Source organism: Kogia breviceps, chromosome 3 (genome assembly GCF_026419965.1).
Source record: "Kogia breviceps isolate mKogBre1 chromosome 3, mKogBre1 haplotype 1, whole genome shotgun sequence".
Taxonomy (NCBI): Eukaryota; Metazoa; Chordata; class Mammalia; order Artiodactyla; family Physeteridae; genus Kogia; species Kogia breviceps.
The window spans coordinates 133,625,911-133,849,872 of NC_081312.1; the positions used below are offsets into that span (position 1 = coordinate 133,625,911).

Genomic DNA, 223,962 nt, shown 5'->3' on the forward strand with positions numbered 1-223,962 from the left:
GTCAATAGGCAGGTGAATACGTAGGCTAGAAAGTGAACAACAAAAAAGGGGTTTACATGCACAAGCGACCTTCTATGCTGAGTAATGGGAACTGTGTTGTCATCTTAATGCTGTTCAAGTTTACTTGGCTCCCGCCTGCAGTTTAGAAGACTTTCTCGTTGCAGCAAGTCTCCAGAGTGGAATTTGCTACAGGAGATCACCCAGTTCTTGAGTTGGGGGGCACATTTGCTAATGTCTGGCGGGGGGGGGAGATGAACAGCAGCCTCTGAAGCATTTTTAGCATTTGGTGGCAAGCTGTCCAAAACGCAACCACAAATCAACATGAAAATTCATATTATGGTTCATAGATGGGAGTTCTTAGCAATGCTCTCTGCCTGGTAGTTAAGTGTAATTATTTATGATGGAGCTAAGGAGTGAACTCGAGTGTTAACATGAAGCATCACCAACTTAAAAACGGTTTAGTCTTTTAGAAGCCTTATCGGCCCATCCTAGACACTACTTCAAAACAGCTGCGCTGATTTCCAGATGGCCTCGTGATACTAAAGCAATTCCACGGCACGTGAGCGCGGAGGAAAACGTGCCTGGTGCGAGGCCTGACTGCAAACCAAACTACCAGCAGAAGGCGATTTTAGAATCTGCTCCGTGGACTGTCAGGATTTTTTAAATTCTAGGCTCACTGTCTAGTGGAGGGAAAGGACCTCCAACAAGGAGTTGTGAACTGAGATGTGCAAGATGTTCCGGGGGGGTCTCATGTAGATTCTGACATGGTGAGAGCCCATGCGGGAGGGGCGCCGGCCCTCAGAGAAGATACAGGAGCTGAGGGGCAGACCTTGGGTAGCTTTGAGAGAGGCCTCAGGCCCTTGTGCCATCATCCGGTGTTCTGCAGAGAAGTGGACGTCAATTATGCTGTCCCTCAGTTCCGGCCAGCTAAGAGTTGAAAAGGAGAAATTCAGGTAAGAGTGCGGCTTCTTTCTGGTGTCAGATGGTGTGGGCATGTAAGCTCGGAGGGCAGGGTGTGCCTCTTAAAGCAGAGTATCTATCCAGAGCTGAGCTTCCCAAAGTGGGGTCCTGGGGCCACCTAAATCAGAACCACAGATGACGTTCTACCCCAGACCTCACAGATCCAGTTCCTGTGAGGTAATTTTAAGCACATTAAAATTATAGAACCAGAAATCTAGAGCCATAAGATTTTGTTATTCTCTAGACTTCAACGTCAGTTTCTTACAGCATGGCCTTTCTCTTTAGCCTATCTTGGTGGCAGCAGTCATCAGTAAAAACCCCCCAAGGGGTGTCCTTCCAGTGCGGACAGTGGAGTTTCTGGGTCTTCCGTTTGTTAAGAAAGGTGGTACTTCTTAACAAGATGGGTATCAGGTGAAGGGGGGCTAATACAAACACAACAGAGAGAGGGAGGAGAATAATTCTTTACCAGGAAATGTGGGAGAGCTTCGCTGAGACCTTTCCTAGAGGTCTATAAAAGACAAGTTGCTGTCTCCGTCAGTATTCAAGAGCTTTTAGCATCCATACTCTCCCAAAATAAGACACTAGACTCTTGGCTTTAAGCCCCAAGATGCCAGGCAGCCTGTAATCGAAGCAGCGGGCTTAATCATGCTTTTCTGGCATATGACTAACTGCAACCACACCTCACCCCAAACATGAAGTGGCCAGGTTTCTCCACCAGATACGCCTTGGGTGATTGACTTAATACAGCCATTAGTAGTGAATGGTCCTGTCTTCACCACATTGGCCTTTGTTTTTACCTTTAGCTAGTGTCACGTTGCCCTTTATTCTGCACTACTTCTTACCTTTAAAAAAAAATCCCCCCGAATTATCCTTATATTTACTATTAATGTCAACTAGATCCGTATCAAAGGACAGTCAAGCTTAATCGACCACATTAAATCTGCAGAGTGCTTTTGTGTCACTGTCTATTACATTAGCTTTGACATCACACTAAAGTAGGACAGCATGTTCCAAACAAAAACTGAAACCGGAACATAGGAGCTTTGCTGGTGTAGCTTGAAGGGAGGGTTACAAGCCTGGCACCTGGCCTCTGAAACTTTTCAATAAGATATAGGCTAAAATGTACCTAGCAAACTCACAAGGCTCAAAGTACGGTATGAAGGGCTTTCCTGGTTGGCGCAATGGTTGAGGGTCCACCTGCCCATGCAGGGGACACGGGTTCGTGCCCCGGTCCAGGGGGATCCCACATGCCGTGGAGCGGCTGGGACCGTGGGCCGTGGCCGCTGGGCCCGCGCGTCCGGAGCCTGTGCTCCGCAACGGGAGAGGCAACAACAGTGAGAGGCTCGTGTACCGCAAAAAAAAAAAAAGGGGGTATGAGCAGAAAAATATTTTTTTAAAGCAGATGGGGGCACCATTCCTTAAGGACTCATCCTTTCTAATCAGTTGTGCATGTTCTTTGTTCCTGTCTCCCTAGTACTATATTTTAAATGATGATGGTAAAGTTTTCTGAAATGCTTTCAGAAGATGGCCCAAGCCAGAGTTCAAAAGTAACATCTTAAACTTTCAAAATTAAAATTTGAGGAAAAATAGAAAATCAGATTTCAAGTAGAGACATCTAGCTGGACAACAAGCTTATCAAGGACAGGGACCATGATTCTTATTTTTTGTATTCACATCCCTGATATAGTGCCCAACACACAGTAGGTGCTCGATAAACAGGAATTTTCAACTGTTTCTTCCTACTGGTTGAGGCCAGAGTAAACCCCAGTTCTGTTCTCCAGATGAACTGAGCAAACCAAATTTACAAATCACAGGCAAATTAGAATATATAATTTTGTCTAAGCTTGCCAAAAAGCTAAGATTTTGTGAGCTCCCTGAAATTTGCATCTCATACTGAAATTTTCTAGATCAGGTATCTGATGAAATATATTACTGCCAGCATTTTCTTTTGTCTGGACATCTGTTACTTTAATACAGCAGACATTACTTGAAATACAGAAAAAAAAAAAAAAAGATGATTTAGAATTTGGATGATTTCTGCAGTCCAGTCAGATATTTTTGCCAGGCACAGATCTGGCAGAAATCCTAAGATGAGCTTCTCTGGTACTGGTGTGAGAGGCCTACAGTGAAAGAGCACTGTTCAGTGGGTCAGTAAACTCAGAGCCTAACTCAGGCTCTGACACTTGGTCCTTGTGTGACCTTGGATGGACAAGTCACTTCTTTGTGAGCCTGTATCCTCAACTATGAAGTGACAGAGTTTCCCTAAATGATTTTTTCAGATCTCTACAAAGGGACTCCCTAAATCTAAATTTGAATGCAAACATGTGCAGAGGATGTGCTCCAGTACCACCACCCTTTAATACCCTTCTGGTAATCTTAACTATCGTAATTAGGTAAAAGAAAGAAATATGAGGTATGAATACTGGAAATGAGAAGGCAATATCATCATTACCTGTAAATGATGATTAGTGTATCTGGGACATCCAAATGAAGCAACTGAAAAAAACTTTTTTTTAAAAAAGGGAAATCCATTAAAATGCCTATATCAAAACATTAACATTCAGAAGTATATACAGTGGAAGAAAGGCTCCTATCTACAATATAAACAAACCAACTAATGATAAAAAAAGGAAGATATTTGCAAGACCTTCATTAAAAATAAACTTTCTGGTTAGAGAAAAAAGACAAATGAAACATCAGCCCCACTTATATTAATACTTAACATTTAGCAGGCACTTCACTGTTTTAAGCACTACATTAAGCATTTTAATTCTCTCACTTGCTCATCACAACTTAGATAATATTATTGTCCCAATGTACAGAAACTGAGACTTGGATGGAGGTCACAGAGCTAGTAAGTGATGGGAAGAACCCAGACAGTATTCCTCAGGGTTCCCCCACACTGCCAGGTCAACAGAATAGAAGAGAGAACCCAGAAACAGATCCAATTACTTTATGGGAATTTAGTTTATGATTCATATCAGTGGAAAATAAGAGAGTTCTTGGCTAGCTGGATCCTTAATCAAAGTAAATTCTAGGTAGATAAAAGATTTAAACCAAAGAAGATGAGAAGGAAAGGATGTGGAGGAGAAGGAAGAGAAAAACAAGGAGGGGGAGGGGAGAGAGAAGTGGGAGGGAAAAACCATAAAAGCACTAGAAGAGAACATGGATAAAAAAGATATATGGGGCTTCCCTGGTGGCGCAGTGGTTGAGAGTCCGCCTGCCGATGCAGGGGACACAGGTTCGTGCCCCGGTCCGGGAAGATCCCACGTGCCGCGGAGCGGCTGGGCCCGTGAGCCATGGCCGCTGAGCCTGCGCGTCCGGAGCCTGTGCTCCGCAACGGGAGAGGCCACAACAGTGAGAGGCCCGCTTACCGCAAAAAAAAAAAAAAAAAAAAAGATATATGAACTTGGAATGGAGACAACTTTACAAGCAAGATACAAAATTCAGTAGATATAAAAACTACTAAAAGTCAAAAAAACAAACTACAAACTATGGCACATGACAGAAAATTTCCTTAAATTTCCAAGGAATTTAACATGTAGCGAGAAAAAGACCACAACCCAAAAGCAAACAAAAGAAATAAAAAAGGTCAGTAAATATATGTCAACCTCATTCATAATAAAGGAACACAAATCAGAACCATGAAATAATATTTTCCATTTCCATCATCTTGGCAAAAACTAAATGCTTACATAATATTTGATGTCAATAATGATGTAGGAAGATGGAAGGCAACTGGATCACCTCTGTCAAGATTTTAAACACTCAGTCACTAAACCAGAAGTTCCAGAGCTAGAAATGAATTTGTTCTCTGAATACACTATATAAGGATGTTCACTGAAGCAGTATTTGGAATATCAATAAACTGAAAACCTAAAAATCCAACAGTAAGGCCTGGTTAAATAAATTTTAAGTCCATCCATAGAATTAAATGCTATAAAATTGTTTTTTAAAACATCTATACATACCAAAATGAAAAAATGTCTAAGATATATTAAATGAAAACAAGATGCAGAATAGCACAGGAAAGTTTAAAGTCCATTTGCATTAAAGAAAAAAAAACAAAAAGGAGAAAATACACATATATACACATAAAATTCTGGGAAGCTACTCAAAAAACTAGTGAGTACCCTCCGAAGAGTCCAAATGACAGAGAGAGATGAAAGAGTAACTTTTTTTTTTTTTTAACTATTTGAATTTTTCTTAACTATCTGAATATTTTCCCCCATGCACATGTATGTAACTTTCACAATTTTTAAAAAATGAATTCAACAAAAGATCATCTCAACACTGAACAATAAAGACACACACTTCAAGGCAGTTTTTTTTCAAACATTTACTGAACACAAACACCATTTTTTCCTATTACACAGCAATATTGTTAGTTTCAAATTAGCTGGGCTATTAGGACTGTCAGTTACCACGAAATTAAAAATGATTCTACATGTCAAACTCAAATAGAAAATGTCATGCAATATATAAGTCACTAACAGGCCTCTGGTGCAGTCAGCAAGTTCACTGTGTTTATTAAAGTCATGTAAATGGTTTGACAAAAGTGCACAATAGAATGACATCACTGGTTTGTTATAAATCACAGTGAATTACTAGAATACAACAACGTAATTCCTCTACATGGAAGATTGCAGGATGGGGTGAATATTATAAAGGATAGGATCTTTCAACACGTTAAGCCAGTCAGAGTTTACTCCCCAGCTAGATACTTGATTGGTTAGCAAAGCTGAGGTTATTTTCCCTCATCTTTTCTCCTCTATCAATTACTAAGCAACAACAACAAAAAAAGGCCATGCACAAATTTTACAACACCTGATAAAAAAAAGTTACAAAACCTTGTGCATTGCTTGGATGAAGCTTACATCTTTGCTCCTTCATTTTTCTGATTAGGCCACTCACCACATGACTCACCCCTAAATGAAAAGCTGTTAACAATTTAGCACTTCTCACCCCTGCACACACATCAAGATACACTCCCCATAACCATCAAGTCAGTGTCCCTTTCCTATATATTAACACAAATGATCACACCACAAACCTAGGACTAGAGACCACATTTACTTTACAGTTTTAAAAATTAATATATCACCACTATCCATGTAGTATTTATTTCAGATCCCATATTTGGAGAAGGTACTGTACAACCCAGCCCATCTGAAGATTTGGGCAAGTCTGCCAGGAATGTATGAGAAAGCTCGGCAATGTGCCATACACATTAGGAGCTCTCTACTTTCCAGAGAAGGTATCCAGAGCAGGGCTGTGCATTTTCAGAGTCGGAGTCAACACACAGCTTAAAATCTTATGGACTTTTCATAGAGCAAAAGGCAGAGGTTTGTTTTCTTTAACCCACTTTAATGTTGTAGTATAGTCAGTGAGGAAAATGGAATAGTCATCTGTACACTGTTACATCTGGCTAGCCTGAAAAGGAACATTTAAGGTTTTTACAGAAAATGTACCATAAAAGCAAGTCCTTTATACTTTTATCCATCTACTCTCTAGTTCCATCACTGGCTGCTTCTAAAACCAGCAAGCTAATCCAAGGTCCAGCAACTCATTCCTCACCCTGCCCCAGTTCCCCAGAAAGAAATGCTTCTGCTTGAATAATCTAAAGTGGCCTTATTCCTCAAGTAGCTGCCTCAACTGAGATGGAGACTAGTGACAGGGTACTGTTCCCTTGGGATTCTGGTTTTCAAAACCACTTGCCAGATGCAGAGCTGACACTCACGGAGTTGCTGCCCCCACATCACATTTTACTTCAAACAGTGCTTTCATGCCTAAGTTTCTCATGATTACAGTTATTAATCAATGATAAGGGTAATGCAATAAAACCCTTCCCAGAAACAAGCAAGACCAAAGTTTGCTTTTTGGTTTGTTTGTTTGAAGTGCCCACAGCAAAGAACCTTAAGGTAGCTGGACTGTGGCCTACTAGAGAGCAATCCAGGGTAGACTGAAACCAATGTTGTGTCAGAGTTCTTATGTCAAAAATTTCCTTTCTGATCAGTTGAAGGATGGATTTGCTGCCCATTCCTTGACTTTAATAGTTACCTAAACTCAAGAGTTCAATTTTACCAACTCTTAAGTGCAAAGCCCACCCAAGGTTTCACATGGTTTGCCCAGGCATTCATCCACTTGGGCCTCTAGTTAACTAAATTTATATGACAATTACTGAGCAAGACCAAGAAGTTTTGATTGAATTTGTCATGTTATCAAGGAAGACGTACAATCTAAAGCATAATTCTACCAATAATAAACACAAAATGACAAAAGTGGCTAAAAAATGGCAACAGCCCAGAGATCTCAGAGAGCTGAGATACAGAACTATAACCTTTCTTACTCATTTATTTTCTTAAAAAAACAAAACAAAACTTAAGTTTGGGAAGGGTTCGGCTAAACAGATTTTAAAATAATTCTACAAAAAAAAAAAAAAAAAAACCAGGCATGTAATCACTTGTTTCAAGAATGGTTTTATACAGGTGTTTCACAATATGTATTTGGACTCGTTTTACAAGACAGAATTAGATCCTTAGCAATATAGTGCACAATGTACCGCTATACTATAGTTTAAAAAAAAAAATCTCGGTTACCATTAGCAAAGTTCATAGTCCATTCTGCTGTCTTCAAATTCTTTCTCCGGCTTTGTCAGCATTTCAATCAGCAGTTTTACTCTTTCCAGCATTCAGTCCTCCCTTCTCAAAAACACTGAGTGTCATTAAATTTTGATGTCTGAATATGTACAGATAATCATTATCCTCGTTTTATAAGTAAGTAATATCTAAAATAGTTCTCGTCCTGGGTAGCCAAAGGGGTGAAATGGTTTTTAAAACATGCAACATTATCTGATATTTTAAGTTTTGATGTTTAACAATCATATGCATTAATAATGGAACCAAGTAAATACCAAGTATCATAGCTATTCCTCAGACTGTCAAATAAGCAGGCCTTGAAGTCTGAAAAATACAGGGTCTGATCTGAGCTGTGAAAAATACAGGGTCTGATCTGAGCTGTGAAAAAGGCGTGATTCACTCACCTGGAGGATGAGCATTTTCTCCTTCAGGCCATGAGAGTTGCCAAGAGCAAGGTATAGTAGTTCCCTGATTCACACCAGGAAGATCAAGGCCAGTAACTTTCAAATTAGGGCTCATTCAAAAAACCTTCCTTGTAAAAATCTCAGGTTAGGAAAACAGAAATATATTACTATGACAGAATTTACCATCAAAACATTCCTAACTGAAGCAAGAAGACATGTGAAGTATAACTACAGCACAGTAAAATTATCTTGCGTTCTTGGGGGAAGAAGTTTTTAAAGTACCCCCATCCATTCCCTCCTATCCTTCAGAGTGTTTCATTTCATGGGGTATCTATTTTATTTAAGGCCCTAGGTGCTGATTTTGGCTTAGTCATTATGTTTTATACTGATCCGGCTGCAACCTTTTTCTTACACTTCACAAAGCAATTTCCATACATAAAGTGTTAACTGAAACCTTACCAGTGGTTTTTGTTGTTGTTTTGTTTAGTTTATGTCTGATGTTGCTGCATCATTATAATGCTTTTCATTAAAGAAGAAAAGCTGCAGGCCTTCACTTACAGTACCATGCACTATGAGTAGCTAAGGCATTCATTTGGCACTAGAGAGAAAAATACAGATATAGCTAATTTCATCTTCTTTATCATTTTTAACATTGAAAGAAATAGGTGTGTACCCTTTACTTGAATTTCTGTGATGCTTAAAAGATAATCACAGGATATTCTTTTAATTTGACAGTTTACAATGTTGCCATTAAAACAAAACAAACAAACAAAAAAACCCCATAAAGACCTCTGTACAGCCTGTCGGAATAAGTGACATTTTGTGGTTCCAAAATTTGCTGCCCTCAGGCAGAAATATCTTTCCAAATGGCATTGAGAATTATTTTTATTATCAAAAACACTGAATTTCCTATACCACACTAGTGATTTTTCTACTTGTCACAGACTGAATAAAGTGAAAAAATTAAAAATATCCCAGTTCCTTTTCATCTGTCATAAAAACCTTCTTAGGGAGGCACAAATAATGCCCTCTGGAAAAGTAGTTTCCAATTTTAAAAGATACCGCACAAGAGGAAAGGGAGAAGGGGACAAAAGAAGAACATATAACTATATTGTGACAATTTGTTTCCTAAGAGAGAACACAGCATTCATAATTTTTACATGTCTGTGAGCTAAGTCAAATGCAGACTTCTGCAATTTAGATTAATTACATTAAAACAGAGACTTCCACACATTTTAGAATCCAAGCCCAAAGGCAAATAGTCCATCAATATTCTCTGAAAAGTTGCTTTAAGATTACTGCTGTGTATGTACCACCTAGCATAATTTAACAATTTCAATGGATTTAACTTTATAAATTTGTAACTATTATTAAGTTAGCACATTTTTCAGATTAATCTGCAGTTATATGTTTAAAAATCCTCCTGATGTTATAATGCGTTGATCTCTTCACATAAATAATGGAAGAGTGAAAACTACCTCTAGCAGTTTGGCATGTACAGAACATCTAGATATTCCATTACTTTTAATGTTCCTTTTCATTGTTTTTCTTCATGAAATCCTCAAAACTGCTGCAGAGAATAACATGCTGACACAGGCTTAACAGAAATACTTTTCTAGGCAGTTTTTTTTTTAAACATTATCAACTTCAAATCATAAGGGCCCTTGTTACATAAACAAAATATTTTATATTCATTCCTTTAAAAAAAATGAAAAATAGTTAAGTGATCAATATCCAAACACCTTATAGTTACACCTAAACAATGTGGTTTTGTTTAAGTGTATTTGAAATCAGTAACCATATGAGGCAAGAAGACCAAATACAAAACTAAGGAAGGATAAGTAGGGAGGAAGGGTAGTGGAAAGAAAAGCAGATTTTATGAACACATAATTCTATTGTCTGTGATTAAAGTCCTTTACTTTTTAGCACCACATTAAATGATTTTACATATCCAGTCACTTAATGAAATCCAACAAACTCTTCAAGAGTTCTGGGGATCTGGTCTTGGTAGTTAATGTCATTAGCCCGAACTGCCCGGGCGGCCAGGCACTTGAGACTCATCTTCATTTGAGTTTTAAGTAGTATTTCTGATACCCCAGTTGTACTTTTGTCTAGCGGAGTCTTATTCTGTTTATTTGTCATGTCGGTGTGAGCGCCAGCTTCAACTAGGCTAATGATGATAGAGTGCAAGGTCAAAAAATCACTGATGGGCCTGTTGTACTGAACGATAATGTGAAGGGCACTGTTCCCTTCATTGTCCACAGCATTCACCTCAGCACCACAGTCCAGCAGGAGCTTTGTGACAAGTGCGTTTGGAAAGCTGCAGACATCATTGGTGTGGAAATCATCAACTGGGGTATTCGAGTTGACAGCTAGATGCAGCAAGGTGAAACCTTCACGAGTTCTGGGATCAAGGTGAATCAGGTTGTAGATCTGCTTGTTAATTTTGCACTGATCTTCTTCACTGCACTGTGTTTTGGTGGAAATGCACACTAAATACAGAAAAGTATAGAGATTACATTCATAATTGTCCATAGCACTGTGGACGTCAGCATCTGGAATATTTTTTACTCTGTTCATACTTTGTTCTATTTCCAAAACACTGCATCTCAAAACACATTCTATGTCTGGGGCCTTCACAGTTTCATTCAAATGTATCATCTGTGAAAAAACTTGGGCAAATCGAAGAAGATCCTTATGGGTATTCCTGTTACCTTTCTGTCTGAGGTGCAGGGCATGAAGCCACAACTTGATACACTGTTCGAATTCCATGTTATCTGCATAAACAGCTCCCCTGTAAATGATGGGATGGGAAACATCAATGTTGTCGGCACCTAAAATCCGTTCCCGAACTATAAGGCCTTCCATATGAAGAGCATCTCTGTCTTGCCGAATGGATTCCAGTTCCTGAGGATTTCTACATTCAGTTCTATTCCCATAGGCATGGATTGGTGGGAGAACCTCTTTCTCAAGAATGTTATCACCATCTTGAAACCTCTCCAACATAGCTAAATATAAATAGTGGTATGTCTTCATGATGTCATAGTTCTCACGGTCATTTGCAAAGGAGGCACCCAAGAGCTCCAAAGCTTCAATCCGACTTCTTCGGTCACAATCAGCATGAGAGAGCAACAGTTCGACAACATCAGCTTTACAGCTTTCAGCAGCTACTTTTAATGGCGTCATCCCATGGCCGTTCACTACAATAGCAGCACGCCATTTTATCAGTTCCTTCACAATATCTATGTGCCCAGCTTCAGCTGCAAAGTGCAATGCTGTGGCTCCACAATGTGCTTTAGCATTTGGATCAGCACGTTGTTCTAAAAGGTATCTGACTACATCAGTGTGTCCTTTATATGCTGCAATCATTAGGCAGGTGTTGTCATACTTGTTGGCAATGCTGATGTTGGCATTATTTTCAACCAAGTATTTCACAATGTCCAATCTGCCATCAAAGCATGCTGCCCGTAGGGGGGTTGAGTTAGTTACTGTGGTATGGTTCACGTTGGCTCCATGACTGACTAGAAGCTTAACAACTTCAAAATGTCCTGCCCCTGCTGCACACCAAAGAGCGGTGGCACCATCAATGACATACCTATTCATGAAAAGAATGAACAGTTAGAAAATGGAGGTTACCTGCCCTAACGTAAATTTAAAGGATGTATTCATTTACACTGACCCAAAACCTCAATCTACAGAGCGTTAGTAAAACATTAGTTTGGCTGAAAATAAAATCAGGTAATTTAAGTAAAGCACTTTGCATAGTACCTGTACCTAGTATGAGCTCAATAAATGTTAGTGACTGTTGTTATTACCAAAGTATAAAAACCTAAGAAAAGAAAAAAAAAAAACAAAACGAATCACTGACTTACTACTAGCATAAGTAAATAAATTTCAGAAAACAAAGAGGAAAGTATGGAGTTTTGTAACTTCTTGACCACCGAGCTGATTCACTGGCTCTTGGGAGCACAGCATGTTCCTCCCTCCCAGCACCCCTAGGTACCACAGTTTCATTCAGTACATCAGTGAGAAAGCCACCCCAATCTCTGCATTAACACTGTGTTAGAAACTGCTTTAGGAAGAAAAGTATTTAAGCAGATAATTTTTCCCTAAGATTATCTAAGCTAATAAGTATTATACACTACTACAGCAATGAGAAAGAAACAATTACTGCCCCAACATGAATGGTACAACCTTATAACACAGGTCAAATTCTATCTCCCTTGAAGTGAAAAAGAGTACAATCTGCCTGGTATAACATAAATATCATAGTTTAACTGCAATTATCAACACCATCTATCACTTCTGCTGAAAATAAAAGATACACTTTATAAACATGCAAGCAATTACTTCTTCAGTTTCAAATAATGACGCAAAATGTTTATAAGCAAAAGCATTCCCAGTAACAGTTACCTATGGGGTTACCTATGGAGGAGGGTGTAGGATTGACTCAGATGAGGCTTAAAGCTACTAGAAATGACACATATATATATATATATATATATATATTTTTTTTTTTTTAGCAGTACGGGGGCCTCCCACTGCTGTGGCCTCTCCCGCTGTGGAGCACAGGCTCTGGACGTGCAGGCCCAGCGGCCATGGCTCACGGGCCCAGCCGCTCTGCGACATGTGGGATCTTCCAGGACCGGGGCACAAACCCGCGTCCCCCGCATCGGCAGGCAGACTCTCAACCACTGCACCACCAGGGAAGACCTAAATGTCCTATATTTTGATCTGGGTAGTGGCTACATGGGTGGACATTTAGGGGAAAAAACTCATCAAACTGTATATGAAAGATCTGTACATTTTACTGTATGAAATTACTGTATGAAAGACATACCTCAAAATAAATTTGAAGACTTCTGAAGTTTCTTTTTAAAATTTCATTTAATGTCATTTAATTGTTAATTGATTTTTTAAACTAAAGAATGAATCAAGAAAATAAGACATTACATCAGTTGAAATGTTTTAGTGGTTGCCAACTGTACCTTTTGCAAACAATTCAGTTTAATTAAAATTCACTTATTACATTTTTATTGTCATGATTATAAACACAACGTTCAAAAAAAGTTTTTTCACTGTCAAAAAAATACAATTTACAACAGCATCAGAAAATACCAATATCTGATAGTAAATCTAATGAAAAATGTACAAGACTTCTACATTGAAAATTACAAAACATTCCTGAGATACAGACCTAAAGAAATGGAGAAATATTCCATGTTTATTGTTTAGGAGATTCAATAATGTTAAGATGTCAATTCTCCCCCAAAATAATCTACAGATTCAATGCAATCCAAATCAAAATCCCAGCAGGGATGTGTGTGTGTGCACATGCACAAATGTGTGCATGCATCCACATGTGTGTAGATATTGACAAGCCAATTCTAAAATGTATATAGAAATGCAAAGGGGGATTTCCCTGGTGGCTCAGTGGTTAAGAATCTGCCCGCCAATGCAGGGGACACGGGTTTGAGCCCTGGTCTGGGAAGATCCCACATGTCGCGGAGCAACTAAGCCCGTGTACCATAACTACTGAGCCTGCACTCTAGAGCCTGTGAGCCACAACTGCTGAGCCCACGCGCCACAACTACTGAAGCCTGTGTGCCTAGAGCCTGTGCTCCGCAACAAGAGAAGCCACCGCAATAAGAAGCCCGCGTGCTGCAACCAAGAATAGCCCCTGCTCGCCGCAACTAGAGAAAGCCCACATGCAGCAACGAAGACCCAACACAGCCAAAAATAAATAAATTAATTTTTTAAAAATGCAAAGGACCTAGAACAACCACGATAACCTTGAAAGAAAAAGCTGGAGGACAAAATATAGTAATTAAGATAGTGTGTCAGTGGCACAAAGATAGATAAATATATCGATAGAAAACAACAAGAACCCAAAAAGAAAAAAAAAAACTGTCCAGAAATAGATTCACACATACAGGATCAGAGATTAATGACAAAAGCTCCAATGAAATTCAGGTAGAAAGTACATTCTTTTTAATAAATAGTGAAGAAGCAGTTACTAGATATCTGTTTGGAAAAAAATTAACCTTGACTGTACACACAAAAATTTGAGAAGTGGTGTAGACCTATAATATGCAAAGCAAAACAATAAACGCTTGTAAAAAAAAAAATAGACTATCTTCATGACCTTGGAGTTGATGATGATTTCTTAAACATAATTCAAAAAAAGCACTGGGCTTCCCTGGTGGCGCAGTGGTTGAGAGTCTGCCTGCCGATGCAGGGGACATGGGTTCGTGCCCGGGTCCAGGAAGATCCCACATGCCACAGAGTGGCTAGGCCCGTGAGCCATGGCCGCTGAGCCTGCGCGTCCGGAGCCTGTGCTCCGCAATGGGAGAGGCCACAACAGTGAGAGGCTCCTGTACCGCAAAAAAAATAATAATAATAAATAAAATAAAAATAGATATAATGAAAAACAAAAATTAAAAAGAGGCACTACATTAATACTATAATTTAACTTCTAAATCAATTTAAAGAAAAAGCTTAAATAAACACAAATAGCTAATAAATAATTTCCATGTGCCAAGCACTATATTAAGTGCTTAATATACAGTATATCTTATTTAATTCTCATAATAACCTTCTCCCAATAATCCTATAAGGTAGATACTATTGTTATGCCCATTTTAAAGACACATAACTAAAAGGCTTACATGAGATTAAAAATACAAAAGTACTTTGGAAACTATGTAATGCATCAAATGTAAGGAAACATAATACATGTCATTGTTCAAACATGTTTCAATTTAAAAAGCTTTTTTAAAAAAAACTTCTTAATATAATCTATCCAAAAAATCAATACATAGTTAACATATATTTACATAGTTACAAAGTTTCCTTGCACACCTTAAAAATATTAAATTGTTATATGCCAGGAACATGAACATAAACTAAGTAAAAACTCAAGAAATGTTACATTAAAATAGGCATTCACATACATTATCTTTAACTCTTGCAATAACATATAAGATAAATAGGACCCCCATTTTAAAGATGGGAAAAAAAGAGACAAAAGTGATTAAAATTCTTTTCTGGCCTCAAATTTCCCAGAACTAATGACATGAGTAAAAATTAAATTAAAAGTATATACTTCACTTGGTTTTTTGGGGGATTTGGGGGGGTTTTTTGGTGGTCTTTTTGCGTTACGCAGGCCTCTCACTGTTGTGGCCTCTCCCGTTGTGGAGCACAGGCTCCGGACGCGCAGGCTCAGCAGCCATGGCTCACGGGCCCAGCCGCTCCACGGCATGTGGGATCTTCCCAGACCGGGGCACAAACCCGTGTCCCCTGCATCGTCAGGCGGACTCTCAACCACTGCGCCACCAGGGAAGCCCTCACTTGGTTTTTATAATCGTTTAATACTTTTCCTGGTGTAATCTAATAATTTCCATTTTCCCTAGGGTGATGTGACAGGAGCCTTAAAAAAGTTTCAATTATCTATTTTTATTGAGACAATTAAAATTTTTTAAATAGTTTATGACAAAACATATTCACTGTAGAATGTGTTAAAGAATGACTAATCCTTCAGAAACATTAGCCTTAGTGATTTTAAAATTTCTACATCTAAATAAAAACTTTAAACATTAAATAGATTAAAGGGAATTATAATCCTAACATCTATGACATTTTTTGTCCATAAAATACAGCTAAAATTATAGCCATATACTGCCTCAAAACAAACTTCTAAACACATTTGTAACAAAATGAACAGAAAATAAATAAAAATATAATCAGATTAATGCAATATTTACTTAATGCCTATGGGAGAAGCACAATGATCTTTCTAGATTGAGTCTAAAATTGCAATGCAAACTATCTATTATGTATTTCAAATTAAAAATCAAGAAACTTGGGACTTCCCTGGTGGCACAGTGGGTAAGAATCCTCCCGCCAATGCAGGGGGCACCGGTTCGATCCCTGGTCCAGGGAAGATCCCACATGCCACGGAGCAACTAAGCCCGTGCGCCACAACTACTGAGCCTGCGCTCTAGAGCCTGCAAGCCACAACTATGGAGCCCATGTGCTGCAACTACTGAAGCCTGCACACCTAGAGCCCACACTCTGCAACAAGAAGCCACCACAATGAGAAGCAAACGCACAGCAACAAAGAGTAGCCCGAGCCCGCGCACAGCAACAAAAACTCAACGCAGCCAAAAAAAAAAAAAAAAAAATCAAGAAATTTTAATCTGATATTCACCTTTTAAACAAAATGTATGCACCAGATGATGGAAACATTTCACAATAAAAGATAACATTTCTGATCACAAAACTAAACTCATGTATTTCCTGGTTCAATCTGAAATAAAAATGTCTGGTTCAAGCATTTGAAATAGAAATTAAAATTCATTAAATGTAAATGATGAGCACTTTATTTTAACCAAAGTCCTTAAAATCACTTATTAGATCATATGTAGTTCCTTGAAATATACACTGGAATGACTTTCTAAATGAAGCCAAATGATGCTGTGCCCCTTACACCTTTCCTCTACCTGGACATTTATTAGAAGTATTAGTACTAGCACTGACTTTAAAAGAGCACTCAACAAAAAGCCTCAGAATTCCCAGAGGTCCTGTTCTCCTTCCCATCCATGTCAGCAAACTTCTTCTAGGACAAGAGTTCCCCACAAACTCTGACACGCAGCAATCAGGCCCTCAGAACTCAAACCAGCATGGTACTCCAAGGTCACATGACACCTCCCCTTTGTTCTGTTCCATTTCTATAACATTCTTAACAGCTTCCCATACTTCAACTAAAGGTTCTTTCATTCCCATTCATGTAATTTTTCTTTTTCAAAAAAACATTTATTATTATTTTTGGCTGCGTTGGGTCTTCGCTGCTGCGCACAGGCTTTCTCTAGTCGTGGTGAGCAGGGGCTATTCTTGTTGTGGTGCGTGGGCTTCTCATTGCGGTGGCTTCTCTTGTTGCGGAGCACGGGCTCTAGGTGCGCGGGCTTCAGTAACTGTGGCTCGAGGGCTCTAGAGCGCAGGCTCACTAGCTGTGGCGCACGGTCTTAGTTGCTGCGCGGCATGTGGGATCTTCCCAGACCAGGGATCGAACCTGTGTCCCCCTGCATTGGCAGATGGTTTCTTAACCCCTGCGCCACCAGGGAAGTCCCAATTTTTCTTCTTATTCACTCATCTATGTCAATTTTGGTCGTTACATACTAAGCCATAAATAAAATAATCTCAAATGTTACTCCTAAAAATATGTACAAGGACTCAAATATCAGAATCAGGCTTAATCTAGGTGGGTGGCACCGTCCCCCTTTTGAGGCTCTATTATGAATCTACTTTAGTTTTCTAAGGTATTATAAATGTTTTTAGGCAGAGTATAGCCTTTTTAAAATAAGTTATTTTAATGTCTGTGTCTCTCTATCCCTCTCTCTCTCTCTCTCTCTCTCTCTCTCTCTCTCTCTCACACACACACACACACACACACACACACACACACACATGCAGAGTACCATATCAAACCCCATAATTACACAGATACTGTTGCTTAGGATGAAGCTAAGAAGTGAGACTTTTTTTTAATATTAGGCAAATAACAGGATAGGTGGTGAACGATTTGGCAAAAAATTGTGAAGATGGTACATAAATTACTGAAAATTAGGAAACACTAATCTACTTCAGCCCACAAAGAACCTGTTTGTCCCTATCTGGCCATGGGTCTCAAGTACCAGTGGAATCTAAAGAAGGGGGGTTGGCTAAGTACCTCTCAAAAGCCAGTCCCTGAGGGGTGAGTTAGCTTCATATTATTAACACCTCACTCAGACTAACATTTTCACACTGTCTGGAATGAATGTAAAGTGAAATCATGACATTTGCAAGTAACACTCTCTTCATCTATTTCTGAAATGCCTAAATGACTGGAACAAACTGCAAAATAATCTCACAGAGTGGTGTGAGTGGGCAGAAAGGTGGCCATGAATTTCAATTCTTCTCTTTTGTTAATCTGTAAGCTCCTCGAAAGTAGAAACTTTACATTTTCTTCTACATCTTCCACATTATCTGTGTGGCACAGGGCTAGGCCCATCATAGGCATTTAATAAGTTAAAAAACAAAACTAAACTAAACTACTTTGACAGAGCGGCTAATAAATCCATAACTGTAATAATCCATAAACAAAAAAAGACAGATTGAAGAAGGCTCACACAAAATCTCAAATGATAGAAATCTTTGCAATTCCAGTCTCACCAGTCTGACTCTTGATATTTTACACAAGGATCATCAAAATCTGGCCTCCACCTCACTCTAGTCTCCCACAATCTCTTTCTTAATTTCCCAGGCTTGAACCCCTTCCTGAAACTGCACTGAAACACTGTCATTGCAAGAGCACCATGCTGCCATCCCTCTTCTTCACTTTCTACTATCCTTTAAGACTGAGCTCAAATATCACCTCGGCTGTGAAGTCTTCCCCGATTCTCCCAGGCAAAGCTGAGCACTTCCTCTCCCTGTGTTCCCTCAGTAGTCCAAAAGATTTCTATAACCCTAAATGGCATGGCATCTACACTTACTCATTTTCATCTATTTCTCACCTCTGCCTTACACCACACCCCACCTCCAGCCCCTGCCCAGGGCACCAGACTGTCTTCCTCTGCAGTGGGAACAGTATGTCATTCATCTCTGCAAACCCAATCCCTACTACAGAGCCTGGCACACAGTAGGTGGTCAAAATATGTTTGCTTATTGAACCCCTTAATTTCACTGGCCAGTGCAAAATACTGGGCAAGGTAAGCCACTACACAGGCTCAATGCTACATTCCTAGCCATTTCAGGTTCTCTTAATTGCCACCTCAAAACACCTTTCTCTTTGATGGTTAAGAAAGATAAGGAAAGCCTTTCCAAATGCTTTAGAAAACTATATTTTCTCACCACTATTCTCTCCTAATCAAAACAGGCCTCAGCAAGCTCCTTAGCAGCAGTGTAACCAGTAGCTGTTACTGCAGAGATTCATATCTCAATGGATGCTTGTGCCTATACAACTGGAATGGTGCTGGAAGTTCAGGGGTCATCCTACTTCACTCCTCTGCGTATAGGAAAGGCTGTGGGAATGCAGGGAGTTACAGAAAGGACACAGAAGCTAGTAAAAGAAAACGAACAAGAATCAGGTTGCTATCTTTGGTTAATATGAAAAAGACCATCTCCTTAATGTCTAGAGAAGTGGTACCAGAGGTTAACCACCACTCGTGGGCTATCATTTCAGTAAAATGTAATACCCTGAAATATTTTCCTCTTATCTAAAACAGAAGAAAAAGCTCTTATTATTTCAATCTACAAAAAGAACCAAAATTCAACAATGCCCTAGTCATCTTCAAGAGGAATTGTTTTTTCCATCAGGTTTTAACCAAGCAGTTTTCAATCACCAAAACTAAAGATACGTATCTTTATGCTAGGACCACATCTTGAAAGAAGAAAATGCTAGAATAGCTTATGTAATGGCACAAGTCAACAAAAACAAAAACAATTAATGCATCTTCATGCAGTTGTAATCTGTAAAACAGGTTATAACCATCCAGCACAGAAAAGATAACGTCAAACCTGACAATTCTGCATTCAACTCTATCATACCCCAAAATATGTACAATTAAACCTAAAGGGCAAGTTTTAATTCTGACAATATGAATTTTTGAACTCCCCATCTGGAGTAACAGTATATCATCAAGCTTCCCCACAACATCACAGAATAACATGTAATTTAACAATGGCATCATCTCGTCCTACACCAGGTCCGGTGCCATTTTCGCAGCCAACATATCTTCCCCCAGCAATGTCTAAGAGTCAGTATCATGTCTTGGGAAGCCTGGCTGCGTGACAACCCCTCAAGAGGCTGCAACTGCTGCTGGTTCTACGGGCTTATTTTGACATTAAGGTCCCACAACCCACTAAGGGGCTTTATCGGACACTCACGTGAAGGGGTAAAAATTGGGTGGCCAAATAACTCATCAAACAGAGGTCTTCAACGTTAATTGCTGACCTCGTTAATTTCTGATCTCGGTTACAACCCCAGTACTGATAAAGGGAAAACCTGAAAAGGCGGCTACCTCCTCCATACTGCTTCTTCACAAACTATCTACTAAAGAATACAGAATACTTATTAGGTATCAAGACAGAGAGTGTGGCTATTTACCTATAGAGGGAATAAGGGGTAGGGGCCAATGAGCAGCAAAATATGGGATGGAGTATAAGATGAAGGTGAAGTGGGCATTAATGAGACAGGTCAGGAGGTACAAAATGGGAGAAGTGATACCTCCATGAAGCGAGAGAGGGAGGGGAAGACCCATAAAGTGGTGGGTCCGCGCGCGTTAGAGAGGAGGCTGGAGTTGGGATGTACCTACCCGTCGAAGCGGACAGTGCCGGTCTGCTGAGTCTGCACCCGGTAATGTTCTAACAGCAAGCGCACCACCTTGGCGTGCCCGTTGCGGGCTGCGATGATGAGGGGCGTGGAGCGCTGCCCTCCCTGCTGGCTGACATAGCCAAGCAGATAGCGGATGTCGCTTTCAGACCGGTTGAGAAGCAAGGCGGCCAGAGTCAGCACCTTGCCCTCGCTGGCCGCCTTGTATACATAGCCAGCCAGGCCCTCCATGGCCGCTGCCAACTCCAACACCCGTTTGGTCGCCACCGCTGCTGCTGCCTTGCGCCCCTGGAGGCCGCGTTCGCCAGCGCTTCAAACCTGGGCCCTCACAGCCCATTCAACAGGGCGCCGCCGCCGCCGCCGCGCCCAGGCAGCAGCGCGGCCAGGGGAGGGCGGAGACGCAGAGGTGGCCGAATGCCGCGGAGGGCAGGTCAGCGATCCAGGCCGGGCAGGGAGGAGGGCGGTCAGGGCCGCCCCCAGGGCCCCAGACGCCAGACCTGGGCCGAGGAGAGCTCCATGGTGGCCGGGCCTCAGGCTGGACCCCTCCTTCCTGCGGGCTGCGACAGGCGCGTGCCCGAGCTACGGGTCGCCGGCGAGGTCCCAAGAGGGCCGCGCGCGCCCTTGATGGCGAATGATGGCCGCGCTTCACCCGACCCAGCCCGCGGGGCCTAGGGCCTGAAACTGCTGCTGCCTCCGCCTCTGCTCTGCGTCCTCCCTAGCTGGAGGAAACCTGCAGGCCCTCGCCCACGAGCCAGACGCTGTCGATAGCTTCAGAGGTCCACGCCTGGGGAGGCCCCCAGGGAGAGGCGGAAAGCTGCAGCCACAGCAACCCCTGGGCTCTGGACGGGGAGGAAGGCGGGCCTCTGCAGACAGGGCTGAGACGGGGAGGGTGCGAGCGGGGGACTGTTAAGTGGGGTGTCTCTTCCAAAGCAGACCGGCCGGCGAACGAGGCCCGATGAAGAAAGGTTCTGCTGCGCGAAGGCGGCACATCCCCAATTCGGTCCGGGATGTCCTCATTGCCCTTGATGCCTGGAGCTTCCAACTCGCCCCCACTAGGCCCTGGGGGTCCCTAGCCAGGGAGTGGGACAGAGTGAAGGCGCTGAACCGTTACTGCCGGTGGGTTTTGGGGCCCGCCCCGTTTTACCATAGATATTGCGGGGCTCTTCTCAGCCCTTGTTTGGGGGGCCGGGGAGGGGAGTGCGCGCACCCGGCGGGGTCCGTTTTGAGAATAGGGCGGCGTCTCTGAGCCCCCGAAATGTGGGAGGACTTTGAGGGTCTGCACGAGGCTCTGAGAAGGAGCTGGAAGTCCGGCCTGCCCTCCCTGGAGAGGAGGATTAAGTGTGTGAGAAAGGTCGGGAGAGATGGGGAACTGTGGAAAGGGGCGAGGTACCCTGGGAAGGAAGACGAAGTCTGTGTTCGGACAGACCAGGACTCTAATCCTGAATCTGACGGGACCTTCGGTTTTCTCACTGACCTCACCAGATTGTTAAGATTTGAAAAGATCATTCATCCAACGAATATTAGAGATTTCCTATGTGCCAGGCTCTGCTTGGCCCTAGGGATTCAGTGATAGACCAGATAGACACAGTGCCCCTTCAGGGACTGTGCTGTTGTGGGGAAAACAGACAATAAACAAGTAAACAAATAATAGATAAGACTGGCTGAGTTAGTATCATTACCATTTGCTATGAAGCAAATGAAATAGAGTGATGGGGGGTGGGAGGCGGAGATAATTTAGTTTGGGCCATCAGACAAGACCTCCATGACAGGTAAGGAGAACAGGTGGTATTCTAGGCACAGAGGGAATAGCTAGCTCGAAAGCCCTGAGGAGGGAACAGTCTTGGTGAGTTCAGAAACAAAGGTCAGGGTGGCTGCAGCAAAGCGGGCCATAGGAAGAGTGATAGGAGATGAAATCAGCAGGGTGCAGGTCATGTTAGGGCCCAGTTACCCATGGTAAAGTGTTTAAATTCTACTCAAGTGTAGTGGGGGCATTTGAAGAGTTTTAAACAGAAAAGTGACAAGATATAATTTATATTTTTTGAAAGATCACCCTTGCTACTATGTAAAGAATAAACTGTAGTAGGCAGGAGTCAAAGCAGGAAGGCCATTTAGGAGGAAAGGTTTGGGACTAGGATGGTAGGAGTGGAGGTGATGAATCTCATGGGGCAGTCACAGAAATTATAAGTTCAATATGGAGGTCACTCCCTCCATACACACACAAAAGACAATATCTACCATAGAGAAAGAACAAATACATTTATCTGGTCCCAAGGGACCAGGCTGGGCTCAATGAGTTCACATAAATTATTTCATTTGAACCCCACCATTCCAATCCTAGTTGGTAAAGGCCTCGTCTTAGTTGCAGAGCTATTGGTGAGGGTTTGGGCCACTTCTCAGATTTTTCTCTTCCACTCTACAGTACAACTTTACCTATTTTCAGATCTCTACACTTTTTCACCCATGTTAAACAAAAACAACATTGGAAATCAGAGCCGAAGGTGGGGTTCTACCAGTAGAGTCTCTGAAATAACTGGTGGAAAAGAAGGGGAAGCTGGTTGTTCTCATTCTGGGGCTTCAGGATTGGAAAAAATTCCAGTTCTTGACAGACTGAGCCAGGCTTTTTGGCCTCTGGGCACTTGGCAGTAACACATTCGGATGTGGGACCTGGGGGCTCCCTTCCAACTGATTTCATTCCTAGGCTCTACAGAGCAACTAGGCTCCTCCTGTTCTCTCCCGCTCTCTCCCTCTCTCTCTCCCTCTCCCTCCCTTCCTCCCTCTCCTTGCAGCCCTTTGCCCTGCATCATTCTTTTCACACCCAACTTTTCAAAGGTGATCCAGACACAGGCCCCTTTCACACCCAGCTTTTGAAGGTGATCCAGACACAGGCCCCTTTGGTCTCTTCCCTTTGGTTTCATTTTCTGAAAGAGACCTGATTCATTCAGCTATTCATTGCTGAGTAAGAAACTTTCTTCTGGGACTTTCCTGGTGGTCCAGTGGTTAAGACTTCACCTTCCAATGCAGAGGGTGCAGGTTTGATCCCTGGTAGGGGAGCTTAGATCCCACGTGCCTCTGGGCCAAAAAACCAAAACATAAAACAGAAGCAATATTATAACAAATTCAATAAAGACTTTAAAAACGGTCCACATCAAAAAAAGAAAAAAGAAACTTTCTTCTGCCTCCTCTTGCCCTTTTGAGATGAGCTAGGGATCATCCTGGTGCTGACACCTCAATTTGGTTGTGTAACTGGATGAGTGCTAGAAAGGGTGACTAAACCAAGAGTCATGCCAGAGAGGGGCTCAGAACTTGCACTTCGGGGCCTCCTCCCCGACATGGGAATATACTTCTGCTCCAGCAGCCCAAGGTCAGGAACCTTCTTTATTTATCAGAGTTGCCTAGTATAGGGTTCTGGGGTCCTTGGGTTGCTCAATAGCCATTGACTGGAGAGTATTTGGTAGCCTGTATTTACCTGGGCTTGGAGGATGTTTCTGTGGTCAGGCTGGGCAAATTAAAGACAGGATGTATAAACAGAACAAGGCTGCTTTTGCAAAGACCAGAGCCCAGAAATAGCTCCTTGTGCTTTTGACCTATTCCCTTCCCCTTTGACAGAAAGCCACTGAGCAAATATCAGTAGTAAAATGTAACTGAAAATAGTTGTATCCAGATGGAGATTGATTTGCTGCTGACAGCAAGCTGCAACCTTCTACCTGGACAAAAGACAGGACCAACATCCAGCACTTTGTTTTCTGGGGATTGGAGGTGACCTATGAGCAGAATTAGCTGTACCTTCCATAGAATATTCCTTTTTCCAAACCAGGTCAGCCCAGCCTACAGCTCTGAATCATTGGAGTTTCTCAGATTTTGTATAAAATGTATTCAAAATGTCATTTTTCAAGCACCAGTAAAGATACTTGTTTTAGTCCTGTAAGCCTCCCACATACTCTAATGGAAGAGGATGACTTCTGGTGTTGAATAGATCTGGGTTGGACTCCCTTCTCTGGGGGTTAGCTGTGGCCTTGGGCAAGTTTCTTCATCTGTACAATGGAAGTAATAAATACCTTCCTTGCAGGGCTGGTGTGATGGTGACAGGCAAGCTCCTTCACCCAGCCTCCGTCCTGCGAAGGAGTACCTGTCAGTACACATTAGTTTCCCTTCTCCCTAGCTCCCACCCCAGTCATACTTCTATTGTGCCATTAACCTGTTCAAGAAAGGACTTCCCACCCCATCTGCATTCTCCCTGCAGGATGTGTCTGCCTCTGGACACATATGGAAAGTAAATCCATAGTATGCAAGGGGCTGGGGAGGTTAATTGACAAGAGCTGGGAAATTCCAACAGAACCTCTGAAGGAAGATGTCAAACATCAGACTGATTCAGTTTCAGAGGACTGGCAGCCCACTAGCCTTTGTCTCCTCCTCCTCTCTGTCCTAGACTTCCCCTGAAAAGCAGATGTAATAACTGTCAAAGACAAAACCTAAGGTGGAGGAGAGGGGGCAGCTGGTCTGTGTTATTTCCCGAGCCAGTTCACCCCTGCCAGATTTAAGTTTACCGGGAAAGTAGACCGAAGTCGACATGTGTCTTCTTTCTTCTGACCCCATTTCTCCATGAATCATGGTACCAGTCAGGTACCCTGAGATTACAATAACAGAAATAACAATAGCGAGCTCATGTTGAGTGCTTACCATGTGCCAGGCATCATAGTAAACACTGTATACAGATTAGCATGTTAAATTCACACAAGCCTCTGAGGGACATGCCATTATTATCATTCCTATTCTTCAGATGAAGAAACTGAGATAGAAATGTTGTGTAACCAGATGTAGAGAACAAACGTATGGACACCAAGGGGGGAAAGCAGCGGTGGGTGGGGGTGGGGGTGTGATGAATTGGGACATTGGAATTGACATGTATTCACTGATGTGTATTAAATTGATGACTAATAAGAAAAAAAAATAACACAAAGAACATACCAAAAAAAAAAAAAGAAGAAAGAAAGAAAGAAAATGCACTGGAGAGCAGGGAAAGATTTTTTAAAAAAAGAAAAAGAAAGAAATGTGAAACTTGCTCATGGCCTCATAACCAGAGTGTGCTAGAATGTCAGGATTTGGATGCTGGCTGTCTGACCCCCATGCCCTGACCCTGCTACCAGCTTTCGGTTCCCTCTTTACCCCCCTCTGAGTGGCCCCCACCCAGCCTGCTCTCTGCAGCTAGGATCTCAGCTGGAGGTCCCCAAGGCTTTCTATGGTCCTGATCACTTCTCCTGGGCTTAGGTGCTAGTTAGCTAATCTGATCATCCACCCTTTGTTAATGGGAGAGGGCTAGAAGAAACTCTTCCCCACCTGGCAATCCCACACACACCCTGGACATTCCTCATTCCTACCCCGGAACACAGGTCCAAATCCAAAGCAAATGCTGTCTCATCCTCGAGACCTTCCTTGTTTTGCCCTGAGCTCTGTACCACTTTATATCTCTCTTGGAACCCTTACCTCTATCTTTTTTAAAAAAATATGTGTTTGGGCTTCCCTGGTGGCGCAGTGGTTGAGAATCCGCCTGCGGATGCAGGGGACACGGGTTCGTGCCCCGGTCTGGGAAGATCCCACATGCCGCAGAGCGGCTGGGCCCGTGAGCCATGGCCGCTGAGTCTGCACGTCCGGAGCCTGTGCTCCGCAATGGGAGAGGCCACAGCAGTGAGAGGCCCGCGTACCACCAAAAAAATATATATATATATGTGTTTATTTATTTGGCTGCGCTGGGTCTTAGTTACAGCACATGGGATCTTTGTTGCCATGTGTGGAATCTTCGTTGCAGCACGCTGGATCTTTAGTTGCAGCATGCGAACTCTTAGTTGTAGCATGTGGGATCTAGTTCCCTGACCAGAGATCAAACCCGGGCCCCCTGCGTTGGGAGCACAGAGTCTTAGCCATTGGACCACCAGGGGAGTCCCTTACTTCTTTCTAATAATAACTCATGTCTGTATAGCACTTTATGGTCTACAACACTTTCCCATCCACCCAATCCAGCCCCCGCTTCCTAGGCTTCTTAACCACCTTCTGTAACTGGGGTGACAGAGAGCATGGTGGTTCAGCACCCAAGGTCTGGAATCTACTCTGCCAGTATCCCAGCTCCACCATTTGCTAACTGTGTGACACTGGACAAGTTGCTTATTTAGCTTCTTCACTCAGTTTTCTTATCTGTGAAATGGGATAATAACAGTGCTTCTATCTGGTCATTGTGAGGGTTAAATGAGATAAACACAGACACACAAAAACACACACACAACAATACACGTACACACACAGCAAGCAACTCATTAAGTGTTGGCTATTGTTATCATTATATCATTGAATCCCCAAACCCTGTGGGGAAAAACAAAGCAAGTCAGTTCTTGTCATCAGTAAACACAAGTTTAAACCAGATAATCTCTAAGCTCTCTGCCAGCTCCATCAAGCTCTGATTCTACTATGAATCATGGTTATTTATGGACACATCTTAGTTCTTCTATGCTGTAGCAACCCCTGAAGGCCCAGCCCTTAATAGAGGGGCTTGTATATAGCAGACTGTCCTGCCAGGTCAGGGTTAGCATGTAGCAATAGTCCCTCCCTCATCCAGGCAGTGGGAGGAACTAACGAGAATTTCCTATATAGCCTTTAGCACAGTGCCTGGCACTAAGTAAGCTCCTAATAAATCAGAGTTACTATTGTTCCATCTTACAGTGAGCCTCCCAAACATGGTCCTTAAAAACATAGACTCTAGGGCTTCCCTGGTGGCGCAGTGGTTGAGAATCCGCCTGCGGATGCAGGGGACACGGGTTCGTGCCCCGGTCCGGGAAGATCCCACATGCCGCGGAGCGGCTGGGCCCGTGAGCCATGGCCGCTGATCCTGCGCGTCTGGAGCCTGTGCTCCACAACGGGAGAGGCCACAACAGTGAGAGGCCTGCGTACTGCAAAAACAAACAAACAAACAAATAAAACCAAACATAGACTCTAGAACCATACTGCCAGGGTTCATCTTAGTGCCGATCCTGTGAGACTTTGAGTAAGTTAATTAACCTCCCTGGGCCTCAGTGCCCTCATCTGTAAGATGAACATGATGATAACAGCCTGTGCCTAAATAAGGCTGTTGCATAGATCAGATGAGATAATATAAGAAAGGCACATAGATTTGTGCTTGGCATATGCTTGGTGTATGTAAGTGCTTTTTGTCATCGTTTACAAATGAGGAGACCCAGGCTCAGAGACATCAAGTGACGTCCCTAAGCAGTAGTGGAGCTGGGATCCAAATCTAACTGAGTCTGTCTGATTCCAGAGCCTCAGTCTTTTTTTTTTTTTTTGATCAATTAATTTAGTTTTGGCTGCGTTGGGTCTTTGCTGCTGCATGCAGGCTTTCTCTAGTTGCGGTGAGCAGGGGCTACTCTTCATTGTGGTGCACGGGCTTCTCATTGTGGTGGCTTCTCTTGTTGCAGAGCACAGGCTTCTAGGCGACCGGGCTCCAGTAGTTGTGGCACGCAGGCTCAGTAGTTGTGGCTCTCAGGCTCTAGAGTGCAGGCTCAGTAGTTGCGGTGCATGGGCTTAGTTGCTCCACAGCATGTGGGATCTTCCCGGACAAGGGCTTGAACCTGTGTCCCCTGCATTGGCAGGCAGATTCTTAACCACTGTGCCACCAGGGAAGCCCCAGCGCCTGTCTTAGTATTAGGATATGTTGCTGCCCCAGGCGATCCATGTATATTTTAACAGGAGCCTTCTCCTATGGTGGAGATCTCAAGAGTGGAGGAGAGTGAGTTAGCACCAGAGACCTCTGGGGTAAGGATGCCCTCAAATCATGCCACAGAAGTGGCTTTTTCCTCACCTTTGTCTGGCCATATGGTTTTAGCATTCCATCAGGGCTCGGGCCCAAATGCCCAGAAACATGGCACCACCCACACAGGCCTCTAACCCGGAATCTGCAGCAAAACTCTCATTATGCACATTGATGGCACACTCAAAGCTGGGCCCCAGCTGTTTAACACAGACAGGCCCTGGCCTTGAGGCTTTTTCCATTTCTGAGGCATGATTCAGCCCAGGAGACAAGACCAGACCGACTTGTACCGGGAGAAAGGAGGGCTTGGTGGTGGATGGAGGGGGAGAAGAAAAACAAACAGAGGTTAGAGCAGGGCGAGTCTCTCAGCTGCTGGGCTGCAGGGGGAGGGGGCAGGAGGGAGCAGAGGAAGCCCGCCTGCTGGAGGAGCTGCACAAAACTGGGCCGCCCATTGACCAATGTATCTTCCTTGACATCAAATTTATTGATTTAAACATGAATCCAACCATGCTTCTAAAGCCCCAGAAAAACACTAATAACATTTCACAATTGTGTAGCACAGTATGATCTCCATAGCATTGCACATAAATAAGCTCAATTTTGAGCTGCTTTTGAAAATAATTGGCTTCTCTTATTACAAAGCATCACATGCTTATTGAGGAATACTGGGAAATGTTTTTAAATGTAAATTTTAAAATGTCAAATATGTATATATTATACCCCTCGCAATAACGTTTTCAGTAAATTTCTAACTAGGCTTTTTTTCTGAGCCTATATACATATATAGGTCACTTAAACAAAATTGGAGGCATACTATATAAAGAGTTTTAGATTTTTTTTTTCCACTTAACATAAAATCATAGGCATTTTCTAATGGTGCCAAACATTCAGCTATAAAAATCCATAATGACTGCATTTATCAGTATAGAAGTGCCACAATTTCTGTAGCTATGCCCTAATTGTTGGACATTCCAGATATTTACACAAGTGTTTACCTATAAATAATACTGCCGTGAACATCTTTTTACTTACATTTCTCTATATATAATCTGATTATGTCCTAATAGTAAATTTCTAGTAATGGAACTACTAGCTCGAAGGATTTGAATATTTTTGAGTACATATAGCCGAATTACTCTCCAGAAAAGGTACTCAATTTACATTCCCACCAGCAACGTGTGACAATGTACCTCTCTACGTTTTGAGCCAGTGAGTTAGGTAACAAGCATCTCATGTTACAGATAAGGAAAATTGGGGTTCATACAACTAAAAGTCAAACTCTAGTGCCCTGGATTTGGTGCCAGGGCCCTTCCCACTCTGCCTTCTAGACAAGAAGAGCTCTGAAAAGGTTTTCCTGAGTAATGGAGTTGTATAAAATTTTATTTTTATATCCACACTTATTGGTGAAAATATTTTTGAAAATCTTCAGTTTCTTGGCCTTATTTGTACCATGGGCCCCTTTGGCAGCCTGGTTAAGCTTACCAACCCCATCTCAGAGTAATGTATTTGTATGCATACAGTAAAATACATAGGATTATAAAGGAAATGATTTATATTAAAATATAAAAACAAAATGATGATAGAGTAATACATCTTCTCCTTTATAAATGCATTAATGACAAGATATAGTACTACATGTAGGAGAGGCAGTCCACCAGGGGTCCTGGACATCCTTGCTGAGTTTACCCTTGTGATATTGAGCAGTTTCAGTAGGTAGTCACTTAGGCAACAGACTAGCTTATTTGCTGCTTACTCAAACAAGTGCTGAGCCCTCGGCTCTAAATTCTTCTTATGTAACATAATCTACTACATGTGCTCGAGTCACCTGGCCCTCCACATTGCCCGGTGGGAATTAGAGCTCCAGCAAACAGCGCAAATACGCTGACACTCTAGCTACCCCCCCCCTTTAAAAAAAAATATTTATTTACTTATTTATTTGGTTGCACCAGGTCTTGGCTGCAGAAGGCAGGGTCCTTAGTTGTGACATTCGAACTCTTAGTTGCGGCATGCATGTGGGATCTAGTTCCCTGACCAGGGAGTGAACCCGGGCCCCCTGCATTGGGAGCACAGAGTCTTAACCACTGCGCCACCAGGGAAGTCCCTAGCTACCCCTTTTGCTGTGAGTAATAAAGTCTTACATTTGGGATCGAGGAGTTTTGTGTCTTCTGTCCTTATCCAGGAAACTGTGGCAAGCTGACTTGTTAGCTTGCAGGGAGGGTAAAATCTCAGCGCCTTCACAATTCTTACCCTATCATTCATTTCAAAGCAGTGTTAAGCGTAAATGATATTTTGAGATGTATGCAACAGCTATAATGCAGACTGAAAATACCTGTAATTTTTACTTGTGCAAAAGTCACTGCGGTTTGTTGTGCACATTCATAGTTGAAGGAAATGCTCACTTTCAGTTAAAGGTTTCTGAAAATAAATGGCAGGTTTTTTTCTCATTCAAGTTCACAGATTTTAGGAGAACTCTTGGCTACTGCCAACTCCTCAAAAGAAGACCAGAAAAACCTGTTGATCAAGCAAAGTAAGTCTAAGTTAATTCAGTATTTACTGCAGAAAGGGAGAATAACACCTTTAAAGAGACTTGGTGTAGTTTCTAAGAAGGAGGATTTCAAGAAAGGGTGTTTATAGTATTTGGAGGCCTGGGCTCCAGTGGTTTAAGGTGGTTTTTCAAAGCAAGAAATTGGTGGGGAGTGGGCACAGTTTGTGACATTTAACACAGTTTAAGATCCATAGACACAGAAAAGCAGGGGTCTTGAAGCAAGTCTCGTTAAATAAACTTGGTCATATATGTGCGCTCTTTGCCTATGTGAGCGGTCTGTGGTCCTGAGAGTCATCTGTCCTGTCCCAGATGAGCAAACTATTTGCCCAGATAAATTAATTTCTTGAAGCAAACAATTTATCTATTTACCCTCCTGGACTAGAATTTCCTAGAGCAGTTGTGTCATGTTGACATGGGTGGTCTCAGTTCTTATTTAACAAGATCAACTTCTTAGCTTGAAATCCCCTTTCTCACAAAAGTGGAAGCCTGCCTATTTTTGCCTGTTTTTGCTCTGTCCTTTCCATACTGTGAGTTCACCATGTGTGGGGGCTAAATGTTATACTCCTAGATGTGGGGTTCATTTGTTTTCTATATATGTTTACCCAAAAGACCCAGTAAAATACCTTTTTTAATATATGGGGGTATTTATTTGGTGAGGATTCCTTGTGCAGTACACTTTTCCATACATATGTAATACTTCAATAATTAAGGTGGTTTTTTTTTTTGTAATACCCTTCTGTTGACCCTGATAGCTGTTGCTTTTTTTTCCTTTTTGCATCAAAATTCCAAAAAGGAACCATCTGTACTCATTGTTTCTGATTACCTTTTCATTGTCTTTTTTTTTTAAATGAACCTCTTTATTTGGAAAATCACAAACATAAACAAAAGTAGAGAGAATTGTAGAGTACGAATCACCTGGATTCAATAATCATAAGCTCATAGTCAGTCATGGTTCATCCATACCCCATCCCACACACATTCCCATTGTATTATTTTGAAGCAAATCTCAGATACTTTTTCATTTCATCAATAATTATTTTAGTATATATCTTTAAAAGATAAGATTTTTTAAACTAACCATATCATAAATCTGAAAAATAGTACCATATTATCTAAAATATAATATTATAAAATAGCATACCATAATATCTTAAAATCAACAATTAATTCCTTAATATCATTAAATATCCAGTCAGGATTCATATTCCTAAATGTCTCAAAAATGATAGCACATGTTTTTTCATTTGAATCAGGATCTAAATAAGACCCATATATTGCATTTGGATGCTATGTACCTTAAATTTAATTTAGAGATTCCCTATCCCTCCCCCCCTCTTTTTTTTTCCTTCTTTTTAAATTTATTTATTGAAGAAACTAGGTCACTTGTCCTGTAGAGTTTCCTACAGTCTGAATTTTGCTGATTGCATCCCCTTGATTTGTTGTTTAACATGTTCTTCTCATCCCTATATTTTCTGTAACTTGTTGGCAGTTAGACCTGGTGACAGTCAAATTCAGGTTTGAATGTTTAGGCAAGAACAGTTGAGAGGTAGCACTGTGGTCTCCTATTACGAAGCATAGGATGGATGTCTACTCATCTCTTTCTCGCTTTATCTCAGTCTCTCTTTGCAACCATTGGTGATCATTGCCTACATCCATCATTTCCTTACTGGCTGCATTATTTCTTCTTTATTTAATAATGAGAATACTTTTATAAAGAGAAACTTCCTCTTGTTAACTATTTAGCTATCCTGACATACAGTTTACATAGAAAAGGCAGGTCATACTTGATTCTTTCCTTTTGTTTTTGTTTGTTTGTTTCAAAATAATGAATTGTTTCCCTAGCATCCTCCAAAAATGAACATTACAGATTGCTGGGGAAGTTTACTGTATTACTACAAACTCATGGACTTAAACGTATTTCACATGTTTCTGTTCATTCTTATTGACAGAAATACCATTTTTAATCTAGCATATTGTCAAAGATCAAAAAGTTTGAAAACACACAGAGCTGGGGTGGCTGTGTAAAATGGTTCAACATCTATGGACAGCAATTTGGCAATATTTAACAAATTATAAAATGCACATTTCCTTTGACCCAACAATTTTACTTTTAGGAATTTATCCTAGAAATGGACTTACAAGCACTCAAAGTGATGTATGTACAAAGGTATTAATTGCAGTCTTGTTTATTTTAGCAAAAAAAATGGAAAGAGATATTTATACACACACATTTATAGCAGCATTATGCACAATAGCCAAAAAGTGGAAGCAAACCAAATGCCCATGGCTGGATGAATGGATAAAATGTGGTATATACATACAGTGGAATATTATTCAGTCTTAACAAGGAAAGAAATTCTGACATGTACTGCAACATGGAGGTGTTGGTTGCACAACAATGTAAATACTTGATGGTACTGAGCTGTACAATTAAAATGATTAATTAAGATGGTAAATTTTATCTTGTGTATTTTGCCACAATTTTTAAAATTAAAATATATAAAGTAAATTAAAATTAAAACTGTAATTACTAACATTAATTTTACCATTCATCTTTCTATTGTGCAATGCCAATTTTAAATGCAACTATCATAGTATTTCACTCACACACGGAATCACGCAATACAGAAATTACACAATTTGTGAGTTACGGTTTGTCCCCAGGGGTGCCTTGAGCTGTCCATAAGAGACAAACACAAGAAAGACGGAGGAGGGTCCTAAGGAGGAAAAGAGCCCTCCCAATCCTCCGCCAAGCTCGGAGCCAGAGTAGGGCGCGCTTCCAGAACGCGCGGACACTCTCTAGCGAGAGCGGTCCCCCAGGGTGCATCCCTCCTGCAGGGTTGCAGCGAGCACAGGCCTGCATGCTGCTGGGTCCGGCTCCTGCCAGCAGATGACCACCCTAGTCTGGCGGAGACTGGAGAGGTCAGGCCAGATGTCTCTCCTGCCCCAGGGCCCCCTGCCCAAACCGGGGCAGACAGGCGATTCCCAACGGTACTGAGACCTCGGCGCTGGTGAAATTCTCGCCCCTGGACTGGGGTGGGCGAGAGACCCTGCGCAGCCAGCCCGGGGAAGGGATGGGCACCATCACACCCCTGACCCTTCCCGTGGCCGCGCCCACAACCCTGCCGGGGACGGAAGGGGGCAGCAGTCTCCGGGCAGGGCCAGGGACACCGGGAGGCGGAGGGAGGCGGGATGGCGCATGAACCTAGCCCCTGGCGCATGCTCCATTGTTCTAGGAGACTTCCTTCTGAAATGCAAATTCAAAGATACAATTAAGGATTTCGAGGCAGTAACAGCACTTCAGAACATGGGACCCCCTGCACGACTGCACCGGCCACACACCATGCAGCCGGCCCTGGTAGGTAGGGATCGCAAGTCTTGGTGATAACATCTAGAGCTGTGCTGTCCAATAGAAATAAAATGTGAGCCCCACAGGCGAGCCACGTATGTAATTTTAAATGTTCTAGTGGCTAATTTAAAAGGTGAGATTAATTTTAATATATTTTATTTACCCTAACATATTCAAAACTATTATCCTCTCAACATGTAATCAATATTAAAATTAATGAGACATTTTACTTTTTTTTTTTTTCATACTAAGTCCTCAAAATCCAGTGTGTATTTTACACTTTGGTCACATCTCGTTCCAAGACCTCAATTGCCACATGGGGCTAGTGGCTGATCAAGTGGACAGGGCAGGTCTAGAGCATGAAAAAGGAAGTGGGTGGCTGGAGGACCGTTTGTGCTGTTGCCACTTGGTGGCATAACATTGGCTGCTAAAACAGAAATACCTACCAACTTTTATCAGTCACTTCCTGTGACTGGTGCAATTTGGCACCAGAGTTCCTGTGAGTAATTTTGATGACGATTGTGAATATTGTGCTACTATTTTAACACTGTTACTGATTTTTTTTTTTTTTTTTTTTTTTTTTGGCGGTACGCGGGCCTCTCACTGCTGTGGCCTCTCCCCTTGCGGAGCACAGGCTCCGGACGCGCAGGCTCAGCGGCCATGGCTCACGGGCCTAGCTGCTCCGCGGCATGTGGGATCTTCCCAGACCGGGGCACGAACCCTCGTCCGCTGCATCGGCAGGCGGATTCTCAACCACTGCGCCACCAGGGAAGCCCTGTTACTGATTTTTAGATATTCCTGTATGTAACAGTGTCATCCAGACATTCATTAAAGCAGTGGTCCTAATGCTAATGCTACAAAACTGCCCCTAATCAATAAACGTTAGAAGGGGAAGCTAGATGTGTCAATTGCCAAGAGGGAAACCAAGTAACCAACGTTATGCTCCATGTTGTTAATTTAGAAATGAAACCTTGGGAAATACTGGAAAGTTCTGAAAAATAAAAATCAACATTTAAGCAGATACACTTTTAAGTTTTCAAAAATGGTTACATAAGGCAAAAAGAAAGGAAAAAACAAAACTTGACAACAGAGCTGAAAGATCCAGGTCAGAGTAATGTGCACCTGAGCTGCCCTGGTTGTGCATGTAAACACTCAGAACAGAAAGCCCTGTTTTACATTTTGCATGTGTTCCTACAGGGGAAATTGAGTGCTTACTAGAACCCTGTTATTAGGTACAGTCTCATTTTCAATAGCCTTTCCCATTCAGGAGTCACTTTACTGGTGGACTAGCCTGCCATGTAGTGGTGAAAATGGGAAACTACAGGCCACTTTTTAAACATTTTATGCATAGTATTTGAAACATCAAAATAATAAATGCAATATAAAATAAACACCTGGAAGTGCACTATCCGTCTTAAGAACTAGAACATTACCTATTAATGCATCCATCTGTATGCCTTTTTCCTATCTTATCCTGCCTCCTCATTAGAGATATTACTGGCTTGAATTTTATGTTGACCATTTTCTGGATTTCTAAAAATAGGTTGTTTTATCATTTGTATATGCATCCCTAAATGAAATATTGTTTAATTTACTCATTTGAGCTTTATAAAAGTGCTGTCAATATTTTATGTAGTTTTCTGCAACTTGCCTTTTTCATACATTATATTTGACCATGTTATGTGTGTAGCTGGAGTTGATTCCCTGTGGGAATAGATAGCTATTTATTTATCCATTCTCCTATCAATGGACATTTGGTAGCCTCCAATGTTTTGCCATTTTTTAACAGTATGGCAATGAATATTCTTATGCATGTGCAAGAACTTCTTTATAACATATCTAGTTCAATTTTACAAAATACATATAGCCAAAGTGTCTTTCAAAGTTGTACCAATTTACACTCCATTTGTGGTATATAAAAAGTCCCAGTGATCTTCATCTCCATCAGCACTCGGTGTTACTAAATTTCTTAGTTGTTGCCAGTGGAGTTGGAAAACCGGATCTTATTGTGGCATTGACTTGTATAATATTTCCCTGGCCATCAATGAGGTCGAGCGTATTTTAATTTTTATTGGAGATTTGTTTCCTTTTTTGTAAATATTTTTTGTGACTATTGTGAATATTGTGCTGCTATTTTAACACTGTTACTGATTTTTAATTATTCCTGTATGTAACAGTGTCATCCAGACATTCATTAAAGCAGTGGTCCTGATGCTAATGCTACAAAACTGCCCCTAATCAATAAACGTTAGAAGGGGAAGCTAGATGTGTCAATTGCCAAGAGGGAAACCAAGTAACCAACGTTATGCTCCATGTTGTTAATTTAGAAATGAAACCTTGGGAAATACTGGAAAGTTCTGAAAAATAAAAATCAACATTTAAGCAGATACACTTTTAAGTTTTCAAAAATGGTTACATAAGGCAAAAAGAAAGGAAAAAACAAAACTTGACAACAGAGCTGCAAGATCCAGGTCTTGCAGCTGGGTCTTGCCCATTTTTAACTGGTTTATCTCTTTGTAATTTTAAGATTAAGATCTTAATCTAGGGAGATATATATCAGTTTCTGTATTTAGCAACCTTGGTGAATTGTTTTGTATTTAGCAACCTTGGTAAACTCTCTCATTAATTCTAATAATTTGTAGATTCTTTTGGGGTTTTCTACGTAAACAATTATATTAGCTACAAATAATGACAGTATTGTTTCCTTCTCTCTCCTTATATGTCTTATCCTTGCCTTGTGGAGCAGAAGAGGTGATGGCAGACTCCTTTGCCTCGGTCTGCTCTTAAAGGAACAATGCTTTCAATGATTCATCATTAAGAATGATGACTACCGTAGGCTTTTTAAAAAAGATTACCTTTCTTTTTTTTTTGGCGGTACGCGGGCCTCTCACTGCTGTGGCCTCTCCCCTCCGGACGCGCAGGCTCAGCGGCCACGGCTCACGGGCCCAGCCGCTCTGCGGCATGTGGGATCCTCCCAGACCAGGGCACAAACCCGCGTCCCCTGCATCGGCAGGCGGATTCTCAACCACTGCGCCACCAGGGAAGCCCAGATTACCTCTTAATGTTAGGAAGGTTTTTTTATTCCTGCTTTACTAAGAGTTTTTACCAAGAATGAATGTTGACTTTTACTGACTGCCTTTACTAGATCTATTTAGATAATCATACAACTTATCCTTTAACCCATTAATGTGATGAATTAAAGTCATGGGCTTTTATGTTAAATGATCCAAATATTCTAGGGATAAATCCAGCTTAGTCATGATGAATTGCCTTTAATATATGCCGTTGGATTTGATTTGCTAGTATTTTGTTTATAGTATTTCCATCTAATATGTTCATGAGGGATTCTGGTCTGTTATTTTCTTTCTCATACTTGACTGATTTTATTTCAAGGTTATACTAGCCTAATATGAGTTGAGGAGAGTTGCTTCTTTGGATAGTCTTTGTTTGTGTGAAATTAGAAGCATTTGTTCCATGAAAATCTGCTAGGAATTGCCTGAAAACCAGCAAGGCTTGATTTTTTTTTAAGCCACTGATTCAATTTCTTTAATACTGTTGGGAACTCAAGCTTTCTTGTTACAGCTTTGATAAGTTATATGTTTCCAGAACTGTTTCCCTTTCTAATAAGTTTTTTAATTCATTGATGTAATATTCTTTATGGCACGCTCATCTTATCTTTTTAATCTCTTCTGTATTTTCAGCTTTCTTCTGTTCTCCATTCCTATTATTGCTTGTTTATGCATGCTAACTACTACCCTCTTATTTAATGAATCTTACCAAAAGTTTGTCTGTTTTATCTGGCCTTGGCTTGTTGATCATCTCTAGTGTATATTCATTTCTTTTCATTAATTTTTGCTCTTATCTTTATATCTTTTCTTAAACTTTCTTTGTGTTTGTTCTACTGGGGTTATTTTTCCTCTTAGAGTGAAAGCTAGCTCATTAATTTTCAGCCTTTTTTCTTTTTTAATGTAAGTATCTAAAGCTATAAATTTCCCTGTAATTACCATTTTTGCTGCATCCACCAGTTTTGATATGTACAATTTTCATCACATATCATATAGTTGTTTCTATACAACTTTCAATTTCTATTATGATATCTTACTTGACTCCTAAATTATATAGACATGTACTTTCTGGGACTTCCCTGGTGGCGCAGTGGTTAAGAATCCGCCTGCCAATGCAGGGCCCACGGGTTTGATCCCTGGTCCAGGCAGATCCCACATGCTGCGGAGCAACTAAGCCTGGGTGCCACAACTCCTGAAGCTTGCGGGCTCTAGGGCTGGCATGCCACAACTACTGAAGCCCGCGCGCCTAGAGTCCATGCTCTGCAACAAGAGAAGCCACTGCAATGAGAAGCCCACACACTGCAATGAAGAGTAGCCCCCCCCTTGCCGCAACTAGAGAAAGTCCGCGCATAGCAACGAAGACCCAGTGCAGCCAAAAATTAATTAATTAATTTTTTTTTTTTCTTTTTTTTGCGGTATGCGGGCCTCTCACTGTTGTGGCCTCTCCCGTTGCGGAGCACAGGCTCCGGACGCACAGGCCCAGCGTCCATGGCTCACGGGCCTAGCTGCTCCACGGCATGTGGGATCTTCCCGGACCAGGGCACGAACCCGTGTCTCCTGCATCGGCAGGCCGATTCTCAACCACTGCGCCACCAGGGAAGCCCGTTTAATTAATTTTTGAAAAAGAAATGTACTTTCTAATTTTCAAAACTCAAGAGGGGGTGTCATTTATCTTTCTGTTAAAGACTTTATTGCATAAGTTATAACTATGATCATAGGTCATAAAATGTGATTTATGTGAATCAGATTCTTTGAAATTTGTTGAAACTGGCTATAAGGCCTTTTATATGTTCAATTTTTGGAAGTGTTCCATGTGCAGTTGGAAAGAATATCTATTCCTTGATTGTTGGATATAGAGTGATTTATAAATATCCACTAAATCAAGCTGGTTAATTGTGTTATTCAAATCTTTTTTGACCCATTAATAATTGAGATCATTGTATTGAAATCTCCCACTATGTTAGTGGGTTATCAATTTCTTTTTAAAAAAAAATATTTATTTAGTTAGTTAGTTTTGGCTGCGTTGGGTCTTTTCTTTTTTTTTTGGTTGCACCAGCTCTTAGTTGTGGCCAGTGGGCTCCTTAGTTGCAGCACATGGGCTCCGTAGTTGTGGCATGCAAACTCTTAGTTGTGGCATGCATGTGGGATCTAGTTCCCTGAGCAGGGATCAAACCCGGGCCCCCTACATTGGGAGTGCAGAGTCTTAACTGCACTTAACCACTGCACCACCAGGGAAGTCCTTGCATTGGGTCTTAGTCACAGCACACGGGATCTTTTCTTTTCATTGCAGCACATGGGCTCTTCATGGCAGTGTGTGGGCTTCTCTCTAGTTGTGGGCGCAGGCTCCAGGGTGTGTGGGCTCAGTAGTTGCAGCACGCAGGCTTAGTTAACCCACGGCATGTGGGATCTTAGTTCCCCAATCAGGGATCGAACCTGCATCCCATGCATTGGAAGGTGGATTCTTAACCACTGGACCACCAGGAAAGTCCCGGATTAGTCAATTTCTATCCATAGTTCTATACATTTCATTTTATGTATTTGGATACTATTTTAGTAGGTACCCACAACTTTTGGACTATTATATCTGGTGGATCAAATCTTTTATCATGAAAATGATGAAAGACCCTAATAATAGATTTTGCCTTATAGTCTATTTTGTCTAATACCAATATATTGCACCAGCTTTCTTTTAATTAGCATTTTACTTTTGTTCATCATTTTACTTTAATCTTTTCTGTGTCCTTTTATTTTAGGTTTGTCTAGTTTTTAGGGGTTTTTTTAAATCTAGGTCTGAGAATCTGTCTTTTGTTTATCCCATTTATACTTATTGTGATTACTGGTAATATTTCTACATCTTAATTTTTATTTTCTATTTGTTCTCTTTTCTGAACTTCTTTCAACTTTTTTTTTTCTAAATTGACTTTTTGTTTTTGTTTTCTTACTCTATTTTCTGCTCTACTGGTGTGGAAGTTATACTTTCTGTGTTTTTAGTAATTACCCTTGAAATTTTACCAGGCACATTTAACAAAGTCTAAAGTCAACAGTACTTGAACCTTCTCAAGAAGAACTCAGAACACTCTACCTCCTCTCACCACCCTCACTCGCCTTCCCCCACCTATAAATTATTACTGTCCAGTATTTGTGCCTGTCGTTTTTCAACCCCACAAATTACATGCCATCACCATCTTTCATTAGTTGTTTTTTGCAGACAGTGTGTTTGGAATTATCTACATATTTACTGATCTCTTTGCTCACCATTTCTTCTTGCAGTCCAGACCTTCCTTCTGGGCTCATTTTCCTTCTTCCTGAAGTGCATCTTCTAGAAGTTGTTTTAGTGAAGGTCTGTTAATGGTAAAATCTCTGTTTTTTTTCTAAAAATGCCCCTATTTCACCTTCATGTTTCTATCTTACACTTATTCTTGAAAAATAGTTTTTCTGGGTACACAATTCTGGGTTAACAGTTATTTTCTCTCAGTACTTTGAAGATATTTTTCTATCTTTTAGATTCACTGTTGTGGGGACTATATTCAATATCCTGTGATAAACCATAATGGAGAAGAATATATAAAAAAAGAATGTATAGATTCACTGTTGCTGTCACTGTCCAATTGTTTCTCTGTAGACAATCTTTTCTCTCTAGCTGCTTTTAACATTTTTGCCTTTAGTGCTTTGTGGTTTCCCTACAATATGTCCAGGTGTATGTCTTTTTTAACCTGCTTGATGCATGTCCTGTTTCTCTTATCCATGGGTTGAGGTCTTTTATCAGATCTGGAAATTTTTAGCTGTTAGCTTTTCAAATATTGCTTCTCCTTTATTCTTTCTATTCTCTGCTTCTGGGATTCTGACTGGATATTTTTTAGACCTCATTCCATCTTCCCTTCTCTTAACCTCTCAGTCATATTTCTCATCTCCTTGACTCCCTGTGCCTCATTCTGGGTAGTTTTCTCAGATCTATCTCCTGTTCACTAATTCCCTATCCAGATGTGTTTAATCTGTTGTTTAGCCTGGCCATTGAGGTTTTTTTTTTTAGTAAATTTATTTTTTTAATTTATTTATTTTTCTGTGTTGGGTCTTCATTGCTGCCTCTGGGCTTTCTCTAGTTGAAGCAAGTAGGGCCTACTCTTTTTTTTTTTTTTTGGCTGTGTTGAGTCTTCGTTGCTGCATGCGGCCTTTCTCTAATTGCGGCAAACGTGGGCTACTCTTCGTTGTGGTGCGCGGGCTTCTCATTGCAGAGGCTTCTCTTTGTTTTGGAGCACGGCCTGTAGGCGTGTGGGCTTCAGTAGTTGTGGCATGTGGGCTCAGTAGTTGTGGCACACAGGCTCTAGAGTGCAGGCTCAGTAGTTGTGGTGCACAGGCTTAGTTGCTCTGCAGCGTGTGGAATCTTCCCAGACCAGGGCTCGAACCTGTGTCCCCTGCGTTGGCAGGCAGATTCTTAACCACTGCACCACCAGGGAAGTCCCCATTGAGTTTTTAATCTCAAGAGTTAAATTGTTAAGTTCTATTTGTTTCCTTTTCAGATGTGTCTGATCATTTGCAGTTGTCTCTTTGTCTTGCTTATTTAAAAAAAATAACCGCTCTATTGAGATATAATTTGCAAATAATAAGATTCACCCTTTGAAAGTGTACAATTCATTGGTTTTCAGCATATTCACCGAAGTTGTGAAACAATTATCATGAATTCTAGAACAATTCTGTCACCCTCAAAAGAAACTCTATACTTGTTAGCAGTAACTACAAATTCCTTTCTACCTCTGTCTCCCAAAAACCACTAATCTATTTTCTGTCTCTATGGATTTGCCTGTTCCGGAGAATTCAGGTGAATGGAGTCATACAATATATGGCCTTCTGTAACTGGCTTCTTTCATCTAGCAAAATATTTCCAAGATTCATCCATATTGTAGGAAATATCAGTACTTTGTTCCTTCTTATGGCTGAATAAAATTCCATTGTATGGGTCTACCATATTTTATTTATTTATTTACCAGTTGATGGACATTTGGGTTGTTCTTACTTTGGGGCTATTATGAATAATGCTGCCACGAACATTCATGTACTAGTTGTTTTTTAAATTAAATTAAATTTATTTTTTATACAGCAGGTTCTTATTCGTTATCTGTTTTGTACATATTAGTGTATACATGTCAATCCCAATCTCCCAATTCATCACACCACCACCCCACCCCACCGCCACTTTCCCCCCTTGGTGTCCATATGTTTGTCCTCTACACCTGTGTCTCTATTTCTGCCTTGCAAACCAGTTCATCTGTACCATTTTTCTAGATTCCACATATATGCATTAATATATGATATTTGTTTTTCTCTTTCTGACTTACTTCACTCTGTATGACAGTCTCTAGGTCCATCCACGTCTCTACAAATGACCCAATTTCGTTCCTTTTTATGGCTGAGTAATATTCCATTGTACATATGTGCCACATCTTCTTTATCCATTCATCTGTAGATGGATACTTTGGTTGCTCCCATGACCTGGCTACTGTAAATAGTCATGTACTTTTTTGTGTGTGGATGTATATTTTCTCTTCTCTTGATCATATACCTGCATATTTAGGTTATGTGATAACTCAGTATTTAACAGTTTGAGGAATTGCCAGGTTTTCCAAAGGGGATGCACCATTTTACAATCCCACTAGCAATGTATAAGGGTTCCAATCTCTCCACATCTTCCCCAACACTTGTTATTGTCTTTTTGATCCCTTGCTTATTCCTGTGATCCCATCTTTTATTTCTTTAAACATTTCCTAGCTAGTTATTTTACATCTTCTATCTGATAATTGCAATAACTACAAACCATAGGGATCTAAATGTGTTACATTTTGTCTTCTCTTCGTGGTAGCTCATTTCCTTCTGTATTTGATGATATATTTCTGTGAAAATATAAGGTAGAGTTTTTCCTGTGTTCATTGCTATATCCCATCATCTAGAACAGTGACTGATATGTAACAGTTGCTCAACAAATTGTTGTTGAATGAACAAATGAGTCCTAAGGACCTAAGCAGGAAAGGAAACCCCAGAGAAGATGTGCATCTGCTTCTGCTTAGTGCCAAGATGCCTATAGACCTACAGCTATGTTAGCCTCTATCAGTCACAGTCTCCTTGGGGAAAACAGAAGCCGTACACTCTGTGTATTCCAAGTGTATCCACCTGTGTCCAATCAGGAAACAAACCACACAGTGATTTAAACAGGGGATGTTTAATATACAATTATTAAGCTATAATAAAAGAATAACTATAAGATATAAAAAGAGCTATAGTGCTGAGAGAAAGTACCCAAGGAAGGACAAACTTTGAAGGGGGGGTGTCTCCCTCCCCTAAGATGGGGTTCACACCTCACTGGAGAAAATGTGGTTGCAGACCACTGTATGGCAGAGAAGTTCACAAGGTGGCCTGGGCCAGAGCCTGTCCTCAGTTTCTGGAAAGACAAGAAGGAACCCACTGGAGCACAGGTGAGCTGTGCCCAGGAGGCAGGTGGTCAGGCGTGCAGGTGCACAGAGGGAATCTGGCTCCACTGCAAGAGGGAGGCCTGGAATCCACCGTCTGTGAGCCCCATGGGAGGTGATCACCAGGCTAATCAGGGGCTGTGTGTGGGTGTGTGGGTCTGGGTATGTGGCTGGGACAGAGCACCACCGGAATTGCTCCTGCCCATACCACTCTCCAAAGGTACAGTGCCAGGACCAGCAGGAGAAACGCTTCCTCCCCCAGTGTCTTTCCAGTGCCGTCTACCGAAAAAGCTTACCATCAGGCTCATAGTAAGAAGGTATGTTGAAAGGAATTTTGCCCATAATCACAGAACAGGTATTGAAAAGTGAATTTGGAACAAGAGGCAATAAATTGATAGTTGGCATGCCAAGCATCTCAGTTTTGTCTCCAGGGAAATAGAGGTCTATACAACCTTTGGAAGTGTTGGGGGAGCAAAGGTAAGGGAACCTTCAACTGCAGCTTCAGTCTGTAGCACCCACGCGGGTGAGTCTCAGGTTTGCCCCGAGGCCACTCTATCTCAGGAGCCTCTGGGAAGGGCCCTCTCAGGCAGCAGCCCGTTGTAGGTGATCCTCAAAAAGCATATCCAGAAGCTACTGTGAACTCCTGTCTGCCTGTGAGTCTGCAACCCCTCTGGAGACCCGTGCCTTCTCCCTTTCACCCCTTTCACCCGCCTTCCGAATCTCTCCCAACGGCCTCTCGTTTGCTGCCTCTACTGGAACCCCACGGGGCAGAGGATTCTGGGAAATGTAGTTTCTGCTGCTCCTCAGCGATGCAGGATGCAGCGGAGACCTCAGAAGGGGAGCCAGTGACAATACACAATCCCTTAGAGACCTGAGCTAAGGTGGAGTCCTGAGGCAGATCCCCTACGTTGCCACTGGCCCAAGGGCAGGCAACCCCGGAGTACCTAAAATGGGCATTTGCTCTCAGGGCCGCCCAACCTTTCCTTTGCTTTCCAGTCAGTTCTTCTTCATCCAGTCTCAGGTCCGTGATTTTTGTTTGTTTGCTTAATTTTAGTGGTGAGGAACCTTGGTGATTTCCCCTACTATCTGCATACACAGCAATGCATTAAAATTATTTTTTTCCAGGATCCAGTTGTTTTACAGGGAGGGAGCCCTTCTGGGAATCTAGTCCATCACACCACCAAGTGCAGAAGATCCAGGCTACTTTTTAAAAGAATGATTCCAGCTCAGCAAGCCTCTAAAGTCAGTGGAATAATTTTAATGCCACTGCTCACAACAGAAAAAAACGTAAGAAATAAGTGATTCAAATCTGTAGCTGTTATCACAGAGGCCTGTGAGGATCTGCTGAGAGCTAGAGGTTCCACAAAATATATATATATATCCTCAAAACATGTTGCATACAATTTCAGGTGGTCCAAAGTCCCCTGACGCCCATCTGTGGACCCTGTCCATGGAAAGTAAGAGCTTGACAAAAGAGAAATCGGGTCACGTACAAAATGTTAGGCCAGCTTTTATAAAGAGCCCAAAGCAGTTGGTATTTTTCTCACAATGCTTTTCTAAACATTAATAAAAGCATTTCTAATTAAGTGTTCACTGTTTACTGTTTCTAGCATATTAGTTTTAAATCATATTAAAAACATAGTAAAGTTTTTCGTGTTTCATTAAAAAATTTGCAGTGGAAGAGGGCCCCTTTTATCTACAATGACTCCATGCCTGTTTCATAAGGACTGAGCATGGCTTTACTAACAAGTTATTATAAGGGTTTGTTTATAATAACTTTACTTGTAAGACATTTTCATCATTTAATTTATGTCAAATCAGGAACAGACTCCCAACTCAAACAATGTTCTTATGGGGAAGACAGAGTTTTATGCAATGGTCAATTCAAGAATGCCCTGGGGAAAAAACTAGATTGTCTTGTTTCAGGTATTTTAGCCTTGTCCTCCACCCCACCCCAAACCTGGCTACCTCACATGTTTCCCCAGGGAAGGCACTGCAGAATAGGAAGACCTGGGAGTCCATCCTGGCTTCTGCTGGGTAACCTTGGCCTCACATCTCCAAGTTTCCATTTAATCATCTGTCAAGGAGCAATGACAATACAACGGAGTGGGTGGGCAAGGACAGTAAGGTTACAAGAAATATTGGTTCCATGTGTGCTATCCTGGTGCAGCTCAACAAATGCTTATTGACTGACTAGGTAACTGGGAACTGGCTCTAGCTAGTTGTCCAACTAGGAAAAGGGATCCCGTTTTGCCTGCTGGGTTTATTCAGAGTTATGACTTGCCCATGGTTCGATGGGGGATCCTGTAGCCAAACAAATGAATAGTTAATTTAAAGTCAGGCAACGAGGGCTTTTGGCTTTGGGTGGAAACTTAATTCCCAGATAATACATACATTATGTATAGACTGCCTATACCTGCCTCTGCGCTTGGCACTCAGGCCAGAGCCCCGCACAGGAAGATCATGGAAAGGCAGGGGAGGATGAGACATAGGATGGTGGTGAATGACCCAGTTTAGAGCTCCCCTCTCACATCGCAGGGGTGAGGAATCTCCAGGCCATGGGAGTGAAATGTACAACTTGATTTGTCATCAGGGTGATACTGCCATGGTTACCTCTGCTGTCGTCCAGAAGGTAATCTTTTTTGCAAGGCAGAGCATCTGAAGTTTTTAAGATTAAAGATCACTTGAAATGGTATTGCTACTTTGGAAAATAGTTTGCAGTTTCTTATAAAGTTAAATGTATAGTTAGCATAGAAGCCAACAATCCCATTCCTAGGTGTTTACCTAAGAGAAATAAGACATCTGTCCACGCAAAGACTTGTACATGAATCTTCCTAGCAACTTTATCAAACTGGAAACAACTCAGATATCCTTCAAATGGATTAACAAACTGTGGTACATCCAGACAATAGAATTCTACTCAGTAATAAAAATAACTGAACTCTTGAAATGTACAAAAATACGAATGAATCTCAAAAGCATCATACTGAGTGGAAAAATCCAGATGGAAAAAGCTAGGTGATTCCATTTATATGAAATTTAAGAAAAGACAAAACTATAATGACATAAAGAAAATCAGTGGTTGTCAAGGGCTGGCGATGGTAGAAGGGAGGGACTGCAAAGGGACATGAGGGAATTTTGGAAGTGATGGAATTATTCTGTATCATGACTGTGGTGGTAGTTACATGAGAAAATACATTTGTCAAAATTCATTGACTTATACTTGAAATTAAAGAATTTTATTGTGTGTAAGTTATACCGCAATATAGCTAATTTTTTTAAAACTGTGACTTAAAGCTATCATGTTTATCTCTCAATTAAACCTGAAACTAGCAAAGTTTTCTTAAGTTTGATCTTAAACTCATTTTCCAGGCAGGTCAGTGGGCCTCAGAAAAATTCCTAAGGACTCACTTCTGAGCTGGTGGTGGGAAAAACTGATACAGGCTTCTAAAGCCAGAAGTTACGTGATGTTTTCTGCTTTGGGAGCCCATGGGTTCAAAGCCCAGAAAGGAACTCAGGGGCACCCTTAAAATGTGGAGCAGGATACAGACTACCTGGTGGGATTCAAGGGGATCCAGAAAGTTCTCCTTCAGATGGCCCCCGCATTGGTGCTGAACTTCTGGTGCTTCCTCTGGATTGAGCATTGCCTTCCCTGAGCTTCCTACCCAGGAAAACACATTCTTGCCACCGGGACAGTGACCATGAGTTTTCAGGCTTCTACCACCTTCTTAGAGCTTCCCAATAACTTTGGAAGGGGGCTGTTATGATCATCCTGATCTTCGGTGGCTGTGTGGTGGCTGCAGTGTGTGGCAGCTTGGGGCGAGATCTCAGTTCCCTGGCCAGGGATTGAACTCAGGCTGTAGCGGTGAAAGCATTGAATCCTAACCATTAGACCACCAGGCGTTAGTGGCTAGGAGCAGGACCCTGGCTCTTGTCTGCTTTGAAGAAAGAATTCATCAAAGAGATGAAAAGTAGCGAGGCAAGTAAAGGGTTTATTAGGAGAGAAGATATGTTCAGAGAAAGCATGGGTGGGCTGAGATAGAGAGAGAGAACCACGCTTTTGGGGTGGTTTAAATCACTTATATGGGGGCAGTTCTTCCAGGTTTCCTCTGGCCAATCCTCTTGCTTTGTCTGTCTTTGAGTCCATGTTTGGTCTGGCTCAGGGCCCTTCCCTCTGTGCGAGCGCATCTTTTACCCAAGATGGATTCCAGCACGAGGGTCTCTAGGAGGTTAGCAGAACATATTATATTCCAGTGCCCCCTCCCCTGAGGATCTTTTCTGTCCATGTGTAGCTTGAGGAGGTCTCCTTGACCTCAAGAATGAGAAATATGTGGCCTCCTATCTTTTATCTAAGCAGGGCTTAGCCCCTATTTGTTTCTGTCATTCCCATTATCTTGAAGTGTCCACAGGAGACAAAGTCCAGATGCTTATCATGTTCCTGTTATTATCTTTATTTTCAAAGTATAAACAGGAGGCTAGTTGTAAATGTCTAACCTGGGGCCCATCTATCTCCTACCTCAATCCCATTTTACAGGTAAAGAAACCAAGAGCAGAGAGCTTGGGTGGCTTTTCCCAGAGCACACAACCCTGAGTCAACCTCAGTGGGGCAAGATCTTATTTAAGGCTTATCTTTTCAAAGCCCTTGCTTTCTGCAGCATGGCTGTCCACTCACATGAATGACCTTTCTACTTTTTAAAGATCAGATCTATGATGCCTCTGGGAAAAGCCTAGATTTTCTAACACTAATAGCTCTGGGTCTCTTGAATAGATTATTAATTTCAAAGTCCAGTCACACAGAGTTCAGGCTTAACAATTCTTAAATAGTTTTTAAAAGCAGATATTACTCCTTGCTTGTCATGGCCATGGAGAAACCTCCCTCAACTCTGCATGGCCTGTCTGGTCAGGCAGCTTGTGTGGTGGTTTCTGAAGAGTACGGCCCCAGAGACAGGCTGCCCAGTTCGTTGACGGCCACACCACTGACAGGAGAGGCTGTGGGATATTGGGCGGGTGACTCAGCCTCTCTGTGCCTGAGTTTCCTCATCTGTAAGCAAGGCAAAATTTATTCCTACCCCTAAGGGCTATTGTGAGAATTAAATGAGGGCAGACACATAGAGCACTGAGACCAGGGACAGACTTCCAGACAAGGTTTATAACACATGTAGAAAAGAGTGATCTCTTCCATTAAGGCATGGGGAAAGAGCACAGAGTCTCCTATCTTAGGGCTTTTGTTGAAGCCCAAGGTAGTGAACCGTCCCCTCCTTCCCTGGCCTATTTGGCCAGAGAGGGAGCAGCTGTGACTGTACAGCATTTGGCCTCACTGACTGGCCCAGGGTGGGCACCTGCCTCAAGCTGAGCCAATCATAATCCCTCCACGAGAACTTATAATTGGGCCCAGAAGAGCCCAGGCTCATTCTGCTTAACTCCTGGATGGAAGCGAGGTAAACTTGGAAGCTGCCAGCTGAGGCCATTTGCTGCCAATGCTCCCAAGGACACAGGGCAAGCCAGTTTCAGAGAGAGAGAGAGAAGGATGGAACAGAAGCAGAGTTGGAGGGAGGTGGCTTTTGGGTTTCTCTAAGTCCAGGCCCTGGTTCTCATCTGTTCCCCAAGGGCCAGCTGCATCCTCGTACTTAGATTCCTTTAAAATTGCTTTTTGCCATTAACCTGGCCCCAGCTGTTTCTAGCAGTCACAACAAGACTCACAAAAAAGACTCTTTTTAAAAAAAAATTTTCTTATTTATTTATTTTTGGCTGCATCGCGTTTTCGTTGCTGCACACGGGCTTTCTCTAGTTGCGGTGAGCGGGGGCTACTCTTCGTTGCGGTGCGTGGGCTTCTCATTGCGCTGGCTTCTCTTGTTGCAGAGCACGGGCTCTAAAGCCCATGTAGTTGTGGCATGTGGGCTCTAGAGTGCAGGCTCAATAGTTGTGACGCACTGGCTCAGTAGTTGTGGCGCATGGGCTTAGTTGCTCCACAGCATGTGGGATCTTCCCGGACCAGGGCTCGAACCCGTGTCCCCTGCATTGGCAGGCAAATTCTTAACCACTGCGCCACCAGGGAAGCCCGCACAAGACTCTTAATGAAAGCAATTTGAGGCAAACGCCTCCTCTGTCTCTTTCCCCCATAGGGTGGTCACCCTCCAAGCTTCCTTAAGGATGACCTCAGCCCGGAGGAGGGTGTCCTACAGGCAACACCAGCTGATAGGGGAAGCCATTCTCCATCTCCTTCTATGGTCCCTCCCTCTTCCTCCAGGCCTATCCTTTCTTCCCTGAGGTCTGACCATGTGTAACCCCTGTTTCCCACAAGCAGAGGTCCCTAAATAAGGCCTTTCCTGACTGCCTTTCTCACAGCATAACTGCCCCTTCTCTGTCCCATTTATTCTTTGTCTGCCCGCCTTAGTTCCAGCTTCTGAGTTCAGAGGGCTGTGTGTCATGCCTCCCAGGTGGTGGCTACAGCCTAACAGGGACTTCAAAGCCTTCCAGAGAGATGATGGATATTAGCTGAACCTATTGTAATCATTTCATAATATACATAAATCAAACCATGATGCCGTATGCCTTAAACTTGTGCAGTGATGTATGTCGGTTATTTCTCAACAAAACTACGGGCAGGGGGAAAGCCTTCCCAGGGCAGACCAGCGTGGGAAGATGTTTTGGGAAAAGAAAAATTTTCAGAAGTTCTTATGTAGGGCTTCCCTAGTGGTGCAGTGGTTAAGAATCTGCCTGCCAATGCAGGGGACACGGGTTTGAACCCTGGTCTGGGAAGATCCCACATGCCGCGGAGCAACTAAGCCCGTGCGCCACAACTACTGAGCCTGCGCTCTAGAGCCCGCAAGCCACAACTACTGAGCCCACGTGCCACAACTACTGAAGCCCGCGCCCCTAGAGCCCGTGCTCCACAACAAGAGAAGCCACCGCCATGAGAAGCCCGCGCACCGCAATGAAGAATAGCCCCTGCTCGCCGCAGCTAGAGAAAGCCCGCGCACAGCAACGAAGACCCAACGCAGCCAAAAATAAACAAATAAAAGAAATAAATTTTTTTTAAAAAGTTCTTATGTAAACTTGATAGAAAGATGAGGATTCTTCTCACCAGATTAGGAGTGAGGAGATTGGAGTCTAGCCCTGGCTTTGCTTCTAACTCACTGTGTGATTTCAGGCTTCAGTTTCCTCAGCAGCAGAATGGCAGAGTTGAATGAGATCAAAGGTTTCTGGGAGCCTTATAAGGAGGCCTTGGTCATCGCCTTGGAAACAGTAGGGGGGAAAGAGAGATGGTACCTGGGCCCCTGTTTCTCTTCACTCAGAGTAGCCCCACTTGTATCTGTTTTATACACTGATCCTCTTTCTCAGATGTTATCTTATCCCAGGTTTCCGAAGAAGCAGATCTTGAGGCAGAAGTGTATGTGCTAACACTTTATGATGGAGTGCAATGCTGGGGAAGCTGAGGTGGGGAAAAACAGAGTGGGAGAGAGAAAAGAAGGGAGAGGGCATAGAGGACTTTGCTGAGCTGGCTGCAATACACCTCCCCTGAAGTTAAATCTTGTGGGACCTTCTTTAATGAGGCTGTATGAAGCTTAGGACAGTCCACCCAGAAAGAGGAAGAGAAAGGAATTTATCTGCCAACCCCTGTCTCTTACTGGTCAAAGGTTCACCCCATGGAGTGTCTGATACTCCTGTACTCTCAGGCCAGAAATCTGGGGGATCGGGGGGTGCCATTGGCTTGTGCTGGTGAAACGAGTGGCAAGACCGGGAAGACAGGTGTAGCTGAGAGGATCTTAGGTGGGCACTAAAAAGGAGCTCATACAGCTCTAGTTGGAAAAGAGTGAGAACTTCTGCTAAAATAAAAGTTGAAACCACTGGTCTGTGTAATCCCAAAGGACCTTCCCAGCTGCAAAAAAAATTTCATTGACGCTGTTCAGTGAAATTGCAGCTGAGACCATTTGCCTTTCTGGTGGGCAGGAACCATGTCCCCAGAGAGTTGGAAGCAAGATTCCTGGAAATGTGTATCCCTCAGTGCCCAAGAGTTGGTGCCAACTTTGCTCTATCCCCCACCCCTGGCCCTGCTCCCCTCAATTTCCATGCAATTTGAGAGCTAACACAGATCGTATTTTTAAAGAGTCCTGATCAGACAGGAAAGAGGGGGGGCTGATAATCCCACCAGGCTGGGGGAGTTTTCATCTTATTCATTCCGAAAGTCCCACCCTCCCTGCCAGCCTGGACTCCCCTCCACTCAGGAGCAGCTGTCGGCTCCAGACAGGAGGCAGATTTGAAGGTATTTAAGGGATTGGAGGATTAAGTGAACCAGAGAGGCCCCCACTGCACAGCCTCATCCTCTAATGGCTGGAAGCCCACTCCTGGGTATTATTAAATTGATGATTGCATCACAGGTACTGCATACCCCTACCTTTGGAGCCCAGCAGGCTTGCAAAGCCAGCAGAGAATGAGAGATTAGGGTCAGAGTGGGGAGCCTCAATCCTTCTTCTCTGGTGTATGCATAGATCAATCTGTAGATGGAAGATCAGACTCACCAAAATTAAATCTGGGATCCAGTCTGAGCGTTGTCATTGGCAGACCTTGGGTACACTACTTCGGCTCATGACATTGGCTTTCCCTGATGCAAAACAGGGACATCCCCTGCTTGCTTATGACATGGTGAGGAACCAATGAGAGAAAGCAAGCTATAAAGCCAACGTGCCCTTTAGTGGGGCTGGGGTGGGCACTGGGGGTGTGACCTGTGGGCTGCTGGAGCCCAGGATGGGACTGATGGAAAATGGTCCTGGTGCAGGCACCAGCCACAGTCAAGATGGGACATATGGGCTCTGATCAAAAGGAGAAGGAATAAACCCAATAAAAGTCTCTCAAGAGAAAAGACAAGAAAGAAAACAGAATGGAAGTAGGCATAGCTCAAACCCCTCACATCATGGAGGGAAATCTCAGGTCCAAGGACAGACTGTTGTAAATAACAAACCCACCAGTGCCAGGCTCTGTGCTAAGCGCTTTACGTGCATTATTTCACTGAATCATCACAACCCCAATGCAGGAGATGCAACAAGCTTCTCCTTGTTACAGATGAGTAAACTGAGGCTGAGAGGGGTTGAGCAATTTACCCAAGTGTCACAGCTAGTTAGCAATGGTATCAGGATTGAAATCCAGGCAGTCTGCCTTGCAGATTGTTCTCCAGCTTCTTTTTTTTTTTTTAATTGAAGTATAGATGATTTACAATGTTGTGTTAGTTTCTGGTTTACAGCACAGTGATTCAGATATATATATATATAGGTATATATATATTCTTTTCCATTATGGTTTATTACAGGTTGCTTATTCTTTTTTTTTTTTTTTTTTTTTTTGTGGTACACGGCCCTCTCACTGCTGTGGCCTCTCCTGTTGCGGAGCACAGGCTCCATGGCCATGGCTCACGGGCCCAGCCGCTCCGCAGCATGTGGGATCTTCCCAGATCGGGTCACGAACCCGAGTCCCCTGCATTGGCAGGCGGATTCTCAACCACTGCGCCACCAGGGAATCCCATTATTCTTTTATATTTTATATTCTTTTCCATTATGGTTAATATAGTTCCCTGTGCTATACAGTAGGACTGTGTTGTTTGTTCTCATGCTTTGCCCATTGTTCTCTTTTCTCACAGGGAAGCTGTCTCCCCAGGTAGCCTCTAAGGTCCTAATTGTCATCTATATTCCTGTGACTCACAAGTCTGTCTGCCCAATTCCCAAGTCTGGCCTAAGTTTCAGATCCATGGGTCCATCAGCCTTCCTGACCCACCTCAAGCTTAATGTGTCCAAGGATGAATTCTCATTTAGCTCCAACCCACTTCCCAAGGGGTACCTCCACCATCCACCCAGCTGCAGAAACTGGCCACTGCCTGAACTCTTCTCTCCTCACCCCTGACATCCAAGTCACAGCCTTGGTACCTCCCACACAACTCTTGATGTCATCAATTCTCTCCTTCCCACTGTCACTGTAACCAGTCCAGGACCCTCACTAGAAGAACTGGGCCCCAGTCTCTAGTCCTGCCTCCTCTCATGCACCTCCCGACCCCCCCATGCTGTGGAGGGAAGGGTCTAAAATGCGAATATGTTGGTGCCACTCCCCTGCCCAACAGCCTTGAACTGCTTCCCATTGTTCTCTGGATAAAGGCTCTCCTCCTTTGCGCTGGCTCCTTCCCCAGGTCAACTCCTGTTGCCCTTCCTCCCCTGCCCTCAGCTGCTCTCAACTGAACTTCTTTCTGTTCCTCCAAACATCAGGGTCTCTCTGGATGCCAAGCCCCCTGGCTGGCTGTCCCCTCTGACTGGAACACTCTTCCCCACTCCTCATGTGTTTGGTGGACTTCTGCTCAGACTTCATTGTCCGCTCAGAAGTCCAAAGTCACAGCTAGGATGTCCATCTGAAGCCAAGTCCCCCTAAAGTGAGTTCATGATTAATCTCTCTATCCAAAATTTTATTCCCTTTCTCATCCCCTCTGACCTCAATCCTTTGCTAACTGAACACTAATCAGCCAGAGTCAGATGACTAAAACTGTTGTTGTTAACATCATTAATGTACTAAAATGGCTACTATAGATATCATCATTAACATACAAACCCAGGTTGTTTCTCCAGGGCAAGATGAGCTAACAGACCCCCCAGCCATAGACCATCTGGTTGGAGAATCATAACTCCTGAAACAACAATTAACAAATGTCACGAGACGATGATTAATTCCAGCCTCTTTGTTCTTCCCCTTAAAAAAAAACCCTAACTCTAAGACTAAGTTGGAGTGGATCTGAGGCTTGTCTCCCACTCCCTTGCTTGGCATCTGCAATAAATGCTGTACTTTCCTTCACCGAGTGGACAAAAAAAAAAAAAGTTGTCCACCATCAAGACATCAGCCACTGCAGCTGCCCCCCACGGCACACCCTGAGGGGAATTCAGGATGGAGAAAAACAGGATTCTGGCCCAAGATAGTTAAGATGCAGATCAAAGGTCAGTAAGCCCAGACTCTTGCATCTTCTCATACACTAAAATCATTAACTTGAGATGTCTGTTTTTTGTGATTTGCGGTAATCTTCTGAGGTTCGACTACATTTTTTTCTCAGCAAAAACTCCTGTGTATCCTGGCCTCCTCCCTTACCTCTTTGGAACAGTTCCTCAGAGCTATCTGAGCTATCTAGCCTACAGTTCTCAGTAATGTCCCCGAATAAAACATAATTCTCAACTTTTAGGTTGTGCATTTTTTTTCAGCCGACAACCACAACTCATTGTCAGTAAATTGGCTTTGCTCCACGTTTGCAAATGGAGTTCAGTTCCCTAAGGCCTCCTCCAGAAGCCTTGTCTGACCCCACCCCCTCCAAGTCTCCACCCTCACAATACTCAGTACCTTCGCCAGCACACCATTTACCATCCGCACCGCACCCCGAACACCCCATGTAAGCCTACTAGGGTAGGGCTCATCCACTCTCGTATGGGATGGGGCGCTGCTCAGGAGTTAATACATGTTTGAATGGAAGAGAGGGGAAGTAACTTTTACAAAGCCACAGAGTCCAAGAAAGTGACAAAGCCAGAAATGGATTCTGCAACACCCAACCTGGAAAGAATTCGTTCGCTCTTCTTTGCGTCCTACCCTCCTATCCCACCGATTTTTGATTCCCAGTGTCAAGGGCCATAGAGTTGACATTTTAAGGAGTGCTATCGTCCATCTGAGGAAGGAAAGTGCATAACACAGTGGGGAAGGACATTGAACCAGTCCCCCCAAGCCTTCCCGTCCCCAAGGACAAGTGAAATCCAGTCTCGTCTCCTCCCCAGGGGAGCATTCGCGTCCAATTAGTCTTTCCCCACGTCCCTAGCCCACCCTAGACTAATATCTAATATGAGGGTCTCGGGCAGCCTAGGCAAAGCTTCCCGCCCCCGGCCACGCAGGGGACCCCAGCAGATCCCAACCCCATTAGGCTTCACGTCGTGCCCTCCTGCCTCGGTCCCCACCCACTGCCTGGGACTCCACAGTCATCGGAACCCTCCTTCCCCGCGCTGAGCCGGCCCCGCCTCCCGCGCTCCCGCGCTCCCGCGGCGCGTCTCTGGTCCCGCCCCCCGCCGGCCCCTTCTCTGGCCCGCGCCTCTGGGGCCGAGCGCTCTCCCGCCTTCCCGCACCCGTGCTTGGGTATTTGTTTTCGCGGCAGTCAGGCCAGCCGAGCCCGTCTCCAGTTCGGGGCAGCGGGGCGGAGGGCCCGGCCGGCGGGGCAGCCATGGAGGCGGCGGCGGCGCGGAGGCGGCAGCACCCGGGAGCGGCGGGTGGCTCAGGCGCGCAGTCGGGCGCCTCCTTCCTGCAGGCCAGGTGGGCGCGCGCCGGCGGGCGGAGCGGAACCGCAGCCCCGCCACGTGACTGGGAGGGCGGGGGACCGGGGCCACGGAGCCCGGGGGGGTCGTTCACGCGCTATCCCTGCAGCTGCTTCTCGCCCACTCGCCTGAGCCCCGCCTCCGCGCTCCTTTCTCTTCCTAGGGGAGCCCCTTTCCCAGGGAGGCTCAGCGGCGGGGTTCAACGGCCCAGCGGCCCGGCCGGCTCTAGGACAGTCGCTCAGCTGGGGTCCAGGAAACTCGGGGTGGGGACGGCGGCGGCGGGCCCAGAGGACATCTTTGCTCACTAGGGCCCCCAACGCGCCTGCAAGCCCCGGGCGCCAAACCGAGTTCTCGGGGTGCCTCTAAACTTGACTTGGGTTCTGATGTTAACAGGAGGCTCACTCCTTGCCCCGAGGAACCAAAGAATGTGGGAATGTAAATGGAACAGACAGCGAAATGTGGAAGCTCCCCTCCAGAGAAAGAATTAGGAAGGGCTTTTCCCACACGGTTGCTGTTCCCTTCTCTCAGTAAGGGAAAGTTATTGGTTTATGTAGCTGAGACCAGGTGCTTGGGGCAGAGGAAAAGGTACAGAAGCCACCTTTTAATCTTTTCCTCCACTCTACTTTCATACCAGTTTACAAATTATAGACATTCATTGAAGAGTAGGCATTCATTAAGCACCTCTGTTGTGTCCAGCGCTGTGCCAGGCACTAAAGCGGTGGGTAAGGTGAAGCTGGGAGGGTCCCACAGTCCGGTAGGGCGGGCCTGGGAGGAACAATCCGGGGGCTGAGAGGTCGTCTTGGAGGGCTGCCTGGAGGAAGTGGAGCTTGAGCTGCATCTCAAAGAACTCAGTAGGTGACGGGAAGAAAGGCTGTTCCAGCCAGGGGAAAGCTTGGGAAAGGCAAGGAGTGCAGTGGTGCTGGAGCTTTCTTTGTGTACAGAGGCAGGAGCATGCAGACTGATTGTGAAGGGCCTTGAATGGCAGCAGAGCTGGGACCAGAGTGAGAGCCTTGAGTGCAAAAATTAAGGAGACGCTCTCGTGGCACTAGTGTTCAAAAACCTTCCATGGCTCCCTTATGCCTACTTAAATGTTGGGCCCTGTGTGCCTCACTTGCCTCACCCTAGTTCCTGCCCTAAATGTCAGGTTAAAGATGCAGCTTTTGTTCTGTAGGGCACGGGGGAGCCATGGAAGGTTTTTGAGCACTAGTGTGCTCAGTTTTAGGAAGTTTGTGGTATGATTTGGGATGAGGGAAGAAGTCTGAGAGACTTGGGTGAGAGTAGCTCTTTTTCATGCTACTAAGGACATCTCTGTTCCGGATCACCTGTAAGTTGGGAGTCTTTGACTGCCTTGAACTATGGTAGTCCAATTAGAACAGCGTGTGAGTAGCAGATATGGTCACCACTTTATCTCATATATGGGGTTTCCACATGCAGCATCTTACTCAGTCTTTTTGTATTTTGTATATGTGGAAACTGAGGTCTAAGGAGGTTTACATCATTTGCCGGCAAGAACCAGGGCCTAAACCCAGGGCTTCTGATTTCTGTTTTCTGTTCTTACTACTCCACTCTGGCTGTTCCTCTTTACTCCTACATGAGCTCTCCACCATCCAGGTTGCTCTTGGGGATGGCATGAGAGGCTGGCTCTCTTCCAGGGTGTCTCTGCCCCCCTCATCGGGTGCCTGTAGGCCAGTTCTCAATATCATTGCTGCACAAGACAGTAGGCAGAATCATCCTGTCTAACTCCTAGGATGCTTGGATTTCCTCTGCTACGTTCATACTTTGCTTACATACCTCTAATGACAAGGTGCTCACTATCTTTCAAGGTACACTATTCCAGCTTCTACCTGCTCTGTTGACAGTTTTTTGTATTGTAATCAAAGTAATACATGCCCATGATTAAATACAATTGTGCAGACAGGCTTAGAGTAAAAAGCAATGGCCCTTTTTCCACCACTCCCTAGTACCAAAGACAACCATGTTAGCTTCTTTTAATTGTTTCTACCAGAATTAAATTCATATTTCTAAATAATAATAACAAATACTACGTACATACCACTTTCTGTAGGCCAGGCCCTGCTCTTAAGTTTTTGCATAATTTAATTCAGCCACAACTCTTGACATAAGATCTAGTATTATCCCCCATTTTACAGATGAGAACATTGAGGCCCAGGAGGTAACTTGCTCAAGATTTGGTTAGTGGTAGAGCTGGGATATGAACCCAGGCAGTCTCCAAAGTCCACACTCAAAAGCTATGCTCAGGGCTTCCCTGGTGGCGCAGTGGTTAAGAATCTGCCTGCCAATGCAAGGGACACGGGTTCAAGCCCTGGTCTGAGAAGATCCCACATGCCACAGAGCAACTAAGCCTGTGCACCACAACTACTGAGCCTGCACTATACAGCTCGTGAGCCACAACTACTGAAGCCCTCATGCCTAGAGCTCGTGCTCTGCAACAAGAGAAGCCACTGCAATGAGAAGCCCACACACCACAACGAAGAGTAGCCCCCGCTCACCACAACTAGAGAAAGCCCACAAGCAGCAACAAAGACCCAACACAGCCAAAAATAATTAAATTTATTTTTTTAAAAAAAGCTATGCTCAACTGCTATTTCTTGGGTTATCAGTTGCTATTAGCCTCTAAGCTAATGTTTACCTACTAATTTTCTGTTATGATTTGATTCACTTATGCCGCTCCTGTCTTCACAAGATAGTTTTGTATCACCATTTTTATTTTTGCTCTTTTACCTTTGTAGCCTTAAGGAATATGTATATACCATTATTTCTTTCTCGGTCAACTGTAAAGCAATATCTTTTTTTCCCCAAAGTTTACTTATTCATTTATTTATTGAAGTATAGTTGATTTACAATAAGGACAGTATCTCTTGATTCCTTTTTAAAAGAATATTAGTCTCCTACTCTAATCTTTAGCTTTCTTTACCCTTTCCCCAACTCCTGTCATCTATAGTTTTACTTTCAAGTTGTCAAGGTTAACAATAGTATTTACTTGCTGTTTTTTAACCATAATTGCCTTCCATGTTTTGTTTGTGGATTGATTCTGAACTTTGAAAATCAGTATACAATGTTTTTATTAGTTAAGCCATATAAGTATTGTTCCCTATAGAGTCCAGTAAGTTTAACAGTTACATTTGCTTTCTTATATTGCTTTTGTTTTTCCTGGAGTTTCTAATTGCCTTTCCTTTTTTTCCTTCATTTTCTCATTTTTTGTTCAAACTTGTCATCATGTCAGGTATTTCACTATTGTGTGTAGAGAACCAAAATCAGTCCCTCTATAGTCCCCATTCATAGGTCCCTGCTTGACTCCACCATGGCTGAGACTGCTGAGCACTTTGAATATTTCATCTATGTGTTATGTGCTTTATGGCAGGGGTCCCCAATCCCCGGTACCGGTCCACAGCCTGTTAGGAACCGGGCTGCACAGCAGGAGGTGAGCAAGTGAGCAAACCTTCATTTGCCACTCCCCATCACTCCCCATCACCACCTGAACCATCCCCCCCATTACTTGCATTACTGCCTGAACCATCCCCCATCTCCGTCCCCCCCACTGCCCTCCGTCCATAGAAAAATTCTCTTCCACAAAACTGGTCCCTGGTGCCAGATAGGTTGGGGACCGCTGCTGTATGGTATGCGCTCCCCAACTGTCATGGTATCAGTTTTCCCAGATGGTAGACTTGTAAAGCCGTGGAGGAGATTAAAGGCCATCCTTGTCTTGGGTTACCTGCTATTGTGCTTTCACTGTTGTTCTCAGCAGGAGTTTCTGATGATTGAGGCCTAGAGCTGGCATGGCTGGAGGCTAGGTGTGTGAAGTCAGAAAGTTGGGTTAGGTTTGAGGATGCTCGTCCCCAGGAGAGGGGCTGGGGGACAGGATGCCTTCACCCTTCATGATCTGCCTCCTGTGCTCAGATTCCCAACAGGAGAAAACCAGTCAGATGCTCACCAATCTTGATTCCCAAGGTAGGTGTCTGCCCTGCACCTGCCCATTTTCTTCCTGCTCTGCTCAGCCAGGCTGGACTCATGACGGGGATCCCCGCTGACTGAGTGCCTCCTGAGGTGGAAGAGGAAATAGTCACTGAGCCCCTAGTGTGTGCTTGGTATCCACAGCTTCCAGAGACCCACACTTAAGTGCCTCCCAGGCTTTCAAAACGCCCTTATTTCCTGTACCAAACATCCTGCTCTTTGCCCAGTTTGAAGGTTTCCAGAATAAAACACTGAGGACTGTCATTCTCCTTCCCCATCAAAGTTCTTCAGGCCAGGAGGTTGCCACCATCTGCTTTTTGAGGCCTTGCCCTGACGGTCACAAAGGGGAAGGGGCATGGTGGAGCCTCTATACCAGTCACTTGTCTCGGACAGTGACTGAATGTCTGCACGCCCCCCCCCCCCCCCCCCCCCCCCCCCCCCCCCCCCCCGTCGGAAGGCCCAGCAGCCCCTCCTCTTCCTTCCACCCATAAGCCAGGCATCTGAGCTCCCTTCGGCACTTTTCTCACTTCCACCTCACCTCCAGGCCTTTGATCCTGCTCTCCTGCTGCTTTTCTGCCTACTTGAATCCACCCATCCATGCTTCCAGGCTCCCTTTCTTCCTGCAGGTTTTGCATAGTGCTTCAGGCTACACCCATCCCTCTCTATCTTGGTCTCCTGATATGCCACAAAGCTTATAATAATCAGCAACAAAATAGCAAGCTACTTAGAGCACAGGTCTTGAATCCATATAGACCCAGGTTTGAATTCTCTGCCTTTCAGGACTCTTGGATTGCGAGTGACAGAAAGCCAGTGTGAACTACAGCACCCTTAGCAAAAGGGAATGTATTGGCTCTTGTGGCCAAACCATTGCCTTGGGGACGCCTGGAACTGGGAATGTGAACCCTCTCAGGCCTCTTCTCCTCTTTTTCCCCTGCTCCTCTCTTCAGGGCTGCTTCATTCTCACCTGGCTGTCCCTTAAGGCTGGAACCTTGGCCACAGGCAGCCCCACGTTCTCATCTTTAGCGTCCCAGCACCAGAAAGGAAGATGCTCTTTTCAACTCTAGTTAGAAAAGTCCCACTGCTCCAGCCTGGGTCACTGGCCCTCCCTGTGGCTCAGGATACATCATCTCTCACCAGAAGGAGGGAGTAGGAAGGCTGACAAAAGGAATAGTTGATGCAGCGGGGGTAACATTGGTTAAGCCTCAGTATCCTTATCTGTAAAATGGGAGGGTAACAGCCTCCTGGTATGCCTGTGGGGATTAGATGAGATGGTGCTGGTGAAACTCCTAGCACAGCACACAGTTGGTACTCAGTAAGCGGTGGGCACTGAGTAGAGGGACAGGAAGACTTAGTTGACCTAGGAAAGGCCCACTCCACCCGCCTTGCCTGCCGCTGGAGGATGATGAGATCCTCCAAGAGCTTGCCTCTCTGTGTCTGGGTTGCTCTAGCAGCCCAGTGTGGACCATACTTGGAATTGGCTAAAAAGGATCCCAGAAAGTTATGGAAGCAATAGCAGTGTTGACAGAGGAAAATCTTCGTGGTGCCTCTAAGCTATTGTTTTCCACTGAAACGAATGAGTAACTGGTAACTGAGATTGTTTTATATCAGCCAGTAATCACTGAGCATAAATCAGGTACTGAGCTGAAAACTCTGAAGAATATGGACTCACATCACATAGCTCCTGGTCTTGGCACTAGTGGGGCAGTACAACTTACACCTCAGTCTTAGGAGGAGTGGGCTGCTTGTCACTGGAGGTATGCAAGTAGTGGCAGGGACACTGTAAAGAGGATTTGTACTCTGATGGGGAGGTTGGTGAGTTGAGAGAACCTTAAAATCACCCTTCTTCTTGAGGGTCTAGATACGAGCAAAACTCCAGCCCTCCCTGTGATGTCATGGCCTGAGTGGGAGTTAGGGATGATGCACTCCCTGTAGTGGGCTTTGGGAAAAGCTTCATCAGGGAAGCCTTCTTGGAGGAGGTGGCACATGCACTGGCCCTTTAGCTTCAGCTCATTTGTGAAGAGCAGATGGCTGACTGCTTTGCAGGAGAGACAGGCATCCAAAGTTGTGCTGTCAGATGGTTCTCCTCTTCTTGCCACATCTCTCACATCACCTTGTCCCTGCTGCCTTCCTTCTTAGGTTTCACTGTGGATTGCTGAGAAAAGGACACCTGCAGCCCCATTCCTACCTCCTCATGGTTCAGAAACCAGGGGAAAGGGAGATCCCCAGTTCATCCCAGTCTATAGTCTGTAAGGCACATCTCACCAGAGGGCTCTGATTGATCCAGCTGAGGTCACATGCCCATCCCGTGGACCAATCACTGTGGATACAATGATGGGTTAGAGGTTAAACATATAAGCTCTGGAACCTAATCATTTAGGTTCAAATATTTAGCTGTGTAACTTTGGGCAGGTTGCTTAACATCTTGGGCCTCAGTTTTTTCACTTGTGTAATGGGGGTAATATTCTAACCTCAGATGGTTTCTGTGAGAATTAAGAGAGTTAAATGAGATGGTACATGCAACAGCTATAGTAGTGCCTGGAATATAGAAAGTGTTCAGTAAAGGTTAGCTATCATCATCCTTCACCACGTTTCATGCTTTTCAGCTACATTCGCATCCTTTGCCCCATCTGATTTCCCCATCATACTATAGGTAAAAAAAAAAAAAAAAAACCCAACAGTTATTATACCCTTTGGGCATTTTCCTGCCTGAATCATAGAGAAGCAAAGGTCAGGGCAGATGGAGTCCACACCCAGGATACCTTCCCATGGACCACAGTATTTCCAGCAAAAGCTTTTCCTAGAACTTAATCATGTGTGTTTCCTCCTGCTCCCAAATCTCTGTGGCTCATCTTCGTGGGGAAGCTTCCCATGGGAGGAGAGAAGAGCTGACCCTTTTTGTCTGCCCCTTTCCCAGGCACAGCTCCGTCAAGGCTGATGAGGCTGCCAGTACGGCTCCCTTCCACCTTGATCTCTGGTTCTACTTCACCCTGCAGAACTGGGTTCTAGACTTTGGCCGCCCCATTGCCATGGTGAGTGTGAAGCTGTGGACAGAGCCCTGACCAGCAGTGAGGAGACAGGGTGACTTGAATTGTCAGAGTGACCTCAGACAAGTCATTGCCTCTACCAGTACACTGTGAGAATAGGTCTGGATGCTTTCACGTCCTTTAGTTCTATGACTGTGACCAGTGCGGCAGCTGCCAGCGAGTGGGGGACCCGGGAGGGCCTGACTAGTCATACTGCGCCCCCCCCCGCCCCATATCTCACACCCAGATTTAACCAAAGCACGAATTCAGACAGTGGGGTATGAGAAAGGATCCCACCAGCTTTCCCCACAGCCTTGGGATAGTACTGTTTCTGGAGGTGAAGAGTATAGGCTGAATTTGCATATCATGTATGACTTGAGCCTTGGGTAATTTTTAGTGTCATCTGGTGAAACTGTCCCCTTCCCTCCAAGGCTGCCTCACGCATCAGTGTACAGTGGGAGCCTCTATGGAGATTAATACTGGAAGAGCACCAAATCCCCTCACTGGTCACCAATAAGATAGATAGATAGATAGACAGACAGACAGGTAACAGAAGGTGAAAAAAATTGAGTGAGTTCCCACCAAGAACTAAGGTGTTAATTTTTGCATGTGGGTGGTAAAAGTAACAATATCCACCACTGAAACTGACACCTCATACATGCTAGTGCTAATGCAAATTAGCAAAGCCCTTTGGGAAAGCAGTTTGTCAAGGCGATAACTAGTACCTAGAATAGTGCCTAGCAAGATATGTGCTCAGTGTACTTGTACTGAATGAATAATAACAGTAAGCTAGAAATAGCGGTTAACATACATTGAGCGCTTACTCTGTTCTAAGCTCTTTATGTGTTTAAACTTATTTAGTTCTCCCATCAATGCTGTTATTAATCTCAATTTTATAGATGAGAAGACTCGAGGATAGAGAGGGTAAATAACTGGCTCCAGGTCACCCAGCCAGCAAGTGGAGGAGCCAGCACCTGCCCCCAGAGCCCACCCCCTTCCATCATGATTTTATCCAGAACCCTAATATGTTCATCCCTCCTGACTCAGTACGACCCCCTCCAAGAATCTGCCCTGAAGATGTAATCAGCAAGAAGACAGCCTCTGTACCAAAGGTGTTCATTGCAGTGTTGTTATAATAGCCAAAACTTGGAAGGGACTTGAGTGTCCAGCAGTAGGGACTGGGTAAATCCGCTTTGCTGTACGCAGTCTAGAGGATGCTACCTGGGCATTAAACAGGACTTATGAATACTCTAGAGCAACCTGGAATGTTTAAGGAGAAAAAACATGCCTAAGTGGCATGCATATTGACTGCCTGCCAATTAGTAACGGCCCTAACAGTCTTGTATACCTGGGATCAAAGACTTGAAGGGGATGGAGAAAAGCTTCCTGGCAATGGTGTCAGGGAGGAGGTATGGTGGCTGCTGATTCTTCTTTCTGCAGGCTTGCCATAAGGTTTACATGTTTTTTTAATGTAGGTGAAAGTAAAGGGACTGAGCCAGGAGTCAGGGCACCCAGTCAGGTTTATAAGTGACTTTGGGCAACAAGTCAGTGTCATCTGGGCTTTGGTTCTCTCATCTGTAAGAAGACTGGTTGGACTAGCTGCTCTGAGCCCCCGTGCAGCATGAAGGTTCCACATACTGGGGGACAAAGGAGCTGCCCATCAAACTGGTGTTACAGGGAGAGGGGAGATGAGGCCAGGGGCAGGCTCATGGCTCTTCTCATTCACTAGGACTCAGCCTCATCAGGTCTCACAGGGGTCTCCTGCAGGGCAAATCACTTCCCCCATCCTGCTCAGAGTTGCTGTGGCCACTATAACCCTAAGTGGGCTCATCAGGAATATACATTTGAAAAACTCACGTATACACTGGAGCTTTTCAAATGTACCCATGATAGTCCCAAATTCGTAATAACTACAAAATAAAACCTTTTACAAGTTATAAAAGTAATATATCATAGTTATAACAAGTCAGTTCATACCCAGGGGTATAAAGAAGTGTGAGACTCTCCCTTTCCAGTTCCACCCCTGACAGTTTGAGGCTCATCCTTCCACTGCTTTCTCTACTCATGCAAACATATGTATACATCCTTTTTTTTTTTCTCTAACCAAAATGAGATTTTACTTTATACTTTATTTTACAGCTTGCTTGTTTTACTTTAGAATATATCATGGATATCTCTCCATGTCAGTACATATGAGGTGTCATTTCTATTAATGGCTACTGAACCTTCTGTAGAAAAGATGTACTGTAGTGTATTCAAGTAGTCAGCCTATTTCTGGTATTTTGCTATCAAAGAGTGTGTCAGCCAACATATATATCTTGGCTATAGATAAAGATACAGAGATACACGCACACAGCAAGTAAGAAAGAGAAAGAGATTGAGATTCTTGTATCCTGAGAGTTTTATTTCTGCAGGGTGAATTTTTGATCGAAATTCATGGTCATTACACGTGTTCTCAATCAACAGATAGTGGGTGTACGTACGGTGTGGCAGGGCGGAGGGTGTGAAGGGTTTTGACCTCGAATAGGGGTTTTCCTACTGACACTGACAAGGCTGGGGCTCACTTCCCTCTACCAGGGAAGGTAGAAAAGGAAGAACTGAATCTTTGTAGAACTCACTTATTTTCTCCTTTGTTTCATAAGGTGTAGTTTTCGACCTGCTCAGTGGACAGAATGTTTTTCCATACCTGGGTGGCCAGGAGATCTTGTCATCATCCTAGGACCTGGAGTGCCAGATCCTTAAGGGTCCATGTAGATCACCTGGGCCACATTTCGTGTTACAGATGGGGGAACTGAGGCCTAAAGAGGGGAAGAACTTGCCCAGGGTCACCCAGAAAGTTGGTGCACAACTGAGCCCCAAAGGAGCCTCCAACTCTCAGGCCGGTACCCAGGGACCTTTATTTAGTACCCACAGGGGGAGAGGGATGCAGGGTCAGGCCCTGGATTTGTGTCTACGGTGTGGTTACCTTCTCTGGGACTCAGTTTGTCTGTCTGAAAACACCTTCACTTCAGTGCTGCTGAGAGGATCCCAAGAGATCACAGAAAGAATGAAGCGTGTGCAGAAGAGGTTCTGAGGGTCTCATGGGGCTGTGCCTAGTAAATATCATTCCTCCCCTTGCTCCCCAGCTGGTGTTTCCTCTCGAGTGGTTTCCGCTTAACAAGCCCAGCGTGGGGGACTACTTCCACATGGCCTACAACATCATCACGCCCTTTCTCCTGCTCAAGGTACAGCCCAAGGCTCCCTGCCCTCCCTTCCCACCCTCATTTCTTCCTCCACCTGGCAGGGAGCTGGCGCCGAGCCCCTGAATCAGACTGTCCCCTGCCTGACTCTGGGGAACGAAGGCTGTGATAGAGGGACATGTCAAGCCCCAGGAGAGGTGGGACTGCCTCTGGCCGGGAGGGATGGAGAAGGCCTCCCCAAGGAGGGGGGTTTGATTTGGGCCTCCGCCTGGTGTGCTTGGAGTTGAACTGGGAGAGACCTTCAGGCAGGAGCACCTGAAGACAAGGCCGTGCTGGAGGAGCCATAATACATCTGGGGAGGCTGAGGTGGAAGGAGTGGCTGGATCGCCCAGGGCGAGGTCAGGGACCAGTTGGGAAGGCAGGTGGGGGCCAGGTGGCAGGAAGGGCAGCAAAGGAGGGTGAACTCTCTCCTCTGGCCTGGAGATCCCTGACTTTGAGATACCACTGGGAACACAGAGCTACCTCCTAGATAGCCGCGGGAGATAGATATCTGGGTGATGGCTATCTCCAAGGTAGCTCTCGGCAATGCTGGCTTTGCATTTTGCCACATAAGGGCTCTTAAACCTATCGCTGTTTACTGTCCCCATCACTTTGTTTTTAGAGAGACATTTCAGATCTCCAAAAAATAGGGAAGGTGTAATCTCAGAATTCAGAGGGTCTTTAGTAAAAGAATTTAGTTTCAGAAGCACCTGCCACATCTCTGTCGTTTTCATTTTTGTTTGCTTGGATTGCTCAGTTACTCAGAAATGGGAGGGTCTCCTCAACAGGCCAGCCCAGTGACCCAGCAGCAGAACTGGGGGTGGTGGGAGGGCAGGGCCTGGAGCCTGGATGCCTGTGTCACCTCCAGCACAGCCCGTGGGTGTGTGTGACCTTGGGCAGAGCTGGCCCTGCTGAGTGTGTTTCCTCTCCAGCACAAGAGGGTGCTGATCCCCGGCCCCTGCTGGGTTCACAGGTATCTTGTGAGACTCTGGAGGCTGGGCTGGACCCACTAAAGGGACCCACCAGTTTGAGAGTGACGTTCCAGCTGGTGGCATCCATCCCACTCTGGGTGTGAGGGAGGGAAGCAGAGGGCATCTCCTGTCATGGTGGCGGCGGGGGTCATGCTGTCGCACCTCCCTCTGACCTCAGCTCATCGAGCGGTCCCCACGCACCCTGCCGCGCTCCATGATCTATGTCAGCATCATCACCTTCATCATGGGCGCCAGCATCCACCTGGTGGGTGACTCTGTAAACCACCGCCTGATCTTCAGCGGCTACCAGAACCACCTGTCAGTCCGCGACAACCCCATCATCAAGAATCTCAAGCCAGAGACGCTGGTGAGCCTCCACCCCGGCACTGCGGTCCGTCCTGGGGCCCAAAAAGGCTGCCCGACCTATCACGGTGGAGGGCACGCCGCCCCGCCAAGCTAGGATGCTCCTGTGTTACTAGAAGTGGCACGTAGGCTCCCACCAGGGCTCTCTCCTCCGGGTAGGGAGGGACTGAGGGCAGCTGGGGGAGGCCTGTGCATTGTGGGGAGGGGGGCCGCCGGGTTGCGTGGGTCCCGCACCGTCCGTGAAGCCCCTCCCCGAAGTCCCTCCTCCTCTGCCCCTGCCTCGCCTCTGCCACCCCCAGATCGACTCCTTTGAGCTGCTCTACTACTACGACGAGTACCTGGGCCACTCCATGTGGTGAGTATTGGGGACCGTGGCCCCAGCCAGCTCTGCCGCCGGCCTTGGTGACACTGAACAAGGGCCTGGGGTCTCCAGGTGTCGAGCGCAGCGGCTGGAATGGCGTGCTCTTCCCCAGGCGGCGGGAGCGCTGTCACTCAGCTCTGGATCCCGCCAGCCCGCGGTGCCCGCGGCGGCCACTAGAGGGCAGCGAGTGGCTGTCCTCCCTGGGCCGAGGCTGCAGCGCTGATAAACATCTCCCCCACCCTGGGGATGGGGATGGGGACCCCGCCGTGTGGGGCTGCGGTCTCGGGCATGGAGGCGGGGAGGAAGATGAGCAGGTCCGGCTGGACTAGGTCGGGGGTGGGGCGGGGGCAGGGTGCTGTCTGTGCCCCCGCTCCTCCGAACTCCCAGGGGAACGCCTCCCTCCCACCCCTTCACCCACAGTGGAGGAAACCTCACGAATGCAGGCTCAGCCACAGGAGATGCAGGGCCCAAGCTGGGGGCAGTCATCTGTTCCAGGCCCACATCTTACACAGGATAAGCGGGGGACATGGCGGGGGGGCGGGGGGTTGGCCATGGGTTGACAGCAAGTGACAGAGCCAGCCCTGGGCCTGGGTGGCTCCACTCCCGAGCGAGGTGGGCTTACTCTTGCCGCACTTGCCCTACGCTGTGTTTCTAGGCTCTGTTCGGGGTCCTGGAAGGTCAGGGGCTTCCTGGACAGGCAGGCCTCTTGCCGGCTCTCCCTGGCCTGTGCCAGAAGACCCTTCCCATGGAAGGCTGGGGATGGGAGGAGGAGAGAGGAAGAGAGGCCTGGAGAAATGAAGGAGCGTACACGAGGCACGCACACACGCACGCACACACACACACACACACACACACACACACACGGAGTGAGTGGGGTGGCCAGCGCTGCGTGGGAGGGAGCTGCCCCTCCCTGCACCCCCCAGCCTGCGGGGCTCTGATCGGCATGTGCTCAGGGAGCAGACATCATCTTCCTGCTTCCCTCCTGGACCCCCTGCTCGGGAAGGGCTGCCAGGGAAGAGTTCCACCCGAACCAGGCATTTTTGTAAACCATGAAGTGAGACTGCATAGGATGGTGCAGGGAACCAGTACAAGGATGGGCAGGGAAGAGGCCCTGGGTGGGGGCAGCTGGGTGGGGCAGCTGGGTGGCTCAGCACTGGCTTCTCTGCTGCAGGTACATCCCCTTCTTCCTCATCCTCTTCATGTACTTCAGCGGCTGCTTCACTCCCACCAAAGCTGAGAGCTCAATGCCAGGGGCAGCCCTGCTCCTGGTGGTGCCCAGTGGCCTGTACTACTGGTGAGTGGACGCTGGACCTGGGGCGCGGGGAGGGTGGGAGCCCTTAGTGAGCCAGGTAGTGAAAATGTGCTCTTGACCACAGGGCTGCTGTGCGACCCCAGGTGAGACTCCCCCTGTTGAGGTCCCTGCTTCCTCCTCTTTCAGTGGGGACTGTGACTGCCTTATGGTGGCCGCTCTGTGACCAGGAAGCCAGGCCTGAGTGTGACCTCTTCACATTCAGAGTGCAACCTTGGGGCCAATAGAAGCCGTCTCTGACATCAGGCCCTGTAAAGGCCTTGGGACCTCAATTTACTCCTCTGTGAAATGGGGATAATACCCACCTGTCTCCCTTTTAGGACATGGTGAGAATCCAGGGGGAGAGAAAGGGGCTTTGTAAACTATGAAGCATCATGGAGATGACAAGGACAGATACGTGGGGAATTCCATGGCCTCAGGGGCTCCCTGCCTGGTTTCCTTTTCCCTCCAGCTCTCTTCCCATTCCAGAGGATCCAGGCCTCAGCCAGGCTCCTACCCCTCCTCTGTCACTTCCGCTCTGGAGAAAGGCTCCCCTGGGGATTGTGGGTTTCCTGGAAACAACTAGCCCTTCTCTGGTGGGAAGCCTCCAGCCAAATGAAAAGGGCCTCCTCTCCTGGGGCCAGCTCCGGCCCACCTCCAGGGGCTGCCCCTGGCCAGCAGTGGGGGTCCACCAGGGCAAATCCGCATGCCCGCTGAGGGCAGGATTAACAGGAAAGGGTGGCAGCTACAGCTGGAGGGAAAGAGGTGAGACATGGGAAGGAGCTTCGGCCCATTCTTACCCATAGCACTACCAGAGTGATAGCTACAGGAGGCCGTTTATTGAACAATATGCTTTTCCAAGTACGTAGTTCTTGAGAGATAGGGCCATTTATGCCCCCTTTATGAGCAAGAAAACAGAGGCTCCAAGATGTCATGTAAATTCTGCAAAGTGACACAACCACTAAGTTGCAGAGCTATGTAGTTCCTTGAGTGGGATGGGTCAGCATTTCGGTTCTCTCTATAGGCAGGGGAGTGGACGAGATAACCTCTCAGAAGCCCTCTAGCCAGTGTTACCGAGTTCCTGGCCACATGCTAGGTACTGCCTTAAGAGCTGGAGAGAACCCTGGGAGATGAGACTGTCCCAGCCTTCAAGGAGACAGTAATGACAACTCCCATCAGCTGAAACTGCATTCCCAAACTCAGACGCCTTTAGGAACCAAGCTGGTAACAGAAATGCATGAAGCAGGCATGAAGTGAGGCAGTAGGGAGTGGTGGGGACTGTGGCAAGCTGCAGACCAATGCTCTCTCTAAAGGCAGCAGCTGCTTTCTCCTCATCAGTTATTGTTATGTGGGAATACAAGCCTAACGTGAGCAGGGAAACCAGAACTCCACGTTGGCAGGTAATCTTATTTACATACTGGCAACAAACTCAACGCTTTAAGAAATAGTAACTCTATAAGCCAAATCAATATGCTGCATATGGGCCATGGCTCAGAGTGAAGTGGTTGCCTGAGCCCCTCGCTTGATGCGCTATTCTGACCGACTGGGTGGGCAGCCTGGTATTTGGGTAGAGGGAGGGATGCCGGGCAGGATGGGCTGTCACGGCACCCACCTCCACTCACCCACGGGCCTCCTTAGGTACCTGGTCACCGAGGGCCAGATCTTCATCCTCTTCATCTTCACCTTCTTCGCCATGCTGGCCCTTGTCCTGCACCAGAAGCGCAAGCGCCTCTTCCTGGACAGCAACGGCCTCTTCCTCTTCTCCTCCTTTGCCCTCACCCTCCTGCTCGTGGCGCTCTGGGTCGCCTGGCTATGGAATGACCCCGTACTCAGGAAAAAGTACCCAGGCGTCATCTACGTCCCTGAGCCCTGGGCCTTCTACACCCTCCACGTCAGCAGCCGACACTGAGTCTGGGGCACTGGCCACTGGTGCTCTGCTGGATGGGAGATGGGCCATCGAGGGCATCTGAGCATGGGGAGTGTGTGTGTGTGTGTGTGTGTGTGTGTGTGTGTCCACCCACTTGTGTGCAACCCATGGCTTAGAGCATGGGTGAGAGTATCGTGCATGTGGTTGTGTGTATGTTTGCGTGCACACGCACACATGTGCAGAGTGCATCACTGTGAGACTGAATTGTTTTGGTCAAGTTTCCATTGGGTTTGCCTCTTCAGGATGGGATGTAGTTTGAGGCAGTGTGTCCAGGCCAAGAGCTGGGACCTGCCTTCCTGTGCATCTGATGGAATCGTGCCCTCTCACTTCCACTGCTCGGGGCTATCTCTTCTTCCTGGGCTGTCTTCTGGTAGCCGTGCCGGAGTGGCCTGGGTGGGGCAGAGGTTGGGAGGGGACTTGGTCTTTCACCTACTACCTGGTTCACTCCTCAGGCCCGCCCTGACCCTGGAGGCCAGATTACACGGGTTACATGAACTGGCCATGTATTAATGAGCAAAGCACATCCCTTCCCTGGGCCCACGGTCCCAAAGTGGGTTTGGGGGCTGGTTGCAGTCTCCTCTTGGGGCGCCTTTAGGAGGGGTGAGCGGTTCTACCCTGTCCCTGCCCTCTCTGACCCTGGGAGGGATATGTGCACCCCAGATCCTCACCCAACCTCAGGCTGCACAGGGTGTCAAGCCACCCGACCGTGGGCAGCCAGAGGCCAGCCCTTCCCGCCACCCACCAGCCTGATCTCAGGGTCTGGCAGTAGTCTGATCTTCTGCCAGAAGCTCTCTCTCCCTCCCGCTCCAGGATCGTGGCACCCCTTCGTGTGAGGCTGATTGCAGGTTTCTGAGTGGCCGCCGAAGGCAGAGTTCTCACGCACTTGCAGTGTTCCCTGAGCCGCTCACTAGGGGTGGGGATGTCGCGAGGCTCCTCAGTCAGCCTTGTCTCAACCTCAGTCTGCCTGCTGCCAGCAGGCCTGCTCCCAGGAAAGGGGCCCTCGTTCCCCATGGGACGCCCCCTCCCCCGCCTTCCCCGCGGCACTGGGGCCCGGTCTCCTCCCTGGGCTGCGGGCCCACGGCCTCATTTCCCAGCAGTGCCGGCCTGCGTGTGTGCAGGGGTCTCGGGGCCCTGCCTCGCCTCCCCCGGCCCCGCCTCCTCTCCTGTGCTCTCAGGGAGCCCTGTGCCTCCTTTCGCCAGGGGTCCCCCAGCTCCCATCAGTCCCTGTCTGCTGGCAGCATCAGGGGTGAGAAGTGTGACTGAAGGCGGTGTGGAGCCCAGCCTGGCTGGCTGCTGCTGCTTCTTATTTAGGAGTGAATTTGGGAGGCAGGAGGAGGGCGGTCCCTGGAGCAGGGGAGGGAGTGGCTGGTCTGGGGCCCAGGCAGGAGCCCTGGGCTGACCCCAAGGGCCCACTCAGCCCCGTGTGGCTGAGAGCAGGTGCTGCCACTGTCGGCTGGCCCTCCACGGCACTTAGTAGGATCCTGCGGTTGGGGGTCACCTCAGGAGCAGGAAGGGCCTCCTCTAGGTCCCAGCTCTCTTCAGAGGAGTCTGGGGGCGGGGGGTCACAGGGGTGGCGACCAGCATAGGGCATTTCCAAACCTGCTCCTCAGAGATGTCCCACTGAGCCTCCCAGCTGTGCTGCCAGCCCGTTCCAGGGGCTGAAGCAGAGAGGGTGCCCTTTGGGGGAAGGTGGTGAGCCTGGTTTGTGGGAGGTTGGCACTTAGCCTTGGGCAAGTTGTTTAATCCCTCGGAGCCTCAGCTCTTGATCTTTGAGGGTCTCAGCCTCACCACACAGCCACCAGGGGTTTTGTGGGCTACTGTTACTAGAAAACACAGGGGAGGGCCAAGCTGAGCAGGAGACGCATCATTGTAGGCCATGTTGTGATGAGAGAAACACCTTTTGAGGAGAGCAGCTTTGTTTTTCAGGCTTTGCTGCTGCGCCATGTTACAGCGCGGTAACCCTCCTCACACCCAGAGTGTGGACATAAAGACTGGAGTTCAGGATTCCCACTTTGCTTTTCCCAGGCACCTTTTAAAATAACCACTCAGCGTTTAAACCCATAAAAAGCTGGTGACCTCCGCCCCTACCGCTTTATGATAGGTGCTTGGTACCCTGCCCTCTTCTCCCTCAGGACCTGGGAGGGAGGATGGTCCTTCCCCTGGCTCATTGCGCCCCCTGGTGTCTGGGATCTGAAATAATAAATCTTGTGGCTCTACTTCCTTCGTGTGGATGTATTGAAACTGCCTTCAGTCAAAAGGACCCCGTGGGTTTCATTTCCCCAGAGTGGGAGCTGGATGCCGAGACAGCTGCCTGCCACCCCCGCGTGGGTGGCTTGTGCCCCTTGACTCGGCAGGGCACAAGTCTGCACATTCTTAATTCATAGGCCAGCTGCGGCCTTTCAGCACACAAGGGCCCCCACCTGCCCAGCAACCTTGTTTGACTCCTTCCCTACCTCAAGGCCACTGTTAACTCCAAAGCCTGCTCCAGGCCTGTTCTCCATAGGACTTACTGGATATCGTCTGAGCAGGCATAGGCCTGGTTATGTGGGTTCTGAAGCTTATACAATTTGGGGGGTGCTTGATAAGAAAACAGTTTTAAAAAATGAATAAAAAATTAGGTCTGAAAACGAGTATTTAGAATGGAAAAGAAATCACAGCAAGTTATTGAAGCCTTGGAGAGTCATGTCCTTCTTGACCAAGATCTCTTTGGGCAGTTTACTGAAAATGTTGCCCTAGAAATACTTCTTAATTGCAACCTGGCTTCCCTCCACCTAGAAAACTCTAGGCCAATGGTTTTCAAAGTATGGCCCTGACTGGCAGCATCTGGATGGCAGAAGGAAATGCGGATTCTTTCCCCCTTTCACCTGCTGAATCAGAAATCCTGCTGATGGGGTGCTTCAGGTGAACAAAATCTCAGCCCCCAAGTGGCATTGGAGGGGTTTTCTGTTTTGCATCCTGAGTTAAGTGTAGCCTACACACAACAAGGTAAAGCGTACACCTTGAGAATTTTTGTATAGTGAACCCTCAGGTAGCCACCACCCTGTGCAAGTGTTTTCAGTCATGAGAAACACCCCTTAGAGACACCTAAAAACACGTAAAAAAGGAGTTGGCCAGGGTGTCTCAGTTGGTGTGCCTTTGGGGACATATAGGCCCAAACTCTAGCACACACTGACCTAAACTCAAGGAAATGTCACGTATGTGGTCAGGCCATTCAAGACGGCTGTTCTCTTGCTCTCTGTACGATGCGGGGGGACGCGGCCAGCTCGACCAGGCCCTGCTTCACTCCCATGACTATCTAATCCTCTTAATTGTAGGGCTTAACTAGTCCCTGGTAACTGATGAACCCACCTGAAGTCAATTCCCCCTATAACTGGTAACCTCCTTCCCCCGCAGAGCGGCAAAGATGGCTGCCGAGTCCTGTCTGCCGCACACGGCGGGGTGTTGCTCCAGGATGTTGCTTCAAACGTGTAAGATCCCCTATCCAACAAATCACTGATGTCTCTGTCACTGTCTCTGGGCTTTTCCTTTGGTTTCAAGGCTGGGCCACTACAAGGCTTGCAGGCCTGTGGGAGTGCGGCCCAATTGGCGAGCCAGCCGAGAAGCCAGGGAAACTCCCGGGCGCACCGAGATGTCGGGGAACAAGGACGGGAAGTGGAAAGTTGTGAGGAATCTGGGGGTGGCCATCTGCTCGTGTGCGGGGCCCTGCGGCGTCTGTCCTTGATAAATGGGGGCCGCCAAGAGACTGGCGAATCCATAGAGCACCCCGAGGGTGTTGCAGAGACGTCGCTGCCATTACTGTGGGGGAAAAAGAAGCTAGACGGTGGAAGGGGTGGCCGTGGCTGTGGGCTGGCTGCTGCTTTGGAGGCTGAGAAAGGCCACAGACACTGAGCAAGTGCCCGAGGCTCAGGTTAGGGGCCTACAGGTGGGATGCCAGGCTGGCCCAAACCAAAACTGCCGGAACGTTAATGGCCAGACTGAGGGCACAAGATGGGAAGCAGGCACTTAGCCCGCCACGCCGCGTGACTGAAGGGAAGGCAGCTTCCCCGACAGGGAGTCCAGATGGTTGGGGCCCGTCCAAATGGGAACTCCAAGGCGTGGGACCCTACAGAGAGCACTGATGAAGAGGAAGAAGATTGGGACAAGGTCATCGAGCTCCCTGTCCCCTAGGCACAGATGAAGAGCTCTTTTCTCCCCCAGAGCGGAGGCGGCTGACCATCAGGAGGGATGCCTCTCTCTCCCATCATGATGATATTCTGTTAACCTCAGGATCTGTTTCCCGTTTCAAAGTAGCAGCCCCCACGCTTGGAGCTCATTTGACAGCAGAAGGATGGCTGGAGAATGCAGACAGAAGGCAAAGACCTGGATGACCTGTCAAATAGTTGGGTGTTATCTGGTCAGGTAAGCCAAAAGTGGTACTCTCAGCAGTTACTGGCAAAATGCAAGCACACCTGTGACCCATCACCCCGAAACAATTACAGACCTGGCTAGGGCTGTTGGGCTATTGGAGGCCTTTCATCCCGCATCTGGCCCCATTTTTTTTTTTTTTTTTTTTTTTCACGGGCCCAGCCGCTCCGCGGCATGTGGGATCTTCCCGGACTGGGACACGAACCCGTGTTCCCTGCATCGGCAGGCGGACTCTCAACCACTGTGCCACCAGGGAAGCCCTTGGCCCAAACTTTTTGACCCTTGTTCAAGCCTGTAAAGAAGGGAGCTCAGTGGGAGAGGACCGTGGGGGAGGAAGATGCCTTCACCCAAGCCAAGGTGGCTATTAAACAGATCCAGGGATTTAGGGATATGAACTCAGGGACAGGCTTGTGAGTTGGACGTGGCCAGTTACCTGAAATGGTTTGGTTGGGGCCTGTGGTAACAGCGTAATCACAAGAGTACCCTTGGGCTTCTGGTCCCACCCATGGAAGGGGGTGGAATAACGATGCCATGTGATGGAACAACAGCTCTGTGCAATCTACAATGTTTCACAACAGGTGAAAGACATCCCAGAAGACACCTCAGTGACTGTACGTACTCAGAATCCCACAGCTGAGTGGCTAAAGGATAGCTTCCAGAAGCCCAAGTCCAGGCATGCACAAGTCCAAACCATAACTGAGTGGCATGTCTGTTGAAGTCAACATAGCCATTGACCTACTGGCCCACTGAGTGCAGAGTTACATGCTGAGGCCTGGTTACCTACACCACGGAGGACCCCACCGGCTTGACGGAGACAGCTGATCCTCCTGAGATACCACCTTTAGTGGAAGAAGGCACAGGCTCCATCCCTTGGGAGGTTTCATACACTGATGGGTTGGCCTGGGGTAATCGGTGCAGGTGGGCAGCAGTGGCCAGCCGGCCTGCAACGGACAGCATCTGGATGGATACAGTGGATAGCCCAGGAGTGGATGGTGGTGGGGCAACCCTATGGGGAAAGGACCCTGATAGCGACCAAGGAACCCACTTTATGGGCCACGAAATTCAGGCATGGGCCGATAAAAATGACAGACACTGGCATTTCCCCCTGCGCTACAACGCCCCGGCTGCCGGGCTAAGCGGAGGGATGAATGGACCACTTAACCAGCTAGTGAGACTGGAAACCCGCTCTCTTGACATGTGGACCAGGACGCTAACTCAGCCCCTCCGAGCTATAACTGAACATACCAGGAGCAGTCGACCCAGTGCCTGCAGCACGTTAAGCCAGAAGCAACTAGTCAACACCATCCAAGTTCAACTGTTGACCACCGAAGGACCAGTACTGATCAGGACAATAACTTGTTTTCACCCTGGCCACTGGACCTATTCCTAGGGGAACCCAGTACAAAATGGCTTGGGACTGGCAGGTAGGTCCCCGGTGGTTTGGGTTTGCGCTTCATGGGGAATAGGATTAGAAAGGGACTTACAGGCTTCACCTGTCCTCCACTTGGCCCTACCTAACACCACTAAGGTAATTAATCCAGGCCCCTATTGGAGAAAGCACCATTATATGAACCCTATGGTCTGTTATACGCCCTCTCCAGTATTTGTGGGGACTGAGGGTGGACAGGCGGTGTGGGACTGCAGGCTGGGACGCAGACCACAGGTAGGGGTAGTGTGATCTCAGAATGCTGTTACTGCTTGTATTTGGCTTCAGGGTCATGATTTTCACCCCAGTCTTGTGCCTGTAAAACATCTATTTCGTCCCTAACCTGAGCAGAGCGAATCTGTTTGTGGACTGGACAGCAATGGTGGCCTCGCCATCGGTGAGTCTGACTGCTGGGTCTACAGTGAGATGCTGTTGTCATCCTCCTCTGGACTGCCATGAAAAGTTGACCCAATAAGCACCTGGCTCCAAAGTCTGCCCACCTCTTGGACTCTTGATACTCCTTAGCAGCTGTTGGCTCTGTTGCATTTGTGGTATTTGGTTGCAGTGCCCTCTGCATACCTGACCCCAGGGATATGGCAGAAGAGGGTCAGACCAAGATTGTAAGGGTCATATAGGGTGTGTAGGGGTGGAGTGTATGGTCAGGCCACTCAAGATGGGTATTCTCTTGCTCTTTGTACGTCCCCAGCTCTACCAGGCCCTGCTTCACTCTCATAACCATCTAATCTTCTTAATCATAGGCCTTAATCAGTAACTACTAACTACCTATGTGCTTGCCCCTGCCCCAGCTGCTGGTTTGCCTGGTAACTGAGGAGCCCACCTGAAGTCAATTCCCCCTGTAACTGGTAGCCTCCTCCCCTGGAGTAGAGAAAACTGCTGCCGTGTCCTGCCTATCGTCTTCCATCCACAGTGGGGAGTCGCTCCAGGATGTTGTTTTGGACACGTAAGATCCCCTATCCAACAAATTGTTGTCATCTCTGTCGCTGCCTCTGGGCTCTTCGGTCTCAAGGCTGGGCTACTATAAGGCCCAACAGTCATTGTCTCCTCCAAGAGACCCTTGCCAAACACAGGGTGATTCCAAGTAAGCACTTGGCCCAGCCCTGCCGGCCTTCCCCCCAGGCCTCTGCTCTGTGCTCCCCACCCTTCCAAGCCCCCACCTGACATCCCGTCTCCTCTTCTCCCGTAAGGCTGTTAGTGAGAAGTTCCCCTCCTCTCCTGCCTTCCTCTAGTCTCTCCTCTACTCAGCCCAACTGGGAAGAGTGAGAATCCTCCAGCTGAAATTCTCTGGGTCTAGAAACAGGTGTGAACAGGTGACTCGGGAGACACGAAGTGGAGAAAAAGAGAACCTTCCACATGGAGGTGGTCAAGGGACAAAGGAGGGTGGGCCCCAGCTGTCCATGTGCCAATTACCAACGCATCCCTCTGTGCACGTGCAGCCCCTTTCTAGGACCCACTTGTCCCTGGTCCGGGAGCTCTGGTACAGTGCACAACATGTGCAGCCGTACGTGGTGGTCCTGACAAAGTGGGTGGACCCTGGAGTCGGAGCCCACAGGCAGGATAGCCGCCAGCCATGGACAAGGGATATAATAGGTGTCTGGGAGAAGAACGGGGAGCTCAGCTGTGCCCAGCGCTGTAGCTCCAGGGAACTGCCCCCCTCACTTCCTCGGTGGGGGTGGGAGGCAGCACAAACCACTGAGAAATGGGGAGAGTCAGCAGCTTCTGCCGGAAGGGGTGGGGGCCGTGGTGGGGAGAGGAGGGAAAAGAAGAAAAGGCGGGAGACTTCCTGGCCGGGAAAGTCACTTAAGAGGCCTCCCTCTGAGCCCCCGGGCAGCCTGTGGTGGGGCCAGAGACCGCAACGCAGGCATGTACTGCATCCCCACTCCAAACCGCGCCCCCCCCCCACCAGAAGGAGGGGAGAGAACTGACACACATGCTGAGAACTGATGGTGTACCGGCCATTTGACCATCAACAGCCCAGCTGTGACGAGGCCCGGCCAGGACACTGAGGCACAGAGCAGTGAAGTGACACGCCAGAGTCACTCAGCAGAGGGGCCTTAGAGCAACAGTGGCTGTGTCCCTTCTGCATAAGGCATCCCGAGGCTCTGGCAGTGGAGGCGGCTGTGCGTCTCACTGGGGTTTCCTTCCACCTACAAGGTGGTGTGCGAAGCGCCGGACACCTAGGAGGAGCCTGTCAGCCCACAGCTTAGTTCCCGGAGAGAGAGAGGAAAGACCCCTGGAGGCAGGGCCAGGGACCCCCTTTCTGTGTGTCACTGACCCCTTCTTAGTGTCTACAGAGGGCTCCCAGGAAGGAACAGCAGCGTTTGTCCTCTGGCTACAGAGCATCAGCCTCCTGATGCAGGATCGAGTGCTGGGGAAGCCCTCGTGCAGCCCGTCTCTCAAAATCCAACCTGCCACTAGCCCAGGCAGGCCGGCATCAGCAGTGAACGGGAAGCTGGAATCTGACCCCTGGCGTTGGGCCTGGTCTCCATGGCAGCCGTGGATTTATAACCAGGGCCTCCACCCAGCTTGGCGGACTTTCGACTTGAAGCCGGGAGGAAGGGGAGCAGGAAGGCGGTTCTGAGAGCAGCGAGCGCACGGGTGGCAGCCGGAGGCCCCGCGATGGTGAGTGAGGGTCTGCGTGTCCCTGTCAGGCTGTCCTGGGCTGGGGTGGCCGGGGGGGCTTTTGTGGAGTCCCTCCCTGACTGTTCTCCTCTCTCTGTTGCAGGCCAAGTTTCTTTCCCAGGACCAAATTAATGGTAGGTTTGGTTTATTCTTTCATTAGCAACTCACGGCAAAATATGGGTCTCGTTAGGCAATTTGCTCTGCTCGTTTTTTGTTAGTGGGAGGGAAGGAGGTTGGTGGGAGAGCTGGGCCCACCCGCAGGCAAGGGGCCGGCTGCTGCAGGGAAGGGCTGGGCTGGAGGTGCAGGTGGGGGGCAAAGCTCGGAGGTAAGAGATGTTGGTGTTACGCTGGGAGTGATAGGAGAGGGAGCTCACTGGGTTTTCCTCCAGAACTTGATGGATTTGGGGAAAGAGAGGGAAAGGGGATGGACAGAGAGACACCAATAAGTGGCTGTGGCTGAGGACCCAACCAAAGGGGGTGCTTTGTAACTGGCTGAGAAAGAGAAAGGAGCCCAGGTTTGTACTCTCAGGCAGGATGCTTCTACGCTCTGGGCCTCAGTCTCCTCATCTGTAAAGGGGGGAAGGTCAGCTTAGGTGCTCTCTGAGGTCCCTTCTGTCCTGACAGCAAGCCTAGTTTTGGTGTTTGGAGCACTTTGTTCCCGGAGTCCCCTGACCTGCTGGTCCCCAAGCAGGCTTCAGTTTCCCGCAGTGCATGGTTCTGTTTCCACAAGGCCAAGCCAACAGAGTTGGGTTACACAGAACTCAGGGGCCCAGACCTGGCTGGGGAGGCCCATCGGAGCTCAAGTAGGGAGATGAACTCTGAGGGTTACCTGGGCAGGGATTCCAGAGTTCTGGGTACCAGGAGCTTGTTCTATAAGGGAGAGTAGGTGGGTGGGTTGTAGGCACCTCCCCACCAGACCCCTTGATATCCTTACCCCACGAGGGGGAACAGAGCAGGGACTCTTAAAACACAAGGCCCAGGGCAGGGGACCCTCTTGCCCAGGTCTCGAGGCAAGACTTGAGGAGTCTCGGGACTGGAGTCCAGCTGTCAGCCTCAGCCTCCCCCCACCAACACCTGGCTCCGGGGCTCACTGACCCTCCCTTTGGGGCCTCTGAACCTCCCAGAAGGGAAGAAGGTAAGTTCCCCTTTGTATCTTAATGTCTGACACAAAGCAAGTGACCACAAATGTTAATGAATGAAAGACTGGAGTGGGAAGACCAGGGACCTTGGAGGCAGTGGACCTGGGGTCCAGTCACCTCTGAGCCTCAGTTGTCTCATCTGTGAAGTGAGGCTAATGACACTGCCTCGCCAGGCTGCTGTGAGTGAGAGAGACAGCAGATGTCAGCCACGTGCCTGACACTGGGCCTGGGTGTCACCCAGACGTACGCTTGGGCCAGCTTGCTCTTGCTAGCGTGAGCCACATGGTACGGTTTTAAGAAATTTGTGAGCTGGTTGTTAAAATCAGCCATTATTAAATAATGGAAGATGAAAGAATGCTCCAATCCCTCCATCTGTATAAACATTTTTAAAAGATATCTCTTGGGGATTCCCTGGTGGCGCAGTGGTTAAGAATCTGCCTGCCATTGCAGGGGACACGGGTTCGTGCCCCGGTCCGGGAAGATCCCACGTGCCGCAGAGCGGCTGGACCCGTGAGCCATGGCCACTGAGCCTGTGTGCCACAACTACTGAAGCACGCGTGCCTAGTGCCCGTGCTCCACAGCAAGAGAAGCCACCTTAATGAGAGGCCTGTGCACCACAACAAACGGTAGCCCCTGCTCGCCGCAACTAGAGAAAGCCTGCGCGCAGCAACGAAGACCCAGTGCAGCCCCAAATAAATTTATATATATATAAAAGAAATCTCTTGCAGTCAATAGTGCTGAAGATTTGAAAGAGATTTCAGCTTAATGAATATAATTTGCACAAAGGCCGAGAAGTAGTTTAATAGTAGATCACTTATCAGATGTAATAATAGTATAGTCATTGGGAAAAGAGTGGCATTCATTGGCATGCAGCCTACCTCACTTATGGTTAAATCAAAACTGTAGGTTGGCAATGGCTATGAGAGCTGTCAAAACTCACTGATAATCAATTGGCTAGATGGAATTTATAATCAAGAGTATATTTTATGATTTGTAAATTTGTGCTATACATCCTTAAGTCTATAAAACTTAAACTACGTACATATATCATCAGAGCTGGTTGTTACATTCCAAGCCTACAACTGGTGTTATCCTAGGCCCTGGGGAGGATTCTTTCTTGCCTTGGGGTATTTGTATTTGCAAAGGGAAAACCTAAAGGGGATTTAAAATTCAATTTATTTAACCCAATTTGTTCTTTCATTCAACAGTTATGAGTCCTTTCTTTGTGCCAGCCCAGTTCTAGGCATTAAAAATATAGCAGTGCACATAATAGCCCCAAATTCCTGTGCTCACAGGGTTCACCTTGTAGGGATGGGGGCGGGGGGGGGGCAACAAAGGAAAGTAGTAAAATAAACAGGATGTTGGATGGCCGGCTGGCCTATCAGAAGGAGAGCCAGGCAGGGAAAGGAAGGAGGTGTGGAGGTCTGGGGGTGGGCGGGGCAGGGGGTGGAAGGAGAAGAGCCCTGTTGTTCCAGCACAGGACTCCAAGTTCAGAGCCAGACTCCCAGATATCTAAAGGCAGGAAGGCAGAACACATCTAATGTAACTGAGGAGATGGGTCCCCATTTGACCCTAGCCCTGCTGATATCAGGGACCACGGGCCCCTGTGGTGCAGGGCATGGGGGCAGGGGGCAATGTGCCCCCCTGTAGAGTCTGGTGATTCCAGGCCCCAAGAATGTGATGTCCCCACCTGGCCACTGTCGGAAGATGGTCAACTGTCATAGGATGAGGTCTCAGGAAGGCAGCGGGGCCACCCCTCGTGCAGAGGCAAACCAGACAGAAGACAAGGTGGGGTGGCCAACAGTGGTCCCTGGGAGGGGGAGAGCTGAGTTTAAGCCCTGCACACATGGTGGCCCTCTCTCTCTGCCCCCATCCCCTCTGGCACTGGGCCTTCTTGGAGGGAATTAGGTTTTGCAGGAACCAAAGGTGGGGTTAGGCCAGGCTCTGGCCCTTCTTCCCCTGGGCCACTCCAGCCCCTGCCACCAGGTCCTGTTGGTGGTCTGCCCCTCCGAAGCTCAGGCTCTGGAAAGTTCTGAAAGGGTAGAAGGTTCCCATTCAACCTCTCCACGGGCACAAAAGCAGCTAATTGTCTCTGAACCCCACTGCCTGGCCTGCCTTTGATTAGCAACCTCCCTGAAATCCTCCGCTGCCAAGAGAGGCCTTAAGCAGGAACCATGAAAGGGCCCTAGGTCTGGGCTAACTTTTGCTGTCTCTCCGGCTCTGCTGCCCTCTGGTGGCTTCTGCCCGGGAGTGGAGATCCAGCGTGGCCTCCGGGCAGAGCCGGCTGCCCATGCGCGTCTTCTGTTGCTCCAGCCTTCCTTGCCCCATCCGCGCCACGGGGATAACGAAGGTACCACCCCCACAGGGCCACAGTGAGGATTCCACAAGGGCCTGGGGGGCAAGTGCCAGTAGCGGGAGCTGCGGTTGCTGGTTTTGTTATTATCAGCTCAGGAACCACTGGCCTAGGCCTCTGAGGAACCAGCTGGGTGTGGGAAGCGGGAGAGAGCAGGGTGCTTAGTACAGCGCAGGGCCCTGCACATTCCCAAGCGGGGCTCAAGCAGGAGCTCTACCCCGTGGGCCCCAGGGACTGGACGAGAAGGGAGACTTGACCAATTCTGATGAGGTCCTTACCCACAGCCCCTGGTCAGAACCTCTGTGAGGGGCCCCTCATCTTCCCAAGCTCACAGCTGGCCTCACTGTGCCTCCAGGGCTGGGGGTCGGGGGAGATGCAGGTGGGGGTCGGTTCTGCCGGGCCCGGGGGGCTGTGGATCTGGAGGCTACTTCACCCCGAGCAGCCAAGAGAGGGTTTGGGGAGAGCAGCAAGCAGGATCTCAGGAGAGCCTGGGATGACTTCCTGGCAGTAGCTCTTGAAGTCTTGAAGAGGGCCAGGGCCTGTGTCAGAGCAGCTTGAGAGTTCAGCAGCCTGGAGGCCGGCGGCTGGCGCAGTAGACTCAGAAGTGCCCACAGCTGTGATTATTGTCACCACACATGAGAGCCTCTCTGCCAGGCCTGCCCAGAGGGGATTTCTGGTCCTTCCCAGAAAGGAGGACCAGTAGCCCTGAGGCATTATTGTCCCTGTTTCCCACATAAGCTGTCTTTGCCAAGGTCCCCTGGGAGTCTGGTGCCCTGCTGTGGGCTCCTGTCTCCCTGGGCTGGCCCTGGAGGGTGAGAGAGAGCTTTCCTCTGGTTGTAGTCGACTGAGGAAGGGAGCAGGGAGGGCGAGAGGGAGGAGGCAGAAGGGAAGTCAGAAGAGGGAGGGGAGAGGGCTGGCAGAAGAAACAGGACACTTAGTTAAATGTAAATTTCAGATAAACAACACATACCTTTATAAGTATATCCCATGCAAAACTTGGGATCGACTTAAACAATGAATACATTTTTTAGAATATCTGAAATTCGGTTTTCCCTGGCAGCCCTGGATTTTTCTTTGCTGTCTGGCCACTCTAGGAGGGGAAGAGGAGAGAGGAGCAGGCAAAAGGAAGGGGAGGGGCAGAAAGAAGGGGAGAGGACAGAGAAGCGGGGTGGAGGGTGAAAGAAGGCTCCTGATTCTCCCTTCTGGGCTTTGGTAGAGTACAAGGAATGCTTCTCCCTGTACGACAAGCAGCAGCGGGGGAAGATGAAAGCCACTGACCTCCTGATGGTGATGAGGTGCCTGGGGGCCAGCCCGACGCCGGGGGAGGTGCAGCGGCACCTGCAGACTCACGGGATAGGTGAGTGGGCTGGGCCGGGTCAGTTGCCAGGGAAGGAGTCTGGGCTGAGGGTGGGCTCTGAGCCCCACAGCTGTGGTCCTGGGGAGGGCCCGGCAGGCAAGTGCAGATGATCGGGATGTAAACAGCTCAGAAGTTTGAGGGCTAGGTTGTAGCTGGAGCTCACCGGCTGGGTGCTGTGGAGGCACCTGGCCAGGTGTGCTGTGTATCACTCGGGCTTCCTTGAATCCTCACAGCAACCGGTGACACCCCCAATCCCAGAGGACCAGGGGGTCTAGGCCTTCCAGCAAGGTTATCACCCACCTGAAGTCCAGATAGTGCTGAGTGATCCCAAAGTTGTTTTGATAGAACAATGTCCCTTTACTATTTGTCAGGTGCTTAGCTCAACAACCCAATGAAGGAGGCACTATCCTAATCCGGGTTTTACAGACAAAGATCAAGATTCAGAGCCCGTTAGGTAACTTGCCCAAGTGCTTACGCCAATGGTGGAATCAGGCTTGGAACCCAATTCTGATCTCCAAGTGGTTCTCTGGTGATGCGATTATGGGGTTTTCATTCCCCCTTGTTTCCTCTGTTTTGAAAGTAGAAACATACAGGACTTTTCATAACCAAAAACAAGTTTTTTTTTTGTTGCTGGTGGGTTTTTATTTTTTAAAGAAAAAGAGGGAGGGATGTCAGAGGCCAGGATGGCTGTTTGCATTGGTGGCTGGACACTCAGGAAGGAAAGAGGGGTGGCTTGGAAAGAACACCTGATCAAGAGCCCATCGGGACCTCAGTTTTCTCATCTCTCAGATGGGTTCCCACCATCTGCTAGCATTATCCTGAGGTCCCATCCAAGGGTGCTTGAAGTAGTACTGGGAGCCTGTCCTGAGGCCAGCCTGGGCCTGGGGGTGGGGCCTCTGAAGGCCTCAAGCCCGGTGATGGGGCGCTCAGCAACTGAGATCCGCTGCTTCCATCTCTGAAGTGGTGGTGGTTTCCTCTGGTTTCTGTCTCCTGCAAATAGGAAGCTGTGGTCAGGGGCAGTTCTGACTTCCTGCAGTTGTAGCCCAGCCCGAGCCTGGGCTGAGGTCCCCAGGCATGCCTGGAGGAGGGGTGTGGGCTGGGGGTACTGGGGTGGAGGCCGCAGTGAGGGAAGTAGTGAGGCTGAGTGAGGTGAACAGCCTGGGTGGGACAGAGGCTTGAGGCCCCAGGTGGGGGTCATCTGTCCATCTTTGTAGATGTGTTACAGTGGCTGCCAAAAGGGGGAATAGACATGTTGGTGTACTTCCCTCCAGTTCAGGGCAGGAGAGAAGCATCCAGAAGTGGGTAGAGGAGGCGGTGCTTCATCCTGGTCCTGCCACTGCTCTGAGGTGACTCTAGGTTCTGAACTTCTGTCTCCTTAGTGGGCAAAATGCGATGATAACCAGTCACTACGGGGTTGCTGGGAGGATTAACTGAGGCGTATCCATGGTGGGAACTCAGCAGGACAGGCTGCATCCTCTTCCCCATGACCACTGCCTCCCTCATGGTGCTTCCTGAGTTAGGTGGCCCTCGAGCTGGCCATGCAGGCAGGAACCCAGCTGCCTTCCTCAAGAGAAGCCTTTTCCTCCCTGCTCACTCTGCTGTGTTTGGGGGTTTCCTAGACAGAAATGGAGAGCTGGATTTCTCTACTTTCCTGACCATTATGCACATGCAAATAAAACAAGAGGACCCAGAGAAGGAAATTCTTTTGGCCATGTTGATGGCGGACAAGGAGAAGAAAGGCTACATCATGGCGTCTGAACTGCGGTCAAAACTCATGAAACTGGGAGAGAAGCTCACCCACAAAGAAGGTAATGGCCTGGGTCCCTCTTTCCCAACAGCAGGAGGTGATTAAGGGGTTGGGGAAAGGACACCAAAGCCCAATCCACGCCACCTGGGTTATGTAGGCACTGCATTTGATGGATGCCCCGAAGGTTGTTGACTAGATGTTGGGCTTGGTGAACTCTGGATTGGATCCCAGAAAAGAACTAGGGACCCTGTGGGTGGCAGGAGAAATTAGCCAGGGCGAAGGGACGGCTTGGGGAAACCCAGTTATGATCTACTTGGGCATCACACTGTGTTCTAAACTTTCACTGGGGGCCTTCATTTAGTGATTATGACATCTCTGGGAGCACTAGCGTCCCCCTCATACTGATTAAACAGGTGCAGTGAGTGGCTTGTGAGTAACAGAGCTGGGAGCTACATGCAGGTCTATTAGACACTCGGCCCCCGGCCCCCCAGCCCCTCTCAGGCTCTTTCCTCTCACCACAGCTGTCTCCTGAAGCTGCTACTGCTGCCCAGTTTCTAAATTGAGATGTTACTTTGCTCTCTTTCCTCACGACTCAGCCAGCTCTAAGAGCTTTTCCAGAAAGGGTGTCCGTGGTGGTCTTTGACTCTTACCTTCCCTGCCTTCCTACCTCAGAGAGGATGAGGGGCTTGGGTCTTCTAGGAAAGCCCAATGTCCATGGTAAGGGCAACCCCAATGTTGGGCCCTTTGTAGGTGTTCTCCCAGCCTGCCTGGTGGGCCCCTCGGTCCAGCCACGGCAGCCATGCCAGGTCGCTGCCAGAGTCCACACCCACCAACCCCAGAGGCTGGGATTTCTAGTTAGGCCGCTGGCCCACTGCCTATGATTGAGGCAGGAGGAAAACGGCTTCAATAGTGATGGGCCTTTAGCCTTTGGTTAAATCACAACAAACAGACTTGAATCCTGGCTCCCCCTCATTCTGGGGGACCTCAGGTGAGTTTCTTAACCTCTCTCACCCTCCTCAGTTTCCTCGTTGGGAAATGAGGTTACAATAGACAATCCCTCAGGTCCCTCCAAGAGCTAACATTCTATAAAGCAGTCTGCTGAGATTTTATCTGCAGGCACAAAGGCACAGCGCAAAGCATGAGAAGGCAGATGGAGCTTCCCCCGCTTTTTCAGGCCGGCAGCTATCACGATCTCATCTTTCATTGTGGCTGTTTTAATGTGAACAGGGAAACACGGGCTCTCCTTCCCTCCCCGGCTCTGAGGACACTGCTTGGCCTTTTATGTATATACCAAGTGGAGTGTTTGTTAGCAGAGGGCCAGCAGGGGCCTTAATTCTTAGTTAATGATCTCTGTCTAAGGCAGTACCATGGCCCCCAAACTCAAACATCTCTCTCATTTGTTTAACAAGTAAAGAAACATTACAAAGAAACTGACAATGTCTTCCAGACAGAGACTGATGTCCCTTCCTCTGGCTGTGGGAGAAGGAAAGATGATACTAGAAGTAAGACTCCTTTACCCTCAGTGATTGAAAGAAAAGCTTCAGTTTTACTACAGAAGCATCCTTGGAGCTGCTGAGATGGCTGGGAGGGAGGCCTCCTTTGCGACCTGGTTCTTTGTGGGTTCACAGGGAACCACCGTTCTACCCAGAAGGCATCATCAGACTCCAGTTGCCCCTCTTCTGGACAGTTGGAGGCTGCAGTGGTTGGTGTTAGACCTGTCCATTGGGACGGTTTTAACCAAGTGGTTGATGGGTAGAAGCATCTCTATGAAATAAGATAAATTACAGTCTCAACATTCTGAAAATACTCAGAAGTACTATCAGCTTAAGCACAGAGCACAGTAATTACATTTTTGGAAGAGGATGGTTAAGCAGGAAGTCACAGGATATTTTCTAACAACTACTCAGGATTATGTTAGGGATGCCCGGGGCCAGAGAAGTTAACACAGAGCAGTGAGAGTTTTGTAAGAGGGTGAGGATGGTCCTGAGAAGCCACCGTGGAAAAGTGTAAGCTGAAATGGCTCTTCTCGATAACTCCCGGGACAAGCTAGTATTTTGTCCCAGGGATCCAGAACCTGTAAATGGAGGGGTTTTGCTTTTTTTTTTTTTGAGCAACATTAGAGAACAATGGCAGTTTTTTGTAGGCTTTGAACTTAGACACAGTTGAATATATTTTCTCTTACACTACCCCACCCCCAAAATGCACACTTTTTAAAAGAGGTGATGGTGGCAGGTACCACTTGTCACCAAGCCCCCTCGGGGTGGGTGGGAGTGTCAAGTTGGAAGGCAGACTGGCAGATCAGGGGCAGGCCAAAGACTGGGCTGTGGGGCCCGGGATGTTGCTGCAGAGGGTGTCTGTTCTGCAGGGGGCTGAGAGGGTGGGCTGTAGAAGGTAAAATTCATGCCAAAGCTTTCTGGAAATACTGGCACAGGGGCCAGACATTTTCTGAAGGGGAAAAAAAAAAAAGCACAGGGTGGTTTCAGTGACTGGATCCTTACCAGTACACCCACCCCTACCCTGGCCCCTGCAGAAAGCCTGATGAACTCAAAATTGGATACATGGTCTCCAAAGGGTAGGGGGTGGGTTGTCCCGTTCCCTCCACTGGTTTATTTCCTCATCTACGGGAACAGTCAATTAGACGCTCAGGGAAGACCTCCAGGGAGTCCCAACCCCCAACTGGATGTCCTTTAACATAACGCTATAGCTAAACTGAAAAATTAATGTGATTTATTGCAGTGAATGATCTTTTCAGGGAAGCAGATATTGAACCTAATGGCAAAGTGAAGTATGACGAATTTGTCCACAAGATCACCATTCCTGTGCGGGACTACTGAATGAGGAGAAGGCAAGAGAGCCTCCCCTGGGCCAGAAAACTCAGACTGATGAATCTTTAAAAAGAAAAGCATTCCTTTCACTTGCGGGAGATGGCAAACACAGCGAGATGACATACCTGACCACAGCAGAGGGTAACTTAAGGAAACGAAATGATTTCAGCTACAGTTTTAGTATGTCTTTAATAAAAGATTTTTACTGATTTTAATAACTAACTACCATCAGTCTAGCCCTTTATATCATGGAAAGAGCCTGTGGTTTAGAGTTGGGCCAGGGTTCCAGTCCTGACTCTGCCACTTCCAAGTCAGGTGATTTTGGGCAAATCATTTCACCCCTCAAAGCCTTAGGATCCTCAATGAGGTTGGATTCCTACTTCTTACCTCATGGAGCCTGTTGAGAATGGGCTTCAAAAGGCCTTTGCAAATTGTAGAGCACTGTGTAATCCTGGTTTGCCATGGTCGTGCTTCTCCTAAAAAGGGCAATTTACCAAAAGACTAATATTCTGTATTTGGGTGCTAGAATCATCTTCCGCATTTCCAAGATAAAGCTAGCTGAGAAACAGCAACAAGCAGAGAGCTCAAACTATGGCAACAGTTCTTGCAGCACCACAGGGTCACATACAAATTCTCATTCCCAGTGCATACTAATGTAGTTCAGGATATTCATTCATAAACAGGATAAAAAACAGGTTTAAAACAAGGCAGCATCAGCTAAACCCTGGGAAGAGTGATCTGATTACACCCCAAACCAAAGGAAACCAGATGTGACGAATTGCATTCACTGAGGCCTTGCAGAGCTTGAGAAGACCTGTTATGATGCTTCTGTCAGAATTTTGAGCTGCTCCCTGACCCATTATCAGAGAGGTTCATGGGACTAGGATGGTCTGGCTCAAGTGGGCCAAACTGATAATGGCTTCAAGCCATTTCCTCAGGACTAATGGAAAGTAATAAGGGGATGGAACAGGCCACAGCCATGACCCAGCGAGAGCCCTGGAAAACAATAGTAGGGGTACTGGTCCTGCCAGGAGCTTTTCCAGCTCAAGTGGCTTTTAAAGTTAGTTATGTAGCCAGGGGGTTCCAGGCTGGTGCTGCCTGTGCACTCATCAAAGCTGTGGATCCATTGCTAGCGCCAGCACAGCCCTAAAACGGGCTGGAGTCACACACCAGCAAGCATGCTGAGGGGGGAGCAGGGCAGAACTCTAAGTACAGAGATTTTCATCCTTATATGATTCAAACTGGGCTCTCTGGGCTGTGGCTTTTTCTAATTGTGCCTTAGTGGCTAAAGCAAAAGAAAACCAAATTAAGAGGGAAGTGTGTCTCTGGGGAGGTTTACACAGAACACAAATCTAAGGGCCAGGAACAAGGGAAACTTCAGGGCACAAAACAGTCACCGTCTTAGTGAAGCTATCTCACGATGCTGCACGGCCTCAGACCAAATGGAGGTCCTGAGAAAGGAGTGCCGCTTTCATTTCCCCAACAGTGTAACTGCCAATGGAGTGAGTAGGAATTCCTAGGAGCTGTAGAGGAGGCTCCTGTGGGGGCAGGCAGTATATGGGCCCCAAAACACCAAGTAGGTGACCTTGTGATCGTCAGGCTGAGGATCTTAGGCTCACACGGTACAGGGGCAGACCCAGGTTTTGTGGGGGTCTGAGGGTTATACAATTCGGCAGCCTTCTTTAAGACTATTACAGTAGAAATATAGAATTACTAGGGCTGCTCCTGGGACCCTGGAAGAGACCAGAGCAAGTGAGGGGCCCTGGTGCTTAAACTTCATTACCTTCATGGTAAATCCATCTGAGGGCTGGGCAGATGTTGGCACCGCATGTTGAACTGCTACATTTCACTTTCAGGCAAGGCTCAAGGGTCCTAGTGCGCCACATTTCTTTTTAACTCATCATGGACTTGAGGAAGTTAGTCCTGCACAGCCACTCTGGAATACCAAGGATTAGACAGTAGATACCTGTGATTTAGATGGGACAGGAAAAGGAAGTTCTGGGCTATAACAATAAACGAGGGTACGTTCCCTCAAAGCTTTGTCTTTATATGCCACTGAATGGTCCCCGTATGGTTTCAAAGCAAGTTTTATGAATCTCATTTGCCTAACAGGAATCTGAAGTAGACCTTGCCAAAAAAACATAAGTGGTGTGTAATGGCCTTGAGAACCTAGGGCTCGTGTCCACTGACTCAGTGTTCCTTATTAAGGGTGTTCAGTGGGTAGGATTCCAAGATCCTGGGATGTGCTCTGATTTAAACCTGTACCCCAGGAAAGACTGACACTACCCCATGTCTGGGTTTCATGCTCATTCCTGAAATTCCTGTTGGTTTACCTAGCACCAAGTATTGTTTGCAAAAAAAGGCCACAGTGCTCTTAACAATCAAATTGCAGATTAAACAGATTTAAGACTAAACGGATGCTGTGGTTCATTACAAAGCTATAGCCATATTTCAGTAAGAAGGGAATGATAGCTGTATATTCATTACTTACCTCAAAGCATGTTGCAAGAGAATGAGTTACTTGTCATGCTTTGAAATCTCTGGATCAAAGGGGCTCTGGAAGCACAAAGCATTGTCACTTTTTCTCATAGGGATCGTCCCCTTGTATACGCAGCAGTGTATTTTACAGAAGACAAATTAACTGAAGGCTTTTCTTTTATTACATCTAAAGAGCTCTACATAAACAGGTAACATTCAATAGGTAAACAATTTTTTTTCCAATGCATGTAATAAATATTTTCACTTGGTACTTTTATACAAACTGACATTGGTCTACTATACATTTTTAAAAGCCATTTTACTGGTTTGGCATGCGGTATGGAAATTCTAAGAGAGAAAGTTTTAAGGCAATGAATCACAGATTTAAGTTCATGGAATTTATGGTAACTTTTATATCTGTTTATATACATTTTTCCCCTTTGTTAATTAAACAATTAACAGCAGCACACTCTGGGACCACCAGCTATTCTCCCTCTCTCTCTCTGAAATCTAAGCTTTGTATTTTCTTTTAATTAAAAAACAGAATTCAACATGTATTGATAAAACAAAACTCTTACTAAAATAATTTCAAATGTGCTTTAAAATCCTAAAGATCTTAAGTGTTTTATGTGTTTAAAAATGGAGCTGTTTAAAAACAATATTCTTTCCACAATTAGTAATTTAAAATTGGGATGTATTTTCATTCAGTTTCAGACATTTGACTCAAAGGAAATCTGCCAAGAAATCACATTTCTCAGAAGCTTAAGTGTATCTTTTCTAAGTCAGTAATAATAGAGAATTGTGATAATGTCTACATTAATAGAAGTAGAAAATTTTTAATGCTCAAAATAAATTAGTCAACCAAGCGTGGCATGGTTAAGGTCCAGATACTTATAAAAACATGTGTTCAATAATGCCCACAAAATAATTAAAAGCCACTTCAACCCTGCTAATCAAACAGCTATTATACTAAAGATGTGTGTGTGTGCACATACACACACACCCCCACCCACAGTACTGTACAGACACACAAACATATGCGCACCTATTATGAGTGACCAAGGCAAGGGGATGGTGGTAACTTGACTAAAGATTCTGAGAGTCATTATTTGTCCACAGACAGCATGTCAATATTAGCATGGGTGGGGGAGTGACAGTGGGCTAGGGAAAAAGGAAATAACTGTGCTTTAAAAACAAACAAACAAAAACTTAGAAGATAAAGATGCAGTGCATGACTCCAATAATAATTACTATGGACCATAAAAAGTCTGATTGACTAATAGCGGCCATGAGACCAACAGAGTAATAGCTACTACTACTGCAACATTTTAGAAAGTTAACAACTGAAGGGAACAAACTCCTTAAGAGTGGAATGAACTAAAATAAAAAGACAAACTGAATGGTTAGTTTCTCCCGTGGAGACACGACCAAAGCTACTAGACAGACATTTATTTCTCCCTGTTACCTGTTCTTCCCTTCGGTTGGTATAACGCAAGACCCTGAGGGAAAATTACCCTCTCCAAAACTGGGCTGAAGAAAGTAGAGGGACGGTTTTTCAACTGGATCATTCAAAGAGTTTGTTATTCAGCATCATACACAAAGTTATTGATCAGAATTCTGAGACCACTAACAACAACAAATAAAGAAAAACAAAACTATTAATTTTATCTTAGGTAGCTGAATTAACAGAAACGTTTCCTATTACAATGTGAAATAAGAAGCAACTCCCTACAATTTAAGTAATTTCTATCCCAATCTGAATTTAGACACAAATTATAATACTATTAGATATTAGCCTAAGTTAACATGGCAATGAGAGTTCTAAAGTGTGTACTCACATAACACCAGATTCATTTAAAAACTTAACTATTTCCTGTTTTAACTGACAATGAATTTTTTTTTATTGCAAATTGTTTAGTGACTATAACTCAGCCATGTATGTGTGGAATACACATGCGTAGGGAAGACTATATAACTCAGTTGTCACTCGCACACACTTGTCTATAAATACATATATACACACACACATATACATATCAATACCAACTTGTTTTTCAAAATTCAAGTCAACAATTTGGTGGCAGAGAGATACTGTAAAAACAGGTATGTTTAGATGCCACACAGTCATGTGAACCATTAATTTCATCAGACAACTGAAGATACAGCCATCTTGAACTCTAACTGGATTAAAGTAGGTCAATTTGCTACCACTGCAAGGTTTAAAATGACAATTTTATACACAAAGGTGGTCCTTCATCAACTCTGAGAACATTAACAGTTGTGATATAAAAATCCAGTCTGGAAAATTGGTAATCGTTATGCCTCTTCTTTATCTTTTCTGTTAAACCTGCTAAACCTTTCAATCAGATAAACAATATTTTCAACACCTTCAGATATTACCTGAAAAACGGACCTTCTCTGACGAGGATTTTGGAACACAAGTAGAACCACTTTTTCCTTCCCTCCAACCCTCACTCATTTCCTGAAAAACAGTTTTCAATATATTTACATTTCCATTATTAATAAGAGTAGATCAGACTGATCCATGAATTCTTAAAAAGATTTGACTTTCCTATGTCATGCTTGTCTTTAAAAGGTGAAGAAAAATATAAAACAAACAAGATAACTATGCTAAAAAAATAAGTACACTAAGAACCAGAGAGTGAAAATGACTAAGGATCAAGCCCATTTTGAATTTCAACTGTTTATCAGATGATAGATTTCTACAGACTGACGTGTGGTGCACTGTATTTTCCGAAGAGAATTTACTTTTAAGGATAATTGACTGTCTTTCTTTTTTGAGGTGATGTAGCCTTACCTCTGTCAGCTGCACAAGACATCCAACAGGGCTTTCTAAGGTATTTTTACTTCCTACTTTGGTATGAAGATCTTACATGAAAACTTGTTACCCTGTGGCCAAAAAAGCAGGTGTTCACAGACTTGGTTTAAATACATAATACTGGCAACCCAAATTTAAAATAAAGAACTAGACTAAAGTGTATTATTCACAGGTCGGCTAAGCCTACTCCTTACCCAGATAGCTCTACTCCAATCTCTGAAACATATTCTCAAGGGGTATCTAGCAAATAAGAGACAATATGTGATGGAGAACATGCAATTGGGACAGTCGATAAAGATGCTCATATGAGAGTTCAAGACCTTCAAAGCACTTTGAAAGAAGCAGGCAACTGATTTATCAACTGAATGCAAACTCGGGAGAAGGAACAGTAACAACACAAAAATACACACAGACACACACACACCCACAAGCTATGTCCTGAAAATACATAGGGAATGCAGAGGGACAGATGAGATTTATAACTTAAGGCTGGATAAAATATGCACACACACAAACAGAATCCAAGTCTGTCATTTTTAGAAAATGGAAATTAAAACTATCCCCCCCAGCCCCTCCCCACAACAAAGAAAAGCCCACAATTTAAAACTTCATACATGCAATTCCTTTTCTGTTATTGCAAATAAAATAATGCCATTGAAGTAAAATAAAACCAAATAGGACAAATGATGAAAAAAAAAATCTTCAGAATCCAGAAAGAATGAACTGAAGGTGGTTTGTGGGTACTTGTTTTTTTTCTTTTTTTTTTTCTTTTCTTTCCTTTTTTTTGTTTTTTACAAGTGTTTTTTTCAGACAGGCAGTCTTAGATTTATATACAAAAGTAAAACTGAAAATATAGTTTTGTTCTCTGTACATTTCTTTTAATTTTTTCCCTAAAAAAAAGGAAAAAAAACACGCTTGTGTACTTTCTAAACAGAATAAGGTAAAACATAGCACAAAGTTCTCTTCTTTCTACCAAGTTCATTTAATCTGGGGTAGGGATGGGAGTAGCAGGGGCAAGGGAATCAGTCCAATGAAATAATGTCTGGTATGATGCCGAAGATGGATGCTGTGTCCGTGCTGCTCCTATTTGCGACGGTGTGGCTATGGCTCTCCCTTAGGCTGTTGGAGGATACGAGGCTGCTGTTACTGCCACTGCTGCTTCCATTGGTGGTTGGCAGAGAAGTACTGCCTCCTGCACTTAACTGATCAAGAAACATCTGTGAGGAGGTATATGGGAAAAACCGAGACGAGTGTAAGAGGTCTTGATCATCTGAAACCGCTGCTGCTGCGGCGGCAAGCAGGGAGGTGTTATAATGCTAGGGAGGGGAAACAAAAGACAGAAAATAAAGTTAATTATACTTATAAATTAATAAACTTTCTTCTCTGCAGAACAAAGTCCTAAATTTAATATATTCTGAGTACCTGGTGTTTCTGAAATATTTAGTAAAACATTTTGCAAAATCAAATGGTCTTATGTAATGATCCCATCATTGAATTTTTTTTCTTTTTTTTTTTGTGGTACACGGTCCTCTCACCGCTGCGGCCTCTCCCGCTGCGAAGCACAGGCTCCGGACGCACAGGCCCAGCAGCCATAGCTCACGGGCCCAGCCGCTCCGCGGCACGTGGGATCCTCCCGGACCAGGTCACAAACCTGTGTCCCCTGCATTGGCAGGCGGATTCTCAACCACTGTGCCACCAGGGAAGCCCACACCATTGACTTTTTAAATTTTTACTGGCACATCACTGATATTGAGACATTTTTGTAGCTGAAACTGGGGGGGACTGTGGGAGGGAATAAAAATATTATTTTTTTGTTTTAATTTGTATTGCAAGCAATTTTCATAATGCTATTTCCAAAGAGTCATATACTCTTTGTAGTATATGTAGTAAGTATATATATGTAGTAAGCAGCAGGAAACAGGAGAGTCCACTTTCTTTCTCTTCTGGAGATATATGGCCAAGAAATTTATCAGTCAATATGACTCACTGCCCTGTTTTTTATAAAACAGTACTGGGAACCAACAAATAGACACTGTAGTTACTATATATTCAGGCACAGCTGAAACAAAGGGACTTTTATTTAAATGTTTAAAACCTTAACAATAATGGGTATAACTACTCTGAATTTCCTAAGGAAATTTATTTTCTTTCTCTTGACTACGTATTATACTTTTAAGTATTTTAACTTAGAATTAAAATAACAGTATTTTTTTCATATAACATACCTGATTGTCTCCTGATAAGAAAGGAAAGAAATCTAATCCTGTGGGAGAAAAAATTATTTTAGTTTAAAAAAAAGAAAGAAAAGAAAGAAAAAGCCTTCCAAATGCCCCAATACTACAAAAACAAATACAATATCTTAAAAAGCTAATTCTAAATTCATTCAGAGTTTTATTTAAACATGAAGAGTTGAGCTGAATGTTTTACATCTCTCCCATCTCTAGATTACAAAGCCTAGAATTCAAGCTTTAGCAATGATTTGCACTCCCGGTGATTCCACTTGTGGGACTTGGGCCACCGCTGCCCTGTTAAGTCCAACACTGATCCCTTAAATTGACAGAGCACTTTTCACCAGATGCTCTCATCGACTCCCCTAAAGTCACCTTTCAATCTACTCGAATTTACTCCTCACAAGCACCTCATGAGGTATGTAATTACTTTGGTCTCATTTTGTGGATAAGAACGTTTTTACATTAAGCAAGTTGTAAGACAGATTTTCTTTCTCAAATTCCTTCATTTCCCACTATCTGTTCCAGATTCTAACTCAGAGACTCTTGAGTGACATGAGAGGGGAAGAGATCTGAGGGGGAGTCTGACTGCTGGCGTAGAGGCTATTACAGAAGGATCAGCTCTCATCCCTGGCTGCCAGGAAGTCATTGTAATCTGGCCCCTTCCAAGTCACATTCTTGTCCATATTGCCCAATATGTAATGCGACGAAGAACAAGTAAACCAACATGAATAAAATACCTCATTATGATATCTAAACTTGGAGAAAAGTACAACAAGCAGGTATAGATAACAATATGACAACAACACGAACACTTTGGGGATCCACCCACTGTCTACACTAGAACAGATTATAACATAAGGATCCTGCAAAATGTATAGTACTCTGTTTTTTGTTTGTTTGTTTTGGCCATTCCGCAAGGCATGTGGGATCTTAGGTCCCCAAACTGGGGATCGAACCTGCATCCCCTGCACTGGAAGCGTGGAGTCTTAACCACTAGACCGCCAGGGAAGTCCCAGTACTGTGGTTCTTAATAGTGAGTTTGGCAGTGGGCTAACAGGCAGTGAGAAACGGGGCTACACCGTCTAACAGAGTAGCTGCTAACCACCTGATGTGGCTATTTAAATTTACCAAGATTAAATAAAATGAAAAATTCAGTTCTTTAGTCATACTAGCCAAATTTTAAATGCTCCATAACCACATGTGGCTAGTGGCTACTGTACTGGTCAGATTACATTTCCCTAATTGCAGAAATTTCTATTGGACAGAGCTGAAATAGGGTTTTCATAACAATCACTAAGAATCCACTCAACTATCTCAGCTCCCAAGATCCTTGCCAGTGACCCTGAATTTTACTGTAGGAAATGGGTGGAAGGCACTTTGTGCTTTTGTATTATATTTTCTACAATGAGCATACATGGCTTTTTGTAATTTAAAAAATGTTCTCAGATTATATGGCTAATATACAAATTATTAAATTACAAAGATAATGAGAACTAGCAATTCTTTTTGATAATGTAAATGATTATTATGAACTCAAAATACATCATAGAAATGAGTATACTGACATTTCAAATTACTTTCAAAAAGAAGAATCAGGTTCACCGGAATAAAAATTAAAGTTTTCCAATGTTTCAGTTCTGCATTATCTAAAATACAATATGACATAGCTACCCACAATGCCTGCTGCATTATAACTGTATTCAGGGAACAAAAAATAATTGTCATAAATATCAAAATTTAAAGCAACATATTGGAAGTCATTAAAAAACAACCTGCAGACTACTTTGAAGCGCACAAAACCTGAAGATCATTGCACTGTTTTTACCACTGGTAGTAAAACACTGGCTACTGATGAAGGTACTAACAAGGAACTGAGTCTGTATTTATTTATGACCACAGTGTATATTTCTCCCAGTTTCCTAGATCCAACCCCCTCTTTTCCTAATCTTTTGACCTTTCTTAGACTTGCCCAGAAGAAGACTATATAGATCAAAGGCATTCACAATGCTATGTGACGACACAGAAGAACCGGTGACTCACCTTGCAAGTCATAAGGCATGGGTGTCATGTGGAAAGGATGTCTGTAGTCTTGGATGAGGGATGTGTTAATATAGCTTGTGTCTACAGCAGGGAGGCTTGGGGTGCGGGACACTGGAGATGCTTGATGTGGAAGACTTAATATGCTAGAAGAAGAAAAGGTTTGCAAAATTTTCATGAGTCTGTTGAACTTTTAAAAAGGGTTGCATCTCACAATGAGTCCTAGTTTTTGTGCTGGAAATAAAAAAAGATAAGTAAAGCAATATATAATTTAGACTACCATAATTATTAGGAAATAATTTGTATACTTAATAGCATCTTTCAGAGGCTATAGGGAAAAAGAGATGGACGCAATGGTATCCAACATTCATAAATCACATGTTGTCTTTGGAACAACGTCATCTACACTTTCAGAATGCAGGGGGAAGGCATGGCTGAGCCACTTCAATGGAATACGAGTGAAAAGTATCTACAGCAGACAAAACTCTGAAACCTTTAAAAAATAAGCACTAGAGTGCTGGCTAGTAAAAAGTTTAGGTAAATCCTTGCAAATAAAACACATATAACAAGACCAGGGGAATGCAGCAATCTGAGCAGTGAGGAGTTAACAGTGGCCCTCAGACTTGTAAGATTTATGAGAATAAAAGCTAGGTACCGTTTATCTTGGTATATTCAATGCCCGGCACAGTCATTATCACTATTTACATAAAAGGCCTGCTGAATGAACGAAGGCAGCAAGACAGGAGTAAAGATGCTCCATAATGAACAGGTGGTACAGCGTTTTTAAAGGGAGAATAGTATAAATGGAAAAAGAAAAAAATAACAAAGAGAGGGATTCTGGAAGAACAGAGTGAAATGTTTAAGTAGCTGAGTAGTTAAATATTTTTTTCTTTACCAAAAATCAAGGAAAAGCAAAAAGGAGGGAGAAATAAAGGAAAAAGAAAAGGAAGAATTAAAATGATTTTGAAAAGAAAATGAAAGAATTCTAATAGTCCTGAGTGAAAACATAAGGGCCATATGCTATCCCAACCATACAAGAGGCTAACAGACATATAAGTTATAGAAAATAAAGAGAAAAGAAGGTAAAACAGGCTGTCTTTTGTTTTTAAAACTTCACATAAAGTCCTCAGGGTATGGAGATGAAATTTCAATGGTAAAGAATATTTCAAAAGATGCCAAGATTGGATTTCCAGGAACAGAGTTTTAGTTATGACCTTCTACTATATTTTTATGAATGGGATATGAAGCATAAAATATACTCCCATCCACTTCATAAAAATGTTCTGTCTAATGGAAACATAACTAAACCTCTTACATCTATAGAAAGTACCATTTTCCATTAGCTATCTCCTCTGACAATACCTAAGGGATTACAAGAGAGACAAAAGGAGTTGAAATGCTAGTCTCTGAAAACATCTTGGTATATCAAACAGCAAAGGTAATTTCTGGATTAACACTCAGCAGCTGAAGACAGCAAAATGTTTTACATTTACTAATCTTTGCCTCTTTCTAATTCCTGGCTGGCTCCTTCTCTTTCAATTTTATGATAATATTCTAAAATGCATTTCTACCTTCACACTGCACAATAACAAATACAATATGCTGGGTTTAGGTTTCTATTTATTGGCTAGTCGTTACTGAAAAATGGTCACTGGTACTGAATATGGTGCTATTCTTCTAAAAATGTCATAAACTTTCAGGTTGCTTGTTTTTATCTGAAAATCAAGAGAGAAAGGTCTGGCATTAGCAAATACTCTATCTGGGTTCAATTAGTCACTGGGCAGCTCAGGAAGTAGTTAATGCATCTAATGTAATTTCCCAAACATAATAAACAAACTATTTCTGGAGAAACAGCAAAGCAAATATTCAAAGAAGAAAAATTAGATTTCTAAACACTCAGAAAGTTTCCTTTAAGGAAAAGTGTTTACATATGTATGACTACTATCAATATACTAAAGAGCAGAACTAACATATATATAATGATGCATTTAATCCATAAAGTATTTATATACTCAGATTTATGAAATATATTTTAAGGTGCTGTTTTATGGCATTTAAAGTAATAAAATGATGATATGTTTGGTCATGCTATGTTAAATATACCATTTAAAAATATATATAAAACATAAAATATCTTAGAATCAAAATTCTACAGATATTTGCTCTAACTACGCCAGCTTTTGCTAATTTGACTCTTCTTCCCTCCCTGCCCCCCACCCACAACTCAGATTTAAAAAAGAAGCTGGTATAATAATACGGTCGGGCTTGTTGGATTAACAGCCATCAACGTAGGCCTTCATCAGAGGTGAATGTTCATAAAGGAGGATGTAAAGCAGAATTAGTGTTTAAATATTCATTTTGTTTAGAATAATGATACTGCTTTTAATGTCTTTTATTTCTGTCTCTATGATAAAATAAGCTACTCTAGAGTGAAAATATCAACCTGCGTCATATGTCTGGTTGTACTATAAAGATTCCTGAAATAGCCAAAGTCCTCTAATGAGAGAGGAGCCACATTTATCACAATTGTGCTCTTTTACTGTTGCAACTTCATCTTTCAAGTAACTACAAATATACTCAAATAGAAGATCTTTTTATCTCATCAAACAATATCAAGCCTGAAAATAACTTGACTCCAAGCACAGAAGTGCCTGCTCTTGGTCTGGTGTTTACTTTCCCTCTTTAACCTTGAAATCTGTAACAATGCTTTCTGCAGGCTTTCCCTTCCTCACTTACATTCTTCCTTCAGGCACTACAGTTTGCTGGAAGATTTTCTGAATAGCTCCTATTCAATTACATCAGGCCACATAACTCTCCTAATATATACCTAAAAGGGGTCACACATGGATTTCTAGATTTACTTTTGATGTGCTACAACTGTGCCTTAGCAAAACATGAAGTCTTTTGCTGAGAATCCCTGAAGTGTCTCATAAGACTAACAGTCTGTTTAAGAGTTCAGCTAGAGTCAGCTACTTGTTTTACCATCCTCTACAAAATGTTAAACTCTTTAAGGTTGGGACTGTACTTACTTAATTATCACCCATGTTTAGCACAGCGTGTTTTACATAAAGTAGGTAACAGTGTTTCATGAAGTGACGTGACGCATAACCAAGGTACATTATTACCGATATGAGACTAATGGGAAGTATGGGAAATGAGTCTGCAAAACATAAAGCATTGTGTACTGCAACTTAAGTCCTACACTTCTTTCATTGCCAGTCTTATACATTCTGAGGCAGGTTTAAAGCATTCATCTGGACTTCCTCTGCTTTCTGCTTGAAACACTCAACTTAGGGTTAATTTTACAGCACACATTTTCCAGTCTGAGTAAATATTTTAAATCCTACGACCAGCATTAGGATCACCTGGGAACTTATTAGAAATACACATTTTCTCAGTTCCTATTCCTGAATCAGACATGGGGGCTAGGGAAGCAATGTGTTTTCATAAGCCCTCCAGGTGATACTAATGTATTCCCAAGTTTGAGAACCACTGTACTAGAATCATCTTTTGGTACGATGAAGACCATATCCAAGTGACCCCTTTAATGCATTATCCCAACCCCTTAGGAAACACACCTGAGAAAAATTCAACCTATTCTGATTACTAAATTTTACAATCATTACTAAGTTAAGTTTTACAATCATTTTATTTAGCAGATCTTTTAACCCTATTTGCAAAATTAACTTTCACAATGAGATTTTTTTTTTTTTTAAGACCTCAGCACTTACCCTTTATTACTTAGTGGTGATGTGGGAGAGAGAGAAGGGCAGGTTCTCTTGGCAGATGGCTCTTCCTCCTCTTCATCAGATGAACTGTCTATGGTTAGGTCAATCACCTCTACTTTCTTACTTTTATTTGAGGACTGGTGATGAGAAGCCACTTGGTGCTCTAATGTGGAGCTCAAGCATCCTGTGGGAATGATTGAAACACAAGGCAAAAAAGACCTGTAACATCTCTCTTTTTCTCAGGCTATGGATTAGATTATCAGTTGTAGTTTAGACTTTATCAGTTACAGTATATTGCTAGGGTCCAAGAACACAAAAGCAACAGTGGCTCCGTTCCCCTAAGCTTAAAACTATTATTTATTATCGGTTGTTAAAGAATTTTTTTGAAAAACAATTCTGAATTAGGGCAAACAATCAAAATATATGTCCACCTCAGAATAAAAGTAGTCTGAGGGCAAACACTATATATTACACATGTTTACCTGTACAATACCTGATATACTGAGAGATGTTATAGTAACATTTTTAAAAAGTCATAGTTTCCTTCCAGCAAAAACATACTAAAAAAGCCAGGAAAAAAATGTAAGCGAAAGGGCTTCCCTGGTGGCGCAGTGGTTGAGAGTCTGCCTGCCCACGCAGGGGACACAGGTTCGTACCCCGGTCCGGGAAGATCCCACATGCCGCGGAGCAGCTAGGCCCGTGAGCCATGGCCGCTGAGCCTGTGCTCCACAATGGGAGAGGCCACAACAGTGAGAGGCCCACGTACCGCAAAAAAAAAAAAAAAAAAAAAGTAAGTGAAAAAAGAACATTCACTAACCTGTACTGAGTCTGTAAAAAATTTAAAAGGATACCATTTCAAAAGCATGACTTTACAAATAACTTATTAGATTATGTTATTCTGAAATCTTATACCACAAAATTTTAAAAGCTGGCAGAAAGTGAATTTAAAGTTTCACTACTTCTGAACATTTAATCAATAATTTAATAAGAGTTATTGAGCTATCCATAAACTGCTGAGTATTCTTAAAAATTTTTTGTGTTTTAATATTGAAAACCAAGGCTTTTCAACAACAAGGAGACTGCCCCACTCTTGGAAAACTAACACTCACCATCAACTCCATTGTAAGAGGCAGAAACTTCCTGTACTTCCTTTTTTGATCTCATAGGTGCCCAAGAGCCATCCTCCTTAAACTGTATTTCATCACAATCTGTACAGTACTTTAGGATTTCCATAAACAAGCTATAAAAGACAATTTGTCCTTTGAATATCACATTCTAAAGAAAGACCAATTAGAATTATTACTATTCAAAAAACATTCAGACCTTCTATATTTTGTACAAGTATAAATGAGAAATAAAGTGTAACAGACAAGGTATATTTGTTCTCAAAATCTAGGGCTAAATAGGAGAATAGTTACTTAAATTATGGTACCTGCATGCAAGAAAATATTATGTAACCATGAAAAATGAGGTTTCCAAAGATTTTAAAAATAATATGGGGGGAAATATATGTTCACAGAAAGTGTGAAGAGGCCAAGAAAACTATATTTTAAAAATAAAATTCTGTGTGTGAGTGGTATATAAATAGTGCTTATCTCTCAGTGGTGACACTGTGGATATTTATTCTTTTTCTTTATACTTTTCAACATAATCCAAATTGCCTACAATAAGCTCATCTTATATGATAACTGAAGAAATACATGCAAAAATATGTATTGAAAGTTAAAGCTCCTTGATAATTACCATGTAGATATTTTAAAAATGAGATTTTCAAAAATGTGTAAAATTAATGATCAAATTCTCAGGTTGTAATGTTAAATGAAACCAAAGGATAAAAAATACTAATACTGTATAATCACAAATATGGAGAAAAAAAATCAGAGAATAACATAACAGCTTTTTATTTTTGTATGTTTCCAATTTTTCTTTAGGGGTGTGTGTGGCTTTTCCAGTAAGAAAGAATAATCCCAAGTGATGCAGGCATCTAAAGTTACATAATATACAGAGTTGGTAAAATATTATTCAATTCTGATTTATTAGTGATCACTGACATCTCTGAAAAATCAAACATAAAATATTTAAGTTACATGTTTACTTCTCCCCGTATGACTGGTCTGACATTTTTCAAGCTCTGGATTACACTTCTATTGCTAAATGTATTCCATTCCTTATGTTATATCTTCAGGCTTCTATGTTTTCTCAAATATTATAGGTAAGTTGTATTAAGCATTTTTCTAAAGAGTACAGGAAATCTCAAGAAGATCCTTCTTTTCACAATTTACCCTGTTCAGCGGCAAAAAGGAAAAAAAGGAGGCTAGAGAATAGGAGAAAACTGAAAGGGATATTCGAAGATGTTTGGAAGGACAGATAAAACACCAGAGTGTTAAAAAAAATAATCAACTGTTGTGATGCTATAGGTGGAGAAGAAAGACAAAGACAAGTATTTTACAGAAACAGAAAAACAAAGAGAGCTTCTATTCAGTGTGTTGATCAGTTTTAGGAGCCTGTATGGTAGGGAGTAGGTATGCTGGCCCACAACTGAAGCACCAGGAAATCTCCAAAAACAGACCAATTTCTGGTCAGTTAGGTTAACCAGAGTTTCACAATTCTTTCATTCTCTCTCCAAAATGGTCTGCATGTCTAGGGATAGATGGATTCATGTTAGGAAAAGGTGTAAGTACACCCTACTTAGAACCACTGGTGCTTTAAAATGGTAAATGTCAGGAGGCACTGACAGTAAGGCACACATTTTCAAAACAAGGGGACATAAAGTTAGAAAGGAAAATGTTCACAATATTAATTACTTAGAAAACTACTGAATTCTACAGACATGAAAATCTTAAAAATACATAACTCAGAAAACACTACCTATAGAATTTTAATCCCAAACATGATGGATAACAAAACCAATAATAGATGGTTACTTTGAAGTACAAGGAAAAACTTTAAATTGACATACCCATCAATAATAAGGTGTTCATACGGAGCCTTCTTATCACAGACAGGACAAACCCAAGTTGGTTTTTTCTCATTCATCTGAATATAAAGAGTTGCATCAAAACACTGCAGATGAGAACATGTAAGGGCCCGACATGGAATTGTCAGCCGCATTTTACCAAGCTTTGAAAAAGGGAGACCAAAGTAAATATTAGACAACTGTTATACAAAATTTTTCCTGAAACACAAAGTGTATGTATTCCAATTTAAAGCGTATTCTATTTACTTTTAACACATTTTCTGTGAAACATCTACCAGTTAAAAATTACAATATTTCTTTGGATATTATATGGAAAGTTACAGCAGAGGTTATTTACCCTCAATCCACAGCTTACAGATCTGTTTTTAGGGGGAAGAACTATGAACCCCTTGAAATTACATGCAAAATCTTGTTAAGTGTGTGCATTTTTCCAGAGAAAGTGCTTTCACCAAATTCTTAGAGTAGTCCCTAATCCAAAAAAGTTAAGAACCACTTTACTAGGTATTGGGAAAAGAAAAAGGAATGCCTTATTAAATGCTCAAGATACAGATACTCTCATTAAGATATCAGGTTGATTGTAATTCAGAGGTCAGAACAGAATAAGCATTCTCCACAATGCTTGGCAAGATTGCCAAACAGCAGCTCTGAGAAGAAACCCAGGTGTGTGCACTCTCTTCACTCACTGGGCACCATCACAGGCAATTCAGCAAACACCTCTGGACCTCTAGCACCTCTAGCATGTTATGAGACTTGCTCTTCTTGCCCTGCAAATAGTGCTTATGCTGACATAGGTTGAGTCTGTCCTACCAACAATGAAATCTGCTTCATCTGGTCCCTGAACTGCCAGCTTTGGACCAAAGCAGAGAAGCTGTCCAGAGATCTGTCCAGGGAGCTACCATATCATGACCTCCTTGCATGGAAGACACTTCATACAGTACAGCTGAATAACCACTGTGGGGTCCCCGTAGGTCACAATGGCCATATAGTATAGAAGTCACCTACTTTCAGTAACCACACTTTTTGCTAAATATCAGGAAAAGATCTTCCACACATTTGTGAGCTTGAAAAACATAAGGCCTTGGAAAGGATATGAGTTAAATGAGGAAAAAAAGAGGAAAAGATTCTTGGCTTAGGAGAATTTCACGGAAATGTGCAATTTCCTAGTCTACCAAGGAAATTAACTGTCATTTGGGGCCCTAAATTATTGTTCTCACACCAGTGATTTACTGTGCCTCTAGGAAAGGCACTTAACCTTGCTGGGTCTCTTTTTCTATCTCTGAAGTAACATCGTTTCCTCCTTACTTCAACAGGATGTAGTGATGAAGAATAAAAAAGGACCCAGAATGTGTCATCAACTTGAGAAGGGAGTAATGCCAGTTTACAGTATCAGAAGTATGGACAGGAGGGATGCAGAGAAAACTGAAAGCTTCCTTCTCTGTGCTCCCAACTCTACACTGCATATGATTATACTATTTATTTATGTGTTTCTCCTCCTACTAGAAACACATTGGGCTCATCTCCTTATCCTTGGCACTGGGAAAGGTACTTGCTATACATACAGCAAGAAGATGGTCCTGTGTACTGATTTATATTTATTGCACAGGGCCTGACACAGAGCAAGTACTCAATATATGTCCCCCATTATTAATTAAAGTACAGAACCATATTTGCTTCAAATCACTCTGTAAGCTAGTAGGAGACCCACTCAAACCTCAGCCCAGTCAGTCTTCTCTTCTATGCTCACACAGTATTAAACAACTCCATTTCTCCCTTTCTACACTTCTATTCAGGTTTTATGATTTGATTTACCTAAGTACCTGATGAAAAAGGCACATACACAAAAAGAACAAACTAACCCTTATAACAGAAATATCATCTATTTACCATTAGCCAAGACATGCTGCATTAGTCTAGAAACATCTTCCAAATAACGATCTAGGTGGTGGTGCTAAATTACATTTTTATGTCTTAAGTCACACCTTAACTTATCTGTGAAGTGCAAATTCCTACTGAGTAGGTATATTTGCTACTGCCTTAATACTAAGTAGAGAAATCCTAGATAAATACAGTCATCGTAGACAAGGTTCATGTAACTGCAGAACTTGTAGGCTACTTCTGATAGTTTATGAAGACAATGGATAAGAAGATAAGAAACAGATTGTTTCAGAATCCAAGCCATAGGCTGTAGAACTTATACTATGAAAAGCAGTTATTCTCCAAAGACGGTCACCTCACATAACTTAAGCCCTATAATTCCCAGCTGTAAGTTCATCTTTTCGTTGGGAGAGCAACTCTCAAGCCCTTATATGATCAGCCACACTGACAAGTTTACCTACAGAATTTTTAAGGAACACTGCTACATGAATGGCACAGGAAGGACGTTTACAAATAGGTATAGGAAAGGAGAAGTTCAATTTCAAATGCAGTTTATTAGCCATCACACAAATGTCTTGCTTCAAAGAATTACAAAGTAATTGTTATATGACCCTCATACTTCTGATTTTTAAAAACAATCACTAAATTCTAAATACTTATCTATGAATGGACACTGAATTCTCTAACTTCAGAAAAGAAGCTGAGCTTTGAACATCTTCATCCTGCAATTACAAATTCCCCTTTCCCTTTATAGGATGGGGTGGATATTTGCAAACACTTTGAAAACAACTCCCAAATAAATTTTCTAATGCCATTAACATTACTATAACATAATAGTAACTGATGATACTTCAAGACAAAATACCCTACTTAGATATAAGTTCAAATCAGCTTATACAAAAGGACCCCCAAAACATCAATATATGTACTTTTTCCTTATAAAAAGAAAGTAGTGTGATATTGAGAATTTTATAACTTTTTCATCATCATCATTATGATATGTATTTCATGAATAAATTTCCAAGTTTATTTTTTTTTCTTCTATCAACTCCAAGTGATTTGCATTTGAGTTTACAGGTCTAGGGAGTATCTCACAAAGCAGGGTTCACAAACATTCTTCCAGCTCTATTTTTAATGAATTAGAACTGAAAAATTCCCAAAGAGCAAAAACATCTTTAATTATTTTCATTGCCTTTAGCTAAACAGCACACAAAAACAGAAACTCATTTATTTTGATCTGTGTGTATCACAACAAGGGTAATTCAAATGCACAGTCAGACATCATATTTACATATTTCAAAGGGAACAAATCTCTTTTATTATTCTATAAATTTGATATATAGATGAGTTGCCATTACAAAGTTTTACTTTTTAGAGTAAAAACATACCTAAAATATATTGCCTTACCGTTCCAGAATAATTGTAAAGGGATTGTCCCTTTGGCCAAATAGAAATCCATAAAAGTATTATAATTATGGGTTATATATATAGTTGTTTTTCCTATAATCTGAATTTTGAAAGCATAAGTCAATTTAAAATGAACTGCTGAAACTAAAAAGGGAGGAGCAGGGGGATATGGAAAGAAAAATTTAAAGCTCACCAATTAAATTCAGAGGTGCAACAAGCAAAACATGATTAACGTTTTCTAATAATATAAAGATCACCTGAACTATGAAGTTCAAAACTAGTTATATAAGTAAGAACATCAAGATTTATATTGTAGTCCTTATTTATAAGAATAAATGCTTCATATAAATGTTAAATAATATAAACATCATATATATTAGTACAACTGTAAACACTTTTAAAATGAGACTGCAGAAAAACAAGACTCCTTCCAGTGATTTGAATGGAAAATGAAGCTTACGCATGTTTCTAAATTTCTCATGTTCTCTGAACTGGTATTTTATAATGGAATGGGGAGGCAAGGAATCATGTCAAGGGGGAGGGTGGATAAATAGGTGTTTGGAGGAAAGAGGGTACGATAGGTATATACCTTAAAAAAACCCTGTCTTCTTCCCACCCTCTACTTAGCTGGTCTGTGAACCATTTTTCTAAATGTTAAAAAATAGCACATTCCTTTACACCATAGTCTGTTATAACATTTGATTACTTAAGAATCCACCCCATGTCCCCTGGCCAATATTTTTTATTGTGGTAAAAACATTAAGCATTAACATTAAACCTACCACCTTAACCATCTTAAAGTGTACAGTTCAGTAATGCTAAGTATATTCACACTGTTGTACAACAGATCTCTAGAACTTTTTCATCTAGCAACACTGAAACTCTACACCCACTAATTTGCCCTTCCTCAGCCCTTGGATCCATCTTTCTACTTTCTGCTTCCATGATTTTGACTACTTTATATACTTCATGAGTAGAATCATACGGTATTTATGCTTTTGTGACTCGCTTATTTTGCTTATTGTAATGTTCTCAAGGTTTATCCACATGGCATATGACAGGATTTCCTTCTTTTTTCATGTTCCATATATTATATTCTATTGTATGTATATATACCATATTTGTTCATCTCTTGATGGACATTTGGGCTGCTTCCACCCTTTGGCTATTGTGAATAATGTGATGAATGTGGGTATGCAAATTATTTCTTCAAGATCTTGCTCTGAATTCTTTTAGATATATACCCAGAAGAATTGACAGATCATATGTTAATTCTATTTTTAACTTTTTGAGGAACCTCCATACTGTTTTTCCATAATGGCTGCAGCATTTTACATTCCCACCAACAGTCCACAAGGGTTCCAGTGTCTGTGGCATCCTCACTGAAACTTGTTATCTTCTGATATTTCTGATAGGCTCCATCCTGACGGGTGTGAAGTGATATCTCATGTGATTATGATACGCATTTCCTTAATGATTAGCGATGTTAATCTTTTCATGTGCTTGTCAGCCATCTGTATACCTTCTTTGGAGAAATGTCTATTCAAGTCCTTTACCTATGTCTAATCAGGTTGTTTGTTTTGTTGTTGGTTTGTAGAAGTTCCTTATATATTCTGGATATTAACCCCTTATCAGGTATAAAATTCTCAATTATTTTCTCCCATGCCATAGGTTGTCTTTTCACTCTGTTAACTGTTTCCTTTGGCAAGAAAAGGTTTTAAGTTTTTAAGTTTAAGTTTTTAAGACCAATGGGTGTATTCCCATTGGTCTGTCTTTGCTTTTGTTGCCTCTGCTTTTGGTGATATATCCAAGAAGTCACTGCCAGATTCAACTGAAGCCTTTACCCCATGTTTCTTCTGAAGCATAACAGTTTAAGGTCTTACAGTTTTGATCTTTAATCCATTTTGAGTTAATTTTTACATATGGTGTAAAGTAAGGGTCCAACTTCATTATTTTGCATGTGAATATTCAGTTTTCCCAATGCCATTTGTTTAAAGAGACCATCTTTTTCCCATTATGTAGTCTTGGCACTCCTGTAGAAAGGCATTTGACCATATTATTTCTGGGCTCTCTATTTTGTTCCATTCGTCTATATTATCTACTTTTCTGTCAGTACCACACCATCCTAATTACTACTGCTTTGTAGGATGTTTTGAAATCAGGAAGTGTGAGGGCTTGAACTTTGCTCTCACGATTGTTTTGGCTACTCAAGAGTCCCTTGAGGTTCCACAGAAATTTAAGGATTTTTTTTGTATTTCTGCAAAAAATGCCATTGGAATTTGATAGGAACTACACTGAATCTGCAGATCACTTTGAGTAGTATGCACATTTTAACAATATTAAGTCTTCCAATCCATAATTATGGGATATCTCTCCATTTATTTCTATCTTCTCTGAAGTCTTTTTTATGTTTTATAGTTTTCAATCTCCTTGGATGAGCTTATTCCTAAATATTTTATCCTTTTTTTTTTTTTTTGCAGTACGCAGGCCTCTCACTGTTGTGGCCTCTCCCATTGCGGAGCACAGGCTCCAGACGCGCAGGCCCAGTGGCCATGGCTCACAGGCCTAGCTGCTCCGCGGAATGTGAGATCTTCCTGGACCGGGGCACGAACCTGTGTCCCCTGCATGGGCAGGCAGACTCTCAACCACTGTGCCACCAGGGAAGCCCTATTTTATCTTTTCTCATGCTATAGTAAATGGGACTGTTTTCATAGTTTCCTTTTCAGTTTGGTCACTGTTAGTGTATAGAAATGCAACTAATTTTTGACTGTTGATTTTGTATCCTGCAACTTTGTTGAATTCAGTTCAAACAGGTTTATTTTGGTTTTTTTTTGTGGAATCTTTGATGTTTTCTACATAAAAGATCATGTCACCCGCAAACAGAGATTATTTTACTTCTTCCTTTCCAACCTTTTTTTTCCTCCTTGTCTAACTGCTCTGGCTAGAACTTCCAGTACTATGCTGAACAGCAGTGGTGACAGTGGGCATCCTTGCCCTGTTCTTGACCTTAGAGGAAGAGCTTTCAAGTCTTTCCACATTGAGTATGATGTTCATTGTGGGCTTTTCATATATGGCTTTTATTATGTTGAGGAAGCTTCCTTCTATTCCTAGTTTGCTGAGTGTTTTTATCATGAAATGGTGTTGAATTTTGTCAAATGTTTTTGTCAAGTTTTTTCTGCATCGATTGAGATGATTATGTGGTTTTTGTCCTTCATTTTGTTAATGTGGTATATTACAATGATTTATTTTTGTATGCTGAACCAGCCTTACATTCCAGCTATGAATCCCACTTGGTCTGGTGTATGATCATTCTAACGTGCTGGTGAATTCAGTTTGCTAGTATTTTGTTTAGGATTTTTGCATCAATATTCATCAGGAATACTGGTATGCAGTTTTCTGGGGTTTTTTTTGTTTCATTTTGTCTTGTCTTGTTGTGTCCTTGTGTGGTTTTGGGATCAGTAATGCTAGCCTTACAGAATGAGTTTAGAAGTATTCTTTCTTCAATTCTTTGTAAGAGTTTGAAAAGGATTGGTATTAATTCTTCTTTAAATGTTTGGTAGGATTCTCCAGTGAAGCCATAGGGTCCTAGGCTTTTCTTTGTTGGGACATTTTTCATTGCTGCTTCAATCTCCTCACTAGTTGTAAGTCTGTTCAGATTTCTTATTTCTCCATGATTCAGTCTTGGTAGGTTATGTGTTTCTAAGAATTTATCCACTTCTACGTTATCCAATTTGTTGGCACAGTAGTGTCTTATAATTGTTTTAATTTCTGTGACATCAGTTATAATGTGTCCTCTTTCATTTCTAATTTTAGCTATTTGAGTCTTCCCTCTTTTTTTCTTAGTCTAGCTAAGGATTTGTCAATTTTGTTGATCTTTTCAAAAAACCAACTCTTGGTCTCGTGATTTTATCTCTGCTCTAATCTTTATTTCCTTCCTTCTGCTGACTTTGGGTTCAGTATGTTTTTCTCTTTTTAGTTTCTTGAGGTATAAGATTAGGTTGTTGATCTGAGATCTTTCTTCTTCTTCTTCTTTTTTTTTTTTTTGCAGTACACGGGCCTCTCACTGTTGTGGCCTCTCCCGTTGCGGAGCACAGGCTCCAGACGCGCAGGCTCAGTGGCCATGGCTCATGGGCCAAGCCGCTCCATGGCACGTGGGATCTTCCCAGACCGGGGCACGAACCCGTGTCCCCTGCATCGGAAGGCGGACTCTCAACCACTGCGCCACCAGGGAAGCCCTTTCTTCTTTTTTTAATGTAAGCATTTACTCCTATAAACTTCCCTCTTCTGCTGCATCCTGTAAATTCTGGTATATTGTGTTTTTATTTTCATTTGTCTTCAGATATTTTCTAAATTCCCTTGTGATTTCTTCTTTGACTCATTGGTTGTTTAAGAATGTATTGTTTAATTTCCACATGTTTGTGGATTTTCCTGTTTTCCTCCTGTTACTGAATTCTAGTTTCATCACATTGTGATCAGAGAAAATACTTTATAATGATTTTAATCTTAAATTTATTAAGACTTGTTTTGTAGCCTAACATGTGCTCTGTCTTGGAGAATGTTCTGTGTGTTCTGAGAAGAATGTGTATTCTGCTTTGTTGGGTGCAGTATTCTGTATATATATGTATGTCCAATTGGTATACAGTGTTCTTTAAGTCCTTTGCTTCCTTATTGACTATCTGGCTGTTCTATCCATAAACAAAAGTGGGGTATGGAAGTCTACTACTATTATTATGTTGTTGTCTATTTCTCCCTTTAGTTCTGTCAATGAGTGCATTATATGTATTTGGGAAAGAATTAAAAAATTTAAAGTAATAATATAAAAAGCCTGGAGTCAAAATACTTTCCCTATAAAAATGACTGACTATAGTAAGCAATAAAAAGATAGAAGGATATATACAAAATTATACATTTGGTGGTTTTTATTAACTTCACTGTATTTTTTTCTGTACTTTATAGATGTTTAATAGTGAACAGGAGTTCTCTTAGCAATTATAAAACAAAAAAGTTTTTTTTAAAAAGAGCTATGCAAAGTACTCTATTATAAACTAATTCATGAGCTAATGACTTTTTCATATTGTTTGAGGTTTTATAAATTATAAAAGACTAAGATATAAGACAAATAACACTTAATTTTTGTTTAAATTTTTTGTTTAAGAATAAATAACTTCATCTCAGATTAGTAGGATTTCAATATTAAAAGCTTTCAGTATCAGGCTTGCCTGAACAAACCTGGCAAATCAGGAAAGAGCTGAGTCCTCTTATTTTCCATACTTTCTCCCCAAATTTAAATATGATTAATTTGATTAATTACAGAACAAAAGGCAATCAAAATATCAAAGTAATTTACTCTCAGTTTTTCACATATTTTTGTATGAGTGCATCATTCAACTACCATTCCTACTGTTGGTGGACCTGACATCAAACTAGTTAAGAAATAAACCTTAACACATTTTTGGAAACTTTTTCACCACCAGTTTAATCATTTGTTATGTCTTGAGCCTTGTATTTATTTTGTAGAAATGACTGAAATTGATCTCATTTTCTGGTTTAAAAATATTTCTAGTTGATTTTTATATGCATAACCAATTCAATTATTCAGGCTAAATAGAATAGTTTTTAAATGTTATAGTCATTGTTGGCAAAATGGTTAAATTGAATGTGTGAATAATCATGGCCAGATTTTTATTCAGAAGTATACTATTTTAAAAAATGAAATTTTAATAAATATACTAAGATAATAAAATGCATTATGTGGAGATCTTAAACTTAAGTCTGAGAGAAAGTCATTTAATAACCACAAGCAATATTTAAATATAACTTACTAAGAGCAGAAAATTTTTATAGACATAAATTTGTTTAGATTTCAAATCCTAAGACTACACGATGTCTTTTACTTTTCATAAACTCTAACAAACAAGTGGGCATGTTTCAGTTTAACAGAACTTGTTAAATACTGGAAATACTTAACCGAAGAAAATGTATATTAAGCCTCCTGGAGAGCAAATATTAGTTAACACTTACTGGACATAGTAGAGAAACCCTCAGGCTGGTTGTAGCTATTTCACTGTCTGGATCCGCAGTCAATTTCTCTTTAACTGACATTCATCAAAGAGAAAACAAACAAACAGTAGAAGTTTATTAAAGAACATCACTGATGCAACATAAGAAAAAGAATGAGGAACTTAAAAAAAAGAACTCAAAAATAATCTGCTCAATTATTTTCCAATCATTTGAATGAAAAGATAAAAACAATTATAAGGTTCATAATCTCTACAATAAGCAAAGGAAGGAAAACAATTGTATACCTATAGACTGACTACATTTCCTCTAAGTCTCCTATTTCTCACCCACAAAACAAAAACTGCATTGCACTAACATAAAGGAAATTTATATAGCAGGTTAATATATTCAGCTGATGGCAGACCATCTTCCTTTTATAACTCTAAGATACTGGATAAAGATTTTCTTTCTTTTAAACTATGACAATATTATTTTAAAAGAAACTAACAAAAAACAACTATAAAACTAACATGTATAAGTTTTTACAATGCTCATATAATACAAATATTTATTGTAAACACATTAATTAATTCTAATTTCAAATTATAAAAAGAAAAAAGTTCAATTGATTTTTTTACCATATGATTATTTGAGTTTTATATTTATTTATCCATAACCTAATTAATTATGCTACCTTGGGCAAGTCAGTCCTTCTCTCTGAGCTTAATTTTATTTCTTGGAAAATAACAGCCTACACTAGATAATCTCTATGTCTTCTCAGTTCAAATTTCCTATGGTTCTTAAGAGAGGAGGAACTGGTAATTTTACTTTTAAAGCTGTTCTGTTACTCTCAGTCAGTCTAACATAACAAGGACCTTTTAAAAAATATTTATTTATTTATTTTTGGCTGTGTTGGGTCTTCATTTCTGTGCGAGGGCTTTCTCTAGTTGTGGCAAGCGGGGGCCACTCTTCATCGCAGTGCGCGGGCCTCTCACTGTCGCGGCCTCTCATTGCGGAGCACAGGCTCCAAATGTGCAAGCTGAGTAGTTGTGGCTCATGGGCCTAGTTGCTCCATGGCATGTGGGATCTTCCCAGACCAGGGCTCGAACCCGTGTCCCCTACATTGGCAGGCAGATTCTCAACCACTGTGCCACCAGGGAAGCCCAACAAGGACCTTTATACTTCTCATCTGAAAACCTGAGACATGTTACTTCTGAAAACCTCAGAACTTTAATTAAACTTTCAGCACAGAAGTGAGACTGGAAATGACTAAACGTAATATTTCGATAATTTTAGAAGCTGTTCCACAATAACTTTAAAGTCTATATGTGTAAGGGGGCATAAGTAGAGTAGTTGTGGAGTCAATCATAGAATTTCAGAGCTGTTGCACAACTGAATGTGACAGGAAGGGAGGGAGGGAGGAAAGAAAGATACAAGAAAATGGAAAGGGGAAAAGTACTTGGGTAAGGAAGAATAATTTCAGATGTCTGTTGAACTGGTAACTATTTATAAGAACTAAGAATTCTGGGCTTCCGTGGTGGCGCAGTGGTTAAGAATCCGCCTACCAATGCAGGAGACACAGGTTCAAGCCTTGGCCCGGGAAGATCCCACATGCCGCGGAGCAACTAAGCCCGTGTGCCACATCTACTAAGCCTGCGCACCACAACTACTGAGCCCGTGTGCCACAACTACTGAAGCCCATGCGCCTAGAGCCCGTGCTCCGCAACAAGAGAAGCCACCACAATGAGAAGCCTGTGCACCACAACTAAGAGTAGCCCCCGCACGCTGCAACTAGAGAAAGCCCGCGCGCAGCAACGAAGACCCAACACAGCCAAAAATAAATAAAAGAAAAAAAAAACATTGAAAAAAAAATCCCTGCATTCAAAAAAAAAAGAATTAAGAATTCTGCCTTTATTAAATTTGATGATCACAGAGTCTGGATTTTTTTGAGATGATCCAAATCTTAGATATTCTATTCAACTGCCTCCATAAACTAGTGGATCTCAACTAAGATGCACATCAGAACTACCTATAGAGCTTTCTAACTTATAACTGCCCACTGAACCAAAACGGGAAAGAGGGAAACTAATAATTTTTTTTTTTTTTTTGGTGGTACGCGGGCTTCTCACCGCTGTGGACTCTCCCATCGTGGAGCACAGGCTCCGGACGCACAGGCCCAGCGGCCATGGCCCATGGGCCCAGCCGCTCTGCGGCACGTGGGATTCTTCCAAACCGGGGCATGAACCCGCATCCCCTGCATCTGCAGGCGGATTCCCAACCACTGCGCCACCAGGGAAGCCCTAAGTAGTTTTTTTAAAGTTCCAGATGTGATTCTGATGACAGACTAAAAAGTCATTTTATGGCCTGGAAATTCAAAAATTTTACAGTCTATATAACTCATAGGCTGTCTATCACATCTAAAAAGGCACACAATCCGTGGGTTTTAGTTTGGAAAATATAGTTATCATATCACTTATGCTAATTAATATTATATGTAAATTATGAAAAGTATGCTTTTGCCATTATAGACCCAATCTTACTCCAACCTTTCTTATAAAGATACATTTAACAAACAGTATCTTTTTAAAAGTGACCAACAATTGCCATACGAAACAAACATGTAAATAGAATTCTAATGTGATTACTAACCATTCTGCATGTCTTCACCAACCATTCCCTAACACCCACCATGCACACAGCAATGGGAACAGTAACTGACTTTACATTTTATCTATTTAAACTTTGAGTTAAATGAAGCAATATCATAGATCATAATATCAGCCTTATGCAAAACAAAGTTCAGTGTTAGTACTTTGAAAAAAAATGAAAAAGGAAGGGCAACAGAGCCAGCCTAAGCTGTAATTCAGCCTTAGTCATTTAACTTTTCCGTGCCTCAATTTCCTCATCTTGTAAATGGGAATAATAACAGTACCTCATAGCATTGTTGTAAGGATTAAATGAGTTAATACAAATAAAATGCTTTAAAAGAACCTAACATTATACTAAATAAATATTAGTTATCGCAACTTAAAATGTGACTTGTATGTTTATTTTCTCTCAGAGGTGAAAGAATTTTCTGAAATTATTTTAGAATTAGCTTATCAATTTCTATTAAAAAAAAACTTTGCTTTTCACCTTTGCCATTATAGACTCAATCAATTATTCCCTGTAAAGATACTTTTTAATACTTTAGGATCTTGATTGGATTGAATTTAACCTACAGATCAACTTGGAGAGAACTGACATTTCTCCAATAACAATACTGAGTGTTCTGATCCATTAACATGATGTATCTCTTCATTATTCAGGTCTTATTTTAATTACTCTCACCAATGTTTTGTAGTTTTCAGCATACAAATTGTGCATATATTTTGTGTAACATATTCCTAAGTACTTCATATTTTTAAAATTCTTATTATTTTAATTTCAATTTCCAGTTGTTTACAGCTAGTAGAAATACAATTTTCATAAATTGACCATGTATTCTGCAACCGTGCTAAATTCACACATTGGCTTTAGTAGCTTTTTTGTAGATTTTGGGGGATGTTTTCTATACAATGAAGTCATTTTCAAATAAAGACAATAATTATTGTTCATTTCTAATCTGTATGCTTCTTTTTTCTTGCCTTATTGTGCTGACTAGGATCTTAAGGGCAATGCTGAATAGAGGCATTAAGAAAGATATTCTTGCCTTATTCTCAGTCTTAGGGGTGAAGTTTTTTACCATCAAATATGATGTTAGCTAAAGGCTTTTTGTAAATACCCTTTATTACATTGAAGCAGACCCCTTCTCTCTATTTTGCTGAGTTTTATCATGGATGGATATTGAATGTGACCAACTGTTTTTTCTGAGTCTATGGAGATGATCACATGATTTTTTCTTTTTTAGTTTGCTGAGATGAGAAGGTGAATTATATTGATAGATTTTTGAATGTTGTATAAACCTAATATTCCTAGAACAAACTCTATTTGATCCCTATGTATTACCTTTTAATATACTGTATTTGTCAAAACAATTTTGAAAAAGAAAAATAAAGTTGGAGGACTACCTGATTTCAAGAATTACTACCAAGCTTTAGTAATGAAGACTCTGTTATTGGTATAAGGATAGAAAAATAGGTCAATGGAAGATAATGGAGTCCAGAAATAAATTCATACATCTATGGTCAATTGGTTTTTGACAAAGGTGTCAAGGTAATTAAATGAAGGAAAAATTAGTATTTTTGAGAAATGTTATGGAACAACTGGGTATCTGTACAGGGAGAAAATGAACCTCTAAAGCTTACTTTGCATCATACACAAAAATTTATTTAAGATAAATTGTAGACCTAAATCGAAGAATAAAACAATAAAACTTCTAGAAGTAAAATGTTTGTGACCTTGGGTTGGACAAAGATTTCATAGTATGCAAAAAGCACAAACTATAAAAGAAATGGAGGGAAAAGTTGAATAGACATTTCATCAAAGAAGCTATAAGGATAGCAAATAAGCACATGAAAAGATGCCCAACATCATTAGTAATTAGAAAAGTTCATATTAAAACCACAACGACATATCACCTACACAGTGACCAGAATAGCTAAAATCAAAGCAGCCTGACAATATCAACTGCTAGAGAGAATGGGGAAAAAACTCTAAATCTCAAATCTTGTTGGTAGGAATGCAAAAATGGAATATGCACTTCATAAGAAACTGCCAACCTCTTTTCTATACATTTATCGTGTGACCCAGCAATCCTAATCCTGAGTATTTACCCAAGAAAAATGAAAACCTATGTCCACAAAACTGATATTCATATGCAAACTGCAAATGTTTTAGCAGCTTTATTCATGATAACAAAAAACTGGAAGCAATCTAAACATCCATCAACTGATAAATGGATAACCAAATTACAGTACAGATAAATGGAACACTACTCAATAATAAAGAAGAGCAAACTACATGAATGAACCTAAAAGCATTATACTATGTGAAAGAAGCCAGAAACAAAAGGCTACATGCTGTGGGATTTCAAGTTCTGGAAAAGAAAAAACCACTGAGACAGAAATCACATCAATGGTTGTAAGAACTGGAGGTAAGGAGATGAGACAGAATGTAACGGGGCCACAGGGGAACTTTCTGGGGTGAAGAATGTTACATATTTTCATTGTGGCATTTAGTTCATGATTGCATACACCTGTCAAACTCATCAAACTGTACACTTAAAACAGGTGAATTTTTACTACTTGAATAAACACAAAATTAAAAAAAGAAGAAAGGTGGGGGGGGAATCATTATGTTAAATTTCATAAGAAAGTGAAAAATAAAAATAAGACATCAATATTCATCCTGCTGCATCAACCAACACCAGGTAAGTCTTTCAGGAGTTCAGGTTTTCTTGTGTCACTGTGAGCTGCAGCCGTGACAATATTTTACTATATGATCTATAATACAGTTACAGCTAGCCACACTTAAAAATTCATCTTTGAAAATCCCTGTTGTCATGTGCTATGAGAGTTAGCCACTACTCACATGTGGCTATATTTAAATTTAATTAAATTTAAAATTCAGTTCCTCAGTTGCACTACCACATTTCAAGTACTCAACAGACACATAGTACTAGTGGCTATCACACGGGACAATGCAGATATAGAACATTTCCATCACCACAGTGTTCTATTAGTGCTGTTCTAGGTTTTCAAAAAAAATTTCTATCCTTTTTAGAATTTTTTTTATTTCCCAGTATGCGGGCCTCTCACTGTCGTGGCCTCTCCCGTTGCGGAGCACAGCCTCCGGACACGCAGGCTCATTGGCCATGGCTCACTGGCCCAGCCGCTCCGTGGCACGTGGGATCTTCCCGGACCGGGGCACGAACCCGCATCCCCTGTATCGGCAGGCAGATTCTCAACCACTGCGCCACCAGGGAAGCCCTCCTTTTTAGAATTTTAAGGCTGGAAACAAATGAACATATTAAGTCCAGTACTTCATTTTATAAGCAAGAAAACAGAGGCACAGAGATGTGATCTTTTACTCAAGATTTCTTTTCATCAGTTTACTTAACAAAAGTCTGAGGATCTACTATGTGCCAGGCCCTGAGCTAAGCATTAGGAATTCAAAGAAAGATAAGATTAAGGTCTGGCCCAAAGGAACTCATAGTCTAGTAGAGAGCAAAGATACTTCTCTAATGTGCTGTAATGGAAACTAGCTGAAAGTCAATGCATCAACTCGGGGGTTCTGAGATGCCTCCTGGAAAAAGTGAAACTATGAAATATAACTAGAATTTAGGCAAAGTAGGTAACAGGGAAGTTTGAGGCACAGAGAACAATACTGGCAAAGCACTGAAGAAAAGAAAAGAATTCATTATTTTTGGAGTAAAAAGAATGAGAAGAAGAATGAATACAGATGACACCGGAAAGTAATAAGCAGGTGCCACACCATGGAAAGCTATATGTTTAAGTCATGCTAACAAGTTGGAGTTTTTATCCCACTGGTGTTAGGAAGCCATGGATTGCAAAGAAATGGTAAGATTAGATCTGTATTAATCACTTAGATTGCTACCAGAAGAGGGGCCAAGAAAGGAGAGGAATATATAATTCAAGAATAGGTTTTTAAAATAAAGCCAGGATATGAGAGCTTAAATGAGGTCAGTGATGGTAGGGAGAGAGAGAGCTCGACAGAGTTGAGAAATATTTAGGGTTTATGTCTGATAGAACTTGGTGAGTTCAGTTTTCACTACTTGAATCTGAGGAACCAGTGGTATATTTCGGTGAAGACAGTTAGTTAGCTATGTGTATCTACATTTGAAATTCAGGAGAAGGTCTGGAATGAAAATATGTATTTGGGAGTTGGTGCTAATTTAAACCACAAGAGTAAATGTGATTATCTCTAGGGAAAGTATGTATGTCCTTGTAGAGACCAAGGACAAAAACCCAGGGAAAACAAATATTTAGGATACTACCCTTAAGAGAATCCATTGAAGGCAAGTGATTGAGAAGAAATAAGAGATGAGAATTTCAAGGAGAAAGTTGTTGGTATGAAATGCAGCAAAAATATCTAAGACATAAACTGAAAAGATAAACTAAATCTGGCAATCAGATTGTCACTTGTGACATCTGCAAGAGCAGTTTCAGTGGAATGATGGGAGTTAAAAGTTCAAAATGGGTTGCAGTGAGGAGGTAGAAAGGTAAGTGTAGATGACTCTTTGAAGAAACTAGGATGAGAACAGGAGGAACACAGATCTCTATCTAGAGAGTAGCTTGCTTTTGTATTTTCTAAAGGATGAAAAAGACTCGACAGTGAAGGTTGACAGAAAGAGCCTATAGAGTGGAGGAAGGAACTAAAAATACAGGACAGACAGCAGATAAGTGAGCAGAGAGGCCTCGTAATACTATTTCTGAGCATCTCCATCTGGATGCCTCAGAGACATCTCAAATACCAAAAGTCCAAGAGTGCACTCTGATCTTGCACCTGCAACCAGATCTTTTCAACACTTTTCCATTTCAATAAATGGTACTACCATGTAAGCTGGTGCCTAGTAAGTAAGGAACCTAGAACTCCTCCTTCACTTCTTTTTCTTCACTCCCCACACGTAGTCACCACTTCTCCCCTTTAACACCTCTCAAACCATCAACTTCTCTCTATTTCCATCACTACTTTATTTATTTATTTATTTATTTATTTAATTTTTTTTTTGTGGTACGCAGGCCTCTCACTGTTGTAGCCTCTCCCATTGCGGAGCACAGGCTCCAGACGCGCAGGCTCAGCGGCCATGGTTCACGGGCCCAGCCACTCCGCAGCATGTGGGATCCTCCCAGACCGGGGCACAAACCCGTGTCCCCCGCATCGGCAGGTGGACTCTCAACCACTGCACCACCAGGGAAGCCCCATCATCACTACTTTAGTTCAAGACATCATCATCTCTTATCTGTACAAGAGGTTCCTAACTGGCCTCACTACATCAGCCTAGCTCCCCTTCAATTCAGTCTTCTAAGTGAACTTTTTATTGCCCATATCTGATCGTACCATTCTGCTTAAAAATGCTTTAAGGGTTTTTTTTATCATCTCTCTTTGTATTATCTATATGAACTCACCCCATGGCTATCTCTCTGGCCACTTTCCTCCCTTGTTCTCTCCACTCCAACTCTACTGGCCTTGTCTCTTGGCATATTATCCTCCCATCTTGGGGCTTAACTCCTCCTCATCCTTATAATCTTGTCTTAAACATCACAGCACCAGAGGACTATGTTCTCTTGCTTTACCTCCAGAGTTCCCTGTCTTTCTTCTTTGAGACACATGTCACAACTGTAATTCACTAATGACTTGTACAATCATTTAATTCTGTCTTTCCCACTGGACTGCAAACTTCTGACGGATGCAGAGACAGTACGTGTTGTTTTTTGTTTAAAGGTACAGTCTCCTGTGCCTGGAACACAGTAGACTCTTAATACAATTTCTTGAATGAGAAGAATAAATGAATAAAAAATTAACTTTGGGCAGGAAACGGGACATTTCCTCCTGAGATTGAAGAGAATAAATAAGGATGGGTACAAATGAAGATAAGTTGAAAAGTAGTTATGTGACATTAAGGAAGAAATGGGCAATTTAGAGAAGTCACATCTTATAGCACCAATATTCTTGTGCTGACAGTGTTGAAAGAGGGAGAATATTGTTTAAGTATGGCCAAGGTTTAAAGTGATTGCTAAAGGGAAAAAGAAGAGGAGACAGGAACTTGACCAAGAATTAGTAAAGGACTGTTTTGTGATAGTGGTGAGGGGACAACTCTACACAAAGATGGAAACTGCAATACAAAAATCTACTAAATCAAATGAATCAAGTGTGGATTTCTCTGTGAAAAGTCTAAATACCATTGACTTTATTTCAAGAATAATGTCTGATTTGACTAATAAAATTTTGCCAGTAGAATTCATTGATAAGATTAAGAATGACTTACAATGAACATATTTGTGGGTAATTTGATTCTACAAAAATATCTGAGAAACCCAACATTTTCTTCTGTCAAGTTGTTTCACATAATCTTTTAATTACATAATTAATTTGTTGGGTAAGTTATTTCTTTAGAGATAGCATAAAGGCAAACAATCTGTTCTTTAGTCAATTATGACAAATATTTTATTGGTAGGATCCAAATTAAAGTTTTGTTGGTTCCTCAAGCCAACAAGATAAGATACAAAGTGCCACAAAAATCCAACCCAATCTGCAACTATTCTCCACCTCCAGGATGTATTAGAGATGAAATAAACAGCTTTTGAATTAAGTAGCTTTTGCTGCTTAACTGTGGCTAACAGTGGTTTGTTCTAGTAAATAAAATAACTCTAGGCTCACCTTCCCACTCTCCCTCCAGATGGTGCCACAGCTGCAAGTGGAGAAGAGTTTACAGCTTGAGCAAAGACAGCTTGCCTTATTATTATTATGCAACATAACAGCTTCATCAGCTTTCAGCTTTATTTCTTGGTATGACCTTTTCTACACAGGCTCACACAATTCCACAATACTTTCTGACTAAATGAAATTCTAACACTATGTGGCAAATACGAAGATTCTCAGGAGAATGACCAGGAATGGAGTGTGAAAAAAGAAAAATTCTTCTCTTTGTGTTCCTTCAAAGAAGGTATCTGTCCCTCCTCTTCTTTCAAGATCCCCCACTCATCTCCTTGTCCTTGCCAAAAGGTGCTTCCACTCCCCTAGACCTCAAACCAGACCTCTAGCTCTCCACTGTCTATCAAGGAATGCCTACAGAGCCATTAGCCACTAGTGTGCTCCTCTTGACTCAGAATATTTTCAATTTTAAAAGGACCCTTTTAATACAGAAAAATCCTTCAATGAACTCTTAAGTGTATACTCATATTTAGAGGTAATGGGATCTTTTAATCCAACATAGAAACAGGTTAGAAAAAGAGATAAAAGCTATGTCGCAAAGGGAAACAAGAGGAAAGGTGGTCTTACTACCTTAGTTTCTTTCTACCAGAATGTTCCTAACTACAAATCTGATAGTGGGCTTCATTAATCAACTCACATCAAGAATCCTTAAAGGGTAGCTATCGAACCCCCATGTGTAAAAGCTTTGTTCTCCAAGTGCCCATCCCCATCCCCCAATCCATCTATCTCTCACAGAGAAGAGAATAAAGGAAGAACTTGGTTCACCTCTTTGGAAAGGCCACCAACCTCTGGCCTTAACCCTCAAACACTGAGGCCAGAGGAGTCAACGTGCCCCTTACTACCTCTCCAGTTCAACTGGACAAGAGGAACCATCTAGTTATTCCTACCTAAGAACGTAGATTTTGAAGGAGCTTTAGATATGTAGTATAAACTTCTTGTTACAGATGAAGAATAAGAGATTCAGAGTACGAGTAGACTGACTTTCCAAGGCCACATAACTGGTTAAAAGCAGAACCTACTTCATTATTATATCTACCACCCCACTGACTCTCTTTTTACTTTGTTAATGCAGGGATGTTGTCATCACATATCCTTGGACATTTTTCCTGGATAAACCTTAAATATAAAACAATTCTTGTAAAACATATGCCAAGATTTCCTTTCCATCTCCTAGAATTCCTGAACATTTATTTATTTTTATGAAGCTTTGGTAAAATATTCTTCTGTATTCATGTACTGACTTTACAAAGTTGATTTTAAGATCAGTAATATAGGGCTTCCCTGGTGGCGCAGTGGTTGAGAATCCGCCTGCCGATGCAGGGGTCACGGGTTCATGCCCCGGTCCGGGAAGATCCCACATGCCGCAGAGCGGCTGGGCCCGTGAGCCATGGCCGCTGAGCCTGCGCGTCCGGAGCCTGTGCTCCTCAACGGGAGAGGCCACGACAGTGAGAGGCCCGCGTATCACAAAAAAAAAAAAAAAAAAAAAAAAAAAAAGATCAGTAATATATAAATTATAAAATATACATCATGACAAGATATTAAAACTACTCTTTTTTTTTTTTTTTTTGGCCCCGCCACACAATGTGTGGCATCTTATTTCCCCAATGAGGGATCGAACCCATGCCCCCCACAGTGGAAGCGCAGAGTCTTAACCGCTGGACTGCCAGGGAAGTCCCCAAAACTACTCTTAAGCCTTGAATTACTCTAGGTCACAAAACAAAGTTTTCAGTGTTTTAATCCACTGTGGCAAGCTCTAGTAAAAAAATAAATAAATAAACCCTAAAGTTTCTTGAGTTGAAAAAACACTATTCTAACCTTTACCAAAATAGTTCAGCTGCATAAATAAAATAAGGTTATCATACGTACTTAAAGCTCTAGAATGATCCGGATTCCTTATTCCCTTTGCTCGTAACCTCTGAAGAAGAACTGTTGAGGACAACTGTTTTACAAGATATACTGCCATGGAATAGTTCTGGAAAAAAAAAAAAAAAAGATGTAGAAAGCAAACAACATACGTAAGTAAATAGGTACATCTATTTTAATCCCAAAATGATAGGGAAAGAAAATTAACACCTGTTTAAAACACCTACTGTGTGCCAAGCACTATCTTAGGTGTTTTCATGAATGGTAATTCATTTAATCTTAACCAAAAAGCTGCTGAGGTAATCCTATTTTTATGGATGAGGAAAGTGAAGTGTAGAAAAGTAAAAGAACTTGTTCTAATTTTGCAACTTTCAAGAGATAATGCCAGGTCTGTCATGCTTCTGTATTACCTGACTACCTATGCTTGAAGTTAATCAATTTAGGCACTTATGTAAGGAACACTGTTAAAAATAAATATAAACCAAGGCCAATACGATGTCAAAGTCATCATAAAACATATTTAGCAGGTAACAGTAGCTATTTTAAAAATTAGACTGGCATCCTAATTTACACCATTTAATCTCTCTCTATGCCTTTAACTAGTTTTGAAAAGACCCTACTTGGGCTATTATTACAACAAGCAGAGGGAATATTAAATATTTTCAAAGAGAAGCTGATGGTTTGGCAAAAGAACAGATGAATATCTATTACCAGCAGAGGGACTACCAGAGATGGTACTAGGAGAAGGGGGACAAAGAAAATAGTTTATCAACAAGCAAAGGCAAAGTAAAGGGTACATGACTGGATAAGAGGAAGAAAAGAGGGCTGAGGCTTATGAAGGGTAAGAGAAATATCTAAAAGAGAAGGCCCACTTTCCACTTGGTGTTGGAATCAAGAGGAAGATCAAGAGATTTGGAAAGAAGCAAAAGGAAAAATAATTATTGCCATCTTCCATTTATTAGCTACATACAGTTTTACACGCACTCTTAATAAATACTATCGACTTCATTTAAACCTCAAAGAAGGCCTGTAAGAGATAGGTAGGGCAAGTATCTTTCTAAGTAAAGGATTGATAAAATGGAGGCACACAAAAATGCTTTTAATTTTAAATTTTAAAAAATATATGTAATCTGCTCATGATCATGCACCTGCTTGGTGACAAAGGCGGCACTAGAAATCAAGAGGAAAGTGTAGGGATGTCAGGACAATGGACTAATGGCCAAGGCCAGTGTAGTTCTCAATAGTTCTTGATTTCACATACCATTTGCTTTGACCCTCCTAACCTAGTCCAACATACATTCCAACTTTCAGGTACTTTCGCACTTTGGAAAATGCATCCCCCTCTTTTGGCAAGAAGAGAATATATTGTACCATACCCTCTGGAAGGTCAAATTTTCATTTAGAGTTCAGAAACCTATCCATGTTCACATGCTACATTTTCCAGGAAAAAAATGAAGTATCAAAAAAGCTAATTTGGGATGGACAAATTAGGAGTCTGGGATTAACATACGCATACTACTATATATAAAATATATAATCAACAAGGACCTACTGTATAGCACAGGGAACTCTGCTCAATACTCTGCAATAACCTAAATGGGAAAAGAAGCTGAAAAAGAATGGATATATGTACATATATAACTTGAATCACTTTGCTGTATACCTGAAACTAACATTGTAAATCAACTATACTCCTATATACAATAAAAATTAAACATTTTTAAAAGCTAATTTACTTTCATTAATAAATCCCATAATTTATTAATGAGGAACAAATAACCTTAAAACTTGCTAAAATTTTAGACATACAACATACCAATCTAATATAAAACTAAAAATCTCCTTTTGAAAAAAAATCTTTATTAACCTTTATTATCTGATTAATGGTTCAAGTATGATAGAAACTGGAGAAATGCTAATTAACACTGTGAAATTATTATATATACTTACAGCCTGAATCTTCAGAACTAGTAATCACCCTAAGGCTTTATATAAATTTTTAAGGAGAGGTCAAGTAGAAACTACAAGTTCAGTGAAAATATATGTTCACTCTAGTTGAAGCACGTAACCAGATAAGAAATAAAAAAAAAAAAAAGGAAGCAAAAAGAAGGTCAGGTATTAACAAACACCACTTGTACCGATAATATGGAATTAAATTTTATATCACATGAAAGAGATTCAGCAGCAACCCCCGCCAAAACTTCACAGTGGTATAATATCTCTCCTAGGTAGATGATGTATTGTTCCTGCTAACCCTTCAAAGTACTACTTAACTCCAATTGCTGAAATATATTGCATTACACTGATGTTTTTGTCAAATGCTTTTTCAAAGTCTTCAAAATTGTCAATCAAGTTTATAGGACATTTTCTTCATTATTAAGATATGATCTACTCATTAAGTGCCCTTTACATCAGTATCTAAATAACTTCTCTACAAACAATGACAGTTTAATAAATGCTAGATGTAGTGATTACTTTGAGGTGGGATAAGAAGTTACAACATAGTTCACTTATTTCCTTCAAGCACTGTACTAGCTCTTCTTTTTCTCTTATATTACAATTTTTTAAATTGAGCTATAATTGACATATAATATTGTGTAAGTTTAAGGTGTACATGTTGACTGCATAGTTATAATATATTGTAAGACGATTACCACCATAGCATTAGCTCTTCCATTTATTTCTTTTAAAGACATAATGCTAACATTTCTCAATGGCAACTAATAATACAGAAATTAATCCCCAAAACAGTAAGAGATCCTACATGAACTATTCAGAGTATCTTCACAAGCTGAATAAAACTAGGAGCAAAAACCAATCTAATAAGTTATCTTTTGGGCTTTAGAAAAGAATAATTTTCTTTCAATGTTTTATTTCAAAAAGAAGGTCTCCAACTTGTGGATCATGGTCTACACAAATCTTACCTGGGAGACCTTCAAATCACTGAAGATTACTGTTTTCTTTCTGAGGTGTGGAAGGCTTCCCATGGAAGAATATTTTCCCCTCTCCTCTAGTGCTATATATCAGCAACCACATTTCCCTCCTCTCCCACAGTTTGACTTCTTTCATAGTTCACTGTAAACACCCTGGTGTGTATACACTTTTCACACACAGACAAAACCCAAAACATCTGCAACACCCTCTTCAAAAAGGGGGACAAAAACAGGGAGCCCAAGGTACACTAGAAAAAAACATTTATAAGGATTTTAAAAACCTAATAGTGACATACTGATTAGGTAAAGAAAAAATATATAACCTTGATAGATGCAAAAAAAGGATTTTGATAAAATTCAAAATCCGTTTATCTCAAAGATATACAGTAAAAAAGAGGACCATAGGATTACGTTATTGCTATAATTAAGTTCTATCAAAAATTACTAGCCATTATAATAATGTTGTGACACTAGTATACTCATTAACATAAGGAACAAGCCAAGTATGTCCACTAGCACTCACATTACTTAACATTGCTCTGAAGGTTCTAGATAGCACAAGACAACAATAATAAGAAATTATGGCATAAGTATTAGATTATCATTATTCATATAACGATACATCTCAGACTCAAAACTGCCCATTTTGAAATACCAAGAAACCTACTAAAAAGCTATCAGAACTAATACGTGAATTTATGTACTAAGTAAATATTCAACAATAACTAGCTTTTAAATAAATCAACAATAAATACATTTTTTAGAAAATATAAAAGAAAAAAGATCTATTTACAATAGCAGTAATAATAATAAACAACACAAGAATCAATTAAAAAATATGGAAAATTTGTAAGAAGAAACCTATTTAAATTACTGAGGAACATGAAAGAGGATTTGAATAAATGGAGAAACATACAGTTCCTGAAATAAGGACATTAAATACTGTAAATAAGTTAATCCTCTCTAAGTTAATATACAAATTTTAAAGCAAGCTCATTTATTCCCAGAAAGATTTGGGGGAATAATGCAGGGGAATATGTCTTACTCCATGCAATTACTTTTTCAACATTTTCACTCTCCTCAAGGCCCTGATTTCTTCTCTCACTCTCAGCAGACTTCTCTCACTTCCTATCTCACAGACTTAAGAGAATTCATCAGATCAGAACTTACCACCTCTCCAGTACCAGTCATATACATGCATCCAATCCTTTTATTCCACTAAATAAAGAAGTTGTCCCCCCTAGGTACAATGAGTTACTTAATGAAATTCACTATTGATTATTTTTCTCGTGTATATTTAATCTCTTCCTCCCAAGAAGATACCTGCCACCATCCTTTATACATGTTTAACACTCTCCCATTAGAGCAAACAAATAACTCTCATCTCAAATTTCCCTCCAGCTCAGCTGTATCTATTTCCAAAGCTACCCTTCTATAACTCACTATCTCCACTGCCTTACCTCTGCCTGGTCACAATCAGGCTTCTCCTCCCACCATCCACCAAAACAGCTCATGCTAAAGTCAACTTTATGTTTCTAATACAAAAAGTATTTTTTTAGATTTCAACACACTTGACTTCTCAAGATCTGTTCAATACGCTTACCATTTCCTTTTTTTAAAAATAAATTTTATTTTATTTTATCTACTTATTATTTTTGGCTGCATTGGGTCTTCGTTGCTGCGTGCAGGCTTTCTCTAGTTGAGTGGGGGCTACTCTTTGTTGCGGTGCGTGCGCTTCTCATTGCAGTGGCTTCTCTTGTTGCGGAGCACGGGCTCTAGGCGTGAGGGCCTCAGCAGTTGTGGCTTGCGGGCTCTAGAGCACAGGCTCCGGAATTGTGGCGCACGGGCCCAGTTGCCCCGCGGCATGTGGGATCTTCCTGGACCAGGGCTCGATCCCGTGTTCCCTGCATTGGCAGGTAAATTCTTAACCACTGCGCCACCAGGGAAGTCCCTGTCCTTCTTTTTTGAAACACTTCCCTTGGCTTCTCATACCTACCCCCAGTTCTGCCCCACATCTCTGGTACTATTTCCCCATGTCCTCTGCAGGTTCATTCTCTTCTATCCAGTATTAAAAGTTATAGTTCCTCAAGAATGGTAAGTCTTCAACACTCTCTTCTTTTTACTTGTTACATTTCCCCTAAACAATGTCAGCCTGCTTTTATGGCTCCAGTAACCACCAATATGCAGATGACTCATTTTCTTCCCTAGCCCAAACGTATCCTCTGAGCCTATATGCCCAATTGCCTCTTCAGAACGTCTCAAAGGCATCTTGAACTCAAAAGCTTCAAAACTGAACTCATGATTGTCTCCATGTAGTCCTCCAATACGCCTTCCTTCAAAGCAAAGCACAGCAAAACAAAACGCACCTATATTCAGTCCTTTTTCAGTGTTTCCTCTATCTCAGTAATATTACCATTTACCTTGTCACTCAAGCCAGAAACCAAGGAGTCATCCTTGACCTCTCCCTTTCTCTTAGCCCCTATTTCTAATCTATCACTTAGTCCTACAGATCCACCTATTTATCTCCATCCCCAGTGCTACCACTCTAGACTAATATACTATTTCTCTCACTAACACTTCAGCAATAGTAAGAGGTATCCTCTATGCATGACTATGGTCTCCATTCAAGCTGTTCACCACTCTGAAGAGTGGCCTTTTCTAAACAGAAATATGGCCCTGTAAACTTTCTGCTTAAAAAGAGAATATCATTAACATTAACATTACCTCAAAGGCCCCACGTGCTTTGGTCCTTTTTTACCTCTCTAGCTTCATCTTGTATCCTGTTCTTCCCCATTCTATGTAATCTAGCAATTCCTGCTCCCTTTCAGTTTCTTAAGAAGAACTAGGCTCACACCTGCCAGTGGACTACTCTGAATGTTGTTTTCTCTGAACCTTTCACCTGATTCCTTCTACCCTTCTCTCAGCTCTTAGCTCAGTCATTACTTCCTCAGGGAAGCCCTGCCCGATCTCTCTCTAGTGCAAAGTGGACTTTAATATACTTTAAAATCACCACACACCTCTTCTTTATATTACTTATAATACAGTTCACATTTTCGTGTGTGACTACCTGTCCCCTAGATCCTAGGCTCCAAAAGAATCAGGACTTTATTTTCTCACTATGGTACTGCCAATTTTCAGCAGAGTGCATGGGATATAGTACACATTCTATAAATTTCAAATGAATTAGTGAATAGACATGAGCTCATATCATAAAACTGTAATAATCAAAAATATTCTGAAATTGTGCCGGAAAAAGAATGCTAGGCTAAGAAACAATACAGAAAAGTTCAGAACACACAGAGGATAAATCAAAGCAAATATATAATAATGGTGGCTTCAGAATTAGCATTTATTTAGTTAATGGTATTAGAACTGGCTATTTAAAAAATTACATTTTTATTTCACACTACACATAAATTCACAATGGATTAAATATTTAAAGGTAAAACTAGAAACCTCAAAAGTCAAGAAAAAAATATAAACAAATATTTATATAAGATTGGGAAGGGCAGACAGACTAAACTTGATGGATGCTGACTGGAAAGACTATAAAGAAACAAAACTGTGCAACTAGAGATTACCATACTAAGTGAAGTATGTCAGAAAGAGAAAGACAAATGCCATATGACATCACTTATATGTAGAATCTAATATACGACACAAATGAACCTATCTATGAAATAGAAACAGAATCAGGTACGTAGAGAACAGACTGGTGGTTGCCAAGGGGGAGGGCAATGGAAGAGGGTAGGAGTGGGAATTTGGAATTAGCAAAATGTAAACTGGTATATATAGGATGAATAAACAACAAGGTCCTACTGTATCGTACAGGGAACTATATTCAATATCCTGTGATAAACCATAATGGAAAAGAATATGAAAAACAATGTATATATATATGTATATATATATATGTATAACTGAGTCACTTTGGTGTATCGCAGTAATTAACACAACACTGTGATTCAACTATACTCAATAAAAAATAAATTTAAAAAGAAAAAAAGAAAAACAAAACTGGTTAAGATTTGGCCCCGTAATAATTTAAATCTTCTACACATTAAATAAAAATAAAGGGCAATAAACTAGAAACAAACATTTGCCACATGTAAAAGAGGGTTAAATCAATATATAAAGAACTCATAAACAATAAAAACAGCAATACAGAAATAGATATTGATATGACTTTTAAATGTGCATAATCACAAACAAAATATGTCCAACCTCAATAATAATAAGAGAAGTACTAACTAAAACAATGTGGTACCACTATTTACCTATTAAAATTAGTAGAAATCTTAAAGAAAATAAAACTCAATGTTGTCCGTCGACAGGCACATGAATAAACACAAAGTCAGAGAATAAATCTGTACAACATCTTTTGGTAAGGCAATCTGTCAATGTACACAAAATTTCTTTAAATTCTGATGCTCTTTGACTCAGCAATTCCACTTCTGGGAATTTACTCTAAGGAAATTACCATGTATGTATGCAAAGTTAGAGCTACTAGGATGGTCTTCAAAATGTTCTTTGAAATAGTAATGAATCAACCAAATAAATGTTCAACAACGGGAACATCATATTGGAATATGATGTAGCCATTTAAAATCATGCAGATGAACATGAAATGACATAGGAAGATGTTTATGAAAATTACTCAGTGAAAGTTATCAGGTTATAAAACACTGGGTATGGCAAGATCCCATTTTTTTTAATGGGAACATGTTGAAAATTCCTTGAGACAAAAATAAATCCTTCTGCAACTCATTTTATTTACATATAAGCTCAGGTAGCCATGGAGATTAACCATTCCTTATAATACAAAAATCTGGTAGAAACAAAAATTTACTTACTCTTCCAATTTCTGCAGTCCATGAAACAACAATGGTGTTTGGTACAGTTGTGGACAATCGGACAAGTGAGGTGATATTAATTGGTCGGCTGGGTCGCTTTGGTTCCACACCATTTTTAGTAGGTGGAAGATAACCCTAAGGATGAAATTTAATTTATTTCTACTTACTACTTCCACAATCATTTTAACTTCCATTCCTTAAAAAAAAAAAAAACCCTACAAACTACATATGAGAAAATATGAGTATTTTCATTTAAAAGTAGAGAAGCAAATGTTTGTAAGAGTTTCCTGTATGTTTCTCTAAACAACCATACAGTCTCAGAGTAAGCCTGAGAAAAATATTGCTCGCAGAACTTAAAAATCTCTAAAATTTAAGAATCAGGTTGAATTCATAAAGAGCTTGGATAAGTATATAAGGACTATTTTAAAGGTGAACAATAGCAGCCCCCACTCCTCTGTTAAAGGCACAGCATTCTTCAAATCTCTATTCAACCACAAGCTTCTAGACTCACACGAATACATCTGAGGTTTTGTTGAAACAATCTCGTCTTCCCCAAATTCAGTAAAACACTAAAGCTACCACACCCAACTCCTAGACTATGTCTCCATAGCTAATGTCACAGCTGTTAATTGTACATAGTTGGTACAAGTGCTTCACTCAGTCACATGAATATATATCCAAAATAAAGATGTTTTCTTAATGAAAAAATATGATTAACAACAGCTGTGATGACTTATTTGCTAGCTATGTTGGCAATGCACTTTTTAAAAAATAGCTTTCGGGACTTACTGGAAGGCTGCAAGGTTTTGTATTCACTTTCACACAAAGATTGGGTGGGAAGTGATCTTCTTGTGGACAACTGGTTTCTGATAAACAAAACCTAAACAATAAAGGACAAGTTTAATTACCTTTATTAAAGGATGACACCACATTAATATTTTTGTTCCATAGTTAATCTAAAAGATGGTCAAATTTAATAACAACAGCAAAAAACTACTAAACCTGAATACATGAATAAATGTATTGAAATAGGTTCAAAATAAATAATTCTGTCAATGTAGAGTTTCAGTGGTCACAACTACCAACCTGCAGTTGTCTTCATAATATTTCCAGTCATTTGTTCAAGCATGTTTTTTGGGGGAGGAGGTGGGGAAGTGCTCTGTGGTTGAATAAATTTAAGATATTTTGAATCAAAAAATTAAATTAAGTTTCCTCCATATAGAATTTCTCAGAGCTAGGCTAACAATAACTGTAACTTTTTAAGAGGGAAATATAAATATATAGTAGTTCCCAAATTTATCTGTCTGTGAAACATTTTTTTGGTTCTCAGCAGACTTTACTGAGAATGCTAGAAGTCCATCCCTGGGATCAAGTTCTGTCCACCAAGCCCAGGTACTCCATTATTCCCTGAAAAGTGAAGATGCTGAATAATAACATTAATTGTATTATACCCACATGTGTTTAGAATACTATTTTAGAAACTCATGAAAACATTTATTTCTAAGTTAAATGCGTTATCTTTTGGGAAAACCAAGGACAACTACATAATTTGTACATTCTCACTCCATTCTTACATAGATCAAGAAATAAATTATCAATATGCTATTTAAGACAACTATTCTTGATTATTATACTTCCTTATTCCCAGTATAGAGCTGAGGCTCATTCCACTTTACAGAATGTTCACAGCACCTTTGAGTTACATGTTAAGAAGAATGCTATCTCTGAATTCTGTGAAATATTCATCATGCACAAACATCTTCTCTCAACATCTTGATCTGCCTGCCATGCAATCTGTGTGAGGGAGTGTCCACAAAATGGGACAATTTTCTATGTAAAATTTTATGGGTACATATAAATATATGGTCATCTTTAAGCAGGGACAATCTATTGCTTCCATTAGATTCTCAAAGGGGTTAGAGATCCATATAAAGGTTGAGAATTACTAATCTACAAAGATTTTCTCAAAATATACTTAGCAAACAGATGTCAAAGCCCACAAGATCATCTCTAACCCCAGCAGAAGCTTCTATTACAGACCAGTTCTTTACTTTGCAACAGTAAGAGGATGCCATAAAGTTTTAAATCAATTACTCCAAGGCAGAGATAAATTAGAAACATGAACCTGGCTGCCTGAAGCTACAGAAAAGCAATAATTTATATGACAAGTTGACTCCTATTCAATTAAGTAAAAAGTGAAAATCTAAATCACCCTTACAAACCAAAGAGAAAAAAAGATTTTAAAAATGGGGAGCAAGAGCAGAAAGTTTCTATATAGGAGTTCATGGCGGTGGGGAGGGGAAACAGATAAAGGAAAACAGATTAGGAATCTAATAGAGAAAATATTGATCCTAATTCTGACCAAATTGTTTTCATGTTTTAGCTGAAGACTTATAATTAGGATAGTGGAAGGTATACGCTCCCAACTTAACTGGGATTGCTGTACAGAGTGAGGAGGATGGGGATGAAAACAGTTTAGTAAAATATAAAGAACCACCTAAAAATTACCAAATATAATACAAAATGGTTCTTTTTTCATCAAATTCTGGAGATAAATTTGATGGCTATGCCATTTTTAACCGTCAAGATCCCCTTAGAATCTCTGAATTGATCTTAGAAAGAAAACCTTCTTTTGGAATGTGAACCATACCTCTTGCTGCTTTAAAAAATGCATGCGTACTTTAATACTAAGGATAGTAACTACATCTTTTGTTTTAGAGCTATGGTTTTCAAACTTTATTTTAGTCTTGGGATACTCTCTTCAAATGAAAACTAACCCAGAAGTCAAACATGTAGAACGGATCAAAGCCACATTACTTTGGTTCAGAGTGTGTGTATATGTGTGTGTCAGGTGGGGAAATTGTGGGAGAGAAGGTGGAATGGTAGCCAGAGGGTAGCCCCCAAACAGTGGCTCCAAGCAACAGTCTGAAAACCACTGTTTTAAAGGACAAAGTCACATATCAGTATGAACAAAATGTAAACTACTGAGGCAGGGAAGTAAAAAATATTACAGCAATATATAATTAATTATGAAGGCACCATATTTTAGTCCTTTAATTTATTCAGTCATTATCATAGTCTGTCCCTGACAGAGGAAAAAGTACTTTTTACACAGAAACACCTTTGTCAGTGCCTTCCAAAACCAAGACCTCAACCTCTCCTCTGCTTTCTCAGTTTTCATCACACTATTTTTAAACCTAGATCAGAGTTTTTCACATTATTCCATGAAGCACTGAGCTGGTGCTTTCATCTCTTTTCTGATCTCCTAGTGTATTTATAATCTGTACATACAACTTAGTATCTGATTATTGAGACTGGGCTATCTGTTTGACTTATCCTTCCCACTTTATAGGGAAAACAGCTTGTTGAGGAAAACAACTGTCTTGTATTTCCTGTTCTATCTTTATTGCAACAAGAACAATGTGGAGCACTTAGGTTTACACAAGGATAGTCACTGAGTAAAAAGAACAGCATAAGATGGTTTATGTAAGCAACAAGAGAGAGACATATTAACATAAAAGATGTCTTAGATATTCTTAGAAGAAATGGTCTAAGAAAAGAAACTGAATATGGGCAGTAGCATGTTGGAAAATTTTCGTTTTCCAAATTGTAAAATTTCATCTTTACAAATCTATCAAGAGATGTCTCACATGGAATCTAAATTAGAGAGTATTTAAACTAGTGGTTTAAAAATACAGGACAAAACAAATTAGACTATTTTGGTTCTTGTTAGTCCATGAGACACTGTAGACTTAACCTAAGTATTAGTTCTTTATCTACAATAGTTTGCCACTCATGAAGATAAGGTCTTTGCTTTCATAAAACTTGGTACTTCTAAAGAGCTAACCACCATATTTAAACATATCATTAGCTGGAGCTTCTCAACCAACCAAGGGCAACCAAAATAGAGAAATATGGTTAAATATATGGCACATGACTTGCTACATTAAAATCTAACTTTGACAGTAATTAGGATGTATCATAACAGGAAAAGGTTTTCCCTCACCCAAACATCTAAACCCAATACTTTCAATATACTTACTGAAAATCAGGTAGATTTTTAAAATCTTTAAGAAATACTAACTTTTAAACTTTGGATATATACTGTAGCAACACTGTACCTTAACTGGACCTGCACTGTGAAGTCACATTTGGTCCCAGAAATATCCCTAGAAAAGACAGAGTAAGAACTACAATTACTTTAAAGATATACAGAGGAAAGCTGATTCAAAGACACTGTTATTCCAGAAAGTATTTCAAATTTATCAGAAATATTAACAATTAGGGTAACTAACACTATAATAGTATTTTCAATATTAATATTTGCATGACAATAATACTCATCCAATACACTGTTTTAAAAAGTCACTTATTATAGACAAAACTGGAGGTCAAGCTCCAAGTTACACTCAAAGACAACTTACATGGAACTACTGATTTGCTGCACTTGTTGTGGTGTCAATGCAAATGCAAAACAGGTTTCTCGAAAGCGCTGACTGTTGTCTGATGCTAAAGAAGAAAAGAATTATATTTTTAATTACCTTCAAATTCATCAATATAGAACACAACAGCAAACAAAACAAAACAAAACAAAAAAACCCAACCATTCGGGCTTCCTTGGTGGCGCAGTGGTTTAGAGTCCGCCTGCCGATGCAGGGGACACGGGTTCATGCCCTGGTCCGGGAAGATCCCACATGCCGCGGAGCGGCTGGGCCCGTGAGCCATGGCCGCTGAGCCTGCGCGTCCAGAGCCTGTGCTCCACAACGGGAGAGGCCACAGCAGTGAGAGGCCCGCGTACAGGAAACAAAAAAAACCAAAAAAACCAACCATTCACACACCTTTAATTAACTAGGACGGATTCTAGAGTTTAGATAACTCAGTTAATACACTGAAAAATAAGGTATGTGCCAAATATCTAATCATATAGATGTCTGCATCTAAAAAGCACAGTTGTATAAAAACATGCTGATATTAATTTTATTTAAAATAATATAAACCCATTTAAAGATACATGGCTTCTGAGCTAAGTAACAAACATATACATACACTTTGAGATCTGCACAGGTGAGATGACAGTTGGACTTGAAGGCAAATTAAGAATTTTATCATCTCCCATCTAACTATACCATCCCAAGTTTTATACAATAAATATCATATATAGTTTCTCCTATGCTTAGACGAACTGACATCAAAATGTGCCTGTGGTCACTATCTCAAAGGAGGTAAGGAGTTACAAAAAGGGAAGGAAGGGAATAGAGAGAAGGAAGAGAGGGAAGTGGAGGTTGGGAGAGAGAAAAGAGCAAGAGAACAGGCAGGAAAGCACAGGTCAGTGAAGACCAGGGATTCCTACAGGGCACTGCCGTAAGCAACAATATTTCTATTGGCTTTTAATACACGTTATGTCTATTTTTAAAATCAGTGGTCAATATCCCTCTTGTTCACTAATATTTCCTCAGAGCTTGGCACAAAGAAGCACTGAATGACTGTTTGCTGAATGAACAAAAGACTAAAAAATAAGAAATACCAAACTTAATTATTTAAACTGTCCTTTTCTTTCTCCCCCCCCCCCCACCCCGGTACGCGGGCCTCTCACTGCCGTGGCCTCTCCTGTTGCGGAGCACGCTGCGGCCTCGCAGGCTCAGCGGCCATGGCTCACGGGCCTAGCCGCTCCGCGGCATGTGGGATCCTTCCGGACCGGGGCACGAACCCCTGTCCCCTGCATCGGCAGGCGGACTCTCAACCACTGTGCCACCAGGGAAGCTCTAAACTGTCCTTTTCCAGGATAATTTTCTAGAACAAATGGATCACTGAAAGTTATTACCAAGGAACTCCTGGCCTGTGGGCTACTTAAACTGGTGCAGAAAAAGGAGCTGAACCCATCTCTAAAAGGGTTCAAACGAAGTATAAATGGAAGAAGTGAAAGGAAGGTTGAACTCTATCTAGATCAATGGTCTGCAAGCTCATTTGATTATTGTACCTTTCAGCAAAATAATTTAGCATATACCATGTATATATTATGTATGTTAAACTATTATATTGATATTGTATGTGCTATAAAACACCAAAAATAGAAGTTAAAAAAGTTAACATTTGACATAAAATTTTAGATATTTTTGTGAATTAGATTTTATGGAAAATCTCAACTTTAGAAACTTCTGTTTTACAGGTAGATATTTTTTCCTTTATCCCTATGGATTGTCTTGTGTACCCACTGAGATGCATACCCCCAACATCGGAGGTCATTGTTTTGGATGATTTGCCTGCAAGCAACACTTCCTCCAAAATTACCACCAAACACAAATGTCAAAAAGCTGTAAAAATGTATCACTATGAGAAAGAAATGCAAAAGAATACTGTTGATCTACAATTTCATGTCAACATAGGAGTATCTTTTAAAGTCTACATTTGCTTTTCTGCTTTCTGTGATCTGGGAAGGTTTTTTCTTAAAAACTCTATCCCCAAGAAACAGTTACTAACCAGAAATTTATCTTAATCATGAAATATCAACGTGGCAAAAGGCAGATAGATAACCAAGGACCAGAATGTAGAAAAGCAAACAGTTTCCTCTGTCAGGCAATGAAAGTAACTTCTTTTGCTTCTTAGAGAATATGTCTCTATGAAGATTTTAGTCCAGTAGGCTTATCCTGATTTAGATCTCTGGCTCCATTCTAAAACAGTGCTATTAAATAATTTCCCAAGTACCAAAATTAATATTATTCTCTGGGCAAAATTTCACATTTGTTTTAGAATACATGAGTACAGTAAGTTTTGGGCACACACACACGCAGATTCAGATAGAGAAGATACGACTAAAATAACAAGGCTGTTTCTTGAGCCACACATAGAAATCAGGTTTATTTCTTAATAGTAACCCCTTTTTACATCCTCATATATATAAATGCTCATGGGGTTATTACTGTTTACCTGGAAAAGCATCTTTTGTACTATTTGATTTTCAGGTTTAATTTTGCTATGAATGCCAGTGAATTTATAGTTTTGGTCTTAGATAAGACTATTTTAAAACTTTTCTAAAAGTTAATTAAGCTATCATTATCCCTTTCAGGAAAGTTCAGACCAAACAGAATCATGAAATCTTCATACTGAAAAATGAGTCTTACAAATCATCCAAAACAATGACCTCCAATGTTAGGGGTATGCATCTCAGTGGGTACACAAGACAATCCATAGGGTTAAAGGAAAAAATATCTACTTGTTAAATAGAAGTTTCTAAAGTTGAGATTTTCCATAAAATCTAATTCACAGGGACTTCCCTGGTGGCACAGTGGTTAAGAATCCGCCTGCCAATGCAGCGGACACGGGTTCAAGCCCTGGTCCCAAAAGATACCACATGCCGCGGAGCAACTAAGCCCGTGCGCCAAAACTAGTGAGCCTGCACTCTGGAGCCCGCGAGCCACAACTACTGAGCCTGCATGCCACAACTTCTGAAGCCCGCACACCTAGAGCCTGTGCTCTGCAACAAGAGAAGCCACTGCAATGAGAAGCCCGCGCACCGCAACGAAGAGTAGCCCCTGGCTCACCGCAACTAGAGAAAGCCCATGCGCAGCAATGAAGACCCAATGCAGCCAAACATTAAATAATTTATTTAAAAAAAAATCTAATTCACGAAAATATCTAAAATTTTATGTCAAATGTTAACTTTTTTAACTTCTATTTTTGGTGTGTTTTATAGCATACACAATATCAATATAATTGTTTAACATATATAACATATACATGGTATATGCTAGATTATTTGCTGAAAGGTACAAATAATCAAATGAGCTTGCAGACCACTGATCTAGAGTTCAACCTTCCTTTCAATTCTTCCATTTATACTTTGTTTGAACCCTTTTAGAGATGGGGGAAGAGAAGCCATCACCTTGTCAAGCAGATGATGACTGGTGATAAACAGTGTAATTGTAAGAAAGCTTGCAGCCCAACAGAGTAGCAAAGTTTAGTGGAAAGAGATGAGATCACATACACCTGGATTCCAAACTGGTTTTACCACTTATTTGCCATGTGACCTTAGGTACTTATCCACTCTGAATCTGTTTTCTTCAATATTTAAACATAAACATACACGAACACAAAAACCCTCATAGGATTATTTTAAATTTAAATGAGGTAAGGTATTTAAAACAAGCACCAATTTCCTTTTCTGTCTCCCTTCCTCCTTATGCCCTTACACTGAATCAAAATATATAATGCTGTAACTCCCACCCACTGATGTCATATAGCAGCATATCCAGTCATAGCCATTCTTCAAATATTTTAGACAGTATTAATGTGCCCCCTCTCTCTCCATCGACTCTTGCCACTGTACTTCAGGTAAGACTTCAGAATTACTCACCATTCTGATCTTTCTCCTCTGGACATATCCCAGTCTATCACACTTTTCAAGTGACAGCCAGAATTGAACACACTCTGTCATAGCATACTATTTCTCCAAAATATTTGCTGCCCCTCTGTATTGGCCCATTCCCCACAGGAGGAATATGACCCAGTGCCACCGATGCCTTGGTCAATGAAATATGAGTAGAAGTGTACCACTGTGGAGGAGACCTTTAAGAACTATCCTTGGGTTTCAACATCTTTTTCTTTCCAATCTGCCTTGATTCTAGAGTGGAGAGAACATAGAGCAGAGCCACAACCAATCCACAGATAATAAGTAATTTAAGTGAAAAATAAATCTTAGTTGTTTGCCATTGAAATTTATGATTGCTTGTAAGCTGACTTATTATTCCGATGTGATAATGACAAGAACAATATTTTTATCAACAACTACCATCTACTACTGTTAATCCATACAACAATCATAAAGAAATCTACTCTCTTTTCAGATTTAGAAATTGAGGTTCAAAGTAGCTATGCAACTGTCAAGGCCTCATACTAGGTAAGTAGAACCCGAACCGGAAGTCAGATCTACACATTTCCAAAGCTCATGCTCAAAACATAATAGGTCTATTAGCTCCCCTGATCTAAGTATGCTGTACTTTTATTAATGCAGCCTAGCATTATACTGAATCATAGAAAACAGGAAAAGAATTACCCAATATACCCTCATCATAACTGCTTGTCATTTTTACATATTTCTTTCCAATCAAATTACACATACAATTTAAAAACTCGCTTTAAAAAAATTACTCTTATCACATTTTCAATTACAATCTCTATTACCATATTTTAATTATTGCATTGTATTCTATCTGTGGGGTATATGAAAATTTTAATTGCTCCCTTGATAAACCATTTAGGTTTCTCTAATTTTTCATTATTTGAAATGACTGTATACAGGGCTTATATGTTTGTTTTTTGGAACGGGGGCGGGGGGGGTAGCTATTATTTTCTTTGGATCAATTCCCAGATGTGGGTTTTCTGGGTCAAAAAGTATGGAGATTTTTTTAAATGAATCTTGACATATCACAACAGTGGTTTGCAAATGCTTGTAACACTATAAGACCGTTAGCAATTTGTGCATCTATTAAATGCATCCTACTCTGGCCTGCAGAGTTGCAGCTACTTTAATGGGTGGATCTGGTAGTAGTTTAATTTGTATTAAGAATTTTTTTCTTGTTTTTAACTTCCTATTTAGTTGTCTAATCTCGTCTATGCCCATTTTTATATCTGCATAAGAGTTTCATATATAAAAAGTATTAACCCTTTGGAAATCTCCTGCAAATATTTCCCCCAGTCTGTTATGTTTTTTCATTTTGGCTACATTTTGGGATGATACAAAAGTTAAGTTTTATGTAGTCTAATCTGTCAACCACCTCCTTGTAAATTCGTGTTGTTCCCCTTCTTAGGTTCAATCAGTACACAATTCAATTCTTTGGCTTGTTGTTTCTATGTAATTATCAATCCATCTGGAACTTTAGTATGTGATATTTTTAAAAAATATAAATTTTTGTTTCTCCAAATTGCTTAGTTATACTAACACCATTTGTTAAATAATCCTTCTTCCCTATGGATATGTGTGCTTCCTTTATCATATATTAAATCCTTATATGCAACATGTTCCATTCCCTGGCTATTTTCTCATTGGTCTTTTTTATGCTGGTGCTGGCACTCTGTTTTTTAATTGTTATAGTTTCACTATGTTTTAGTCTATCAGGTTTCTCTCCATCCATTCTTCTTTTTTCAGAACTTTAACATCAACTCAAATGTTTTATCATCTAGATAAACTTCTGAATCCTTTTGCCACGATTCTCAAAGCTCAATGGTATTTTGAGTAGAATTACAATAAACCCATGAATTATTTTGAGAGCTGACATCTTTATATATCTTTACATCTTTAATCTTCCCATCCTGGAGTACTGTATCTGTGTCCATTTATTAATATCCTTAAGGTTTTGTCATTTTCATCATATAAATTAGTCACACAGTTCCCATTAAGATTATTCTTATGCAAAATATCAACAACAGGAGAATGACTGACTCAACATTCATATAATGGAATACTCTATAACCAAAAAAATAGAGAAAAATCAACACCAGAAGCTAGTTTCTTTTTGAAGATCAATAAAATTGATAAACCTCTAGCAAGACTACTAAGGAAAAGAAGAAAAGAAAAATAAGAATAAGGAATAAGAGGTAACATCACTACAAATTCTATAGACAATAGAAGTATATAGGAGAATATCATGAACATCTTTCCGCCAAAAACTGACAACTTAGCAAAAACAAATTTCTTGAAAAACAAAAACTACCAAATGGATAACCTGAATAGCTCTATATCTAGTTTAAAGTTTGAATTTGTAGTTAAATATCCTTCCTGAAAGAAAAGTCTAGACCCAGATGTTTTCTCTGTGGAATTCTACCAAATATTTAAGAAAGAAATAGTACCAATTCTTCATAAGTTGTTTAAAAAAACTGAAGAATTCTATCAAACATTTAAGCAAAGAGTAATACTAATTCTAAACAAACACTTGCCCCCAAATTAAAAAGAGAATATTTTGAAACTCATTTTATGAGAGTATTACTCCAGTACCAAAACAAGACAAAGACATTAAAATTACCAACTGTTACCTCTCATGAACATAAATACAAACATTCTTAACAGAACTTTAACAAATCAAATCCAACCATATAAAAAAAGGGATAATACATCATAACCAAGAGAGATTTATCCCAAGAATGCAGGGTTGTTTCAACATTCAAGTCACTAGAAAGAAACAACATGTCATTTCAATAGATGCAGAAGAAGCATGTGACAAAAATTTAACATCCAGGGGGCTTCCCTGGTGGCGCAGTGGTTGGGAATCCGCCTGCCGATGCGGGGGACGTGGGTTCATGCCCCGGTCCGGGAGGATCCCGCATGCCATGGAGCGGCTTGGCCCGTGGGCCATGGCTGCTGAGCCTGCGCGTCCGGAGCCTGTGCTCCGTGACGGGAGAGGCCACAACAGTGAGAGGCCCGTGTACCGCAGAAAAATATAATAATAATAGTCCATTCCTGATTTTTCTTTTTAATATTTATTTATTTTATTTATTTTTGGCTGCGTTAGGTCTTCGTTGCTGTGCGCGGGCTTTCTCTAGTTGAGGCGAGTGGGGGCTACTCTTTGTTGAGGTGCACAGGCTTCTCACTGCGGTGGCTTCTCTTGCTGCAGAGCACAGGCTCTAGGTGCACAGGCTTCAGTAGCTGTGGCACGTGGGCTCTAGAGCACAGGCTCAGTAGTTGTGGTGCACGGGCTTAGTTGCTCCGTGGCATATGGGATCTTCCTGGACCAGGGCTTGAAACTGTGTGCCCTGCATTGGCAGGCGGATTCTTAACCACTGCGCCACCAGGGAAGCCCTCCATTCCTGATTTAAAAAAAAATAAACTCTCAGCAAACCAGGAATAGAAGTGAACTTCCTCGACCAATAAAGGATTTCTATGAAAAATTTACAGCCAACATTATACTTAGGGACTTCCCTGGTGGTCCAGTGGTTAAGAATCTGCCTTCCAATACGGGAGACGTGGTTTTGATCCCTGGTCAGAGAACTAGGATCCCACATGCCGCAGGGCAGCTAAGCCTGTGTTCCACAACCACTGAGCCCGCACACTCTGGAACCACAACTAGAGAAGCCTGCTCGCTGTAATATAGGGTCCCACATGCTGCAACAAAGATCCCACGTGCCAAAATAAATAAATAAAAACAAAAAAACAAAAAAAAATTACAATTAAAAATGAGAGACTAAAGAATTAGAAACAAGGCAGTGACATCCACTCATCATTTCTATTCAGCAATGTACTGGAGATTCTTGCCAATGCAATAAGGCAAGAAAAAGAAAGAAAAAACATCAGAGTTGAAAAATAACTAAAACCATCTATTCACAGACAACATGATGGTCTATGTAGAAAATCTGACAGAATCTACCAAAAGATATTAGAATAAGTGAGTTTAATCAGGTAACAATGATATACACAAATCTGTGCTATTTCTATAAATTAGCAGTAAACAATAAGAAATTGAAAATTTTAAAACACATTTATAGTAGCATCCCCTCAAAATGAAATACTTAGGCATAAAACTGACAGAAGAGGAGCTAGACCTGTGCATTGAACAATGCCAAATATTGCTCAGAGAAATTAAGGACCCAAATAAATGAAGAGATAGACACAGTGTTCATGGATCAGATGACTCAATGTGGTTAAGATATCAGTTGTTTCCAAACTGATCTACAGATTCAATGTAATCCAATAAAAATCCTAGCTACTTTGTTTTTTTAAGAAATTGATAAGGTTCTTCTAAATTTCATGTGGAAATGCGAAGGACCTAGAAGAGCTAAAGCAACTTTGAAAAAGAAGAACAAAGCTAGAGGGCCAATACCACTTGATTTTGAAACTTATTATAAAGCTACAGTAATTAAGACAGTGTGATGTTGGTGTCTAGATTTAAAAAGTAGATCTATGGGGCAGATCAGAGAATCTTGAAATATATCCACATATATATGAACAACTGATTTTTGACAAAGGTGAAAAGGCAATATAGTTGAAAAAGAACAGTCTTTTCAATGAATGGTGCCAGAACAACTGGATACCCATATGCAGTGGGGGAAAAGTGCTTTGAGTTATATAGTACACCATACGCAAAAATTAACACAAAGTAGATCATAGGTGACATCAGAGAAAATGGTAGAATAGAAAGCTCCAGGAGTTAGTTCCTCCTCCCAAACAACCATTAAGCTGGGGAAAAAAAATCAGAATCAATGATTTCAGAACTCTGAACCTGATCAGACACACAGCAACTAGGGGAATGCTTGATGAAGAAAGAGACTGCTGAATCTGTTGAGAGAGCTGTGTGAGTGATCTAGGAATTATCCCCTATTCCTCAGCCCCACTGTAGCTGTAGGAACTGTAGCCTGTCATCTATCACAAGATATAAAGAGAGGTACACACTTTTGGGGGGGCAGGGTGAGGAGTGATTGGATGTTTGGAGAAATCTTCATCAGATCACAGGCTGAATGAAGAGACAATGGAAGAAAAACTTCACAGACCACAGACAAGGAATACAGACTTTGCAAAAGTAGTAAAGGAAAGTCACTATAGTCCCCTTGCAGATCTAGCTCCAGCTTCTCACTGAGGGTCACTAAGTTGCTGAAGACCTCTTTGGACTCCTCATCCACCTCAAATCCACAAAAATTGTGAACAAACTGTGGGCAAAGGTTCTTCCAAACCCCATTCATGGTGATGGCTGTAACCTCATGGCAAGCAAAGTCAATGTTTTTTATGGCCTTGTAGATGCTATAGTCTTTCCAAAATTGTCACAAGGTTGTTCCTGATTTGTCACTCACCTTTACTGCCTGATGAAAAGTGTGATGTAAATAATATTTCTTGAAAGTCGCTATAACTCCCTGGTCCATAGGTTGGACGAGCAACATAGTATTCGGTGGCAGATGCACTACTCTAACGTTGGGATGAAAGTCATCTATGAATGGCAGGTGTCCCGGAGCACTGTCAAGCAGCAAAAGAATGTTGGAATAGGATGTCCTTCTCCAAGCAATATTTCTCTACCTCTGGGATAAAGTGGTGGAAAAACCAGTCCTGGAAAATGGCCTGTGTAACCCAGGCTTTGGGGTTACTCTTCCACACAATAGGAAGAGAGCCCTTGGCTATGTCTTTAAGGGCTCTTGCGTTCTCTCAATGATAAGCTAAGAGAGACTTCAGCTTCATATCACCAGAATCATTGCCACCAAACAACAGAGTTAGCCTATCCTTTGCTGCTTTATAGCCTGGCATCAACATTTCCTCCTTACTGATGTAACTTTGGTCTGGCATCCTCTTCCAGTATAGTCCTGTCTCATCCACATTTTAAAAACCTTCTCAGGTAAATACTCGCCTTCATCAATAATTCTTGAAGCATTTCAGGAAATTCCCAGGTAGCTACTGTATCTGCACTTGCTGCCTTGACACTTACTTTTACATTGTGAAGGTTGGCTCTAGCCTTGAACTGATGAAACCAGCCAAGGCTGGCATTAAAAGATGCACAGTCTGATTCTTCACCGTGTTTCTTCAAGTCTTTATAAAGGCTTTTAGCTTTCTCTTCAATCAGCATTAAACCGAGTGGGACTTGATGCTGATACTGCATCCATACACTGAGAAGTTTCTCCATCTCCTCTATCACTTTTCCATGCTTCTTTGATATTATTGATATTGTGCACTTCATTGGCACAGCAGACTTTACACGTTCCATGATCTTGTCCTTGTTCTTTAGAATCATGCCAATGGTTGAACGATTCATGTTATAAGAATGAGCGATATCTACCATCTTTTCGCCTTGCTCCACTCTCTCAATTTTCACTTCTGTTTCCATCATTATCACTTGGCACTTCTTAGCAGTACCAGCTACACCACCGCTACGTGTATGCTTGTTTCCAGACATCCTGGGCTTGAAATAAAGAAACTGTACTATGGTACTCTATACAGTACTGTACAGCCGGGGTCTCCAACCCCCAGACCAGTACTAGTCTGTGGCCTGTTAGGAACTGGGCTGCACAGCAGGAAGTGAGCAGCAGGCGAGCAAGCAAAGCTTCATGTATATTTATTTACAGCCACTTCCCATCACTCACATTACTGCCTGAGCTCTGCCTCCTATCAGCATTATAGTGAGTTGTACAATTATTTCATTGTATATTACAATGTAATAATAATACAAAATAAAGTGCACAATGCTTGAATCATCCCGAAACCATCCCCCACCAACCCCGGTCCATGGAAAAATTGTCTTCCTCGAAACCAGTCCCTGGTGCCAAAAAAGTCAGGGACCACTGCTGTATAGTAAACTACACAAAAGCACAACCACTTGTAGAGAATGCACGCACATGACAATGTATGCCAGACAAGTGATCTTACATGACTGGACATGAAAATGCACGTTTACATCTCTGAATGTTCGCAACTTGAAGGTCTGTATGTAGGGGAATTACTATACACAAAACCAGAACCACTTCTAACTGACGAGGATGGCTACAATTAAAAACAAAACAAAACAAAATAACAAGAGTTGGTGAGGATATGGAGAAACTGGAACACTTCATACACTGATGATAGGAATGCTAAAATGGTACAGATGCTATGGAAAACAATTTGGCAGTTCCCCCAAGAGTAAAACACAGAATTATCATTAAGACTCAGCAATTCCATTCCTAGGTACATACTAATGCAAAGATATGAAAGCAGGGACTCAAACAGATACCTGAATGCCAATGTCCATAACAGCTTTATTCACAATAGCCAAAAGGTAAAAGAAACTCAAGTGTCCATCAAGAGATGAATAGATAAACGAATATCTATTCCAGGGATGGATTGGGAGTAAAGATTTCTTTAGGTACAGTCCCAAAGCACGATCTTTTTTTCAATTGATGAATTGGACTTCATCAAAATTAAGAACTTATGCTCTTGGAAAGACACTGTTTAAAAAAAAATGAAAAGAGAAGCCACAGACTGTAAGAAAATATTTACAACTCACATATCCATTAAATGACTTAAAGCCAGAATCTATAAAGAACTCTTACAAGTCACTAACAAGAAAGCAAACAACATAACAAAATTTGAATGTGCAAAAGATCTGAACAGACACCTCACCAAAGAAGATAAATATATGCATGACAAAAAAGCACATTAAAAGATATTCAACATCCTTAGTCTGTGGGAAATGCAAATTTAAACTACAATGAGATACACACCTATTAGAATGTCTAAAATCCTTAAAATGACAATACCAAGTGTTGACAAGGATGGAGAGCAACTGCAAAGTGCATATGCTACAGAAGAGAATGTAAAATGGCCTAATGGTTTAAAAAAGTTTGGCAGCTGCTTACAAAGTTAAACCTGTATCTATCATCTGACCTGCTTACTCCATTCCTAAGTAATTTACCCAAGAAAAATATAAGCATATAATTATACAAAGATCTGAGCCCAAATTTTCACAGGAGATTTGTTCTCAACAGCCAAAAACTGGAAACTCAAATGTCTATCAGTCGGTGAATGAATAAAGTGTTATATCCATATAATAAATACCACTCAGCAATAAAAAGCAACAAACTACGGATACAACAACATGGGTAAACCTTAGAATATAATCTTGAGTAAGAGAAGTCAGCCTCGCCCCCCTACCCTACCCCCCACCAAAAAAGAAGATTATATATTCCATGATACCATTATATAAAATTTTAGGAAATGCAAACTGATCTATAGTGACAGAAAACACATCATATCTAGGGGTTGGTTGGGAATGGAAGGGGCAGCTGGGAGGAATTACTAATGAGATGAGGAAACTTTGGGGAGTGATGGATATGTTCATTATTTTTATAACGATGGTGATTTCACATAGTTAAAATGTATTGAATTGTATATTTCAAGTATGTGAAGTTTATGGTATGTCAAGGATATTTTGATAAAGTTGTTTAAAAAAGTAGTAACTAAAGCAAAATGGTGCACACATGCACCCACACACAAAAAAACCCGGCAGATGCTGAGGGGGAATGAACAACAGAACAGAACCCTTGTACCACATTTAAGGCTCAAGTCAAAGAAGAAACAGCCAGAAATTCAGAAAGAAAAACAGGAAGAAATGGCGTCTTTGACATCAAGGGAAGAGAGAATTTCAAAGCAGCAGTGGTACACGCTCAGAAGTCAGGATAAGAATTGAGAACTAGACTTAATAACTAGCAAGACACAGGTGATCTTGGCTGGACCTGTTTCAGTGGAATGTGGAGCAAACGTCAGATTGCAACAGATTCAGGTATGAATGGTTATTGATTTTAATACTTAAATATGAGAACTTTGTTTTCATATCTGCAATAGGAAATTAATATCTCAGATTTGTGAATTAATTACCATTCTGTTTTCAATCACTACAGCCAATCTTGAAGGTCTCCAAAGTTCTATAATGTAATTTGAAATTTTGCTAAGATAGGACTTTGAATATTAGCTGTTTTGAGGATGTAGGATGAGTGTCCCGGGTAATAACTCAGCCTCTCAATGTGGCCTAAATTGTATACTTGTCAGTAGTTCTCGTTGAGGGTAAAAACAGTCATTCAGATTTCCACCTTTTCCATACTCCAATTCAGAGAAAGGATGAAATTTTCTAGTGGAGTTCGTAATTAGGGATACCTATAAAGGTCGTGGAGGATATCTCTTGTGAATATTAAGGGCTCACTGTACTTATAGAAGATTTTCAACAATCTGCCCTCCCCCCGTAAGTATTAATTCCCAATGTTTCATCTGTAAGAAAGAAAACCATTGCCCATAATAACCAGAATATAATTATCATTCAAAACATAAAATGTGCAGATAAAAAGTTAAGGCTTTAGAAATTTCTTTTTTTTTTTAAACATTGCTCCATAGAGAGATGAACTAGACTAAAAAGAGAAAGAGGAATCATGTTGCAATTTACATAAACTAAACATATTGGAAGGCAAAACCTAGATACATAACATAAACAAAGTTATTGAGATTCTGATGATAGAAACACTAAGCTAATCTAAGTGGTTGTACTTTCAACTGCTCTAAAAATATTTGTTATTCCACCTCACCAGCAGAAAGAAAAGCTAAAAATAGTCATCTTTCTGTTATAGAATATTTCTTGCTGTCTTGGGGAAAGTGAAACTAAAGTACCTATCTACAAATGTCAGTCTTAAAATCTTTATTGAACATTTTGGTTAATTCAAACAAACAAACAAAAACCTGGACAATAAGGTAATTTTAAAAAATATACCTGAAATTACATAATTTCATCATTAGGCTGCTAACTACCATTAAAAAAGAAGGTTGCAGAGAATTTGTTTCCCCCAATAAAAGGCATATACCGAATCATCAATGAACTTATACTACTTCTGACTATCTATCTTTAATATGGGAAGTATTTTAAGCAAACAAAATATAATGACCTGAGAACACAGCCATAAAATATTAAGGTAAAAAAGGCAAGATATAAACTTGAAATGTACAGCCTAAGTAAATTTATTTATATATGTATATATGGATGTATATATGCATTGAAAGATCAAAAGAAGCAGCAAAAACCGGTTTCTTTGTAACTTAAAAGTTTTTTCACATTGAGTATGAATTGCTTTTATAATAATTTGTTTTACATATCTTATATAGAAACCAATGTAATATCACACATACACGTTAAACACACAGCTATGATGTTCTACTGCTAGATTTTAAGAATTCTCATGGTGGCAAATATTCCACAATATTTGCCTGGCTAAAGGCAAAAGTTCTTTGGGGGTATAACAAAAGCCACACATGAATTTTTCCATGAAGCAGGAAAGAACACTGTAACATGCAATTCTGTTGGACTCTAGCTCTATAAAACCCTCTGATATCATTTTATCACACCCTAATTGTAGGTTCCTAATAAATTCATTTTCTGTAAGCTTACTATGCTTTTCATCATCTTTCTCCTCTGGAATTTAACTCTACCTGTCCTATTTATTTTGTCTTTATAATTTCTCAGATAGTTTACTGAGTTAGTCAGCTGGTCTCCTGAAGGACTTAAATCGTTATGAGCCTATACAGACTCCTGAGTAACTTTAGAGCTAACAGTATGGTAAATATTATATCTGGCCTATCTATTCTTTCACAGCTGGCAGGCTATCGGGCTATTTTAAGTCCAGTGGGGTTAAGAAACAAGACTGGGTCAAACCAAGCCAGCCAGCTATGAACAAAGTCTGATGATCAATGTTTAAATGCAAAAATAGAAAAAGGAACAAGACTATAATTGGAAAGTTAGTTTTCTTTCTTTTGTAAAAACTTTTCATTTTCTTCTTTTTCTGATGTTGGCAATACAACCAATCCAAGTTAGAAAAATGCTAAAATTCTGCCACTTATACACCTAAAAAACATTCTAGTATCCATTTTTCCAGGTATTTTCCCATATATACACACCGTGTATACGTACATCCATGAGTGTAATATACACAATGTTTCCCACAAAAATTGTTCTGAATACTTTTCTCACTTCAAAATGTGTAATAAAAATCTTTCCATGTCAATAACCTATCTCTGTCATCATTTAAGTGGCTACATGGTATTCTATTATATAAATATGCCATAATTTAACCAATCACCTATTGTTGGATATTTAGGTTGTTTTCAATATTTTCCTTTTATAAACTATGCCTTGATGAATCCTTTCCTCTTCCCCTGGGGGTGTGTGTTTGTATTTCTGTGATCTTTATTTCCTTAGGACATACTCTTAGAAAAGGAATGCGTGGGTCAAAAGATATACACATTTTTAAAGCTTTTGTACAAGTTGCCAAACTGCTTCCAGAAATGCTGTTCATTTGCATAAGTGGTATATGAGAGTTCCTTGCCAACACTGGGCACTAGATGAAAAATATCTTATTGTCTTAAATTTGCATTTCCTTGGCTACTCTATAAGTTAACTACTTTTCATACCCTCATTGGCTTTATGCTGCGAGCCACTCGAATCGTACCATATTTTAATTTTTTCTTTTGATGTTTCAAAACTGAGCAATGACTTGCTTTTAGTGACATAATGGTCACTGATGACCTAGATAACAGAAGTTTCTTTGGCATGGGTTAAGTGAAAACCTACTTGGAAAGGATTCATGAGAGAAAAGGGAGGAAAGAAATCAGAGAGTGAATCAAAACACTCCTGGCAAGGAATTTTGTGGTGAAGGAAAAGAAAATGGGGGTATAGCTGGAGAGAAATTAGGAGAGAAGTAGTTTGTTCCTTAAGATGGGAAAGTTAGCCCAAAACTGTATATTAATGGAATGACCTAGTACACAGGCAAAAAAAAATTGACGTACGAGAGAGAATGAAGAATTAATAAGCAATGTCCTTGAATAAGCAAGTGAATGGGTTCTAACACACAAGTGTAAGGATTGGCCTTAGTCCAGAGACCAAAGAATTCATCCAGAGTCATGGAAAAAACATATATAGCATATGGGCAGAGATGTGGGTAGGTGTGGATAAAGTACTTATGGGGTGGGAACTTTTAGAAGTTAACTTTTGGGGGTGACTTCCCTGGTGGCACAGTGGTTAAGAATCCACCTGCCAATGCAGGTGACATGGGTTCGATCCCTGCTGCGGGAAGATCCCACATGCCGTGGAGAAACTGGGCCTGTGCGTCACAACTATCGAGCCTATGCTCTAGAGCCCGAGAGTCACAACTACTGAGCCTGCGTGTTACAACTACTGAAGCCCACGTGCCTAGGGCCCATGCTCCGTGACAAGAGAAGCCACTGTAGTGAGAAGCCCACACACGGCAACGAAGAGTAGCCCCCGCTCACCACAACTAGAGAAAGCCTGCACACAGCAACGAAGACCCAACGCAGCCAAAAATTAAATTAAATTTAAATTTAAAAAAAAAAAAAGAAGAAGAAGAAGTTAACTTTTGACTGGTTCCATTTTCCTGGTGAAGAAGAAATAACAAGCACAGTCATCAACAAAGAGAGTGGAAAAATAGCTGTGTGTGAAAAAAAGTGTGTTGTGACAGAATAAGATGAAATAGTCATTCAGCGAAGTGGAAAGAGTGTATGAACTAGGGTAACACTGTCTGATGGCTGGGTAAGATTAAGCAGGCCTGTGCACACACAAATTATTCTAACAGCCTTTCATATATTAAGTATTTGTAATATAGTCATATATTGTAAATATTTTCCTTTGGTTTATTTATTTTGCCATATAATGTAATAAAAAAATTTTGAGTCCTCACAATTCATGTTTTTCCTGAAGAAAAATTCCTTCCTAACTCCAGCATTATTTAAATATTTTTATGCAGTGTAATACATTATTTATGCATCTATTTAAATGCAACCTATATTTCCCTCTGACATCACTATAGTTTCATTTTTAAGCATTTAAATCTTTAAACCATATTTTGATAGTATGCTGACAAGTTGCAAGGTAGGAATTTAACTTTATAATGCTTAATTAGGTACTCCTGAACAATTTAATGTCTAATTCATGCCACTAATTAGAAATTTCACTTCTGTTATTTTAAAATTATATTTCTACTTCATTAACTGCTTATTCAGGCATCAGTTCCACAGTTTCAATTATTATACCTTTGTCATACATATAGACAGTATATTTTACATGTGGTATGCCATACGTCTCTTTTTCAGAATTCCTCTATTCTTATTTTTTCTTCTAAAGTATACTGGCTATTTTAGTCATGCTACCCAGCACATCCAACTTTCCCTCCCAGTTGAACCTTCCCAGCCCACACCTACTACCAGGAAAGCATCTACAGGCTGTTTTCTGTACTGGACAGCCATGGATAGCAACAGGGAGCATAATTTTCTCAGGGGTGGCCTGTCCACTGAGTAACCCATAAAATGACTATGCCTGAAGGGATCCATCCATTAGCAACATATTTACTAAAATCAATTCAAATTAGCTTCTTCCAGGATTTGGAGTATGGAACATAAAGGGTCTCCAAAAGCTCTCTGTAGTCAGAGGCAAACAAACTGAATGCTTAGAAAGATATAGAGGTGCCATAGAGGGAGAGAATATACATAACCAGACAGAGAAAGTACATAATCATAACTTTCTAATTCTTATACAACCTTACAATAAAACTTTCTTAGGTGGCCTGAGGTATTACCCTTTCTTGCAATCAAAAAACCTACAACACAAAGGAACTTTGGAAGTCATTTGATAAAGCTCTCTTTCTCTTCCCTTTACCTCCCTATTAAATTGGATTTCTAATTACAACTACTCTAAATTTACTGAGAACAGACATCTTTCAAAGGACTGTGTCTTTCTAAATATTCAAGTCTTTGTGGAATCAAACATTTTTTCTTCTAATAAATCCTGTAAATTTGAAGAGTATTCCTTTGTATTTTTTCTTTTGTTGCTGTTGCATGAGATTTTTCTTCAATTTTCTAACTAGTTCTTAGCAAACATAATTATATTTCTCATTATGTGGGCCATGAGAATATACCATGAGATCTTCTAAAGGGAAAAGGCTTCCATGTTCAAAGAATTTTGGGAAGTTGTTGCATAAAACATATCCCACTTAGAGATTCATAGAATATATTATTATATTTAAAACACTGAGAAATTCTGCAATAACAAAGCTTTTTTAAATTTAAGTTTCCAAAATTAATGGGACATGGTCAAAGAATACCTACTGACATCCCATGGAACCAGTATCCAAGGATCACATTTTGTAAAACAGTGGTATACAAGCTAGTAGACATTTCTTGTATTCAGCAGCTTCTATTCCTGCAACAGACATTTTTATTTGTGACTTTACTTCCAGTTTCAAAATGGAGCATATGACCAAAGTCTAGGCTGAAAAGGGCACCCCATTCCCCTGAAGGGTTGATTGGTCAAGGGCGGGACATGGCATTTAAAGTAGTTCAATCGTAGTGAACCTCAGGACCTTTTCCTGGGGATACTGAGACAAAGACTTTTTCTCTTTGGGGCTAGATTTGAATCTGGAAGTATTCCAGGAACTGCTGGGAACTACATAATGACAAAAAAAAAAAAAAAAAATAAGACCAACAGAAAGAAAGCAGAGTCACAAAATAACATGAAACAGATTTGTTACACAAACATTCATTCAACAAATATTTATTGAGCACCTAACATGTATAAGACATTATTCTAGGTGCTTGGGATAATCAATGAAGAAGAAACCAAAACCTCTGCCCTTATGGGACTTATATTCTAACAGGAAAAGAAAGATAATAAATGATATCATAGTAAAGTATGTTAGAAAGTGATAAACGTTACAGAAAAAATAGCACAGGGTAATAGGGATTAGAAAGAATGAGGTGGAATTTTAAATAGGGTAGTCTGGGTAAGTCTTATTTTAAAAAATTAGTATTTTGGCTTGAAGGAGGTAAAGGAGATAGCCATGTGAATATACTGGGAAGAGCATTCCAGGTAAAGAAAACACCCATGCCAAGGTCCCAAGATAAGAGCATACAGTGTATCTAAGGAACAGCAAGAAAGCCACTGTGGTTAGAGCCAAGTTAAAGAGAATACTAGTACATAATAATACTGGACGGGTAATGAAGAGAGGGCTAGATCATAGGATTTTGGATTTTACTCTGAGTCACATGAGAAGCCAACAGAGAGTTTTAAACAAAGAAGTAATGTGATTTAAAGAGTCACTTGGGCTTCCCTGGTGGCGCAGTGGTTGAGAGCCTGCCTGCCGATGCAGGGGACACGGGTTCGTGCCCCGGTCCGGGAAGATCCCACGTGCCGCGGAGCGGCTGGGCCCGTGAGCCATGGCCGCTGAGCCTGCGTGTCCGGAGCCTGTGCTTCGCAACGGGAGAGGCCACAACAGTGAGAGGCCCGCATATCACAAAAAAAAAAAAAAAAAAAAAAAAAAAAAAAAAAAAAAAAAAAAAAAATAAAGAGTCACTTAATGGAATCACTCTGGCTGTTAAAATGAAAATATTGTAAAGGAGGGAAATGTAGCAGCAGAAATCAATGTAATAATCCAGGTAAGAGATGATGGTGGCTCAGATCAGGGTAGTGGCAGTGAAGTTTATGAGAAGTGGTCAGATTCGGGATGTATTTTAAAGATAGAGTCAAAAGAATTTCTTAACTAATTGACTGGGGCATAATAAAAGAGAAGAATCCAGGATGACTCTAAAGATTTTAGCCTGAGCAACTAGGCAGATGGAAGATGCCCTTAACCAAGACAACGACTAGGGGTAGCATTTGTTTTAAAAGAAAGAACAAAAATTCACTGCTGGACATATTAAGTTTGGAATAGACATCTGAATAGTGATTTTATATGGGCAGTTGGATGAGACTCTGGAACTCAGAGTGGACTTGGCTAAGATATAAATGTTATTTTGTCAAATAAATGTTGTTTTGTCATATAAATGTTATAAATGTCATTAATGTTTAGTTACTATTTAAAGCCTTGAGACTAGATAAAATCACCAAAGAAGTAAGGACAGCAAAGGGGTCTGGGAGAAGAAGAGAAACAAGAAAAGTGTAGAAGACACACAGATGGCCAAGGGGCACAAGAAAAGATGTTCAAAATCACTAATTACTAGAGAAATGTACATCAAAACTACAATGAGGTATCATCTCACACCGGTTAGCATAGCCATCATCAAAACATCTACAAAGAATAAATGCTGGAGAGGATGTGGAGAAAAGGGAACCCTCCTACAGTGTTGGTGGGAATGTAAACTGGTACAGCCACTATGGAAAACAGCATGGAGGTTCCTTAAAAAACTAAAAATAGAGCTACCATATAATCCAGCAATCTCACTCCTGGGCATATATCTGGAGAAAATCATACTTTGAAAAGATACATGCACCCCAATGCTCGTTACAGCATTATTTACAGTAGCCAAGACATGGAAGCAACCTAAATGTCCACTGACAGATGGATAAAGAAGATGTGGTACATATATACAGTGGAATATTACTCAGCCATAAAAAAGAATGAAATAATGCCATTTCCAACAACATGGATGGACCTAGAGGTTATCATACTAAGTGAAGTCAGTCAGACAGAGAAAGACAAATATGATATCGCTTATTTGTGGAATCTAAAAAAAATGGTACAAATGAACCTATTTACAAAACAAACAGAGTCACAGATGTAGAAAATAAACTAATAGTTACCAAAAGGAAAGGGGTGGGGGATAAACTGGGAGATTGGGACTGACATATACACACTACTATCTATAAAAGATAACTAATAAGAACCTACTGAACAGCACAGGGAACTCTATTCAGTGCTCTGTAATGACCTATATTGGAATGGTGTCTAAAAGAGAGTGAATATATATGTATGTACAGCTGATTCACTTTGCTGTACAGCAGAAACTAACACAACATTGTAAATCAACTACACTAAAATAAAAATATTATTTAGAAAAGAAGTGTAAGAAGAAATGACCAGCAAGATATAAGGAAAACTGAGAGAGAGAGTTGTGTCCTGGAATACTTTGTCTAGTGACAAAGTGCTGCAAGTAGGAGAACCTGATTAACTGTGTCAAATGCTGCTAACAGATCAAGTGAGCTGGGGACTGAGAAGGGACCATGGGCTTTGGCATCAAAGATCTTCCTGACAAAGGAAGTTTCAGTGAAGTGATTGGAACAAAAGCATGACTGGAGTGAACTTACAGGAGAATGGAAAGTGAGGAACTGGAGATAGAGACTGCAGAAGACTTGTTCGTGGAATTTTGCCACAATAAGGAGCAAAGCAATGGGGGTAGAGGTTCACAGGGGAAGATTAGAGGGATAAGAAAAGGATAAAGTGATGTCATTGAGCTGAGCATCAAGCCTCTTATTCTTTGGTTATATAAACTAATGGATTAATTTTTACATTTATGCCCAGTTTTAGGTGGATTTTTCTATCATTTGCAGTAAAAAGAATACTGATTTTTTCCCCCACAATAACCTTTAATTAGCTCTCACGCTGAACTCAATTAGTTCTAACAGCTCCTCACAGTTGATTTTCTAGTAGTTTTCTTGTAGAAGAGTTTCTTGTATTTATATTAAAAAAGAGTTCCTGTATAAAAGTAGCTAGAAGTTTCTAGCTACACTACTACTCTTCACTAGAAAGGGAAATTACTTTAAATAATGTTTCAGTAAGCACCTGGTAGTACAGACTGAAACACATGACTATGCACTTAGTTTTTTCTTAAACATGTATTTTCTCCAGTAAGTATTAAGTGTTTATCATGGACTTTTTTTCTTGTTTATAAATGTTGGCCACTTTGTCATCATACATTACTATTAGCTGTATATCTGCATTTAGATATAGTTTAACAGCCATTTTCAAATTCATTCTACACTATCCTTTCTTAAGGATAGTAGTAGGGTAGAAGGGTAAAATATTAAAATTTGAGTAGCAACCTAAATTCACGAACCCAGAAAAGGCTCCAAAGACTATAATTATCTAGTGTAAATAGTAGGCATTTAATAACATTTACCCATAACTAATTTTATATTTACAACAGATGAACTAAAAATCCCAGGCATTTGGGTAAATACTGATTTATACTCTTGAAATATACTGCTTAAGAGAACTCAATCTTACAAACTATCATGTTTACTTTCCTGCAGGAAGAAATGGAATTTCCTTCTGATAAGGATTAAGAGGACTCATGAGGTGAAGGTGGTGGCAAGTGAGCCCATACCCAAGCATATTTGCTGTGAACAGTGATCAGAGGGAAACCAGCTGTAAGTCAATGGATAATTCCTGATAAATAACTAAATTACAAATGAGCAAACATGTACAAATAGCTAGTACTATCTGCCATCCCTAAGCAGAGAACCTATAGGTTCAAAAGTAGAAATATCATGAGTATCAAGGTTAATTTAATGGAGTTGACCCAGAAGAATCCTCAAGCAAGATGTATGTACCTCTCCTAACAAGAGCACCTCACCATGCTCATTATGATTCTAGTTTTTTAAAGATCCATTAATAATTTTTCATACAACGACCCTAAAGATAAGCCAACTTCCTCTGTGTTCAACCAATGAAACAGCAATCTGACCCAATGCTGGAGGAAAGCTTACTGTGCTGTATATCTATTTAAATATGGTACACTATTATAACTGACAGACAATTTCAGGAACTCTCAGTAGTCAGGCTAATACACTGACTTTTAGAACCAACTCCCTTCACTCTACAGATCAGATTGTTTTATTTCACAGACAACATTAGAAAGAAAATGGAGGGGTTTTGCGGAGGTTAAGAGGTATATCTGCAGGCCTGGAAAAAATGCCACAGTAAGGAGCTAAAGACACTAGACACCTAAGAAGAAGGCAGGAGGAGGTGGGAGAAGCATGTGAAGAAAGACAAATGGGAAGATGCCAAAGACAACTTTCCACTGAAATTTGGCCTGGCCCAGTTCTGCACACGAGTAAGAGAATAGTTTCTTCCTGCTCCTCAAGTTCACCTTCTTGTACCACAAAACCCTCCATTCAGAAAATCTAGAAGGCCTAGAAGCAAAGGTTATTTTCCTCATGGGCACGAAACAGGTGTTTAACCATCATTTTTAGCCTTGATAGGGGGAAAGGGGAGGTGCAAATACTTTAAGATCTCTAATATACACATTCTCATTTCTTTCTCCTATTCTTTTGAACTCTGGGTGCAAATGAATGCACTCTGTCTCTTACACACAGATATTCTTGAATGCAAATGTATGTATATGCAAACTAGAGTATTTAAAAAAGATCAAACGGAAAAATAAATATCACATTTCATTGAATCAGTATCTAAACTGTAGTTTGCCATATAGCAGAAAAAGTATGCTTTGCAATGACCTTCAGTTGAAGAACTGAAATAGACTGATAATTGTCATTTTTTTAAGGGCAAAATGTTTAACTGTGTGAGGTGGTTTCTTAGGTATCAAAAAAAATTAAGTGTCTATCCTCTAATTTTATATATTAATAGAAAATCTAATATATGTAGGACAATAAGAGATATAACAAACTATCATTAAGAACTATAATTTCATTTTGTAAAAGTTAAAACACATTTCAGAAGTTACTTTAAAAGCATAATGGGGGTAAAAGTAGAGGTGAAATGCTAGATTGGGGAGCAAAGAAGAAGTAAGCTGCAGACAGAAAGACTGATATAGATTACTCATTAGGTAGTAAAAGCTCCAGCATTTTAATTCTAGTCACACTAAGTTAAATGTTATTCTCCAGTCTTCTGATTTAGCAAATCCAGATCTTACAGTGGGAAGGTGAGAATTAACATGAAAAAAATCATCACATATATGAATACAATTTTGGCTTTAAACTGACTCAAAAGCACACCAAAATCTACACAAGTATAAGCAAGTTATACACAAACACATAAACAATAAATACACACATATGACCTTATTTACTTTATGTAAAAGTAACCATGGGGGACTTCGCTTGTGGCACAGTGGTTAAGAATCCACTTGCCAATGCAGGGGACACGAGTTTGATCCCTGGTCCGGGAAGATCCCACATGCTATGGAGCAACTAAGCTCGTGTGCCACAACTACTGAGCCTGCGCTCTAGAGCCTACGAGCCACAACTACTGAAGCCCACACGCCTAGAGCCTGTGCTCCACAACAAGAGAAGCCACCGCAACAAGAAGCCTGTGCACCACAACAAAGAGTAGCCCCTGCTTGACACAACTAGAGAAAGCCCACGCACAGCAACAAAGACCCAATGCGGCCAAAAATAAAAATAATTAAAAAAAAATTTTTTTAAATTAAAAAATAAATAAACGAATAAAAGTAACCATGGGATGAATTCTAAAGAAATGTCAGCCTTAAGTAAAAATACAAGTTACAGCATCAAGGCTATCTGTTAAAGAATAATGTATTATTTCTATTAAAAAGGAAGTTAACAATTCATATCTTAGGTGAACTTGAAAATATGAATTTCCTAATCTGCTTAATGGATAAAATTGCAATTTAACATGTTAAATATTGTTATAACCCCACTCTTTTCGTTGAGTTTTAACTAAATTCACAATGTATTCATCAGATTTTCTAATCCCCACTCCACCTACTTTGATTTGAAAGATTGCTTGTGAGCTTTTGGATTCTATAGAGACCTCTCAAAATAATCTGAAATAAACCACTAAAGTGAATGTCTGTTTCTCCATTTGACAGCAATTCTTTCATAACCATAATTATTGAATCTATTAAGATTTCTACTCTTATCATGCAATGAGGGAAAATGCTTCTTCTGTCAATGAATCTCATGTAAGCTTTAATTGTTAATATAAACTTTGAGGAAATAGCCATCAACATATTTCTGATAAAATAAATCAATGAATACATTAACGAGGAGGAAGGAGAGGCAAGACACATTGATTACACTGAAAAATTAACAATGTTGGTAAGAAAATTTAGGTTTCATAAACTTTAACTAGTAACTACTTAAGGAAACAAAGATGGCAGAACAAGGACTAAATATAACAGTGACAACATAAAAATGAGAATGTTACATTTTTAGATTGAGTTTTTTTAAAAGCCAGCTAGATGCTTGCTATGTATAAGAGCAAAAACTGCCACAGTGAGATACCACTTCATACCCACTAGGTTTCCTATAATCAAAAAGAGAATAACAAGTGCTAGCAAGGATATGGAGAAATAGGAACCCTCACGTATCACTGGTGAGAATGTAAAATGGTACAACTGCTCTGGAAAACACTCTGGAAGTTCTTCAAAGTTTAGACAGAGTCACCATAAGACCCAGCAATTCTGCTCCAAGATATATAACCAAGGGAAATGAAAATACATAGCCATACAAAAACATATATATGAATATTCATAAGCATTATTCATAATACTAAAAAAGTGGAAATAACCCAAATGTTCATCAACTGATGAACGGACTTTAATAATGTGGTATACCCATACAATGGAGTATTACTTTGCCATAAAAAGGAATGAAGTACTGATACACGCTATAACATGAATAAACCTTGAAAACATTATCCAAAATAGGCAAATCCATAAAGACAGAAACTGCATTAGTAGTTCCAAGGGCTGGGGAGCTGGGACTAGAAAGTGACTGATAATGAGTACAGGGTCTCTTTTCAGGGTGATGAAAATGTTCTAACATTGACAGTGGTGATGGTTGCACGACGCTATGAATATACCGAAACCAATGAATTGCACACTTTAAAACAGTAAATTTTATAGTATGTAAATTATATATCAATAAAGCTGTTATTTGAAACACAGAGAATATCCTAAAATAAAATGCCACAAGAGGTTGAAAAAAACAAAGAACACAGCTTTTATCAGGCAAATGCTAACAATAAAGAAGCTTAAAAAAGAATAATAACACAAAACAAGGTAACTTTATGAGGAAAAGTCTGAAAGCATGTGGGAAAAAAAAATCAGTTTATCTTGAGACTTTCACCCTAAGATTAAAAACAAAGGATGGTAATTCTCACCATCAGTATTCAACACTCTGTTGGAATCCCAACCAGTTAAAAATAAGATAATGGCATAGAAACTGGTAAAAGAAGAAATAAAACTGTCCCTATTTCCAGATGACATTGTAATCTATGTAGAAAATTTCAAAAAATTTACAAAAGCCTTTCTAGAAATAAGAAATGAGTTCATCAAGGTCACAAAATATAAAATCAACAACAACAAAAAATCAACTGTACCTGTATATACTAACAACAAACACATGAAAATCAAAATTTAAAATACAATAACATCTGTAATCACTCAAGAGAGTGAAATACTTATGTATAGTCCTAATAAACATGCAAGACTTGCATACTGAAAACTACAAAATGCTGATGAACAAAATAAAAGAAAAAATAAATGGAAAGACATACCATGTTCATATATTGGAAGACTCAACACAGAAAAATGTTTTTTTTTAAACATCTTTATTGGAGTATAATTGCTTTACAGTGGTGTGTTAGTTTCTGCTTTATAACAAAGTGAATCAGCTATACAAATACATATATCCCCATATCTCTTTCCTCTTGCGTCTCCCTCCCACCCTCCCTATCCCACCCCTCTAGATGGTCACAAAGCACCGAGCTAGAAAAACTACTAATTATCCCTAAATTGATTTGGAGGTTTAATTCAATTCCTATCAAAATCTCAGTAGGTTTGTTGTTTTTTGTTGTTTTTTGTTTTTTTTGCTGTACGTGGGCCTCTCACTGTTGTGGCCTCTCCCGTTGCGGAGCACAGGCTCCGGACGCGCAGGCTCAGCGGCCATGGCTCATGGGCCCAGCCACTCTGCGGCATGTGGGATCTTCTTGGACCAGGGCATGAACCCGTGTCCCCTGCATCGGCAGGTGAACTCTCAACCACTGCACCACCAGGGAAGCCCCTCAGTAGGTTTTTTTTTTGTAGAGATAGACAAGATAACGTTAAAATTTGTATGGAAAGGCAAAGAAACTAGAATAGCTAAAATAATTTTTAAACAAAAGAATAAAGTTAGAGAAATTACTCTACCCAATTTTATGACATTATATAGCCAGTAACCAAGATCTTGCGATATAAGTGGGAGACAGACTACAGATCAGTGGGACAGAACAAAGGACCCAGAAATAGACCCATACAAATAAGGACAACTAATTTTTGGCAAAGGTGAAAAAGCAATTCAATGGACGAAGGATAGTCTTTTTAAACAAATGGTACTGCAGTAGTCAGACACCTATAAATGAACCTGAACGTAAACCTCACCTTATAAAAAAGGTAACAACAAATGGGTCATAGATTTAAATGTAAAACATAAAAATATAAACCTTGTAGAAAAAAACATAGGAGAAAATCTTTCAGATCTAGGGTTGGGCAAAGAGTTCTTAGACTTGACATCAAAAGCACAATCTATAAAAGAAAAAAATATTTAATTTTGTTTTGCAGAAGACTCCATTAAGAGAATTATTTTAAAAAAAACTACAAAATTGGAGAAAATATTTGCAAACCATATACCCAACAAAGGACTAGTATCTAGCATATATAAAGAACTCTGTGGCTTCCCTGGTGGCGCAGTAGTTGAGAGTCCACCTGCCGATGCAGGGGACATGGGTTTGTGTCCCGGTCCGGAAAGATCCCACATGCTGTTGAACAGCTAGGCCTATGAGCCATGGCCGCTGAGCCTGTGCGTCCAGAGCCTGTGCTCCGCAACGGCAGAGGCCACAACAGTGAGAGGCCCACATAGCGCAAAAAAATAATAATAATAAAAATAAATAAATGCCCTTCAGTGCATAAAATGGCTAAATAAACAATATATCATACAATGGAATACATCCCAACAATAAAAAAGAACTACTGATAAACACAACAACTTGATTAAACCTCAAAGAAATTATGCTGAGTGAAAAAAGCCAATCTTCAGAGGATACAAGGCATGATTTTTTTTTAAATATAACATTGCTGAAATAATTTAGAGATGGAGAACTGATTAGTGGTTGTCAGGGACTAGGAACAGGGCAGGAGGGTAAGTGAGGCTATGAAAGGGTAGCAAGAGGTGGTCTTGTGGAGTTAGTAAATATCTTGATTGTGGTGGTGGTTACATGAAGCTACCATGTGATAAATTGCAGAGAGGTATACACACACAAAGAGTGCATAAGTAACTGATATAATTTGAATAAGCCCTGTGAATTATACCAATGTTAATTTTCTGGTTATGATATTGCACTAAAGTTAGAAAAAATGCTAACAATAGGGAGGCTGGGTGAAGGATATACAGGATGATCCTTACTGAAGACTTCTTCGCAACTCCCTATGAATCTATGATTATTTCAAAAATCAGATGTTTTTTAAAAAGAAACACAAGCTATACCTTGGAAGAAAATATTTCCAAATCATGTATCTAAGGACTAGTATCTAGAATATGTATTGCAACTCTTAAAATTCAACACTATAAAAACAAACATTGCAATTTAAAAATGTGAAAGACATCCACAGATATTTCAGCAGGGAGGCTACAGAGACAGCAAAAACACACATGGAAAGATGTTCAACATCATTAGCCATTAGGCAAATGCAAACTAGAACACAAGGAGATATCACTACATACCTATTTAAACATCTAAAATAAAAAGCGACAATAATAAATATGCTTGCAAGGATGCAGAAAAACTAGGTCTCTCATACACTGCCAGTAGAAATGTAAAATGGCATAGACACTCTGGAAAACCGTTTGGTGTTTTCTCTAAAAACTGAACACACACACTTATGACTCAGAAATCTCACTACTGGGCATGTATCCAGAAAAAGAGGAAACTTATGTCCATACAAAAACCTGTATATGAAAAAGAAAAAAAGAAACAAAACTTCTGCACACGAGTGCTTATAACAACATTATTTGTGATAAAGAAAAACTGGAAAAAACTAAAACACCCTTCAACAGGTTGAAAAGGTAGAGAAACTGTGACACGTGTATCCATGAAATACTACTTAGCAATAAAAAGGAATGGAATGTAAATTTCCAACACCAATCATAAATAAAGTCAAAAGATATCACACTAGAAAAAACAGCTGCAATTTATATCATGAAAGTGCTAAATTCCTTAATTCTACAAATCAGAGAAAAAAGTCCTATAAACCAATTTTTAAATGGGCAAAGTTCACAAACCAAACAATTCAAAGAAAAAGAAATACAACCATCTCAAACAAACTTCACCATCACTCTTAAGAGAAATGCAAGTAAAAACTATAATGAGGGCTTCTCTGGTGACGCAGTGGTTGAGAGTCCGCCGGCCAATGCAGGGGACACGGGTTTGTGCCCCTGTACAGGAAGATCCCACATACCGCAGAGCGGCTGGGCCCGTGAGCCATGGCCGCTGAGCCTGCGCGTCCGGAGGCTGTGCTCCGCAAAGTGAAAGGCCACAACAGTAAGAGGCCCACGTACTGCAAAAAAAAAAAAAAAAAAAAAAAAAAAAAACCCCCAAAAAACTATAATGAGTTACAAATATTCACCTAATAATTTGAAATGATCAAAAAGTTTAATAACATAGCATTGCTGAGGTACAGTGAAAAAACACTCTCAACATAGCTGCTAGGATTATGAATTCACACAAACCTTCTCTGGAGGGAAATTTGGCAACATCTTTCAAAATTTTAAACACATATTCTACTTCTAGGAATTTATCTTATAAAAACATTGGATATATTTAGACATGAGCATAGGGATATATATCACAGGACAATCTCTGTAATGCAGTTTTAATAGCAGGAAACTAAATGTCAATCAACAGGAGAATATTTAATAAAGCACACTCCAATCAACTACATACTAAGTAGATGTTAAAAAAAGAATGAGGCAAATATGAGGATGGGAACTTTCTGGAACTACATAAAAGGAACTGAAAACAACACCTCTGGTTGAAATAAAAGTAGGAGAGGGACTTCCTTTTCACTATAAACTCTTGTAACTTTTGACTTTTGTATTAAGTAAAAATGTATTAACATGCATTTTAATTACAATAAAAAATTAAATATAATAATCACATGTTAGTGCAGAATATATAAACAGATCAGGAGAACAGAATAAGGTCTGGAAGAATACTCATTCAAAAAAAGTTTTGGAGAAAATAAGAGCCTTACTCTCATATAAATAAAAATAAAATCAAGAACTGATGCAAAAAAGCCCACAAATATCAAATAGAAAATGTAGGCGCTTGCAATTTACTCATCTAGACACAGGATAGGTCATCAAAAATCAGAAGACAAAATCCATAAGTCACACTGTTTAATATAGGAAAAGCAATTAATATAATAAATAAATAACAAAAACCAGAGAGACATCTCAACAGAGAGAAAGCATTTAAACCAATTCCAACATACTTTCATGATTTTTAAAAATTCAACAAAAAGAATATCTATGAAAAAAAATCCACAGCTAACATCATACCCAATGGTAAAAGACTAGATGCTTTCCCTCTAAAGAGCAAGATTAAGAATGTCTACTCTTCAAATTCAATAGCACATGAAAAGGATTATACACCATGACCTAGTGGGGTTTATTATGAAATACTAGGATTAAAAAATGACAATTAATCAATGTAAAATACCACATTAAAAGAACAGAAAAAAACCAAAACACGTGACCATCTCATTTGATACAGAAAATGCACCTGACAAAATTCAATACCCTTTCATGATAAAAATACTCAATAAACTAAAACTAGAAGGAAACTATCTCAACATAATTGAGACCATATATGAAAAACCCACATAATACTGAATGGTAAAAGATTGAAAGCTTTTCCTCTGAGATCAGGAACAAAGTAACTTTCTATTCAACACATCATACTATAAGTCCTATCCAGAGCACTAAGGTAAGAAAAAGAAATAAAACGAAGTAAAATTATCTCTGTTCACAGATGACATGACATATACGTAGAAAACCTTAAAGATTCCACAAAAAACTAGTAAACAAATTCAGGAATGTTGCAGAAAACAAAATTAACACTCAAAAATCAGTAGCACTTCTATACACTAACAATGACCAATCTGAAAAGGAAATTAAGAAAATAATCTGATTTTCTATTATAGCATCAAAAAGGATGAAATACTTAGGAATAAACTTAACCAAGGAGGCAAAAGACTTAACATGCTGAAAATTACAAAGCACTGCTGAAAGAAACTAACACAAATAAATGGAAACACATCCAGTGCTCATGGATGGGAAGACTTAATATTGTTAAAAAAATGTCCATATTACCCAAAGTGATCTGCAGATTCAATATAATCCATATCAAAATCCTAATAGCATTTTCTGCAGAAATCAAAAAAAATCATCTTAAAATTCATCTAGAATTGAAAGGGACTCCAAGGAGCCAAACAATCTTAAAAAAAAAAAAAAGTCAGAGGTCTCATATTTCCTGATATCAAAACACATACCAAAGCTATAGTAATCAAAACAATACAGTACAAAACAAACAAAAAACAATGTGGTACTGACATAAAGATACATAGATCAAGGGAACAGAAAAGAGCCCAGAAATAAACCCTTGCACATAGGGTCAAATGATCTTTGCAAGAGTGCTAAGACTACACAATGGGGAAAGAATAGTCTATTCAACAAATTGTGTTAGAGGATCTGGATATCCACACACAAAATAACAAGGTTGGACCATTCCTTTAGAGCATACACAAAAATTAACTCAAAATGAATTAAAGACCTGGAACTATAAAACTTCTAGAAAAAAATATAGGGGAGACACTTCATGATACTGCATGCATTTGGTAATTATTTCTTAGATATGACACCAAAAGCACAGGCAACAAAAGCAAAAACAGACACTTGAGGCTACATCAAACTTAAAAACATATTCACATAAATGGAAACAACAGCGTGAAACGGCAATCTAGGGAGTGGCAGAAATATTTAGAAATCATATCTGATCAGTGTTTTGTTTGTTTTAATTATTTTTGGCTGTGTTGGGTCTTCGTTCCTGCATGCGGGCTTTCTCTAGTTGCGGCGAGCGGGGGCTACTCTTTGTTGCGGTGTGCGGGCTTCTCATTGCAGTGGCTTCTCTTGCTGTGGAGCATGGGCTCTAGGCGTGGGGACTTCAGTAGTTGTGGTACGCAGGCTCAGTAGTTGTGGCACATGGGCTTAGTTGCTCCACAGCATGTGGAATCTTCCCGGACCAGGGCTCGAACCCGTGTCCCCTGCATTGGCAGGCAGATTCTTAATCACTGCACCACCAGGGAAGTCCTGATCAGGGTTTAATATTCAGAATAAATTAAAAACAGCTACAACTCAACAACAGAAAAACAACCCAATTAAAAAAATGGGCAAAGGATAGAGATTTCTCCAAAGATATACAAATGGCCAACAAATACATGAATAGATGCTCAACATCATGAATCATCAGAGAAATGCAAATCAAAAGCACAAGATATTACTTCATAACCATTAGGATACCCACCATTAAAAAAAAAACAAAAACAGAAAATAAGTGTTGGAGGGAATGTGGAGAATCTGGAACCCCCTGTACACTGTTAGTGGGAATGTTAAATGGCACAGCCATTATGGAAAACATGGCTGTACCATGTATGATGGTTCCTCAAAAAATTAAAAATAGAACTACCATATGATCCAACACTCACTTTTGGACATAAATCCGAACGAACTGAAAACAGGATCTCAGCTATTTGCACAATCATGTTCATAGCAGCATTATTCACAACAATCGAGAGGTGGAAGCAACCTAAATGTCCATCCAGGTGAATGGCTAACCAAATGTGGTACATGCATAAAACGGAATATTAATTAGCCTTAAAAAGGCAGGAAATTCTGTCACACGCTACAATACAGATGAAACTTAAGGGCACTGTGTTAAAGGAAATAAGCCAGTCACAAAAAGATAAGTACTGTATAATTCCACTTATATGAAGTACTTAAGTAGTTAAATTCTTAGAAATTAAAGTGCAATGGTGGTTTACCAGGGGTTGGGGGGAAAGAGAAATGGAGAGTTGTTTTCTGGGTATAGAGTTTCAGGTTTTTGGTTTTTTTAACATCTTTATTGGAGTATAATTGCTTTACACTGTTGTGTTAGTTTCTGCTTTATAACGAAGTAAGTGAATCAGCTATACATATACATATATCCCCATATCTCCTCCCTCTTGCATCTCCCTCCCACCCTCCCTATCCCACCCCTCTAGGTGGTCACAAAGCACCGAGCTGATCTCCCTGTGCCATGCAGCTGCTTCCCACTAGCTATCTATTTTACATTTGATAGTGTATATATGTCCATGCCACTCTCTCACTTCATCCCAGCTTACCCTTCCCCCTCCTTTTGTCCTCAGCCCATTCTCTATGTCTGTGTCTTTAAGGTAAAAAAGTTCTACAGGTCTGTTGCACAATATGAATATACTTAACACTACTAAAATGTACACTTAAAAATGGTTAAAAGAGAAATGTTTTTACCACAACTTTAAAAAAAATTTCAAGGAAATTAGACATATCCCACTAAAAAGAATTATATACCAACCTGCAAAAGAATGAAGTACTGGATGCATGCTGTAACATGGGTGAATCTTAAAAACATTATGCAAGTGAAAGCCAGTCACAAAAAGGCCATATATTATATGATTCCATTAATATGAAATAGCCAGAATAGGCAAATCCATAGAGACAGAAAGACAATTAATGGTTTTCAGGGGCTGGGAGGAGGGGCAAATGGGAGTGACTGCTAATCAGTATGGTGTTTCTTTTGGGGGTGATGAATTTTTTTAAATTAAATAGTAGTGATGGGTACACAACTCCATGAATATACTAAAAACCATTGAACTGTATGCTTTAACAGGGTGAAGCTGTTACTTGAAAAATCCAAACACCATAAAAGTAATAACAGAGTTGACACCTTAACTTTTTTCAACTTCTGTGTAATGAAAGATTTTAGAAATTACATAATAAGATCTGTAACAGACCAAGATAAAATATTTACAACATATAATAGAGGGCTGGCTAGTATGCAACACATACAAAGTACAAACCAATAAAAAAAAGAAATATAGAGACTAGAAAAATGAGCAAAGAATATAAACAAGCAATTCATGGATGACAAGTGGTTAATAATCATTAAAATGTTTGGCTTCAGCAGTAAGCAAAAATATATAAATTAAAACAAGATGGTTTTCATTTTATCAGTTTATAAAAATTGTTTAAAGTACTGATAAAACTGTGGATAATAGGCACTTTCATAACAATGTTGTTGGTCGGAGTGTAAACTCTTTTGGCAGGCGGGGGATGAAATTTGATAGCAAATTAGAAATATGCATATCCTTTGACCTAGCAAAATTATTTTAAATTTTAAAAAATACATAATTACAAAAATATATACTCATATATATGGATGTTTGCTGGAAGAGGAGCAAAAAATAGAAACAATACATACGTTCATGGAAAGGAGAAAACTTACGTTTACAACTATACTATGATACATTCTTTAGGAGTTCAAAGAAATAACATGATCTACGTGAGAAAGTTTTTATAATGTACTATGATGTTAAATACAATTCAGAAGATCTGGAGTGTGGAAAATCTCTATTTTTTATAAGCACCCTCAATAATTCTGACTCAACTACTCCACAAGACAAAAATGTTAAATTCATGCTCCCTGGTAAATATAATCTCTTTAATTTTTATCCTTAGGTTATGCCTTTTAGTTTACTTTCCCTTATGTCTTCTAAGATGAACTATGTATATTTGACTCCTCTACTAGATCATGAACTCGTTGAATAACCATGTCTTATTTTTTCTCAAAAACCAGAATGATGCCTGGCACAAAAAGGAACTTAATAAATATTAAATGAATAAATTTTTTAAAAATCAAAAATATTATATTTTTGTATCTATGTTGTCTAAAACATCAGGAGGAATGAATGGAAAAGACTGTACTTTCATGACCATGGGTATTTACATAAAAATGAAAACATGCTTTATTATGAACTTTGTTCTCTTGGAACATTTTACAGTAGCTTGATCCATATGGAAAGGATAAAAATAAGCAAAAAAAATAAAGAACTAAAGAAAAATAACCGATAAAATAATCCTCTGTAACTTCATTTTATATTTCTCTTTTATTTATGTAATTTTAGAAGAACTTTAAACTTTTTACTTATAATTTTTTCCCTATTGTATTTGAGGAGTCTTAGAATCTTCATCTTATTTTTTTTCTTTTTTCTTTGCGGTACGCAGGCCTCTCACTGTTGTGGCCTCTCCCGTTGCGGAGCACAGGCTCCAGACGCGCAGGCTCAGTGGCCATGGCTCATGGGCCCAGCCGCTCCGCGCCATGTGGGATCTTCCCGGACCGGGGCACGAACCCATGTCCCCTGCATTGGCAGGCAGACTCTCAACCACCGTGCCACCAGGCAAGGCCTCTTCATCTTATTTTTAAGGTCTCTTTATATCGTATAAAATACCATAAATTATTTTCTTTAAGGCAAACAAGGTTTTGCTCCCCACAAATATCAGAAAACCAGGGAGATTTTGAGATTAACTACACATACTTGTCATTTCAACAGAATGAATTTAGCAAACACCTGAAATCTACACTGGGTTGAAAAAAACTTAATTCCTCTTTAAGATACTTAGGTATTGAGTTATGAAGGGTCTATTATTAAGGGTCTATAATTTTAACACCTTAAAAATAATTCTAGGACTTCCCTGGTGGTTCAGTGGTGCCTGCCAATGCAGGGAACACGGGTTCAAGCCCTGGTCTGGGAAGATTCCACATGCTGAGGAGCAACTAAGCCCATGCACCATAACTACTGAGCCTGTACTCTAGAGCCCGTGAACCACAACTACTGAAGCCCTTGTGCCTAGAGCCATGCTCCGCAACAAGTGAAGTCACTGCAATGAGAAGCCCGCTCACCGCAACTAGAGAAAGCCCATGCACTGCAACGAAGATGCAACACAGCCAAAAATAAATAAATAATTTATTTTTTTTAAATTCTAGTGACTAAGATCTAGAGGTGCTAAATCAGAATTCCTCACATGTACTGTGAATTTCACAGAGGTCCAAACTGATGAAATAAAACTCCATTTACAGTATGTACTGGTAAAAATTATCATGTAAAATTAAAATGTCAAACCCTCTTTCAATGTATGTATGAAATACAAAAGACCTTCAGTAGTTCTCCATACAGTAAATTTCAACACAGTGATCCCACCTGTAGATCCAATGAATTCTACTGGGAAAAAATTAAAAAATCAAGAAGACTTCACTAAATAAAAATGAGAGCAAAAGATGTTATAAAATTGCAAAATTATTTTAAAGAACAATTTTTTAAACACTTTCATTTATTTTTAATATGTTATACAGGAGCATTGGCTTTGGAAGCAAACTTACTTATTTTCAAATCCTGACACCTTCCCCTCATCTCTGTGAATTATCTTCTTCAGGTCTCAGCTACTACCACTTTCATAAAATTTAGGCTATTGGTCTAACCGTCCAAAGCTGTTTGGAGGCTTAAATGAGATAACAGATATAAAACTCCTAGCTTAATGCTTGTCAGAGCAGATAGTAATTTTTAGTTGTGTATCTAATTTCTCTCATGTATTAAAGACTTTATAATAATTCTAACTGATCCTTAAAATATTCTCTATAGTAAATATATCATTTAATTAAATGTTATTCGATAATTGGATATTTAAGTTATTTCTAATTTTTATACTGGAAATAATGTTGCAATGAATATTCTTAGGCTTTGAGTTCCCAAACATGGAACTAATAGATAAAAAAGTATTAAGCTCTTGCTGCATATTGCCAAAATGTACTCTCAAAGAGCTGTATTATAGTTTATATTGCTACCAGCAATGAACATAACTTTTTAACACATCTCATGGATATTGTATAGAAATTCATATATATTTTAATGTAAGCTATAGACAAGATTTAAAACCTCATTATTAACTTATTTTGAATTTTGGTTAAAACTAGTGAAATTCAGTATCTTTTCATGTTTCCTAGTTGCACTTCCCCTTTAATAATTTTCATACACTAATAGTCTTAGTATCCTACCCCATATTGATTTGTGAGTTCTTTCCTTCAGTCTTATATTTGATTCAAATATTTTTATTCGGTATTTACTCTGACAATTGGGGTTTTAAAAAAAAAAACAAACTGGTGCATAGGGTTTTGACATTTTAATGTAATCAACTCCATCATTTCCTTTTGAGGTTTCTTAAATTGTATGTAAACATGAACTGCTAATTTTACATTTAAACTTTACATGGAGAGGTGGTGAAAAGAAACAAAAAATGCCACGAGTACTTAAAGATAAGTGATTTTCCCCTCTCATTCATACCTTATGTAATAAAATAATTCTAAAATTAATAAAATTTAAGAGCAGAAATAAAATATTCAAAACTACAGCACCAAAATAAACAATGAAACAGAATTCTAAGAACTGCAGAGAACATGTAGAGGTGATAAATTGAATTTGTTTTGTTAAAGTAATTCAGCCTTTTTATTTTTACCTACCTTAAAGTGATTTAATTCTAATAATACATTCAACATCCAGCTTCTTTTAAACTGCAAAATCCCCATCTTTGGCATATCTAAGGCTTATTTACATTTTAGTGTTAATAAGTTTAGCAAGAGTAGTGCCAAAAAACTAGAATGACTAATTGCCACTCAAAACCATGGGAGTCATCTGGAAGCACTGTCAACACCGAAATAGTAAGGCTCAAAAAAGGAAATGGCAGTCCAATGGGTAGGACTCTGCGATTCTACTGCAGGGGGCATGGGTTCGATCTCTGGTCAAGGAACTAAGATCCCATATGCCACAAGGTGGCCACACACAAAAAAAAGAGAGAGAAAAAAGGGAATGGCCTAAAATTACCTTCCAATCACCCAGATATCTAACAACAAAACTTCTGTTTTAAAAAAAGCAAAGAAACAGAATACCTTTTGTTGTACCTTCTCCCTTTGTTGTACCATCCTACCTGTACCACCATTACCACAACCAAGTCCTCCAGCTGGTTGGTCTGCAGCTTGTATAGTAACTCAACTTGTGCTGGGAAGACTGGACCAAAGTGGTGTAGGATTCACTGGCAAATTCTGAAATGCTACATTTCAAGCACTATATATACTACATGTTTAATCTTTAAATTTCATCCCAATAAAGTCTTATATGTTGGATTTCTCTGTAAAACTATACTTGCTCGCTTCTGAACCTAAATGGCTGGCTCATTAATCTCACAATTAAAATGTTTAATGTCATATTTACAATTATACACAAGGATTCTTTACTGATTCTGATCATCAAGATTCCTTCCCAACAACAACAAAGTCCATCATTCTAGTTCCCAAGATAACAATCAAGAACACAAAGATTCATTTATTAAAAACACAATAGATGGCTTCAGGCTTCTGGGCCACTTATACAAACAATAATAAAAATATTAAATTGAATTCACCAGATAAAAAGACAGATTATCTACCAGGGGATGTAGATTTAGATGTAAATTTTAGATTTTGTTTTGAAAGTCAGAAATCAGTGCTGCTCTCCAAAAAAAAATTGCAGAGGAAGGAGCACTTCCAAATTCATTCTATGAGGCCACCATCACCCTGATAACAAAATCAGATAAAGATACCACAAGAAAAGAAAATTACAGGCCAGTATCACTGATGGACACAGACGTAGAAAGCCTCAACAAAATACTAGCAAACCGAATCCAGCAATACGTTAAAAGGATTATACACCATGATCAAGTGGGATTTATCCCAGGAATGCAAGGATTTTTCAATATCTGCAAATCAATCAGTGCAATACACCACATTAACAAACTGAAGAATAAAAACCATATGATCATCTCAATAGATTCAGAAAAAGCTTTTGATAAAATTCAACATCCATTTATGATAAACACACTCCAGAAACTGGGCATAGAGGGAACATACCTCAACATACTAAAAGCCGTATATGACAAACCCACAGCTAACATCATACTCAATGGGGAAAAGCTGAAAACATTTCCTCTAAAATCAGGAACAAGACAAGGATATTCACTCTCACCACTTTTATTCAACATAATTTTGGAAGTCCTAGCCCAGCAATCAAAGAAAAAAAAGAAATAAAAAGAATCCAAAGTGGAAAAGAAGAAGTAAAACTGTCACTGTTTGCAAATGACATGATACAATACATAGAAAATCCTAAAGATGCTACCAGAAAACTACTAGAGCTCATCAATGAATTTGGTGAAGCTGCAGGCTACAAAATCAATACAAAGAAATCTGTTGCATTTCTATACACTAACAATGAAATGTCAGAAAGAGAAATTAAGGAAACAATCCCATTTACCATTGCATCAGAAGAATAAAATACTTAGTAATAAACCTACCTATGGAGGCAAAAAAACCTGTACTCAGAAAACTATAAGATGCTGATGAAAGACATCGAAAATGACACAAATGGAAAGATATACCATGTTCTTGGACTGGAAGAACCAATACTGCCAAAATGACTTACTACCCAAGTCAATCTACAAATTCAATGCAATTCCTATCAAATTACCAATTGCATTTTTCACATAACTAGAACAAAAAATTTTATAATTTGTATGGAAACACAAAAGACCCCGAATAGCAAAAGCCATCCTGAGAAAGAAAAATGAAGATGGAGGAATCAGGCTCCCTGACGTCACACTATACTACAAAGCTGCAGTAATCAAAACAGTATGGCACTGGCACAAAAACAGAAATACAGATCAATGGAACAGAACAGAAAGCCCAGAAATAAATCCACACAAACAGTCAATTAATCCACATCAAAGGAGGCAAGAATATACAATGCAGAAAAGACAGTCTCTTCAGTAAGGGGTACTGGAAACACTGGACAGCTACATGTAAAAGAATGAAATTACAACATTCTCTAACACCATACACAAAAATAAACTCAAAATGGATTAAAGATCTAAATGTAAGACCTGATACTATAAAACTCCTAGAGGAAAACATAGGCAGAACACTCTCTGACATAAATTACAGCAATATCTTTTTGGATCCGTCTCCTAGAGTAATGGAAATAAAAACAAAAATAAACAAATGGGACGTAATCAACCTTACCAGCTTTTGCACAGCAAAGGAAACCATAAACAAAACAAAAAGACAGGCTTCCCTGGTGGCGAAGTGGTTGAGAATCCGCCTGCCAATGCAGGGGACACAGGTTTGAGCCCTGGTCCAGGGGGATCCCACCTGCCACGGAGCAACAAAGCCCATGCGCCACAACTACTGAGCCTGCACTCTAGAACCCACGAGCCACAACTACTGAAGCCTGTGCACCTGGAGCCTGTGCTCTGCAACAAAAGAAGCCATCCCACTGAGAAGCCTGGGCACTGCAATGAAGAGTAGCCCCCGCTCACCGCAACTAGAGAAACCCCACATGCAGCAATGAAGACCCAACACAGCCAAAAATAAAATAAATGAATTTTTTTTTAAAAAAAGGCAATCTACAGAATGGGAGAAAATATTTGCAAATGATGCGACTGACAAGGGATTAATCTCCAAAATATACAAATAGCTCATACAGCTCAACAGCAAATAAAAACCAAACAACCTAATCAAAAAATGGGCAGAAGACCTAAAAAGACATTTCTCCAAAAAAGACAAACAGATGGCCAAGAAGCACATGAAAAGATGCTCAATATCGCTAATTATTAGAGAAATGCAAATCAAAACTACAATGAGGTATCACCTCACATTGGTCAGATTGGCCATCATCAAAAAATCTACAAATAATAAATGCTGGAGAGGGTGTGGAGAAAAAGGAACCTCCCTACACTGTTGGTGGGAATGTAAATTGATATAGCCGCTATGGAGAACAGCAAGGAGGTTCCTTAAAAAACTAATAATAGAGCTACCATATTATCCAGCAATCCCACTCCTGGGCATATATCTGGAGAAAACCATAATTCAAAAAGATAAATGCACCCCAATGTTCATTGCAGCAGTGTTTACAATAGCCAAGAATGGCTAGCAACCTAACTGTCCATCAAGAGATGAATGGATAAAGATGACATGGTATATATACACAATGGAATATTACTCAGCCATAAAAAAGAATGAAATAATGCCATTTGTAACAACATGGATGGACCTAGAGATTATCATACTAAGTGAAGTAGTGAAGTAAGCCAGACAGAGGAAGACAAATATCATATGATATCACTTACATGAGGAATCTAAAGAAAAGGATACAAATGAACTTATCTACAAAACAGAAATGGACTCTCAAACATAGGAAACAAACTAATGGTTGCCAAGGGGAGGAGGGGAGAGGGATAAATTAGGAGTCTGGGATTAAAATATACACACTACTATACACAAAATAGATAACTAGGGCTTCCCTGGTGGCGCAGAGGTTGAGAGTCTGCCTGCTGATGCAGGGGACACGGGTTCGTGCCCTGGTCTGGGAAGATCCCACATGCCGTGGAGTGGCTGGGCCTGTGAGCCATGGCCACTGAGCCTGTGCATCCGGAACCTGTGCTCCGCAACGGGAGAGGCCCCAACAGTGAGAGGCCCGCGTACCGCAAAAAAAAAAAAAAAAAAAAAAAAAAAGATAACAAGGACCTACTGTATAGTGCAGGGAACTATACTCAGTATCTTGGTATCTTGTAATAACATATAATTAAAGAGAATGTAAAAAAAGAATATATATATTTATATATGTGTGTATAACTGAATCACTTTACTATGTACCTGAAATTAACACAACATTGTAAATCTACTATATTTCAATAAAAATTTAAAATATAAAAATAAAGATAAATAAAATAGCAATTTATAATATTTAATGGACACTAGTTTATGGTGATACTGTTGTATTCAACAACAAATGTAATTAAAATGCACAACCAATAAATTAGTCAAATTAGCCAAAGTTTAAAATAAATAAATAAATTCTCTCTACATCTCTTAAAAAAGAAAAGAAAAGAAACCAGTGCTGCCAAATTAGGAAGAAAAGTTCCTAGGGAAGAAACCTGCCTACAGAAAAAATTAGTGCTTTTGATTTCCTAAAATTCAAGTACAGAAGAGCACAGCTTGTGTTGAATTGTTAGAAGGCAAATTTTCTAAAAGCAGAGTAGAGTAAATCATAAAACCTCTGAATGCCCTTCCCAATACTTATCAGAGTCTGTGTCCTTGAATTTGCATCACCTGATCTTTAGGCACTGGCTATTAGGCATGTGGAGGAAGGCAAACTCAATTATAAAAAATGAGAAGAGAAGGAAACTGTGAAATCTAATCCAATGCCAGTCGAGCCCTTGGCAGAAAACACTGGTAACCAATGTTATTAAGATGTAGCAGAAACCTTACCCACACTGCACAAAACAAGATGGATCGTTTTAACTATTTAGGAGTGCTGAAGCATCTGCTGCCTTGTTTCCTAAGGCAAAAAACCAAGTGCATATATATAAAATATATATATATTAATTCAAATCTTTTCTATAAATTATTCATACATCTTCCCAAGCCTAAAATAATAATTTTCTATATACAAATGTTCTACTTTAAAAAGGAAACAGACTGACCTAGCTTTCTAAAATACTGAAACTATAAACCCTATACACCTAGGATGTTGGACATCCCTAGGAAATACCAATACACTGTCCCACATCAAATTAAATTATAACTACTTGTAACAGAACTCAGGAAAATCAAATACGTAACCCAGAGAAGAGATATTTGTGGTGTTTAACAGAAAAGATTGTTTGACAAACATTAAAACTTAAATAGAAACCACCTTCCAAGATGTAAAAAAAGAGGGAGGGAGGGATAAATTGGGAGACTGGGATTGACATATACACATTACTATATATAAAATAGATAAGAACCTACTGTATAGCACAGGGAACTCTACTCAATACTCTGTAATGACCTATATGGGAAAAGGATCTAAAAAAGAGCAGATATATGTATAACTGATTCACTCTGCTGTACAGCAGAAACTAACACAACATTTTAAATCAACTATACTCCAATAAAAATTAATTTTTAAAAAGACAAAAAAAAGAGAAAGACAAAAAAGTGACTTGTTTCATGACAAACTGAAGAATGACATCCATATGACCAATTAAAATGTCTCAGTGTTTCAGATTCTTCAGTATGTAGCATCCAAATACTTCGCAAAATAAAACAGACTTTATTGTATTTAAATAAATTGGAGAGCTAATAATTGTTTACTGTGGTTACCACATAAGAGGTTCATGAGGTTCATTGCTCTGTATATTATGGGAATATACAGATGAATGCAGCAGAGCTGATTTTGAGGAACTAACAACAAAATGTTATTAAGAGCATGCGGGAAAGTGAAATTGATTTGGATGGGGGGAAGAACAGACAGATATAAGGGGGGCATCTTAGAAAGATTAATGGAAAAGGTTTTTAAAAGCATTTGAAATGGGCCTCATAGAACAAACAGGATTTTAATACTGACAGACAAAAATACACAGTAAATCAAGCATTTTACTTTACAACCACCTTTACTTCATCTCCCAATTAATGAAAAGAATTCTCTTTAATGTGTTCCAAAATGAATAAAGACCTTAAAATTACTTATTGTTAAAGAAATGATAACAAGATGATTATAAAAATGGATAAGAATTATCTAATAAAATGGGGGAATACCAAAACTATTGTTTTGATTTTAGTTAGAAACATGAACCATGCATACAAACATTCAGCTTACACTAGAACACCTTAAACTCTGTTTAAATCTAGTGCTTACAGATAAAATGGAAGGGGAAAAAATGAAAAATTAAATTTACCCATCACATTCTGGGCTCAAGTGATTAAATGTGATGAACTAGCTAAGTACAGGTTAAAACTAAACTCTTAAGAGCTTGTAATGATTTTTAATGTATTCAATATGTATACTAAGAAAGAGAATGCTGCAAGCCATTTAATTTTTCAGAGAATATTGTTTTCCTAAACTTAAAACAAACAATCTACTGGTGAAAGTAATCCCTTAGAAAACTGAATTCCATGATGAAGTAGTCATTTCATTTAATGAAGTACAGAGATAGTCTTTTAACAATGTTAAAAATCTTATAGATTCCTTTTTCAATTTTTTTTTTTTTTTACTTAACAGGGCCTTAAAATATGTTCATCCTAAACTCTTGCAGATTACTCAGAATATTTTTTCAAATTCTCTGACTATTTCCATCCCCTGCATAGTTACTGAATCAATAAACTTCCACAAATTACTTTCTGGTGATCTTTTTATGCATAACCAAAATGTTTGCTTTTATTTTAGTTCTATGATAACAATGAGAAATTAGAAATCTATTTACATACCACCAAGCAATTCCATACCACCTATTCATTTTGTGTTTATATCACAAACAATGGATTTATTCATGAAAACTGGTGTTCTATAAAGTTGCCACAAACAATGAGTTAGTGAATACTGAACCATTGCTCCTAGGAGAAATACAGGGTTAGGTTCCTGCAAGCCTCTGAGCACATTTTCATCAACTGATCAATACCTAACCTTGTTTTATGTGTGCTTCTGTTTAAAGACACCTTATTTGATATATATTGATGATTCATTCACACTAAGCTCATTGCCAACAGCACTGTAACTCAAGCCTGAACAAGTGATCTAATACATGTATTTTCTCCATAATGCACATCACAGTCTTTGTGCATACAGGAACACTAGACAAAACTTTAGCACTATGCTTGGGGGCCATTTTAAACAATGCAATCACCAACAAAAAGCACAGAAATGCAAAAAATGTGGCATTAAGTAGAGTGCAAAGAGGACATTTGTTTACAATATGAGAGCAGAAAACATGAAAGCAAGAACCACCTAGTTCAACCACAGGTGGGAAAGCACACGTGAGCCAACTCAAATTCTTTGCAGCTCTGTGCATGTCTATAAATGGCTGTGAAACTGTTGTGAGTAGTGATTTTGGATTTACTGAGATAGCAGGTATTCATCCACTAGCATGTGCAAATAATGAGGCTTGACAATACAAAGAAAGTCCAATTAAATAAATCTTATGGGAAATATTTTAGCTTCAACCAGTCAATTTTGTAAGGGTTTACTTAATGGTTATCAAGAATGGGCAAAACTTTATGACATTGTTCTTAAACTGCCACACAAAAACACCCCATTGAAGCATTCTGTAAATTTTCAGATGAAGAGTAAAGACAGAAAAATTATTTAAAATTTATTGACTATTCTTTAAAAACAGTCATTAGGGAGAAAATACTATAGAAAGACAGCAAAAACTATCTGCAGCTTTAACAACACAATTTCTTATGAACTACCTGCTTCTCATATCTTTCTAGGGAAAAACCAGATGTTTGCCCACTATTATTACACACTAAAAAGTTCATAAGGATAAAGTACCCTGAAGTAGTAAAACAATAAGATATAAATTATGATATATTAAGTTAAACTGAAAAGGCATAAAAAGACAGTGTAGACAATTAGGAATGAACACATAACATACATTTAAGCAAAGTACCTCAGTAAAATAAAAATAATTTAAAATGCTCAATTTTTATTTATTAATATTTAAAATATTATCCAATATAACCAGAATGTATGTCCAGTTTGCATTTCTACTTTTCATAACAAAATTTAGATACGTATGTAAACATCACCTATGCACACTGGTACTTAAAATTTATATTAGTGAAACCGAAAACAAGAAGATATGTTAATTATTAAGACCCAAAGAAAATTTGAGAGCTAAGAATAAATCAAATAAAAGCCACCAACATTCTTTTCCTTTCAAATTTCAGATGATGTTCACTATAGCATGTTTTTGGCAGCGAAAAACTAGAAAATACTTTTATTTTTTTTTCTCTACGCGGGCCTCTCACAGAGTTGGCCTCTCCCACTGCGGAGCACAGGCTCCGGAGGCGCAGGCTCAGCGGCCATGGCTTACGGGCCCAGCTGCTCCGCGGCATGTGGGATCTTCCCGGACTGGGGCACGAACCCATGTCCCCTGCATCGGCAGGCGGACTCTCAAGCAATGCGCCATCAGGGAAGCCGGAAAATATGTCTTTTAATAGAGGACTTATTTAGAACATAAAATAATACACAGTCTTTAATAAAGAAATGAGCTCATATATATATACACACACGTACACATAGACACTATATATACGTGTGTGTATATATAGCCTTCAATTAAAAATGGGACAGGGCTTCCCTGGTGGTGCAGTGGTTGAGAGTCTGCCTGCCGATGCAGGGGACACGGGTTCGTGCCCCAGTCTTGGAAGATCCCACATGCCGCGGAGCGGCTGGGCCCCTGAGCCATGGCCGCTGAGCCCCTGAGCCATGGCCGCTGAGCTTGCGCATCCCGAGCCTGTGCTCCACAACGGGAGATGCCACAAGTGAGAGGCCCGCGTACCAGGGGGAAAAAAGAAAGAAAAAAAAGGGACAGACAGACAAGGAAAAATGTCTATAATATATTAGTAAGGCAAAAAAGGGGGTAGGGGCGTCACAGAACACTATGTATTGATACAATATAATTCCTTCTTAAAAACAAGAAACGTAACTTGCTTATATATGCATATATACTGAACTGCTAACAAGGAAGGAACTTTGGCACTTTCATTTTTTATAATGAGCATGTATAAGTTTTAAAAGCTTACAGTAGGTTCTCAGCAAGTGTTAAGTTTTCTTATTAATGGCTACTTTAAAAATAGTCATGTGAAAAAATTCATGTTGTTTGAAAATGACTCCTATAATCTTATTGTTAGTCTACTAAAAATAATTTATAACAAACATTTCCCAGTTCAAAGAATTTCTGTAAATGTTCTCAAAATTCAACACTCACCAATCCCCCAAACTGAAATGTTTACTGATTTGTAATAGGGGTTGGCAAACTTTTTCTGTAAAAGCCAGACAGTAAATATTTTAGGTTTTGCAGACATACATGGTGTATGTTGCATATTCTTCTGTTTTTGTTTTATTTTACAACTCTTTAGGAATATTAAAAAAAAAATTCTTAGCTCAGATCCACCAAAACAGGCAGCAGGCTGGATTTCCCTTGCCAGCCATAGTTTGCCAACCACTGATTTATAACAACACACCAGCATCTGGAAGCCTGATATTTTAAATATATTACACCAAAGGTAGCAGAGATCCCAACAGCGTCAATTTTCTTCTACCTTAAATAAAGTAAGGTAGCATTATAGCAATTAAAATTTCAAGTTGATTAATACATTGAATTCTACTAATAGGCTAGGCACTTATCAAATGATGGGAAAACATAGTACATGAAATTTCAAGTGTTTATTAGTATTATATAACCATAATCATGTGTGCACCTGCAAGGTACACATATCCACTTGAAAAGTCAACTGAAATTAAAATACTACACATCAAAGCTCAACTCTCCTTTTATAAAAATTTAAACCATTTACTCATTTAAATAATCAAAAATAATAATTTGTTTTAGATGTCATCAACCCTTGAAAATTAAAAATTTTAAAAACTGAATTCAGAGACTGATAGTAATTACTGGGTTTTAATTTTAATTTTGTAAGGGTTATTATAAAATAGTAATCAACAATCTAAAATATTACTCTTTAAAAACGTTTATATTCTTGGAAAGTTTTTAACATTTACTGTGTCAGCAACCATCATGGAAGACTTGAATATGCTTTTTTTCTGTCTAAAAGACAGCTTTTATATATTTGATTTTGTCTAAAATTGAAAGATCCTTTTTACCATCTGGATCCTACCACCAAATATAAATTTTATTATGAATAATAATCTGGGTCAAATTCAAACTCAAAAATGAAAATGTATCCTCCAAAAGTAACCAAATAATCATTACAGAATAATCTTACCTAGACTGGTGGGTTTTATCAGTTCATCCAGTAAATCATAAAATGGTAATTTTTGAAGTTTTATATCCGGATGGACTGGGTGAAGAGCTGATGTAAGATGTGGGAGTTCCAGTTCATGTTTAGGTCCCAAAAGAGAAACAGGGAGTAACGGTGATGATGCAGGGTGACCATCATAAGTGAGTTGTGGAATGGTAGATGGAGACAAAGTTGCTGGCATAGGACTTGAATGTACGTTGGGGATGGACAAGTCCGCAGGCGTCATGATTTTCTGGGGGAACCTCCGCCTATAGAGTTCTTTAATTTTCATTTGTACAGCAGGACTGCAGCCAGCCTTTAGCAAATGCAGGGCTTTTGTGAGAAGTTCGTGTTTGCGTCCGTGCTTGTTTCTCCCAGCGTAGCCCAACAGTACTTGGAGTTCAGAAACTCTAAGGCTCATAACCATTTGCTTGGAGACAAAACAAAATGTAAAACATTAGTATTCCAATAATACAATTTACAACATTAAATGATACTTTATTATAACACTTTATCCTTATGGTTTGTTTATAAAGGCCAGTTCATTTACAGTCAATTCCAGTTATTTCAAACTTAAAATCTAATCATTTGATATAACCAAAGAAATTTAAAATTAATATTCATAAATTCACTAACTTCTACCTAGGGTTATGAAAGATGTAAAATAAGTATACACCAGGTAGAACCACATCTCACCTCATTCCGTTGTTATAATGAAATTTTCAGGTATCTATCAAGCACTTACTAAGTCTCCAGGAGAATAAGTGCTGTGTGGATGGCAAAAGATAATGAGCCCTCAAGAACATGTTTTCTTAGGTGAAAATTATATAAGTATATGTGAAACATATAAACAGTCCACCTCAAGCACCAGATGTAGGCAGGATACAAATAACATTATATTACATTCTATACTGACTTTGGGATTTGGATTTATAGGACTTAAACTATACCTTTTTTGACCCATTATATACCAGATACATTTGATATTTTCATATTGGTTGTCATTAAATCTTTACAACTCCACAAGGTGTTATCCTTCCTGCTTTACATGTGAAGAAACTAGTTAGGAAAGATTAAACAACTTACCTAAGTCCATATAGCTACTAAGTATCAATGAGGATTCAAACCCAGTTATGTATAATTCTAAAGCCCATGCATGATCTTTCCACTAAACCATTAGGAAAAGGATGACACTGGAAACATATTATTGACACTCTATTGGCAAAGCCAGGCTAAAAAGTCCAGGAATTGGAAATTTCCTGGCAGTCCAATGGTTCGGAGTCTGTGCTTTCACTGCCAAGGACCTGGGCTCGATCCCTCATCAGGGAACTAAGATCCCAGAAGCCAAAGGGCAAAAAAGTCCAGGAATTCAATCCACATGCCATAATGCATAAGGCTGTAGTAAAGAAATCTATTTAACTTTAACTCTGCGTTCCCAAACTTATTTCTCCTTTTCCCCCGTCTACTAAGAGACTACCAACAGGAAATACACACACCAATTCTCTCATTTTAAAGTTGAGGAAAATGAAACCCAAAGGGAAGACAAGATCATACAGCTATTAACAGAAGAATCCTGACTTTACCACCACTGACAGGGAGGTGTCAGGATGAAAGACACATGTAAGGTTACCATTTACTATTTGCACAACTGTTTTATCCCCTCACCTCATCCCAAATACCACAAAAGCTAAGCTGCCTTCCCTAATTTACCACCACTCCCTGGGATAACATTCATCTCAAGCCACTCATCTAGCAGTTATTTGCAGATTACAAAACAACTGAGAAAAACAAGTGTATAAAGAGCTTTATATGCAATATAGTGGGTTAATCAAAGAAATATGAGCCCTTCCCCTACCTTCCCTGGCCTGGAGAATGCTTTGTTTCCTCAAAGCCCAGATTTTGTCAGCCTTGCCCTTTAGGCCTGGCAGAACTAAATGACTCTCTTTTCACTACTCTTACTGGCCATTTTTCATAACTTTATTTTAGCACTTATCTTGCTGTATTATAATTTTCTTTCTTTTTACAAATGATTCCATGACCAGACTGAGGTCCTCTACTGCAACAGTCCCCAACCTTTTTGACACCAGAGACCAGTTTCGTGGAAGACAATTTTTCCATGGACCAGGGAGCAGGGGATGATGGATTCGGGATGATTCAAGTGCATTGATTTATTATGGTCTCTGTGCAGTCAAACCTCTCTGCTCGTGATAATCTGTATTTGCAGCTGCTCCCCAGCTCCACCTCAGATCATCCGGCATTAGATTCTCATAAGGAGCACACAACCTAGATCCCTCACATGCGCAGTTCACAGTAGGGTTTGTGCTCCTATGAGAATCTAATGCCACCGATGATCTGACAAGAGGCGGAGCTCAGGTGGTAATGCAATCAATGGGGAGCAGCTGTAAATACAGATGAAGCTTTGCTTGCTCTCCCACCGCTCACCTCCTGCTGTGCAGCCGTTCCTAACAGGCCATGGACCAGGGGGTTAGGGACCTCTGCTCTATGGTACAAAGTCATGTTACCTTCAGCATCTAACACTAGGGCCCAACAATAATGACAGGACAATGAATGAATGATGAACAAAATAAGTCACACCAGAAGGAAGGGTGGGGGGTGGTGGATTCTACAGTGATAAGTTATACATATAACTATAATATAAATCCAAATGAACTCCCAAGCTCTTATGTTCATACAAAGATATAATGTAGCCCTTAAAAAAGAAATGCTAGCCCCAATCCTATAACGTTTCTCTCTTTAGATTGTTATCAGACATCAAATAATTACTATGTCAACAGGATATCAATTTCTCCCTACTATCCAAACTGTCCTAAGAGTACAAAATAGTTTTAAAGATTTTTTTTAACTTATTTTAAAAGGACAGAAATTTCAACAGAAAAGCACTGTATTAATAAGTAAGCTTCTGCTCTTAGAGAAATAACATGAATTATGCTTCAAAGATTATAGGTTAAAACTAAACTTAAGTTGGCATTGGTCAAATGTATTTTGTTTTACAGAGAAAACACAATAAATTTTTAGAAAGAGAAGAACATCTTTCCATTTCAATTCAGCTCCATTCTCTTAAGTCAAACACAAAAACCGAAACCCAGTGGTTACCATAAACTTATGACAGCTTTTGTCCTAACTCTATGTGTATAAGGATTTAAATGCAGCACAGATGTATTACTGTTCTATTTCTATGGAAGAATACATTGACAACTTGCATAAAATAAAATCTCTTGCTTGATGATCAAAAGAAAAAAGTTAATGACATAGGCATAATTTGTTTTCATTTTCACAGGATGCATAATTAATCATCACAATTATAAGGTAGGTATTGTCCTCAATTTACAGATGGGAAAACTGAGGTCTAGGAAGGTTAAGAAATTTGTTGAATGTTACAAAACTAGTTCTACTCCAAATGTTGTACCTTTACACTATGTTAGTAGCTTTTAGCAAAAACAAACCACATGCTTTTTAATTAGGAAAGAGAAAAACTTCTAAAAGATCAATTTATTTAATATTCAATCTCAACTTCAAGTTTCAACATTTTAGCTTTAAAAAAAATTGGTGGTTAAGATAAAAGAAAACATCTGGATTCAAATTAACCATTGCATCTTGTAATCAGGTACAGTGAAAGATGAGGTGCTATCTACTGCTATTATTGGAGCAGCTGCTGCATAATCTTAAGGACTGTAATAAGCATGCACTGTTTAAAACACCAAATAAAAGAGGGCAGGAAACGCAACCATCTGAAGTATCTCTCAAACAAAAAGCTTCAAAGAAGCATGGAGCAGTCAATTCACAATGTAAAGTGTTGACAATACAGAGGAAAACTGAACACTTAAATGTGAAATGTTGAAATACACTGTATTTTAATCTTTCGTGTGTTTAAAATCTCTATTTGTTAGCACTACAACAAAATGAATATTTATAACTAAGGATAATATCAACCACTGCTATTACTAGAAATCACTGTCTCCTTAGATAGCATTCTGCTGACTCTACAACCCCAAATGATAGAATGCCTGAGAAATGTGTATATTCTGTACAGAAAGCATTCTGTGAGGGTCAACTTTTTTAAATGAATTTTTTTAATCAGAAAGACCTGAACATTTTAAAAGTCAAACAGTTTTACAAGAAAAACAGATGTCACTTGCCCTGTCCCCATTTTTCACATCCCTAAGGCAACTACTTTCAAGTATTTTTAGCTATTTCTTCAGGCATGTTTTTTTACTACTTCTACTATATAGTAGGTCTATTAGTTATTTAAATTTTTTTCTCTTTAGGAAAAAAATTGTCTTCCTATTAAAAGGTAATGATTTAGGGCTTCCCTGGTGGCACAGTGGTTGAGAGTCCGCCTGCCGATGCAGGGGACACGGGTTCGTGCTCCAGTCCGGGAGGATCCCACATGCCGTGGAGCAGCTGGGCCCGTGGGCCATGGCCACTGAGCCTGCGCATCCGGAGCCTGTGCTCTGCAACAGGAGAGGTCACAGCAGTGAGAGGTCCGCGTATCGCGGGGAAAAAAAAAAAAAGTAATGATTTAGAACTGTTATAACTTCCCATCATCATTTTTGGTTGAATCAATTGTTAGAGTTTATAATATTACTATGGCTGTAAATAATATTCACAGATGAGCCAAAAGTACATCATGATTACTGTTTTTTTTTTTTATGACCTTGTTTTCCTTCTAGTTAATAACTGCACCATTTTTGCATTTGCTTAATTTTCTGTGTAACTAGTTAATTCATCTTTAAATTGCTAGTGTTAACTTTCCTCTCAACATACTCAAATATATCAGGTAAATCTGTTTTAATTTCTTTTTTTAAAATTTTATTTTAGGCTGCGTTGGGTCTTCATTGCCGCACGTGGCCTTTCTCTAGTTGCGGCGAGCAGGGGCTACTCTTGGTTGCGGTGCGCGGACTTCTTATTGCGGTGGCTTCTTTTGTTGTGGAGCATGGGCTCTAGGCGCATGGGCTTCAGTAGTTGTGGCACATGGGCTCAGTAGCTGTGGCTTGCTGGCTCTAGAGCACAGGCTCAGTAGTTGTGGCACACGGGGTTAGCTGTCCCGCGGCATGTGAGATCTTCCCAGACCAGGAATCAAACCCATGTCCCCTGCACTGGCAGGCAGATTCCTAACCACTGCACCACCAGGGAAGTCCTTTAATTTCTTTCTTAAAAATATACTTCAGGGCTTCCCTGGTGGCACAGTGGTTGAGCATGTGCCTGCTAATGCAGGGGACATGGGTTCAAGCCCTGGTCTGGGAAGATTCCACATGTCACGGAGCAACTAGGCCCGTGAGCCACAACTACTGAGCCTGCGCATCTGGAGCCTGTGCTCTGCGACAAGAGAGACTGCGATAGTGAGAGGCCCATGCATTGCGATGAAGAGTGGCCCCCACTTGCCACAACTAGAGAAAGCTCTCGCACAGAAATGAAGACCCAACACAGCCAAAAATTAATTAATTTTAAATATATATATATATATATATATATATATATATATATATATATATACTTCATACGATCCTCCATCAAGTTCCAATTTAGACTGCTTGCTCTCTAGGCCTGGTACAAAAGTATGGTCATGGAATTTCCCTTTAACTTATCCTGGGAATTCCCTTATCACTCTTCATGTTGGACCCCCTGTTTCCTTGATCTCACTTCTTCCTTTCTTGATTTTCTCTTTTTAGTGGGGTATTTCCTCCAGTAGCTTCCTGAGAAGGGGGCATGGGAAGTACACTTTTTAAAAAATCCCTTGCATTGTCTAAAAATACCTTCATTTACTCATACTTAGTAACTGAGTTTGGCTCAGTATAGAATTCCAGACAGGAAAGTATGTTCCACCAGAATTTTGAAGGCCTTTCCTCGTCATCTTCTCTTAAAAAGCCTGGCACCATTCTAATCCACAGTCTTTCACAGTCACCTATATATCCTCCTCAGGAAGCTTCCAGATACTTCTCTGTATGTGTTCTGAAATTTTACAATATTGTATCTTGGAGTAGATTTGTTTTTGTTTTTTTTTTAATTTTATGAACTGATAATTGCTAAGTCTTTTATATTTATAGATGTATGTCCTTCAGTTCTGGGAAGTTTTCTTTTTAAAAAAAAATAAATTTATTTTGAGCTGTGTTGGGTCTTCGTTGCTGCATGTGGGCTTTCTCTAGTTGCGGCAAGCAGGGGCTACTCTTCATTGCGGTGTACGGGCTTCTCATTGCTGTGGCTTCTCTTGTTGCAGAACACGGGCTCTCGGCGCATGGGATTCAGTAGTTGTGGCACACGGGCTCAGCAGTTGTGGCTCGCGGGCTCTAGAGCACAGGCTCAGTAGTTGTGGCACGTGGGCTTAGCTGCTCTGCAGCATGTGGGATCTTCCCGGACGAGGGATCAAACCTGTGTCCCCTGCATTGGCAGGTGGATTCTTAACCACTGTGCCACCAGGGAAGTCCCTTGGAAGTTTTCTTGCAGTAATCTTCCTTTGACTTTTTTCTGTTCTCTTTCTTGTATGCCTACTATTTAGATTCTGGCCTTGCTAGACTGCCTAATTCTCTTTTGCTGTTTTCTTTTTCCTCTTGCATTTACATCTCTTGTCTTTAGCTCTATATTTTCTGGGAGATTTCCTCAACTTCATCTTCTAACTCTTCTATTAAAATTTCAACTCCTATGAGCTCTTTTCTGTTTGCTGCATTTTTATTTTTCTTTTTTTTCCCCTCTACATCTTGTTCTTATTTTACATGAATGTAATATCTTCTCTCTTTTTAAAAAATTTTATTTTATTTTTTACTACAGCATCTTCTTTTCTCTTGAGAATATAAATAAGTAGGGTGTTTGATGTTGTTGTTTTCTTCACCTGCCTGCACTGTCTCTGTAATCTGAGTTCTTTCTTGCTATTTTCTCTGGTCTCTGCCTTTCATGCTTGACGCTTTCCTCAAGTAAGAGGGAACCTTTGGCTGTACATTTATATCTAAGAGTAAGACACGAAAAAGATGATCAGATGAACTGTGTGAGTGAGTAGACCGGAGTACTGCAGTCTAGGATGATAAGGCAGGAACTTGGCTATCATGAGGATTCCATTTTTTCCTTTTATCTGATCACTTTTGACACAGAGGAATCCTCCAACCTCCTGCTTTGGCAGTATAAGGTTGGCTTCCAATGTTCTCAGCGCAGAGTAGGTGAATGGGGAGGGAGGAGGGCAAGGTCCTCACCATTCTATAAGAACACATTTCAACTTAATCTCCTTCTCAGATATGTAACATTTTACACACACACACACACACACACACAGAGTTATGTGTGTGTGCCTGTATAAGAACACCATTCCAACTACAGAGGCAGGGACCATATTCTGAGAAAAAGAAATACAAGATAATAGTCAAGCAATATTAACAAGTATTGTAGACAGAGCGCTTTTTGAGATTAAATTTAAAGTGCCAATATTACTGTCTCATTAGCTATGACCCTACGTTATTAAAGGTCATACCTAACTTGTGAATAAGAATTAGGTTCTTCCTGTTGAACCACCTAATTACTCTCGTTCACATCCCACTGCTGTATTTTAGAGGATGAATCATAAAGCAGACTCTATATTATGAATCTTTATCTGGTATCAATTTGTAAACAACTATAAACCAAAATGAATTCTAAAGACAGTCAAAATAGGCATTTAACAATGTCATAGTATTTCATTTATACTTTTACTTTCTATCCACAAAAGCAATCATCAAAAATACTCTAACTGCATAAAGACTGTACAGTACTACAAAAATATTTTATTCATTATTTTCAAAGTCAGATTCTTCATTCAATGGAACTGACTTTAGGATCGTTTCTAATCCTCTCCACTTGAAATAGTTAATAAACAGCTGTTAGATTAGCAATTTGTCAACAATGTCCAGTTCAACCAGAAAACCTAGTTAGACAGTTTCTACTAAAGCAGCAAGTCAGGCTGGTTACATACTTCTCCATAATCTTGTTCCACCTGATTTCTCATCTTTTATTTATTTCTCAATATAAGATGACTGAAAAATGACCTGTAGTGCCTACTCCTCTAGCTGATTATCTTTCTCCGCTTCCGGTATCTTCCATCACATGGGTTGCATTTAGCTCCCACATAATGATAAAACGTGAAGATTCCATTCTCCTTCAAGCAAAGTATAAACCTAACACTCTGTTGAAATGGCATACCATGGCTTTGATTTTTGATAGATAATTTAAATATTATCCCCATTTATGTACTACCACATTTCATGAAACCCATGGATATGTCCTTCAAAAGCTCATTCTAGATGATAACTCGAATAATAAAAATAACCCAAATCAAAACAGTTTAAAATTTGGATTAAATATTTTTTATAATAAAAAAAGTTTAGCTTAATTTAAAAATTAAGAGTTTAAAATTCTAACACATTGCCAAACTTCTTATGCAGAGGTAGGACGAATATAACTTTAAGTAAAAGCTGCTCTGCACACAGATGTTCAATAAATGCTTTTTGGATCCATGAATGAGCCATAAATGAGTTGTAGAAAGGGAATATAGGAATGATGAACACATAGACATAAGCTATTCTTCAGAGACAGAGACTCATAATCATATTAATTCAATTCTCAAATGTGTTAGGTACAAATACAACATAATATGGTACTAGTATATATAGAATTTGGATTCTAATACTAACTCGGCCACTAATTTACTGAATCACAATCTTTCAGGGTCTATTTTCTCTCTTTAAAAAATGACAGATTGACTAGAGCTTCTCAAAGATTCCTCAATTTCAAAATTCTATAATGCTATAACTATTAAGTGAAATCTTTCTCTTCTTTCTACTCTTCCACAGGTTAAGGAAATACAAACAATCTGTATGGTCAGTGAAATCTCTCAATGAGCAATGTTCTCAATCAAAAACATAAATGTCATACATGAGTTGATACAGTAAAAATAATGATAAACCTAATATGTATTAAATGTTTATAATATGCCAATTACATATTAATTATAGCAGCATGAGTATCTTACTTAACCCTCACATGGACCCAAGAGACAGACCAATATTATTCCCATTGTATGGATAAGAGAACTGATGCTAAACAGTAAATAAGTGATGGAGACAGGGCTCAAACCTGACCTGACTCCAGAGCTCAAATTTATAACCACTAACCAATACAAGTGTCTTATCACAAATCTTAGCCAGGACAGAGTATGTGTTACACTGGGATGGGGGCACTAAATCACAGTGAGAGAAATTAGACTCTACAGAGTGAAAAGCAGCAGAATAAATGCTTATTGGGGGCAGTAAACATGTGATAAAAATAGTTTAAGGTTATTCAAGTAGCCACCTATAGGATGGATGACACAAGACTAAGAAATAAGACTTCTAGTTAAAAGAGATGGCAACAAGCAAAAATTATTTAACTACATGTAAGAAAAAACTGTGACAGTAGAAATAGAGGAGACAGGACCAAGAAATACTGCAAAGAAAATCTGCAAGAACGTTCAATAATCTAGATAAGGTGTCTTTTAACAAGCAGTGCTGGGCTTCCCTGGTGGCGCAGTGGTTGAGAGTCCACCTGCCGATGCAGGGGACACGGGTTCGTGCCCCAGTCCGGGAAGATCCCACATGCTGCGGAGCGGCTGGGCCCGTGAGCCATGGCCGCTGAGTCTGCGCGTCCGGAGCCTGTGCTCCGCAACGGGAGAGACCACAACAGCGAGAGGCCCGCGTACCGCCAAAAAAAAAAAAAAAAAAAAAAAAGCAGTGCTATACATGATCATGAGAACAATCGTTCACTTTTCAAATAAAATCTAAAATTTAAAAATAATAAAGCTTTACGGACTTCCCTGCTGGCACAGCGGTTAAGAATCCGCCTGCCAGCGCAGGGCACATGGGTTCAAGCCCTGGTCCAGGAAGATCCCACATGCCGCGGAGCAACTAAGTCCGTGTACCACAACTACCAAGCCTGCACTCTAGAGCCCGCGAGCCACAACTACTGAAGCCCACGCACCTAGAGCCCGTGCTCCTCAACAAGAGAAGCCACCGCAACGAGAAGCCCACGCACCACAACGCAGTGTAGCCCCCGCTCACTGCAACTACACAAAGCCTGCACGCAGCAATGAAGACCCGACACAGCCAAAAATTTTAAATATATAAATAAATTTATTAAAAAATAAAATAAAGCTTTAAGAATTTTAAGTCTATCAAATTATAAAAGAATGAATAGTTTTACACAAACTCCTCCAACCAAAACCAAACAAAATGCTACATTTACAACTGGAGATATCATCTAATTTAAGTTTCAGACAAGATGCAATGAAAGATACATTATACTTTATCTGAGAGAAAGTTAAGAAGAGTAAAAGGAAGAATAGATAAATATTAACAAAACAAAAAGTGAGAAAAAATGCATTCTGTAACTATACAAAATCTTTCAATCACAGCTTTCAATCTGGGTCCCAAGTAAAAGCCTTAGAGGGAAAAAGTATCAAGAGAACTATTTCAGAGTAACAAGTGTAACCTATTCAATCAAAGTTAGAGCTAGTAAATAGTGGAGCTCAGACTCAAAAGTCAGATGCCAAAGTCCACACAATGCTGCAGAGTACTGACAATTACAGACATTATTAGGGAATTTGAAATGTTGTGTTTTTGTATTTTTGGTTTTTTTTGCCGCACTGCACGCCATACGGAACTCCCCTGACCAGGGATCAAACCCGGACCCTCTGCAGTGGAAGCACGGAGTCTTAACCAACAGACCACCAAGGAAGTCCATGAAATGATGTTTTTCTTTTTTTAGTTTTTGTTTGTTTAATTTTTTATTTTTGCCTGCATTGGGTCTTCATCGCTGAACACGGTTTTTTATTTTCTCTAGTTGCGGAGAGCAGGGGCTACTCTTCATTGCGGTGCGCGGGCCTCTCACCATGCGTGACGGCCTCTCATTGTGCAGCACAGGCCCTAGGCGTGTGGGCTCAGTAGTTGTGGCACACAGGCTTAGTTTTTCCACGGCATGTGGGATCCTCCCAGACCAGGGATCGAACCCGTGTCCCCTGCATTGGCAGGGAGATTCCCAACCACTGCACCACCAGGGAAGCTCTGAAATGATGTTTTTAAAAACTGTAGAATCATGGGATCATAACATAAAATAGGACTTTATTTTTTAAATTTATTTTTCTTGAAGTATACTTGACTTACAATGTTGTTAGTTTAAAATAGAACTTTAGCAATCATCTTGTCCAACTCTCCATCTAATATATGAAGTTCTACTGTAATCTCCTTAATTGATGGTCTCCCAGCCTCTGCTGAAACACTTACATGAGTTCACAATCTAATCTTAAAACAGCCTACATTACTGAAAAGCTCTATGAATTGAAATTTTCCTTAAACTTCTACCCAATGGTTCTAAAATTTCATCCTGTTGGTATAGACCCCTTCCCACCCTGGCCATCATACTCAGAGTGAATGAATAATCCAGATAATAGTTTGACTACTCTTAGTACTACTTATCTTATTATGAACAGAACTATTTCTACCAGTGCAACCTAATAAGGCATTTTAGACTGACTGGCCTGTTTTATTTAGGCAAGTGGAAGGATGTTGTACATTATGCTTTTCTTTTAGCAGGGACAGGGAGTCACGTCCACATCATATTGTCGCTCACATTAAGCTTGAGGTTAACTAAAACCTTTATTCAATTGTTTTCACATGAAATGCTATTAGGTTAAACCTCCTCATCCTCTAATACAATTTTTTAAATTTAAAAATAGAACTTTATATACAATGCTGTTAAACTTCGTTTTTTCCAAGTTCATTATTCCAGCCTTTCAAAACCCTGTTGAATAATTGCACCCTGCACTCTCTACTGAAGCATTTATCACACAGTGTAGTAAACAGCTGATTTTCTAGTCTATGTCCTCCCCTAGACTTTGAGCCTTTCAAGGACACTTTTCTCCATATCACCTATGCTAAGTACAGTAGATGACATCTAGTTAAGTGCACAGGAGATGATAATGATGATGAATTAATTCCTCTTGATTTTGTCATCTAACATTCTTCCCAGTTTTCTGACACCTACAAAATCTGAGAGTTTTGCTTCTTAAATATTCATACAGGTCATCCTTAAAACTTGGGATATAACAGGATCAAGACTATAGAGCCCAGTGGTACATGATAAGAAATTCCCCTCCATATAACAAAGTTTAAGGTTACAAATTCAGATGATTATTTTTCCCCAAGATTCTCCAATCTTAAGGTAATTATTCAATAAACACTATCCAGGGTGCACAAAAAAAAAAACAATTAAGGTTATCATATGCTAGTCTTGATTTATAGCTTTCAGAAAACAAGCTTAGAAAAAGATATATACAATTTTTTTTTTTGGCCACACTACAAGGCTTGCAGGATCTTAGTTCCCCAACCAGGGATTGAACCCAGGCCCTTGCAGTGAAAGCACTGAGTCCTAACCACTGGACCTCCAGGGAATTCCCACAAATGTTCTGTTTTTAATTTTATTTTAAAAAATTATTTTCCATTATGGTTTATTACAGGATATTGAATATAGTTTCCTGTGCTACACAGTAGGACCTTGTTGTCCATCCATTCTATATGTAATAGTTTGCATCTAATCCCAAACTCCTAGTCCATCCCTCTCCCACCTCTCCTTCCCCGCTGGCAACCACAAGTCTGTTCTCTATGTCTGAGTCTGTTTCTGCTTTGTAGATAGGTTCATTTGTGTCACATTTTAGATTCCACATATAAGTGACATCATATACTATATCTTTCTCTTTTTGACTTAGTTCACTTAGTATGATAATCTCTAGGTCCATCCATGTTGCTACAAATAGCATTATTTCATCTTTTTTTATGGCAGAGTAATATTCCATTGTATGTATGTACCACATCTTTATCCATTCATCTGTTTGTGGACATTTAGGTTGTTTCCATGTCTTGGCTATTATGAACACAGGGGTGCATGTATCTTTTTGAATTATAGTTTTGTCCAGAAATACACCCAGGAATGGGATTGCTGGATCATATGGCAATTCTATTTTTGGTTTTGGGAGGAACCTCCATACTGTTCTCCATAGTGGCAGCACCAACTTACATTCCCCCCAACAGTGTAGGAGGGCTGCCTTTTCTCCACACCCTCTCCAGCATTTGTTATTTGCAGACTTTTTAATGATGGCCATTCTGACCAGTAATAGGTGGTAACTCACTGTAGTTCTGATTTGCATTTCTCTAATAATTAGCAATGTTGAGCATCGTTTTCAGGTGCCTATTGGCCATCTGTATGTCTTCTTTTGAGAAATGTCTATTTAAGTCTTCTGCCCATTTGTGTGTGTGTGTGTGTGGTACGCAGGCCTCTCACTGCTGTGGTCTCTCCCATTGCGGAGCACAGGCTCCAGACGCGCAGGCTCAGTGGCCATGGCTCACAGGCCCAGCCGCTCCGCCGCATGTGGGATCTTCCCGGACCGGGGCACGAACCCGTATCCCCTGCATCGCAGGTGGACTCTCAACCACTGCGCCACCAGGGAAGCCCTTCTGCCCATTTTTTGATTGGGTTGTTGTTGTTGAGTTGTATGAGCTGTTTGTATATTTTGGAAATTAAACCCTTGTTGGTCATATCATTTGCAAATATTTTTTCCCATTCCATAGGTTGTCTTTTCGTTTGTTTATGGTTTCCTTCGCTGTACAAAAGCTTTAAGTTTGATTAGGTCCCATTTGTTTATTTTTGTTTTTATTTCTATTGCCTTGGGAGACTGACCTAAGGAAACACTGGTACAATTTATGTCACAGAATTTTTTGCCTATGATCTCTTCTATGATCTCTTCTAGGAGTTTTATAGCATTTTGCCTTTTTTTTTTTGGAATTCTATTTTACCTATTTTTTCATAAAGCAGGTTCTTATTAGTTATCTATTTTATACATATTACACCACCACCACCACCACCACTTTCCCCCCTTGGTGTCCATACATTTGTTCTCTACATCTATGTCTCTATTTCTGCCCTGCAAACTAGTTCATCTGTATCATTTTTCTAGGTTCCACATATATGCACTGATATACAATATTTGTTTTTCTCTTTTTGACTTACTTCACTCCATATGACAGCCTCTAGATCCATCCACATCTCTACAAATGACCCAGTTTTGTTCCTTTCATTCCTTTTTATGGCTGAGTAATATTCCATTGTATATATGTACCACATCATCTTTATCCATCCGTCTGTTCATGGGCATTTAGGGTGCTTCCATGACCTGGCTATTGTAAATAGTGCTGCAATGAACATTGGGGTGCATGTGTCTTTTTGAATTATGGTTTTCTCTGGGTATATGCCCAGTAGTGGGATTGCTGGGTCATATGGTAATTCTATTTTTAGTTTTTTAAGGAACCTCCATACTGTTCTCCATAGTGGCCATATCAGTCTACATTCCCACCAACAGTGCAAGAGGGTTCCCTTTTCTCCACACCCTCTCCAGCATTTGTTGTTTGTAGATTTTCTGATGATGCCCATTCTGACTGGTGTGAGGTGATACCTCATTGCAGTTTTGATTTGCATTTCTCTAAAAATTAGTGATGTTGAGCAGCTTTTCATGTGTATAGCGTTTTGTGTTATAGTCAAGTCTTTAAGCCATTTTATTTTTGTGCATGGTGTGAGGGTGTGTTCTAACTTCACTGATTTACATGCAGTTGTCCAACTTTCCCAGAATCACTTGCTGAAGAGACTGTCTTTTTCCCATTTTATACTCTTGCCTCCTTTGTTGAAGATTAATTGACCGTAAATGTGTGGGTTTATTTCTGGGCTCGCTATTCTGTTCCATTTATCCATATGTCTGTTTTTGTGCTAATACCACACTGTTTTGATTACTGTAGCTTTGCAGTATTGTCTGAAGTCTCGGATGACTATGCCTCCTGCTTTATTCTTTTTCCTCAGGATTGCTTTTGCAATTCTGGGTCTTTTATGATTCCCTATATATTTTAGGATTATTTGTTCTACCTTTACGAAAAATACCACTGGTAATTTGATAGGGATCACATTAAATTGGTGTATTGCTTTGGGTAGTATGGTCATCTTAAGAATATTCTTCCAGTCCAAGAGCATGGGATATCTTTCCATTTCTTTGACTCATCCTCAATTTCCTTTATTAATGTTCTCTAGTTCTCATCATATAAGTCCTTCACCTCCTTGGTCAGGTGTTTTCCTAAGTATCTTTTTTTTTTTTTGGTGTGATTTTAAAAGGTTTTTTTTTTTTTAAACAACCCATTCAAAAAATGGGCAGAAAACTTGAATAGACATTTCTCCAAAGAAGACATACAGATGACCAAGAGGCACGGGAAAAGATGCTCAACATTGCTTAGTATTAGAGATGCAAATCAAAACTACAGTGAGATATCGCCTCACACAAGTCAGAATGACCATATCATCAAAAAGTCTACAAACAATAAATACTGGCAAGACTGTAGAGAAAAGGGAACCCTCCTACACTATAGGTGGGAATGTAAATTGGTACAGCCACTATGGAGAACAGCATGGAGGTTGCTTAGGAAACTAAAAATAGAGCTACCATATGATCCAGCAATCCCACTCCCTGGGCATATAGCCAGAGAAAAACGTGGTTCAAAAGGATACATGAACCCTAATGTTCATTGCAGCACTATTTACAATAGCCAAGATGTGGAAGCAACCTAAATGTCCATTGACAGATGAATGGATAAAGAAAATGTGGTACATGTATACAGTGGAATACTACTCGGCCATTAAAAAGGATGAAATAATGCCATTTGCAGCAACATAGATGGACCTGGAGATTATCATACTAAGTAAGTCAAAGAGAGAAAGACATGTATGATATCAGTTATATGGGGAATCTTTAAAAAAGATACAAATGAACTTATTTACAAAACAGAAACAGACTCATAGACTTAGAGAACAAACTTACGGTCACCAGTGGGAGGGTTGGAGGGGGAGGGATAGACAGGCAGTTTGGGACTGACATGTACACATTGCTGTATTTAAAATAGATAACGAACAGGGACCTACTGTATAGCACAGGGAACTCTGCTCAATATTCTGTAATAACCTAAATGGGAAAACAATTTGAAAAAGAATAGATTCATGTATCTATATATCTGAATCACTTTGCTGTACACCTGAAACACAACATTGTTAATCAACTACACTCCAATCAAATAAATATTAAAAAGTAAATACAATTTTTAAAAAGGTATTGTTTTTTACATTCCCTTTCTGATATTTCATTGTTAAAGAAATGCAACTGATTTCTGTATGTTAATCTTGTATCCTGCTACTTTGCTGAATTCATATTTCAGTTCTAGTAGTTTTTGTGTGGAGTTTTCAGGGTTTTCTATATATAGTATGTCATCTGCATATAATGACTATTTTATGAGGTTACATTTTTTTTAATTTCGAATTTTACTCATTGTAATAAAATTAGCTACCCAGATATGACAAAACAAAATCCCAAATAAAACTTATAACTGAGAAGCAATATGATTGGGCCACATTAAAAAGCTCCAATTTAAACGATAGGATACTCCAAGTCACCATCTTCCAAACTACGTTCATAACGGTTATTAGATATTCAGAGTAATAGGGTGCTGGGGCAAAACTGGTCCAGGAGGGACTTCCCTAGTGGTCCTGTGGTTAAGACTTTGCCTTCCAATGCACAGGGTGAGGGTTTGATCTCTGGTCAGGGAGCTAAGATCCCACATGCCTTGGGGACAAAAAAACCAAAACAAACAACCAGAAGCAATATTGTAACAAATTCAAATAAGGACCAAAAAAAAAAAAAAGGGTCCAGGAAATTCAAGAGTCTATATAATTCCGCATCATGCCCTCCCTTCTCAAATAACATTCACACATTAAAGGTCTGAAGTCCAGCAGAAGTATGTTAACTTTGCATCCAATATTTTGCAAATTTACTTGGCCACAAAACTCTTCTTTATTATTATCATTTTTTAATCACTGTCATCTCATTTCTCAGCACTTCACAAAAAAAGTATTTTTTAAAAAATTACAAGATCTTCAAGTTTTCCATTTTACATCTGTTGTTCTAGCTACATTATTAAAAGCATCCCCCCCTTCCACTCTTAAAAGTGTCCCACTTTGGTTGATATATTATATATGGTCACCCTAATACTCTAAAACTAAACACAGGGACTTCCCTGGTGGCACAGTGGTTAAGAATCTGTCTGCCAATGCAGGGGAAATGGGTTTGAGCCCTGGTCTGGGAAGATCCCACATGTCGTGGAGCAACTAAGCCCATGCACCACAACTACTGAGCCTGCACTCTAGAGCCTGCAAGCCAGAACTACTGAGCCTGCATGACACAACTACTGAAGCTCGCATGCCTAGAGCCCGTGCTCCGCAACAAGAGAAGCCACCGCAGTGAGAAGCCTGAACACCACAACAAAGAGTAGCCCCCCTGATCGCTGCAACCAGAGAAAGCCCGTGCAGCAACAAGGACCCAACGCAGCCAAAAATAAATTAATTTTTTAAAATAAAATAAAAATGGATAAGATGGTAAATTTTAAGCTATGTATATATTACTATAATTTAAAACTTTTAAAGAAAACAAAATTTTTAAAGATTTGTCATTTAGGGCTTTCCTGGTGGCGCAGTGGTTGAGAGTCCGCCTGCCGATGCAGGGGATGCGGGTTCGTGCCCCGGTCAGGGAAGATCCCACGTGCCGCGGAGCGGCTGGGCCCGTGAGCCGTGGCCGCGGAGCCTGCGCGTCCGGAGCCTGTGCTCCGCAACTGGAGAGGCCACAACAGTGAGAGGCCCGCGTACCGCAAAAAAAAAAAAAAAAAAAAAAAAAAAAAAAAACAAATAAAGATTTGTCATTTAAAAAATAATAAATTACTTAACATATATCAAAATATTAAATTTAAAAGACTATTCCAAGACAAAAAAAATTATAAAAAGTCATTATTTTACAATTTGCACATCTCTTTAATGTCTGGTTGAAAAAAGACAGCCTCATTTTCATATCCACTTTCACATTCAATCTGCATTAGGTTGTTTTGATTGAAGCACATGAAGAAAATTCAGCCTCATGCAGACATGTAGTGGCAATAGCTTTCTCAGATAACTGTGGATATTCTTTGGTCCTCTACCAAAACTCAACAAGTTGCAGTTTCTTAAAGGCTGTTCCAATATGGAATCTGAAACCATATCAATGAACATTTCCTACTCTGATATACTCAAGTCCATTGGTCTGTCTTACATTTGCAGTGGATCTTTTTACCATTTTGCAATACCATGCATTGATTATTTAGAAAGTATTGGTTCAGTGAGTTATGCAGTTCTTCCAAATGTTGACCCTTTCACTTTACAACTTCAATATATAACATTCATTAACACCACCCTGGAGACTTCCCTGGTGATGCAGTGGTTAGGAATCCGCCTGCCAGTGCAGGGGACACGGGTTCAATCCTTGGTCCAGGAAGATCCCACATGCCGCGGAGCAACTAAGCCCATGTGCCACAACTACTGAGCCTGCACTCTAGAGCCCGTGCGCCACAACTACTGAAGCCTGCACGTAGAGCTCGTGCTCCACAACAAGAGAATCCACTGCAATGAGAAAAGCCTGTGCACCGCAACGAAGAGTAGCCCCTGCTCACTGCAACTAAAGAAAGCCTGTGTGCAGCAACGAAGACCCAACACTGCCAAAAAATAAATAAAATTTAAAAAAAAAACAACCACCACTGATCTTATCCAAAAAAAAAAAAAAAGTCAAGTATTGGGAAATTGTCAAGCTCAAAGTGGCAAACACACGTCTTCCAAAATATTATTTTCACTTGAAAGCTGAAATTTTATCATTAGCAACAAATACTGCCAGTTTGTCTTGCTGTGTGTGACAGGCTCACTTGGTTTAGTTTTGAGAAAATGTCTGCCGAAAACCCAAGTCTTTATAACCATACTTTGTCAGCCATTCTTTCAAATAAAAATGGTATCCCATTAAAAAAGTAGCTAGTTCAGCATGCCAACTCGAACAACTGCACAAGTTCTTTTTCTTGAATTAACCATCATCAGATTTGTTGTTCAGTAAAAGTGGTTTACAGGACTTTTCATCACACAAAATATATTTTAAAACGTATTCAAGAATTGAGACATAATGAAATTAATAAGCTTTATTGCTTCATCATCTTAATTCCAAGTGCATGATGTCGTAAACTAATACAGTTTAGTGTTACTGCCTTAATTCATGTAATTTTACCCACCACTGATTTTGCAAATGTCAATATAGCAAATAATGTCTTACTTCTATTGAGAAAATAGTTTTGACCTGCAGGATCCCCAGAAAGAGTCTGGAGAACTACCAGAAGTCTGGGAAACACACTTTGAGAACCACTGTAATAGGTGATGCATTACTTGGATGATTAAGAAACAAATATTTTTAGTACATATCCCACTATAACAAGAGTGTTTAAATAAATACACACATTTTTATGGTGATATGCTCAAACCAACTGATAATCTGGTATTTCACATACAGTCGGAACTCAAACATATAATGAACGACAGAATATGATACCTCCTGAATAAATAACAAACAATTACCAAATACCTACTATAAGCTAGACTCCGACCAAGGTGCCTCTATGTTCTCTTTCTTGGGTAACTCACAGAAGCCCATAGACCAGATTGATGATTTTAATATATGAGAAAAATATTTACCCTGAAATCTTTCAGATCTTAAGATTAGACCTACATGGCTACAAGAAAAAGTCTTAAAATTCACCATAATGCACAAGATAGCATGTTTAAATTCTATTTTAAGCACTATGCCATGAAGCTAAAAACAGGCTTGCTCACATTCAGAAGCCCAAATACAAAATGAATTGCTTTGGCTGTGTACTGCCAGCACCCCATAAAGAGCCTACATTCATTTCTCCTCAAGCCAAACAACCCTTACCTGTTACAGTTTTCATTCCTATTTTTAAGTGAAACTCCAATATTAATATTATAGGAGTTACATTAAATGTGGCAACTATTTAAAAAAAAACAATATAGGAAACCATCAAAACAAGTTAAGAACTTTTAGACATATACATTGATAAATTCAAGAGGTGTAAACCTCTACAAACATACATATGAAATATTTACACTGTAAAAAAGAGAGAGACCATCTCGTTTTTGGACATGTCATGGAAAGAGCTTCAATATAGTATATCATTAAGTGAAAAAAGTCAAAGGATACTGTATATAGTATGATTATGTATAGTAATACATGTACATTCATTTAATAAATATTTACTTACTGAGTTCCATGTATGTCCCTAATTTGTTCTGAATCTAGACATACACACATAAATTACAAATGTTATACAGACAAACATAATTAAATGTCCAAAGAAAAATGAATAGGTCAGACACAAAAGACTACATATTATAGGATTCCATTTATACGAAATGTTCAATACAGGCAAATCTATAGGGACAAAAAGTAGATATTGGTTGCCTGAGGGTGGGGTGGGTTGTGGCAATGGGGTGATAGCTGAAGGATGCAAGATTTCTTTGGCGGGGGGGGGGGGGGGGGGGGGTAAGAAAAATATTCTGAAACTGGTTGCGGTGATGGTTACACAACTTTGTGAATATATTAAAATACCATTTAACTGTGCACTTAAATGGATGAAATGCATGGTATGCGAATTATACCTCAATAAAACTTATGCTCTCTCCTCAAAAAATAGAATAGGTACCAAAAAGGTTGCAAGGGGTAAGGAGTGGGTGGGGTGAAAATGAAGGCCTTTAAAATTTTATTCTACTTATTGCTATAACATTACAATGAGAAATGTAAAAGGTAAGCCTAAAACAGTCTTTCATAAATTATCTGGATTTAATGTTATTCAAGTTCATCTAAGCAGCAGCCACGAAAAAAAGTACGAAGATATGACCCTATCACAGAACATTCACAATTTAGACTTGTCATATAAACATGTGCATCTGCCCCCTCACTAACAGAAACAAATCCTGAATGTAATTCATTTCACGAATATATCTTAGGCACCTACTGTGGGATGAGGGAAAATGGAGTGGTGTACAAAGCAGAACACTAGTCAACAACAAAAAAGCAAACTAACAGCTCTGGCTTTAAGTTTAAAACTTTTGCTATACAGTGGAGGAGACAAAACAGACACACGAAATGTACTGGAGTCAGACTATAGAAAATCTTGAATACCAAACTGAGCTAAGACTTTATCCTGTTTTCAATGGAAAGCCAGAGGAGTGACAGGATGAAAGGAGTGTTTGGGGAAAACTGACCTGGCAACCAAAGGGGGGAAATTGAAAGCAGAGAAGAATAGCAGGAAAGGTAAGAAAGAGATGAAGCTTTTAAAAATAGGAACATATATTAACAGTCCTGTGAAAGTTATCGATATTTCAGTTACTAGTTAATGTTCAAAGGGTTTAAGTTTGTTTTGTTTGCTTGATCTAATGTGAAGTAGAAAAGGAAAAAAGGTGATTTCTTCATTTTGATGAATTTTAGAAGTTCATGGCTAAGAATGAAGGTTTACCAGAAAATTCTGAGGGGAGTAGGGACTGAGGGAGTTTTTATTCACGTGCTACCACGAAACCAAGAGTAGAGGGATTCAAAAGCAATTGGGAGTTCCACAATTTTTAACATGGAAGAGGAAGTAGCACTCAAACATTTTGCAGTAAGAATAGCAAAAAAAAAATGCGTAACAATTAGTACTATTTCTGAAATTGACAGTAAAGAACTAAGTATTTTTAAATATCTCTATCACCTATTTCTGAAAAATCCTAATGATACAATTTGTTATATAAATGCTATTAGGTGAGGACCAAATTTAACATATCAAATTTAGAGTATGATCAATTTCATACCCTTAATCTCATCAGCTGTTCCTTCTACAGTGCAGTACTTTTTCAGATGTTGCACAAATAATATTCTTAATTCAATTCACACATGCATTTATTAACTGATTTAACCCATAAAGGTTCTTAAGATAAAAAAATGTTTTCATTGTCTATGTAACCTCCTTTCTCTAACAGCCTCTCCAAAACAATGTCACCTACCAATCTTATACTATGCCAACACTTTGCCTTGAGATTAAAAATATGGTTAAAGCAAAAATTCTCATAATCTATTTCTATTTTCAAAATCTATTTCATACTTTATCAAATGTTCTGATTCAGAGCATTTATATAATGTTTACTGACAGATTTACAGGAACAGAAATAATAAAGGTATAAACAATGAACAAATCAAAAATGACTTTTCACTCACAACACTTCATCTAATCAAAATCCTATTTGCACTGTTCCCTGAAGCACAAAAAAAAAAGGTCTGTAGAATAAATATATTTAGTTAGAATACAACATTTGCAGGGGCTTCCGTGGTGGCACAGTGGTTAAGAATCCGCCTGCCAATGCAGGGGACTCAGGTTCGAGCCCTGGTCTGGGAAGATCCCACACGCCGCAGAGCAACTAAGCCCGTGCGCTGCAACTACTGAGCCTGCGCTATAGAGGCCGCGAGCCACAACTACAGAACCCCGTGAGCCCAGAGCCCATGCTCCGCAACAAGAGAAGCCACCGCAATGAAAAGGCCGTGCACTGCAATGAAGAGTAGCCCCTGCTCACTGCAACTAGAGAAAGCCCACTTGCAGCAACGAAGACCCAACACAGCCAAAAATAAATAAATAATAAATAATTTTTTAAATTGCAAACTTTTCTATCAGACTGTTTGTCAAGACATTGTTTAAAATAGCAAAAAAGAAAAAAAAGTGGAAGTAATCTGATTGTCCAATGATAGGGGACTAGCTGAATAAAATACAATGTTATCTTTCAAATGATCATATAGACCTATATTTACTAACCTGGAAAGATAGCCATGAAAATAGCAGATTACAAATAAAGAGTAGTACAATCTCTCTTTTGTGATATATATACATAAGCATTTACTCACAGAGAGAAAGTCTAAATGGATACCCAGATGTTAACCATGATATTTCTAAGTGCCGGGATTACAGGTGCTGTTAATTTTTGTGCTTACTTTTCAGTATTCGCTGAAACTTTCTCAAGTAAAATGGTATTTGCAGGAATTAATGTCTATGATTCCAACTAACAAACTCAAAAATCTTCCTTGCAAAAAGCCCAAGGAGTATCCAAAAATACCCTGGCATAGAGCAAGAGGGAAAGTATTAGCAACAACATAACTAGAATTCTTTGTGAGCGAGGCACCCTAGAGGGCTCCAGGACTGACATGGCACCTTTAATGCAGCCTACAGTACAGGATTTTGAAATCACAAGACCTAGGCTCACGTCCCTGCCACTTTTATTTGTATGACCTTGGGCTAGTCACTTACCTTTTCTGGGCTTACTTTATTGGTAAAAGGGAGATATTACCTACCTTTCCTACCTTAAAGAACTGATGGAAAAATCAAATGAGATAATGTGATACATTATGAACTGCAAAGTACCATGTAAGATATTATTCAAACATAAAAAAAAACAAAAAAAAACAAGGTCCTTAATGCCTGAGCAGAATACTTCAGAACACACTACAATCAATTCTATGAAGTAATAAACCAGGGGTTTTGTTTGTTTTTAAAGGCTATGTCTCATCATAAACACTGCAGTTTTCCAGAAATTTAGATAATTATTCTCGTCCCTACTACAACTCTAAGACATTTTCTTTTCTTATCCCTAGTTACAAGCAAGAAAGGGTGCAAATTACACTGAACTCAAAAGCCTCAGCAAGAACCCTGGAGCAGCATGTTGATGGAGTTCACCAGGAGAAACCCAAGGTTAATCAGCTATGGACTCACCACTAAGCACTACTGCAATCAACAGGGATTACAAGAGACTCTTTGAAGAGAAAGACAATACAATCATCCAGGAGAAAACGGAGGAGGAAAAGGAGATATTTCAAAACAATTACATGAAATACTTAAATATTAAAGTGTTTTACAAATTTTTAAATATTGTTCATAAAAATGGTGACTTAAAACAAAAACCATCTAAATGTGGCACTTGAGAAAAGCAAGTTATGGAGATTCAATTCAAATCCATGAATAAATTGTCAGATTTACTTGCTTCTATCTGAAATAAAAGCAGACAAATTACACCACAAAGATCAAAATTAAGTGGCTAGTTCTTGAAAACAGAGAGGCAGAATATGACAACAGAATTTACTGACACGCTATACAGATACTACTTTTAAAGGTATGGTTTTTAAAGTATGATTTCTCTTCCCCTTGAATTCCACTATTTACTCCACTAAAATGATAATGAACTTCCTTCCCACTGTTCCTCCGGTGAGTTAAAAACGGCAATATAACGCAATTTGACTTTTAATGCAAAAAAGTTTGTAATTTTTTTTTTTAAAGTACTTTAAGAGGAGCTACATGAAGCTGTCAGATTAACTTCCAAAATCATCTGGCCATCACACCCTCCTGCTTCTGAGTTCCTAAAGACAATAAAATGCTCACTCTCTATATTCTTACAAATGTCATTTATGGGTATTCCCCCCTAATGAAAAATTAAACCTTTCATAAACAAATTAGTACAAAGAACTTTTTGATATGTATGACTCACAAATTAATTTTTATTGGCAATATCTTTAAGTGTTGCAGCTTGCACAATTCCTACAGGGGGTACAGATCTATCCATTTTTCCCATCTGATCTTGCAGATCTGCTATACATTTAAAAGGACTCACTAAAATGGGTCGTGAGGAAAAAAAAAATATGAATACAATCCACAGCAAAATGAAATGTGGGTTGTAAATTAAGATAACAAAAGTCACTATTTACTCAAAGCCTCATAGTTGGAAATCCATTGGAATACTTTTGTTTTCACCTAAAACTTTGAAAAATCTGAGTTTTTCTTAATTCTTACTCTGACCTTTCATTCCTTATTAGGAATAAGTGCTACTTACCTCCAAAAACCACAAAAAACAAACAAAATACCACTCAGAAAATATAATTTCAAAAGGAGTATCTTCCAAAGCTTACTGCACAGAAAATTACATATACACATTCTTAAATAACTATGGTAGGCGTTCCTAAGATCATCTCCTCCCCTTCAAAAAAAAAAGAGAAAATGTAACCACAATCAAATATAAACATGTTTAACACAGCTATTACTAACTAAGCAATTTATCACAGCTTCTCAAAGTACTGGGCACACACAATGACAGATCAGTATGTCAAGAGCAGTTATTATAATCTGGAGAAATAAACTGTACAACACAACATAATATTAGAAAAAAACTCCTTTGGAAAAACTCAAGTAGATTTTGGAGAGAGCAAAACAGAAGACCAATTTTAGAAAAATAATGTTTCCCCCCAAGTGTTTAGCGTTCATCTGATGCAGGCTCATTTTTGTGAAGAGAAACTTTACCTAACAAGACTCACACCAGGGATCTGATCTATCCCCAAAGGCACTTTCTTAAAATGAGAAAGAACAAAGGAGGAAATCTCCCAGCATGTGCTTTCCATACCAGTTTCTTTGGACAGCATCAAGAGTGACAACATAGCCAGCACAAGCTTTTCAGCTTTACTCTGTAGTCCACGTAAAACAGAACTGATTAGCTATCATTCAAAAGGATTCCTAGCAAAATAAATATTAGAAGGCAAAGATCACAGCAACATAGTGACTACATTTTAAAACTACAGAAAACATGTATCTTAAAGTTGCACATTTTATTTCAAGAGTTAATTACCTCCAAATATTCAAATTCCTGGGGCTTTTTCATTTCAGTCAATAGTTTGAAACTGGAAAAAACGAAACCATCCATTCTAAATCTGCTCTCCCTTAATTTGCAATTAGAAGTAAATTAAAAAAGAATGACACTCAAAGGCAGCGCCTAAATATACAAATTTTGGAATGTTAACATTGAAAAATTATTGGGAAAAACGATCTCTCAGCGAAGGTTTCCACTGAAAAACTCTCCAGAAACAAACCTGGCGTTTGCTTGTTCCAGGAGTTGTCGTTTCATTATAACCGAGATAATTCTTTAAATAATTTTCATTAATTATAAACAGACAACTCTCCCCAAAGATTTACAACTGTATATCCCAATCTCCACTCTGACAGAGATGTCAGTTCTCTGGGTCAAGATATAACCAACTACTCGGTTCACACACAGGAAGCCACAGAGAAGGGAATATCGCGTTCACAGCCTCGAAATAATACGCGTTAGTTAAAAACTGCTTGCTACTGAACCAAAATTATTCAAGCGGAGCCCCATTTGTCACAATCCAATCATAAGGGTTCCACCCCCCCTCCCCCAACTGCTTGTGTAGTGGCATATCTGCTTCGGTAAAGAAGCCATCATCAGGTAAAGATTGGGTTGGGAGAAAAAGCGGGGAAAAGGGGGCACCCTTTCATCCAATTTCGCGAGGCGAGAGTAATTGGTACAGTTGAGAGGAAGGAACGTTCTATTTATCGGGGGTTGAAGTACGATGAGGGGAGAATTTCGTTCAAATCAACATGGCCAGCAAGATGTCCCTACAAACAAAAGGCAACGGGGGGATATAAACACTAACCATTCACCTCCATCAGCTATAGCATCGCCATCATGGTGTGTGCAGAGACCCCCGAAGGCTCCTCTCACCCTCCACACCAGCCAAAAGGAAGAGACGAAAAAGAAGGGAGAGTAGCTGCTTCCCACCACCTACCACTGCTTCCAAATACACACCCTTCGAAGGGGTTTCTCCCCCCGGTTGCCCGGAATCAGAGAGAAAGAGTACCGTCCCGCCCAGGCAGACTCCCCCGTCACCCCCCAGTCGAGCCCCAAAGCCAGCCTGGGGTTCACTAAACTTTACTGGAGCTTCTCCCCCACATCCCCACCCCATCGCCCCAGGATCGCGCTGCCCACAAACGGGGCACCCCGGGCGCCTCCTGACAGGCGGGCAGCCGGGGAGAACCGAGTCCGGGGCGGGGGCGGCAGGGAGCCCCGGAGGGGCGGGGCGGCAGGAGCCAAGTTCCCGGGGGTCTGAGGAGAGCGCCTGACAGGAGCCCGGGACTGCAAAGGAGGAAGAGGAAGCGGCGGCGGGGAGCTTTCCCAATGCCCCCAACATGAACACCCTGCCCCTGCCCCCGCTCCCCACGGGGGGCGGGGAGGCTGCCTGGAAGGTGAGGAAGCCGAGCCCCGGGGACAGCCGCAGCCCCCACCTCCCGACTCCCGATCTCTTCCCCCGCCACCCCCGCCAGAGGCGCCCACAACAATAACACGCTGGGGACGACCCGTCAGCGCCCCCGAGGCACCCGGGGCCCGCGGCCCGCCGCTGCCGGGCCCCCTCGGCTGGGGCCCGGCGCGCCGCTCCTCTCTACAACTCCAGGCCCGGTTGGAGTCAGGCCCGAGCGGCCCCCCAGGGTCGGACGCATCCCCCTTGGCACCAGCGGCACAGTCTCCGTGGCCGAATATTAGAAGTGAATTCGAGCTGCGCTTTACCTTTAGTTCCGCACTGTCCGCCATCTTGCGTCTGTCAGCGCAAGCGCAGTGAACATCGCCGGGGACCGCCGCTAGACCCGCCCCTCTAGCCAGCCTGGCCCCGCCCCGGCCCGTCCCCTCTCTCCCCTCCACCTCCCCGGCCCGCCCCCGGCCTCCGCCCCGCTCCGGGGGCTCGCAGCCCCGCCCCGGGCACGTACAGCTGCGAGACGGGCACGTACCATTTAAATAATGGCGCCAAGAGAGGAGGTTTGACAGTTACTCCCCCCCCAGGCTCCCCGCCCCTCCTCCTTGCCCGGCTGGCGCCTCCGGGGAAAGGCCGGAGCGGGAGGGCTTCTGGCCTGAGCCCCGCCCCTCCGCGGCCTGCGGAACCCTTCTGCAAAGCTTCGATGCTTACAGTCACAGAAAAAAATAATACCTCTCTCCCCCAATCAGCAAGTCCTTTTCAGCACCTGCTACCTGCGAGGCTACACGTGGGTCGCAAACAACAATACGTTACATTTAAGGATCACTTGATGAAGCATTTCCAGGTTTATTTGCTCAGATCCTCCTCGTGACGATGCGGTGAGGTAGGCAGGGAAGAGATTACAATTCCCGTGGTAATGTATTCAGACATAAAAGCTCAGAGAGGAAAAGTGACTTGCCCAAGCTAGCACTTAAAAGAGGTTGCCTCTAAGACAAAATTCTGAAGACGTTTATTCATTAACTTATTTTAACAAATAATTATTTAGTGACTATGTACCGGCCCTGTTTCTAAGGGCTATATATACATTGGGAAATTAAATACAACAAAGTTCCTGCCTCCCTGTAGTTCTCTAAAGTGGGAAACAGACAACTGAACCAATAAAGATACAATTACAAATGGTGATGAGTATCAAAAACGAGCAAACGGTCCAGTGAGAGAAAAGGGGGTTGGGAGGAGATGTACTTAATCCTGGAAGGGCTTGCTCCACGAAATTGACATTTAAGTATTCGTGATGAAAGAATTATTTCACACCCTCCCCTCTCTACTAAAAGCCTCCCCCCAAACCACTTTTTGCTGTTCAACTTTGTCTCACACCTGATGGAAAAGATATCAGATACGAACTCCTTGTCTTCTCACCACCAAAACTACTCTTATAGGCATAATAACATTGGGGTTACTATGAATGAAGTTTCCCTATGCCTATGAAGGCCTGTCCCTCCACCAGGGACCTGTTTTTTTTTCTCCCTCCCACGTTCCTAAGGATTTTACTCCTACAATTACCCTCCAACATCATTACATTCTCTCCCCGCCCCCATTAGATTATTTCTATCTGCATATAAACATACTGAAGTTCCTCCCATCTAAAACAAACCTTGACTCCAAATTCGCCTCCAGAACTGCCCAATTTCTCGGCTCTCTTCACTGCATAAATTCTCGGAAAGGTTTTTCAAGAGCTCTCTACAGTGCTGGTTCCCACTTCCTCACTTCACATTCACTCCTCAGCCTATTCTGATCCAGCTTTGACTTCCCTCATCAAGATCACTTATCAAGATTACTAATGATCCCCAGGTTTCCAAAGCCAACTGCCAATTCTCTATTCGTATCTAAATTGACCTCTCAGCAGAATTGCAAACAGCTGACAGCTTCCTTTCTTTTGAAACACTTTTTCCCCTGAACTTCCCTCAATATCTTATTCTCCTGATTTTCTCACTGAGCCTCATTTTCAGAATCCTTTGCTAATTTTTCCTCTTTGGCTCAATCTTTAAATGTTGCAGTGTTCCAGGGCTCAGCCCTTATACTCTTCTCTACTTTACTCTCCCTGGGTGATCTCCTTGACGCTAAGTCTACAGACTGATGACTCTCAGATTTCTGTCCAGCCCAGACCTCTCCACCAATACCCAGATTCACAAATCCAACTGGCTACTTAATATCTCTACTTCATGACTCATGGACATCTCAGATCCATAGCAAAAGGCCTTGATTTTACCTCCAACCCTTCTTTCCCAGTATTCTCAGTGGATGGCACTATCATCCACCCAGTTGTTCAAGCCAAAAATGTAGCAATCATCCTTGGTTTCGCTGTTTCATTAACCTCTCATATCCAATCCATCTATCAATCCAGCTGACTCTACCTCTAAAACATATCCCAAGCCTGTCCATTTCACTGTGTTTCTACTACCATCACCCTACTCCAGGCTGCCATAATTTCACAAATGAACAGCTAGGAAGGCTACTCAACTGACAGGACCGCACTGACTTTTGTGGCTCCAGACACTTTTGCCTTCTAGGGACTGTGGTATATAACAGATATTATTTGACCTTGTCCCTGGTTCCTGGCACAGAGTTCCTAAAACCCTTATTTCTTGAGTGATAGGATTGTCTTTTGTTAATCATAACAAGCCCCTTTCCACCACACCTGAATTTATTTTAATGAGGTGACTCAGGGTGGGGCTCTTGCGTAGTTTTAGGATAGGAGCTGGTCAATAGAAAACCAAATGTGATTAAAGAGAGGTCAGTAAATAAACGGAAGTACTGGGAGGCATATCGGTAGGCAAGGTGGGGTACCTGAAGAAGGTGTGGAAGCTTTGCATCCCCTCCACCCCCCACCCCGTACCTTACCCTATGCACCTCTTCCATTTGGCTGTTTCTGAGTTGTTTTATTTATAATAAACTGGTAAATGTAAGTAAAGTGTTTTCCTGAGTTCTGTGAGTCATTTCAGTGAATTATCAAAACTGAAGAGGGAATTGCAAGAATCCTCAAATGTGGTCAGTCAGAAACCTATGGAACTGGTGACTGGTAGCTGAAGTAGGTGCAGTCTTGTGGGACTGAGCACTAAACCTGTGGGGTCTGATCTTACTTCTGGAGTTAGTGTCAAAATTAAATTGTTAGATATCCAGATGGTGTTGGACAATTGATGTGGAAAGACTCCACATATTTGATGTCAGAAAGAACCTCAGAGGCGCTTTCTTACATAAAAATTATATATATATATGTATATATATATTTTGTTTGTTTGTTTGTTTTGTTTTGTTCAGGATCTTAATTCCCTGACCAGGGATCAAATCTGTGCCCCCTGCAGAATAAGCATGTAGTCTTAACCACTGGCCCGCCAGGGAAGTCCTAAAAGTATATTTTACATCTGCATCAGTATAAAGACTAATGTAATCCAAACAGAGTGTACTTACTTTTCTTCTGATTTTAAAGATTTAGAATATTTTTGTGAGACCCTAAAACTATTGTGGGTCTCACTCAACACTTAAAAATTAACCCCAAGAACTCTCTTGCATGGTTGGTGGGAATGTAAATTGATACAGCCACTATGGAGAACAGTATGGAGGTTCCTTAAAAAACTAAAAATAGAACTACCATATGACCCAGCAATCCCACCACTGGGCATATACCCTGAGAAAACCATAATTCAAAATGAGTCATGTACCACAATGTTCATTGCAGCTCTATTTACAATAGTCAGGACATGGAAGCAACCTAAGTGTCCATCAACAGAAGAATGGATAAAGAAGATGTGGCACATATATACAATGGAATATTACTCAGCCATAAAAAGAAATGAAATTGAGTTATTTGTACTGAGGTGCATGGACCTAGAGACTGTAATACAGAGTGAAGCAAGTTAGAAAGAGAAAAACAAATACTGTACGCTAATACATATATATGGAATCTTAAAAAAAGAATGGTTCTGATGAACCTAGGGGCAGGACAGGAATAAAGACGCAGACTTAGAGAATGGACTTGAGGACACGGGGAGGGGAAAGGGTAAGCTGGGATGAAGTGAGAGAGTAGCACTGACATATATACACTACCAAATGTAAAATAGCTAGTGGGAAGCAGCTGCATGGCACAGGGAGATCAGCTCGGAGCTTTGTGACCACTTAGAGGGGTGGGATAAGGAGGGTGGGAAGGAGATGCAAGAGGGAGGGGATATGGGGATATACATATGCATATAGCTGATTCACTTTGTTATACAGCAGAAGCTAACACAATGCTGTAAAGCAATTATATTCCAATAAAGATGTTAAAAAAAAATTAACCCCAAATAAATCATATACCTAAATATGAGTTAAAACTATAAAACTCTTAGATGAAAACTGTGGAGTAAATCTCAGTGACCTTGGGTTAGGCATAGTTTCCTTAGATATGGATCACACATACATTGTTGATAGGAATAGTATAGCCACTTGCAATATAGTTTGGCAGTTCATTTGAAAACTAGAAATGTACTTACCATACAACTTAATTGTGTCCTTGGGCATTTTCCCCAGAGAAACGCAGGAAGTTTTACCAGAATTTTCATAGCAGCTTTATAAGAGCCCCAAACTGGAAACTACCCAAATATCCTTTAGTGAGTAAATGGCCAAATAAACTGATACATCCATACCATGGAATGCTGAAACTGCACACCTCAGGTGGGATTTGACCCCAGTCAAAACTCAGATTGGGACTTGAACCCATGGGCTGGGACTCGAACCCACTGTCTTTTAATTAAAATGACTCACCTGGTGTCAGGACTTATGGAAGCTCAGGTTCTTCATGTCTCAGCACAGAAGGAATTCAGTGAGAGGCAAAGTGATAGGCAAGAAGTAGATTTATTAATACAGGACACTTCTGAGGGATACAAGTGGGCAGGCAAGGGGGCTCTGCCCCAAGAACTAAGTGGGAAAGCAGGTTTATTTAGGGAGGTACACATTCCACAGACAGACTGCAGTCAGTCTCAAAAGGCAAGAGCAGCCCCTAAATATGGGGGGTATTTAGTTTTTATGGGCTGGGTAATTTCATAGGCTAATGAGTGAGAGGATTATTCTAACTATTTTGGAGAAGGGGTGGAGATTTCTTGGAATTGGGCCACCGCCCACTTTTTGGTCTTTTATGGTTGGCCTCGGAACTGTCAAGGCACTTGTGCATGTGTCATTTAGCATGCTAATGTATTACAATGATCATATAATGAGGCTCAAGGGCTACTGCAAGTCGAATCTTCCACCATCTTGGGCCTAGTAGGTTCTAACAAGTTTTTGTCATATTCACAATGCCTATGTCATTCTTTTAAAGGTTGTGCCCTGCCCCCTTCCTTCCTGTCTCAATACTACTCAGCAATTTAAAAAGAGATCAAACTATTGATACACACAGCAACTTGGATAAATTTCATGGAAATCATGCTTGGTGAGGAAAACAATCCCAAAAGAATTGCATGAATTATTGTATGATTCCATTTATGTAATATTAATGAAATAACATAATTACAGAGATGGAGAAGAGACTAGTGATTGCCAGGGATTAGGGATAGAGGGAGAAAATAGTTCTTACCTGTGTCAACTTCCTGGTTTTGATATTGTACTGTACTTCCATAAGATGTTAACTTTGGGGGAGAATGGGAAAAGGATGCATGTAACTTTCCTGTACATTGTTTTTTGCAATCTCCTGTTAATCTACAATTGCTTGAAAATAAAAGTACATATTTTTTAATATACATTTGAAAAGTATATATATTTTAGAAGTATATATATATGTATTAATATATCAAAATTTGTGGAGAGAGGGACATCAACAAAATAGCAGAGTAAATAGCTCCAAATCCCATACCACAAAACACTGAAAAATTAACCAGAAGCTGTCAGACCAACTTTATCAGAACTCTGTCTGGAAAACAAAGGTTTACAGCAACCAAATGCTTAATTTAAAAAAAAAGAAAAAAAAGCAAGTTAAAAATGGTAAGAAAACTTTATGACGTTTTTACTTGCCCCTTGCCCCTACTCCCTCCCTGACTCAGCAGCAGTCTCAAAGACAGAAGCCCACCTTCCCAGGATGGAACCCCGGTCCCTAGTAATCATTGTGTTTGTCTGTTCCAATCTGTCTGGGTGCTAGCTGAAGCACTAATTCAAGGCTCTTGTCTTCATTTTGCCAACTCTGGAACCCATAACAGAAAAGCAGTGGTTATTGCTTGAAAACACTGTAAGGTGAACAAATAACCTGCAACTGCCTGGGGCCAAAGATTACAGTTGGTACACACAACAGACCACCTAAAGCCTGGAAGTAAAAACTGAGGAGATAAATTTGCTAGGAAATTAGGGCATTCAGATTCAAAGGTGCTTGTGCACACAGGGCGTTTAGAAAGCTACACACATGCCTGAGATAGGATGCATGCTCAGGAAAGATCTGAGAAGATCCTAAGATTCCACCACTGGCTGACTTATATATGCTCAGTGCAACCAGGAAGTGAAGGCTGAGGAAGAATTTCAAATGGCCTGGCTAAGTGTTAAAGGAATACAATGCAAAGATTGGGAAAGGTGTTTGTTTGTTTTAAGTTCTCCTTGTTCAAGAATATACTGGCTGAACACAAGCTGAGGCTTCAACAATCAAGAACAGCAAACCCTGGGCATGGGAGAGAGTTTGATTTCCAGAGATAACCCATTATAATATTCAAATGTCCAGTTTTCAATGACAACAACAACAACAACAAAAATCACACAATGTACAAAGAAACAGGAAACAATGGCCCATTCACTAAAAAAAAAAAAAAAAACTGACAAAAACTATCCCTGAGGAAGCTCAGACATTGAACTTATGATACAAAGAATTTAAAACCACTGTCCTAAATATTCTTCAAAAAATAAGGAAAACTGGACTTCCCTGGTGGCACAGTGGTTAAGAATCTGCCTGCCAATACAGGGGACATGGGTTCGATCCCTGGTCTAGAAGATCCCACATGCCACTGAGCAACTAAGCCAATGCACCACAACTAATGAGCCTACACTCTAGAGCCTGCAAGCCACAACTACTGAACCCATGAGCCACAAATACTGAAGCCCATTTGCCCTAGAGCCCGTGAGATGCAACTACTGAGCCCACGTGCTGCAACTACTGAAGCCCGTGTGCCAAGATCCCACTCTCTGCAACAAGAGAAGCCACCTCAATGAGAAGCCTGCGCACCACAACGAAGAGTAGCTCCCACTCACTGCAACTAGAGAAAGCCTGCGCTCAGCAACAAAGACCCAGACCCAATGTAGCCAAAAAAAAAAAAACAAAAAAACAAACTATGAGAAACCAGGAAAATTATGTATGAACAAAATGAGAATATCAATGAAGAGAAGGAAAATTTTTAAAGAAACCATGTAGAAATTTTGGAACTGAAAAATTTGATATCTAAAATGAAAAATTCACTAGAGGGGGGCTTTCCTTGTGGCGCAGTGGTTGAGAATCCGCCTGCCAATGCAGGGGACACGGGTTCGTGCCCCGGTCTGGGAAGATCCCACATGCCGTGGAGCAGCCGGGCCCGTGAGCCATGGCCGCTGAGCCTGTGCGTCTGGAGCCTGTGCTCCGCAACGGGAGTGGCCACAACAGTGAGAGGCCCGCGTACCATAAAAAAAAAAAAAAATTCACTAGAGGGGTTCAAGAGCAGATTTGAGCAGTCAGAAGAAAGAATCAATGAACTTGAAAATAAGACAATTGAAATTATCCAATCTGAGGAGCCAAAAGAAAAAAAAGTAATAAAGAAAAGTGAACAGATTCTAAGGGACCTGTGGGATACCATCAACTGGACCAACACATATGTTATGGGACTTCTAGAAGGAAAAGAGAAAGAGAATATTTGAATAAATTATGATCAGAAATTTTCAAATTTGATGAAATATATAAATCTACATATCCAAGGATTTCAATAAACTCCAAGTACGATAAACTCAAATAGATCCATGAGACATATTATAGTCAAATGGTCAAAAGTCAAAGACAAAGAGAGAATCTTGGAAGTAGTAAGAGAAAAACAATTTACCACACAACAATTATCCTCAATCAGATTAAAAGCTGATTTCTCATCAGAAACCATAGAACCTACAAAGCAATAGGATGGTGTATTTAAAGTGCTAAATGAATAAAACTGCCAAATAAAAATTCTATATCCATCAAAACTATCCTACAAGAATGAAGGAGAGGACTTCCCTGGTGGTGCAGTGGTTGAGTCTGCCTGCCGATACAGGGGACACAGGTTTGATCCCTGGTCCAGGAGGATCCCACATGCCACAGAGCAGCTGGGCCCGTGCACCATAACTACTGACCCTGCACTCTAGAGCCCACGGACCATAACTACTGAGCCCATGCGCTGAAACTACTGAAACCTATGCTCTCTAGGATCCACATGCCACAGCTATTGAAGCCTGCGCACCTAGAGCCCATGCTCCACAACAAGAGAAGCCACCACAATGAGAAGCCCGCACACTGCAATGAAGAGTAGCCCCAGCTCACCGCAACTAGAGAAAGCCTGCGCGTAACAATGAAGACCCAATGCAGCCAAAAGAAAAAATGAAGGTGAATATAAGACATTCCAAGATAAATAAAAGCTAAGAGAGTTTGTTACTAATAAACCTGCCCTAGAACAAATGCTAAAAGAAACCCTTTAGGCTGAAATGAAAGGACTGTAAACAATAACTGAAAGCCACATGAAGAAAAAAAGAACACTGGTGAAGGTAAATATGAAACTCAGTATTATTGTAGTTTTGGTTTGTAACTCTTCTGTTTTCCCTATACGATTTAAAAGACAAACACACAAAATAATAACTATAAATCTATGTTAATGGGCACACAAAATATAAAGATACAATATATGACGGTAATGATAAAAGGAGGAGGGGCAGAGATTTATGAGAGCAGGGTGTTTGTATATTATTGAAATTTAGTTGGTACTATTCAGATCAGGATGAAAAATAACTAAAATATGTACAGAAAAGGAAAGAAGAAGGGACTCAAAACAGAATACTACATAAAAATCAACCAAAAAAAAATTTTTAAGCCAGTAATGGAGGAATTGAGAAATAAAAAGTATATAAACCATACAGAAGATAGTTAAATGACAGAAGAAAGACTTCTCTTTTCAAGGATTACTTTAAATGTAAATGGTTAAGCTCTCCAATATGAATCCCTTGGTTAAACTTATTCCTAAGAATTTTATTCATTTTAGTATTATTATAAATGAAATAATTTTCTTAATTTCCTTTTAAAATTGTTCATTGCTAGTGTATAGAAATACAACTAATTTTTGTGTGTTGATTTTGTATTTCACACTGTTGCTGAATTTGTTTAACTCTTAAGTGGCAGTTTGTGTCATATAATTTACCACAATAAAAAAATAAAAAAACAAATAAACTTAGAGGGAAATTTATAGCCATTTATGCCTATATTAGAAAATTCTAAGGTTGAAAATCAATTATATAAGTTTCCATCTCAGGCAGACATTAAGAGACGAGTAAATCAAACTCAAACTGGCAGTAAGCAAATAATAAAAATGAGAGCAGAGATAAAACTTAAAATAAATATAAAACAGAGAAGATCAACAAAGCCAGAAGTTGGCTATTTGAAAATTTTAATGAAATTGGTTACCCTCTAATAAAACTGATCAAGAAGAAAATAAGAAAGAAATTGTCATCTTCACGAATAAACAAAGGGTCAACTACAGATCCTATAGACACTAGAAAAGATAATAAAAGAATACTATGAACAGACTGATTCCAGTACAGCTGATGATTTAAATGAAATGAACAAATTCCATAAAACATACAACTTACCAAAACTGACTCATATCCAAGAACATGAGAACAGTCCTACATCTATTTTAAAAGTTGAGTTGATTATTTAAAACTTTGTTACTGAGAAAACTCCAGACACAGATGATTTCACCACTGAATTTTCCAGACAATTAAGAAAGAATAACCAATCTTAAAGTCTTCTCAAGAATAGAAAAAAGAGGGCTTCCCCGGTGGTGCAGTGGTTACGAATCTGCCTGCCAATGCAGGGGACATGGGTTTGAGCCCTGGTTCGGGAAGATCCCACATGCCACTGAGCAACTAAGCCCATGTGCCACAACTACTGAAGCCCATGCACCTAGAGCCCATGCTCCGCAACAAGAGATGCCACCGCAATAGGAAGGCTGCCCACCCCAACGAAGAGTAGCCCCCACTCACCACAAATAGAGAAAGCCCACACACAGCAACAAAGACCCAATGCAGCCAAAAAAAAAAAAAGAATAGAAAAAGATATAACATACTCAACTCTTTATGAGGCCAGGACTGTAAGACAAAAACCTGACAAGGATATCACAAAAAAGGAAAAGTATAGACCACTCTCTTTCATTCCCATAAAGTGAAAATCGTAAGCAAAATATTAGCAAAGTGAATCCAGCAATAAATATATTATATATATATTTAATGGAATATAACCAAGAGGAACTTATTCTAGGAACACAAAAAATTGTTTAACATTTGAAAACCAACCATTTTAATTTACCACATTAACAGAAACAAAAATAGAAAAATGATATGATCACATTGATAGATGAAGAAAAATCATTTAATAAAATTTAACACCTATTCATGATACTACTTCAATAAACTAGTAATAGGAGGAAACTCCTTTATACGATTATAAGTATCTACAAAAACCCACAGAAAACATAGTTAATGGTAAAACATTGAAAGTATTTCTTTTGATAATGGGAATGAGACAAAGATGATAAGGTAAGTAGATGAAAAATCAGAATTAGAAAGGAAGTAATAGGGCTTCCCTGGTGGCGCAGTGGTTGAGAGTCCGCCTGCCGATGTAGGAGACATGGGTTCGTGCCCCGGTCCGGGAAGATCCCACATGCCACGGAGCGGCTGGGCCCATGAGCCATGGCCGCTGAGCCTGCGCGTCCAGAGCCTGTGCTCCACAGTGGGAGAGGCCACAACAGTGAGAGGCCGGTGCATGGAGAAAATCTCAAAGGATTCCCAGAAAAACTATTAGATATTAGAATTTATTAATAAGTTAATTTCACTGGATGCAATGTGAGCTAATAAAAATCAATTACATATCAATTACATAGAAATGTGAAT

At 40.7% G+C, this 223,962-nt stretch overlaps 4 protein-coding genes and 1 long non-coding RNA gene across 9 annotated transcripts; 2 read left to right on the top strand and 3 right to left on the bottom strand.

Moving 5' to 3' along the window:
- Positions 1–7,419: 7,419 nt before the first annotated feature.
- Positions 7,420–21,301, bottom strand: FEM1B (fem-1 homolog B). The gene is made up of 2 exons (XM_059058572.2): positions 20,353–21,301; positions 7,420–11,597 (listed from the first exon to the last, which is right to left on the bottom strand). Exons 1-2 carry the CDS (start codon positions 20,598–20,600, stop codon positions 9,962–9,964), a joined length of 1,884 nt encoding a protein of 627 aa, XP_058914555.1. The 5' UTR covers positions 20,601–21,301; the 3' UTR covers positions 7,420–9,961.
- A 34,415-nt stretch (positions 21,302–55,716) lies between these two features.
- Positions 55,717–73,226, top strand: CLN6 (CLN6 transmembrane ER protein). Of its 2 annotated transcripts, XM_067029605.1 has the most exons (8): positions 55,717–55,884; positions 59,269–59,328; positions 62,773–62,887; positions 66,007–66,105; positions 67,249–67,437; positions 67,733–67,788; positions 68,966–69,088; positions 70,721–73,226. In XM_067029605.1, exons 1-8 carry the CDS (start codon positions 55,796–55,798, stop codon positions 70,989–70,991), a joined length of 1,002 nt encoding a protein of 333 aa, XP_066885706.1. In that variant the 5' UTR covers positions 55,717–55,795; the 3' UTR covers positions 70,992–73,226. The 2 variants fall into 2 exon arrangements, with proteins under 2 accessions (XP_066885706.1, XP_058914561.1); XM_059058578.2 differs by lacking the exon at positions 59,269–59,328.
- A 3,635-nt stretch (positions 73,227–76,861) lies between these two features.
- On the top strand, positions 76,862–89,122 carry CALML4 (calmodulin like 4). Its single transcript, XM_059058582.2, is given in 6 exon segments — positions 76,862–78,167; positions 79,152–79,479; positions 79,583–79,613; positions 84,188–84,328; positions 85,948–86,136; positions 88,812–89,122. Coding segments are annotated over 5 exon segments (594 nt in total). The 5' UTR covers positions 76,862–78,167; positions 79,152–79,344; the 3' UTR covers positions 88,910–89,122.
- On the bottom strand, positions 84,996–91,459 carry LOC136793834 (uncharacterized). Its single transcript, XR_010839776.1, has 4 exons — positions 91,392–91,459; positions 90,684–90,836; positions 89,288–89,376; positions 84,996–85,318 (listed from the first exon to the last, which is right to left on the bottom strand). It is a non-coding gene; the product is annotated as an uncharacterized lncRNA (long non-coding RNA).
- Positions 91,460–91,537: 78 nt separating this feature from the next.
- Positions 91,538–213,215, bottom strand: PIAS1 (protein inhibitor of activated STAT 1). Of its 4 annotated transcripts, none has more exons than XM_059058567.2 (15): positions 213,129–213,172; positions 185,694–186,138; positions 137,921–138,005; positions 137,618–137,665; positions 134,286–134,376; positions 133,497–133,631; positions 127,263–127,319; positions 125,714–125,819; positions 114,494–114,567; positions 105,173–105,333; positions 103,323–103,453; positions 102,217–102,397; positions 98,489–98,631; positions 96,443–96,480; positions 91,538–95,533 (listed from the first exon to the last, which is right to left on the bottom strand). In XM_059058567.2, exons 1-15 carry the CDS (start codon positions 213,150–213,152, stop codon positions 95,240–95,242), a joined length of 2,013 nt encoding a protein of 670 aa, XP_058914550.1. In that variant the 5' UTR covers positions 213,153–213,172; the 3' UTR covers positions 91,538–95,239. The 4 variants fall into 4 exon arrangements, with proteins under 4 accessions (XP_058914550.1, XP_066885705.1, XP_058914553.1 ...); XM_067029604.1 differs by lacking the exon at positions 213,129–213,172 and adding an exon at positions 211,395–211,438; XM_059058570.2 differs by lacking the exon at positions 127,263–127,319 and having other exon boundaries at positions 213,129–213,215.
- Positions 213,216–223,962: the final 10,747 nt, after the last annotated feature.

Bases quoted from the DNA above. Each gene is read 5' to 3' on its own strand.
- FEM1B (XM_059058572.2), bottom strand. From the start codon at position 20,600: ATGGAGGGCCTGGCTGGCTATGTATACAAGGCGGCCAGCGAGGGCAAG. The intron at 11,598-20,352 runs GTAGGTACATCC...TTTCATGAATAG, and splicing joins GGCACTGTCCGCTTCGACGG to GTATGTCATTGATGGTGCCA.
- CLN6 (XM_067029605.1), top strand. From the start codon at position 55,796: ATGGAGGCGGCGGCGGCGCGGAGGCGGCAGCACCCGGGAGCGGCGGGT. The intron at 55,885-59,268 runs GTGGGCGCGCGC...GCTTTATGGCAG, and splicing joins GCCTCCTTCCTGCAGGCCAG to GGGTCCCCAATCCCCGGTAC. The intron at 67,789-68,965 runs GTGAGTATTGGG...TCTCTGCTGCAG, and splicing joins TACCTGGGCCACTCCATGTG to GTACATCCCCTTCTTCCTCA.
- PIAS1 (XM_067029604.1), bottom strand. From the start codon at position 211,427: ATGAAAAAGCCCCAGGAATTTGAATATTTGGAG. The intron at 137,666-137,920 runs GTAAGTTGTCTT...TGTCTTTTCTAG, and splicing joins CAGCAAATCAGTAGTTCCAT to GGATATTTCTGGGACCAAAT. The intron at 95,534-96,442 runs GTATGTTATATG...TCCCCTCCCTAG, and splicing joins TCTTATCAGGAGACAATCAG to CATTATAACACCTCCCTGCT.